A 288358-nucleotide genomic window follows, 5' to 3' on the forward strand; every position below is an offset into this window, starting at 1 on the left:
AAAAAAGTATTTGATCCCCTGCTGATTTTGTACGTTTGCCCACTTACAAAGAAATGATCAGTCTATAATTTTAATGGTAGCTTTATTTGAACAGTGAGAGACAGAATAACAACAAAAAATCCAGAAAAAACGCATGTCAAAAATGTTATAAATTGATTAGCATTTTAATGAGGGAAATAAGTATTTGACCCCCTCTCAATCAGAAATATTTCTGGCTCCCAGGTGTATTTTATACAGGTAACGAGCTGAGATTAGGAGCAGACTCTTAAAGGGAGTGCTCGTAATCTCAGCTTGTTACCTGTATAAAAGACACCTGTCCACAGAAGCAATCAATCAATCAGATTCCAAACTCTCCACCATAGCCAAGACCAAAGAGCTCTCCAAGGATGTCAGGGACAAGATTGTAGACCAACAGCAGGCTGGAATGGGCTACAAGACCATTGCCAAGCAGCTTGGTGAGAAGGTGACAACAGTTGGTGCGATTTTTCGCTAATGGAAGAAACACCAAAGGTCTGTCAATCTCCCTCGGCCTGGGGCTCCATGCAAGATCTCACCTCGTGGAGTTGCAATGATCATGAGAACGATGAGGAATCAGCCCAGAACTACACGGGAGGATCTTGTCAATGATCTCAAGGCAGCTGGGACCATAGTCACCAAGAAAACAATTGGTAACACACTACACCGTGAAGGACTGAAATCCTGCAGCGCCCGCAAGGTCCCCCTGCTCAAGAAAGTACATATACATGCCCGTCTGAAGTTTGCCAATGAACATCTGAATGATTCAGAGGACAACTGGGTGAAAGTGTTGCGGTCAGATGAGACCAAAATGGAGCTCTTTGGCATCAACTCAACTCGCCGTGTTTGGAGGAGGAGGAATGCTGCCTATGACCCCAAGAACACCATCCCCACCGTCAAACATGGAGGTGGAAACATTATGCTTTGGGGGTGTTTTTCTGCTAAGGGGACAGGACAACTTCACCGCATCAAAGGGACGATGGACGAGGCCATGTACCGTCAAATCTTGAGTGAGAACCTCCTTCCCTCAGCCAGGGCATTGAAAATGGGTCGTGGATGGGTATTCCAGCATGACAATGACCCAAAACACACGGCCAAGGCAACAAAGGAGTGGCTCAAGAAGAAGCACATTAAGGTCCTGGAGTGGCCTAGCCAGTCTCCAGACCTTAATCCCATAGAAAATCTGTGGAGAGAGCTGAAGGTTCGAGTTGCCAAACGTCAGCCTCGAAACCTTAATGACTTGGAGAAGATCTGCAAAGAGGAGTGGGACAAAATCCTTCCTCAGATGTGTGCAAACCTGTTGGCCAACTACGAAAAACGTCTGACCTCTGTGATTGCCAACAAGGGTTTTGCCACCAAGCACTAGGTCATGTTTTGCAGAGGGGTCAAATACTTATTTCCCTCATTAAAATGCAAATCAATTTATAACGTTTTTGACATGCTTTTTTCTGGATTTTGTTGTTGTTATTCTGTCTCTCACTGTTCAAATACACCTACCATTAAAATTATAGACTGATCATTTTTTTGTAAGTGGGCAAACGTACAAAATCAGCAGGGGATCAAATACTTTTTTCCCTCACTGTCGGTTCAAAGAAAACAAAAAACTACCACGTTTCGATCGCAACACACGAACGCTTGTGTTGCGATCGAAATGTCGAATTTTTTGTTATTTTTTGTTACTTTCTTTGAACCGATCTCTGTGACTTTACCGAAAGACCCAAGGAATATGTACATTAAAGCTTGTACGACATACCTCTACTCCTGCACATGTATGTGTGGTGTTATTAACCAAGACTGTAATGCTATAGCTTACTCCTGCTTTAAAAAGCATCGCAGTGTAATTTTAGGGGATTCATATTTGGCGTGATATACACGGACACCCAGCGCAAACAAGCAAAGAGTGGAAAATGAAAAGTGAAGAGGGCGCTAATGCAGAAAATCCACTAGGTGGTGGTGCTCAGCTTTAGACGGGCTTAAGCCACACTGCCTTTTGATGGTCTGGACCAGGCCCAAAAAGCCATTTGGGCAGGGATTCTCAAACTCTCAAAATGCTCAAACTGTTGTGGTATGGCGGCCACCCAATAAACAACATCGATCCCCGACCCACCAACACCTTCCTATTTCCCCCCCCAACCCCACTCAAGGCACTTACAATCTCTGTTGGCTGAACATCATTAAACTGCAGTGGACATTCTCTCGGGCGTGTCCCATCCTTTGGTTTCCAAACCAATTGTAAAACTCAAAACAATGACCATCCCTTCCAGCGACGTGTCCCTGCTCAAGCCCAATTACCTTTTTAAAAAAGAAATTCATATTAAATATTCCTTAATGTTGACTGGAATTGGCTGCAATCACCTTTCTCCAAGACGAACAGTGGGCAGGAATTGTGGCACAATACAAATCGTGGCCACGAACGAGGAGCTGGTTACTAACCCTGCACAAGAACTTCTGTGGTTGGACCTACCCATGAAACAGTGGTCTGAACTAAATCTCTGGCAGAGCAGGACATGGCAGACGTGGTCACTTTCATTATCAATTAAAAATGAAAAAAATGTCCGCAATGGTTACTGCGGTCACCAGAATCAGCCCATCGATTAAATAATGAACACTGCCCGTGCCACCTATTCAGGGGCAAAATCACCGGCATCCACCAAGGCACCACCAGAGACTACTGAATGGGTAAAACAAAACCCTTGATATATACAGTACACATGTTGCTAATTTCACCTTGCCATATGAAAGACGATTTTTTTTTCAAAAAGAAAATACCAATCAATTTTTTTAAAAGTAGCTCTTCACTTTGGAAAGGAGGCACCTCTGTTCCAGTTGTGGCCTCGAAGCAGTTTTGGCCAAGAGACAACCATCATAGGTTTAAAATGTAAAATGGTGGCATCTGCTCTGGGCGTTATGCTAAAGTCTAGAAATCATATTATCATACTTGTCAACCCATACGGTGTACCCGTATTCTTGTACAGGGCAATTGAGTTTTCAGGTCCATACGGCATACAGCCGTTTGTGATGAGACTTTGTAGGATGAACGTTGAGATTTATAAGGGCACGGAGTGACCAATACGGTCTGAATTGGTCTGTAATAAGGTAGGCACTGATAAGGAGTTGACAGGTATGCACTACACACAATAGGAGCACTTGCTGCGTAGAAAAATAAAAGTGTTGTGGTAGCTCTCTGATAAACTCCATATGTGACTCAATCTTAATCTAACGTGTGATGTTTTTTAGTAACACACCATTGGTCTACAGGAAGCTACTGGGCACCTACGAATTTCTTCTGCATGGTTACCCACGGCATAGCCTGAGCAATCCCCTGAAAGGACAACTGCGATTATAGAATCAAACATTTGATTTTAATTTAGAAATTGTAATGGAAGCCCTCATATTTATTGTATGACTCACAATGCGTCGTAATTATTGGCGCAGTGGTGTGTGCATTTGTCTGTGAACCGAGCGACGCGAGATATGGGGTGTGAATGCCTTCATCCAGAAGTGCATTGACAAAGGGCTGTAAAATTATATATTCTCCATAAAAGCACACGCAAATATATGTTTTGTGCTGAACAGAGCCCTGTATTAAAAAATGCCCATAACATGTCAACCGGAGCAATACTTATTCATATTCTTAGCTCTTTCGGTAAAGTCACGTTGATACTTATTTAACAAGCTTATCGCCTGGTGACACCCAAAAGGTCAAAACCCGGTCCTTAGTTTACTTAAACAAATTATGTTGAATGATATTGGTCTGGAAAGCCCACAGACTGACTGCTGAAAACATGTTTTATTTCAATGCGGCGAGACAAATACGCAGAATTTAAGTGCTCTGCCCATAAAAGCCTTCTTACAATGCCTGCAGTCAACGTTCGTTCCCTGACTTCTGGTCATGTTGTCTGGAGCTCTCTTCGATGTAAACTTCGTGCAGTTGATTATCTTGATTATCTTGCCCTTGTTCAAGTCAAGACTTGAGGATCGTTTATTCGTATGTGCATGTAGCTATGGTTAGTTTTTTCGCCTGTGAAGCATCTGGAGATGCGGTCACATACAAACGTAATGTAAATAGTATTCTATAATTGTGATAACAAAATTCGTAATTCTTTTCTTTGTCCGTATTTTTCTCGTTCAACAGAATACGTGGTTCCTGTAAGCAAATTGATAGTGGAAGTAGACGTGTTTAATTTTTAATGTCTGGCATTAATATTGAATAGTAAACATTCAAACAGGCACTCAGTAGGGTTCTCTTGAGCTTTAGACATCAACATTCATCCATAGAATCCAGTGATATCCCACAGCTCGCTAAATCACATTCTTCAAAGTTAACTTTAAATATCACACCCAACTTCATGTCAAGTGTCTCACTGTGCAAATGATGAGCAGTGTTTATCTCTATTGTCAACCATAGACAAGTCGTGGGAATTCAACATTCCTATGCCAAGAGGCAATTTCACCAAATGAGAACCACTTTATAGCAATGGTACTTATTTTTAATATTCTTGGTTCTTTCGGTAAAGTCACGTTGAAGGGAAACAATAAAATAATAAAATATATAAAACTTATTTTATCAACCCTGGAGGAACAATAGGATTAGTTAACCTCTGATTGGGATTTGAACTCCTCAATCTTACCTTTCTGAAACTAGCGCTCGGTCAGGGTATCATCCAGCCGTCTTCAAAATGTCAACATTAAATGTTTGGAGACGTAGGTGTATATATATATATAAATAAAGTGCATAATGTGTCCGTTGCAATATTTTCCAAAAGTTAAACTAGTCATGTTCGGGTTTTTTGTGCGTCACCTTCCATGACACAAAACTTGCAACTTGCAAAAACTCCTGGGTCCATCTTACTCACACATACAAAAACATTTTATTTTCCCCATTTATAAATACACACGTACAGTAGTATTCAAAAGGCAAATGCTCATATAAGCAACGATTGGCACAACTGCGGGCTCGCATGTGTCGTGTCCACCTGTAATACAACACAGCTCCTCCCCACCCCTCCGCCTGGGACCACCTGGCCTAAGGTCACAACATGCCCACGCTTGAGAATGAGCCGCCGAATGCACCCTTGAGATTGCTCGAGTCAAAGGCAGGTTAATAAACGAGCCGATAAGACTGCCCGACTGGCGCGAGGTATCGCAGCATTACGAGAACCTTGTCAAGTTAACGTCTCATTTCGCGTGTGTATGTATTGCACAAATATTTGCATTTATATAAGAACCGTCAGTGGGGGCAAAATTGATTTTCTTAGCTATACACTGAGATTATTGCTAAAATTGTTTCATGCGTTTTCCCTCTCACAAAGATCCCCCGTATAGCCTGAACAGACTGTAGAGGCAAGTGCTGTTAGCGAGCACCTACAAAGGCCGGCACGGCACACGAGGGGGTGGATGACCAACACCACGCCCGGCCGCCTTTGTCTCCCGAGTGGCGATGTTTACACCGCACCAGGTACTCATTTGAGGCTGAGTCGACCTAGGGCAGGACCGGTTTAGATAATCGTCACTGGTGTTGGCCATGAGCAGGAATCGAACCCGGGCCGCCGGGTTCAGAGCGCAGCGTAGCGCTAAACCACTACACTACTGCTCCCAACACACACACACGTGCAATTTACCTTTCTGTGAGAGTTGAAATAATTCCTTGAAATCTACATAAGTTTAACATTTTTATAAAAAAAATACCACTTGACTTAAAATGTTACATTTGCATTATGTTTTGCCTTCCACTCTGTCTTGGACAAAAGTCAAAATCTTTGCCTTGCTCAAACAAGTCCGAGGCAGTACTCACCTCCATTCATTACCCTGAGCCAGCAGTGACATTCTGACCAAAGGAAAAACGCGAACTTCCGACAATGTGGTGCATCAAACCAAATCGTGAGTCATTTGGCTCTGTCACACCACAGTCCGACTGAATAGCAGTGTGCGGACATCTGACCTTAAACCAAGTGGTTCCCTTTGGACGCAAGGTGCATCCGTTATGGACGGCTTACGACAATAACGCCACCGGAGAACACTTTGTAAACCCATAGCTTCACAACAAAAAACAATGGCGCAGATAGCTTTACCATCCCCTCCTGCTGCCATGCCTGCAGGTTTCGCAAATTCCGCTCCATGCTTTTTTTACCATCAAGTAATGCCAACGGTGACTTGCAGAAGAGGCCACAGCTGGAGCAGGGAGGATGAATTAAAAGTTACATAAATCATCATGCACAATTCTCCAATGCAGACAATTCCAATACTTGTCCACAATTTGCACACACATGTATAGCCTTTTTACTTGAAGCGGACCAGTCCAGTATTAATGATCCAATCCTGTATGTTGATCGAATAATTTACAATATTATTTTCTTTACTCCCCTGTAAAAAAATGCCAATATAAATGGTTCACTTTGACTTTGCTCCATCAATGATCTGACCAATTACTCCTTTTAGAAATGTTTACCCTTTTTGTAGACAAACATAAAACTGATTAAGACATTATGTTTTGTCAGTTATTCTACTGGAAGTACATGCCTTTATAAAAGTCCGGCTGGTTTCGTTTTTTCAAACGAGTGAGGGTACTGGTGGCCCTGAACCAGTTTGTTAAAATTCCACATTCTTTCGGAAGGGGCCAGTCCCTCAATACGACATCCACTGTTGAAAAGTACCGTTGTTTATAGAAAAGTACCGTTGCTGTAATTCTCAGTGCACGAACTTATAATATTGCTCCTTTACATGCCAAGCCCCATTTAGCAACACACATCTGAGGGATCTGCAACTCAGGAAATTGAACAGCAGTTCACAGATCAGCACGAAAGCCATTGCAATGCTCCATCCTCACACAATCCAACACCAGGCTGCCCCCGAACAACCAGATGACAGAAAAGCATCACTTTACAAGACATATTTTAGATCTCCTTACCAGGGGGGCAGAAACATACCTTCAATCTCCTCTAAATAATACCAGCTCCCCAATTAACTATATCACATGGCCACAAGTTGGCTACACATGCCTGCTAGCTCCATACAATTTAAACAGATACCATGCACATTATCAATGCACCGATCAATGGCGTAAAAACACAACGGTATTCTCATACACGAGGGCGTACCAAAATTTGTCAAACTTAAAACTGACGTCTCAGCAATGTAATAAAAATGTAACAGTACTGCCGGAGCTAAAAGCACCCTGCTGAAGGCTCCACTTTGACACTCAGCACGATATTCAACTCGGTGAATATTTTTTCTGGCACATTTTCATGCACATGCTTGCTTCTGATTGGTGCAGGCTCTGCTCTCCTTGCTCCTGGTGGCCAATCGGTGAAGACCTCATGCGTACATGGTCAACTGCAGCCACTGCAAAGAGATGATGGGTTGTATGTATTTACACAGTGCTTGAATACATGTTACTTAAAAATGTGCGTTTTATTGGAAACATCTTTGCAAGAACGGATACGTTTAAGTTATTTAATTCGGTGAAGAGCTTCACGTTAATGCTGAAACCTATGGTGGTTGTGCTGGCTTTGCCTATAATGTTCAATTGTGCAGCATTTGTATCTTGTTGATGAGTGAATTCAAATTCCAAGTTTATTTTGTTGCACAATTAACAATTAAAATAAAAGCACTTGAAAGTTATGTTGGCTAAAATGTGTTTTTACTCATTTCAGTGATTACTTTTTTTCCATGTTGCTATACACTAGATATTGTTATATTGTCATCATTTTCCTTTCAGCGTATCGTGTGTTTGTGGTGGGTGCAAACCTTACCAAACCCAGTCCCAGTCTGATAACGCCACGTTTGTCTTTGTCAAGGGCATGGAATATTCCTGTGGCACACGGGAGATGTGACCGCACAACATTTCAGCCAACCAAATTGACATCCTGTGAGTTGTTTGTTCGCAGCAGTGCTGGAGGTTCCACACTTTCATTGTTAACATTTTCCATGAATTCATTATTAAAGTGCGGTATTGAAAGTATCACCGGCTGTAGCTGCCCTTTGTCAATAGTTTTTGTTTGCCTTATTTAATTCTACAACTTCTAAAAAATTACAATTGTCTATTGATGTAACGAACCTTTACAAGTCAATAAGGAGCCCTTTCCACGTTTTTATATTCACGTGAGACTGTATTCCACTGTAAAGGTAATTTAAAACATATCCCGACATTTTCAAGTTTTTGTTTATTAAGTATATTTGTTTTAAGTCAATGTCTATGCTCAAATGAATGTGGGGCAGCACTCCTTCACTGGTGGCCTTGCGCCAGTACGTCGGTGGTGTTAATTCCACATTCCTACGGAGGGGGCAGTCTTATAATTGGACACCAACTGTTTCATGATACATAGTAATGATCTATGACCAATTAAAGAAGCCCTTTGAGGTCGATGTATATCTGAAATTGTTGACCTGTTTTCTTTCACAATGCGATATCCATTAACCTCGGAGAAGTGAGCTGCTCTTTTGGTGATCGTGGCACCCAAGCTATGGAACATCTCGCCGCTTTAAATCAGGCAATCAGTCGGTATATACATATACAAGTCTGTTTAACACGAAGGCTTTAGATCATGATCTAACCCAAAAACCTCTATTATGGATATATAAGTCTGCTTTGAAACCCCATCTTCTTAAACTGGCCTCCTCTTTAGTTTAGTCGGTTGCCCTGGTGCTGTTTTTTCCCCTGCTTTTGATGCATTGCGCATTAGGATCCTAGGATGGAATACGCATAAGAAATTTGAATAATTATTGGACCCCTGAATAGGATTTTAACTTTGACATTTCTACGGCAGCAACAACAGCTAGATTAGACATGACACACACACACACACACATTTAAAATATGCAAGTAGCAATGTAAACATTCCAAATAATTCCCTGGATAATACTCACTGAACATGGCCTCCAATCGCACCATACAGGTAATATAGTCGTTAAACTTGATGGTCATACTCTCGTCGGCGTAGCGCATGGTGATCAGCTGATACATCTGGTTGTTCAGGTGGAATCCTGTGTGAATTGTGGTGTTAGGAGGTAAATGTACAAACATGGGAATGTAAATTCAGTATACATATTAATTTGGCTACTATCAGTGCCACATATGTGAGATATGAATTAAGGTGACATGAGACATTCATGAAATTTTACATGGACAGCCTTGGGAATATGCACGGCGCTACACTGGGAAGTTCAGTAACGTAGCCTCTGATTCACCAAATGCGAACCCATTAAGTGTAAGAAGGTTTATGACCCTCCGGTTGACCATTCAATTCCAAATTGGAGCAGCTGCCCAAATGATCCCGCGCCCAAATCAATCCATCTCACCTGCAGCATTGAGAGCTGCTCGCATTTCATACGACGACATGGTACCCGAACGATCCTCATCATACTTCCTGAAGATTGCCTGTAGGAAAGAGTAAATAAGATCAGTGTAAACAATGGCTATGCACACTGCTGGATAACACGCGGTTAATGCTCGTAACAAAAACCTGAGCTGAATCCACCTGCTTAAAACGAACATGGGGAAATGTTTACCTTCATTGGGAGTCCACATTTTTTTAATACATAACAGTGGCCAGTTTTTTTTTCCATGACATCTACTGTTGATTCCCTATTAAGTGGTGCACTTTTATTTTATTGAATCCAGAGAGATGGTGAGTCATATTGACCACCCAGCCAGGATTTGAACTTACAGCCTTTTCCATTGCGAGTGGAGTGCTCTTGCCACAGGCTTGTTTAAACACCACTGCGGTTCCTTATTCACAACACCGCAACCGTGGCTAACAATCTGAACAAAACAATTATTGTATGGTAAATCTGATGGTGTCAATCAGTCACCATTTTCTGAAATATGTACCGCATTTGAGTCCAGTGTATGTCTCCAGGCGGTGCAATAATGTATGGTTCCAACATTACTCAACGGGCCATATGTAATTCTACATGGGTGTAATGTAAGTCTATTGGCTCCATGTAAATCTGCTCTCTGAGAGGTCTGAATAGATGTGACGCTGATTGCACAATTAAATACAACGGGGAATAAATAAATAAAAACCTAAACTATATTTTCTCCCCACAGTTCACCCAGCCTAGCACCTCACCCTCTTCTCATCTAAACAGCCTCTTCTCCAATCAATACACTTTGAGCAACAAACGCTGGACGTCATGCTGAGCGCCACGTGGCACAACCAAAAATCATGTGCCAGAGCGAATGAAGACTGTCACTTTACCTGCCACATTTTGATTTTCTCCCAGAGCAGTTTGAATTCGGGAAGGCCGAGTTTTCCGCTTCCATCAGACTGGAGTGTAGCAGCAAGGTGAGGAAAATAATCACTCATAAATGCAACGGTTCTTTCAATGAGTAAAGAGACGAAATAAGTATTATATTCTTGGTTCTTTAGGTAAAGTCACGTAGAAGGGAAACAATAAAATAATAAAAATATAAAACAATATATTTCTATTATATAGTGTGGATGTACATATATAGATGACAATGAGAGGAGTAAATAAAATGTAACAATACTTTTTATCCATCATAAAGGTTTTTTTTGGGTGAGATCGCGTAAATATAAATGTGTCGTTAAACCCGCCACCACCCGACACAGCCAATTAGTAAGGTTTGTCACGTAAACGGAACATGCCAATTCGTTACTAGTACAGCACACCGGTGCGTTGGAGAGCAAATACACAACATTTACAATCTGAGTACGACTTTTCGCCAGCAATTACAACTAGCTTCATCAGGCGGACAGTCAGATTTAATGTTGTGGATTTGCTCTCCAACACACACCGGCGTGCTGTACTAGTAACGAATTGGCACGTTCCGCTTACGTGACAACCCTTACTAATTGGCTGTGTCGGGTGGTGGCGGGTTTAACGACACATTTATATTTACACGATCTAACCCAAAAAAAAAACGATATCATGGATATTGGTCGCGAAAGCCTACGTGTTAAACTGATGCTTTTTTTAATGACAATAGCATTTCAATTCACAGCTATTTGTCAATTTGCCGCTGGATTGAGTCAAGGGGGGGGTTGTGTGACCTTACTTTACTTCGCTCCTCAGTGCCAGTTATTGAAGGGGAATGCCCAGGATTAGTCCAGACATCGATACGCCACTGAAGTTAAGTCGCGGGCCAGCAATTAAACTCAGGCCGCCGGGTTCGCAACATTCCCTCAGAACTGCTTTTTGTGTTGAGTTTGTTGCCCTTCCCCCGCACCTCCGATTAGCGCGGTTGGCTACGTACGGTGCAATAGAAGTTCGACGTACATACGAACCACTTTGTCAGCGCAACCGCCTAAGCCCTTTTACAAATTTCAACGTCACTGAACGCATATTTCACGTAGGTACCGAGGCTTTTCCCACAAAAGCTTTGGAAAGGAATTGGTTAACACAAGCGGGAGTTGTTTTTTTTTTTTCCCCATTCAGTTTCAGTTACACGGGGCAAGCTATTAATTAAGCGATCGATTCTCCAAACATCGGTGTGAAAGGGCATCCGTTTGGGAAAACAAGACATTTCCCGGAGCTTGTTGCACGCAAGCCAAGAGATGCAATTTAGCGACACGTCCACTGCAGGAAAAAGAGGAGGATTAATGTTCACATAAACCAATTACAGTCGCCAAAGGATACATCCATGAGGGCAACCATGCTCTGGCAGGCGTACAAGCTGAATCCATCGGACTTGAGCTCGCCATCTGGCCCACACAAAGACAAAGATCCCCCGCCATATAGCCTGAACATACCGTTGTGGCAAGTGCTGTTAGCGAGCACCTATGAGAGCTGGCGCGGCACGCGAGGGGGGTGGGTGGCCAGCGCCACGCCCGGCCGCCTTTGTCTCCCCCCAGTGGCAATGTTTACACACCGCAGCAGGTACTAATATGAGGCCGAGTGGACACTAGGGGAGGCCCAGGACTGGTTCAGATAATCGTCGCTGGCGAGCGGGAATCGAACTCGGGTCGCTGGGCTCATAGTGCAGAGCGCGAATTGCTACACTGTTGCACACACACAAACGCCACCACAAACCCATCTTTGGGCAGCGAAAACCCTTGGGCATATCTATAATTGCAGACGTGTCGACGTTATTCACGTTAATTTGGACTGCCGTCCACCCCCTCCCCCCACCCCCCATAAGAGCAGCGGCGGGTTGAAGAAATATTGCCGAAATGATTGTGAATTACACGTGGTAACAAAGCATTGAAAAAATACAGTACGCGATAATAGTGTGGATGTACATAGAAATTGCGCCAGAGATACCTGGATTGATCATATTTGTAGGTGTATTCCGTTAAACCTATTTATACCAGACAACAGCGCAGCTTGCTTCGTCGCCGTGAATGCTGTGCTGTGTTCGAACCATTTCCCTAACATCACACGAAGTGCGTGAAATGCATACCGCTTAACTAAATAATAAACAAGACTCTGTGTGTTAGCTGTGTCAACACTTAGGTATAAGGGCATATGCTTGACCGTTTTAAAATGTTTGCATGCAGATATAATGTACAACAAGGTCACATGTATACGTAGTCAACGATCAACGATAGGTGTCCATACTCTGGTTCTTTCGGTAAATTCACGCAGACTGCTGTCTGATTCTCTCACCTGAAGACGGCCGCTTGTTGTTGCGATCGAAACGTCGTGATCTATTATTATTATTATTATCTCTACCCACGTGACTTCGCTGAAAGAACCAAAGAGTATGGATTCCTGCAGCCACAAAAGCTTCAAATCAAGAACGATAGGTGTCGTACAATCATAGTGTGCACCATTGCGATAATACCTTAGGCCACACTTGAACTGGTCATATGCATGATGTCGAAACAAGCACGTGCAATGTGATGTTATTTTACGTGGCACATGCATAACATGCCAATCAATTGAGCCTCTAATGGAATAGTTCATCATGCTCATCATCAGCAGAAGCCCTTTGTCAATCCACCGCTGGATTCAGGCCTCCCCACACCGTGTCAGTTGTGGGGGTTGATTGACGACACTGCGTCACTGATAACGCTGCGTCACTGATTACACTGCGTCATTCAATGGGCGGGGGAGCCCAAGACCGGTTCAGATATCACTCGCCAAATGATGTTAACCGTGGCCAGGAATTGAACACAGGCTGCCAAGTCCATTGGGTAGTGCGTCGACGACTGCACCGCCACTCCCCACGCGCAGACACACTGATGCCACACATTAGGGGCCTACCCTGCGACAGAGTAGTGTTTTTTGCACGATAGTTAATCCGATATTTTTTTTTATTAGAGATCAAATCTAGCCAAATTAAGTAAAGACTAAACTTAATAATAATAGGGGTTTTCCCCTTTTTTCTGGCAACAAAACGAAAACCTTTTTTTTACAAGGATTCATGTCTGCATTAACCACATATACCTGCAGTCAAAATGCAAACAAAAAACATACTATGATAATATATGCATTGTCCTTGAAACTGATTGGTCCACACCAATGGACGGCTTTCTTTTGAGCCTCGACCCAATTGGTGAAAAACCCTATTATTACATGTTGGTACTGGCAAAGGAGGTCTAATGAACAAACCTTAATGTGTAGTCGTTGGTGACTTGTATCAGACCATCACTTTACTACACTTGATAACTCAGTTTAATCACAATTGAATGCTGAATCTCAATAGCGTTCGTTCAGAATTTTGCTCTTGGAGCCATCCAGCTACCTCAAGTGGGTACTTATTTTATCTACCATAAAGAGATGATAGGCTAAGTTGACCCCCAACCAAGATATAAACTTGAAAACTTCTGATTTAGACCCAAACAAATTAGCCACAATGCTAACCAGCTTGCATGACCTACCATATATAGTGCAACAACATGATTACAGCTTTGAGAATCCATTCATTTGAAAAATCAGTAAACTTTGCCCTGCAAACAGTTTGCCACAAATTAGTAGCGCTGCAGTAAGCTAATTGCATATATTACAATCCTACAGATATTGCAGATGCACAACGTGCATGATTGTATAACACAGCACCAAATGCACAGGAACAAGCGGAACAATCCCAAAGAAAAGAGGGATTCGTAGAGGCAATTAAAAAATGCACGTCCATTCCCCCCCCCCCCCCCACCTACATGCAAATTATTTCAATTTCCAAACAACTAAAGAATCATACGGGACTGTGAAATATATCAATTATTTAAAGCCACATCCAAATGTTAAATGAAAAAACGCGCTATATCGTGTTCAAATAAAGGACACCGAATTGAAATACATGAATTATACATTTTGGGGCCAATGAGATATATAAACTTTGTTGCCACCGTAACGGATGTGAATGGTGCGACCATGATATTGTAGCCACGCCAACGGCCGTTTCTTACCATTGATTACCATTCTGGCCATGGACATGAGTGGTGTACATGTTGATCAGCCAACATTTTGGCACGAGGATGTACATCGTTTTTACGAAGCAGTAATGAGTATATATTTTTAAAAAAGCAGGTACTGGCAGCCTGGCATCACTCTTCACTTGAGATTCAAAGCCAGGTTCTCTGTTCTTTTGCACATCCATTGATTCACGTAACGATGTTTTTCTCATTTATAAACATTTAATAATGTGCCCAAAAAAAGGGGGATTAGATTGTCGGTTACCGTGAGACCAGCAGCTGTAGCGGCAGCCGATGCAAATAAAACATGTTTTAATCATTATATTGTGCTGTTATTTATTAAGTTTAAATGAGCTCGACATATGATCATTTGAAGAGATGGAAATCACTTTGACTTGCAATGTTTTATACCGTGAGAACAGTTATAATATATTTCTCATGATTTACAGTACTTTGTTAATCCACTGCTGACGGCATCCCCATGCCGTGTCGATCATGGGAGTCGTTTGACCATGCTGGCTGATCCAGGACCAGTTCAGATGTCGCTCGCCACTGCTGTTAGCCATAATCGGGAGTCGTACTCGGGTCGCTGGACTCAATCGTGCAGCGTGCTTACCACTGTGCCAACATTCCGCCCAAATACAATATAGAGTATAGACACTTAAACGGCTAAAACATTTCAGCGAGGTATTTTCTGAAACTTGTGACTGGCACAAGGCCCAGGAGATGTCACGGGTTTTACAGCCGATCTATTAACTCTGTAATTATGAGATGCCCAATGGTTGCTCAACTTATGTCATATTGCTCATATCAAGGTGATTTTTATTTATTTATACCACAGTCAAAATGGCTTCCACATAAAATTGGGCCAGGCTTGTGATCATTTCTGCAAATCACCCCGAGTGGGTGGTGCAAATTCTACATTCCTATGGTGGGTGGCAGTTTATCCATGAGGACTAGCAATGTTGATTGCCCACAAAGTGTTGACCCCAGATGGGACAATGAAGCGAGTCAAACTGCCGGATGGAATTTTAACTCTCATCCTTCAGATTGTGAGTCTGCTGATCTAATCACCGTGTCCACATGGCCATAGAATTGAAATGTAATTGACTAATTAGAAAAAGTTATTGCAACTTCTGTTCCCTGTTGAGAATAACATCTTTAATGTGCATGGGGTTGGGTGTCAAAAGACAGAAATCAACGTAGCATATGCACACTTGTAAATATTATAATTTATACTGCTATGCTTGTAGCCATCGAGTACGTAAAACAATATCAATGATTCATTGTATTTCGACACTATATCTCTCACAAGGTGACAGCATATATATTGCCAATCTGGATTAAAGATAACCGCGCGACCTATTTAAATAATTTAGCAGTTGTAACTGAAATAAAGTCATCGAAAATCCAGACAAAATAGGTCGGAGCATTTCACGACGGCATTCATCTCTGGCATCTCTGCTGGGTCCGTGGGAAAATAAAGGTCAATCCGCGCAAAACAGATTTGATATTTCCAGCAGTCAGCTTGGCACCGTGCTGTGAGAAATATTGCATAACGTTTAGAAAAAACGGTGCATCGGTAAACTCACGTTTGGCAGTAACTTTGTTTAAGAGGTCCTGCAGTTCCCTGGGGCTGATCTCCATGTCCTGTGAGACAAGACAACCGGGGGCGGGCGCACGACGATGAGGGCAGGGATGGTGGCATGGGGCAGAACATGCCCTACTCGCGTGCCCATTACAGAAGGAATCTGAAGCGCAGAACGAATTAGCAGTGCAAGCATCCAGCAGGGTTTCTGAAACTCGTGGTGGTGAAGAAGAGGTCAGTGTTCCCCAAGCGCCGTGGCTCGTCTGCGTTCACCATTTACGTGATCCGACGTTTGTTCTATTATAAAAAAAAATAAACGATTGGGATTCTGGTGCACAAGCACATATGACAAAAAATGCAACATGTTCGTCGATAACACTGTGACCCTAACAAGAAAAACAAATATAACAGGTGAGGTTCCGAGCAATGGCCCTTCTCCAATGATGTATGCCGCCCAAGGCCACTTACTTTTCTTCGTAGATTTGAATTAGGTTCTTAAAACTACAAACATCTCTCGGCGTGTCAGTGTCATTCTGATCCTGCACCTCCCCACAATTCTTCGTGCACGTTTCATCTTTTTTTCCATTTTCTTTGCCCGTGTCGACGTTTGTGACAAATAAGGAATACATGGCAATACGCAAAGATTGAAAACTTTATTCTTCAGAAACGTTGGTATTCTGCCCTTCATTGTCAAACTCAGCTGTCCAGAGGTGGCCCAATTGGCTCAGAGATCAGCCAATGTTATTAAGCATTTGTAAATTAATAAGAAACATCGGCTGGCCTACAACAAAATACCAGCAGCACCTGAAAACCTTATACACAGGGACTCTTCTACTTACGAACGAGGTATGCTCCAGAGGTCTGTTCGTAAGTCGATTTGTTCGCAAAGTCCAAATTTACTCCTGTCGATTCCAAACATGTTGTACGGCATGTACACTAAACACAGGGAATGGATTTAAACGTTTTATAATCTCATTTAGATGTAGATGCCACTGGTTATTCATGTTCTGCAGATGTAGATGCCACTGGTTCTTCACGTTCTGCAGATGTAGACGCCACTGGTTCTTCATGTTCTGCAGATGAAGATGCCACTGCTTCTTCACGTTCTGCAGATGTAGATGCCACTGCTTCTTCATGTTCTGTAGATGAAGATGCCACTAGTTATTTATCTTCTGCAGATGTAGACGCCACTGGTTCTTCATGTTCTGCAGATGTAGATGCCACTGGCTTTACACGTTCTGCAGATGCAGATGCCACTGGTTCTTCATGTTCTGCAGATGAAGATGCCACTAGTTATTTATCTTCTGCAGATGTAGATGCCACTGGTTCTTTATGTTCTGCAGATGTAGATGCCACTGGCTTTACACGTTCTGCAGATGTAGATGCCACTGGTTCTTCATGTTCTGCAGATGAAGATGCCACTAGTTATTTATCTTCTGCAGATGTAGATGCCACTGCTTCTTCATGTTCTGCAGATGTGGATTCCCTTTGGTGCTCGCGTTTCCTCTCTACTCTCTTGAAAAACTTACCAAGAGATGTCTGCACAGTTGCTCTCTTCTTCTCTTCATAAATCAACTTGTAACAGGTAATAGGATCGTGAACAGCTGCCGACACCTTAGTAAACCTCTTATTGTTTGAGTCCCGAGACTCAAACCAAGCCGGTGCTTGACACCGAATAACCACCGCCATCTATTGCGCGACGGTTGAACTTACGACTCATGGTCCGAACAGGCAACTGGACAGACAGATTTGTTCATATCTCTGAAAGTTCGTCAGTCGAATGCTCGTAAGTAGGGGAGTCCCTGCATATAATCGAACGAAAACGTTGGATACCCCTTTCAGTCGATGGACATGCAGTAAACGTCGGATGGCATGCCGAACAACATGTGGTACAACCCAAAAACAGCTATGATGTTTCAGATTTCTCAATACACTCCATTACTAAGTACTCTTTATTTTAAACAGCTAAGTCTGTTGAGATTCGTTACCTTGACAAACTGTTACATGACAGCCCATAGACCCGAGAGGGAATGGTGGGCTGTCAACCACATGAACCAATCTTTCAATTGTTGGTTTAGAACTCCAACCATAGTGTCACCCAGCCATCATCATACACTCAGAAAATAAACACAGAGTAGAAAAAAAATCCCTGTGCGTTTTCGAACTTCATATTTGAAGCAGCACATTGTGTGTTTAAGCCGATAATATGAGCATCGGTAACCACACACTGAGGCTATGCAATCTCGGCTCAACTTACACCGCCAAACAATACTCCCAAATGGTCTCCTGAAACCAAATGTAGGACCTGCTCTCAAGTGAATAAGTGAACGTGCATGCAGTAGAGAATGGTGTAAGACGAGTCGTGGGGTCAACAGAATACACACACACACTTACAAAAATCTCTTTAAGCTAATTCATGCATTGACTTCCTAATATAATGGAGCCAACGGTCTGACTGGCATTTGGCTAATGTTACAAGCGCCCTCGTTTGAAACACTTTTGCGACTGACATGCAAATGGGACAATGCACAAGCACACAGAGGCAGATTTGTGCTCGGCATGTCACTCTAACCTCTTGCCTATTCACACTAAAGTGAGAGAGATGTCTCCTGTTTTTACAATCACCGCTGGTTTACAAATGGCTGAGGCAACGTGCATTTCGGTTTAATATTGAGCTTGAAGGAGAAATCACACTCATGATCCACCAGACCCTTTGTTGAATGGCCTGTGTGTGTGTGTGTGCGTGCGGGTGTGTTTTTCTGAAAACAAACCAATTCTTGCCATTCCACCTGGGAATTACCCGAACAAGAAGGGCGACAGTGGCAATTAACCTGCTACACATGGAGGTTAAAGTAACAAGGCAGCATGGGTTCGTCTTACAGGTACATTCGTGAGGACGTTGCTTAACAACAACAAAACGAGAATCACAGTTGAGATTTACATTGCAAAGATTGGGCTGGCGGCAGTGGTAGGACGCAAACAAAATGTCTGAAATTAGAAAATTATTCTTCAATTAACCAATCGTTCATGCCAATAAGAGGTGGGCACAACACTACAAAGCCAAATCAATTTCAGGTGCTTTACACATTAGTAGAGTGAATGATAATACACTATGTGAATGTTTTTATTCCGATTGGCTAACCCAAAATATAAATGCAAATTTGAATAAAAATAATTTGGCGAACATATACAGCTTGTTGTTTATGTATGGGCCTTGCAGCGATGCAATAGGCAGTTCACATCATGGGAGAACCAGAGGTGTTATTGTTCTACAAACTGCCAAGGTAAGCCCACAGTGTTATATAAACCCTCAACGGTGAGAGGAATGGTGCTCATGATGCAATGTACTAAGCATTGCATGTCACCTTTAAAAAATAATAAACATCACAAGCATTTTGGTTTAAAGCTTTCGTGACTGCAGGGATTCATATTCTTGGTTCTTTCGGTAAAGTCACCACGTAAAAGGGAAACAACAAAATATTAAAAATATAAAACAATAAAATTCTCACGACGTTTCGACTGCAACACAAGCAATCATGATCATCAGGTGTGAAAACCACAATTCACACCTGATGATGATTGCTTGTGTTGCAGTCGAAACGTCGTGAGAATTTTATTGTTTCATATTTTTAATATTTAGTTGTTTCCTTTCTACGTGACTTTACCGAAAGAACCAAGAATATCACAAGCATTGTTAACTTTCGTCACATTTACCCCTAAGCTAGCAAGTCACGTTGTGTGACTGCATTCTACTACTCAAGCCAAGACGCTGCCAGTTACACACGCAATCACTTGCAAGTTTAAGTCACTTTAACAGTAACCTCTAATTACAAGTAGCAGCAATTACAATTACATTCTAACTCGGCATTAATGATGTTTGTGGACGTATTTTATAAGTGTCAAAATTAATTATTCTGGCGAGAGTGACTAAAATTAGAAATGGTATAATTAGCAATTAAAGAATGTGTCGAATACTTACGTCAACTTAAATTAGTTTGTTTTACTTGTCCGAAATGTTGAATTTTAGCGACCAAAATAAATGCCACCTCGCCACCCCACCCACTCGTTCGACTCTGATTGTCAGCAATGACTACAATACACGGGAGTGTAATCAACCCCTAGCAAGTCAAACGTCAACGTATCTCTGCGGTTCTTCATCTCCTCTGGCGGAGGTCCAGAGCCATCAAATACACAAGACAACTGCTGTTGATATTCTTAGCTCTTTCGGTAAAGTCACGTTGAAGGAAAATAATAAAATATATATAAAACAATAAAAATTCTCACGACGTTTCGACCATAACACAAACGGTCATCATCAGGTGATGACCGTTTGTGTTTCCCTTCAACGTGACTTTACCGAAAGAGCTAAGAATATGAATTACTGCAGTCACGAAAGCTTTAAAGCAAAATTTAACTGCTGTTGACTTCTACAAAGCAGAAGCCATTCTATTCAGCCCAGGCGAATGTGGCCGAGTCAACCACACATTTAAATTTCCATCTGTACTTTTGGTGCTCTGCTGCAGCAGCACTTGGCCCAATGTGGTATAAGTAGGACTGTACGTACGTCTGGCAGAGTAAGCCAAAGACCCCCTCTACAGCTCCGTCAAGAGAGGGTATAGGTTATAGTGGAGGCTCTTCCACCATCAGTGGCGTGAACGATAAATGCAGGGCTGTATTTTTACATTTAACCCGAAGCTAACATACTTCGCATGCAATTTAAAACACCTCCTGGAACACCGCGTTAAAAAGACAATGGTGGATCTTTTTGCTTGTTTAATTTTTTCACTTCCAGCTTGGTGCACGCGATTTTAATTACTCTCCTTTCAGAAACGCTCACCTGGCGTAACACGGAATGCGGTTTTTAGCTCAGCAAAACACTTTGGTGAGGGGGCCCACACCCCTCCCTACTGCCATGACACGATATTGGAATTCGGGACGCGAAATGTATTGCTGTGCTCAGAGTGGCGAGGCAGCGTTTATTAAAAAACACTCTCTACGTGGCGACGATTAAGCAGCAGATGCGATGAGTGGCTGGAAGCCAGCAAGGTCAAGGCTGCAGGCTCATCATGTCTTTGAGCGTTGCTTTCCTGGCCGACTTTAATTAGCAACCGGACTGTTCGGACACAGTAGATGTAGCAGTGCGCTTGGGCTGTCCGACCTGTGACCATACAAAGTCATGCAGATTATCTCCAACAAAAGAGCCAGCATTATTTATTTAAGGCAAGTGATAGCAACACATTGCTTCCCAACATCACTGCCAGCCATGGTCTAGCCACTGATGGATGAAGGCCTACATCACACCTTAAATCCCTCACAGGCTTGCGATGCCACAATTGATCTCATCCCCGCACCTCAACCAAGCCCACTGCTCAATTTGGCTGGCATTCAGTCATCAGGCTTGCTGACTCCTTATTATCCTTCCTGGATATGTGTCGTGCCCAAATCTACTCATTTTGTTTCATCATGTTGATCCCAATCTGCTTTCTGAAACTGACCTAGATGTAAATATAGCTGTATTTTCTAGTAATCTTTAAAACAATTATTTCATTTTGATTGGCCAATTTTTTTTACGTTAGGTTTGTTTCATTCCTATTTGCATGAAACAAAGTCTAACTTTGGTGCCCTCTTTGTGAAGTTATTCAATTGTCAAAGAAGCAGGACCAGCTGTTGAAACAGAATTATTGGACCAAGTTACTAAAACGTTTGTACAGAGATGTAATGCCTCGGTCATGGAATGGTGCCTCAATCAATCTTCTCTTTAAAAAGGAGACAAAAAACTGAACTGGAGATATATACTGACCCATTATTCTCCTACCCACACAAACTGTACATATATTATTCATGAAGATTGTGGGGGGGGGGGGGGGGGAAATAAGTGTACATTTTACAGGCATGTCAGTAAGCTGGATTTATTAAAGGTTTTTTTTTACCATTGAACACTTACCAGAGCCTGGGAAAAGCACACGGCTATCAAAAACCACAATACTCAGCTTTTATCTACAGGGCTTTTTAGGCACTGTAACAGCTCATGCAATTGTGTAATCATTGTACCCAACACCGAATCTACAAAAGAACATGCATTTATAAAGCATGTGAATGCGACCTCAATGCAAAATGCTGAACATGTGTGTCATGAAGACTAAACTATTGAAATTTTTATTTTACCAGATAAGGCCCACTGAGAAGCGACCTGGCCACAAATGATAGCTCAACAAAGTGGCTTATCATGTTGACATTTACAACAGCCAACTACTCTAAGGACATGTTTCTAAATGTAGAGAGAAAAAGCGGAGGACCCGGAGAAAGATCCACGCGACCGCGGGGAGCAGAACGTGCAAACCTCCAAATGTACAGTGGGCGACAGGGTCGGGATCGAATCCACGACCCCCCGCATACCAGGCGAGGTCATTGACATCTCGCCACCGAAACATGGGAGAGAATAAAAACTACTTCCAAGGGTGTGGAGAAGAAAATATAGTGTGGCGAGGGAAGAAACACGACTTTATAGAAATTAACTACAAACAAGGGGTGGGGTACGGAGAAAACAGTTGCAGGCAGATGAGAAGGGGAACTGGTCTCGGGCCCGCGCGGTCCCCTTTTTTTAAGTGTGATGTACCCACCTCGCCGGCCAGCTTCTTGAAGACCTGTGTGAACCTACGGTCCTCGTCCGTCTCCACCACCTCCACGGGCATGCTGGGCTGCACCGCCAGCACGGGACACACAGGTGGACAGTCTATCGTGTCACAAAAACACAACACCACCACTTTCGTACGGGGGACCACGTGATGATGGCGGAAAAGGGAGACGCAAACATTGAGAGTTGGAAATGACAGCGCGGTCATCGATCGGTGGGGGCAATGAGATGTCGCAGCAGTTCGCGCGTCCGCGCAATGAACGCGGCAATCTGAGTTGGATGCCTGGCCACGGCTAACATCGGTGGCGAGTGGTATCCGAACCGGTCTTAGGTCTCCGCACACCTCACCAACCCGCTCTGAGTTGCGGAGAGTCAAATATGGCCAAACGTCCCCTGCCATCGGTGCAGCAGTTGTTCATCCAGCAGTGGATTGAAAAAGGGCCGTAACTTTAGTTTTTTTTAAAATTTGATCAACGTTCTTTGTTTTACAGTATATCATCAGATCAGCGTTTTATTATAGCGGAGGCCAATTTATTAATAGGAAAACCATTGTCAATATGAGGTGATTAAATTGTGCATTTAAAAAAAATCCCTTTAGTGCTATGAGCATCTGTTAATCGGATTTAGAAAATATATAGGGAGTGTCTCCATGCACAACAGAGCATTTGGCAATGTTCAAATCTCCTTTGGTGAACCCAAGTTATTGGTAGAGAAACCAAGGTGCAGTACATGTACCTGTGCACATGTACAGCAGCCTTTATGTCAATCCACCGCAAAGTGAGGGCCTTCCCACGCCACGCGGGTCATGGAGGATGTGTGACCATGCTCTACCACGATGGTCAGTGTGGGTTGGCGGAGACAAGGAAGGAAGCAAAGAAGTAGAGTACAACAATGGATTTTGCTGCACTTCCCTCAATGCTGTCCCACATCGTATAAAATCTCTTCTGCATGGTGGTGTTTGTTCATCCGAACACTATCCAGGCTCAACCTTGCTTTCACTTTTAAGAATCTCATCAGCAATGTGCTCATCGACAACACGGTAGCAATTAGGGCCACCGCAACCTCCGAGGTTGACATATCTTCTAATAGCAGGAGGCGGGAGTACTCCACGTGAATGCGTTGTCATAAGCGGTGGCTTATTATGCAGCTGACAAAACACAGGGATTCTAATGTCCTGGGAAGACTGCTAGATATAATACAGGACAGCTGTCTCAAAAAGAGGACAATCCTGGGAAAACCAGGAGAGATGGCAACCCTCGTATCAAAGTCAACCAGGCCGACTCTGTTTTTTACTATTTGCACATGCAAAAACCAAGGTCTTTGGCATCTATTTTTGCATCTCGGAAAGGCTAATGAGACACACGGGGAAAGGGGGGGCACAGAGGGCATATGGGTGGAAAAGAGAGATGGTAGCAAAAGTGAAATTAGAACCGAAATCTATCCATGGGACATACATTTTTCAAATATATTTCCGTCTTGAATATAAACAACTGGATGTTAATAAATGTGCTGCACATATATCAAGTTAATTACACCACTATTACCAGTAGACCTGTTTTACATCCAATTATCCGGATGACTTGTCTTCGCAATGTAAAAACTAAGACTAAAATATCAGTACAAGAGATAAGCTAATTGGGACATGACTGATATAGTATATATAAATATTGCATACACATTCCATAGTGTTTATGTACATGCTATGTAATCTGTGAAAGCCAGACATCATTAATTTGTGATGTTTGATGAAAAAAAAAGCAAATCAACTCAGCGGTACAGATGCGCACATTAATTTCGATTCAATGATGCTGTGCATCAATTGGAAGTGAGGCAGGTCAAATTCCAGATGGAGGTTGACATCGGGCACCATCCCTTTGAGGTTGATACAAAAATACTTGCCCCTTGTTCCATAGGAATCCAGACCATTAGTGAGGTGGCCGAGCGGAATTGCGTTTGCCGATGCCCCCGGTTATAACTGTCGGTCCGTTCAAATATATAAATATATGCGCCGTCCGCATCAGTGGACGTTAAATTAGAGTAGGCCCAAAGGACTCGTCACGGTCAAATTACTCGCAAATGACTTAACTCGAATAACCCACTGACAAACGAATGATCACTTCCCGGCCGGTGCTCCTTCACCATTTTCCACACACAGGGACAGCTGTCATCAGCGGGGCTTCCTAAGCTAAGAAAGAAAACAACGCTATATAATGCTGGGGCATTTAAGTTCCTAAGAGGCCAAAATCCTGATTCCTTAGCACTGGCCCAGGGCCACCAACAGCAAATAATTAATTTGAATCTTCCTTATGGACACACTGTCATATGGGAATTGTTTACACAAGTCAAATTGTCCCTATACTCGAATATTTGGCAATCCTTATCTCTATTTCCAGAATTCAGTTCACTCATAGGACGGACGAATCGCAGTTGAATACAGACCATATATTGTTATTTTTCCATACATTGTAAACTATACCATTGTAAACAACCACATTGTTTTGATTTAAAGCTTTCGTGACTGCAGGGATTCATATTCTTGGTTCTTTCGGTAAAGTCACGCAGAAGGGAAACAATAAAGTAATAAATATATAAATTTTGCTTTATATTTTTATTATTTTATTGTTTCCCTTCTACGTGACTTTACCGAAAGAACCAAGAATATGAACCACATTGTTCCAAACATTACAAAGCATATTCATTACACGAAGAGATGACACAGAACCCCCACCTCTTCAATGTTGGCACCAATTCTGTCGTCCGACTCTCTGTTGGGAAACAAAAGCAGTGGTTATGATCGTTGGAGCTGGGCACTGTTCCCAGGACCATCTGTCCTGTGAATGTTTTAGCGAGTGTCCTACCCAGGAAGCCTCTTCGTGTAGCAATGCATTCAGTGTGACCCCACACCTGGCTCATGCTCATCAAAACACTAAACAGATGCCCGGAGTTTCTACTCTCAATTCGTTTGTTCAAAGCATCTCCTCTGACCTGCTTGAAGGCGCCTCTGAATATTGGCCTTCCCTTGCTGACAGAATTGTGTTTAGTTTCACCCGTAACGGGGGAAAAACTACTCATTCCAGTTGCGCAGAGGACCCACCGATTACAGTTGTGATTGTTGTCGTTATTACGAAAGCAAACTTTAATTACAGTCTTAATGGTTGTAATTAATACCCATTCTTGTGACTAAAGTCATTATTGCTATCATGAAATGTAATTACAGTATTACTGTCCTATCGAATTTCTTACACAATTGTTGTCATCATTACTGTCACCGTCATCATCATCGTAATAATAATCATCAGCCATGTTCTATTCATTGCCGGATGAAGACCTCTCCACTTCGCAACCACCCCCGCACAGTAACTGGGCTGAGACCACCAACTCGTTACACTTGAAAAGCTGCTTTCATCGCAGATGACCGAGGTCAAGGTTCAAACTCAGGATTCTAACCAGCTCCGACTCAGTACTTATTCCCCCGAGTCACTCGCCTACACCACAGTGCTCACGTTTTACAGATGGACTGCTCCCCCCCCCACCCCCCCCACGCAGGGATCGTGTCCTACATCTCGCTGCTCTGCTTCGCAGGAGGGTGAAGCGCGCTTCCCGACGCAGTGTTGCCGGGGCTGGCCACGCACCTCGATCTGTTCATCTTCTCGCAGTAGACCCGGAGCAGGAAGTCGGCCTCCTGATGCGGCTCGTACGTGGACGGCACGATGACGTAGTGGCCGGGCGGCAGGCGGAAGCGGTCCGACACCTCGCGCAGGTTGATGAAGTTGTGGCTGCGGGCGCGTGAGGAGTTCCGCACAAAGAATTCCCCCGGCAGGTGCGTGCACCCGGGCGGCGCCTTCAAGCGGATCGGGGATCGGGCGCGGGCGCGGGTGGGACCGGAGGCCCGAGATCGACTCAGCCGCAACGTCATCAACCTTACGTATGTATATTTTAATTTCCAATGTTTTTTGGTTCGTTTGTGACTTGCTTACCTTTCCTACCCGCTGCACTCGTGTGCGTTTTTGTATTGTTGTTGTGACTTTCTGGCCCACCCCGACTGGACATCTGTGAAAAGAGCCTCATAGCTGGTCTGATGCCTCCCGCAGCCTTAATGAAAATTCCGACTCTGAGTCCCGCCCACGGCCAACACCAGTGACGATTTATTATCTGTGCCGGCGCCGGGCCTCCCCCTAGGTCTACTCAGCCTCAAATGACTGCCTGATGCAAAGTGTAAACATTGTCACGAGGAAGACAAAGGCGGCCGGACGTGGTTATGGCCACCCACCCCCTTGTGTGCCGTGCCAGCCATCACATGTGCTCGCTAACAGGGGGATCTTTGTCTTTGTGCGTGTCTGTGCATCTGTGTGACCGAGTGGCTCACCTCGTAAATGGCGTAGCCGATGGTGAGCAGGTCTCGCTTCTGACGCCGCATGTTCTTTTGCATGAGGGCGACGATGAAAGAGCAGGCCACCTCATCATCATCCGGGTCGTCATCCTCCTCGTGCAATCGCAAGTGAAACTGTGGGTTGGTCCAGAACGTCCCTATGGGTGGTGAAACACACACGAAGACACACGCAGCGTCTTTGTGCGTGTCTGTGCATCTCTATTTAAGGAACGAAAGAGGAGAATTTCTCCACAAATCTGACTGTCCGCCTAATGAAGCTAGTTGTAATTAGCGGTGAAACTTCGTAACCCGATTGTAAATGTTGTGGATTTGCTCTCCAAAACACCGGTGTACTGTAATAGTAACACGAATTGCCATGTTTTCCATTTACATGACAAACCTTACTAATTGGCTGTGTCGGGTGGTGGCGGGTTTTACGACACATTTATATTTACGCGATCTAACCAAAAAAAACTATAGTATACACGTAATGTTGTCTCATACACACACACGAGACAAAGAGGCATCAGAGTGATGTATGGCGTTTTGAAAATTCTGGTGGCTTAATAACGGCCAAATAGGTGCATATCCTCGTCGCTTAATTCGCAACATAAATGATCACGGGCGCAAACACAGATAGCTGGCATGATGCATTCAAAGTATCCCCCTGCTCAAAAGAGCAACGGGATGGTGCTCATCTCTACTGGTAGCCCCGAGCCAATGCTGGACATTGCGCATCGCCAATGGCGCGGGGCAAAGTCTCTCGGAGCGGGACGAGCCCACGGTCGGGTTTAATCCCGCCCCCCCCGCCCCCAACTCCGAAGCGTCGCCGAATTGGTACGGAACCAGCGCTCGGCCGCGCTGGCAGGGGGTGCTTTCTCAAGGTCGACCTGCGTAGTTGCGGCAGCCCCCGGCGGTGCAACCGCGCAGCCAGCGTCCCTCGTGTGCCGTCACCGTCCAGTGGCGCGAGCCGCTCTGCGTGCGCAGCGTGTCGGGCGACAGGTTGCAGATCTCCATCTTGGAAAAGTTACGCTTGAAGTCCGAGAAGGACATCCTGGCACGCGGGCGGGGGAGGCGGTGGCGGGGGCGGAAGAGACGGGGAACACTAGCTGGTTGGTAGATGGCGTACGAATGGACGCGCCACAGCCAGGTGTGGCTCTAGGGTTTGGTGTTACATGTTATTTATGTAGTTTATTGTTAAAAAATTCGGTCACAGTTCCTATGATCACTGTTACGTTGCATTTATGGCTTTATTTTGGTGATTTCTAAACGTTTTTTGGTTTGGCCATGTTTTTGTTTATTGTAGTACGGAGTTAGACTGATGGCCTTAATCTAAGTTTTCTTGTTGTTGTTGTTGCGTGGGTGAAAATAAAATAACAAAAAATCACGACGTTTCGGCCACAACACAAGCGGCCTTCATCAGGTGAAGGGACGAGACTGTCTAGAGGACAGCGCTGTCCTACAGACAGTCTCGTCCCTTCACCTGATGAAGGCCGCTTTTGTGTTGTGGCCGAAACGTCGTGATATTTTGTTATTTTATTTTCACCTACGTGACTTTACCCAATAGAACCAAAGAGTATGGATCCTAGCAGTCACGAAAGCTTTAAATCTAGAGTTGTTGTTGTTTGACTTGCATCCCACTGGGATTTTTGCACACAGTGTTGGTGTATGGTCCTATTTCAGGAATATTTTGATGTTTTTTCCTGGATTTTCTGTTTGCACATGCACATAGTCACTTTAAGATGTTTTTCTTGTTCGTGTTTTTGTTTTTTTGTTTGTTGCGGTTGCACCCAATCCAAGAGCCGAATGGCTCACAGGGCTATACCAAATCAATGAAACTATGAAACTATGAACGTGTAAATAGGGCAAGGCGGAGAGACGGACGGGGGTGCTCGCGAGGGAGCCATGAATTCAGTGGCGTTTTATGGGAAGTCGGCAGAGGTCTTCCTCTGGATGACTCGTGCCCGCCAAGGTAATATAAAATTCCCGCCACCGCCTCAGGGCCAACACCTTTTCTCATTTCAGCATGGAGAAACGTTAACTTTTATTCAACTTGAACAGTGTAAAGGCTTGCTCATGCTACTGCTGGTATAATGTGATTGCCTACTATTTTAAGCTTGGAAGGAGGTGGTAGTGCCTACACTTTACCCCACCACACTCGATCTGCCAATCCACTTTACCTTTGTTAACAGTGTAAAAGTGTAGTAATTACAGCCATGTGGCACTGTCAGCAGAGTGGTCAACTCACAAGTTGGAGGTTAGCGGTTCAAATACTCGTTTGGGGTCACCTCACCTCATCACCTCTCCGGTATCGATAAAGTGAGTACCACTTCGCGGGACGTTATAAGTTGCCATCCTGGGAATAAACTGGCCACCACCATAGGAATGTGGAAATTTTCACCACTGGCTCAAATCGAGTTGAGCGCCACCTCAATACTGCTATGAACATGGGGACACTTTCACTGGATTAGTGCAGTCGTATAATCCAGGACTAAGACGCGATTATGACTTGTACCAGAATTCTCCATCCTCCGCTCGGACTTGCTCCAGTCGACGTCTCTCCGAAACATCGACGACCCTCCACTCCCATGAGCTGGGGCAGGGGTCAGAGTGCAAACTTACAATTGGCGACCATGGTCAAGTGGTTAACATTTGCGGTGAACAGTCTTATAAAATCAATTCAGAGTTTTGACCAAACGCAGTTGAATATGAACAATACCGACAACCGATTTAGATATATACGCAGTATGTGTTCACTCAGTTTATCAAGACTTAGCGAGGAGGATCCACCTCCAGATATTTCGTCATTTCCTTATTAAGAATATTTTGAGGCGAGGGAGGAAACCTGATTGTAAGGAGAAATCCCACTGAGCTATAACTTATTTTCAGAAACGACCTGGCGACAAATGATAGCTCACCGAATCAGTTGACCACGTGGGAATTTATAGTAGCAGCCAAATACTCGAATCACATGATTTTAAATTTGGAAGGTAAAACTACAGGACCCGGATAAAAATCCGTGCGACCACGGGCAGGACACGCGGACTCCAAATATACCGGCATCGTCAGGGTCGGGATCGAACGCACGACGTCCTGCATAGCAGGCGAAGGAGAGAACATCTCGCCCCCATGGCACCTTAAACCAGTACACAACTCAATTTCCATACACACAGATCAGAAAACCTTACTCGTTGTACTCCCAGCTACTGGCCACCGTGCGTGCATCCCCTGGAGATGGGCATTTCACGCAAACGATTCCCAAACCCTTGCTACAAGGGGCTGTCTTACAGGCGTCCGCCGCTACGCCTACAAACGATGACAACCTAACGATAATTGCAGGCCATGGTTACGATTAGATTCATAAATCCAGATGAGATGGAACACCGAACACGGATCGCCTCAGTCCATGGGAAAACGGCGATTTCTGAGCCACAATTTGGCATAAAAACAAATGATCACACGGGACTTACTTATCGCTCCAGGCCCCATTCCACTCCACCTCTCCCCACGGATTCCTGATTCGCACCAACCTTACATCTTGTCCCTCAAAAAACACCTGCAAATTAATGAGCGATAACGTTTATTTTTAACTAACTGTGACCCATTGAGACGTGACATCCACGTGCGTAAACATTTATTTATAAACGCTGTGGAAAAAAAATACGAAAGGGTTTGTTTTTTAAAAAGGAAGAACTGCGGGAACACCAGAAATAATGAATGAAAAAGTAAAAATCGATAAATATTGGATTAAAATAAAACATTTCTCGCATCATGAGCAATGCACAATGTTCCTGAAGCAATCTGAAAAAAATGTCATTTAAAAGCAAAACAAAGTTATACAAAAACATATAAACCAACATGCAATGAAATAACATTTATTTTATTGCATAGAAGAACCCAGAAATACGCCAGATACAGTAGAAGTAAAAAAAAACACAAAGGTGCATAAGCCACAAAATTATTAATTACAGAAACAACGCAATTCAGAATTGTCTTCGCCAATATAAAGCGGTGCAAAAAAACACTACCAATTAATGCAGGTACGAAAATCTAAGTAACAACAACCACACTTGGCCAGGCATCTCAACTTCCTGTTCCCCCCCCCCCCCCCCCCCCATTGATTAAAACACAAATCTAAATAATGACTTTGGATGAGAGTTTATCGGTCTTCTACAAGATCACTCGAACAATATAAAAGTCAGGGGCCTTCAAAATTACATTAAAATGATACGATGCTACAATACAGGGATAGAGTTTGGTTTCCCTGAAGCAAAAGCCACATAGTTTAAGTCCACTGGGGCTGTCATCTGCTGTGTGGAGGAATTGGGATGGCAGCACTGGCAAAACTAAGAAATTGTTACCAAGGTTGGAGCTCCCCGTACGGGTTATTCGGATCAACGCGAGGAAAAAAGCACTGTCCCGGGTAGGTAAGAGTGTGTAAACAACGCGTGTGTAGAGCTGGGACGATTGGACAATTAAGCCTATGAATCAACAACAAGTGGCTACTCGTTTGATGATGAGGGACGTCACCGGTAGTTGTCCTACGGAGACTGGCCCCTACTTTACAGAAGAAAAAAATGATCACAATCGGATCAGGGCGACCAACGGAGAATAGCACCGCTCCAGTGCTCATTTGAGGAGGCAGGGGCTTGACTATGCTGAGGCCACGCCAACAGAGCTCACGTGAACTTCAGAGTGCTGGAGTGGTGCTGTGCACTTACCTGGTCAAGGCCCGTGATGGAGTAGGCGTGGCCTTTCACCAGCCCATTGGGCAGTCGTGCCTCCAGGTCAAACATGCTTGTGATCTGGCAACAGGGATAGCCGTTAATAGAAGCCAGGCCACCTGCGGAGGCTTACACTGCTATAGCTCATGCATATAGGGTTGCCACATGTCCCGATTTTCCCAGAACAGGTGGCCACCTCGTTTTTAGGTTGCCACCTGTTCTCCTGGGAGATTTGTAAGTCTTACCGAGACATAACAAGTCAATTGACTAACAATACATCACTCTGGATAATTCAATTACATAAATGTACACCTCAGAGGTGGCAACCCTACGTGCAAAGGAACATGACTTGTCATGAATGTATTAAGTGATATATAAAGTATGCCATTGAAATTCTCTACACGGCAATGTGTTTAGTTAGAGATCCACTTACTAAAAGGCACAGTTATATTGAATTAACTTTAGTAAAAAAAAAACACAATTGGCAGTAAATACGGATTTGCGCTGTTGAGGTCAGGTGACGGCTGCGAGACGTGAACCTTAGGGAACTCGTTCAGCAAGGGGCATCACAAACTAGGGAAGGCGACGCGACAGAAGCTCTTCTGGCGTCACTTCAGGAAGCTTCCCTCCCCCCAAACAAACATCGGGCGCAATAATAATAATAATACTTATCTGGCTTTTGCTCTAAAAGTACCATCTGTTTGGAAAGTACTGTAATGGCTGCGGATGCAAATCAATCCTTGAATGAACCGCGTGCAACGAATGCAGATCCACTTAGACTTCCCAAGACGAATGTACTCGAGGCATCACTTCAATTCCTGAAGATGCAAGCAGTCGTGCGTGTCCGAGTCTTGAGGGAAGAAAACGCTCGGCAAAGCGCCGTATACCAGAAGACCACGCTCGGAACGTAGCGGTCATCTTACTCATGTTAATTGCCCTGGGAGTAGACCTGTACTTGAAAGTTGATTAGAGCAATGCCAGTCACTGACCTTAAGTATCCATGAGTTAGAACCGATTCTCTTAATTGTAATAAACAAGCCAGCGGTGCAAATTCCACATTCACATGGCAGAGACTTGTTCATGTACAGCACAACCACTGTTGACTTCCCACAAAGTGATACTTAATGTATTGGCCCCAGAGAGATGAATTAGCTGCCAAACCCCACATAGCATTTTTACTTTGGACCTTTCAGCTATGAGAAGAGTGCCCTAATCAGAGCACCAACTAGCTGATTGACAGGAGAATAAAAGCTATCAATTTGGTCAACAGGGAGACATCCTGAAATGAACGTGTAGAGTTGTTGCAATTATATTAACGGAGCTCTACATGGGCAGCACTGAAGGTTGGTCACTATGAGTGTTAGAAATTATGCACTTTCTACAATTGACAGCAGAGACACCCAAGAGATTCATTAAACACCACTATGATTAGTAAAATGAGCCAGGCAAGGTTCTTCATATTCCATGTCAGGAGTGTCCAACAACGTTAAGTAATTAAGAGTTTACGTGCAAATCATATTTCCTTTCTCTTTTACCTAAAACTATGCACGTATGCATGTGCATGGAATGATAATTATCTACGGCTCCTTGCCAATTCACTGCTGAATGAAGGCCTCGCTATCCTATACCTTCATGGAGAAATAAAGGCAGCCAACATTAACAGGTGCTCACTAACAGAATCTGCATTAACAGTGATGTCAATGGCTGCTGTTGCTGTTGCGTGTGTGGTGTGCATGGGACAGTGATTCTCACATCAATCGAGCAGCCCATCATAGACGCCTTCTCTAAGCCCTTGCGCATGATGCGGTAGAGATCTGGAGGTGCCTTCTTCAGGTCGTAGAACTCGAACACACCGCCCGTGAAATCCTCCATGGCCTCGGCAATGCTGCCACCCTTGAGGGCCTCATATGAGCCATTGAGCCTGATGCACAGGATGCCACGCAATGCTCAGCATGTGACACCTGGAATCTGCACATTGTTACATTTTTAATTGAAAACTAATTGATTTAGATCTACTTTTGCGTTAAGTTTGTTGTCCTTCCCCTGCACCTCCGATAAGCATGGTTGGTGACGCACGGTGAGAAAGAAGTTCAACATACATACATCGTTCTATGCTACATTAATATACATGTACCCAGCACAGTTGTTCATGGACTGATCTGTGCAATTGACAATGCACACTTGGAGCGGTCAGTGCAGTGGTTAGAGCATTGCACTATGAACCGTGTGACCCGAGTTCGATGTGAAATTGTTGCGAGTTGAAATCCCAGCTTTGGGCCCACTCAACCCATCACCCTGCAACCAATAATAACCAGCACTGAGTGGAAAGACGATTGCAATCGTTCTGTACATAGACAGGACTCCATCATAGTAATGTGGAATGTTTTACCAGGGCCTTAGGACCACCAGTGGAGGTGACCACTGCTCAGCGCCCATTTAAGCCTGGAGGGGGGACAACTGACTTTTTGTTTCACACAAAGAATACATTTATGGAAAAACAATTGTTGTCAATTTGCTTATAAACGAGAGCCTTCTCCTCCGAGCCATAGCTACAGGGTCCCTTGTGACCGAATGTTTAAAATAAGGAAGTGGCATCCACCGTACCTTCACTGGCCTATCACGTTCTGATTTCGTCGTCCATTCACTGGCGAATTATGCCACACACATCTGCCATGTGCGTGGCATAATGGCTTACGTCTGCGCGCAGGAACACGTTGGTATGGCTACATGAATTCACAATTACCATCATTTTTATGTGCCTCCAATTAGCACCTCTCTTGTTCGCCCGTGAAATAATCGGGTCATTATGAATGGAATGGTGCACGTGCCAGTGTGCACTATGGCAAGAGAAAAGACAAAATGAGTGCCCATTTTCAACTGGTGGTCCATGGGCCAGATCCAGCTCATGCCAGCTTTTGGAGTGGCCCGTTGCACTATGTCCTGCCAGGAAATTGACTAAGAGACAGGCTGGATCCGATTAGTTAAATCATTGACTGGAGACGTGCTGCATCATTTGAAACACGAAGCTGATTTTGGGTGCAACCCAATTAATTTGTAAAGTCGCAAATTGAGAGGATGGGAGTAGTGAAACCTGTACAACTATCTCATGCTAACGTTTTTAAGCTGCCCAGAAAAAAAGATGCAGAGTTGTAGAACCCTTCTGCTGGGTATGAATTAATAGAATCATCCATTTAATGAATTAATATATGAGAATAAGAGTGTCATGAATACCACCAGGCATCACAGGAAATTCCACAGTACGTTGCACGTCCTAGGGAGTGTGTGTAAATTATATGTGCAGCAGTCTTATACACCGTCAAGTTAAAGTTAAATGTTTTCCCCACGAGCATGGGGTGGTGATTATTTCCATTCATGGCCCTAAGCATAAGGACATTCCAAATTTCTATGACAGGGACAGTGTTTCAGTCATTGCTGGTTTGCCACAAAGGGTTCTCATTATTTTAACCCCAAAGGCATGACGAGTTGAACCAACATTTTAATGACATTTACAATTTTTAGTTCAATGCTATGCAACAACGACACTCATTGGTATAATTAATATTAATCATCAATACAGTACTGACCTTTAACCCTCCTGACAAGATTATGAATTTTGTATACAACATTAGTTGTTAGGTTAATGGCATGCCCTAATGGCTCATTAAACACACTAAAAGTTATATTCTTGGTTCTTTCGGTAAAGTCACGTAGAAGGGAAACACCTGATGATGATTGCTTGTGTTGCAGTCGAAACGTCGTGATAATTTTATTGTTTTATATTTTTATTATTTTATTGTTTCCCTTCTACGTGACTTTACCGAAAGAACCAAGAATATGAATCCCTGCAGGCACGAAAGCTTTAAATCAAAATGTAGCACTAAAAGTTGTCGATGTCATATTGCAATGTATGGATGTTTTCCACAGTGATGGGGATTCCTATTGGCTCGAGGAGATATTAGATTATTAAAATATAACAATACTTTAGTTGTCCAATTAACTGAATCTTAAGGTAATTTTTTTAAGATGGTGATATATATATACAGAGAGATGTTTGGCCATTATCTTGATTTATTTGCGGTTTTTGTGTGGGAGGAAAAAAACATTTTGTCCAAAAAAAAAATCTCACATATAAAACACCACAAATGCTTTAACACAATCGATCGAAAAACCTACTTGTTGTGCCGCTTTCTATAGGCATCACTTTTTTTTTTTCCCGTGCATGCGGGTCGCGCCTCAGCGTAAGCCGGCAAATCCGCGCTCGCAAGGAGACGATATTGAACTTCTCAAGACCCACTTTCTTCATTGCCTCCGATGGACACCAGACTCACCCGGCATGTCGATTCCCTCACACACACAATGACATATCCACGATCCACCAACCCCACCTTCAAAGAGCTAAATGATAGACAAGCACCGTTTTGGCAGGCGTAATGCAGGTTGGTTCGGTAGGCTGAGCACACTCGCTGGTTGGCAGATGTGACAAAATAGGGTAATGAGGCACTCTCAAGCATGACGTTGAAAGTCACTGTTTAGCAGTTTAGATAGCATCCCCGAGAACAGATCCAGAAGTGGGCATTTGCATATTGAGCAGCATCTAGCCTCGCACTTCAACCGTGTACACCTAGCCTGGCACATGTAAAAAAAAACTAAAATGACGAACTCAACTGTTTTTATTTTACCAGGTAAGGCACACAGAGCGATGTAGCTCTTTTTCAGAAGCGACCTGGCCACAAATGACAGCTCAACCAAGTGGCCTTTTTTTGCGTGAAAATGTACAGCAGCCAAATACTGTAAACGCGTGACGTTGATTCTAAATGTGGAGGGGAAAAACTGGAAGACCCGGAAAAAATTCCACGCAACCATAGGGAAAGAGACACGCAAATAAAAAAAAAATACAGGCGTCATCAGGGTCGTGATCGAACCTACGACCTCCTCCATACTAAGCGAGGTAGTTAACGTCTCGTCACTTTGGCGCCCCTAATGCCACGGTGATTGGCATTGCCACTTGTCATTGCAGTGCAAGTAAAATATATATGTCCGTGACGAAAGAGGTTTTATTATTCCTGACATAAATCTTCAATGTTATGCGACCCTGGCAAATATATGTATAGATTATGAGTGGAAATACATTTGTTTTGTTGAAATCTATAGTTTAGCATGCTTAAAAAAATGTTCTGATTAACATTGGTGTACATTAAATTTTGATTTAAAGCTTTCGTGACTGCTGTGATTCATATTCTTGGTTCTTTCGGTAAAGTCACGTTAAAGGGAAACAATAAAATAATAATATATATAAAACAATAAAATTTTCACGACGTTTAGACTGTAACACAAACAGTCATCATCAGGTGTGAAAAAAAACAACGGCAAGAAGCATTTGCCGGTGGGTTTTTTTCACACCTGATGATGTCTGTTTGTGTTACAGTCGAAATGTCGTGAGAATTTAATTGTTTGATATATATTTTATTGTTTCCCTTCAACGTGACTTTACCGAAAGAACCAAGAATATCGGTGTACATTGTACGTTTGCAAAATGCAATGAGGGGGCAAATGGTCGAACCGAAAGCACCACACTCCAGTATTCTACTTTGTAACAGGTCACCTCAAAGTGCTTCGCAGCACAAACAGGAATTATAAAAGCAACTGTTGAAAAAAGGTGGGAAATTTTAAGAAGAAAAAAAGTTCAAAAGATGAGCAACAAATGTTAAACATCGGACGATAGCCCACGCACACCAACAACGCGGGGCAAGACCGCACCCGCATTCAAAGAAGAACTTTCCGTTCTACAAAAGGGATACGGGGCCAATCCACGAGGTGCTCGCCCCAACTGAGTAAAAGCACACCAGCCATCTTGGTCCCAACAAACCCCACCACCCCCGTTGGCCATTGGACCAACTATAACACAGGCTGACCTCCCTCACCGGCACCACACACCTGGCCACGACGGAACGGCCCTTTTGATCCCAACGATGTAATGTGCCTCAAGAAGAAAACGGTGTTTAATCGGTGTGCGCCGCCCGCCACGGACACATGGCTCAGAAACGTGGTCACGAACGCCACCTCCAATAAGCACGGTCTGCCACGTACGGCGCCAAAGGAGTTCGACGCACATACGAGTTCAACGTGAATACATACGTGAACAAAAACATTAAACAAAAGATGAAACTTGTGAAAGGAAGCGCGGAGGGTGGTACGCTTGGAAATAACATTTCCAGACATCGAGTGAAACACACAGATTAAAAAACACACACGCTGGTTAAAGAGATCGTTGAGAAGAGCAAGTGTGCTTGGTAAGGACACGGCACGATAAGGTACGATCACCGATGGTCAAGAAAAGCGATGAAATGGCAACCCAGGAATTAAACGTGTCTGAAAGTACGTCCCTTGAGGAAATGGAAAGATATCAAATCAGCCAGTGTGCAGGTTGCTATCGGTGCATTGTTACATCGCAGAACCGTGAGAGACAGCGGTTACCTGGGGAGGCCTCCTTGCAGCGGCAGCAACAGCAGCAACGGATAGACAATGATTCTAGATTTGAAGCTTTCGTGACTGCAAGGATTCATACTCTTTGGTTTTTTCGGTAAAGTCACGTAGGCATGAACAGACAATGCTTTGTAATTTGACAAACGCGCGCTGGATAGGTGCAAGGTGCACGGGGTTCGTGTAACACACACGGAGCAATGGCGAGGTGTGTGTCGGGAATGTTCGCGGCATGCCGAGCGAGTGGTACACGTGCAGTGCACACGCAAGGCGAGGGTCGTGCGTGCAGGGGTTGTACTTTGCATAGGCCTTCTCCAGCAGCGCACTCCAGAACTCGTTGCGGTCTGTGGAGTGCAGGAAAGCCAGCTTGTTGTTCTGCGTGGGTAGCAGGTCGTCAATAACCACGTCCACCCACTCGCCAAACTGCCAGAACTGAGAAAAAAGGACGAACGGTGGAGAGAGTGAGAGGGGAATGGGAGGGAGAAGGAAAAGCAGAGGGCTCGGCAGTCATCGCACGGATAAACACCAAGAGCTCCTCAAGGGTGAACGGAGTGTGGAGATACACCCAGGCAAGTTTAACTCCATCCATTCTCGATCTGTTTGTTTACCCCAGCCAGAGGGTATTTGCAGGAGGGAACTGGCAAAATAAGGTTGCCCAGGGTGGAATGTGCGCGCGTGTGTTTATGCAGGACAGTTCCGGCCTTCATAGGCACTCGCTAACAGCACTTGCCCTCAACAGTCTGTTAAGGCTATACGTGGGGGGGGGGTCATTGTCTTTGCAGGATGGAGCCGGGGCCAGTTGTCGAGACGGGCACCGGCATGGGTCTCCACGAGTTCCGGCAACCAAGTCTCCCACCACCACCTTAGGCCAGGTGGTGGGAGACTTGCTCGGGCCGACGTTGGAGGTCGCGCGTCCGCCGCGCAGCAGCTGCGGGATTCTGGCACAGGGCGGAGAGCGTTGGCCGAGGTGTGATGGCATCAACCGGCTTGGGCCATAATCACATCTTGATCTTTAAACAGCTTCTCGCGCTGTGCGAGCTGATTACTGCAGTGAGGAAAGTTATTGGGAAAAGATTTAAACACGGAATGGGCTCCATGCGACAGCTATTGCACACGGGCTGCATTCAAAGAGTGCGCTTGCAAATGACTGAGGTTAAGGTAAAGTCAAAGCCTCGCTGCTCAAACAATCGTGGGGAAGTGCCCATATCTGTTGCTGGCCCTGAGTAAGTGGTGAAAATTGCGCATTCCTATGATGGGGATCAATCTCTCAACGCTCACAACCTTTATAATTCCCTCAAAGTGGTACCCAATTATCAAGCCCTTCAGGGATGATGGGCTGTTTCAAACCCCAGACTGGAATTTTCAATCTGTAACTTTCTAATTGATAGTTTGAGTGCTCTACCACATCGACGCCAGGTCTGCTATTCATACACACGGTGTAGATTTATACATTTACAAGCCATGCAAATATTGTACTGAGCAAGGGTACACTTGAAATGTACTCTGTGACTCTCAGACACCACCAAAGGCAAATTCATCAAACTCCGATTGCTCGATGGTTTTCATTTGTTTATGAAGGTAAAGAAACAGTGAGCCTCAAGCTGATTTACAAGACTGCTCCGTAGACGACCTTGTTGCAACAAAGGATGTTACAGCAGGGAATAAATGTAACATTGCAGACTCTGAGTAGTGAGGAAAACAGCATTCAGGTCATGCACCTTTCATTTGACATCTTAACATCCACTCCACATTATTTTCTCCAATACTCTATTCAACGCAGCAGCACACAGAGGACAATGGTAAAACATAATGGAGACGTCGCCAGAGACCGTGAGAAAAGTGCTCGGGTGCTAATCTTCTTTCCTTTTAAAATTTACAAGATTGTAGCCACAATTGACCGTGGCTTAAATTTTAATCCAAGGCATCCTATAAAGAGCCACAAAGACAAGCCTCTGGCATGCACGATAACACGACGCTAACAATTGATTTCATTGTCGTCTGCGTAAGCGATGGGGAACATGTTTTATCGTGCAATTTTGCCTTTAAGAGCGGCTCATTTCGAAAGTCTCTTTTTCTTCGTTATTTTCTGTCGTTTTTATTTTAAATTAACATAGGTTAAGTATTTTGTTTGCTCTTTCAGTGCTTGCTCTATAGGAAATGCTGGGCCCAGCCATTGCAACGTGGAGTTTCCACAACCGGTTCAGGTCCACGAACGAAAGCGAGCAACGTGGCCACGCCTTCGTCCAAGTAGCGAGACACTTTGACTTGAGCACAGGTTTTTTTTTCTTCCACGGAAGAGCACATTTTCTACATGGAAGCGACCTACACGTGGGTGAATTCGCCACGAGTGAGCCGTGTTTAAAGTGGACATTGGCGTCACCTGGAAGTGGAAGATGCCGGCGTAGCCGTCGCTGAAGCTCTGTCCTTCTGGCACTACGCGAGCCAACAGCCTGGGGTGCAGGGTCAGGGACGCAATGGCTGCCAGCAGCCAGCAGTCGCCTGCAACAAACGCAAACGTTTCCTATTTAGTCTTGAGACAATTAAATGACGCTAGCGAGAACCTAATGAAGCCGGCACGGCACACGGGGGAGCGGTGTGGTTAGAACGGTGCCCGGCTGCATGTCTCCCCGATGCTGATATTCTACACAGGACACCAAGTTACTCATTTAAGGTGCACTCAAGACAGTGGAGGCCTCATAGGGTGTGTACAGATACCAATTGTCACTGATGCTATCCATGGGTGAGAACCCAAGTCGCTTGGACAGCAATGCAGTGAGTGAACTGCAGCACCACTGCTCCCCTTCATGCACAATTTCATACAACAGCAGCTCTTATTTGCTGCTAAGACGTAGCGATGTCACCGCAGCGCTTATGCTAGACTTAGGTACACTCTGAAGTGATGGGAAGTGGCAAAGGCTTACTGGCAGGTCACGAGAAAGACCCAGGTGTTATACGGCTTAACAGATATCCGACCAGACACCCCCATGCTTATGAGCACATACACAATGGATACACTTGGGAGGTTGGGTTTTAGGAGACGTAATAACGTCTTTATAATATTCTGTTTATCCAGGAAAGCCTCAACGAGCCTCTCCGTGCTTTTAGAGGCAACCTCTGCTTGCGACGTTCATTTAGAAAACAAAGCTGGTCGCACGGCATCGCGTTTATTTCGCCACGAAACACGCATGCGTTGGTGAATGTGAGCGGTCGTATTCTCCCTCGAAGGTTACGGTTTGAGAGCTGTGCTATCGTTCAACTTACCCAGAGCCCCCTGCTTGATGTCGGTTCTTGTGGCTCCATTCACAATGAACTGTGGGTTGTAGCATATTTCCTGAGGTGCACGTGGGGGTAACAGTGTGAGTAAACAGTACGATTAGACCTTGGTGCTCCGTTTCACCCCTTTCACTTTGTTGCCTGCAATAAATTGCATTTGGGGGAAATTACTAAATCCAACGAGGCAAAATGTCTCTAAGCTCTAACAGTTTAGAGGTTAGGGGGTGGGTTTAATTATGGGAGCCTGTGGCAAGTAGCCAACAGGGCCCAGGAAATATTTGCAGGGGGCACTGGCTATGGTGTCCCGCTGTCCAATACTGGGTGGTGCGGCACCTGCTCCAATATCCTCGACGTTGCCATGAATATAAAAAAAATATATCAAACACTGCATTGCAAAAAGCACATCCTTCAGAGACAACATCCTTGAGAGACATAAGGAGGAGCACACAGATAAGAGAACATGTGCAAGTTAGAGACATCAATATATGCTTTTTAAGAAAAGTGGACTCTGAGCGGACAAGCTGTTGGAAGGGATGATGGTGCGTGGTCAAAGATTAACGACAGAGTGGCAGCCAGGGAAGGGAACGCGCCTCAAAGGACGTCCACCGTGCAGACGGAGCGATGAAGTCAAGGCGTGTGGAAGCAACTCGATAGATTGTTGCAATTGCAGGACGGCGAAAGATGGCGATGCCTTGCAAAGACCTTCATCCAGCAGTAGATAGATGGTCTGCTGAATGAAGGTCTTCCATGGCGACGATGACGATGCAAACAGTGCAATTATATACGGTAACAAAAATTCTAAGTGTGTCCCCGTACTCAAACGAGCATTGGGTTAAACTCATCTCCACTGCCAGTCCAGAAGCGGCAATGGAAATCGCATGCTCATATCCCCGCACCTCCGATAATTAATCACGGTTGGTTCCGTACGGTGCGGAAGAGGCTCAACAACAGACAACAAAAGGCAACCGCTTTTGACTTTCCACTCGGTGGTGCTCTTTTTTTTGTTTTAAACCACTGTAGAGGGATGATGGACGGATTTGACTGACCACCGGCCAGCATTTATAATCACGACCCCTTCGATTGTGTCGGATGCTCTAACCGCAGCGTTATCCCACGAGGTGTGTGTGAGAGAGAGAAAAAGCAGAGAAAAATAAAGAAATGTTGCCGTGACGGTCACCACGGATGGCGAGACTTGCTGAAGGAAAAACAAGTGCACGGCAGGAGCCGTGTCACGATGTCACGTTTGTGTCGATCCACTGCTGGATGGGGACCTCCCGCCCACCCCCTCTTGGTCGCGAGGGGTCGTTTGACCGCACTTTACCACGCTGGTCAGTGCAGGTTGGCGAAGGTGGGGAGCTTACACGTGTCTTGCTGTGCTTGCCCTCTGCTGCTCACAATGCCGATGGCACCTGTTTTTTTTACGAACGCCGGGTGTCCATCCCCTGCTCCACCCAGGCTCAAAGATCTGATGAGACTGTGCGCACGCTGGGCTATTTGGTCAAAGGCCGCTACGTTTCAATTGTCAAATTTATTATGAATACCTTTGGGCCATTTTTTGGAGGAAGAGTTAAAAATCAATAAGCTTCGCCAATATGCCATGTGCTGCCCCAGGGCACCGCTGGTGGACTCCCACAATCCCCCCCAGAATGTCACTCGGTTTGAGGCCACTGCGCGGGCAGGGCTCTGGGCACTCACACTGGCAGTGCATTAAACCCAGCTGATGAAGCCGAATTAGCAGACGGCAGCAAACGCACTGCATGCTGCACGCCTCATTTACGCGGCACCACTTAAAATGCATCAACATAGCCCGCCTGTGATCGGCGTACGCCTTGTTTACACCAAATTTCTCCGCGCATCAATCGAAGGATAGGGGACAGAAGATAACGATGCACGCCTTTGTCCCTCACTCGTCTAACTATTCCCTGAACGTTGTTGTTGTTGTTCTTATTGTTCAATGAAAATACCAAGTGGGTGTGAGACAGTGCTCGGAGCCATTTGTACGTGTGTGTGTGTGATTGTACATGGGTATATATGTCAGGCGGCATACCCAAGTACGTGTATGTGACAATGAGCGGCAGCCGCACTGGTTAGCACACTGTGGTACGTACAGTCGAGGCAAACCTGGACTCAATCTTCATGCACCATGCACAACATTATTGGCACGTTACATCTGACCATGCGCTGAGCCTCTCTTAGGTTGCCTTGGTCTTAAATATGCAAGTAATGATGCATACATTAATTGTTTAAAATCGCTCCTTACATAATGTACTTATCTATCAAGGAAAGCCACACTGCGTCATAGAACTCTCTTTCGGTAAGCTCCTGCTGCATTGGGTTTTGATTTTAAGATGTGTTCAGCCAATTACTGATGAGTCTTTATTACACACGTGGGAGGAAACCGGAGCACAAGGAGAAAACCCACAAAGCATTAGGGGCAACATTCTATCCCTGTACAGATGAAAACAGATGGCAATTAGTCCATTCGCTGTACTGCCTTCTCCTGGCGAGTCGGGGTATGCACCTCGACACCCATGGGAAGGGAGTTTCACATCTTGTGCGATCCACCAATTATTGCTTCCACAGCGCTGGATTACATGCCACTTGCGTAGCCATCACCGCCCTTACATGTACTGTTCCAAACGTCAAATTGTGCGCATGATTATAAATTATTTATCATTTAAAACAAATGGCAATAGACTGAAAAGAACTTGACAATGAAGCCAGATAAAACAACTAAACAACAATACAAACGAGACAAAAATAAACGAAAATTTTTTTCTGATTCGGACAACCCATGGTATTGTTCGAGATGTGAATCGATGCATGCCCAGAGCCTGGTTTTCAGCATGTGCTGATACTCACCGATAGCCCGTGTTTACACGCGTGTGTGTGTGTGTGTTTGAGTTGCTGTCACAACACTGTGTGTAGAACTGGCCTTTCTGGGGCCAAATGAGCATTACATTACTCCACCCATTATCAGTTCAGTTATTCGACTAATAAAAAAAATTACGTTAATAGTTGGGGGAAGAAAAAGGGTCTCACCCCTGTTCCGATATGTGCCGCTGGACGGGAAGTGATGGGCGAGGCTTGGGTAATTTTTTTACCTTCAGGAGGTAGGAGGTTTCGTGGTGGGGTGGGGGGTGCTAATTTATAAGGGCCTAAGTAAACAACCACAAAAATGTAGTTGATTAATTGACTTACCGGACTAATCGTCCCAGCTCTAATTGTGTGTGTATCGCCGTGCTGTATTTTGTTTTATCAGTGGGTAGTGTAGCGGTTAGTGCGCTGCGTTACGAATCCGATGGCCCAAGTTCGATTCCCGCTCATGCCCAACACCAGTGACGATTATCTGAACCGGTCCTGGACCTCCCCTAGGTCGAATCAGCCTCAAATGAGTACCCAGTGTGTTGTTAACATCGCCACTGGGGAGACAAAGGCGGCCGGGCGTGGTGTTGGCTACCCACCCCTTAGTTTGCCATGCCGGCCTTCAAAGGTGCTCACAGCACTTGCCCCAACAGTCTGTTAAGGCTATACGGGGGATCTTTGTCTTTGATTTGTTTTTATCGCCGTACTGTTGCAGTACTATATTCCAAAAGCACACGAGCTTTTGTGGTATTGTATAAGAGAGTCAGCCCATATTGACAGCAACTTGAAGTGATTTACCTCATTGCAGAGGCTGGGAAGACGTGGAAATGAAAATCTATTCAAAATAATTTCAATACCCGGGTCCAATTTTCTTTTTTTACTTTGGGATCCAATATTGAACCGTGGATATCAAATACACATTAGAGCATTTCCAAGACGTTACGTGAAAATGTTGCGCATTTGACCAAACCATAGCTCAAACATGTGTACATTTCCAAAATTGTGCATATTTACAATTACACTAAATACGAATCTATTGTCAGCGAAAAAAAAATACCATCGTGAGAGACATTCTTAATTAATCAACACAATGCCTAGAATTTATAAAATGTTATTTAAAAAAAAATATGCAGATAACTGTAAATGTAGGAAAGCACGTATGTGCATTCTGCATTTCAGAGTAATGAAAATAATTACAAGCCGCCTCAGTGCATAATTGGTAATAATAAATAAATAATCCAGTAATGGGATTTGTTTAAGTACTGAAATGAAATTTAATTTGTCAACCTTCCAAATCGATGTTTCTCGGTCGTCTAATACAGTGAAAGGGAAACCTTGGGTTCGTTTTGACTTCTGTGAGTCTCGTCTGCTCTTGCCTATCGCATCAGGTCACCCAGTAGAATTGGTATAAAGAGGCTGATGGTACTGCTGATGAGACCCTCAAAGAAGCTGCAACCAGTTCAGCTGGTTAACGCCTATTAAGAGTTCAGGATTTGTCGAAGAGTCAAGTCAAAGCATATTTTTGACTTAAATAAGCAATAATCCTGACCGAGTGGTGTAAACTCCACATTTCAAATGTTAATGAATAGCCTATCCAAAAGAAAACCATTTTTGTTTGTTGTACTTACTCATTGTATGATTTTGATTATATCAATTGAAGAGAGAATATAGGACATGAGATACCCTATACTACGCAAATGTTTTATCGCTACTAGATTAATTACCACGTAAAAACTAAGCAAAAATTGCAAAAAAATTGGAATAAATACCGGTAAAATATTCTAGCAGTGATGTATGAATATAAGGTACAGTTGGAAGATTGAAAGCATAATTGAACTGTATGCGCTCGGCTAGACTCTTAATAGGCGATTCCCAGCTTCATGTATTAAACATGTTTTCAAATGAAAACATTAAAACCAGACTCTCATTAATTTACTGAACCCCCAATCGCTGCGGGTAATTTCTTTGAGGGTGCCCGAACTTCTTGTTGCGGTTTCCATTTCCCAACCGACCCACTTTTGAAGAATGAACGTTGCTCTCAGTGTGTGTGCCATGCTGCTGGTGATGTGTGCCAGCATCGTGTTGGCACACATTCATTTGTTTTGTCCCCCCCCCCCAAAAAAAAAACGTTCCCAAGGGTGGGCAATAAGGTGGCAAGTAACTTCTTTCTAAGCGATAAAGAAGCAGGCACAATCTAAAACGGAATATAATTAAACGTTTCTGCACCGAGATGGACGTCCGTAACATCAAACCAAACCGCATTGTATTCTTGATGGAGGTGTCCCAGGACCTGCGAAGTATTGCACACGCAGTACAACAAATGGTGGCTCGGGTGCAGCCCTGCAACCGCTTGCTCACGCCACCGATTAATTCGCGGAAGGACCTCCACGAGAGGGAGCGCTAGAGAGAGCGCCTTGACGATAGATATTGGACTGATCTTCCGCGCCGATCAGACATCTCGCGAAGAGGCAACAAGTACCCACACTTTGTCCCCATCACGCGCCACTTGCCGATCGACCACAACTGTGGTTTACCCAGTTATGCTGCTGGGTCAACAAGAGACGGGAGGACATCAGCAACTTGCACCACAAGTTTCAAGCGCGACCTCTGGATTGCAGGTCCAGCGTGCGGCTAAACCAGCCGACGAAGCACTCCCACCGACGAGGGACCTCTCCCATCTCAGCACACTTCAGAAATCCCACAGCCCCCTACTGGGATACACTCCAAACCCTACAAACCCTACAAAGCGATGACAGCCCTAACCTCTCGATGGCGCAAACGGGCCGTCCATAAATGACGTCACGCGATTTTGGACGATTTTTGACCCCCCCACCTCGTCACACGGCGTCACAAAAAGTCAGACCCCCCCCCTCAAATATGACGTCACAAAGCTCTGCACCCCCCCCCCAAAACCATATTTCCATTTTGAAAATAAAACATGCTTCAAATCACTTTAAACTATTGTCATTTGTTAGTGCGTATTTAATGTGGCGCTGCACTCTGATGTTGTAGGAGAAAACATTTATTAAAACGTCTATTTAATTAAGTAGAACGTGTTGTCTATATTTATTTAAAGTTGCGCATTTTGATATGACGTCACATTTCTCAACCCCCCCCCCCCCATGTCACACATCGTCACAAATGTCTGACCCCACCCCCCCAGGTGCGTGACGTCATTTACGGACGCCCCCAAAACGTCACCAATTTCAACCTGGCGAGTGACCCCCCCCCAGCGGTGAACTCCCCCGGGGGTTCAATTGGACAAAACCCCTGGACCGCTTGAGGACAGGGCCAGGGGAAGACGCGGTGGCCACTTGCTCCACGAGCGGCGTCACGTGAGGAGCAGCCCAGATTGTGGTGGCTGCAGCCACCACCCGAGTCAAGACGATCGCCTCCGCGGACCGGACCTCCTGCCCCGAGGGGCCCGTTCCCCGGTGGCATCGCAACCATTGCAGCGTGCCTCGTCAGAGGCCGTCCAGTAGATTGCTCACCTCAACATCGAACTACGACTGCTCGCCCCCTCCCCCTCCCCCCACCCCCCCACCAGATATTCGAAGAAGATTATTGCATTTGTGTCCGTGTCCCGAGCACACTCGCACGTGGGATTGTTAATCTGACCGCGCGGTCTCCTGGCTGGCCGTGCTCGCCAGTGCGCCTGTTTGTGCACAGAGTCGACGCTTCCATTCCTTGCAGACGCTCAGGAATTCCTGTGGGGAAATAACGAAGTGTTTACATGAATCCAAAGTTGCTCCCTCCGAGAGCGGTGTGTTGTCCTTCTCCCCAACCCCCCTCCGCACCTAAAATGAGCACGGTTGCCTATGTACGGCGTGAAAGAAGCTCAACATACATACACACAAATAGACATTATGTTTGTTGCATCTGACAATCGAAGACCTCGTGACCTTCATAAAGGTAAGAGCCAATCAAAACAAACATATTTTGTTTGTCAGGAGTCCTGGGATTCAAACACAAGGAAGCAAAGTTTACGTTATCAGAAGTTGAGTGCGTGGCACTAAAAACAATCGATGTAAAAATTAAACCTCAGTGAGCATGAGTAATCAATACAATTTTCATCTCGCACATAGTACCACAACTGCAAAAATGCGTAAGGCAGGACATTAAATTACAATAATGTTAAATAATCTAAGCCTGTAGATTTCTGAAATGTAATATGGTAATAATAATAAAAAATACGTTGTTATAACTTATATTTAGGAAAAGTCGTTCAAATTCCCTCATTAACTTCTAAAACATAACAAATCCACGATTGCCAATTGGCGACTCGATACGTGAAATTAATTTAAAGTGATAAACTTCACGTGACAAATGAAGCGCAGGTAGAACATCATTCCATGTAGCTGAAGCATCGCATGTAAATAACATTAATCCCAACGCAGTTTGGTGAATAGGGGGGGGGGGGGGGAGGATGCAGAGCCAGGTCAGCTATCACCCTGCGCTGATGTTAGCCGTGGCTGGGAATCGTGTCTCCGGGTGCGTAGCATAGTGCACTCTGAACCCGGTGACCCGAGTTGGTACCACAACTTAATTAAACATAGCATTTACTTTTACAATGGGACAGGCAATTTTTTGAGTCCGGTGCCAGCTTGTCACGTTTTTTTTTATCCTTTCAGACGGACTAACCGTGTTTAATGTGATTGAAGTCACAGATTTTAGCACCCCAGGAGACATTTGCAGTAATGATTGATGATAACTCAAGGGTCAAAGAATCTCCCACCTCAGATGGGCGATGGAGTGGTGTGATCGTGCCCAATTGACGACCATGAACCAATTGTTGAAATTCCACATTCCCAGTCTATGCGTGGCACGACCACTGTTGGCTTCGCGCAAAGTGATCCCGGAGAAAGGATGATGGGCTTAAGCCGACTCCCAGGAAAGGATTTGAAACCTGCGAAAGCTCTCAACTGTGTGTCAAGGTCTCCGATTGCGGCGCCATCCGGCCAGAATAATAACTGATGTTGCACAAATGAGAAATGTTGAGGGTCAATGACCGATAGTTTTATAGAGGAGAAAGACAGAGCGATGAGAAATCCGCAAAACCCAGTGCCAGTCCACACAGTGAGCCCCACTCAAAAGCACTTATCATAATTATAATTGGAATGTGGCAATACAATTATATATATTTTTTAAATCCGGGCAAGAAAATACAGCGGGTGCTCTCAAGAAGAAATGTACGGGCGTGAACATGTCCCAGCGGTACACAAAGGTGATATCGTTATCTTTACTTTGTTGTCATTTTTTTGGTTTTTATTCTCGCAAAACTAATTCTATTGAAGCTGCTGCGGGTAATGTAGCAAACAAATAAATGATGTTTGCAATTCATGTAATCTTAACAGCATGACAGCCACAGCAACAGGCAAGCATGTTCACACATGCTCACAATGTCCTCTATACCGTCCTGCAGTAAATAAGTGTGGCTTGAACCTGCGAGGCATAGAGCATATTTAAGACCATAATTATTCTATTATACAATTTTCGGCGGGTGGGTGGGAGGGAGAAGGAAAGACGTGAGTGTTGGAGAGAAGAGTGGAGGAGCAGGCGATGAGGTGTGCACAGGAGAGGAGAAAGGCAAGAGTGGACAAGACCAGGAACATTTGTAAAGCCATTGACCAGCGTGGATAGAGCACTGATGGAAGATCAGCTAAGAGAACCTATGTCCTAATTAGACAACTCATTCAAGTTATCCAATGGCTTCTCAGCTGCACATATTCCCTGCATCACCGATGAGCACGGTGCACAAAACGAAACCACAGGAGACAGCTATCGGCCAAGTAGCGAAAACAGTACAGACACAGTACACACACACAGCAAGCGCACAGTGCATGCACAACGCACGCAGTGTCGCCCCACATCTGACCATATTAGCCGCATGTGAGTGAATTGAATTCGAAATTGCGCAAACCGAAACCGGCGTAAAGCAAGGAAAACCTGTATCTGTGTTTCTTTACAGCCCTTTGTGAATTCAATGTTGGAATTAAGGCCTCCCCATACTGTGCCAATCATGAGGCTTGGAAGCCACTGATTTACATCATTGCGGCACAGCTCAAAATATTTGCCACCACTGGGATCTCCTCGTGTCTACGCCCCTGATTTGTACTCTTCCCCGCGGGATTGTGCTTCCAGCACCACTGCTTGCGCCCCGAGGGCTAGGTACAGCCAACTCAAGGGAAAATACCACTTAGGAAAGAGCTTTTTGGACAATCGCTCCATTGCCTTTCAAAGACGCTGAACACAGGAACCCTTTTTACTCTGGGTGGAATCCTGAGATTTTTTTTTCCTTAAGCCAGAATTTCGGGAGGTTCTGACTCACCACCCTGACATGAGCACTGTCAACCCAACTGGTGCCACACAAGTACAAGATGGCCTGCAAACAAAGATAAAATACTTCTGTAATAAACGCAATCAAATGCACAGTGCTTGTGTCGAGAGAATGCCCACCGATTTGTACAAAATGTCTCCGAAACAAACCATCCTCTTGTGGCAGCGTGACCTGCACTGCGCAGTCATTAGGCGGCGGATACATGCGGTACTTGTACGAGTTTGGTGCTCGCTGTTTATTCCATACACTTCTGAGGACACCATACCTAGTGGATGCTACGGCCAGGGCCGCATGGCACCTGTGGTAACAGCCACAACTGTTTTTCTTTGGAACGCAGTGAGGAGACCGCCATCGATGCAACAATATACATTCTAAGCGGGAATGAAAATGCTCCGTTAATAAAGTGGCTTTTTTTTGCTTGCCGGGCATAGAAGTAGACAGCACATAGAGCTTCACATCCGATATAACGATTTGTTTTTGTGTTAAGCTACGTCCTAGTTTGATGTCAAAGTTATTGCCCTTGTCCCTCCATCACTGAAGAATAATTGTCATAGTTTAGAAGGAAATTATTTATTTATACGTATGTTTGGTGTTTAATACACTCATGGACATTTTTAAGCAACCGGTGGGAATTTTACTGGTCAGAATTTGATCAATACGTTGGCAAGAAAATGGGACCATCTTGTCAGGTAGTGGAGGGTTAATGGCAAGAATTGTCATAAAAGGACCTCGCAGCTAAACCCAAAAAACAAATATGCAACTAAAGTTGCTGAAATATAATTTACTAAGATACAACATTAAATATTGCGATATCAGTTTCCCATTAACCTTGTAATATTTCTCATTTTTATTGTGTTGTTTTTGTGCTTTGCTGATGTGTACTTTCGACGAAAGATTACTTGAACGTTCTTCAGCTGCAGGTCACTCCAAATGGGCCTACCATAAGTTTTAGAACCATTATCACTTTCTCACCTAGTAATCACATTCGGTATTTCAAAACGATGACATCACATGATAGCCACGCCATCAATTATTCTGGAAAACATTTAGCAAATAAATAATTTTAAATCCATAATAGCGGTCTTTACAAGTTTATTTCAGAAATATTTATACAGGACTAATATTTAAGAAAAAACTTGAGCAATGATAATCATAATATAACAATACAACATTTAACTAAATGGATGATACGATTATCGTGGATACTGTTTTGTACTATATATAATATCATATCATTGCCATATTACGGCCACGATACTTGTAACCCAGCACTTGGAAGCAGTGCTGACAGGTGTATTGATATAATCACCCGTGGTGGCCTGCAGGTCTCAGCAAATTAAATAGATTGTTGACCGACCTGTATGGATTTTTGATGGTAATCCCCAATTATGCATAGGGTATATTCAATTGCTTTGCTTTGCCGATTTCCTGACACAAGCAAAGTAATCAATAATAAAGCAAAACCCTGCTCAAAATAAGTCATGAGCCGAGGTTTTTCTCGGTGAGGAACGATAATTATTCATATACATTTCAAATATACCACAACATATTTGCGGTTCGATCAGTTTCTATATTAAATATTAAACAATGTAAAACATTTATTTGAAGTACTTCAATTTTGTATTGCTTAAACAGCATCGTAGAATGCTTTACACAATCACTGCCAGCATAAACTGTAGCTAGAGGGGGGACATCCACCAAATATCCTTTCTGCCCGCGGTGGATGTATTTATTTGCAATGTGAGAAATGAAATAAGAGGAGGCGGCGGCTGCAATGCCCAGCAAGGGTACAACGCGCCAAAAGCTTTACAATCCACCATTGCTGGCATTCGCACCTGAAGCATGAGAGCAATGTGGGCCATTAAAATTCAAAACAAGCACAATGCTCCCGAGCACCATTTAATTGATGCTGCACTTGAGGAATGCCAGGATGTGCGAAATAAAAAATGGAAACACTGCAAAAGCGGTGCACGTTTGGGATCTCAAAGCTGAACGTCTTCATTAATCTGCAGGAGAATTAGTAGCGGTTTTTTTCAGGTCAAAACTCAAAGGGCTGTTTTTTTTTGTTGCAATTGCATTGCACGAACAATACCATCGCAGGAATATATAATGCATTTGAAAAGTATCTCTTAATATGTTTATTGTTTACTGAGCGATCTTCCCAAATGAAGGCAGTTTCCATTCGTCAGTGCTGTAATAGCATGCAAATGTGAATTTCAAATTCCTCGTGAAGACCTTAAGGGAAAGCTCCATGTTATTTACAACAATATCTCAAGGCATGGTGCCGTGCACTCTTACCAGTCAACAGTTAAACTGCTTAAAAAGCAGGGGACACCACACAACATTTGTGACACAATTAAACAAAAGCTTTAAATAACCCATTTCTTGGCCTAATGCGTCTGTCTTTGACTTCATCTAAATCGGAGTGGCAAGGCCATGAAAAGTTATTGCGATGTCAGGAGGCGAAAAAAAGTAATAAAATGTTCACCATCACAGCAATTTTGGCAACTACAAGTATTTCTAACATGCAATTTTGGTTGCAAGGCTACAAAGAGATGCACACATTTCAACTTCCTGGCAAATATATTCAACACACTCGGACAATCTTTAATTAAGCAGTCGTCGTCGTAGAAAAGACTGGCTTCCCACCATAGGAATGTGAAATTTCCAGCCTTTACTCAGCGCTGCTCATGGAGATGGGCACTCCTCACCTCGTTAAATGTGCCCATGAGTGTGTGCACGTGCGCGTGTGCGCGCGTGTGTGTGCGCGTGCGTGTGCACGTGCGCGTGCACGTGTCCGCGATAGTGTAGCGGTTAGCGCACTGCGCTATGAACCTGGCGACCCGGGTTCGATTCCCGCTCACGGCCAACACCAGTGACGATTATCTGAACCGGTCCCGGGCCTCCCCTAGGTCGACTCAGCCTCAAATGAGTACCTGGTGCGGTGTGTAAACATTGCCACTAGGGAGACAAAGGCGGTCGGGCGTGGTGCTGGCCATCCACCCCCTCGTGTACCGTTCCGGCCTTCATAGGTGCTCGCTAACAGCACTTGCCCCTACAGTCTGTTAAGGCTATATGGGGGATCTTTGTCTTTGTGTCTGCATGGGCACGTGTATTTTCCTGGGGAGCGGTAAGCGCAGAGATTATTGCGCTGCGGTACGATCCCGGCGACCGGAGTTCGATTCCCGCTCGCGGGCAACACCAGTGACGATGATCTAAACCGGTCCTGGGCCTCCCCTAGGTCGACTCAGCCTCAAATGAGTACGTGGTGCGGTGTGTAAACATCGCCACTTGGGAGACAAAGGCTTTCGGGCGTGGTGCTGGCCACCCCCCTCATGTGGCGTTCCGGCTATCGTAGGTGCTCACTGACAGCACTTGCTCCTACAGTCTGTTGAAGGCTATAATGGGGGTTCTTTGTCTTTGTGTATTCCCGCACGTGCATGCCCTTGCCGCAGGAGTCTTTATGGCTACACAATTCTTCGTCATTCATTGTGAGCATGCATGGAAAGCAAATGTGCAGTGGTTAGCTCTATAAGCTGCGATCTAGGTGATTTGGGTTTTTATGTATGAAATCAGAGTGAACGTGGTGCCTGGTTGACTCAACCACAAGACAGCAACCGGTACGATGTGTAAATATCGACTGTAACTAATTATAATACACTTTTTCAGAACCTTTGTCCGTCTTACTGCTGGTCGTAAGCCTCCTCCACGCTGGTCAGTCAGGATTGGTGGCCCGGCATAGGTCAGACATCACTTGCCACCGATGATGGCCTTTGACTGGAAATGAAACTCAATTTGCTCAGTGCTCACCAATGCACCCACTACTCTACCCAAAAAATCAATACTCTGTAGAAAATAGATGGTTGGGTTTGTGCTTGCCACAACACCCTCTTGAATCCCATTGCGAGCATTAAGATTGTCTCACTAATAGCACTTACCCTCATGTCTGTAAGGGTAAACTGGGGATTGTCCTTTTTTAGTATTTCAGAATTTAAAAGCAAAAATTATTGGCCTTTCATGAAGTGTAGTTTTAATTGCATGTCCCTGGTTAATTGCCAACTGCGCTATTAGCAGCCAGTACTGCCAGAGCATGAGGCTCTCCTCCATCACTGGAAGCCACTGATTGACACATCCTGGCAGAACACAGCTCAAGATATTGGCCACCGCTGGGCTCTCCTCGTGTCTACGTGGCTGGTCGGTACCCATCAACGAGGGATTATGCTTCCAGCACCACGGCTTGCATCCCGAGGGCTGGGTGCAGCCAGATCAAGGGAAAATACCAATTAGGAAAGAGCTTTTAGTACAAGCGCTCCGTTGCATTTTAAAGTCGCTGAACAGGGAAACCCTTTTTTTTTACTCCGAGTGGAATGCTGAGGTTTATTTTTTTCAGCCCAGAATCTCGGGAGGTTCTGACTCACTACCGTGACATGAGCACTGTTAACCCCACTTGCGCCGCACAAGCACGAGATGGCCTGCAGGGAAGGGGAAATATGGGCAGTGTCGGCAATGGTTAGATATCTGGATGTCACAGGGGTTAATGTACTTGTATTGCGTACATCCATTTGTCAATCTGGGTAATAAATCTGTTTTTGTTTTGTCAAGCTCCTTCCATATCGAAATATCTCAAAGTGCCAAACATAAACAAAACTGCCACTCACACTTATCGATAAAATCCAATCGAAATACATTAAAGGCTGATAACAGTAAAAAATAACGAAGGCCTCCTCATTATTGATGGGGGCCTCCCCACATTGGGCGGGTAGTGGGGATTATTTTACCAAGCTTTGCCACGCTACTCAGAGCAGGTTGGTGAAGGCAGGGAGCAAAACACACGGGAGCATAGAAATACAGTACAACAATGGATGTTGCTACACTGCCCCCCCCGCTGCCAATCGTTCAGCCCCGTAGACTTCAGTACCGTGTCGTATAAGAACCTGTCTGTGCAAAGGTTGGTGACGTAGCATCCAAACGCTCTCTCGGCTCACACCTGCTTTAGGGTCCAAGATCTGATGAGATCGGGTGATGTTTGGTGATAGGAAACAAGGGTTAATGTGGAACAAAAATCAAAGTATCTGCCTGCTCAACGAAAGCGCGGGGACAGCGGTCATCTTGTTTTAATGATCCTGAGCCTGTGGTGGAAATTTCCGTAATTCCTATCGTAAGGACTGGTCTGAAAAAAAGGGCCAATCGCTGTGGCTTTCCCAATTAAGTGATGTCAAAAAAAGTATCAACCCATTAAAGGGATTATGAGCTGAAATTCACCACCAACGTACAATTTGGTGACCACCAAATGGAATTGAGCACTCCGCGCACGACGCGAAACATGTTGGTCATTCAATCGGATCTCCTTTACGGCCTTCGTGATTTATGTGCACTACAGAATTGGGGATTCAGAAAATACTCTCATTGATTCACATTAAACAAAAAGGTTTTAAATGGGCATACATTCGGCTATCTTTTGTTGAACTGGCCTATCGAGTTTGATCTAAAATTGGGCAGAAATATCATGAAATGTGATTGGACGACCAGAAAAAAATATTTCACAATAAATGGTCATGCATTTTCAAACATAATCAAGAACAAATGCATATTTTTCGTTGTTGCGTACTCTATGGGTATCTTTCTCATCTTGACAAACATTTTGACAAAACAATACATTTTTATTAAAAATGGAGGGCTTTCCCACCAATCGACAATTCTACTATTGAAGAATTGCGATCATCGCCCCCTCGAGAAAGGCCCCTTTCACCCGCAGAACCCTTGGGATCACCAACCGACGGTTGGGATGAAATCAGGAGAGGGATTTTGTCTTGCCCATTGTTCTTTGTGGTGCATGGCAGCATAAAATGCATCGCAAAGTTTGAAGAATTACAAAATCAAATGGCCGTGCTGTAAACATACACGACCCTCTTGTTTTATGATTACTAAGAGCGGGCTACTGAGTGCCGGTGTCATCTTCCACATCTCAAATTTTAAAAAAGACTGCCACCTATTAAAAAAAATGTGCCATAAAACTACAGCACTTCTGTAATAATAGTGAACATCACTCTCTACACACACACTTGTCTCGTGCAGAATTACTACTGTATTATCCAGCTCTCCTTCGCAAAAAAAACTCCACCAAGAATGACCTTTGGCTTAGTACCTGTGTAAATAAAGACATCGAATGACTGCTCTTTCTCTCCGTCACCTTGAGCGTGTCATTGCTGTCAGATTGAAGACAACAGACTGACAGACCAATATTCCTTTCCGCAACACGAGCACCTTAAACGCCTGCATTAAATGAGCATTCCCCGTGCATATAAACAGGGAGTATTCCTAGAATGCCATCAACAACATTACATCATAGCGTCACGTGCTCCGTGAAAATATTTGGTTAGAAATGTTACGAGGTGTTATTGTCGTGAGAAAATCAGAGGCTGCTAGCAGTGATATCGTATTATCACAGTACAAGAGTCCACTCACGATTGATCAGCATGAATTGTGTTTTCATGTTTACATTTCAAAAACACGTGAAATTGCAGACAAAAAATAAAAAAACGGCAGTTGATCGCGGAAGGCTGCTCGGGTTAACGCTTGGACAGCAGCAGGCAAGTCCCAAGTTAAGCACCTTTCGACTTAAAACGACATGGATACGATAATTATAATCTTGTTGCTGGCCCACAGGCCGTGTTCGATGGCACCAAGTTTCATCCTCGACAAGCCCTCTTAATGGGGGGGGGGGGGTGGGCGGGATCCGTCGCTTCCCCTCCGAGCGGGATTTGAAACCCTGCAAAGTTTTCCGACTGCGAGGCGATAGCTCTAAGGACACACAGCGCAACCCGTGTCACAGTCGTGACGAGGTTGCCACCTGCGACTGCTGCCAGTCACGGCGATATGCCCGCCGGCGCCTCTCATCATCATCACCATCACCACCACCACTGCCAGCACCACCACCACCACCAACGTCACCGCCTCTCTCGCCTGCGCCGTCCCCACAGGCAGCGACAAGTGGCCGCGTCGCCCTTTGTGGGCGTAGATTTATGGCAACACATTTGCATCGGATAGAGAAGGCGAGGGGGTGGGGGTGGTGCAGGAGGAGGGGGGGGATGTCACGCGTGACATTGCCTGACATCACCCTTCTTCTCGGAAGCAGGGAATGGTATCTGCGCCGGGTTGACGTGTCTTCGAATTTCACAACATCTAAACACTTGTTAACGCTGTACTATATATGTATAGCATTTATACATGATATATTTTGAATGACATTTTATGTAACAAAAATAGTGTTTTTTTTACATTTATACTGTACGTGTGCTATTTACGTATTATTCACATTTTACTTTGTGCGTTTGACTTATATTCATTATCCTCGCCTAAAACCATGTAAATTGCTAATTAATTTCCATATAAATCACCACCATTGCCTTACCACATAGCCACGCTCATTTTATAGACCCCCCCCCCACACACAAGGTGATGATTGGCTGAGTCAATCTTAGAACCGGGATTGTGATCCAAGCGTTCAAATCACAGCACCACCTGGCCCAGCAGACGCTAGATAATAATAACTCCCTGGTCACATACAATCAGCGCTACCCGTCATCGAGATTGCATGCGGGAAAAGGCATGATACCAAAACATCCCAAACATAAAGACGCGTGGAGAGGGTTGGAAAAAGAATGCACGTTCATTCATAGAGTCACGAACGACTGCGCCTCTCACTCAAGGCGGAACAAACAGCTCCCTCTCTCGTTCTCTCTCTCTCTCTCTCCTGGGAGTGAAGCCCTAAACGTCACTGATGCACGCGCCGTCAGCTTTTACTGCTGGCTCGGTGTTGGAAGGGCGGTGCGCTGCGGCTGTGGGCGTTATGTGGACGCCACGCTGCCGAGATGTTAACTACCTCGCCTGGTATACAGGAGGTCGTGGGGTTCGGGTCCAGACCCTGACGCGCCTGCTGTCTATTTGGAGTTCGCATGTTCTTCCCCTCCCGTGGTCGCATGGAATTTTTTTTCCCCGGGTTCTCCTGCTTCCCCCTCCCCCCCTCCACGTTTAGAATCAACGTTACGCGTTTAGAGTATTTTGCTGCGTTACATTTCCACGATGATGATGATGATGCTGATAAGCCACTTTCGTTGAGCTATCGCTTGTGGTAGCCAGGTCGCTTCGGCACAAGAGCTACTCCTACATATTGCTCAGCGGTGCTTTGCCTGGCAAAATACAACAACAACACGAAGAGAACAAATGTGAGCTCTCGGTGCGCCGTCGTGGTAGGGCGCGCGCACGGAGCGAGCGGGAGCTCTTGTTGTCGTGCGCGTGCGCACCGGAGGGAGGGGAGAAGGGACGGGGGGGAGGGACGGGGGGGAGGGAATAGAGGGAGGGGAGGGAGGGGGGGAGCGGAGGGAGGGGGAGGGGGAGAGAGGGAGGGAGAGGGGGAGGGAGGGAGAGGGGGAGGGAGGGGGGGAGGGAATGGAGGGAGGGGAGGGAGGGAGAGGGGGAGGGAATGGAGGGAGGGGAGGGAATGGAAGGAGGGGAGGGAGGGGGGAGCGGAGGGAGGGGGGAGCGGAGGGAGGGGGGAGCGGAGGGAGGGGGGGAGGGAGGGAGGGAATGGAGGGATGGGAGGGAGGGGAGGGAGGGAAGGGAGGGAGGGGAGGGAGGGAATGGAGGGAGGGGAGGAAGGGAGGGATGGGAGGGAAGGAGGGAGGGAATGGAGGGCGGGGGAACGGAGGGGGGAGGGGAGGGAGAGAGGACACGGGGAGATCCTCACGTGCCGCCGAGCAGCCGCGCGCATCTCACCGTCCGTGCAAACGCCACATGCGGCTGGGGGTGCGGGTGGGGTGGGGGTGGTAATCTCCCCCTGCGCCGGCGTGCCAAGTGCGTCGGCGCTCCGCTGCGCTTTAACCCACAATCTCATCACCAAGGCCGATCGATGGTGCGCTCGTTGGGTTCCCCGTGCCGCTCCTGCGGACTGCCCCGCAGGAGCGGCACTGAGATATGCCGAGTTGGCTGCCCATGATGCTGCTGCTGCTGTCACCGTCGGCGTGCGTGCACCACTGCTGGTTGCCCCACGATGGCCATAAACCACGAGACGTCATGGGAATAGACGACAGGCAACGGGGGAAAAAAAAAACTCTCAGTTCTCTACAACCGCGCGTTGAACATTTACTGAAGGATTCTAACCGGTGTATCGTTGACAGCTCGTGTTTATGCGTGTAAACATCAGCAACTGGGCGCAAAGACCAAGGTCAGCTCCTGGAGCCTCTGCTGGATACTGCCAGTTTTGCCCTGAGCTCAGTCCCACAACGTTTTTAGTTCCCCCCCCCCCCTACTTTGTGTTATTACAATTAAATGGCGATGACGCATTTATGGATCATTCGCTTAATTTTAAGATGTAAATCACCCTTACAGTCCCTACGTGTGGTGAGATTTCATTGTCCGCACAGAATCAGGGATGAATTAAAAAAATATATATAGCAGTTGTGCAAATGATGTATCTATGAATTAAGTAGCAGCAATACTGAAATTTTACATTCTTATACAGGTATAGCATGGGATCTCAAATATCCACGAAGTAAAAATGTCTATCAGGGGTGGAGTGGTGGCGCAGCGGTTGGCACACTATGCGATGAACCCGGCGACCTGAGTTCGATTGCCGTCCGCAGCTAACATATCTGTACGAGTGCTGGGCGCTCCCTTCACAAACCCGCAATTGCCACCGTCTGTGTATGTTGAACTTCACTCGCACCGTACGTAGCCAACCGTGACAATCGTATGTTAAATCTTGATTTGAAGCTTTCGCGACTGCATGAATCCATACTCTTTGGTTCGTTCGGTAAAGTCACGTAGGTATAAAATAAAATACATCACGACGTTTCGATCGCAACACAAGCGGTGGTCCTCAGGCAGAAAAAATAGAATCCAGCCGTGGAACTAGTTCGGCAGCTAGTTAGTTCAGCAGTGGAACTAGCTAGTTCAGCAGCTAGCTAGTTCAGCAGCTAGCTAGTTCAGCAGCTAGCTAGTTCAGCAGTGGAACTAGCTAGTTCAGCAGCTACCTAGTTCAGCAGCTAGCTAGTTCAGCAGCTAGCTAGTTCAGCAGTGGAACTAGCTAGTTCAGCAGCTAGCAAGTTCAGCAGCTAGCTAGTTCAGCAGCTAGCTAGTTCAGCAGCTAGCTAGTTCAGCAGCTAGCTAGTTTAGCAGCTAGCTAGTTCAGCAGCGGAACTAGCTAGTTCAGCAGCTAGCTAGTTCAGCAGTGGAACTAGCTAGTTCAGCAGTGGAACTAGCTAGTTCAGCAGTGGAACTAGCTAGTTCAGCAGATAGCTAGTTCAGCAGCTAGCTAGTTCAGCAGATAGCTAGTTCAGCAGCTAGCCAGTTTAGCAGGGATACTAGCTAGTTCGGCAGCTAGCTAGTTCAGCAGCTAGCTAGTTCAGCAGCTAGCTAGTTCAGCAGCTAGCTAGTTCAGCAGATAGCTAGTTCAGCAGCTAGCTAGTTCAGCAGTGGAACTAGCTAGTTCAGCAGCTAGCTAGTTCAGCAGCTAGCTAGTTCAGCAGATAGCTAGTTCAGCAGCTAGCTAGTTCAGCAGATAGCTAGTTCAGCAGCTAGCCAGTTCAGCAGCTAGCCAGTTCAGCAGGGATACTAGCTAGTTCTGCAGCTAGCTAGTTCAGCAGCTAGCTAGTTCAGCAGATAGCTAGTTCAGCAGCTAGCTAGTTCAGCAGTTACACTGCTGGATTATATTTTTTCCGCTTGAGGACGACCGCTTGTGTTGCGATCGAAACGTCGTGATTTATTTTATTTTATACCTACGCGACTTTACCGAAAGAACCAACGAGTACGTATGTTAAACCTTTCTCCTCCGTTAATGTTGTGTCTGCTGCTGTGAGTCAAAAAGTAAACAATTGTTTTCCTGTGTCTAGCCGATGCAGACACTGGCCCCCTACCAAAGGAATAAGGAATTTCCACACTCCAGGCTCAGGACTACCAAAGATTGGGGCAGGGAGATATTTAGAATTTTTAACATCTTAAACAAGAATGCACCACCCCCTCCGTCAATACAATGATGAATGATGGTTTCCCCAGACCATGTTTGTCATTGGGGGTTGTTTGACCACACGTATCCATGCTGGTCAGCGCCGTTTGCTAAAGGAGAGGACCTATAATCGATTAAGCTGTCACTCGCTACTGATGTTATTCGTGGCTGGGAATCAAACTCAGGTTGCTGGGGTTCACAGCGCAATACCCTAACCACTGCGGTACCACTTCCCCATTCATTTTTTTTTTTTAGTGTTTTTTACTGCACGATTTTTTATCAATTCATCACGATGTAGAAGGGAGTGTGACTTTAGCTGTGTGTTTAAAGTGTGCATTGACACCTGTGCCAAAATCGTACATGTAAAATGACGATAATAAGTGGTGATGGTGGTTATTAAGTCCCATTGTGGCAATGCCAGCTTTCCCAATTCTGCTTCACACAGAAACTGATTTTAACACCTAAGTGCTGTCTGTAACCCAGCCTCGTACCACCAGCTACCGAACTGTGGCAATGTTAAGGACACAAAATTGCATGATCATCATTGTTACTTGTAAATGCAATGCATTATTTAATCAATGATCTCTGAAGATAGGGTCCCTTACATCTCCGCATAGAAAATATGCAGCACGAATGTTAGCAAAAAAATATTACGTAATGCGCAGACCAAAATAAAATGTTGATTTCGAAATAACATGCAGATAAATAATGCAGCTTTAGTGCAGAAACACAGACGGGGAACATGTAATGGCACGAATGGAATACAAATGTAATATCCTGGAATTTTGTGTGGGCCACAATGACTTCTAATATAATTGCAGTTCCTAAAAAAAAAACACAAGTTGCCGTATAAAATCAACGTATTACATTTCCTCTCAGCATTTTCATTTCTCCTCTGCACCGCAAAACATGCCGGCGATAAAATCAGGCATCGTCGTACGCTTTAAATTTAGCGGTGCAGAGAAGGAAGTTTTTTTTTGTCCGAAACAGACTTCACGTTCGCTCACTGTGCCCTTTTTTTACACATTCACTTCGTTGTGGATTTTCTTCTTTTAATTCCAAACAACTTGATCTTTACAAGTGTGCCTGTTCCAAGGTCCCCCCCCCATCTCCTTCGGGGTGTTTCAGAATTCCACGTGTAAGTTTTATTTGGGTGTCTCTCTCTCTCTCAGGCTATGTCTCTCTCTGCGTTTCTATTAGTGTCTGTCTCAAGCTACATCTTTCTGTTTACGACTACGTCTCTCATTGTCTGTGTTTGTCTTATGAGTGTGTGTGTCTCTCTCTCTCTCTGACCGTACGTAAATTATAGTGTCTGTACCTGGTGCTTCTTTTGTTTATATCTCTACCTCTGAGTGTCTCGTTTTCTCCATCTCTCTCTGTCTCTATGGCCCACAAATCCCCAATTGGTGTCTAAAACTCCTGAGTGCATTCAATTATAATTTACAAAACTCTCACACTCTCTCTCTCTCTCTGCATAATCGTGTAGAAAACATCACGGTGTTTTTATGCAAATTTATATTTTGCAAGGCAGCTCTTTGGATCTCAGTGGGTGCTCACTAAGTTCACGTACCTCTATGATGCCAACATGCTGCCAATGGATGCACGGACACTCGCTCCGATTGCGCAATGATAATTCACTGTGTAAGAAAAAAAATTGTCCCTGGGTAGTAAGTGTTATTTCCTAATTGGTTATGCCTCAAAAGTGCAGAAAATGGCTATTATTCCCCACAAACTTTGCTTCTGTGACCAGGACAGTGATATTTTGAAATGTACCTATTTTCAATGAGAAAACGTGTGCATTTGTGCCATTCCTTCACGTAAAGTCCTGGTTACAAAAGCAAAGTTTGTGGGGAATAATAGCCATCTTCTATACTTTTTATACACCAGGTCCTCATTTGAGGCTGAGTCGACCTAGGGGTGGCCCAGGACCGGTTCAGAAAATCGTCACTGGTGTTGGTCGTGAGCGGGAATCGAACCCGGGTCGCCAGGTTCGTAGCGCAGCACGCGAACCGCTACACTACCGCTCCCCACACACACACACATTGACCCACACGCTGCCACTGACCCAGGTCAAAAAGACACAATGGCATAATATGGATCCTCGCAAAATGTTGCACACACTGAACCAACGCTGATATTGGCATGGTAACATAATGCAGGCTACACTCTTTAACAGTGACACACAGAGTAACCTATGCACTATCAACCCTGTATAGCCTTCAACAGACTGTTGAAGTGCTACTTGCGAGCGCGTCTTTTAAAGCCGGAACAGCACACGAGGGGGTGGGTGGCCAGTACCACGCCCGGTCGGGTCAGCTTTGCATCCCCAATGCCGATGTTTACACACGGCACCAGGTACAGGGCTCATTCAAGGTTGAACCGATCTGGGGGAGGCCCAGGACCGGTTCAGATATTCGTCACCGATGTTGGCAGGAATGTAACTCCGGTTACCAGTTTTGTAGCACAGTGCGCTGATCACTGCACCACCGCTCCCCACTAACTCTAACACAAAGACACCTCACCCTAACGCACACTCAAATTATTCGGTGGCAATGCATTGGCAGTGGTCCGCAATCACAAATAACAACAAAAACTCACATCCGTCAATAACATTGCCTTTAAAAAACGAAAAAAGATATAGACGTCGTTTCAGGCAATGGCCCATTTTCATTACAACATTAATCAACGATACATGTGCGGTGGCTATTCGTCATTGCACACAAATCTGAAGAAGGCCCATTGCCCGAAACGTCGTTTTATACGTTTCATTTCCAAAATATTGAATACCGGAGGAATCCGATGAGCTCTGAAGCTCTTTTTACAACACAGTAAAGTCACACCCTGTGCATCAACCCCCCCCACCCACCCACCACCACCACCACCACGACGACACCCGACATCGCCTCTGACCGTGGGCCTGCGCCAACTGCACCGCTGGTCGCGCAGGGAGGGCCCCAGCACTGCGTCCCCTGCGAGGAAGTCGCGGTCCACGTAGAGGGAGCCGTTGCGGAGGCAATCGGCGCGCAGCTCCGCGAAGCGCCGCGGGGCGCACCCGGGCGGCTCCTGCAGGCGCTCGGCGCGGCTGCGGATGGCGCTAGCGCTGGCGCGGTACTGGCGGTGGTGCTGCTCCACAAACTGCTCCAGACGGGGCGCGCACGGCGACTGGGGCAGGTCGTCCACGATGTAGAAGAACGGCATCGTCTCTTCCAATCTGCGTGCCGCCGCCGCCGCCGACGACGACAACTTCTGTTGCTGCTACCACGGGGCTCGCCGTGTACCCTTGTAGCCCACCGCAGTGTGCTGTGTGTGTGTGTGCTGTGTACGAGTTGGTACGTGCAACTATACGCGTGTGTGTGTGTGTGCGAGTTGTGTGAGAGTTGTGTGTGTGTGTGGAATTCTGGCCACGACCAACCAACCCTCTTTGGTTGCCGGACTGATCTTAATAGGTGCTTGCCAATAGAACTTGTTCCAATAGTCTGTTAAAGGCTATGGTGGGTGTTGTGTCTCGCTAGCTGCACTTACCCCAATAGTCTGTTAAGGTTTTCGGGGAGGGGTCTTTGTAATTTGAGAGTATGATCGTGCTGCTGCTGCTGCTGAAATACCTCAATGTGTATTTTTGTGTATGTCAAAATGTGTACGTGTATTTCTTGATGTGTGTGTCTGTAAGCTCTCGACCTATAGATTCGTGTATTTATTTATAGAATGGGTACCTCTAGATAGCCTATTTACTAGCAAGAAGGTGTATTTTGCCGAGATTGATTTTATGTAGTTTAGTGCACACGTGTATATCCTAGACGTGGGTATATCCCAGAATTGTATGTATCCTAGAATTGATGTGCATCCATACACTATGTCTGTGTACGTAGTCGACTTGCCTGACGACTTGATATGTATGTGTGGATGTTTATAGTTGTAGACCTATAGATCGCACAGATTATGTATCGATAGCCTGCAGCTATCGATACATTGTCGTGTGCTGCCTGTTCACCCAGATTGCCGAGTGTTTCTAGGTAACACCCCTATGTTGTTATTATTATATGGCAATGCGTGTTTAAATTCCTATGTAAGTAACGTGCAAGTGCAGCGTGCATATATAACATCGGTAACACGTACCCCCATATACCTAAACCGGTCTTGCAAGGTTACATTTCCAAATGGAGCGGTTTCTCAACGCACGAATCGCCAACGAAATACATCTGACGCGATGTTGTTATCGAATTTCAACACAATGAAGTATACGTTCGTACATTTGTCATTGTGATTTAAAACAAAAATATTAATGTAAAAAAAGTCTCGCCGCAATTCGGTAAACAACTTAATCTGGCCACCAACACGCGACAATTGTGTTGACAAATTCTGACGGTGTTGGTACGGACCTCTTGCGCGCTGTGGTTGCCCTCCACGTGTCGGAGGAGTCGCCTTCGACCGCGGTATTCAATAATCACCAACCCAGCCCTAGACGGCTTACAACAATAGCCCACGCCAGCCGTGCTGTAAACGCTATCGCCGCCCAAGGAATGGAAGAAGACGAAGACAAAACGCACACAACTGGCGTACGCTTCAGCTGTTTACCTACATCGGAGTACGCAACAGATTCATAAATAGTCACTCTTGAGTGTCCGTAACACGCGCGTAACCCGGTGTGATCTAGACTGCCGCGGGTAAGTGCATCCTACCATCTCAACTGGTGCTGTGTTGTTAATTTCCCTGCTGCTGCTGCTGTGTGTATGTGAATCGTGTAGAACCACGAGAACTGCATGCCCTACCTGCTCGCATCGGTGTGCGTGTACAAGCCGAACGCATAGACTGTTTGTCTAAACGTCTCTCTCTCTCTCTCTGAACTGGTGCGCCTATATGAAAACAACGGATAGCCTACCTATGGCGCGTGCATTGGGTGCTCGTGAATATAGCCTCTGTCCTATGTTAGGTCGCGTGTCGTGGGGGCACAACAGCCCGTGCAGGAAACAATGACCGCTCTCGGCTCCCTTGGTGTAGCAGCAGCAGCAGCCTCTCCTGCAGCACTCCCCCCGAGTGTCGCCGTGGTGGTGGTGGTGGTGGAGAGGGGACGAGCGCTTGAGAGACGGGGGCTAGAGGATGGTGTTCGTTGCTCCGGCCACTTGCGAGTGAAATAAATAAATAAGTACCGGGAAGAGAGGGAAGGAGGGGGGAGAGGCAATAAAGAGAAGTCCCCGCGCTCGCTTCTCATCCAAAGGCGGCGGGGGGGGGCGCTGCTGCCTCCTCGTCCCCCCTTCACGGAGGCTCCCGCGTGAGTGGCTGGAAGGCAGCCAAGTCAGACAAGGTTCTAAATATAGAGCAGTGTGGTGTATCCTAGAGCGCTGTGGTGTATCCCCAACACCCACCAACACAGCACACGCTTCGTGGAGGCGCCATATGGGTGTGCTATGAAGAAGGGCCTTTTGCCCGAAACGTCGACTGTTTGTTTTTCCATCGACGAATGTGTTGTTGCCTTTAATGACGTCACGCGATTTTGCACGATTTTTTTTACCCCCCCCCCCCCCTTCGTCACGGCGTCACAAAAAGTCAGATCCCATCCTTAAATATGACGTCACAAAGCTCCCCCCCCCCATTAAATAAACATGCTTCAAATCGCTTTAGACTATTGTCATTGTAGTGTGTATTTAATGTAGGGAAAAAAACATTAAAAAGTCTAGTTAAGTAGAACGCGTTGTCTATATTTATTTAAAGTTGCGCATTTTGATGTGACGTCACATTTCTCAGCCCCCCCCCTCGTCACACATCGTCACAAATGTCTGACCCCCCACCCCCAGGTGCGTGACGTCATTTATGGACGGTCCCCTATAGCGCGATACCACCACGCAGCACATCCAACACAACACACACATGGCAGAGGAACTCGGGAAGTGGGGTAGCCTATAACAACAACCGCCATTCGCCACTAAGTGGCGGTGACGTCTCCACGGCGCTTGTGCCAGGCTAGGTGCACGTTGAGGCCACGTGAAGTGTCGAACGCCCGCTGGCAGGAGGTCACGGGGCAGACCCAGCAGGTGTTACGGGTCGACTGACTGAGATGACTGGCAGCCTATATGACCACCCACACATACAATACTAATACACAAAAAACGAGTGATACTGCACAATAAAAATAACATAACACGGGGAAATGAAATATACACTCTGAAACGTCGCCTATTGTATCTTTTTTTCACCCCGAGGACAGTGCTATGCACAAACGTGTTGAGTTTTTTTAGTTTTATATATAAAAACGAGCAGCGGTCGCATCTAAGAACCGACCGTCCGTCCGCCCTTCCCTCCAGCCAGCAAAACTTATTTAACATAGTGTGATACACGAGAGGCGCTGTCTACACCCGTAATGATGCGATACACAGGTGAGGCACTGGCACTGCGAATACCTGTGCAGGCGCACATGTAACACATCATCATTCATAATTTACAGACCATTGTCAGTCCACTGCAGGATCAATGCCTCCCCACGCCATTGGAGTCATGGACGGGTATTTGTTTTACTATACTTCACCACGCTGGTCAGTGCGAGATGTTGAAGGCGGGGGACATAGACGAACAGTACAACAATTGATTTGTCAGTATCGATGCATGAATTGTCACCTATCGTGGCTAGCAGATTTCGACATTGGCATATCGATCGTAATTGATGTGTATGTATATTATAGTGATATTTATAAATAAATATTGTATATAGAAAACACACATGAAGAGTATATGGATCAATAAACATTGAAGTGATGTCCTATATTAAACCATTACTTGATGGTGTCATTGACGGTCATGCGTGGGCTGATGTAAGTGACAGTGATGTTCTAGAACAGCGGTCCCCAACCTTTTTGGCATCAGGGACCGGTTTCGTGGAAGACAATTTTTTCACAGACCGGGAGGGGGGGTGTTCATCATTGGGTCTTTCCCCCATTTCAAAGAAGCTCTCCAGCGACGTTTGTGTTTTACTCATTTTCGCTAGGGTTAGCTTGTGGGCTTACCAAAACTGTGACTGCACAGTGCGGGAACGAGACGCGGACGGAAGTGTTCAATAATAAAATAATGGGGGCGGCCCACGCGTGGACTCACCGCTCCCACCTCCTGCTGTGGGACCCAGTTCCTAAAAGGCCACGGACCGACACCGGTCCGCGGCCCGGGGGTTGGGGACCCCTGTTCTAGAAGGTCTAGAAAGCTGAAATTAAATATAATTTAGTCTATGGATATTACTGTCAGATTTTTTGCATAAAAAGGGTACATTTTTGGCAATGACATAATTGGAGTGCGCAAAGATTTTGCCCACTCCCGTCGATAAAATGATTTACAAAAGTATGAAATGTTTGTACACCCCAAAATGAAATGTGTTGAATCTAAATACGTAATCAATATGTGATAAATTGGTTCCCCAAAATTCAAAGCAAACATATTAAATGTGTTTTGTTTTTTAATCTAGGCAATTTAAAGTTTGTATCTAGTAGTTTTGAAGGATGTAAACTCCAAAGATGAAATACGATTTAAAAAAAAAACCTAATCTTCTGATAATTTGTTTGTTGCAATCTGTAGAAGTTGAAGGGTGCTGAATCAAGATACGATACATGTTATCATAACTCTATTCCTGGGGTATTTTTATTTTTATTTTAAAGAGGGGTGACGTTCAAGCTCAGAACTGGCCAAAGCCCGTTACCAAGATCCTCGTCCAGTACCTTTTACATTCACATCTATACTGCGTCCCATTACTGTACACGCATTGGTATTCAACTGCATGTGCAGCCAGTTCACGTGTGTGCGCACAAAGAATCGATAGGAGGAATCAGCCTCAAAAGAGTACCTCCTGCAGTGTGCAAACATCGCCATTCGGGAGACAAAGGCGGTCGGGCGTTATGCTTGGCCACCCACTCCCTTGAGTGCCGTGCTGACTTTTATAGGTGCTCACTAACAGCTCTTGTCCCAAAAGTCTGTTAAGGCTATACGGGGGAGCTTCGTCTTTTGCACGATAGATCTCCATCCGCCAAATGTGTTTTTTTAACCCCCCATCGAATGGCTCTACAACAACACTGCTGTTTCCAAGTGCATTTGTTCTACAATGTTTTAGTTTCATACTGCAGTGACATAACATGAATAGGTATGAATATTTACGTATAGAAAAAAACATTGCTGCATAATACATGGGGCATTTCTATTCCCAGGTCCTATTTTGGAAATGGGAGCGTTCTGTTTAAATTTTGACATGATTTAAAGTTTAAATGTAAACAAACTACACTACGGTATCTGTGCGTACATGCATGTAGGGTACTGCATGTATATACGGCACCGTTGGCAACTCTTCTTTTTAACAGCGACTTAATATGGCCACTGGAAGCTCGTGCTCATATTGTAAGGTTACTTTAAATTCGAATGATTATGATCTGAAACTATGATGAGTGCATTGAACGGAACCACGTCTGCTGGAAGACAACAGTAGTTTGTCCTCAAGCGATGCCGGCTTTCACCTGAGCAATGTGGCCTTAATACCCATTGGCTCAGGGTTGGCAAGACAGGAGGATGAGTCCCATCCTGCAAACGTTTGACCCACAGGACCACTTGAACTTTTCAGCGATATATATAAAAAAATAAGACCTACGTGCGTAAAAACAGAGTTGGTGTTTGCGGACATGAGAAAAAGCGAATGCATTGCCCATTTGGCCGTGGCTATTAACAAACATCGCAATGAGCCTCCAGTTTCCCTTAGAATTGTCGCGATTGGAGCATTGTAGGAAACTGCATTGACTTACCACAACACTATTTGTTCACTGGTTATTTAAATAAGTTATGTATCCAGGAAGGCCTCTCCGAGTCATAAGGCTATCTTTCAAAAGGGGGCATTTGGGATGTTTGGCTAATTATGTAATTAGTGTACCTGCACAGATAGGTCACTTATTATATTTCCCACTCACAGCCAACAACAGTGACGTTATATCCGCACCTCCGATTAGCACGGTTGGCTACGTACGGTGAGAAAAAAGTTAAACATACGTACATCTGTAAGGCTGCTCTTATCAGTGTTTAGCGAGTCTGCTAAGTGAACTACTTGATAAAGGTGCCCTCGGCGTGGGCTGTTGTGCAGTGAGCTGCAGATACGTATACAATTACAAATTGTACACACAAAGATGCTGGTTCGAGCGACACATGCACACAACATGGAGATTCATGTCCACACAAACATACACGATAGTAATTTACCTGTAAATCCGAGTGCAGTACGTACTTGCAATGTCACATCGGTTGAGCACATTCAGATGAAGCTATTGTGTGAAATTGGCAGTGGAATGCAGTATAGCAAGTAGGGTTTGACAATTATTTTTTTACAGTGGCGCTTGATTGTGCTTTCACCAATATGGATTTATTGGGCCATCTGGCTTCCACCCACATGACCACAGTACACGGGGCTTAATTTGTCAGTGAATATTTCCAGGTCGCTGGTGGACTGGACCAGGCATGTGTGCGTAGACACAGATATAGGAGCGAGAGGTATGATGGATGTGGTGTGTTGGGTACAAACATAATATTTCACAGGTCGCCGACCCAGACAGATCCAGATGAGATTAAGTTCTGCATGTAATGCCTTGAGGTCAGTCTTTTGCTGAATAAAGGCCTTCCGTTGCCGAGTAGGTTGTGGGGGTTATTTGACCATACTTCACCATGCTGGTCAGTATGGATTGGCATAGAAGAACAGCACAACAATATATGTTGCTACACTGCCTTTCCAAGCTCAAATCTGCTTAGCTTCCCAGCTCTAATGAGATCGGGCACATTCCGAACGATATGGTCATGGGCTCATCCCACATATAGTACAGCAAATGTGAAATGTACTCACGAAAAAATTGACCAATCTATTCGAGCACAGAGCCCTTTTGAAAAAAACGCGCAAGCTTTCATGAACAAGAAATAAATAAGAAATACAAATGAACTTGGTGTGATGCTCAGGCTAGAACTTTCATTACCACACACACACAGTACATTTACACAAGTGCATTACAAATTATGGAGCATATGTTGACAACAAAAAAACTATGAACTCGCCCGTGGCACATATAGTAAATCAGTGTTCGTGCTATCCAAAATATTCTGTACATTAAAAAAAACCCTCCACTGCAATTCTAGCATGATATCTCCATAATACATTGTACCCTCGTTATTCGCGAGGGATACAATCTGGAGATGCATGTGGATAGCAAATATCGCCGATCATGATATTGACCTGCCTCAAAATAAATACACAAATTAAACTATTAAATACACGAACGGTATCATAATAACGCAGTCAAAAATTGCAAAAGTAAACAAAGTAAGTAAATAAAAAAATGTATATGACACTATTAAGTTTATAAATGCAGTCGCGTAGAGGTGCAGACGTGATTAGGAGATATCCAAAATCGCGGATGACGAGGGAATTCTGCAAGTCGTTTAAAAGGTACTGCGCTCTACCTCCATTGCTCACCTCCATAGTCAGCTGTGAGCCGTTGGTAAGAATTCCACATTCCCATGACGGGAACATGGATTAAAGACAAAGCGGCAGCCAATGGAGGGAAACACCGCGCAGGTGGCGTTTGTAAATATCGGCTCGAATGGAGGAGAAGCTCAACAAACATTGCATCACGGAACCATGAGAGATGGCAATTGCCTTCGGGAGAGACATCATCAAGGAGTGGGTAGATTATGGCTGGTGATAATGGCGGGGGCATGTTATCCATAAGTTGACTGGCTGCACGCAATTCAAACACGAGGAGTCGTTTTCTTGACGCCAGAAGATTGTTGTTGAGTTTCCTCAATAGCCCAACTGTCTGGCAGCCATCTGAGTGTAAGTTTATTTCTCTGGCGCAGTGCCACCCAGCCGGGAAATGATTTCACGGCAACAACAAATGCTCACGCACCCTCTCAACAATCAATAATTCATAACACGTGCATGCAAATAATCTATGGTATTTACCCTGTAATTTAATATTAACATTACATTTTGTTGTTTATCCATTATGAGTCTCTATCTCTCTGCGAGGTAGTTTATTCGTGTCTATTTGTTTAGTTCCACGTGCTATGTTCCAGTTGAATTTTTGTTTTTGTTTTCGTATATGCCACTTCAGCCAATTAATCTCAATGGGGTCCGAAGCAGACACGAAACAAACATATGTGCGTTTGCCGCCGGCATGTGGCGTAATCCACCGTCCTATTCATTATTATTCTCTGAGCGACCAATAATGTAAATCAGCCGGGTGACATAGGCAGAGTGTTTGCCTCGCAAGCAGAGTTCACAAGTTCAAATCCTGTTTGGCATTCACTCAGCCCGTCATCTCGAGGAGGGTCACGACATTGATAACCATTCGGCACTTTGGAGGAAGTCAGCATTCGTCATCCTACGCAGGGCCGGCGCTCGGTTTACTCGCGCCTAGTGGCATTTGCAAAGGTGGCTACTCAAAACATTTCCATAGCTCTCCCCTGCCCTCGTAGTGCATCCGGAGGTGCCCTCATCTTCAGCCGTGGCATTTCCAAAGGTGTCCCCCACATCTCGCACGTAGACCCCCAATGTAAGTTTCTTTAAAAATGTATTTTTTCTCACATGATTCCATTCCCTTTCCAGCCTAGAAAATTGGCTTTGTCGTCGACCCTGATTGCGACCACTTGATCTTTTTGTTGAGAAACTGGCTCCGTGCCACGGGGATATACATTGTACACCATTGGAAGCTCAAGGCCACCCGTACAAGTGAGGGAGCTGAATGGCGTAGAGACAGATGAGACACGAGGACACGGGCAAGTAGGGGGTGGAGGAGGGCAAGGCTCAGGCAAGGCCGCAGATCTTAAGGAGGAATAAAGAATCTTCTTGTGTCTAGAGGAGCTGTATGCGAGGAGATAAGACTCGAGATGACAATTTAACGTGAGAATAACGCAGGTTTAGATCCCTGCCTCAGATTAATGTTTTTTTAACTAGCCCCTTGGCTATATCGTCTCTCCACGCTGTTACGGTGTTTGAACACGAAATGAAAACCGACGTATGTAACATTTTCATTGTAATGCGTTGCAAATTTTAAAAAAATGGCATCTCTTTGCTGCAAAGTCCGAGTTGGTCAAGGAGGGGGGAGACCAGGACCAGATAGCGCTCACCACTGACGTTAGATCTGGCCAGGAATCGAACTCATGTCTACAGGTGTATCGTAGTGCGATTATAATGACTGCACCACTACTCCACACAGACAACCAGTGAAATGTGTTTGACTGCACTGTACGTCTACATTCTGTAACAAAGGAGATTAATCTTCTTTGGTTCTTTCGGTAAAGTCACGTAGAATGAGAATAAAATAATAAATTAATACAATAATATAACACAATAAAATTCTCACGTTTCGGCCACAACACAAGAGGCCACTTGTGTTGTGGCCGAAACGTCGTCATAATTTTATTGTGTTATTTTATTAATTTATTATTTTATTCTCATTCTACGTGACTTTACCGAAAGAACCAAAGAAGAATAATCCTTGCAGTCACGAAAGCTTTAAATTGAAAGGAGATTAAAATGGAGACATTGCACGAACACAACCACGACCTTCTTCCTCTCCTCCTCCTCCTCCAGGTTTTGACAGCCGCTTTGTTTATATAAATCAGCCAGCCACAAACTCTGGTGGTGCCTGTGCCCTACTGCTGTCTCAGCTGGCAATGTTCGACTGCTAGAAATAACCTGATGTGCTTGTGCACGTCTGTTGTAACCCAGTGCATTCTACAGGCAGAGCTGGTGGCTCATTTAGAAGATCCTCATGTTCTGTGAGACTCCCAAACTGCCAGGTTATGAGGTGGCCCGCTATTGGCAGTACGGCAAGTGGTTTGCTGGTGCTGAACGTTACTCCCCTCATATGCGTGGGGGTTTCTCTGAATGCGGTGCTCGATTTTCGTGCCACATGCAAAAAAAAGAAACACATTTAGGAATTGGCCTATTGCAGTCTGTTCTGTAACGCGGCGGTAGTTGCGTTCCTGAAAAATCGCGTTAAAATAAATAATAGAGGGTAAAAGCATGGTTCACGATAACACGTGGGATTCATACGCAGGCTGAACAAAGAATTATACGCGTGGGTAGCACCTTGAAGCATCCAGAAGCATCCAGAAGCATCCAGAAGCATCCAGAAGCATCCAGAAGCATCCAGAAGCATCCAGAAGCATCCCGCCCTGTGTGATGCTACGCCGATGCAGCTGTACAAACCGCGTATTCCTCCTCGCTCGACGGAGTTCCGCTCACTTAATCACGTTATATCCAATTCGCATCTGCCCTATATATATAAAAAAATATGTTCCCTAATACATTTATCGCGTTATATCCAATTTGCATCATGAAAACACGCGTAAGAGGAGGACAGACTCTATCGCGGTGTCACAGAGTACAACGCCGCATATTTGACGGTCACATATTCGCCCTGAACAAATAACCACGCACACACAGTGCAGTATTTGTGCATGGGTGTAACTGTCATTTTCTATCTATACAACTAGTAATGTGATCTTAATGTCGCATGCATATATGCATTTACTTATAAAGTAGAGTAAAACATTCTGCAGTTTGTACTATATATTATCCAACAAGCAATGTGCGTGGAGTAACTTTCACTTTCTATAGACGCTCACATATTCTACGTTTTCACACATCTTCCTACATCTCTGTCCCCTGCGAGTCAGATATGCAATTGATACTCGGCGACGTTACCCTCGTGTAAAAAGAGAACTGACAATATTACGAGCATTACCTGTCTGAAAATGAATTGGAATGATTGAATAAATAAATACATAAAAGCATAATTTGTGGATTTTTGAGAAAATATATTTAGCATTGGTTTATTATAGCCCTGATCACAGGTTGTCAAACTTCATTCCTCCTTTTCTTTCCAACATTTTTTGTTCGTTTCCCAATATTGTCCATTCATGCGTTTCATTCTGCAAAAGGTCACCACATTTAATAATCCAGAAACCACAATGTGAACAGCTGTTTGCCATTGCGTATGGTAATTCTAACTTGGACTATTGTCATTGCTCATCTGGGAGTTCTGCGTAACAATAGCCGTTTAAAAATAAATTTATGCAAACCAACACACCTGAAGACGACCGTTTGTGTTATGGTCGAAACGTCGTGAGAATTTTTATTGTTTTATATATATTTTATTATTTTGTTGTTTCCCTTCAACGTGATTTTACCGAAAGAACTAAGAATATGAAATAGCCGTCGAATCCATATTTTCCACAGAACCATCGTGGGTAACGGGGCCGTGCGTGTCCTCTCTGCCAAGGCTATATAACGCGCGATCATTTTAATTACCAACCGACGGTTATTTGTCATGATATGTCCCCAGGTGGAATGCCGAAATTATATCACCGTGCCCACAAAGCAATCGGTGGTGATTAAGAGCAGAGTGCGTAGTGAGCGATACTGTGACCACGGAACGGATGAGAGTGGGCCATTATTCAAGCTCACACACCGTGCTAGGGGGTCCAGCTGAGTGTCCCTCTTGCAGACACTCGGCTCACAATCAAAAGGCTGCAAAAGCTTAAATCCTTGGTTGTGATTTGCTTATTTGGCCCATCATTTGCTCCAGGGTTGATACAAAAAAATACCGCTTTGTGGGAAGTCATTAGTGAATTTTTCTATGCAGAGGCTAGCATATGTCAATTGGAATATGAAATGTTCACAATTAGCTTAGCGACCCAAACGACGTGGTCACCTCCCACAATGCTCGATGGATCCAGGGAGACTTTCTTAGAAGTGGAAAGTTGTAGTTGAATGTAGAGAAGTTAGACTGCAGAATGACAAACAAACATACTTGGGCTATACCAAAATTAAGAAATTGAAAACTGAAACTGTGTCACAATGAAGAACACGCATCCCAAAAACACCCCATCGTCCGCACCACACTCCCAAAAATCAGCCACGTGCTGGCAGAGCCGTGTGCATAATCAAGACGAACATTCCTCAGTATAGCCTAGACAGATTGTTGGGGCAATTGCGAGCACCTGTGATAATGTCGGAACGGTGCATGAAGGGTTGCTACGGCACAGGATTAGCACACTTACCACAAGGCGACATTAATGAGCATTTCCATCGGCAACTCCCTGCATTAAAGATGCATTGGAAGTAACGAAAGGCATTTGAATTACGAGTTGTTGGCTACCGTCCATTTGTCATCGACTCTGTGCTTTATAAAGACTTGTAGCCTTGAGCTAACGGGAGGGTGGGGGGAGGGTGTGCTGGAACTAAGTGGAATTCATGGATATGGGGTGAATGGGCAAGGGTTGTGGTTTGGGCGCATACCTTGACATAACGTGGGCGTCACTCATATCCGGCTATGTTGTCGTAGTAATTACCTGCCATGTGTGGCCCCAGCGGTGTAAAGTTACTCCAATGAAGCAGGGGGAAGAAGTAAGCTTTGGAATAAAGTGATGCAATGTTGGCCTCTAAAGCAAGAAGAATGTAAACATAAATCAGATCTCCCAGAAAACTAAGTTCTGGGTCAGTTTAAAGGCGCCTGATTGATGTTTTTTTTTTCCATAGCATGAAGTTACGGCACAAGTGTAAACAAATATTTATTGTCAAAGGAAATCTGTTACACAGAAGCTTTTAAAATTCTAGGACGTACAGTTTATGACACCGCTAAAACAAAAATAAAAACCCAGTGGTCTAGCCATCTGAGCTAAAATTCTCTCCGATGAGAATCTCTGTCAACTGGGAGTGCGTGCAGGTTGAGACAAAAAAAATAAACATTGAGGCTCCATGTTTTATACTGGAGATATTCCGGTTGGGTTTGCGCGAGGCGTTCCTAAGAAAATTGGCTGGAGTGACTTCCTTGCACGGGCAAAACTCCGATGGCTGGGTCATGCAGCCAACGATCCGGTTCAGCCGGCAGTGGGAGAGGTGCCTCCGTGGTTAATACGCTTTGCTACAATCTCAGCAACTAGGATGCGATTATTGACCTTGCACAACACCAATGCAACATGATGTTGAATCCTGGCCGAAGTTTATCCATGGTCAACTCAGCTATAGGTATAATGCAAACATTTTCCTCGCCGAGTTCCGTTGGTGGTCACGCAGTCGTCTTTAATCGACTGGGTAGGCACTCGAACAGTGTCTTGGATAAGTATGAGGACCATTGACGAGATTTAAAGATTTTTTTTATTAAATTCTTCTTTTGAATAGTATATATGCCTCGTGTCTCTCAACTGTGATTTATAAACATGTCATTGCGAGTTTTACTTTTCGGTTAGAAAGACTTCGTACAGTGAGGGAAAAAAGTATTTGATCCCCTGCTGATTTTGTACGTTTGCCCACTGAGAAAGAAATGATCAGTCTATAATTTTAATGGTAGGTTTATTTGAACAGTGAGAGACAGAATAACAACAACAAAATCCGGAAAAACGCATGTCAAAAATGTTATAAATTGATTTGCATTTTAAAGAGGGAAATAAGTATTTGACCCCCTCTCAATCAGAAAGATTTCTGGCTCCCAGGTGTCTTTTATACAGGTAACGAGCTGAGCACACTCTGAAAGGGAGTGCTCCACAGACGCAATCAATCAATCAGATTCCAAACTCTCCACCATGGCCAAGACCAAAGAGCTCTCCAAGGATGTCAGGGACAAGATTGTAGACCTACACAAGGCTGGAATGGGCTACAAGACCATTGCCAAGCAGCTTGGTGAGAAGGTGACAACAGTTGGTGCGATTATTCGCAAATGGAAGAAACATAAAAGAACTGTCAATCTCTCTCGGTCTGGGGCTCCATGCAAGATCTCACCTCGTGGAGTTGCAATGATCATGAGAACGGTGAGGAATCAGCCCAGAACTACACGGGAGGATCTTGTCAATGATCTCAAGGCAGCTGGGACCATAGTCACCAAGAAAACAATTGGTAACACACTACGCCGTGAAGGACTGAAATCCTGCAGCGCCCGCAAGGTCCCCCTGCTCAAGAAAGCACATATACATGCCCGTCTGAAGTTTGCCAATGAACATCTGAATGATTCAGAGGACAACTGGGTGAAAGTGTTGTGGTCAGATGAGACCAAAATGGAGCTCTTTGGCATCAACTCAACTCGCCGTGTTTGGAGGAGGAGGAGTGCTGCCTATGACCCCAAGAACACCATCCCCACCGTCAAACATGGAGGTGGAAACATTATGCTTTGGGGGTGTTTTTCTGCTAAGGGGACAAGACAACTTCACCGCATCAAAGGGACGATGGACGGGGCCATGTACCGTCAAATCTTGGGTGAGAACCTCCTTCCCTCAGCCAGGGCATTGAAAATGGGTCGTGGATGGGTATTCCAGCATGACAATTACCCAAAACACACGGCCAAGGCAACAAAGGAGTGGCTCAAGAAGAAGCACATTAAGGTCCTGGAGTGGCCTAGCCAGTCTCCAGACCTTAATCCGATAGAAAATCTGTGGAGGGAGCTGAAGGTTCAAGTTGCCAAACGTCAGCCTCGAAACCTTAATGACTTGGAGAAGATCTGCAAAGAGGAGTGGGACAAAATCCCTCCTAAGATGTGTGCAAACCTGGTGGCCAACTACAAGAAACGTCTGACTTCTGTGATTGCCAACAAGGGTTTTGCCATCAAGTGCTAAGTCATGTTTTGCAGAGGGGTCAAATACTTATTTCCCTCATTAAAATGCAAATCATTTTATAACATTTTTGACGTGCGTTTTTCTGGATTTTGTTGTTGTTATTCTGTCTCTCACTGTTCAAATAAACCTACCATTAAAATTATAGACTGATCATTTCTTTGTCAGTGGGCAAACGTACAAAATCAGCAGGGGATTAAATACTTTTTTTCCCCTCACTGTATGTGCTCTCTGGTTGCCAGGGTGAAACGTGGGCTAAGTTTTGCTCCGATCTTGGCCCAGCTGGCTAACAGAAAACAAACTAACCTGACGTGATGCGCGAACATTATCAATGGGGATACCAAGGCAGTTAAGCACGTCTTGTTCTAGCCGTGTCGTGTGCAATGGCAGCCTTAATGGGTGCTCACTAATGGCAAGAAGTTGGGTCAAAAAGTGCGAGTGTGAGTGTGAACTATGATATCACAGTTGTCTAAAATCCCATTCGGCATTTGCTGTGGAACATCACGGGCAATACCTTAATCATATACCGTCTCATACCTCCTGATAAACATTCATTATTAATCAGTCCAACTGCCTATTGGCCTTCCATAATTTTGAAAATACAAACTCCGGACCAAGCAAAGTTTGCATGTTTAAACAAATGTGCTGGTTAACATATTTTATTACCTAAGTCTGGAAGGCCATTAGGCCGAGAGACTAAATATGTGATATTTGTACGTAGGTGGAAATAATGAACGGGAGCTGGTGTACTTAAATTACGTAGGCCTTTGAGACGATGGGCAACTGTTACACGGGACTTATAAACGAGTGAGCCTGTCCTCCACGTGGGTAGCATGTGAGTGATGCCTCTGCCATGCTGGCAGCAGCCACCCTCCGTAAATAACAGAAGGCAGAGGAGGGATGCTTGCAGCAGTGAATCAGGCAGCTCTGCCACAGCGAGGGGGTGAAATTGAGACCCGGTTGGTATTAAACAACAGGAAACCCATAACGCATGGGTCGGTGCCATGAATTCACATCAGTGAGCTGTTACATTTACTTGGTCTCGGAGTGCACTGATGCTACATTCCCACGGCTATCTAATAGCCTGGATTCTCACAGCAGCCTGCGAGCTGAATGCCGACCGCACAGCTACATGTTTCTGGGTCACATGGCTTAAGACTTTGTAGTGAAAGCATCACCTGGTCAAAAACATTGTGTAGTAAAAAAGAGTCAATTTCAGTTTTTAGTGCTTATATGCAAGATGGGAGGTTAAAAGTGTCTCCGTAAATCAATTTAGAGCAGCTCTCATCTTCACTGTGGCTCTCGCCTATTGCAGGATATTCCACATTCCTATGGTAGCGGCAAGGCAATGCGCAGAAAAACCAATGGTGATGTGCAACAGAGTAGGATTCGCGTTATTCAACCCAGAGGGGTGAAGGGCTGAATTGACACCCAACTGAGACATCATGGATAGTGCTTAGATGGGCGACCTACACATAGGTTGTCATGGAGCTACGGGGTGCCACAGAGGGCAGTGAGCCATTACCCATTGTTCCACTGTCTTCTATACTCCCAAATCTCTGCTCCCCAAATTCAACGCGCCCACTGAAGAGCAAGGTAAAGTATGGTTAATCAACGCCCTTTGACCCGCATGGGGAGGCCCCCTCATCCAGCACGGGGTTGACAAGAGGGCCGTTCACGTGCACGCGCGCAGCCCCTCGGGATGTTTGGGCAGTTTTACAGAGAGTCTGTTTACAGTCCTTGATTTAACGGGGGGGGGGGGGGGGAATCATAATCTAGAGTCTCTCCCGAATGCTTGATGACATATAAGAGCAAAATGTAATTTAAATTATATTAGTGGTGATGCAGAGACGCAGGGCACAAGGCATATACCAATTGCACACTGGCCTATTTCTCTAAGCCTTAGTGAGTAATTGCATATTTAAAAGCACGTAAGATTTTGCTGACTTCTGCTTTCACTAAACCTACATTTCCCATTTCATTATTTGCCATGCCAAGGTGGCTGAATGCACCAGCAGTCAGCAAGCGAGCCATTAGGAGGTGGCTTAGGAGAGCTAATGCAATCTTAGAGCGCTTAGCCAGCACTTCTGATATCTTGCGCCTAAATTAACGTGCGTCCTCAAGTGAAGCAAGTTATTGGTCTCTGCCTAGCCAACAATGATTGAAAAAACAAAAAATCCATCACACTCCATTGTTTTTTTTAACATAAATTTTGGTACCTTTTATCCAACAAACTTAAGATGCAAGGATGTGCCCCACGTGACCATAGTCGTACATTCCCATTGTATATCGTTATAAGTAGAGAGGACCGTACAAATAAGTGTATACAATAACACAAACGCACATACAGATGGCATGCCACTACACACGAGGCTGAAGACATCTCCAGCCGTATGTTGGGCAACCTTATACGTTCCAACGCACGTGCGCGTTTGAACCAACAGTGTGTTCGAACGCACGTGCACAATTATGTGCCAATAAACATTACGTGTAAATAAAACTCTTTTTTTCAACAAGGTGTGCCCCTATTCTGGACAAAGAGGTAAATTGAATTGACTTCAGAAGTAGTTCTGCTATGTCATCTGCTACCGAGGCTCTGTGAAATTTCTTCATGGAAATTGATCACGATATGATAGCAACATCATAATTGGGATGTAACTGGGTGGTAGGAGGAATACATGAATAATTTGTTTAGAAACTAAAGGCTCGTGAAATTGACATTGGAGATGACTTTTCAAAAATAACCATACCAGCAATCTACAGCCTCTGTGTAGTCACGAGGTTGAGGGAAACTCGGCGGTGTTCCACGTGCTGCAGAGAAACCCGCGTCACATGTGCCACCTATCATTCAGGTCTTGAGGCCATGAACAATGATTGGTGGACACTTCCACGTTGCGAGAAAATTGAGCGCACCCAAGCTCAGGCACGGCAAAAAAAAACTCCCACATAGTTCGGACCCATTAGAAACATCGTGCACACAAGGCCCATGTACCCTAGGAGGGCGATGTTGCACAAAACGGTAAAACGGTGGCAAACGTTCATCGTGGAGGGGCACAATGGCTAAATCAGCGTGCAAATCATGAGCAAGACACGTGAAAAGAGCGTAATGTGAGTAATCAGGGGTCATTGTGTTGTTGCAAAAGGGAAGCTTCAGAGATTTATGCTAAAGTTGTTAAGATTTCCCGGCTGACGTCAACGAGTTGCTGGAGGTCACGTTGATATGTAATATGTAAACAAACACGTCACTAATATATTTGCATTATTTTTCAAACCCCAAGGCCATTATCCCTCTAAATGTGAAGCAGTGTTAATCTCTTTTGGCAGTAGTGAAAATTCCACATTTTCGTCTGTCCACAGGACAAAGGCTGCTGCCTTCCCACAAAGTGGTACCAATTTTATCCACACTGAGCAATGATTTTGTTCAAATGCCTTTGTCGATGTCCATGTTTATGATCCATGTCATAGCAGGTAATATACACCGATTAGGCACATCAGCGGCGAAGATGTAAGGTACACTAAGAAGCATGGACAGCTGCATGTTTGGAAGTACACTCAGAGGCAGGACGAACAAAAGTTAGAGATAGCATATTGCCTGTTAACAAAGTCATTGTGCTTGGGCAGGGCAATTTGATAGAAGAGATGAGGACCAGTGGTCACGATGAAAGACAGAGTGGCAGACAATGGAGGAAACGTGCCCGAGAGGATTTCCGTCATGGAGTTCGTCACGGAATTGGGGCAATGAAATCAGCTTATGTGCAGGAGACATATCTATCATTGCATTGTGAAACTTGGGGAGAAATGGCAAAAAATGTACGGATGCCTTCATGCAGCAGTGGATAGATCCTGGCTGATGATGATGGAGAAATGTTGGACTAGGTTGAGCCCCAGGCGCAGGATTCGAATTCTCGCAACAAAAATCCGATGGTGAATAATCGTGCACTCTGGCACAGCAGCACCAGACCAGGTTTAAACGTTGGGCGAGAAGCCGAATTAAGCGACGTCTCCAGTAGTTCTGTAATGTCTCCTTCTCCAGGATTAATTCCTTATGTGGTGTCCCGCTGATGGAGCAATTTCCAGGACTTCACTTCGACCCCGAAAGAAAGCGAACTCATTGTAAAAAAAAAACAAATGAAAGTTACGTAATTGTTTGAAATTGTGTGTTCATATACAGTATTTATTCACTTATTTTCTAACACTTATTTTTTACAAACCTTTTAACAGTTCTGTACAAGGGTAATCGATTGCGAAAGCATATTGGGAAGAAAAAAAACACGATTACACATGTAGACAAAGTCTGTGCAAAAATACCGAAAAGAAAAAACACTGTCTACACAGGCACAGAGGACGAGAGATGCGCACCAAGGGGTAGGGGTCCAAGCTCCTCGAGATCAGAACCACAATTTAATACGATTCACATGCAGCGGGTGAGACCCTTCCTTTACTGCAGGGTGAGCTTAGCTGCAGAGTGGACAGAACCAGGCGCCTTCATCTGATAACGTTTGGCAATTACTGCAAACAGAATGAGGACTGTTGCTTTTTTCCCCCCTTTTCCTTGTTAATTACATTTTAAACACTAAAGGCATTATATTAACAATCCTCCAGTGTGTAAAATAATATACGGTAAAGCGTTTAAGTCGATGTCCTTTATTTAATCGGGCAATTACCCGATTCATAATCACTATCTCTCATGCATGGGAGACCTGGGGTCTCCGTTACTCCCTTATGAAGAATTTAGTTTTCGGTTTTAATTTTAGGATTTATGTTATTACACACATACCCAATGGTAGAGTCTTGTGACAAAGGGCAAACATTTTTTTTTATTGGCTACTGTATAACCGAATGGAGCGGTGGCACAGTGCTTAACGTATTGTGCGATGAACCCAGTAGAATGTGATATCTAAACTGGTTCTGCATACCACCTTCACAAATTCGCACTGACCAGCCTGGTGAAGTACGGTCACACAACTCCCATGACCTGCAGGCATGGGGAGGCCTTCATCCAGCAGTGGATTTGTTAAAGGGCCATACATTGCAGTATTATACAGCAAATGCAGTGGGCATCTGGTTATTCTCGGCACATATTATGAATTGAGGTTACAAGACCCAAATCCCAAGTTTACAAATGACCTACAACCAAAATCCAAGCAGTGATTACTATCCGTCTCTGCCTAGCCTATGCCATTTGGTCTTCGCTGGCAGGATAATAGATTCCAGTGTACTCTCTTCGGCTTAAATAAAGGACTGCGACTTATATCACATACATTAAGTTCAAATGAACAACAATTGCATTTAAATGAGCAGAGAACAGACAGAAGATCAGTTAACCGGGCGGTGTGAAAGGTTGACATGCACGTGAATTTGGCTTTACTACTTAACAGCACAATGAGTAAGATCTGAAACTGGCTTTACTGGGGACCTGCTCACACTCGCGTTTTGCCAACGCCACACACAATGTGTAACAACAAAGCCGAGTAAAAAAAGAAAAAAATGTGCATCAACTCTCTTAACCGCAACGTTCGGTTACGTGACGCGAACGCGTTATTTGATGGTGCTCAGAGGCTATGCAAAGAAAAAATATAAAATCTTGAAGTTTCTTGGACGCGACGTCATTTGCAGGCGATCCACTCCGTCCAGTGTCCCTTTTCTTTTACTGCTTTGATTTTCAAGACTTTCATCGGCACTGGGTGCATTGGACGCCGCAAGTGAAAGGCGTCTCAAATTTAAAGGGCAGGCTGGGTTAAGCACCAGGGGCGGTGCTTGGGGTTAGGGACATGGCTAGGGTCTCGTTGGCGAGTGCACGACACCCCTCCAACAACGCACCCCTTCCCGAAGCTGTTGCTTCGTATGAGCGGCGAACGCCGCGTGTGGTACTGGTCGCACCTCCCATCGTGCGCCGTTCCAGCCTTAACGGTTAAGTGTGCTCTCCACTTCGGGTGTTTATATGGCCAGCGGAGATCATCTGAGAATTAAGTGGCTCCGTGCCAGGGCTCCAGAGACCAAAGGTGAGGGAGGAGAATGAGCTGGGCAGAAAAGTAGCTACTTCATTGTCCCATTGCTCCTCAACAGCGGGCAGCACTATCGCAACGTCAAGGCTGCCTCCGGACATCAACATTCACAGATTGTCTTAACAATACCTTTAGCAATACCTTGACGATAGATGTAGGACTTTTTTTTTTTAGAAATTGAGCTGTAAATTCACGTCGTGAACAATGTTCTGTAGGCAAATTCAAATCAAAATGTCTCCCTACTCAGAAGAACAATGGGGCAATGATAACCTCTGTTTGTCAACTTTGGCCAGTGGTGGAAGTTTCACATTAGCATGGTGGGGCCAGTAATTCAATAGGACAGCCACTGCGGGAGAAATCATGGGTTGAGTCGACCAACAACGGAGGTCTACAGGTCAACCTTCGGCTGCTCAGCCAGTGGGTCACCTGGGCGTGTTCTGTAATTTTATATATTTTTGTTAGAATTCATCTCTGAAAACATTAATCGTGATTGTGCTGGAATATACACGATTCGAGGCAATAGTCTGATTGTGAAGACACAGGGGATGTCTCAGTGGCACTTTGCAGCTCTGATCATGAATCTTTAAAGACACCTCGCAAATGCAATCGCCCGTGAAACATCTTAGTGGCATCACCTTAAAATCTAAAGCTTTTTTAAAAGCTTGTTTGAACCCAATTTGTAAAAATTGATTTTGTAAAAGGTATATATATAGCTTTAAAAAATGAGTCACAAAAACGTAATTGCTCGTCACATGATGCAAAGTTAGCGTTTTAAGACCGTCTGAGCTCTCAAAGAAATGCACACACCATGATAGGGGAAGCAGTTACACACCTTGTTGTAAAACTACTTTAGTACACTCAGTGCACTACGACAATTGCACTTGAAAGGTGGTGCGGCCTGAGTCAAGCCTTGATGTTAGATGCTCTCATTTTTAAATACAATCATCACGCTGAATTATTGATTACTGGCATATCCAGGCACTTGTATGTGTAGGAGCAGAGGTGCGGCAGTTTAGCGCGGTTGGTGTCGTGATTCAGCGGACTTTGCTACAATTTCCGTGATGTGAGTTTGATTCCTGGCCATGATACATAAACGACATTGGCAAGTGATGTCCGATGTCTCAAACAAGTACCATGCACGGCATGTAAACATCAGCAGTGGGGAAACAGAAGCGGTTGGGTGTGGGTGCCTGCCACACCATCGCACACCGCACCAGCCTTTGTAGGTGCTCACTAATAGTACTCGCCCTTACCAGCTATCAGGAAAAATGGGGGGGGGGGGGGGGATGCGTTTGCCCTTTGTGTGTCGGAGTTCATGTATTTTTAATAAAGGCACACAACGTCTAACACACCTTTGGTCTATCGTCAAAGAAAAACAGCCGGGGACAGCCTCACGATTGTCCTACCTCGTTTCGGGACTTGGTGCACTGGCAAATGCCCAAAGGGCACCGGACTAGCCACGGCAGCCTCCATGGTGGTGGCGGCAAACGGCAAAAGCAACCGCGACACTCTGCCGGCGGTCGGAGGCGACGTGGAAAATCGCGGCTTTTGGTTCCCCAAGATGCAGTGTGCCCCGGGGGCGGCCGAAAGCCATTCCGTCGTACCATTTGCTGTTCGCCGCATCGCTCCGTTTGGTAGCATTGCGCTGGAGGTTCCATTCATTCCGATGGAGATAAGGGAGTGTGGCTTTGTCGAGTGTTCCGCTTTGTTGGCTGGTATGGTCATGACCCTGACGAGTAGTCATTAGAGATGACAAACCTTTGGCAGAGGCGGTGTTGGGCTATTTGTCACTGCATGATGGTAATTAATATCACACGGGTCCTTTCTTAACCCAAACAATTCCCTCCGAAGGGTCATCCCCGCTGTATCTTGCCACTTCCTTTTTGAGTAACGGCACTTCACGCCGGAGGAAGTGCCTGGAGAAACCCCCCCCCACACGAGGGTCAATATTCAAAATTCTGCACAGAGTGGTTGGCAACCACCTCCTTGCTGTACAGACTCACCATAGCCCTGCAGGATTGGTTGCTTCTCGTGCACACGCCAATGCCGCACGTGCAATCGACCAACTGTGTCCTTCCAACGGGGGGGCGAGTCGTGGGATTGTCGTACCACGAGTTCAGCGGCCAGCGGTTCAACCGCCTGACAAACGCTGGGCCTGCCACCCTCTTTTTGTTTGCTCGTTTGGCCTTTGCCCGGTTGCATGAGAGGTTGGACCAAGCGTGGTCTCACAGCACGGGCTGGAGGGGCTCCGGCACCAGCTTGCGCAGCAGCTTGTTGAGAGCGACCACCTTCTCTTCCAGCAGGAAGCTCTTGCGCTCGGCCGTGCGCTGCCGCTGCTCCATGAGCTGCAGGTCTTTCATGAGCTTCGAGTTCTCCACGTACAGGTCCTTGATGCGCAAGTCCGCCTGCTCGTTGCGGTTCAGCTGTTTGGCGGGCGAGATGACAAGCCATGTTAAAGCACGCGCGCGCGCGTGTGTGTGTGTGTGTGTGTGTTGACAAAAAGACTTCTCCCGACAGCGCGTTGGTAATACTATTACACATCGTGGTCAAGGTTAAAAGGTCATCACGGCCGAGGTGATGATGTCACGCCACACCTTGACATCAAATTGTGCAACTATTGCACAGCTGACAAACGGCTGCTATTTCAAGTATCCCCATCATTCATATTTCATGGGGCGGTGATGCATTCACTGCTTGTTACACAGAGGTTCGCGATTCGTATCCGCCAGTCCCCCCTGGTTATTACTTTGAGTGCATTAACTAGGAAATATGTGCAATCTGCTTCACAGTGGACGTTAGAGATCCCCCCACGTAATTCGAAATGCGTGGATCACTGTGTACCGGCGTCATGGTCCAAATTTGCAAAAATGCGAACAATCTGATAAATTACTGCATTTGGGATTACGCAGAGCAATGTACGTGTGTATGTTGAACTTCTTTCGCACCGTATGTAGCCAACCGTGCTTATCGGAGGTGCAAATCACCCCCATTAGCAATCTCATCACCACCCATTACTCGCAGACTAATGCTTGCTTTCAGACCAGGTGCCGAGTCTGCCTTGCGCCGCACAGGGGCAACTTCGACTGGGGGTGCCATTTCAAACAGTGCTGCGATGGGAAGCAAGTCGCTCCGAGATGCCCCAGCGTAAAGGAGGGCGCCGCTCCATCAAAAATGAATCCTCACTATTGTCGTCTTTATCGTCATCTCTGCCTGAGGCGCACAGTATCACAGATGTAAGTACCCCCCCCCCCCCCCCCCCCCGCTTGTGGCATACGAGGTCAGTGTGTACGTTGTATAAGGTGCAGCAGCTTGCAGGGGAGGGGGGACCTCGGCGGTAGTACCTGGTCCCTGAGCTGCGTCACCTTCTCCTGCAGCATCACGCGCACAGACTTGAGCTTCCCTTCCACCTCCTCCATGCGCGAGCCCATGCTCTTCAGCATGCGCTCGTATGCCTCCTGAACGCGCACACGGGCAGCCATCGGTGAGCAAAATCTCTCTGCGCATTACGTTGTCCTTTCGATAACTGATTATAATGTATAGTCTCTCTTTTAGATAGACTGTTGCATGAAGGTCTCCCTCGCCCCCTGCCCCACTCCACCCCCCATCCCCCCCCCCCATGCCAGGTCAAGCCTAGAGGTTGTTTGTTTGACCATACTTCACTACCCTGGTCAGTGCGGCTTGTTAACTGGGGAAGGGAACCCAGGACCAGTTCTGATACTCGCCACTGATTACAGCAGCGGCAGGGGACTCAAACTCAGGTTCACAGTCCTGTGCGCGAATCACCACATCACATATAAGGGTCTCCCTGCTACAGAGAGTGTTGGGGCAATGCTTGTCTCAATTGGCAGCCCTGAACCATTGGTGAAAATTCCACATTCCAATTATGTGAGCCACTTTCCGCAAAGGACACCCACTGCTGACTTCACATAGAGTGGTAGTTATTTTATCGACCTCGAAGGGATGATGAGCACGAATAAAAATGCCAGTATCTTTTCAATTTACCTTTATTACAAGCTATCACAAGAGAGCGTTCCTACATACGATGAATACAATGTGGTGTCTTTGCGTCATCATCCGATGAAATAAACACGTACGTTGAAACTATAAACCAATTAGCATTCCAATCAATGCCTCGCAGTAGGACTTGTTACAGCGAGGCAAGCCATGGGCCAGTTTTGACTTCTCTGAGCCTCATCAGTAGGGCTTGGTCCATTAAACCAAGTACCACGCACATCTACCAACCAAAAACAATCACACTGTGGAGAAAGATGCTCACAATTACGGCTCTGCCTCTGAAAAACGATGCAAAAGCAGCACAATATATCTGGACTTTGAACAGGACTTGGTGCCCCACTGTTATAACACGAGGTTGCGCCTCAGCATTTGGCTAACAGTGCACATGCTGCAGATTTATTTAGCAGTCCAGATGAAAGACAGGAGACTTCAGATGAGGCTCATAGATGTCAAAACTGGTCAAAGGCTTCCCTTGCTGACAAAAAAAAATGGCTGCTGCAGAAGAACAGTCGTCTGGAACGCCCACTGGTTTGATGAACAAAAGCTTTTTTGTGTTTTATCGTCACTGGTGACCGAGATTGAAATGCATGAGAACTCAGTTTAATCACAAGCGGGAGCCAAGGATTTGAATTCAGGGCCTCGGCGGGTTATGGTTCAGCGCTCTGGCAAGGGCAAAACATCGACCCCCAGAGCCACGAGGCCACTTCTAAATCTAAGTGCAGATCAATGTGTGAGTGGTTAAAGGAACGTGAGGTTTCTATTAATCAATTCCTTCATCTGAGGCCAGATGAAAGCCTCCCGAAGCAGTCTCTTCTACGTCACGAATGCAAATTGTGCCTTTCATGGCAAACGGAATTCAAAATTCCCTTTTTTATAACGATCACAAAGATAGATTTGCATTTGAACAAGCCTCAAATCCCAACTGCTACGACAAGCAATAATTAATCTGTCGACTCGCACAATATTTGCTAAATGTACAGAAGGTGTACATGATGAACGTGCGTCGCTGTTCACGCTAGAAGACGACGCTATCCACATGCCAACTGCAGGGCTCTGCCAAATGCGACGTGTCAGACATCACAGACATATACACGATGTTGTGACAAATACACAATATTGTGGCGCATCAGACCCACAGATCCTGAGACTTCCTCCAATCCACCACTTCACAGACGACATAATTTTTTAGCTCTACACTTTTGTTATTTGAGAAAATGAGCGCAAGGTCAAGTGAAAGTTTCCTACGTACATCCAGAGACACATCACGGTGTGTACGAGTACTAATGTAAAGTTATAAAAATTATTATTAGGCAAAGGTACAAGTGCAGGTCTGCATTTTCTTGCTCATGTCCCTGCTGGAGGAAGGATCTCCGCTAAGGCTTTAGAGAGCCCCTGCTAGAGGGCATTTTTGCCTGCTCTTCCACATCAACTGGTTGTTTTTGAAAAATTGGGAGTACCCACACTTTACCCCACGGCACACGATCTGTCGATAAACTAACTATCATGGTGCACCCATTCATTCTTCTGGGTGGACAGAGGCGTAGAGATGTATTATTATAGATTTTTTTACTTAAGAAGTGGATTAAAACATTTCATTGTGCTATGTACACTTCGCTGTATCCTGTACATATGACAAATCAACTTTGATTTTATTTTGATTTGACTTGGAATTGAATCGGCGACCTCTGTACTGCGAGTCCAGCACGCTAACCATTACACCACCGTGGCAGCGGCCGCAAATGATACACGCGAGCAAGCGACGAATGGCGAGCAGGCGAGGGGTCCATCACTGCGGGGGCCTGGCAGAGGCCCAGAGCCCACCTGCTGCTCAGCCGTGCTCCCGGCCGAACGGCCGTGCTCCAGCTCGGTCTCCAGATGTCGCACCCGCTGCTCCTCCTCCGCCAGCCTCTGGCGCACCTCCTCGAGGCGAGCAAGCGGGACGTGCGACTGCGCCTGTCCAATAGGGAGGGTGATAGTGGTGCACGCACACACACAAAAAGACTAAGACAAAGATCCCCCCCCCCCCCCCCGTATCGCCTAAACAGACTGTTGGGGCAAGTGCTGTTCGCGAGTAGCACCTGTGAAGGCCGGCACGGCACATGAAGGGGTGGGGGGCCTATAGCACCACAACAGGCCGACTTTGTCTCCCAGTGGCAATGTTTACACATCGCACCAGGTACTCATTTGAGACTGAGTCGACCTAGGAGAGGCCCAGGACCGATTCAGATAATCGTCACTGGTGTTGGCTGTGAGAGGAAATCGAACTCGGGTCACCGGGTTTGTAGCGCAGTGTGCTAACCACTGCGTCATCGCTCCCCAAGGGGGATCTTTGTCTTTGCACGTACGCACACGATTATGAGGACTTCACTCTTGTTTCAGCTGCATGTCTGAAATGTGTACGGAGCGGGTATCACCCACACGTAATGGGAATGACAAAGTTAAAGCCCCACACATGTAGGTTTTTGAAAACCAATTATAATGATTGATAATTCGTTTTTAAGTTATATTGAGGTACGACGTTTCATTGGTAATGGAATCTAGCACCGTCATATTATTGTCAGACTTCAAGTCATTCACTCACGATGCCAGATGCAATTACTAGCGAAACGTCATACCTAATTGTTGCATGTGTGCTCTAGCAATAATAACGTGAACATATTTAAGATGCAATGCCTATACTCCTGACCATTGTTAATAATCGTTTGAGGTCGTTCTCCCAAAACCTATTTGCCAGGATATATTATTCTTACGTACAGCATATTCGTTCGTGATCTCTGTCCATATTATTCCTACCCACCCATGGTGTCTGAGAAAAAAAGTGGCACTGGAGATTTTCACGGAACTTCTTTAAAAAAAACCTTCATGTTTAGTCACCTTTTTATTCTTTACATATAAGGGGGACACTTTTCCACGTGTTAATGATATGAGATTTGTATTTGCGGCATGACATTCAAGCCAACAGGTGAATTCTCAGAGCCTGCATTCAGCCAAATCACCAAGCTGACACCATTGAACCCGTTTTTAATCACGAGTGGCGGTCAAGATTTGAATCCAGGACCTCAGCAGTGCTGTGTACTTTTACTTCATTAGTTTTTTTAGAGACCTTAAAAATCATCTGTTAAATCCTCTCTTAGGCAAAACACATTTTTTTCAGTTGGGTTCTGCCTGGGATGTTTTGGTTAATTCCCTGTTGATTATATTTTGCACGTGGGAAGAAACTGGAGTAGCCGATGTATACAAAGGGAAATTCTCAAAAAATTCCTGTGGATGATTAAGCAACTATTTGCTGCTCTGCATCTGATGGTGTCCCCATAGCACACTTCAATTGCGTTCATATTGCGGGTCATTAATGTTTAGCTTAGTTTCACGTTGGTCACAACAATATACACTAAGTTGATTTGTCTTTGAGCTGAGACCAGTCGGCTCACCCCTCCTAGAGTCGGGTGTATTGTACATGAAGGTTCGCTATAAACGACGCATATCTGTGGAATGCATCGAAGCGTTCAGCGACTGACTCACTGCCGTGCAAAGTTTCATGACCAGGCTAAATTTACTCACTTGTTATTAGTGACACTCGAGCAACACAATCTTCTTCGGGCGTGGTGCACGACGCAAGTATGATATTACATCAAAAAAAAAAGTATTCTTAGCGTGGCATGCAATCGGTGCGATGTGATGTCAAGCAACACGGACCCGGCTGCCAAATCTAAAATAGAAGACTGTGACAACGACCCTTGTCGGCTCTACGGAAATAGCTCAATAACACGGTCGTAATTAAGGCCTTTGGGCCGCACAGACGGTCGGCCGAACCACTCTCTAAACAATGACATACCTGCAATGATGTAATGGCACCCGTCGATGATTGCCACGGTACATCATTGCTCAACAACATGATCCAATCCGTAGCTATTTCTACGCCCGGGTCGACGCGGTGGCAACACCAGCCTCGTTCACCTGTCTGAGCGAGTTGGACAGGCGCTCTTGCATCTGGGCGTTCTCCTCCCGCAGACGGCTGCTCTCCGCCCGCGCCTGCTGCAACTCCACTTCCACTTCACCCATCTGCTTCACCTGCCCAAGAGCAACAACGACATTGACGACGACGACGACGATGAAACGATGCTCATTTGAGCAAGGAGGCACCATGAATATAAATGTATTAATTTCCACACGGTAAGCCACTGCGTTGAGCTAACATTTGTGGCCAGGGCACTTCTGAAAAAGAAGCTAATAGCTCAGTGGGCTTTACCTGGTAAAACATTTTTTTGTGATTTGGTTACCTTGCCTATACTTTGCATTCCTATCGTGTTTTTCTATTGTTCATTGTTAGAACTTTCTGACCCATCCCCTACTGGACATCTGTGAATAAGAGCTTTATAGCTCATTGGATTCCTCCAGTATAAATAGAGATTCTGATTCTGATTACACGAGTGTGCATGTCCACCGAGACCAAATCATGTTAAACCTTAAAGGATCGTGCGGTAGTGCTCACTGACTGTTGATGGCCCATATCACTTCTGGAAAGGGCCAATTTCTCTGGAAAAAAAATCAGTGCCACCCCACCAACAAAATAATGCCTATGTTATTGACCACAGAATGATGATGGGCTCGGTTGATTCCTGGCAGAGGTTTGAACTTGCAAGCTCAAATGGTCTGCCACAGCACCACCACCTGGATATGTATTTATTCACAGGTACAGTATAAATACATACAATTTTGGAAAATACTTTTATTCTTAAATTGATTTAAAAAAGTGTGGGGGCAGAATAGAAATAAACTTTCCAGCCTCAAGACCTTATCGAATTCTACCATGTTGAAATCAACAAACGTAGTAATTTCAAGAAGGATTTAATAAAGTTTGACAGTAGAAATTTGCTATTGTACCATTAAAACTTTTTATTGCAAGTTTGAGGCTGCACCAAAAACACAATGTCAAATGTCACCATTTGTTTACCGACACATATGGGAATTTACATTTAATTATTATAAACAGCAATGCTGCCACCTCGCACTTCCTATTGTGCACATCTAAATAAGGGCAATTGAGTCTGGGCGATTATGCACAACTATACCAGAGTGCTTAGGTATGTGTTAATGTCCATGTGCACACACATGCATGCGAATAAGCATGCATGCATGTACAATTGAATATGCTCGTTGTAACTGTGTGCGCGGGTGTATACAGTCCGAGTGTGTGAGTGCTTTATGCACCTGCGAGCCTGATTGCGTGGATACAAGTAAGCTTGCGTAAATGCGTGTGCGAATGAGTTCACAGGCACACAAATTCACGCACTTTTATGAATTCGCCCACGAATTTTTGTACGCGCAAACGCGTTGCCCGCGCACGCTCGCACTCGCGCGATTTGAACGCACGCCTGCTCCCATCGTTTGGGTGTGGGCGCTGCAAACCGAGTGCGTGTACGCGCGCGTGCGTGCTCGTGTGCCTTCACACTAATCTCGGAGCCCGAGTGCACACGTGTGCGTGTGCGTGCGCGCGCGAGCTGGAACACGTGAGCTCGCGTCGCGCGAGCTCAGGGTGACGGCGCGCGTGAGCGCACCTTCTCCTGGTGTGCCCGGAGCTGTGCCTGCAGCACGTCGACGCGGCCCCGCAGGGAGAGCACCTCCTGCTCCGACAGCTGCAGCAGCCTCGCATGCGCCATGTGCCCATTCTGCTGCAGCGAAGCCATCGCCATCTCCAGCTGCGAGACCTGGGCGACACGGGGAGGGGCTAAGCAGGGTCTCGCACCGCACGTGCTGGAGAATAAACCTAGAGGGCAGTCGCCGTGTTATTGCATTCAGTTGCCCTCTCCCTTGGTGTCTCTCACCGACAAGACGGTACTACTGCAGACGGCACTCGACGAGTCTGCTGAGCACCAATTACCGGACCGAGTGTTCTGTCTCATCCACGCCGTGGTCAAGCACACGCACACTGCAGGTCAGAACTCTCATCGTTACGCTTCTTTTTCTCCCATTGCTCGACTTTCCAATTCCCCCCCTATCGTGTATTTTCCCATTTTCTGTTTATCTCTTCGTATCTTCTTGTTTTACTCTGGCTGCTTGGAGCGTTGGACCTTTGAGCCTTGTTACTAGGCAACTGTGATTAAAAGAAAAAGTAAACCAATTATTCGGTCCTGCTGCTGCGTTGGTAGCGGTGCATTTATTCAATTATATAAATACACGGGCACGCTCATGGACTACACCACTTTAAAATACCACATTTCCAGCAATTAGGCCTTAATTTCACGTACTATGAATGAGGGGGGGGGCCTGCCGGCAATGTCACCGATTACATATTATTTTCTTTTCAGGCAGCGTTGTTGACGAGTGTGTTGAGTGTTTTTTGTTGTTGAAAAAAAAAGTAGCGTGTCAATTCAAAAGTAAAGTGTTTCCTTGCTCAAATGAGCACTGGAGTGGTGTGCTCATCAGCGTCGGCAGCCCTGACCCACTGGTGAACGTTCAAAAAGCCTTAGCGGGGGCCAAACTCTCTCCAGAACGACCAAGATAAATCTGCAACACGTGTATACGTGCGCTACCGAGGCCCTGCGGGGAGTAGCGTTCAGAATATTTGCCGGCTATACATTTCCACATGATAAGCCACTTCGTCGAGCTATCATTTTGTGGCCAGGCCACAGCTGTGTGTATCCCAGTGGGCTTTACAGTACCCGGCAAAATAAAAAAGTAAAATAAAAAAACTGTTTCGTTTTAGTCGAGTTGTAGGGGAGGGTTGCGGGGGTTGCGCAGTACCTTGTCGCGCGCGTGCGACAGCTCTGCGCGTGCGAGCTGAGCCTCGTGGGCGAGATGATCGTTCTCGCTGCGCTGCTCGCGAAGCTCGCGCTCCGCGAGGCGCGTGACGCCCTCGCGGAACAGCTGCTTCTGTTGGGACGTGTCGGACGCCGCCTGAGCCGAGCACTCCAGCGCGTACGCCTGCGGCAGCGGAGTAGATATTAGGTGTGCGGGGGACGGGCTCCGTGGGCTGTAGGAGCCACACGGCCACGTATGTTTTCGTAGTCACGACCAGGAGGGCACGGCGATGCGTGTTTTTTTTTGGGTTCTACCGCCACCGACGAAGTTCCTGAAGAAACTGCCAGAATGCGGAGCGAAAATATCGGACATCAGGCCGAACAAGCACGTGGGACAACCCGAAAACGCATGGGAGAGCTGTACAGAGGAGCCATTCTGGCCACGAGCCTTATTAGAATGCCGATGGACAAAAAGTTCAGCAGTTGTCCATTGGGTAGCGGTGATGATCCATGGAGATCCAATGTTAAATGCGAACTGAGTTTACAGTAATTCACAACCGAGTTAATTTGCCATTTATCGAGCTACGGCAGTTAACCAACGAAGGTGAGTAATAACTCAAAAGAGTTACAGCAATTAATAATCGAGTTCACTAGTCACTCTTTGAGGAAGAGAAATTACCAATATATTTATGCCATTACTCATCTCGTAACAATAACAATTATAGCAATTACCCAAAAAGTTGGATTAATCATTCAACAGATTTGGCATTACCCACTAAGTTCCAGCAACCGGCACCAAGATATTATAAATGCAATTATTTAGAGTCCTTTGTCAATCGCCTGCTGGATGAGATGCTACCTCAACATGCTAACTCCGCGCAGGTAAGTGAAGGGGAGCCAGGGCTGTTTCAGATATCACTGGGGTTGTCTGTGGCCAGGGATCAAATTCAGGTGATCACCTTCTTTGGTTCTTTCGGTAAAGTCACGTAGAATGAGAATAAAATAATAAAGTAACACAATAAAATTCACAACGCAAGCGGCCGTCTTCAGGTGAAAGGAACAAACCTATCGGAACGACAGAAGCTCTGTGACTTTACCGAAAGAACCAAAGAAGATGAATCCTTGCAGTCACGAAATCTTTAAATCAGGTGATCACGTTTATGGAACAATGCACTAAACATAGCACTCTCCTCAGATTTTGTAAACACACACACGTATACATAGATATTTAATGCTGATAAACACATTTGTCTTCTTTGGTTCTTTCGGTAAAGTCACGTAGAATGATAATAAAATAATAAATTGATAAAATAAAATAACACAATAATATTCTCACGACGTTTCGGCCACAACACAAGCGGCCTTCATCAGGTGAAGGGGGGCGAGACTGTCTGGTAGGACAGCGCTGGAGCGAAAGAGCCACGTTCAGATACGGCCTTTAAGCTGTGTGAGAGGAACAAAGCGCCTTGACAAAGGAATTAGCATATAATTTAGCATTGAAATGGCTGAATGATTAGCTTGTGACTGGTCACAGAAATAGCTATGTTAAAAGTTAAAGCATACACACCCGCAGAGGCACCCATTGTTAAAGGGATTAGCATAGAATTTAGCATTGAAATAGCTAATTTCAATGCTAAATTTGCTTCAATGAAACCAGATGAGAACCTACTAAGACCAGATGTTCATTTTGCTGATCTCGTCAAGGGGCATAAACCATGAAGCGAAATCCGGTCATCCTCGCAGTGACTTTTGGCTAGCCATTGAACAAAGATGGTCACCACATCACGCGCTTTCAGATGCGCTTCTACTGCCGTCTGGAACACTCTTCCTTCCAATATTAGAAAGCCATTGGAGCTATGCACTTTTAAATCCAGATTTAAAACTAATTTCTTTAGAACAGTTTTTTTGTGTTTAGTTCGTTGTCCTTCCCCTGCACCTCTGATGAGCACGGTTGGCTATATACGGTGCGAAAGAAGTTTAACATACATACATACATAGCACATACGTAGAACGAGTCACAGATGTGGCAAGTGCTGCCCCACCTTGTCCCGTGTGAGCTGCAGCGCCCGCGTCAGCGACACCACCTCCTGCCGCAGGGTCTCCCTCTCCTGCTGCGCCAGGCGCAGGTCGGACTGGAGAGCAGCCGTCTGAGCCGTAGCGCTAAGAAGACTCGTATCAAGGCTCTGTATCTACTCAGGAGGTAAGCAAGAGCCATTCATCCAACCCACATGTGCACACACGTTGCGCATACACACGGTTAGCCAAACCGCATTCGTTTTGCTTCAAATTGGCAATGTATCTCATGACCATGTTAAACTTTAGAAATAAAATTCATCTTAGGTCTCGAATGTGTGTGTTTTTTTTAAAGATAAAAGTCTATCAATCTACCAGGAATGCAGCAAGGTGTTCATAAGCTATATGAACAAAAACACATTGCCATGATGGAACCAGTCTCTCCCTAAATGTATGAGCGTTGAATTCCCACAAAAATGGTACTCAGTTTATTAACCACGAAACGATTTAGTCTAGAGGTGTGATTGGGGATTTGAAACAGCAACATTCACGAATGTGATCGACCGCTCCAACCACGGATGACTAAACGCAACGCACAGACATTTCGATGAAATAATAGCCGAGTCAACTGGCGTCGTCGAATGACTGTAATACCAGCACCGCTCAAATGTGCCGCATTATTTGCCGAGGTGAAACGTGTCCTCTAGGTGTTCATACAAGATCACACGGGGGGAGGGCGACGGGAAGGCACCTTCTCGCTGGACTGGTGCAGGTGCTCGGACAGGGCCTGTGAGTGCTGTTCCAGCTTCTGTTTGTTCTCACGAAGGCTGCCCACCTCCCGCTCCACGTGAGAGAGGCGCGTCACCTGCACACGATCGACATAGAATTTAAAAACTGTTCATGGCTGAGCTGACACCTGACCGAGCCGTGGTGAGGTCACATTGTTCTGTCTCTCTCTGAAGGTGGTTTGGACGAGTTGTATTTTGCAGTGGGTGCCGAGGTAGAGTTTTAGCACATGAGGGGCGGGCCAGTGTAGGTTGTGTGGGTGTTGCGTGGTGAGAATAGGTGGTCTCATGTTTTTCTTTGTGAGGGTGGGTTGTAGCATGTGTTGTGTGGTGAGGATGGGTCTTCGCATGTGTTGTGTGGTGAGGATGTGGTGCAGTGTGTTACCTGGGTTCTGTAAGCGTCGAGCTCCCGAGAGAGCACGTCCCTCTCCTCCTGTAGAAGATCTCGGTCCTTCACCAACGTGGACAGCTGAGACACATCCTCGGCCGCTCGATAGAATGCCTACACACAAAAAAGGTAAATATCTCCACGCTCAACGCATCTGTTGGCAGCCCTCAACCAGCGCTGGAAATTCCACATGCAATTGACGAGAGCGAGTCTATTGCTTAAGATGACAATTGTTCTATTCCTGCAAAGCACTTCTCTTTACAATGACCCAGACAGCTGAGAAATAACAATGTTCTGACTCTAGAATAACTTCGTGACATCTTCTTTGGTTCTTTCGGTAAAGTCACGTAGAATGAGAATAAAATAATAAATTGATAAAATAAAATAACACAATAATATTCTCACGACGTTTCAGCCACAATATTCGTGAGAATATTATTGTGTTATTTTATTTTATCAATTTATTATTTTATTCTCATTCTACGTGACTTTACCGAAAGAAACAACGAAGATGAATCATTGCAGTCACGAAAGCTTTAAATCGAAACTTCGTGACATTTCTCAAAACCCACTCAGCATCACTATCCCACGTCAGTCAAAACACCCAAATGCATATTTGCATGAAACAACATGCACTGAATGCATCTACTACGAGTAAAGACAACGGGCGAATCAGGGGCAAACAGACAATCCACAAGGATCACTCGGCTACCTACTATCTGCCCTAGCTCCACCTACTCGCCACCTCGAATGCCCAAGCAAGGTTAGCGTGGTCACAATTCACGATGACCTTTGCAAGAATCAGAATGTAAATCTTGCATTTTGCATCAATAATTCCAGGTGAGTTTTGTTGAATCCAACATTAAAAAGGTGTCATATTGAGGTGGGTCGGTGGCTCAAAGGTTAGAGGTTGAGCTCGAAACACTAAGAAACGATTAACTAAATTTTTGTTCATGTTTAAACGAAACTATTTTTATTTTACTATATAAGGCCCGCTGAGCTATATAACTCTTTTTCATAAGCAACCTGGACAGAAATTATCACTCAACAAAGTGGCTTATGACGTGGAAATGTATAGCAGCCAAATACTCTAAATGCATTATTCTAAACGAGGAGGGAAAAACTGGAGGACGTGGAGAAAAATCCACACGACCACAGGGAAAATGCAAACTCCAAACACAGCAGGCATCAGGGCCATGATCAAACCCAGAACCTCCTGCATACCAGGCGAAGGAGTTATCATCTCGGCACCACAGCACCCCAGAAGCCGGGTTCGAAGCCAGGCAGCTGCCCGTGATTAAGCCAGCCTATTGCTCTGTGTTGTGCAGGAGTGAGCTATAATGCAGCTTTTTGGGGTTAGATCGTGTAAATATATAAATGTGTCGTTAAACCCACCACCACCCGACACAGCCAACTAGTAAGGGTTGTCTCGTAAACAGAACGTGCCAATTCGTCACTAGTACAGCACACCGGTGTGTTGGAAAGACAAGGCACACCATTTACAATCTGAGTACAACGTTTCGCCAGTAATTACAACCAGCTTCATCAGGCGACAGCCAGACTTGTGGAGAAGTCAACCTGTTTCGTTCCTTAAATAGAGGCGTAGATGTGAAGACAAGACTTGTGCACTCTTCTTGCGTGAAGGGGGGGGGGATTAATGCATGCATATAAATGACTACGGATATCCATTTCCGTTTGGCTCATTTATATGGTAATCGACGTACATTATGCATGCGCATTATGCAAGCCGATTGGGTATGGAGTGAGCTACCTTATCCTTTGAGGCCGCCAGATCCCGCTTGAGCGTCCGCCTCTCCTCCTCCAGAAGGCGAACCTTCAGCTCGGCTGCCTCCACGGTCGCCTCAAGCCTGGCAATGCGGGCCTCAGCCTGTGCCGGGGAAGCAGTGGGACAGAAGTGAAAACATCCATCGTGTTCAATGAACATATTAATACCTTGTATTTGTGTTCCCTGAATGCATTTAAATATTAATTAGAAATCAATTACATTGCATCGTGGCATATGTTTTCTTGAATTTGCCTATATGGGCAAAGCACCCCGAAATATGCTTGATCTCGTCAGATCTCAAGAACTCAGCAGGGTTGGATGGCGCCTTCATGAGCAACCACCACGCACAGACAGATTGTGGTAGGGCAGCAGGGCTGGTTGTGGGCAGCTGCAGAGACTGTAGAAAATGCATTGTTGAACTGTACTTATATCCTCTCACAGAGGGGGCAGGAAGTGGGAGGGCAATGCGAGGCATTTGTATGTGCGCACAAATATCCCTTTAGTCAATCCACTGCTTGATGAGGGCCTCCGCACGTGATGCAGATTGAGTTATTTGACTATACCTCACCATGCTGATCGGTGCGGGTTGAAGAAAGGGGAGCAAATACGTGGGATCATAGAAGTACAGTACAACACTGGATTTTGATCCACTGCTCTCTGATGTCCCCTAAAGGGCTGTACAGTTTATGACACCTGTTATGTAGGTGATCACCCATCAATGGCTATGCTCAAACCTATTTATCGTCTGAGATGTGGCAATACTGGGCCCTCTTGACTGTTCTGAGGTACTGAGGGATCCCCCTCCAGGGTTGGTGCTTTAGACATATCTGTGGTCATTCCCTGGCCTTTGTTCTGATGTTGGGTGCTCAAGTGTTTACTGTGACCCTGCCGGGTTCATGTTGTGTTTACCCCATACGCTGATCTTGTTCGTGTTATTTCCCTGTGGTGTTCTCATCCGTTTATTTACGTAAAAATGTCACTCGAATTGTTCAGCGTTTTGAGATGCAATTTCCATGAATGACGGTATATAAAATAAAATTATTATTGTAGGAGGATTTTGCCAGCACTGAAATTCTTTCCTTATTTTTCTGGCACAAATTGCTTGCGTGGGCAGTGACAGGCAAGCAATCATTTAGTCCGATGAGCCTTGCAATCGAGTGTTTTCACGTTCCATAAACAATTATAAACAGCTTTAGCACAAATGGAAAATGGGTAAGAGATTTATACATCTGTCAAATGTTGCATAGTGCAGGGACTGCTGAGTCAGAGGGGGGGGGGAGGAGCATACAAAAGAGGCAGGGCTGACTGGTGGACAACATGCGAAAGCCACTTCTAGGACATTCAACTCAATGGCCTTACCATTACATACTGTACTGAAGTTATTACTGCAATTGTTAAGGATATTTATCTGGCTAGGTGGTGCTATGGTCCTGAAGATCGCGAGTTCACATCCCCATTGGGAATCAACCCAGCCTTTTATCATCTCTCCAGGGTAAAAAAAAAATGAGTACAGTAAAATATCGTTATTTCGGTATTTGATCACTTGTAATTGGGGATAGTTCGGCACGGCTGCGCTTTCGGCATCTATATGGTGTATGAGTAATTCACCACGAGTCGAATTGTCGCACCGAATGGTCAAATTTTGGCATACACGTGGAGCGACGTCGCGCGCCACGACCAAAACAACGACTCTGTCTAGTGGCGGCGCGTGTGTGGCGAGCGTTCGTTCAGATCTGTTGCTTTGGACTTTACCTCGTTTATGCAGTCTGTGCAAGCCAGCCCCTCTCAACAATGGCATCTACATCTACATCAAGAAGTAATAGAAAGGGACTGAAGTATAAATCCCTTAGTCTGTGAGACAAATCCAAAGTTTTGGATAGAATTGATGCAGGTGTGTCGATGCGTATGGTGTATGAAGAGTTTGGAAAACAAATTTGTAAAAATTTTTTTTATTAGGGCAGGAGGCGCTGGGGAGTACCATTGTACATAATTCGGAATATTGGATAATTCAGCAAGGCCAGAGCCCCATGTGTCGAATTAACAAGAGTTTACTGTAATACTTTTATAACAGCACTCGTTATGTGGACCAACTGGCATTCATGCGAATGCTGTCGTATTGCTATTACCGTGTCGCTGTGCATTTCTAACCTCTTTTTGTCGCTGCTGCTCAGCCTCCAGACGATGAGAGGCTTCGGCCTGTTCGCGCTGCTTGGTAATGGCTTCGCGTCCACTAGGATGGCAGGGTAGGGCGCCATTTTGAGAGGGGCCATCCATGTAAGGTGAGGCCTCCACTAGGCCCGACTGTCCTGAGATTGTTTCATTCTGTCTTGGATGGTGAGGCAAGCCTGAGGAGACATGTTCCGTGGGACCCTCCAGACGCGGGGAGGATTCGGCCCTGTCTGGTTGCCTGGCAACCATTTCCTTCTGACTTGGGTGATGAGGAAGGCCTGAAGAAATGTGACTCGGGGGCTCTTCCAGACGAGCATAGGCCTCAGTCTGGTTCTGTTCCATAGTTACAAGAGCATCCAAGCCTTGTGGATGACTCGGCTGCTGATATTTGCTCGTGACCTGGCGAGACAGGGCCTCCAGATCCGCCTGTAGGCTCTTGCACTGTGAAGTGAGGTTACCATTGTCCAAGTGCAGAGTGTCGACTTCAGCACTCCTGTCCAAGATCTGCCAAGGGGGCACAGTAAACAAGATTAATAGCCAGTGCTGATAATACCACCACACAATTTCATCACTTACTTTTGCTTGATCCCTCATCCATCAGCTGTAACAGACAACAGTTGATATTTCCTTGTTTGTTCTTACAGAATCCCACCATCTGGTAGTAAGTCTTCCCCATGGTTACCAATCTTTAGATGCCACTCCAATGCCTATCTTGGGAACCTGTCCTCCTCCATCCTGCACATGTGTGCCACCCATCACAATCTCCTCTTTGTCCAACCTACAATTCTTTATTACCATGTACTATTACAAAACTTATCCTACACTACCATGAAATGCCTCGTATGTTCCACACATACCTAGAATAAACAGCCAGAAACTTATTTTGCAGTTTCTTGATTACAATCCAGTTCGTTTACTTATATTTTAACATCACTTCCTCATAAAGGCCAGCTGGCCAGGAAATTGCCATAGTTTAATGTTTATTCATATATCAAGGGCTGGGTAGTATATTGGTCACCTTCACAGTTAATTATAATAACTAGACCAGGTAGTGTGGAAAGATTGCTTGCTTTAGAATTCAACAATTCTGGGTTCAAACCCCATTTGAGGGTCCACTCAGCCCATTAGCCCTTGAAGATGAATAAAATGTATAACCACTTTGGGGGTGGAATTTCCGCCACTATCTTAGGGCCACCAATGGAGACGAACACCGCTCCATGTTAACCTGAGCTGGGAGACATGTTGATTTTTTGACTTTTGAAATGAGCATTTTTTTATGAACCAGTATTGAGTCAAGGAGTGATTCCAACTGTCAAAAAATGTAAAAGTACTATAGTGGTGAACACTCCAACCACCATACTGTCCTTGAATGTTGAATTATGGTACACGCACAACGCTGTCAGATTTGAACCAAAATCCTGTTGGTCATCACATAGGCTATGCGTTGAGTCACTATCGTTTACACGTAAAGCATATGATCTGCTTCACCTTCTTTCCACTCCTGTCACTTCGTTGGAGGTCACCTGCTTTTTCCTCTGGTTGCACCCGCTGTCCGGAACGCTTTCCTGCTGGCTCTAGCCCCCTGTCCAATTCAAACTCAAAGCGTCTCTACCTTGTTCACCACTAAAGGTTAGCCATGCCACCCCGTATCTCATCATTCCCAGTGTATATATTTTATCTCGTGTTTATTTTGCAAGTATGGCTCGTACATGTGCATGCATTTAAACTAATGGATGGATCATACTGTGCACGTAACGTGTATCTCTTTTCTTAATGCCAGTGATATTCTACATGACAACAGCTGCACAACCAGGTCACATACACGGTAACAATACAAGAAGATATTCTATTTTATTGCAGAGTAAAAGTCGAAGGATCTCCATGCTTAAACATGCACTGGGCAGGGCCCATTTCGGTATTTGTACCATTGGCAGATTATCTCTGTGAGAAAACACACTTACACAAATCGGAAGTTGTTTTATGGCTCAGGCAAAAATGATGGGTCGAGTCAACTGGCCAGATTATTTGAACACTCTAAACACCTGAAGTCATATTTCTTAGTTCTATTTTTGGAAATCCAAAATAAATTCCACTTATTTGGTACCAAACAGTACGAGTAAACACACAAAGGAAGAGCAGCATTCGTAAACAAAGGCGTCGTATAAGGAAAGCTGTGTGGCACTGCATCGATCGTGTACTTCAGCACCGAGATATTTTTTGTAAGTCGGTTGGCCTAGGTCAAAGTGTACCTGCTGATTCAGACTCTCCATGATTTTCTTGGCATCAAGGTTCTCCTTGTTCAGCTGCTCAACAGTTTTTCTGCAAGCGATAACAAGAGATACCGAGAGAGAGAGAGAGCGTGAGAGAGAGAGCAGATCAATTTTTTTTTAAGATTTTGCTCCAGTGCAAGCAGAGCAATTTTTCACACGACCGTTCTGTTCACCTTACAGCCACTCGCACAATTGATTTCTATCACATTTATTGGTAATTCAAAAAATGCAATCTACTGATTAACTGTATTATTAATCACCCCAGCGCTGATGTATTCCACTTTGTGCAACGGGTTTTTAATGACAATATATTTATAGCTGAAAGGTCATAAATAAATGGCCCAATGTGTGTCCATTAAGGGTCACCAAGTAAGTGACAGGCAGGTACGAACATTTATTTGTTTTACCTTTCTGTAACATTGACCCGTTTTATATGATTAGCATATACTGTGCTCGTATGGCACATGCATATTTATTTATATTTACAATCATCTCTCACACTCCACTGCTGGATGAAGGATTTCCCAAGAGGCAAAGTCAAAGTGTGAGAGTGGTTCAGAGGCAGATTGCGGAGCTGGCAGGCCGAGATCATGGGTTTGAATCTGGACAACTGCCCCTGATTAAAACCAGGTACTCAAAGTGTAGTGATTTGATGGGCACAGCTACATCACCAATGACTGCTGTAACCCCCCCCCCCCCCCCATCATATATTACATTTGCATTTAATTTTAATAACATTTCAGCCCAAAGAGTTATACATGTTTTGACTGTTGGGGCAAGTGGGAAAAAAAACTGCCCCCAATGTGGATAAGATGTCACTTGAAGACATTTCACACATAGTTCTGTGATATCTTCTTCCATGGGCTGTTCTTTAACATGGGGTGATGCACTCCACTGCAATAAATCAGAATGGAATATTTGTCGCATAACGTGACACCAAATAGCACAATCTGAATAAAAACGATATGAATGTCACAGCAAGTTCCCATGCTTAGACATGCATTAGATCGTGCTCATTGCTGTTGCTGTTCCTAATCAGTGGTGGAAATTCCACATTCCTGTGGTGAAGACCAGAATAAATATAGAATAACCACAATTGCCCTTTCACATTGCGGAACTCATGGTATCATTTCCTGGTAGGAGATGGTTAATTTGGGATTCGACCTCAAGATCTTCCGAATGCGGTCCTCTGCCACGTTGGCAATGTTTGTGTGCAGTATATATTTATATATTACATACATATATGGTACAGTATATATTCAGATGGGTGCTGCTATGACTAGAGCTGTGATTTAAAGCTTGCGAGTTTGAATCCTGGGGGGGGGGGGGGGGGGGGGGTGAGACTCAGTCCACCATCCTTTCAGGGTCAACACATTTAGTAAAACGTTATAACAGGTCCTTTGGCCCTTCACATAGGAATAAGGAATTTCCACCTGTGGCTCTGGGCCAACATCGAAGACATGCACCGCTCAACCTTGGAGGCATGGACTTGGAGGCACGTTTTATAACCTAATACACATCATAACCAAAATTGTAGGTACAATACCCATACAAACGATGAAAGCACTCAGACGGACTGTTAGAATGCAATTAGTAACACTGCAATGCCTACTGATGACAATGGAGACATTTATCATGGTTAATGACAGTGTTATATGCCAATGAAACTATGTTATGGACAGTGAGGAAATAATTATGTTCTGGTGTTGATGCATTGGGGATTCAAAGACAAAGATCCCCCGTATAGCCTTAACAGACTGTTGGGGCAAGTGCTATTAGCGAGCACCTATGAAGGCCGGCACGGCACACGAGGGGGTGTGGTTGGCCAACACTACGCCCGGCCGCCTTTGTCTCCCCTGTGGCGATGTTTTTACACACCGCACCAGGTACTCATTTGAGGCCGAGTCCACCTGGGGGAGGCCCAGGTCCGATTCGGATAATCGTCACTGGTGTTGGCCGTGAGCAGGAATTGAACTGGGGTCGCCAGGGTCGTAGCGCAGCGAGTTAACCGCAAAACGCACACACACTCGCACACACGTGAACATCCAAACGTCAAATGCATACACACGGCTTCAGAGCCGCTGGTCGATCTCTGTAAAATAGTGGCATGAATGCAAAATCAGTGGCTTTCTACTCTGTGCAATAAAAAAAGCCGCGAGGGTTACATTCGTGAAAATGTCTAAGAGACTACCTGTCCAAGCGAGCAATGTGACACCAGTCATATGTCTTGAGCCTGTAGTGGAAATTCCACATTCCCATGGTAGGAGTAATTCTCCCCATTTGATAGCCACTGCTGACTTTCTACAAAGTGGTGCTCTATTCATCGACCCCGCAGGGATGATCGACTGCATTAACCCCACAACAGAGCATTGAAAATGCAACCTTGTAATTGTCCTTTGAGCACTTATCCAGAAGTGGCATGGGTTGCTAGTTCAGAAATCACTTAAACTCTTTCACTTAAAAACTAATGGGACAAAATTGTATCTGAAACAACGGGCAAATTTTTTGTTTTCCAAAAACACCAAAGTTCCTCCTCTCAATCACTGCTGTTAATTCAAGAAAGCAGTGGTAGGCGAAGGTGTTAACACAGCAGAAGATGGGTGCAGCTCCTTGCATGGACTGCACTGCATGTTAGTTGCCAGCGATGACTCATGCAAGCGGTATTAATTGGCGGGCTCAGCTGGGTGAGGCCACGGACGATACCTGTGCCTCTCTGCTGCTGCCACCTTATCCCTCTCCAGCCTCCGAGCAATTGCGGACCACCGCAAGATGGCCGCCTGTAGTGCCGCCCTCCCTTTCCCGGCAGCACCGATCGGCGACTTCACCTCGTCTTCAAGTCCAGCTGCATCGCCACCTTTCGAGTTGCCTTGCTTTTCCACGGTTCGTCCATTTCCACCAGACATCTCGTCTTCAACGCCACTGTATCCCTCCACTTTGTTCTTCACGTTCTCATTCGCGCTCCATTGCGTCCACACGATCCCACGTGGGGCGATGCCTGGGATGGCCGCCTGTCTTCTACCAGCTTCCTTCCCTAGCTCAATTTCAGTAGTGCCATTGGGTCCACATTCCTCGGAAGATTCGATTGCTATCGCCGCATGTGCGTGCGCCGCAACTTCAAGCCCATTTATAAACACATCGCCCACAGGCTGCAAGACACCCAGCTCCGTCTCTGACTCGGCGCAGCTGGATGTGGGGCGGCCTCCATGGCGAACACTGCGCTGGGCTTGGCTCACTGGCTGCGTGGTGCCTTTATGGACTCCAGCAGCACCAACATCCAGGCAGCGATTCACATTCAGCCTCGGCTCCTCAATCCCTGACTTGCCAGCATCAATTTGGGTCCCATTACCATGGAAAAGTGCATCCGTGCGTTGTGCACACGCCATCAATGATAGAGTGGTGCCCACGTTAATGTTGTCCTGTCTGCAGTGAGGGTTCCCATCTTTAACCATCACTGCAATTCTGGTTTTAGCATCTTCTTTAGCATAATTGGACTGAAGGCTTCTGCGAGCTATCTTTGCATCTTGCCACGTGTTACCAACAATGTTTTCATCGAGACCTTTCTCTGCTGCCGTCGCGCCTTGCACTCTCCGTCCCTTCGCCTGTCCTTCCAATTCCGCACCCCTCACGGGCTTCGAAATTTTCATTACTGGTTTCAATTTCACCTCGGGCTGACATCGGTTAGGTGCGAGCGCTCCATCGAGGTGCTGTCCATCCTCATTTCTAACCTTATTTACCATCGCAGAGGCTTCCAAATCTTCCTTCCAGTGCACCCGCTTGACGTGTCCAGGTGTTTTTCCGACACTGCAATCAAGCTCATCATTAAACACCCGCGTGTCGTGTGGCCCCGCTGGGATCTTGCCACGGAGCCTCCCGCCGCCACTGCTCCCGCGAGATCTTCGGAAGATGGCCGCATAACTTCTGCTCATGATCAAACACCTCTTGCCCAGGCCTTGTGCTCATTATAATGTATCTTCTGAACGTGTGTTCAGAATGTACATTATTTTAATGATCACGTATAAATAATGACAAGACAATAAATTTAAGTGGTCTCACTGTGGCAGCCCTTAACCACTGGCAAATATGTAAACATTCCTTTGGCAGGGGGCCCACTCTCCCCATAAAGAACAACCAATGTTCACATTACATTTGTTGGCTGCTAATTATGTTATATGCACATCAGTGTTATTCTATTATTAGTATACTCAAGCTGTAATCGATCATGTTATTCTGTGTTTTGTTCTTGCATAGAATTCTAAAATTGTATATTTTAATGCATGATAGTGGTTATATACAATAGCATTATTAGACTTTTTTATGTTATATCTTTTACAATTGTCCCTAAAATCAATTGACATTATTTTAATATTTCTATAAAATAATTAGTCTTGCTTTTGCCACAGAGGAAAAACACTTGGAACTTGCATCTTTAGGAATTAATAGGCATTTAAATATCGGCAAACAAAATTGAGAAAAACTAACCAAACAAAACTTGATTATGTAATGTAACAACAAAATAATAAAATATTGACTTTCATATAGAGTAATAAAAGACAATAACAAAATATTTGGAACACTTCTTGCAAAGGATTCACCAACATTGGGCTGCATTTGTATCTGGAAACAAAAGTTTCACTCTTGAGCCAAATATAAAGCAAAAAGCAGGAAAATACCGAACCCATTGTGTGCGGGACACGGACTGTGCCGCAAACGCAGGAGTGCACAGGTAAGGCAAGTGAAAACTCATTACTCGAATCAAACTCTTGAGTAAGTTTGCTCAGGAACGTAGGCAAATTGAAAAAAAAAGAACTATGAGCAATAGCGAGAAATACACAGACTGCGCTATTGCACAAGCCCCATTTGGCAATAGAATGGTCGACGAGGTCCTCCCCATATCACAAGGGTCACGAAGGTTATTTGACCATGCTTCGCCATGCTGGTCAGGGACGGTTGGAGAAAGGTGGCGAACGTAGACGTGCGAGCATACGTTTGCAGAGCAACAATTACGGTATGTGCCTCTGCTGCACTGCCCTCTGCTGCCCACAACGTAGCCCCATATAGTACGAACATGTGGCTTTGAAACCAGAAGAACACAACAAGAATGGCAGGGCGCAGCAGCAATATGCTGTGAAAAAAAACACGAAGCTTTTCGAAACAAATTCAGCCTAACGCAGAGTCTAGAACAAATTCACCCACAGACGGTGTCTCCCTGCTCAAACGAACGTGAGAGAGAGAGAGTTCATCCTCCTAACCATAGCCCTGAGTCAGCAGCTGAAGTTCCACACTTGCCGAGGTGCTCGTCTGCTGGCCAGTCCCCTCCATAACACAACTACTGGTAATTAGCACGGTGTTACTTTATCTCTTATGATTCTGCGATGCAATACTCCACTGAGAATCCGCAAACAAGCCGATTTCATCATTCCATTTCATCGGCGGCTATATTCTTGGATGCGTACCATTCTCTGGCAGCCAATCTGTCATTTCCCTTCTAGTGATGTGTCCTGCCCAAGCACTTCCTTAATTACTTAACACATTATCTATCGCGGGGAGAGTTGACTCCTGACTTATGATTTAAACTCATTACCTTCTGAATGTGAGCCGAGTGCTCTGCCTACGCCCAGCAGGTTCGTGCATTACGTCACCAATTATTGTGTAATACAGGTGATTAATACTCTGTGGTCAGAGCATTCAATTTACAACACCATTAATACAAACAATTCTAGCTATAGAGAAATTTAGCCCATCACCTTCCTGGGATCAATAAAATGTGCCACTTTACAGTAAGCAGCATTTTTTTATATGAAGGTATCACATCCTGCAATAAATCTGTGGAATTTCCATCAGTGACTCAGTGCCATGCATGACTGCGAGTGCCATCCAATTCATGTTTGAGCAAGGAGACACTTTCACTTGACTACGACTAAACAAAGCCCTCACTGAAACCACTCCCTCCGACTGGCACACATGCACAGGCACACATCCAGCAAGCACCCGCGCCCCTCTCCCCTCGTGACGCTCTCACCTTTGCTGCGCCATCTCTGCCTGGTGTCGGTCCGTCAGCTCGCGCTGCATCCTCTCGCGTTCCTCGCCCAGCTGCCTGGCCAACTCCGACACCTGCAGCGCAAAGTGCTGCTCAACCTCTGCCTTCTCCATCTGTAGCTTCTTCTCCATCTCCAGCTTCTGCCTCTTCAGCATGGCCTGCATCTGTAGCTTCTCTGCCTCATAGTCCTTGGCTCGGTCCACTCCATTGGCCTGCAACTTGTTGTGGATCTTCTCAATGTCTGCCTCAGTGGTGGACAGAATCCGACCCTTTTCCCGCTCCACCTCGTCCAGTTTCCTCTTGATTGAGGCCACCTCCTCGTCTTTGGCACTCAGCTGCGACTGCAGGTCGCCACTCTCCTTTTCGGCATCCCTCAACCTCGCCGAGACCCTGTCCACTTCTTGCTCCTTGTCACTTAACGCGACCCGCAACCTCTGCATGGCCTGCTCGTTGGACTTGAACGCCTTCTGCCGCCCCTCCTCCACCTTCTTCTCCAGCTGCTGCACGTGCTCTTCGCCGATGGCGTCGAGGAGGCGGGCCTTCTCCTCCGCCTCCGCTCGCTTCTCGTTCAGGCGTGCAAGGGCTTCGTCTCGCTGAGCCCTCGCCTCCTCAACAAGCTCCCTCAGCGAGGCCACCTGGACCTCGAGGGCTGAGTGCCGTGCTCGGGCATCGGCCACCTTCGCCTCGAGACGGTCTTCCGTGTCGTGTGCCCTCCTCTCCGCCTCTGCCCGGCTTTGCTCGAGCTTCGCATTAAATTCCTCCTCCTGGTCAGAGGAACGAGAATGTTACAGCGTTCAGATATAGGGCGCTCGCAAATTCCTCCTCCTGGTCAGAGGAACGAGAATGTTACAGCGTTCAGACATAGGGCGCTCGCAAATTCCTCCTCCTGGTCAGAGGAACGAGAATGTTACAGCGTTCAGACATAGGGCGCTCGCAAATTCCTCCTCCTGGTCAGAGGAACGAGAATGTTACAGCGTTCAGACATAGGGCACTCGCTTAACTGCGTAAAGGTCCTTCAAGAGCCGACAAATATATATTTTTTATTTGGTCAGATGGCATTGTGGCTCACAGTTGGAAGGTCATGAGCATTCATCTCCTTTTGCAGTGAACTGAGCGCATCATCATTATGCCGCTGGGGGCAATAAATAAGTGACACTTGTGCAATTAAACAGTAAAAGTGTCTCCATGCTCAAGCAGGTGTGGGTCAGTGCTGCATTAAAGGTTGTTTGGCCCTGACAGTGTTGACATCCAACCAAGCAGTAGTATATTTTTTTGACCATGAGAGAAGATGGACTGAGTAGATGACACCCAATCTGGTTTTAAACTCATAAACTTCCGAATGTGAGCGAAGAACTGCCAGCTGTCTAGATATTATAGAACATACAGTATATTACTGGATATAAATTATGCATACGTACATACATACACACACATAACAAATGCACATTTGGGCAGAAATATATTCCAATTTCACAAATATTTTGTGACGTTATCGAATAAAAGAGTAGGCCACGTGTGCCGGCGTCACAGTACAAATTTGACAAATAAAAAAAATACTCACAAATTACTAAATTGGGTTAAATCACATAGCAACACCGCCTACGACTGGCAGAGTATACATGTCTGTGAAACTCAGCGCCTTCGCGGGAGCCTGGTGCTTAAAGAATGCAGTGAATACCAAGTGTATTAAACGATTATCATTATTAATTCAAATCTGTCAATTGTGGAGTGGTCCCACGTGGTCTGCGCCACATCATTTACTGCTGGGATGTGTCCGACCCCCCGCCAGCTGGCAGAGAGCTTACCTTGGAAGTCAGCGCCTCGGTGAGACGGAACACTTCCTGCTGGTGCTGCTCCTTGAGATTCTCCAGCACCAGCTCGGCCTCGATACTGAGCCCAGGCGACACCGCCTCTGGGGAGCGCACGCCTGCGGCATGGATGCAGAACAAACGCAGCGGTATGCCGAATGACAGCACGCATCCGGCAAACAAACGCAACTTAACGGTCGTTCTCTCAATGCGACGCGACCATTTGCCAAGTGAGGGCATCTCTCCCGTGCTGAAGCGGGGTCCTGATGTGGCACTCGTCTGCCACTGGCCGAGGAGTATATTCCACATTTTTACGAAACTTCTAGTAAAGTGGTGTTTATTTTATTGACCCTGGATGGGATAATAGGCTTAGGCAACATCAAAATACAGCAACTATTTGAATGCACAGCCTTTCCCCATGTGAGTCAAGTGCACGAACCAGTGCCAATTATCTGTATGCTTTCATGTTAAAAATAATTATGTTCTAGGAACGTGTTAGTTTGAAAATATAAAATAAAGTATTATTAATTAGAGATAAGAAGATACCCCAGAAAGCTGTGTGTATCCCAGTGGACTTTTGGCAGGCTGAATCAAGTTCTATCTGATTTAAGGGATTAGCACTGTTGATACAGCACTCAAATAACACAAGCTTTTACAAATGCACATTCTGTGGGACTTCCCAAATTACAGTGCTCGGTATTCTTCCCAAAGGTATTGCCAGTGTGGTGGGCACCGTCTTGATGCAAGGAATCAAATAGGAAATCTCACATGTCTCAGAGAATGACCTGTGTATATATTTTTTAAGAACTTCTCCAGGTGGGTTTTTGTTTTTATCATTTCCACAGAAAGGGTCAGTGTGTTTCCCATGTGTTCTTCAATGAGTGTGTTTATTTGACCAATATTTTTTAAACCCGGACCTGCAATCCAGCCTATTCAAGTGCATTTTTTTTAAACAAATGGTTTATTTTGTGTGTAGTCATTGGCCATGAACACATTACACTTCAGGACATGTATTTATTAATAGGCAGCTGCTTGGGGATTCAAACCTAGGAACTTCAGCGGTGGCAGCTCAGCACTCTTCACCTTCGAGCCAACTGGTCTCCTACAGCATTGTGGGATGTTTTTGTAGGAGGGCGATTCTCAATTGAAAAAAGAATAGGCCGCCAGCCATAGAAATGTGCAATTTCCAGTCGGCTCAGAGTTGCCACTGAAGATGAGTCCCCTGCGAAAACTCTTAAGGGGCCACACACCTTTGCGCATGATGTCGGGCAGTTTTCTTCGGATCCTGGAGCGGAGGGATCCCGTGCTGCCTATGCTGCTCGCCGACATGCTCCGAGCATCTAGAGTACAGAGAAGCGATCCACGAGGCAAAGTCAACCCTGAGGTACGGTCTCACGGCACTGTGCAAGGCGCTCTTTGCTCGCTGTGCTGACAAAGTGGTAATGGAATGTCAGGCAAACCGCCAACCCTTGAATGTGGCTGAATAATATTTAACACGGATTGAACAGTTTTTGAATTAATGCTTATAATTTCATCGATATTTATATTTCAATTGTGTGACTGGAATTAGAAAGTGTCATAATGATGTTATTCATTTACAGGTTGCCATGCAAGTTTGATGATGCTGATGACGATATTGTATGTATACGTGCAGGCCTCTGTTAATCTACTGCTGGATGGATGGGAGTCTCTACATGCCATGCAGGTAATGGGGCCTACTTGCCCATACTTCACTACGCTGGTCAGTGCAGGTTAGTGAAGGCAGGGAAGCATAGACATTGGAACACAGTACAGTACAACAATGGATTCTGCTTCACTGTCATCTGCTGACAACGTATGTAAGAGGCTCTGTAATGATAATATAATTTTAGTGAAAGACGCTGATCAAGTGCAATTATTATGATGAAAATTTTTGTGTCAAAATTAGGTGTAATATTTATGATATGATGTGTGCAAAAGAAACTAAAGACAAAAATATAATTTTAGCGAAAATAGGCCCAGGGCAAGTGAATTGTTAATGATGTTGCTGCTGACAAGTGCAATTTTTTTTATGTGAACAATATTAAGTGTAATTATTAATCTGACGCTGTGAAAGGTGTTATATACGTGTAGTAATAACAATACACGTATTTGGTGTTACATATAATATATGTGAAAGATGCTGGCGATGCGCCGCGAGACATGGAACGCACTGCTCGAGTGATCGAACGATCGCACGAGCCCCCGATCGCACGATCGCACGATCGCACGATCGCACGATGTTCACGATCGCACAATCGCACGATGCTCACGACGAGCACACAGTCACGTGACATGCGCGACGCACCCTCCTGCCCCAGCTCCTCCCCGCCCTCGGGGCTCATCCTCTCCCCGTTCAGGCGGCCGCCCTTGCGGGGCAACGCTCGCGTGCGCAGCAGCTCCACCTCCGACTGCAGCTCATCGATCCGGTCCTGCATTTCCTACGAAGCGGGTGCGGCAGCAGCAGTTGCACCACCATCATCAACAGCTTTAGCAGTGTAAAGGAATAGTATCAACTGCGCAGGTGGTCTCACGGGGCCGAGAGGGGACGCATCACAATGAATGGGGCTGCCAATGCACCACCCCCCCAGCTTGCTGTTCTCAGGACTAGCAAGCGAACGTATGAGAATTTGAAGAAATACTGCATCGGGTGATCTTCGCCACAAAGTTACCTATTTATTCTAGATCTCATAAACTATCTTTATTTTACTGGATCACTTTGTCACGTTTAATTATAATAGGAATAGTAATTTATGTAAATTTGTCAATACAGTGCTGGAAGAAGTCCTCCTGGTTTTTTTGTGTTACCACTGGTGACCGGGAGAAGACCATCGGCCTTTAAGTGCCAGTACTGCGTCCAACTTCTATAGATTCAAAGATCAAACCGCAGGTCACTCTTGCAAATGATCGTAGTCCCTTCCAGTTCTCACCTTGGTGATATAAAAAAGAAAACTCGTTTCCCTGCGTGAATATCTGCACACGTAGTGGCTGGTGGCGCGGGGGTTGCATGCGTGAGAGGAGGAGTTGGGGGGGGGGGGGAAGATGCTCACCCTGCACCGCTGCTCGTGCTCCCGCAAGACGTGAGCGAAGCGCTCTTCTCGCGCCAAGAACTCCGCGCTCGTGGGGTCCAGATCATCTCCCTGTGCGGACGGAGTGCACGCGCGTGGCCATCCCGTCATTTTGAAGCGTCATCAACAGAAAACTCGCCGTCCCGAGTTCAATTACCGACGACGGATGACATTAGTGGCGGGTGGTATTTCGACTGGTGCTAAACCACGATTTAAAGCTTCCGCGACTGCAAGGATTCATCTTCTTTGGTTCTTTCGGTAAAGTCACGTAGAATGAGAATAAAATAATAAAATAAAGCAATAAAATTCTCACGACGTTTTGGCCACAACACAAAAGGCCTTCTTCAGGTGAAAGGGACATACTTGTTGGGACGACAGAGCTTCAATAACAGGTCTGTCCCTTTCACCTGAAGAAGGCCACTTGTGTTGTGGCCGAAACGTCGTGAGAATTTTTTTGTTTTATTTTATTATTTATTCTCATTCTACGTGACTTTACCAAAAGAACCAAAGAAGATGGTGCTAAACCAGTTGCGGTTAAAGTATTGTCAAAACAATCCCCATGTATGGGGGGAGGTATTCCCACAGCAGTGAGTGGACCGACAAAGGGCTCTAAATCCAACAACAACTGGAACACCACGTAGAAATCGTCTTTCCGTATAAATAATTGTGGGATGGTGTCTCTTCTCCGTTGGCAGCCCTATAGACGGTGGTGAAACTTCCACGTTTTTACGGTGGGGTCCACGCTTCCCGAATGACGACCACCGTCGAGGCACAACGTGGCGCTGTTTTTGTTGACTCTGGAGGGACTGTGAGATGAGTGGAGCCCTGACCACGACATAAACCCGCTGTACATTCCGGCTGTGACTTGAGCACTGCGACCACAGTGCCGCATGGTGACGCATGTTGTGTTACTAGGAAAGCCACGTGATGATTGGCGAGTTTTGTTGCACATGGAAGGCAACAAAAGTGCCTATAGATCAGGAATCTTGAGCAACGGGCAGTGCATTTATCCGTTAGCAGTCCTAAGCCAGTGTTGGACTTTACACATTACCATGGAAGGGTACAGAGTTTCTCCACAGGGCAACCGATAAGCGACGTTTTCTAACATCGACACCTATTTTATCGACCGTAGAACAAGGGTGAGCTAAGTGAAAAGTCGACGAGGGCCAAGTCGACTCCGGCACCGAGTTTAGGATCCAACCCGGGATTTGAACTTTCGACCTTGTGATGGCGATCCGCGAGATCTGCCTGTATCTGTATGCCGGATGACGTCACGTGGTGTTCGACAGCTCCCTAGGAGAGGGCAACCGATGGTGCGAAGCACGGCGACTCACCCCGCCGTGAAGTGCTCTGTGCAGCTGCTCCTTGAGGCTGGACACCTGCTTCTCCGAGTCGGCCAACCGCTCCGCCAGGTCGCTCAGCTCCCGCTCCAAACGGGAGTTTTCCTACGATACACAAGCGGCGCGCGGCATCAGCCACGCACATGGCAAGCAGCACGCATCGCCGCGCGCGTAGCAACGTGGCGCACACACGCAGCTCCCTCCATGCACCTAGCACGCAGCGTGCATAAAGAACGTGCCGTACACACGGTGATATAGCACACACAGCTCCCTCCATGCACATAGCACGCAGCGTGCATAAAGAACGTGCCGTACACACGGTGATATAGCACACACAGCTCCCTCCAAGCAGCTAACAGGCAGGGCAGGACAGGGTGGGTGGGTGGGTTGGGCAGCTGGGGTTAGTGGCGGCACCTTCATGGTGACCCCAAGACGGTCCCGGAGCTCGGCCTCGTCCTTGCGGAGGTTGTCGATCTCCGCCTCGAGCTTCTCGCGCTGTCGGTTCACGTGGCTCATGATCAGCTCGCGCTCCTTGTCCATCTCCATTCGCGTCGCTGCCACTTTCTCCCGGCAATCCTGCTCCAGCTCGCTGCGGGAAAAAGACAAATAAGACCCCCCCCCCACTGCCGTGTAGCCTTAACATACTATAGGGGCAAGTGCTGTTAAGCGAGCACCTATGAAGGCCGGCACGGCACACCAGGGGGCGGGTGGCCAGCATCACGCCCGAGCCGCCTCTCCCCGGTGGCGATGTTTACACACCACACCAGGTTACTCATTTGAGGCCGAGTCGACCTAGGGGAGGCCCAGGAACGGTTCAGATAATCGTCACTGGCGTTGACCGCGAGTGGGAATCGAACTCGGGTCCCCGGGTGCGTAGGGCCGCGCGTTAACCGCGACACTCCCGCTCCCCATACACGCACGCGCGCACACACGTCCGTGCGTCTGCTCAGCAAGAGGACGCGGGATTTGTGGGTGCAGGGTGAAGTAGGGGAGGAAGCCGCGTGGCTCAGGGGAGTTAATGCTGATGACAAAGCAATGCTATGGCTTTAAATACTAAATTAACCACAGGATATATCGTAATTCAACAGAAATGTGTTGAGATTTAACCATTTTTAAGGATGGCGCGGCGAGATCAGTTCCCGTGCAGGTGCCGCATTGAGGGATAGCGAGAGGTGGCGGAGGCTTTGGGAGGCATTCATCCAGCAGTGGATTAATCATGGCTGATGATACATTTTCGGGGTGGCTCCAAAAAATGCGAGGCCCTGCGCTGGATCCACCGAAAGGCACCGAGTCAATCCGGCCCTGCTGGTACGTTCCCCATCACGCAAACTCTGGTCCATCCTCGCAGCGGCTTTTGGCTCACCATCGAACAAAGACGGTCACTGCATCGCGCGCGTTCAGATGCGCTTTCAGCGGACGTCTGGAATGCTCTTCCTTCGAATATTAGGAAGCCACTGGAGCTATGCACTTTTAAATGTAGATTGAAAACTCATTTCTTCAGAACTGCTTTTTGCGTTTAGTTTACCGTCCTTCCCCAGCACCTCCAATTAGCACGGTTGGCGACATACGGTGCGCTAAAGAAGTTCAATATACATATACACAATTGATCCCAGTGGCACGGCAGGGCACCTGATGCGGCTGGAGTTGAGGCTCTCGAGTTGGTCGTGCCTCTCATCCGTCTCGCTCGCGAGCTTGGAGCAGCGGCGCTCCGTGCGCTCCAGGTCCACGCGAAGCTTCTCCTTCTCCACGGCCGCCTGTTCCGCCTGGCTCCTGCGCAAGCACACACGCGGGGGCACGCACAGGCACGCACGCGCATGCCCCCCCCTCGCCGTTACAACCTCCAGCACTATCACCCACTGTGGCTGCCAGAGTTAAGAATAGTTCATAGTTCATAGTTCCATATATTTGGTATAGCCCTGTGAGCCATTCGGCTCTGGAATCGGGTGCAACCGCAACAAACAAAAAACAAAAACACGAACAAGACAACATCTTAAAGTGACTATGTGACTGTGCAAACAGAAAATCCAGGAAAAAAAAACATCAAAATATTCCTGAAATAGCACCGTACACCAACGCTGTGTGCAAAAATCCCAGTGGGATGCAAGTCAAACAACAACAACCACAAGACAACTAAGATTTAGGCCATCAGTCTAACTACGTACTACAATAAACAAAAACATGGCCAAACCAAAAAAACTTTTCGAAATCACCAAAATAAAAGCCATAAATGCAATGTAACAGTGATCATAGGGACTGTGACCGAATTTTTAACAATAAACTACATAAATAAATTATAACACCAAACCCTACAGCCATATTTTAGGCCACTGAATAGCAGTGGCAGCTAGGGGTGGACAACTCTTCTAGAGCAGTTTTGAGTGAAGATCTCATAGGTAGTGATTCAAGTTGCAGTTTATTGGCAATAGCATTCCAGACCTTGGGGGCATCAATAGCAAAGGCCCTTCCTCCGGTTTTTGTACGGCAATAAGGAATGTGAAGCTGGTAAATGAGCGAAGACCCGAGGTCAAATTTGTTCTTTGAAACAGAGAGGAGATCCAGTAGGTAGTCTGCGGATTTTTTTGTAAGTACATCGTGAATAAATAAGATCTGGTGCACAAGCCGTCGAACATTAAGAGATGTTAAGTTTGACCCAATGTAGAGATCACAGTGGTGAGTCCTATATGGGCAGTTCAATGCAAATCTTAAGGCCAAGTGATAGATGGAATCAAGCTTCTTCAGTACAGTACTTGGGGCTGATTCATACACGATGTCACAGTAGTCAAGTAGAGGCAGTATGGTAGCTTTTATCAATTCAAAACGGAACATTGGGGGGAAGCAGTGCTTGTGTCGATACAGAAAACCAATTTTTATTTTTGTCTTTTTACCAATATAATCAATGTGATCTTCAAAATTCAGTTTTGAATCCAGGATGACCCCAAGATACTTATAGATCTTGACTTGCTCTATTTGATAATTGTTCAAGGAATGTAATTGGGGAAAAATAACTTCCTGCTTTAGTCCCGGTGAGAAGCATAGCACCTTGGTTTTAGAGGTATTCAGGACTAGTTTAAGAGAAACTAGCTGATGTTCTAGTTTGTTGAAATCACCCTGTAGCTTAGCAATCACGTCATCCGGAGAGCGGCCAGCAGTAATCAGTATCGTGTCATCTGCAAAAAAGATTTACCCTGGAATGATCCAGGTCAGTGTCCAAGTCATTGACATAAAGAGAGAACAAGAGGCGGCCGAGGATGGAACCCTGTGGAACCCCTTTTGTTATATTAACACTGTTTGACCTCCAACCATCTGTGAATGCAGTTTGGGTGCGAGAAATGAGGTAATTTTTTTAACCATTTTACTGTGTTATCGGGAAAACCGAGGCATGGATGGGTGTACAATGTGGATGGGTGTACAATGTGGATGGGTGTACAATGTGGATGGGTGTACAATGTGGATGGGTGTACAATGTGTATTCACTCTGCAGATACGAATGTCGATGAATGTACGAAGTGTGTTGCCTTTGTACATGTGGATATTTGTGAAATAATTAACGAATGTATTGAGTGTTGTGTTGGAGTGATAAGCAAGGCATGCTATGATTAAGTGCCGTGGTTATTACCCTGTATTCTGACAATTGCAGTTTTATTTATTTCGCCGATTATGATATCGTCATACTTGGATCTGAACTCACGGGGATCAGGATAAGATCCAAATCTGCTCTAGTTCCATCTCTGCTGCATTTGTATTATTCCACGTTGTCATAATCGGTAGCCTTGCAGCCTTTATTGTCAATGTCACCCCGACTGTTGAATGTTTCTATTCCTTGACTTAAAGCTTTCGTGACTGCAGGAATTCATACTCTTTGGGTCTTTCGGTGAAGCCGCGTAGATAGAAAAATAATAAAAATAACGTTTCGATGGCAACACGAGCAATCGTCTGCAGGTGAAAAAAATAGAGCAGGCCAACTGTTGAGGCAGGGGAAAAAAAATGTTATGCCTCAACATTTTTCTATCTACGTGACTTTACTGAAAGACCCAAAGAGTATAGTTTATTTTTTGATGTAAAGCTTTCGTGACTGCAGTGATTCATATTCTTGGTTCTTTCGGTAAAGTCACGTTGAATGGAAACAATAAAATCATAAAATATATATAAAATAATATAGTATAGTTTATATTCCCATTACCAACTACTACCTGGGATGAACTGGTGGCATATTGGTTAGCGTGCTGCGCAAGGAAATCGGCGAGTGATATCTGAACTGTTTTGGGTCCTACCCCTTCACCAACCCACAATGACCAGTGTGGTGAAGTATGGTCAAACAACTACCATGATCGACACGGCTTGGGGATGCCGTCATCCAGCAGCGTACTGACGTGCTGAAATGACACTTACTATTGTATTGTATGTGTTCTGTGTGTGCATATGTGGGTATGGGAAATAGTATCATAGTGGTCAGTGCACGCGACACTGCTACTAATTCAAAAGTTAACTTAAAGCATACTAGGTAAGTCATGACAGAGCCAACAGAGACTACCAAGGGGGATCAGAGCTTGGCTGAGTCCTATAGCTTCGCTGCAACATATTAGACTACCTTTGATGTAGACTTTTTGAGATATACTTCACCCTCCACCAATCCCTATACGTGCTAAGATATTGCCTTCCAAACAAACTAGAGGTGAAACACTTGCTAGGGTCGCCAGCCTGATGGGGAGTTTTAATGCAGACTGGCCAAACTGGTGAAGCCCCGAACACTCAATTCAAAATATCTAAACTCAAAGTCAATATTTTGATTTAAAGCTTTCGTGACTGCAGGGATTAATATTCTTGGTTCTTTCGGTAAAGCCATGTAGAAGGGAAACAATAAAATAATAAAAATACAAAACAATAAAATTCGCACGACGTTTCGACTGCAACACAAGCAATCATCATCAGGTGTGAAAACCACCAAATTTTCTTGCTGTGGTTTTCACACCTGATGATGATTTCTCTTTGTGTTGCAGTCGAAACGTCGTGAGAATTTTATCGTTTTAGATTTTTATTATTTTATCGTTTCCCTTCTACGTGGTGACTTTACCGAAAGAACCAAGAATATCAAAGTCAATAGTTAATTAAACTCGGCAGAGGTCAAATCAGCACTAGACGATGCCCTGTGGGTTGGGGTCAAGGTGGCAGGCAACACGCAATGAGCCTCGGAATGTCCCGCCGTCTTCCCTGAGGGACGCTCCACGATGCGACCTTTCAAAGATGGTTTCATTGCCACTCTCTGCCATCTTGAATCAAGTTTCGAAGGCTGGTGCTGCCGACGTGACGTCACAGAGCAGGTGTGGCCCCTCACCTACACTGCTCCACATCAACGTGCGTAGAACGCGAAAAGAGCCCGCGTCCCATCACTTACCTATTCCATATTACAGCGTCGTGCGCGGGTTAATTGAACTCCCTCTCTGTCCGAAACAGAAGTGAGCTCATCAAAAGGGTAAATATAACGAAGAATAGGCTAATTCAATTCAATTCTGCGCTGCCTCTGATTTATATTCAATGCTCTCGCATATTTCCATGGCCACTGTTCAGACGCTAGAGAAGCTAGTCCCACACACGTATTGCATGCATTTAATTATTTAACTCACTGTATTTTGCTGCCCCGCTCTTTCATGGTTCGCGTCGGGCTATTTCATCGTTACGGAGTAATTCTTCATTCGTGAATTCGACCATTTCTGGCTTGCGGCAAACCAATCGCAACTGCTCGTTAAAGACAAACAAAACCAACAAAAACGAAACGATGGCGGGCTTACGCCCGAGCACTCACCGTCGTCCGAAAAAATCAAACATCATGTTGGCGGTGAAGAGCAGAGATGAAGGACCGCACACGGCCGCGTGTCACCATCGCTAGCGGTCGGTCTCCATCGCAACAACGTTGCTCGTCGTTCGTTTCTAAATAACTCCCCGTTTTGTGGTTGTAGAATGGAGCCGAATGAGAAGTGGAGTGCGCGGGGTGTGTGGACGTGTGAACATAACGATCGTTGCTCGAGATGAGCAAGGGATGGTGGGGGGGGGGGGGTGGTGCAACGGGGACAGCCGGTGATTTCAAGAGTGTCACATGACCACCTCTCAACACAATTGTTGCAAAGCAGGAGCACTCAAACGTGCCAAATAGTGAAGTGCGTGTTTTGCCCGTGCCCTCCGGCATGTGCGAGCGGACGGTGAGCACGGTAACGCCGTGGGGGAAAAGTGGTGGCCAAACACCGACTGGACCTTCCCTAGGTTATTAGAGCCTAAAACGTGTGGCTCGAACAGTGAGGAGACAAATGTGGCCAGGCATATGGGGTCCTAGCCATACCCACTCATGACGCGTTCCATGGCAGCTTTGACTACTCACTTAACACTGTGCAAATGGTCGTTCAGACATACCTACTCCTGCTAAAACAAATCTTTGTCTTTGTTGTATCGGTGCCTACGTGTGCACCTGTGAATGTTTTCATGCATATTTTTGTTATTCAGGTAAGATATGGCTGCATCATCAATGGAGAAATATTTGACCCTGCAGTGTTCAGAACAGCAGCACGTATTTTAGCCTTAAGGGGCTCCCAGAGGCATATGGTATAAGTGAACATTGATAACTGTAATTTACTGATGAGTTCGAATGAGGATGACACTGGTATACAGATGTGTCTTTGTTTCACTGCTGCCTGATGAGGTGGCCACATTTTCTCAATTCTCCGGTGGCCTAAACAACAAAATGGCCACACATTCAGTTCTGTTGAGCTGGTGGTCTGGATAAGGCTGAGAAGCTATCGTACACGCAATGCGCATCTTTGCGCGTTGGGTAAGCCTACTTGTTTTTCCGACCTGCACTAACTTTCCTGCTGTTATGGGTTTTCTCGTCATATGCAAATTTTAAATTGACATATTCAGCCGTAGTGCCAAATAGTTGCACAATGTAATCTAACGGTTTAACGCAAAAGGGCCATTCCGGACAGAGTGCGAGGGTGCACGCTTAAAATGTGAGTGACCGAGCCACTTGACAATGGATATCCTTGTTGATATCCTGAAGTCCGTGACGTGTTTTCATTTGAATGTAAGCCACTCAACCACAAGCATGTGCATGTTTTTTGGGCATTATGTAATCAGACAATATGAACGAAGTGATGACTTTCCTTTGCCAGAACCTTGAATTTTTTCCCCCTTCATAAGGTAAAGCTGTCTTGTCAGCAAACACGATGCAAACATTTACAATAAGCACATCCCTTCCCCTTTGAGCATGGTTGATGAGCAGAGGGTCCCATGCCTCTTATGCAAAGTGGCGAGCTGATGAGAGTTAGCTAGACGAAGGATAGCAGGTGAGAGGTGACAAGCTTCTTTGCGCGGGGGAAGGGAGTTCTGACGCTAAGCTGTTTGAGACAAAAAACTGGAAGGTAAAATGCTTTGTCCTGCAGTGAAGCAGCTACGTAGAGTATGGACAACAGGAGCTTTATGAGAGTGCAGACTGCATTCTAGAAATCAGAGGCAGAAACAAGGCAACACACATTTTTTTGGAGCAGTGGCTGTAATAGTTGCCATAATAGAGAGACAAGGAAGTAGCCGGTCATGGATGAAACAATTAATGCCTTGTAGTGAATCAGTTGGTTTAGTATTGAGAGTCACGTGGACTGTGTCAGCTAGAATCCACAAGAGCCACGCAGTGTACCGAAATCTCCTACCCGCACGCGACAGAAATATTACCATATTGACAGCCTTAATTGTCGAGTCCTTGCTAAGTGGCTTTTAATATTATAACCACTGAGCTTCCCAAGTGGCAGTGGTTAATGAGGATCGTATGTGGTGGAACGTGCTGCCTAACCCTGCCCTCACCGCACAAGACCGGAGAGAGCCACATACATCAGAGCATTAGAGAGCTCTGCAGCTCACACGCAACCACTGTTGTCAATCAACAGATGACCGCAATGCACCACTACCAACCAATATCAACTTTATATATGAATTAAGACTTGAAGGAGATGTACTGCTGGGAAGCATGAGCATTGGCATTTTGGATTTGATCCAAATGATTTCGGACTTAGTTATGAGCGTGCTTCCATTCCTGCATGAACAAATAATACAAATGAAATTTATAACTGGACAGCCTTTGTAGACAAGTCAACAATTTAGAGGTGCTGAGCCAAGCTCAGGGCTGCTCGAAAGCCCTGACCAAACGAATGTTTAAAAATCTGTTGTGTGTCATTGCGTGGGGAGGGGTGGTGCAGTGGAGAGTGCATTTACTCTACAAACGCTTAATATCAGTGGTGAGGAGTATCTGAGTATGTAGTTGGGTCTTCCTTCGATCAGCTCAGCTTCAAATGAGCAGCTGGTTGTGATGTGTTAACATCGGCATTGGGTAGCCTGCACTGGTACTGACCACACCAGCTCGTCATGCACCACACTGGTTTTCACAGGTGCTCGCTAAGAGCACTAGCTCTAACAGTCTGTGTAGGTGATACAGGGGAAATTTGTCTCTGTGCATGTGTGTAGTGTAGCGGTTAGCGCGTTGAGCTATGAACCTGGCAACCAGAGTTTGATTCCTGCTCACGGCCAACACCAGTGACGATTATCTGAACCGGTCCTAGGCCTCCCCTAGGTCGACTCAGCCTCAAAGACAAAGGCAGCCGGGGAGTGGTGTCGGCCTTCATAGGTGCACGCTAACAGCACTTGCCCCAATAGTCTGTGAAAGGCTACATGGGGGATCTGTGTCTGTGTCGATGTGTCGTACCAGACCAAATTTTACTTTGGAGACTCTAGAAATAAAGCTGAACTCGCAGATCATAACCGTTATGTGCGTACACGCTGCCCGTACCTCTGCGTCCTCACTTCCGCCTTGTAGGCGAGCAGCGTGACCCGGGGCAGCCCGTCCCCAGAGGAGAGGATCTCCGCGTCGATGGCAGCGGTGAGGTCAGCACGGCACACGCGCTCACTGCCGCTCAACTGCAGCGCCTGTGACAGCGTGACAGTAGAAGCGTCTCTCTTGAAAAAAGTTCCGTGACATTCCACGACACGATGTTGCACTTAATGACATTGTTTTACACGAAGCATGTTACAGGACGTCTTTGTCTCCTCAGTGCTGATGGTCGAGGGAAGGCCCAACACCATGCTCAGATATTCCTCATCAACGATATTAGTCACAGCTGGAAGTCGAACTCTGATCTCCAGGTGCATAGCGCAATACTCATATCCACCGCACCCACCACACGCACCACACGCACCACACGCATGCGTGCAAGACGGCAGGTGTGCTTTCTCTTTGCAGCTCCTTCTGTGTGGAATGCACTACCCACTATACATACGTCAGAGATCAGCTCCCTCTCTATTTTCAAATCATACTTAGAAACTGTCTTGGTAGCCATTTGATTCGTTACTCCGCAGTGTTTCTCGTACCTTTTTTTCAATGCCAACGTGTTTTGGGATGCTCAGCGTACTGAGAGTAAATTTGCGCGAATGACATCATGGAAAATAAAGTGTAAAAAAATATATTCTGCCATCTCAGCCGGCTCTGCGGCCGCGCGTCTCGCCTCGAGGATCGTGTGCGGCTCCGCCACGCCGTCGGCGAGCCACGAGTCCAGGAGGCGCTCGGTGGGAACGCTGCCCGTGCCGTCGTCCAGATCCGAGAAGAGCAGCTCGTGGCCACTGGGTGCCAGCAGGGACGGCGTGGCCGTGCGTCGCCCGCCCTCCTCCTGGACAAACGCACACGCAGCCACAGTCGTGCACACCGTCGTTATCGTCAACATCGTAATCATCGATGATCAACCCCGCTGCGCTTGAGAACCCCGGGCGGCTACCTGGATTTCAATCCAGTGTTTCAGAAATCTGAGCCACCTTGGCAACCTATAAACGGTACTCATTTTATGGACTATTAAGCCCAGGATCGATACCCCACTGGGATTTGAACTGAATTCGCAGCCTTCCGAATGAGTTACTCTGCCACCACACACACACACAATGACAAACGGTGGTACACGCGGCAAGGAAACGCACCGGCTGATCAAAACGCTAAAGAACACGCCGCGTGCATTCCCGCCGAGTTAACGGCGATTCCCACTCACGCGGCGCTGACCCGCATGGTGGCGCGCGTGCGTGCTTCTCCCGTCCACACCTGGCTGTAGTGGAAGCGCTTGAGCTGTCGGAGGACGCCGGGAGGAGGGGGCGACACACTCGGCGTGTAACGTCCCAGGGACAGGTTCTGCGAGGACAGACTGGTGCGCTCATCATCCAAATCTTCCTCCTCCTCTTCCCTCTGCTCCTCTGGCTCAGCCTCCCCCTCCTCGTCCACTCCGCTCTGCTGCAGGAGCTGCAGCAGCTCCGAGCAGCTCACCGTCCCGTCGTCCGCTGGCTCCAGCTGGGCCTGCACCGCCTGCCACTGAAGCGCAGGGGGCAACACCGACGACAAAAAGAGTGCAAGAGGTGGCAGGTGATTCTACTGATCAGTGGGGCTTCAATAACTGCAGAATACATGTATCATGAAAGAAACCCTCGTGTTATTAGGCCAGATAGATATCAAATATTGCTCCTCAAGTCACGGTCGGAAGGCCACATGTTCAAATCCTTGTGAGGAGGTTGACTCAGACCATTATTTTTCATGGTTAAAGAAATGACCACACATTTGTAGAGGGAACGAGACTGAACTAGAAATGTGGAATTTAAAACCGGTGGCTTAGGGCCACCATTGGTTTACTGGAAAACTTCATCATCTTGGTCATTAACTATTTCCAAATTGTATTATTTACATTTTTGTTTCATATGGTAGTATGTATTTGGAAATTTTAAAAAAATAAATTGCAAATGACATAAGGTTATTTTTGTTTTAAAATTGCATAAAATTACACAGTTTTTATTAGTTACAGTCTTGAAGGGTCGAGTGAATGCGTGCCATTGCATTTAGCAAGATTATTCAATCAACTTAAAACCATAAAAATGCTCACCTTTCGACCACTAACATACTGGATTTCGCGAAGTTAGAACTGTCAAAGTGGCACTCATCGCTGCACGAGAGTCACCGCCATGCGACACTCATATCTACGTGACCTCCGATTAGCACGGTTGGCTACGTCCTGTTCGAAAGAAGTTAAACCGTACATATGTAGAGAGTCCACCAGATGAAGATCGAGACTCGATACTTTTCTTTATTCCACGCGAGCTCACCGCCGCACGCGTCCACCCCACTCCGATTCCCTCCAAGAAGCGCCTCGATCGCCCCGCCTCTCCCGGTGACGTCACCTCTCTCTCTCTCTCTCCCTTTCCTCGTGACGTCATCCTTACAGCGTACCCTTGGATCACGCGAGTATTCCCACCCTCGGATCACGTAAGCATGAGCGCTACACGTACATACACAGCTGACGCTCATCATAAAGCGACACTCGTCTCCGTTCCACGCCCCGTACCTCGTGCTGCAGGTGGAGCTGCGTGCACACGGCGGCGGCCTCCTGCGGGTCGAGCCGCGCTCCGGGCTCCAGGCCCAGGTCGGCGAGCAGCCGCTCCTCCATGGAGCCCAGCGCGTCCGGCGGGTCCGCATCGAGCACGCCGCTGCTGCTCAGGAAAGACGACGAGTGCCACGGGTTCTGGCCTGTGCGGCGGCACGTCGGCGGGCGGTTAGCGAAGGGGGACAGTCGAGGTGGGGCTGCGCGGGCTGGGTTGGAGTCGTTGTTGGCGATTTAACACTTTCCCGTTCCGATGACGTATGTAGGGGCACGTGATCAGTTTTTTTTTTAATTCCGATTCCGTTCCGATGACGTATGTGGACGGAACCGGAAGGAAAAATAAAATAACTTTGTCAGTACCGAGGCTTCCCCACAAGGCCATGCGGCTTGGGCATGTCGCACAGTTTGGCGCCTGCTATAATAGAGTGCGTTCGTGTCGCTAAAGTTCTCTGCGGTGAGTGCAATGTCCTTAAAAACAATGGGGCTATGCGTCTCTAAATAAAATTAACAGTTAACCGCTTGCAACCACCCGGAAGCTTGCAGTCATCTCTGAACGAGAAAGGGTTAAGTCGAGGGATTGGACAGACAGGGTATGCCGATAGTAAAGGTGCAGCCCTACAATCGCTTGTTCTCCCCATTGCCGGCAGAAGGACCACAGAGTATTTGGCCTACCCTTCGACACTGGCCAGACGTCTTGGAAAGAAGTGGGAGTACCCCACCACACGCAACTGAGGTGTACCCACTGATGCTGACAGAGGTACAAAAGGGTGGTGGATTTCAGAAACCTGCCCGTTGTTTGAAATACCATGCCAGGAGATGGAATCCAACGTACGACCTCTGGATTTTTTTTAAAGGTCACTGTGCAAACCATTACACCGCGGCCACTCCCCTCAATCAAAATGTTGTATAAAAACGTATATAAGTTTAAGTCCGTTCAAGGGTGGGATGGTAATTAACCCTGAGCTGATGTGATACATTCCACATTTCTGTGGAAGGGGCCAGTCTCCCTATGAGAAGAGGGTCACTGAATGCGAGCGGCAAAGTGCTAGTTATTGTGTGAACTGCAGAGGTTTCATTGATTTGAACCCTGAATGGGATGTGAACTTATGTGGAGAGCTCTCGAGACAGAGCACCACCTGGCTGTATTCAAACCTGCACACGTGCACTTCTTTAACATCTTCTAACTTCAGTTAATTTATTCTAGGGAATGTCACCACCCTATCGTGTGCTACTATTTATTATAAACGTACATTATATCAGATGGAGAATCAGATTTGTTTAATCCTGACATTCTTTAAGGAATGGTTTGCATTTTAAAATAAACAATCGAAAAATCAAGGTTGATGTTTCTCTTCGCTCAGACTAGCATCGAGGCTGCACTTATCTGCCACGGCTGTCCTTGAAAATCAGGGGCTCGTCTTTCTGCAGAACAAGTCACTCTCGACTTCCCGCTAAGAACTATAAATCACACGCGGCGTGCACTATCATTACAGAACTATTCAGTGAATGAGGTGATGGAATGAATTTACGCCGTGTGTTTTACAAGCGCACTACGGTGCTAAATTATCACCGGCGCAAAAACAAACTCAAAATTCCCATTGCGCTCACCTTCGGCTTCAAAGGTGTCCTCGCTCGGCCCAAAGACGCCTCCCTCATACACATCCTGAGGCCAAAAAAACAACACATTCTTCACGAGGCTGCCTTGTGACCCTGTTGCATATTTATATACACATAGTGGTATAGAGGGGGGGGGGGCAGTGGGTGGCGCATCGCGATATTAACCTGGGCGAGCCTCAGTACGATTCCCGGCCATGGCAAGCATCGGTGGCAAGTGATTCCACCCCCCCCCCCACCGCCCGCTACCTTCATCAACCTGCACTGGCCAGCATGGTGAAGTATGGTCAAATAAACCCCCCGTGACCAACACAGCATGCGGAGGCCTTAATCGAGCAGTGGAACTGCCAAAATAGACTGTATATTGCCTTTACATTTCTATTTAGACAGTATTCTTAAGTCACCGGCTGGTTAGCACTGCGGGTGAGTACATTCACATCCCGATCAGAAGGCCAGGAGCTCAGAAAATCCCTGCAGGTGAATAAAATAGTGCCGCATTGTTGACAATCAACAGAAGTCATCCCGTGGAGGGTTCTGGACCACTCGACAAATATTCCGATTCCTATCCGACTGGGCTGCCAAACGGCCCATAATATAACACAGAAGATGCGCGTCGAGACCAGAAGGTGGCACCGCAGTGCACTTAGAAAGTGCCCCAGGGCTAAACGTGTATCATAGAAACCAAAGGTAAATGTTTTTTCAGTGGCAAATTTTTGCACGGTTTTTTCTTGGTTAAAAAATGTTGGAGAGAAAAAGAAACCTCAGACGTTTCATGCAAAGACAAAATGATCCAGGTAAGTGGGGGCTACATCTCACTGCTAATGAGGCTCAATAAAGTCGAAATCAGTCCAGGATTTATCTGACTTAAACGACAGCCTCTGGAATACATTGATCCAGTAAGGTTCACTGATCATTAGATACAATCATTACATCTGTCGGGGAAGCACCATCATTTGTATTAAGTGAGGATAATGGGCGGAGTTACCGATCAAACTGCTGTTATATTTAGCGTTATAATTAACTACCCAGGACTTGTATGGTGGTCGCTTTTTACATTAAAAAAAAAATCACTACCAATGTGGGGTTCAAGTCGGTGTGTCTCCATAGCCAAACTAGAAATGGGATGATTGTTCACCTCTTTTGGAAGCTCCGAACCCGTGGTGGAAATCTCACATTCCCATAGTGGGGGAAGGGATAGGATGACAAGAGCTGACACCTTGTGGGACTCCATTTTAATGAGACTCAACAGAAATAGGATGTTGCCGTATCAACCCTCGGGCTGGGATTCAACTCACAACCTCTCCACTGCTAAGGCAAGTGCTCTAACCACAGTGCCCCCCCCCCCCCGCCCAGATGACGCTGGCAGTGAAACAAGTAAACAAACTTTCCTGCTCTTCACCAGACTACTAAGAAGTCAAAATGTAAAAGGTCTCCTTTTGCCAGGAGCGACAGTCATTTAATTAAGGCTGTGAAACGGCCCAAAGCAAACACCGTCAATCTGCCGCGAAATGCGTGGATGGTGGATCAACAAGGTCCACTTCCCGCAAGCCCCTTTGATTAGCAAGTCCCGGCTTGCTACCACTGTGTACACAGTCTCCAGGCAGCTTCCCGGCCGTGATAAGCAGCAGCGGTGTGCCGACATGCAAACACAGTGTCCATGGCAGCGATGCACACAGCTTGCGCGGGGCTGGGCGGAAACCGGGCCGATCAAAAGGCCGAGGCTGGTCTGGAAGAGTAAAACCTTTATTAAAACGAACGCTTCATGGTCGCACGGCTCAAGAGTGAAAAGTATTTCCCACGGGGGCCCTGGGGAAATGATGCGTGCGGTGCTGGCCAGAGCAATCGCGTGGTTTTGGTGATCAATACGTATAAAACCATTGCTTAAAACGACTGCGTGTATTGTATGCATAATGTCGTGAGGACAAGTTGTTTCATTTTTGCACAAAATATGAAGCGCATTGCAGGTCCCCAGGAAGGATAATGGTCCCATGGCAAATTAGTGAGCCAGGATTGTGTACAACTGGGTTTGATTCCTGGGTACCTATTCAACGAAACAACAGGTACAGAACTCTGGTGTAATTCAGTCAAACTATACATTTCTGAAGAAAATTAATTTGGTCAAGACCAGCTTAGAGCACTTATTCGTAGAATAGGTATAGGTTAATATGTTGGGTAAGACATACCCTTGAAAGACATATGGCTAAGACTCGTGATGTTGTTCTTGCATCAATCCAAAGACAGACAACTTTCCTTTCTTTAAACGATCGGAATAAATGAAAATCATTACTGTGGGTGGCAAAACATTAAAGTAGGTGATCGCTCCCATCTGTTGGTGGTCCTGCGCCACTCACGGGAATTCCACATTCTGATGATGGGAGCCAGCCAGCCCACGGGATAACCACAGTAGCCGTCGTCCACAAACTGAGATTTTAACTCGCTACTTGCCAACTGTGTTGAGCACTCTAACCACAGTGCCTACAAGCCCCAAAGGTAATACGATCAATAATCGTTTTCATTGGAACTGTGTAAACGTGGAATGTACCAAAGCAAGGCGCAGTTTAGCCACACACTTTTCTTCGCGACTGTTCGCGGCAAGCTCCGTGTAGGCAACGTAGTGGCACAACGTACCGGCCGGCCGTTGTGCAAGATTGGCGAGAAGGGATCGCCGGTGGGATCGCTCCCTCCACTGCTGCCATCCACCTCTTCGCCATTGTCCGCCGACCCTCCGTCCCCGTGACCCAGGGAGGCTCCGTCCCCATTCCACTGCTCGGACAGCGAATTCTCTGGCCGGGAGCGCCGGCCATAGCGTTTCCCCCCCCGCACCAGCTTGGGCTCCACCTCACTGCGCTCCTCTGCCTCGTCCTGGTCGGTGCGCAGGGAAGAGACTCCGCTCTCGTCCACCTGGTCCGCTGTGAGGCCATCGTCCTGCGAAGGCGATGTCGCGTCGAGCTGTCCGTCTGGTAGGAAACGATGGAAGGGCAAGGTTGTTATCGATTTGCGTAACAGCTCGCAGGTGGCTGCCTTTAAAAGGGATCGCCGACGATGCTTGTTCGAGCTTAGGGACATGCCTTGCGATGATGCTTCGCTTGATTGTTTTCTTAAACGAAGTTAACGGTTCAAAGTGCCGAGGTTAAGCGCCGAGAGCACCACTGAAAATTGTGCATCATAAGTAAACATGATGGATAAACAAAAAAATTGGCTGTAACGAGTTATCAACTCCACTGCCATATTATGGCACTTTGTACATTTCAAGGATTTTCATGACGCTGTACCAGGTATGGGTCTGTCAGTGTGAACTGACAGAGCGGATCACTTTCATGTAATTAAGACCTTATGCAATCAAAGTCACAAATAAAAGACACATTTACTCTGGTATTTATGGCGGCCAAAGGCGATGAATCAAGGAGTACTTGGCACGGCACATTCCGCAAGCGATGGCATTTGCAGTTTATAGCCCGACAAGTCAATAAAACCCATTGGACCAGATGACGAGGGCGCCCGAGTACAACGAGGTCAAAGTCGGTCGGGGCAACGAACATGACAACACTTAGACACACCCGGCCACTTTACGGCAGTACATTCGGGCGATAAACACACCACAAACAAGGTAAGGTCACCCGGGGTTTTCTTGAGATTGTTGAGATTGCGAGCCGCCCGGTGGCGAGATGTTATTTCCCTCACCTGGTGTGCAGGAGGTTCATGGGTTCGATCCCGACCCTGACGCGCGTATATTTGGAATTTTGATGTCTCTCTCACCGTGGTCATGTGTATTTTTCTCCAGGTCCTCCGGTTTTTACCTCCACATTTAGAAACATGTGTTTAGAGTATTTGGCTGCTATAAATTTCCACATGATAAGCCATTTCGTTGAGCTATTATTTGTGGACAGGTCGTTTTTGAAAAATAGCTAATAGCTGTAGGCTTAACCCTCGTAAATAAAATAGTATAGTTTGTTAATAGTTTACATTATCAGGCTTATCCAATGGCAATATTGTTTTTTTCTGTGTGGAAATGTATTAAATAATAAAATAGTGTTATTTCTTTTATAAAGTCACAAACTCTTTCAGGGAGAACACTTGCCAATTATGGTTACAGAGGCAAGTTTAAATTACTTTGTTGTCATTTTGAATTATACAGAGATGTGGTGGCACTGTTCTTCCAGCTCTTAACTCATAATCAGAAGATTGCAAATTTAAATCCTAGATGGGGGTCAACTCAGCCCTATCATCCGTTAGGAGTCGACAACATGAAGACCACTTTGTAGGAAATCAATGTGATGGTCCTATGGAGAAGCTGGCCTGCCAAAGAAATGTGGAATTTACACCACTTGCTGACTGAGGACCCACAGCAGAAGCACCCCAGTGCTAATTTGAGCAAGGTGACACTTCACGTTTTTATGACAACATATATTTTTACCGTTTATAATTTTTTCCCAATTTTACTCCCAGTGTGTTATCTGGTATCTTGCCACGAGACGAAGTATACGTTCAAATCTCTTGCAGAGCAGTGCAGCACTTCGTGTTAGAGAATGGCCGAGGTAAGCGGATATCGTAGAGCTACCTCTGAGATCCCTTCAAATGACCCATGGTCAGCACAGTAAAGGACAACACTTTCTACATACGAGAATGACGTTTGTCGTGCGAGTCAAAATTTTATTTTTCATTCTCACTGCTGGAATTTAGCCGAATGAAGTGCAAAAACAAATTTCGTGTGATGCTTTTTTTTTGCGCAGTCATTCACGGCTGGCCTTCAGCTGCCAACTTGCTATGCTTGAGAACCCTCGTGCTACACTTTAGTTTAATCGCTGGAGACTGCCTGGATTTAAAACTCAGGTTCTCAGCATTGCCAGCTCAGCACTGACGTGTGAGCAACACGGAGCGATTTGACAAAAAAATGAATTTCAAATATAATCTTTCAACGATCACCTCTTCATTTTCCACCGCAATAATTCACACTCACCTCACCAATTCGCCTTTCCGCTCCTGCTCCCCCACTCTCGAGGAACCAGCGAGGCGATCGTCACCAACAGCAACAGGGCGCAAGAGAGCGGTGGCTCAGTGGCTCACAGGGATGATGCTTTTGCAAGGGTGCTAACGCAGCACTTTGTATTCTCACCAGCGTCAGGCTCAGTGCGAACACAAATCACCTTCGCCTTCTTGTGGTCAAACGGCACTCATGTGCAACGAATGTTGTGGTCTCAGCCCCGATCACAAGTGCCAGACAAAATAAACCGTCCAAAAATAAACATGGGGACAATCGTCGGTCGTACTGCACTTTTGGGTCAAAACATAATAACAACAATAATAAAATAATAGTTATGTATCCAAGAATGCCTCAATGTGTCTCAAGATGTGTTTCATGAGGGTCCTGGATTTAAGGTTCCACCGCGGTGGTGCTGATAGCCTTCGGATGTGTTTTCAGGTTGTACCGTGAATTGTTCAACACGATGTCCAACGTTTCACTCCAAATGCTGACGGCGGCTCACAAAAACACATCGGAGACCTGAATTAGGAAGTTTGCCCTATTCCTCTTCAAGGAGTGTTTCATCTGGAAGAAAACCAAAGTGCCTGGGGAAAAAAAACCATAGATAAAGAGGGGCTGACACTACAAGGTCCTCACAGATAGGTCCATGAACCCATTTGCTTACAGTGATGTTAAGGCCACTTTACAGCTCAGTGGGTTTAGTATATTTTTCAATTTACATGATCCATTTAACCCTTGTGTCTGAAGGACACATTAAACAACGGTGGCGAGTGATATCTGAGCAGGTTCTGGGCTCTCCCCCCCCCCCCCCCTTAATTGCTTCACCAAGCTGCACTGACCAGCGTGGTGAAGTATAATCAAACCACGATGATTACAATACAGATGCGGATTGAAAAAAGGGCTAAAAATCATGACTATTAATACCATATGAGACAACCGTAAAATAAGCCCAAAAAATAATATGAATGCATGCATGCCAAAAGTTTACTGTGCCAAAAAAATGTACGTCAATGAGGAATGGAATTTCAGAAATCAAAACACTGGCTTGATGTTCCAATTTCAGCAAGCCTTCATCTCTACCATATATACGCTCCATCTGGACTTTGTCAAATGAATCATCAGTGCAAATAAAGCCTTTCATTTAACCAGCCCTTTTTATGAAAATAGATCATACGTTATAATAGGTTTCCCCCCCTTTTTTTCTGGAAACAACTGAAACCTTTTACAAGCAATCATGTTTACATTAACCACAATACCTGTGGTCAGAATGCAAACAAAAAACACTGATAATGTATGCATTGTCCTTGAAATTGATTGGTCCACACCAGACAATCAATGCAAGGACATTGCATACATCATCAGTGTCTTTTTTGTTTGCATTCTGACCACAGGTATTGTGGTTAATGTAAGCATGATTCCTTGTAAAAAGGTTTCAGTTTTGTTGCCAGAAAAAAGGGGAAAAAACCTATTATTATATTTTGGTACTGGCAAAGGAGGCCTCATGATGTAGATAGATCATACATTGCTATATATTCACTAATATCGAATAGAATCCACCTTTTTGCCTATATGCATATAGTGAATTAAAAACAGCCTTAAGGTTTCAGTCCTTCAAGTCTGAGCAGAATCTCAGCTTACAGTCTCTGTCATTACATTTTACGTCCGATGGTAGCATATAGTCGGAGATCACAATGGTTCACTCACTATCTAGCCAAGTTGTAAGGTGTCAATGGTACATTTCTTATAACACGAAGGAAACCCAGTGATTTCTGCTGTGCTCAAAAGTTAACGTTAAAGACTCGGTGACGGAATGTATAAGGGGTGTGTACCAGGTGTACGAATCCGCATCGTCACGTCTGAAAACAGGTGTATCGCCGTAAACAAAAACAAAACCTGTCTGTTCAAAATGACGGAAAAGGTATTTCTGTAAAAAAAACACTCAACGAACATCAATGGGCTCCCATGGTGGTCGAAAAATCTGTTGGACAAGGCCTCGGAGAGCATATTACTGACTCCATTCTTAAACGCCACTGATAGAAATGCACTCGTATACCTGACACCGTTACGGCAACAATCGGAGGGCATGCTGGCCGTGAACTCGCACGCAGTGGCGTGCGCACAAAACAATAGCACGCGTGGGTGTGTTGTCATCATACAAGCGTGTTGCTCAAGTACGTGTATGCCCTGGTGGTGGTAATAGCGACAGGGGATCGCCCTATTAAGGGCAACAGGTCGAGCCAGTTTGTGCGCGGTCCACAATTCAATTCGCAACTGCAGTGCAGCATCACCGTGATATGGCTGCACTGACCGTGGTTATTGGCAATTTCGTTTTTTTTTCTAAACAGTGTGATAGACGTACGTCCAACTACTAAGGGGGAAGGTGGTACGAACAATAAAGCCGGCTGCAAGTGTAGCCAATTGTTAGAGAACAAATACAGGGCGCTTATCACCAAGGCTGTTGGGTCTATTGTTGTACCACTGACCTATGCAACGACACTTTGGACCATATAATTGGCTTGCCTTGTCTTGGGATAGCGTTCTATATGAACCAATTAGAGATAAAAATACAGGACGTACGTAAAATTATCATCTATTTTCATGGAGCAACATTTTGAGATTGCTAAAACTATTCGCATACAGTTGCACACGTCTGGTGGTATGAAGATTTGATGACACGAGTTTCATCCCTGAAAACCTCCCCATGTGCACGACGGCGTTGGCGACACACATTGCGTGGGAAATCTCACATTAACACACTGCCTGAAAGAGAACAACATTGAACAAAAAATTGGTGGCATCACGCCCGATAGCCCCTCTTTCACAGCGTGTGGTGTCGATGTTTGAGATAGTCCCAGATGTTCGCCAACATCTCTGTTGTGAGCATCTCCATCGGTTGAACTGCACATTCCAAACTGCTAATAATAATAATACATGAGAATAGGTTTTCCCTTTTTTCTGGCAACAAAACAGGTGTTTAAGATGTTAAAACACCAAACTGAAACCTTTTACAAGGAATCATGTCTGCATTAACCACAATACTTGTGGTCAGAATGCAAACAAAAAAAAACTCTGCTAATATATGCGGCATTGTCCTCACCCCGAGCTCTCATTCCTCTGATAGTGGCATTGTCTTTGGGCTGTGTACGCCTTTTGGCGTCCTCTGGTCTAACACCGTTTTGAGACTAGGCTCAAAAGAATGCTGTCTCTGGTGTGGACCAATCAGTTTCAAAGACAATGCAAATATTTTGATTTAAAGCTTTCGTGACTGCAGGGATTCATATTCTTGGTTCTTTCGGTAAAGTTAAAAATAACCGCCACTTTTTTCAAATTTTCTTGTTGCTGTTTTTACACCTGATGATGATTGCTTGTGTTGCAGTCGAAACGTAGTGAGAATTTTATTGTTTTATATTTTTATTATTTAATTGTTTCCCTTCTACGTGACTTTACCGAAAGAACCAAGAACATGAATGCATATATTATCAGAGTACGTTTTTGTTTGCATTCTGACCACAAGTATTGTGGTTAATGCAGACATGATTCCTTGCAAAAGGTTTCAGTTTTGGTGCTTTAACATCTCAACACTTGTTTTGTTGCCAGAAAAAAAGGGGAAAACCAATTCTCACACACCCTGTATATTCCCAGCTCACCGAAAAAAAGACTGCACCCCCCACAACATGCCCATATGCTTATGCCATCCGCAAGTGACATCACGACAGCGAGGGAAGTCGCACCGCTGTCGTCACTCGGTGCTCCGTTGGGATTCTCCAAGACGCTGAATTTTTTGAGGTGATGATTGGAGTGAATTTCCCATCTGATTCAGTGAGACTTCATTAGAGATTTTTTTTTTGGGGGGTTAGATCACGTAAACATAAATGTGTCGGTAAACCCGCCGCCGCCGCCGCCACCACGTGACTTTACCTGAGGTTGATTCTCATCAACTGATGACATCAACAGTGAGTAATATCTTAATGGGGCCGTCCATAAATGACGTCACGCGATTTTTGACGATTTTCGACCCCCACCCCCCCTCGTCACACGGCGTCACAAAAAGTCAGACCCCTCCTCAAATATGACGTCACAAAGCTCTGCCCCCCCCCCCAAATAAAACATGCTTCAAATCGCTTTAAACTATTGTCATTATAGTGCGTATTTAATGCGGCGCTGCACTCTGATGTTGTAGGAGAAAACATTTATTAAAAAGTATATTTAATTAAGTAGAACGTGTTGTCTATATTTATTTAAAGTTGCGCATTTTGACGTGACGTCACATTTCTCAAACCCCCCCCTCCCCTCGTCACAAATTTCTGACCCCACCCCCTAGGTGCGTGACGTCATTTATGGACGGCCCCTATACCCACAGTTGGGGAAGTACAGTCAAACAACCCCTATCACTGGCATACCATGGCGGGGCCTTCGTCCAGCAGTGGATATGCGATATTGGAATTGTGAATTATCTCTACATAATCTGCAATGTATACCAGTCATTACTACACCTGGTAACTATTTTACCCAGATATTGAAACAGTTATAACGAATCGAAGTGCAGAAAAAGTGGGTGAAAAAGCCAATTGGATTAAATTTAAATCGTGTACTGTATTTTCTAATAATATATACACACACATATATTATTGTTAGCACTGTATTTTAATCATCCGGGCTTATAGCAGACGCCCCAAATTCAAATCGAGGCTAAATTCTGAGGTCGTCTCATCTACCTCTGCATTTTAAATATAAATAAATGTTCATTCTCACCCATTCTGTAATGCACTTTCTTACCTGACCCTCCCAATTATTTTACACACACCCCCATTCCCTTATCACAACACCTCTTCTCCCAAGGTCTCATGATCTACAAAAGGACCCTCCTTGTATACAGCAGACACAGCCACATTTGGAACCAAATTACAACGCTATGTGGTCTTGCACAGCGATGGCGGTTACATTGGTCCGTGTCATTTCTGGCTTAACTCCACGCTGCTCAAAGAATCGTGAGCCACAGCCGCAGTTTGTAACCGATTACAACACCATTACGGAGACACAACCAGTCATCAAAATATCCACAAGCCACAAATTAATCAATCTTCTTCATTAATGTAGAAGACCGCCACAAATTGTTGGCTTTAACATCTGTAAGACATTTTATGCTTTAATCTGGCCTCAAAAGAGAAATGTTGCCAAGTCAAACATAAATTATTATAACTGTATACTGTCATTATCAATTGACACAGCCAAACAAGTATAACTGTGGCACAGCTGTTATTACAAAATGCTTCAAATTCAGTCAACCTAAGTTCGATTCCTGCCAGAGCTAACATCAGTGGTGATATTTTAATGGATCCCAGGCCCCTACCATTCATCAAACCAAAATTAACCAGTGTGGTGAAGTACGGTCAAACAATCCTCATGACCGGCACAGCAAGGGGGCGACCTTCATCCAGTCGTGGAATGACAAATGGCTTCAGATAAACATCTAATAGTGTGCTGGTCGGTCATTGGTGTGGAAGGTTGCAAGTTCAGATCCCGGTTGAGAGTTGACTCAGGCCATTATCCCTCTGGGTTCATAAAAAGTACTACTTTATGGTAAGTCAATATAAGGCCGATGGAGAAACTGGCCCTGTAATCTGAATGTGAAATCCCTGCCAGCCTACTGGAAAATTTCTCATATTCTCTCTTTCAATAGAGACGTACTGTCTCAGTGCAATCTCACCTGTCGCTAAAAGCACATCTTTATAAAGATTATTACCGGCAATATTCACTCAGTTTTTTCCTCTTTTTCTTGTTTTTATTATACGCTTGTTACCTAGAAAAGCCTCATCCGAGCCTGACGACTCTTTGTGTATCCCTCCAATAACTGGTACACACGCAGACGCACCAAGTATCTTCCTGCTCAAAGAGGCGATGGCCAGTAGGCATAACAAACAGAGGCTGTGAGTCAGTGTTGGAAGTTCCACATTACTATGGTAGGTGGTTATTCAGGCACGGCAATATTATTGTTGACTTGCCAAAAAATTGGTGTGCTTTCTATTGGTTACTTTATTGATCATATGATTTGGCAAAGCACCAATTGTGAGTTGATCGTGCTGCCACAGCATCACTGATCTGGTTATAATTTAGTTATTTTTATTCAAATTATATTAATATACCGTACACAAACATGTATTAATGCCTACTAATTAATGGAATGACATTCATGGGCCAGAGTGCACCGATGTGGAAAGCGTGACGGTGCAGATTTTATGGCCTTTCATGCATTACCCGCCGCCTCCCTGCTGCGTATCACATATACCGATCAGAGTATTAAGATGCGCAAGGCAACTTTACCTGGCAGCGTTACCGGCTCCCCCGCAGAGTCATCTCTTCCTCGCTCCGCGCTGACTTGCGTAATTGGATCGCTCCTTAGCTCCGTGTCCCCAAACACGAGAGCCACGTCCCCTCCCTCCATCCATTCTCCCACCAACTTCAGAAATGCCTTATGCATGGCGAATAAGCACGCCGTATATTTATACCGGCAGTAACAGCGTGCACATCGCCGAATGGATTGAAAAAAAAAAGTTTAAAAAAAAAGCGCACTCTGTATTGCTTTTATGACTCGTTACTGGCGTGACAGCGGAGAATTTAAACGCACCCGAACAAAAAAGGGACGAAACAAAAGCCCACATGCCGCTACCGCAGCGGCGGCGGCAGCAGTAGCAGCAGTAGCAGCAGCACCTGCGCGCGGAACACGAGAGCCGTGTTGTGGAGGTGTCAGTTACGGGGCGGCGTTGGAAATGCACGAAGGTACGGCGTGACGTGGGGGATGCTCCGTGCCGCGGGCGAGCGTGGCCGCTCCCCGCCGCCGACGCTCGGAGATTTTAGTGGCGGTCTCCAGGGCCACGGGCGCAGCCGCCGCAGATCAGAAAGAAAATTGTTTTGAGTTTTTTTTTGCTCGTTTCGCGCGGCGAGATTTTTGGAATTGGCACCCGTGTCTATAATGTGGATGCCAATAAAAAAAACGGAGAGGGGCGGTGGGGGGGGTTATTCCCTTGACTTCAATGTTTGCGTTGTTTTAAAACTCGTATGATTAATAACACTTAGATGAAAGCTGGTGAAGATATTGCCTTATTTGACAGTCAAAGCTCAGATGTCTCCATGCTCCAATTAATGCGTGGTGATCATCTCCGTTGGTCACCATGAAGCAGTGGTGGAAATTCCACATTTATATGCCAGCAGTTCATCTTTATATGTACATATATACAGATTTCTACGATGAAGAAGGGCCATTGCCCAAAACGTTGAAACATATTTTCCTATTTAGGTAGTATTGACAAATATACCGAGTGTTGTGTGTAATTGTGCTTGTACGCCACTGCAAATGCATTATCATCAAAATGTTACTCGTTACTTGAGACACCATATGAAAATGGTACGCAAAGTCCACCCACAAACCGAGATTTGAAATTACAGGCTTCTAATTTGTGAGTGACTTATTGCAAAATATTTTGGAGTAAAAAAAAATGCCACTGATCAATTGTTGTGTCCCGGTCGGTGACAGCTGTGTGCTCTGGCATGAAAGGCGCGCACACACGCGCACACACACACAGGCAAACGACTTGTCTCGCTCCGCTGGGGGGCCACACCCAAAGACATGCCGGTCCCCTCGTAACCAGAGCCGACAGGGATTACAATTATAGATGAAACAAAATAACCAAGTAGACAAACAGCAACAGGACCACCCCCAAAAAACACACACGACATTACAGCCGTTTGACAATTCCGGCAAAAGTCACTTTGTTTCCAAGCGAAACACTTACCGCCGTCTGAGATCACATCTGCATTGCTTTAAACGCTTGTTTTCTCATGATTATTACTACTACTACTACCATTGACAATGTACAAGCGAAACACCGTATGCACATTGCTGGACGAAGACCTCCCCCTGTGATGTGTGGGTCATGCAGTTTTATTTCACCATACTTCACCACGCTGGACATTACGGATTGGTGAAGGTGGGTAGCATGGTCATGGCAGCATACAATTACAGTACAACAATTGATATGGCTGCCCCGCACTGCGTTGAATACCACATCCTCACAGCCACCTGTGACAGCCTGGCATGCGTGGTGATCACCCACCCTAGCACTCGCCAGGCTCAACTCTCTTAGTTTCTAAGATTCTGATGAGATCGGGTGCATGCCGGGTCGTTTGGTCATAAGCAAACGTACAATACACGAGTAGATATTGACGTCAAAAGGTTGTACATGCGAGCCTTTGACATGAAACACTTGCTGTGGTGCAGCACAGTAACTTCAGCAGACTTGTAGGAAAGAGGTCAATGTGTTTGGAGGCAATAACAAAATGGGAGAGAAATAGCATTGGCCATCACGCCAAGTGACGTCCAAAGATAATCAATACCTTTCAGAACAACATATTAGAACCCTCCAACCCAAAGAGAATCCAACGCAATGCGATGAGAAAGAGCAAACAATCGCATGCACACGATGTAAGTGACTTTCCCAAGCTTGTTTAAACCAACATACACAAGCCGTCTGTATATGACACTGGTCATCCTGGTATTTCAAGATAAAGAAGGACCCATTGCCATAATTTGTCACTTTCAAAACTTGTTCTGCATGTTTCAACCAACACGCAGAAATGTGCACAAACAGCACTCACAGCCTTTGTGTAGAACTGCATGGAATATGTTTATGTTGTGATTGTGTCTTACTCATCATTTACAGAATTTTATTACTTGCTCTGTGTCGGCAAATGCAAATGAGCTCTGGGGAATGCTGGGTATTGGGTGGTTTCTGATTTCAAGGGAAATGTGGAGTTAATTACAGAGAAACAAGGTGATAGAAAATGTCAATGTAAAAACAAAAACAGTCGTACCAAGGAAAAATGCAAGAAATCAAATACTATAAGTGTATGTGTATATATATACACACACAGACACACTGTACTGGGGTGGAGCAGAAGTGCAGCAATTAGTGCACCGCGCAGTGAATCTGGTTACCCGAGTTTGACTCCTGGCCGTGGCTAACATATCAGTGGTGATTTCTGAACTGGATTGACGTCGCCTCCACCCACCTCTGCAATCCAAACTTACGAGCGTTAGAATACACGCAACAACCAAAATAGAGGGAGGACGCCTTTGTGCAGTATTTGAAAAAGGGGTGTAAATATATATGTATTCATAATATTGGTCGCGAAAGCCTACGTGTCAAAATTATAGATATATTCTAAAACGTATTCATATTATTTGGGTCTTTCGGTAAAGCCACGTAGATAGATAAAATAAAAAAAATAAAAAAAAATATCACGAAGTTTCGATCGCAACGTAAGCAATCGTCATCAGGTGAGAAATATCGCGGGAGAGCTGCTGAGAATATATATTTGTTATTATTTGATCTATCTACGTGGCTTTGCCGAAAGACCCAAAGAATATGAATTCTTGCAGTCACGAAAGCTTTAAGTCAATATTTAAACGTATTATTTACTACTATTATGGCTGTGCGAGAGGCACACACGCATTTATTTTAAATATAAATATACAAAAAGTGGCTATTTTAGCACTGCCTTCTGCCACCAAGAAGAGGGAATGCTGCATACATGTTCACCCAAAATACGAGTTGAATTTAAAGAGTCTTACTGCTCAACCGCTGAGACACTCACCTCTATCATTAGCCCTTGATTCAGTGGTATAAATTACACATTCCTGCAAATGAGGTCAATATATTCTGATTACAATCAGCGCCGACTTGAGGAATGATGGGCTCGGTCAATCCACAATTGGTGATTTGAAATCGAAGCCCATCAAATTGTGAGTCAAGTCCGACACATCACCACTCGGCTAAATACACAAACGCATAAGCAGATAAAGAAAATCTTAAAATAACATATATTTTATTCAGAGACTGGTCAACAACAAATTAACTAATTTCCTTGGCAACTGTCAGATACTATTGGCAATCCTGCAAGTGAGATATGAAAGGTGACCCCACCGGCAGATTGCTTTTAGTAGTGCAAGGCAAAGAAACCGTATAGTTTTTTGTCGTGATCAGAGCTTTTCTAAGGCAACGGATATGAATCCATTCTTTATGCAGGAGATGTGCAGAATGTCGCGCAAACAAAACAAAAAAATCTAAATTAATTTTTAACGCCGAGAACATTTTCTGATATTTACGTCTAACCACAGTTTGCATCTTATGTTTCTCAATAAGAAAATCCTTAACAAACTACAAATATATCTCTGTTCCCTGCTGCCTTTCTGAGGAAACTTTGCAAAATAGACTGGATACAATAAGCTAAGAGGATAGACTGCAGCCTCACTGGGAGTGTTACATCGCAGCTTTTTTTTTACAAGAGTTAGTTTAAAATTTCGCATTTTATCAGTACTACCTGCACACAACGCTATAGTTTGCCTTGTAATTATGAAAATAATGGGTCCCTAACATCTTCTTTTCAATACCTGAACCTGGTTAATAATCAAAGCCCGAGCGTTATTTGCTGGGCGATGTATATTCTTGGTTCTTTCGGTAAAAGTCACTACGTAGAAGGGAAACAATAAAATACAAAAAAATATAAAACAATACAATTCTCACGACGTTTCGACTGCAACACAAGCAATCATCATCAGTTGTGAAAGCCACAGCAAGAAATTTTGAAAAAAGTGGCGGTTTTTTTTTCCTTAACGTGATGTATGTTTGTACCCCGAGGGATAGCCCTGCAAAAACAACATTTTGCCGAGAAAATTTCGAAAAACTTTGGTCCTTTGATTTATGTGTTCAGGCGGCGCGCACACACAAAGCTGGGCACATTCTTCACTGCATAAGGGCCAGCGAAGGCAAACGCGCAGATGCATTAAAGACCATTCGCTCAGCAGAAAGTCGTGGTTTTTTTCCTCCTGAGAGAATGGTCACCCCACCATGGAAATAATATAAAAAAAATAAAACCGAGCATTGCCCGCTCAAACTCTCGAGCGGCTCGGCTCTCACCAAGAAGGGAAGAATCCGGCCACGGAAAGAAAGGCGAATTCCTCTTTGTAACCGACGGAACTCGATGATGTTTCACGAAATCTACTCGGGAGTTGCTTCGACAGGTGTTTCTGCCATACATTATTCTTCATACTTTATTGAACTGTTTCTTATTAGCAATAAAATCTATATGTATTTAATTGCCTCAGACTTGGTCTTATCCAGGGTCATGGTTTTTAACTGAATGCAGTGCTTGAGCAGTCAATTGATTTAAAGCTTTCGTGACTGCAATAATTCATATTCTTAGTTCTTTCTTTTTTAATATATATGTTTTATATATATACTATTATTTTGTTGTTTCCCTTCAACGTGACTTTACCTATATATATATTTTATTAATTTGTTGTTTCCCTTCAACGTGACTTTACCGAAAGAACTAAGAATATGAATGCAGTCAATTGCTATTTAAAGCTTTCGTGACTGCAGGGATTCATATTCTTAGTTCTTTCTTTTTTAATATATATGTTTTATATATATTATTATTTTGTTGTTTCCCTTCAACGTGACTTTACCTATATATATATTTTATTAATTTGTTGTTTCCCTTCAACGTGACTTTACCGAAAGAACTAAGAATATGAATACAGTCAATTGCTATTTAAAGCTTTCGTGACTGCAGGGATTCATATTCTCGGTTCTTTCGGTAAAGTCACGTAGAAAGGAAATAATAAAGCAATATTATTTTATTATTTCCCTTCTACAATTTGTCTCAGTGACTTTAGCGAAAGCACCAAGAATATAATACAGTCAATTGCTGTAGTTATGGGTCAGGTTGAGAGAATAAACATCACAATAAAATAAGAACATTAATCATTGGAGTGCAGCTTTGATGCCTTTGGGTTACCAATCAATTGCTGATCGTGTGATGCAGCCCACCCGCTGCGAGTGTAGAAACAAGGGTGTCTCAACTGCAAAACTATAACCGATTGAACGCAGCATGGGCGATGGTAACATGAAACCCATAACCAGCCAATGTAATCTGGTCTAACACCCGATGCATCAAGCAAATTCCGAATGTATTTGTTGTTGGAAAACAAGCGGTCATTTAAGAAAAATCAATAAAAAGAAACGTGTTGCTGCCGCCAAATGGAATTCAGAAAAATATTTGTACAATTTGTCTCGGGGCAAATTGCTTGGTCTTTTTATAACCTCTGCTTCGAAACACACAGACACACACACACACTGCTCTCTCCCCTTCACGTAAATTTTGGTTGTCATCGACACTTTGTCTTCTATTACAAGCGCAGCACGAAGGATGTTGAATAGAGTTTAAAGTAATATCTCCCTTCACTGTGCCTTACGTTATCTGTCAATAAGGGACACGGGCTAAAATTACACAGGTGATAAACATTCCATGTAACAGGTGCAGCCAATTGACTTTACATCAAAATAACAGCGTGGATTTTCATTCTTGACCCACCCCTCCTGCGCATACCCAAGTTAAAGGATTGTAAAGAAATAGAGCCGTGATTGATCGCCGTGACTTTTTTCCACGTTCCCCCGATTCCGCCGCTCCCCCCCTCCCTGCGCCTCCCTCCTTCCGTTCGGAGGAATACGAGTCAGAGCAGTGAGCCATATTATGGGTCTGGCGAGTACAAAAGCGAATGAGGTGCTCTCATGCCTGTGCCAGGGAACATGGGTATGACGCGTCAGAGGACGCGGGCATGACAGCACCGAATATCCAGAGTTAAAATCCTGCCCCCCCCCACCCCAAAATAAAGTCAGGTTCTCTTTATGCAGTGGTTTGATAGTTTCGTAGTAATTATCAATAGATGGATCAAAAACGCCTTGTATTACATAACTTTTATAGGTTAGATGGTGATAAGCCCACCTTTAACAGTCAGAGTGAAAATAAATGCATATGTAGAACCTTGAGAGGTAATGTTAAAGAGGTTGCAATGTCGTGTTCAAGACAAGCTACAACCCGACACATGGTTTTTGCTCCTTATAAAGATTGTCTTGGGGTTAAATCAAGTAAATATAAATGTGTCATTAGCCTACCACAGCCAATTAATAAGGTTTCTCACGTAAACAAAACGTGTCAATTAGTTACTACCTCCGCACACCGGTGTGTTGGAGAGTAAACCCACAACATTTACAATTTAACCCAAAAAAAACTTTATTATGAGTAATATTGGTCGTGAAATCCTATGTGTTAAAATGTTTTGTTACCATAGGAAGCTCCAAAAAAAAGGTAACCAGTAGGAAATAATAAACCTCTGCGATGTATTTAAGTTATTCGCCATTTTGTCCGATGTTTCGCTCCATGTGCTGGGAGCTTCTTCAGGAACTGGACTGCACATTCAGTTCCAGAAGTTGCTCCCGGCACGTGGAGTGAAATGTCGGACATCAATCTATCAATCAACCCAAAAAGACATTCGAGGACTGTATAGCACAAGCACAAAAATCTATGCAGCAGCAGAGGGAAATTATCATGGGCTGTTCTATTGGGTGACTAGGCCTTCGACGTAAGAATGTGACTTTTTATACAAGTGGCACCGACGAAGGTACACACCGCCCCATGCTTACTTGAGCAGAGAGACACTTTGTACCTGTTTGCCAGTAGCAGAAGGAAGATATATTTGCTGTAAAATGTTAAATAATCTTTCAAAATGAGTGGACGAATCACTTGGGAGCTAACCACAAGATCCCGTCGCATCTTTGTTTCCCTGAAAATGTACGTGCAGGATTAATTTCCAAGGTGACAGTGACGTTATGTCCTGCAGCAGATGAGTGAGAGAAAATACTAGTACGGTCCTTTTTTCCTTGATGTGTGACCAGTGAAAGCTGCTCTCGTCTTTGCACTTCAATTATTTTCACAAACTGTTGAACTAAAAAGAAAATTCCCTCGATGAAAATCATATTATTTGAGACTCTAAATAAATGACAACCCTATTTTGCAATACCACTCTCAGTATATAGTGTCTATAATAATGGCTTAGCATTTCATTTGCTTAGAAATTAAGTTCTCACCACATCTAGATTGAGTCACATCTGGATGGCTCCGAGGATCTAGTCGGTGTCATCACAAATTTAATTGGGTAAATGGGTGGGAGAGTGTACACAAATGTGGGAAATATGCCATGGATAGCTGAGCTATGGGAGTGGGCTGTGACCTATGATCAATCGAATGTAAAGACATATGTGTGTCAACCGCAATTTAATTAGCTGTATTTTTTTTTAAATAGTGTATTTTAAATTAACTGGAAAATCGACAACTATGTAATAACACGGTAAATAACATCGTTGTATTTTGTTGACATTAATTGCTTCCCACTATGTTCACAGCTTTCATCGCTCATGGAAAACGTATCCGCAGATATATTAACATATACAATTCAAACAAATGAAGCATTACCCTTTGTTTTTTCGGCTAAGTCACGTAGAAATAAGAAATAATAAAATTACATAATAGCGTACGACGTTTCGATTGCAACACAAGCAATCATCTTCTGTACCTGATGATGACTGCTTGTGTTGCAATCGAAACGTCGTACGCTATCATGTAATTTTATTATTTCTTATTTCCACGTGACTTTACCGAAAAAACCAAAGAGTAATTCCTGCAGTCACAAAAGCACCAAATCAAATGAAGCATTAACAGAATATAACGACGGTAATGACTCAAAAAGCAGCGTTCCCTTATAAGGTAAGAGATATGTCAGGGTGGGTAAGACACGGGTAGGTGTGCTGGAATGCTTAATGCAATAGCATTGAATTAAGGTTTGAAAATGCCAAACCAGAGGCTTGGAGAGGACATACCGGTTTGCGATTCGCAGTCCTCGGCCAGCGCAGGGCCCTCCGACAAAAGCCACACGAAGCCCTTCTTGAAAGCTTCAAAGTTCACCTGAGGGCACAGGGAGAGGTCGAGCGGAGGAGCGTGACGCGAGGGTAGAGGAACGGAGTGTGGGAGGAGGGCAAGGCTGGTTTCAAGATGATGACCAAGTTCGGTGACATCAGGTTTTTGGACAGAAGCCAACCATTAATTTCACACAAATGCATTTTGACAGCTACACTCGAGCGGAAGACAGACCGGTAAACAATGCATGCAGCACCGATGTCTCATGAATTCATGTTTCCAAGATAATGTTTAAAACACACTAGTTTTCTGTCAGGCGTTACTGTTCAACAACATTGGGCAGATGTCAAATGTGTCTGCCGTTTGTCCTGAGGCTGGTTTCATATTCGTGTGGTTTTATTTAGTTGTGCTCGTAAGGTCATGTGTATCACGCAACATCTCGAAACTTCCATGGGCACGCTTGAGCAAATCACAATACAATAGGTTAAATATGCTGTTAAGTACACGCACCGTCAGTAATAAAATTACATTCGATGATTTTGTCTTTTCTTTCCCCCCAACTTTATTCCAGGTGTGCTATCTGCATTAGTTCATGAGACCAAATATCTATTTCGATCATCTCGAAGAGCAGCCATGCATGCCCCATGTATCGGAACAGCTGTGGAAGAGAATTTTCACAAGAATTCTGAAATATACTTTTCGTGGCCTTTCTATCCTTCACAAAGTAAGAACCGCACTATCCCACTTAAAGCTTGTTGCATGGCAGCCAAACCGATATTTTGAATTCACAGAGCAGAGACTGTACAGTAACAAAAGGATTTAAAGCAATACAAGTTCTTGGGACACAGACATAAATATGCTGTTGCAATACATCCGAAGAGAATTTAGCTAAGTATTTTTTTTTTCTTTTGACATTTATTTATCCACACGAGAGCCCACTCCTCTGCATTTAGGACGCTTAAGGCATAGCTACATGGTGACAGTATTTACTCGCGCAGATTTAATCAGTTGGTTGAAAACCACATTCAAACTAAAGATCTCAGCGATGTTTGCTCTGTGCTTTAATCTCTGGCCACCTCCGACCACCTCCAAGGATATTCATTGTACGTGCTGCATTAACTGGTGGGTATAAGTGGCACACACCATGTATTCCAGTAATACGGAGGTGGGGGGTGGTCGATCGAGATGGAATCTGCATGAAACACGAAGCTGCAGGAATAAAGATATTGCCTGTGGAAATCAGTACAGAAAGTGGGTTTCTAACCCATCTGTCTGGGCCCTCTAATACCCACAGAGCCTTGCTCAGTGGGGCTGCCCGATTTAAACAAAAAAAGCTTCAAACTTGTTTTGCTGTTTTATGTAACCATGTGACAACACACTCATGAACTATTATATTCTTAGTTTTTTCGGTAAAGTCACGTTGAAGGGAAACAACAAAATAATAAAATATATATAAAACAATAAGAAATATATATTTTATTATTTTGTTGTTTCCCTTCAACGTGACTTTACCGAAAAAACTAAGAATATGAATTACTGCAGTCACGAAAGCTTTAAATCAAAACACTCATGAACTGTTTATCAATTTCCACAAATGAACCAAAATGCCTTGCTGATCTCGTGAAGGGGCAAAAACCATCACGCGAACTCAAATCATGTTCGCAGCGGCTTTAAGCTTAGCCATCGAACAATGATGGTTACCGCACCATGTGCTTTAAGATGCGCTTCTGTGGCCACCTGGAAAGCTCTTCCTTCCGATATTAGGAAGCCACTGTAGCTATGCACAATTAAATCTAGATCGAAAACTTATTTTTTCACAAATGCTTTTTGTGTTTAGTTTTGTTGTCCTTCCCCGAAGCATGGTTGGCTACGTACAGCGGGAAAGAAGTTCAACATGCATACATTAATCATCTCGGAAGTGAAAAAGGGCAGTTTTATCATTAATGAGGGAATGCTGTGCAATTAAATAAGCACATGATGGCCTATTTTTAGCAATGTGAGTCATGTGGTCTTAATGTCTATTGGACAGCAAACCCTTATGGCATGCACTTCCTTCTCCCACTCCCAAGACCAGACACCCCTCCCACTCGAATGAAAGTACGAAGTTAATTGTGTCATTATGCTTGCATTGATTGCCCTAAGTGCAAATTGCGCCACCTTGTGTCTTGTCATTTTAAACAATGTGCACGTGTGTTGTGAGCAGTGACGTTGTAGCAGCAGTTTGCTATTCCAGAACAACGGCTTCCACCCCTGACCCCATGTTTAGTTTGCAAGCGGTATCTTTTAGACTCAACCTTAGCTTACCAACTAGTATAGAAACAGCGAGCGTGGCTGAATAACCGCCACGTCACGCACGGTGTGCGGAGGACCTCATCCAGCAGTGGAAACTAATGTACACAGATGTTCATGTATGAAAGAGCACTGTGGAAATAGTGGCAGCTGAGCATGGTGCTCACTGTACTGCCCCCTTGTACCCCGTACCAGCAAAAATAGGTGCTCACTCACAAAGTCAAATAACGTAAATGAGCATTGGCCTGGGCTCATCTCTGGTGGTGGCCCTGAGACAGTGGTGGAAATTCCACTTTCCAATGACGAAGTCAGGTATATTCACAGGATTTAAAAAAAAAAACTTCCTACAAATTGGTTCTTTGTTTATTGACTCTGAAAAGATCATGCGCCTAAGTGATCCTCTAGGATGATTTGAACTTGTAGCCTTCGGATTGTGAATCCAGCACTTTCACCGCAGTGCTACCTGGTTGGATATTTTGTGTGTTATTCAAGAGTGGTCTCACCCAGAAACAAATATGGATCAACAGCAATAACCTGGTTAACTCTTAACTTCTTCCTGACAATTTATGGTTGTATTACAAACCACGGTGTTGTCTTGTCATGTGGTCACCTTGCAAGCGAAAAGGTCAAAGTGTCAGTCACAATGCTACCCTTATGGCCTTTACACTCTATTCGTGACCATAATCGCTTGGGGTTAATTATTTAACCCCCCTTGTTCAGTATTTTCACGTCGTTCGTCATGATAATTATTTAAACACCCTTGTTCAGTATTTTCACGTCATTAGCCATGATATAATCCCTCATGCGATTGCGTGATGTTACCTGGATTAGTAAGGTTGGTGCAGTCCACTCAAATTATTTGGCAGAACTAATGCCAGATGGCTGGATTCTCTAAAAGCAGGCTTTGATGCACCGGGATGAAAGCGATTAAATAAAGTGGCAAGGGAGAGAGCAATGTAGTGTTTTTTTTATTGTATTTGATAATAAAAAAGCGACGTGCCAATTTACCAAATGATGATGGTCTTTCATCAGTGTGCATTACTTTCTATGGCCGTACATATCTCAAATATGAACATGACAAAGAAAATGGAACCAAAGCTGAAAAGTAAAAAAAAGTGGCATGGAGAAATGCATGTTGGGAATTATACTCAGAGAAAGAGGACACACGGATCCGAGAACAAATACACATTGGTGAAATAACATCGATTGTTTAGTAAGTACATGTCACAAGCAGGCACACGATTTTGGCACTTCAAGCCCATGGACGGTTGGTGATGACACGGCCAGGCCCTTCGTCTAGCAGTGGACAGATCAAAGTTGATGATGATTGTCATCATCATTATCATCATTATCTTTCGGCCACTGCCACATTGAATATTTGCACAATCCACCACGTCTCAGAACACTCAGAACCTTTCCACAACTCACACCTTGCTGTCAGGGAATAGGCCAGTTATCCGGACCCATTTGTGAACCTAACCCCTACAGCAGTGCAAAAGCTACCCCAGATCAGATTATGCTCGAAACTAAATCTTTATTGGAACTAATTTAGCGCTTAAGACACAAAGCTTTCCATGGCATTGTCCATGGGACAGTAAGACGATGGACCTGTGCCTCGGGATTTTGCTCGGATACACTCCTCTCCTGTTAATGTTAGCTCGTGATACAATAGCCGTGTGTACCGAGAAATTAAATGACCGCTATTGCTTTACACCCCTTGTGTTTCCCTTGTCAAATACGCAGGGGGCTCTGCTCATCTCCATTTATGGCCATGAGTCAGCAGAGAAAATTCCACATTATTAGGGCAGGGGCCAGTCAACCTTTATTTTCAATTCCCAGAAAGTTGTGTTGCCATTATGTCAACCCAGGGGAATGAAGAGCTGTTAGAAGGAAAATTCCCAAAGCTTCCTATTGCAAGTTACACGCTCTATCCACAGCACCGGGCTACCAGGTATGTGTAACGTAACAAAGGCTAAAGGTTCCAAATTAATAAAAAAACCTCTATGCATGCATTAGATCATCAAGACAGGCAATCGTGCCGATTAAAGGTGGGAACTAATGCCGGCATCTCGCAATTAAACTTGTGCTCGTCAAGAGCGGCCAGGCTGGTATCAGGTTGCGGAGAGGCACGGGAAGCTCATTTGTCACGAGTTTGTTTTGCACTGTGACACGCATCACTGTCACCTGGTGTACATCACCTGTCAATCGGGCTACAGTTTGCACAGGGGCCATCGATTCAGGATTTTCAATCCGGGTTTTACGGTTCCGTCTTCTACAAATTGTTCTGTTTGGTTATTCACGTGACTGTATTTGGCCAATTGACGATGGTGGTAGGGACCTCGACTGACAATCGGAAAGTCGCATGCCCACATCTTCTTGAAGAATTCCAGTCACCCGGAATGTTGGGTTTTTTCTCCTCTCGGCGAGAATAAATAAAACAAAATCCCATACAGTATTTATTATAAAATTCATATCATACGGATGCAAGTGTTTTTTTTACAGTGTACCCTCGGTGCTTTATGCAACAAAAAAAATAATCACGAAAGTATTTTGCTGTAGTGAATTACACAACATGAAGAACGTTCTTTAAATAGTCAGGGCGACCAAGTCAAACACCGAGTACCCATACAGACCTCTTGCAGCCGAGTCATGTTATAATATAATAGAAAAAAAAGAACACAGTTGCTCCACTGCCCTTCACCTCAGCTTTGCCAACAGCTCACATGAGATGAGCAACAGCTGACTGCAGGGCCACGCAACTTCCCATACAGTGCGAGGACTTCCTTATTTAAAAAAAAACCCTCATTAAACGGAGTATTCGGGGGAATAGGTGTGGTGCATCGTGGGAATGGAAGGGCCTCTCTGTGCCAGGCTGCCCCTTAGGGTCTGTAACAATTAATCTTAGCCTAGACACCTCCGGGCAAAATATGTAGTCACTAAACCCTCTGACAACCAATGACGGCATCTGGACTGCACTCTGTTTTATTGTTCCTGTGCGAGTGCGTATGCTGTGGGCGGTGGGGTTTGCACTTTAAACACTGTGCTTCCCTGTTTTAGTCAAGTGTGGGCTCACGCTCGTCTCATTGGGGGAGTCCCGTCTCAGTGGCACGAGAACCGCATGGCTATGGCAGGGCCAGGCCTCGCAACGCCACGATCACCGTTGACAGTGCGCAAAGTGACACTGAAATATAGCGACGCGGAAGCGATGATGGCCCGAGACGATCCTCGATCGGGATTTGAACACGCACCCCACTGATTGTGTCGAGCACTATGCCATAGATTCCCATGAGATGGATGATGGGGAGGTGTGGGGGGGGAAACGTAAACACCAAAAAATTGCCACCAACCATTTAAGTCTTAACCACTGAATACGCACACAATTGAGAGTTGGAAGACACAGTGTCGGGTGCAGTTAACAAGAGTTATTACCAAGGACAGCTTGAACGCTTTCATAATTAAATAACCCTGCCCTGACGCTGGCTTATTAAGCGGCTCTACCCATCAGCACTCCACACAAAGTTATCTGTCCAGAGATCATGTTCAAAGCCAACAAAGGCAGCCAGGAATCTACATCAACTAGTAGAGTTATCCAGGGAAGCCTCACTGATTTCTCAACACTTGTATTCAGGAGGGTGGCTGCTAAGTATGTTTTGCTAATTCCTTGTCAAGCATTACAACACGTGGAATCCAGAGGAAACCCATGCAAATGAGGGGATACTGCGTAATAAAAAGTATCTGTACAGGTAGGTAAGCAACCTACTTGGTGTACTGCAATCCAATGGGCAACTCAATTCCCTGCAATTTGGGGGTATCACGTATTTGTCAGTCTCCGTGTGATCCACCAACCCTATCTCTGAAGGCGTGTGCCACCAAGTCCAGATATAAATAGGTTAAATATATATCATGTATGGTCTGAATTAATGTATAAATAACAATTAAAAACTTGACCATAACAATTAAACTTTGAGCATATTGTAGTCTGGTCCATCCCCAGCCCCGAGGGTTTTACCCAACCACAATACGGAGGCTGCAAGGCCAGGCATCAACTCATCACAAGAATGAGTCTTTTTGCTTTTTTTGCACAGCTACCAAGAACACAATTTGTTGGTTCTGTAAGAAATACTTATTGAAGGCTATTGGTTTAACGCCAGTGGTGTCATTCTAAATCCATTGACTAAATAGACTGGACACTGGTCGCTTCTGATCCGTTTTCTGGCAGCATTCTATATAGATACTCACCAGGCCACTTCCCCTAAAGCCACCCACTGGATCACCAATCTCGCCATGAACGTATACACATTACTGGTCAACCCTCCACCATACGAACGAAGACTTCCAAAATAGTTTCAAAAATGACGTGTGGCTATTGCCACCGTGAAGATCCTGCCAAGTGGCACTGTGTTTCAGAGCGTTCAACTCAGTCAGCAGGTCGCAAGTTCAATTCCCAGTCAGGGGAGAACTCGGCCCAACATCCTAACCACTGCGTCATCATGTTTAACATAAATACGGCATTTCGAGTCGTACAAATATAATTTGTTGTTTTGGTTGAGCAATGGTGATACTTCAAAACTTTTCTCTTCACTTTAGCCGCTTGCCTTTTCTCGTGCAATCACCGGTGACTCGGCTAAGGCCAACAATTTGCTACACATGGGGGCCCAGCCTATTGATGGGTGGCTGAAACCCAGGTTCAAATTCAGGTTCCCAGAGATGTCGTTGTAGCACTCTTACACGATAATTACCTCCCAAAGCCACCTGGCAACCTTGCCAACGTCCCGTTCTTAAGACCAATAACCACATCAGAGTATTCCACTTCAGAGTAACATAATTTAAAAAAAAACATTCACAGCACTTTGTCGATCGACTGCTACATAAAGACCTCCGCACACTGTTTTGGTAGCAAGGGGGATGTTTGACCATACTTCACAATGCTGATCAGTTTGGGGACGGTAAAGGGAAGAGTCCAGGATAGGTTAAGGATGTAACTTGCCACTGATGTTACCTGTGGCTGGGTTCAAGGCACAATGTGATTACTTCTACGCCACTACTCCACCTCTTGTACAACAGTGCCTATTGCACTCTTCCTATTTAATGCATTATTCTATTCATGCACTTTTCCGGATGCCCTTCACATTAGCATTCCATTGTGCTAGGAAACGGACGAATGTGGACTCACGCGCGTGCCTGTGACACGCAAAACACATTATATAAATAAAAACAAATAAACGGAAGGGGGCATACAAAAGGCGAGGCACGCAAGGCACCGATGTGTAGTTTCTCCCCAATGGTAGCCCACGGCAGCAATGCAACTAGTGTCGCTACAGCGACCGGGAAAACAACCGGGGAACCAACTTCACGCAAAACTCTCTCGTCACCAGACCAGGTGAACGTTGCTTCTCTGTCACAGCACCAGTCGTCTGGGATTCACTCCCTTCTCTTTTCTCGCTGTGCCGCACATTTGGATTGTTGGCGCTGTCTTTTTCGATTCGAGTGTGTTTATGTCACCGATGACTTTCATCATTTTTTTGCACGTGCAGTTTTGAGCTCGTGCGCGTTTCGTTTATGACCATTGAACACCCAGTTTGTGAGTTGTTGCAATGTTCTCGAAGCACGCCGAGCGGCAGAGATTACTGGATAGCAGATAGTCTGACAAAACAGCCTGAATAAAGGGGGTGTGGGGAGAGATGAAGGGATGTGCACTAAGTGATTTCCTTTGACGTTTTTTTGTTTGTTTTGTGGTTGCTGTGCTCACGCACCACGAATCTCCCTTGCGATATAGCTGGGTCACTGGTTAAACGGAACCATCCGTGCAACAAATTCAAACAAACGTGAACTCGCACAACGGTGTCGACCATCTGTCAAAATCTAACTTTATTTTATTTTTCAGCCTCTCTGAATGACTGTTCAGATTCGGTTTGTGCACATTACAAATCTTACAACGAATGAATATTTTCTAAAATACACTTCTTTAAGAAAGACCAATGGAGTAACGATCAATAATGCATATACACGTATTCGATTGGGATGAAGAATGTACATATTGTAGCAATGCATACAACTCAAGTTGATCTTCACAATGAAATGTTATAAGCGGTCTAAACAGCATATTACAAAGGGGGCAATTCATCTAAAAAATGTGTAGGCATAATAAGATTAAACATGAGGGTAAAGGAATGAGAAAACATCGTAGAATTCAAAAATTATTCTTGCTTAACGGTTATGGGACAACATCCATCTGCATTAGCAGCAATGAGCCAGTGGGTAGAATTCCACATTCCCATGCTGGGATCCAGTCTATCCAAAAAGAGGGCACAAATGAATTCCCTCAGTGGTCATCATAATATCTACACTCAAGGGATGATGAACTGTGTCTACCCCAAACAGGGATTTCATCTCACAACGTTCAAACTGTTGAATGGTCTAATTACAGCATCACTCAATAAACGCATTCATTACTCGTGACCAAAATTAACAACACCATCCACCATCCATAAGAGGTTGTTTGGGTTAGATCGCGTAAATATCTAACCAAAAAAAACACTATTGTGGATGTTATTGGTTGGGAAAGCCTAGTGTTAACCTAACAACACCATATTATTAGTACTTTAAAAAAATGGATTACGTAAGAGCATGCTTTAATGAGAAAAAACTTGGGAGACAACTCAAGGGAGGGCTGTACAGCATTAAACAATCGCTCACACTTAACACGAGATAATTGGCGCAACCAACGCCGTTTGGCACAGGTGTCGAGACGCACAAAGGCCATTCAGGGAACAACCCCAGAATAATGTGCAACACAGTTAAGGGCTAAAATTGCACCATTGGTCAGACACGTAGCACCAATAATATCTTGTGCCAAACGGCTGAAGGCATGTGTACACGCTTATAACGTTGCCAATTTTTTTTCTCATGTAAAATAATAACTCAGTGTCTCCTTGATACCACGAGCGTGTGTGGGGGGGGTATGAACTTTGTTAGCAGCCCTAAGCCAGTGGTGGAAACTCCACATTCCTATGGTAGAGGCTGATAATATATGAACACAAAAGTGTTACATATTTTATTATACATCAAAAGCAGAATTTTATGCAAACAAAAAATCTTTCAACTGGAAAATTCAGCAATATAATATTAGCGCCATCCCATGAAATTAACTAAATGTATACTAACTAAAGCTTTATGCACGCTGTGATTATACTCACTTCAACGTCACAGAGGCCCAGCAATTCCTAGTCAAGCCTACTTGGTTTCTTAAGTACGAACACACTGTACCCATTGGTCTTCTAGAATACCAGTGTGAGCGCAAATGGCACTTTTGTGTTTGATGTAGTTATTACTGTCCAACTTTCCAGCGGATGATACACTGTCGAGTTCCACTCTGTGTGAAATCAAGTGGCTTTTCTACGACAACACTGACCCCTGCCATAGGAAATGTGAAATTTCAACCGCTGTACTGTCACTTAAGGTGAGACGACTACTCCGCCCATGTTTGAGCAGGGAGACGTGATGTAACGACGCTGCATTCCGGCCGCAATTAACTCGAGTGAGAACAAGGTAAGACGCACACCTAGCCCACGGAGCTTGCACCATGGTGCACACACGCACAAGAGCCAAACGCACAAAAAACAACAAATGTTTCAATGAAGTAGCAACCCGTTGAGCAAATGTGCTCTTGGCTGATGTTTACGCGTTGTCTGGCTTTGCCATGACGACAAAACGTCGCTGAACGGGGCTGGGCTAAACGAAAGGGGGTGAACACGGGGATGCCAAACAAGGCACGTGTCGACCACGCTCTGACGCTGGGACATGAGTCCTTGCCACAGGGCTCTCTATAAAAGGAAGGAAGAGCTTGCTCTTTGTGAGGATTTCATTTATGTGTGTAACCAGGCAATAGCCTGAGCCTGTGTGTGGTTACGAAAGGCTAAACAGCCAGACATTTTCCTGGGGCCATGGGCACATTAAGTGCCGTTGAGACAGGTCCCAAGAGAGCTCCATGTAATTGTGTTTTTTTATTTGACCTTTAAATTATCCACATGAGAGAACCCCGCTGCTGTTCATGAACTCTTCTGCATTGAGGAAACCTGTCTATCCACGACCACACTTTGTAAGTTCATTTATTAACATTTAATCACGGAGATTTTGATGTATGTTTCCGCGACTCTACCCCGAGAATGTTATCGGCGTAATGTCATGGACATGTAGAATACGATTTTTTCGCACAGCAGTAAAACCTCCGATGTTCGAGAATGCTCCGTGGAAACAGACATCACAGAACTATTTCTGATATCCTTTTTTTTTTCAATTGACCTCTTAACCACACAAGGGGACAGCGTTTCTTACCCAGCTTGTTACAGAGAGTAATGTTCATCACACATTACATTCAAACCAATGTTTCATTCTCAGAGCAGAAATTCAACCAACTTAGGTCCAAAACCAATTTTAATTTCATGTGTTTTGCCATTGATGGGACCATCCCCTCCCAACGCATGTATGCACGTTGAACTTCTTTTGCACTATACGTAGACAATCGTGCTAATCGGAGGTGAGGGGGAAAGACAACAAACTAAAAACCGGTGTAATTACAGGTAGCTGCTCGGATTCAAACCCAGGATGTGAGTCAGCAGTGCCAGAACAGCACACAGACCTCAGTCCACTTCATCGACCTCAGTCCACTTTAGACCTCAGACTACTCAGGGATTTATTTCGTTATTTAAAAATAACAATTATATATTTTTTTTCCTGGAAAGTCTTAGCACATTGTTAGAATTTTTATTAAGAGGGTCTCTTCAATCTCGATTTAAAGCTTTCGTGACTGCAGGAATCCACACTCTTTGGTTCTTTCGGTAAAGTCACGTGGGTAGAAAGTAAAATAAATCACGAGGGTCTTCCATTGAGATTTTGGCTAATTCCTTGTAATAATTAATTGTTGGATTTCAATGCATGAACCATCAACCCCACTGATTAAACGCATGTGACATCACATCCAACCGTTTCAGAATCTGAATATTTATTTACACTGGAGGAATCGAATGAGCTGTAAAGCTCTTTGTTCACAGGTGTTCAGAAGTTTTCACAGATGCCCAGTAGTTTTAACAGGTGTGAGAAATGGAACCAATTCACAATCACATTGCGGCAAATGTCAGTACCGCACAGTATAACGCAAGGTATTTAACGACCATTTCACGGCAGCAGACAGGTGACGCAGCTTGCTACACTATGAAACCGAGAGACATGAGTTCGATTCCCAGCCACAGCCAACCATTGCTGGAATTAAACCATCAACTCCATGGAAAAACGGCTTCCATAGGCGAGCGTGCTGACCACTGGGCCATGTAACCACCCAAAGGAGGTCACCGATTAAATTGCACTTGAAGCCTGCGATTCATCGCAGGCTTACACCCCGCCACATCCCTTTATCTCTCCCCACACCCCCTTCTTTCAGGCTGTTTGTTAGACCATCTGCTATCCCGTAATCTCTGCTGCTAGGAGTATCACGCACACCAACTGTTGTTGTCTGCACCGAGTGATTTTTCTTGCTTGAATAAGTGAGCCGTGCAATAAACTATAATGCAGTATTTCTATCCAAGGAATGTGTTCATTATGAGCATATATATGTATTGATTAAAACACGCATTCAGCTATGCCTGTAAACATATATTGTTTCAAATTCACACACGCTTATTTATTTGATTACGAATTTGGTTTGTGAGCGCATTGGTGACTGCATCATTTCCCACCGTGTAAAAATGCATTTTCATTGTCTATAACGGTTCGCATATTTCACTCATTAGTCTTTTCCAAACTCAGATTGATAGTATATATGTGGTCAATGGTAAAGAAACATTTTTCTACACCCGGCTAGCATAAGTTGGTTGGCCTCTTCATTTTACATTATTTTGTTCCCAATTATCAAAATTTGAATGCCGATTAATGAGTAAACAAATTTATATTAAGCTTTTTATCTCATTTGGTTGAGCAATGGGGTTCATAATCACAGGGGCCTGAGTTCAAATCTCAGTTGGAACCAAGTGAGCCCATCATTCCTAAAGGGCCTTTAAAAATGAGAGCTTACGCTAAACACCATTTTATGGAAAGGCATGTGTGGCTGTAATGTGGATGGACTGTGCTCTGCCAAAGGAATGTGTAATTGCCACTGCTTGCTCACAACCAGCAACAAAGAGCATCATCAAGAGCTCGTGAACCAATGTCCACACATTGACTCCCTTAATAATAAATGATTAACGAAACACACTGTACTGAAACACTCCACCCTCTCTGTGCACCCAACGCTGGACAATATCCATGCCACATTTGTGGCGCATCTATGTCTGCACCAAGGCTCGCTGTCTGCTCTCTGCGTTCTATTGCACTCCGCTGTATGCATCTGTATATTCCACCGCATACATTGTAGACATTGTCTCCACGACGTTAGGGACAGCTGCACCATGCAGCCCTGTGTTCATGGCTTACTGCACCCTTCCGCCCCCCCTCTTTCATGCCGTGTGACCTGTCGTGCCCTTTCTTTGCTCATAAATGAATGAACGCAAGGGCTAGCAGTTGCTCACGAATTGTTGGCCAGGCTATTGAACGTAAGAGACATGCAATGACTCTTTTTTTTAACCTTGCATCACTTTGGGATGTAAAAAGGATGCGATTTACTCTCACTCTCTCGCGCACGCGAACATAGACAAATCCCAGTAGAATGTTTGGACTGTCTGTGCAAGTGCTCTTAGCGAGCATTTATTAAGGTATGCAAAGCACACAAAGGTGGGTAGTGTAGCAAGAATCACGTGTGTCCAGCATCATCCCCCCCCCCCGTCCTGATGTGCAGACAGTGGCATGTACAATGTTATAGCCGAGTTGACCAAGAGGAGTTCCGGTGCAGGTTGAAATACCAAATACCAAGAATGCTGCGCATAATGGTCAAGAATCGAACTCAGGTCTACCCAGGAGCATAGTTGATCGCACAAACCAATGCATTATCATAACTCACTAGACTGTTAAGCTAAGTGCTGTTAGGAAGCGTCTATTAAGGTGGGAACATCATGCGGGGGAGTGTATTGGGATCAATATTCGGCACAACCAAGGCTGGCAATTTTTCCTGATGATATAGACTTAGCCAACACCAGATTCTAATATTCCTTATCAGTGATGTACATGGAATTCAAAGCACTATGATTTCAGGACAATTTGCAAAACATAATTAAACTGTTGTTAATCACAACGAAAAGTAATTGGCCAGCAATTGTTTTAATCAGTTTGATAGAGTTGTACATTAACTCGAATGTGTAATAGTTTAGCTTTTAATATACGCGTATTTGCTTTAAAAAATGCAACAAGAGGGTGTCCTGGCCCACAATACTGTGGTCTGGTAAAACCGGAAGCCGTTAGTTCCTGCACTCAAATTTGTACATCATCTGGAGATTTCATAACTTTAAAATCTTCTGACGATTTTTTAAAATCAACAATTGTGGCATTGATGCCGTGTCATAAGACAAAAAAAAATCGCACAGAGCATCATTTCACCTTAGGCAAAGATTTAACTTTGGATCCTCTTACATAGGCATCTCTCATGCAACAATAAAATGGCAACACAAAATTATTAATGTTTGCCGTCAACCAAATATCCGGTCCTCAAGACTTGAATATGCAAAATAAAGAAAAGCCCAATGTTTTGCAATAGTTTTTGTTTGCTGTCATTCATTAGCGGGCTTCGACAAACTCACTATACTTGAGAAAATGTTTTAGTAATGTGTAGCAATATCTCAACTTTTAAGCCGGATTTTAATAGTGTCAGCTCAGAGCTCTGACATAGGCTTTAGCCTATAGAGTTCTTCAGCAACCCCTGAATATGTATTGTTTAAACGGGCACATGAAGGTGTGAATGGATAATATAATCGTTCACCTCATCTCTTTTCTACCGCTACTACCATGGCCATTGCTCTCAGAAACTGGACGCCGTGATTCAACCTCCATTTTCTAGGATGCGGCCTACACGCTTGGCAGATTCATCGAATCCAAAAGGAATGTAGCAGCCTCAAGACAAGACTGAATAATGATCCCCCCCCATCTCCTTGCACAGCTTGACCTTGGAACTACATTCTTCTGCCTCATAAAACCTGACCCAATTTGAGAATCGTCTCAACTATAGCTCTCTCTGTCGCTGCCCTCTACTTAGCAACTGTGATAACAAAAGAACAAAGTTCTGTCCCCATATATCGCGCTTCCCGATGCTGCACTCACTGTGGCGCTGGGCTCATCTCCCAGCAGCTTTTGCAGAAGGAGCGGAAGGTGCAGGTCCGCGTCCAGCTGAAGCCACGTGGCCAACTCCTTCAGTGCGGCGTGGTCCAGCCGCCCGCTGCCGCCTCTATCGCAGGCATCAAACGCGTCCCTCAGTTGCGTCACGTAATGGTCCGACTCCTCGCCGCTGGCCGGGTCTACGTCAGGTCCTCCCCGCTGCTCAAGTCCGCAACGGGGGCTACTCGCCACACCGTCGCTCCCGTCCAGCCCATGGTCTGGAGTCTGGCAAGCGAAACCATTTTCGCCGTTGCATTCAGACCACACAAGCTCTAAGCTCTCGGCACTGCCGTGCCGTGCTCCGTGGCCGGCAATCGCAACGTCCTCCGCGGTACCAGAGTCTTCAGTGTCAGCTGAACAGCGCTCCTCCCAGCCTGGTGTTGCATTTCGACAAACCTCAGTGTAATTTTCACAGGTGGCCATGGGGCCACTGCACCTCGACCCGTTGCATCGCATCCCACAAGGTCCTTCTTCATCGTCTACATCATCGGTCCCACAATGCTCTATTTTGCTTGCGGAGCAGTGATAATCCTCTATGCGAAGATAATCCATCCCATAATCTTCTTCCCCTGCACAGAAATGCAAACACACGACAAGGTTAAAAAAAAGCATTGCCTTCATAATAAAATGATATTTAATAATTTTCAGCCCTTTGTCATTCACCTGTTAAAAGAAGTTCTCGACATGCCATGTCAGTCACTGGGATTATTTTACCATACTTCACCATGCAGGTCAGCGAGGGTTAATTATGGAGGGGGGGGGGGCTCAGGGCCAGTTCAGAAATCAATTTCCGCCAATGGCTTGAAGCCATCAACAAAGATGAGCACTTCCTGATGCTCATCTAAGCTGCGATGTGCTTAGACTTATTTTTCATCTGTTTATAAGTGTCTCTCACTAGAATTTCATTAAACCACTGATGTTAACCAATACCGGGAATCAAACTCACGTCATCGGGTTCATAGTGTGGTGCATAAACCACGACACGAGCACTCCACTATTGTCTTTATTTGCATTTTGTGGTGGAAATTCCACGTTCCTATTATGGGATCCAATCCATCAAAAGGAAAACCACTGTTACTTTATAATCTGGCGAGGTAATGGCTGTGTGTTAGAACACTCAACCCACAATTGTAGGATTGTTAGTTGTTATCTCGGTGGATGATTGAAAAGGTGGTAGTTCATTATATAAGGAGGTACTCAGCATCATCAGAATCACCTTGTGAGAGGTCAACAGTGATCATCCTATAGAGAAATAACCCCTACACAATCGCTTTAACATACATTTCTGCTAATGACTTGAACCCGGATAATAGAGATGACTGCACGTCTGAGCTGCTAGATACTTTGACTTATTTTCTTTAATCTATATATATAAAAGGGAAATTTGTGAATGTGTGTCCGTTCTAAATGTTTAACATACTTCCCGACATGCAACAAACTTGAAATTTGGTAGCTTCCAGTCTGTACACAATGCAAAAAGTATAAAAATATACTTTTGTATTTTTTGGGGGGGCGAAGCCGGGTAGTAAAGCTAGTTGTTCATAAGGGTCTCTCTCGCTAGCATTTAATAATTTAACGAGTGAACCAAGCAGAGTCCATCCAATCACTCCCTATTCTAACTCGTTTATCCATTGTTCATCCAACTCTGCAAGATGGGAGGGAGTGCATATGGGGGTGAATACAATCAAAATATCACACAGAGTGGTGGCGTGGACAGGTGGCCAGCCAGATGGGCACTGTGGGTCCTTGCACAGGACACAGGCCAAAATGATGAGTCTGCTGCTGCAGAATATTTGTAGTTGACACAAGGATGAATGGTGCCTCTACATAAGGTAATAGTTGTATTCTTGGTTCTTTCGGTAAAGTCACGTAGATGGAAATTAAAAATAAAAGAAAAAAAATAAAACATAAAAGCTTTTAGATAAATTAAAAATTAAAGCTTTTATTTGTTATTTATTTTAAAATTGTATTTTTATTTTCTATCTACGTGACTTTACCGAAACAACTAAGATTATGAATTCCTGCAGTCACGAAAGTTAAGTAAAAAAAGGTAATAGTTGTCTTCATCACAACTGTTTCTTCAGTGGCAGCTCAATGCTCCAACGGCAACAATCTACACCTCCCGTTTTCCAGTTGTTGTTCTTATAAAACTGACTTGTCATCCAGCAGGACACTATTCTACCTAGCTCTGCGAACCTCGTACAATCGACTATGAAATCCTGAGATTCTATAATTGGAGAGAAGTGTCGCATTAACGAATGCCACTGTGCAAGCTAACATCAGTGGTGAGTGATACGTGAATGGGTCCTGGGCACGTCTACTCCTTCATCACGTCACACTGAACAGTATGGGCAACTATGGTCAAACAATCTCTTATGATTGTTACGGCCTGAAGAGGCTGTCATCCAGCTGTGGATTGCCGAAGGACTGTACATTTTTATTTCTAAAAGATAACATGTTACGAAGGTTACCAACGGCTTTCTTGAAAAAGTGATAGTGAACATCATTGACTGTTAGTTATTCAAAATAGACTTATTAAAATGTCTAATTTTAAAATGTTGTAATAATTTATTGGGTATAACAGTTAACGGGTAAAATAATCTTGCAATTTAATGTTAATATAATTGTCTGGTTAATGGTCATAGCGTTCAAATATAATTTTGAATCATGTTAATAATATTCTGGCAGGGGTAAAATTACTGAGGCCATAATTAAGCACGTTATTTATGCATTCATATATGGTACACAGCAACAGTCAAAGTGTCTCCCCTGTTCAAATGAGCATTGGGTCAGTGTCACCCTGAACTTGTTGTGGAAATCCCACCTTCCTATGACAGGGACCAACCGAGTATAGAAGAATGACTGGACAAAGGGCTGTCAAGTGGACAATCGCTTTTGCATAAGTTAAGAACTGCATATACACAAGTTGTATAACCAAAACTTGCAGATCCACCACATGTGGTTATTGCATTCGCTTGTAGGCATAACTGTATGTTTGTCATTAAACCAACCACGCACTGTAATGGTTGTGTAAACATCTACAATGTGGCCACACCAAATTCCCTGCCTTTCCATAATGACTATGCGTAAATCGTTTATTGGTGCAAATGTGCAACCCTTCACATTCTTATGACCAAGCCAAGAGTATCTGCTGCAGCGTGTGTACCAGCAAGTAATATTGTAGCCAGTTTGTATTAAGACAATGCAGTAGCCACTCAGCCAGTTTACAGACCATTCGATTTCCAAATTATCCAGGTTTTTTTTGGGTCTGGCCTATCATCAAGTTACCATGAGCACACCATCTGCTGTGAGTGACGTTTCTGTGACATCACTCGCAAGAATACTTTTGCAAGTTCATCAAGGTCCAAAAGCAATTGTGTTTAATAACTTGCAGATTTCATTCGCAATCAAATACGTGTTGTCATAGACGTGATTAAAACAGAGAATGCCTCAGTGTATTTTTGGAGCTACGAATGTTTTGGTTTTGAATATTGAATGGGCTAAAACTTTATCCCTGTTCATATAAGCCATTGGATGGTACTCATGTCCATAGGGGACCCTGAGCCAGTACAATAGAAATTCCGTATTCATTTATCAGAGACCACTCTCGACTAAGAATGAACAATGTTAACTTCTGACAAAAACCTGATTTTTTTTTTCAATCTCGAGAGCAATAATAAGCTGAGTCAATCCCCAAGAAGGATTTGAACTCGCAGTATTGCGAATACAGCCTTCTAACCACAGCACCATTTGGTCAGACAATTATGGAATACAGGTTCTAAAATAGAAATTATAATGGCAATCACTGAATACTATGCAAACAACTGCTTCAATGAGCATCCTGTAGGCTTGACTGCTCAGCTTAACATTAACTATGTACCAGCAAACTGCACCACTATTCTTAAAATAGTATTTGCTTTTCACTTTCTCATGACATTTCAAATATTTCATCTTCACAACCTTCACCACTTTGTTTTATACTCAGGGTCATACATTCGAACAAGTGTGCATGATCCTCCAGCACCCCCAATGACACATGTAAATATATTTTTTTCTGTTAGAAATTAAAACATAGTTTCATGACACTAAACATGTCTCAGTACTGGATTACTTTGATAATAGTTTTTTTTGTTAATTAATGCCAATTAGGGGGAGGGGATGAATCACGAATTATGACTCATTAACATGCATCAGCAGAGCATTTCACAATTACTGTGTCTTGAAAAGCTCAGATTTCACTCTACTAGACACATTTTTCTTCCCGCCATAGTCAAATTAGAAAGGGGCAAGATTTAACTTGAATACAAATGTAAAGCTAATAAAGACAGAGTGTCTTGCTGCTCAAACAAGCAGAGGGGAGGTTGATGCTCATCTCAATTGACTGCTCTGAGCCACTTGTATACATTTCCACTTTCCCATGGCGGGGTCCAGTCTATCTGTACAGTAATACAATCACTGTCGACTTCCCGATAAAGTACAGCAGAGTAATGAAAACATTTTTTTTTATATAAAAAACGGAGGAATGATGGGGTGAGTTTATCTCGGACAATTGTGTCAGGATGTGGAATACGTACCACAGTATAAAAAAGATGCACATCATACTTGACGATACATTATGCAGGGCATACAGTAAGTGTAAATAGGAATGATCCATGTAGATGTATTTATAATGTAGTACATATTATACAGTGGTAACAAAACCAGATTTCTAAAAAAACAGCAAAACTTCATCGTTTAATTCCCAGTCTTTTGGTCTGCTGAACGTTATTCTTCCAACCAATGTTCAGCACGTGCAGTAATTTGTACGGCATACAATGCAAACATCAAATCAATAACAGTGCAGTACTGTGGAGTACATCTTGTCAAAAAAATGGTCAGTTTCAATCGTCCGTCGTATTCGCTCAGCAACACTGCGTACAAAAAGAATCACGCGTCAAAGAGGATTTCCACCCACACCCCCGAACACAATTGCCATCTTTAACTTAAGCATTTCGCAAACAGGTGGCACTTTCTTTAGGGGCACGAAATCCCTCTTTAAAGATTCACATTCCTCTCCGTCATCATCATGATGTGACCAACGAAGATTCAATTCTAGGACTTGGGTGCAATTTCCACTGGCACTGTGTCCAGTGCCCTGTGCTGTCAGAGCCAGTGTGAGTGTGTGGAAGTACACGTTCCCACTCAGGGCCAACACCAGTGACGATTATCTGAACCGGTCCTGGGCCTCCCCTAGGTCGACTCAGCCTCAAATGAGTACCTGGTGCGGTGTGTAAACATTGCCACTAGGGAGACAAAGGCGGTCGGGCGTGGTGCTGGCCACCCACCCCCTCGTGTACCGTTCTGGCCTTCATAGGTGCTCCCTAACAGCACTTGCCCCTACAGTCTGTTACAGGCTACACGGGGGATCTTTGTCTTTGTTATCTTTGTGTGTGATCCTGTGTGTGTGTGTGATCCTGTGTGTGTGTGAGCCTGTGTGTGGTCCTGTGTGTGTGTGTGATCATGTGTGTGATCCTGTGTGTGTGTGAGCCTGTGTGTGTGTGGCACTTGGGTCTGCCCCGTGACCTCCTGCCAGCGGGCGTTCGACACTTCACGTGGCCTCAAGGTGCACATGGCCTGGCACAAGCGTCGTGTTGACGTCACCGCCACTTAGTGGCGTATGGCGGTTGTTGTTGTGTGGGTGTGAGCCTGTGTGTGTGTAAGTCTGTGTGTGGGTGTGAGTCTGTGTGTGTGTGAGTCTGTGTGTGTGTCTGTGTGTGTGTGAGCCTGTGTGTGTGCGAGCCTGTGTGTGTGCGAGCCTGTGTGTGTGTGAGCCTGTGTGTGTGAGTCTGTGTGTGGGTGTGAGTCTGTGTGTGTACACGTGTGTATGCAAGTCTGTGTATGTGTGTAAGTCTGTGTGTGTGTGGGTGTGAGCATGTGTGTAAGTCTGTGTGTGGGTGTGAGTCTGTGTGTGTGAGTCTGTGTGTGTGAGCCTGTGTGTGGGTGTGAGTCTGTGTGTGTGTAAGTCTTGTGTGTGTGTGAGCCTGTGTGTGTGTGAGCCTGTGTGTGTGTGAGCCTGTGGGTGTGAGCCTGTGTCTGTGTGAGCCTGTGTGTGTGTGTGTGAGCCTGTGTGTTCAATGGCTCGGAGCCAGCGGATAAAATGCACGACCGTTTTAAAGGAAACCCAGAGAGAGAGGGGAAAGGGAAGTTGGGGGTAGGGAAATGAAATAAATAAGAAAGAGGCAAATTCAAACGATGCTGGGAGCGCGGGAAAAATGCCACTGCAATTGCTCCTCGCTGCCCAACGAGAGAGAGACACGCAGAGAGACACAGAGAGAGAAAGACACACGCAGAGAGAGAGACACACACAGAGAGACACACACAGAGAGACGCAGAGAGAGAAAGACACGTAGAGAGACACACGCAGAGAGACACACACAGATAGAGACACACACAGATAGACACACGCACAGATAGACACACGCAGAGAGAGACACACGCAGAGAGAGACACACGCAGAGAGAGAGAGACACACGCAGAGAGAGAGAGACACGCAGAGAGAGACACGCAGAGAGACACACGCAGAGAGACACGCAGAGAGACACGCAGCGAGACACACGCAGAGAGAGACACAGAGAGAGACACACGCAGAGAGATACACGCAGAGAGACACACGCAGAGAGACACAGATAGAGAGAGACACACACAGAAACACAGAGAGACACACACGCAGAGAGAGACACACGCAGAGAGAGAGACACACGCAGAGAGAGACACACGCAGAGCGAGGCAGAGAGAGACACACGCAGAGAGAGGCAGAGAGAGAGACACGCAGAGAGAGACACGCAGAGAGACACAGAGAGACACACACAGAAACACAGAGAGACACACGCAGAGAGAGACACACGCAGAGCGAGGCAGAGAGATACACACGCAGAGAGAGACACACGCAGAGAGAGACAGAGAGAGAGACACAGAGAGAGAGACACACGCGGAGAGAGACACAGAGAGAGAGAGAAACAGAGAGAGAGACACACGCAGAGAGAGACACAGAGAGAGAGACACGCAGAGAGAGAGACACACAGAGAGAGACACACACAGAGACACACACGCAGAGAGAGACACAGAGAGAGAGCCGCGCTTTTTCAAAACGAGGGGGGGTTGGGGGTTTGGAAGAACAAAAAAGATTGAGTACACGTGACGTTTCGGACAATGGCCCTTTTTTGATCGTACAACACAAGTCAGTTGTTGCGCCAGTGTGTGTGTCGTCGTCTACACAGGCTGCGCTAGCGGTTAGCGCGTTGCTCTACGAGCCCCCTGGGCGACCCGAGTTAAATTTGCGCCAAGGGAGCACCGCGGTTCCTTGGGCCTCCCCTAGGTCGACTCGGCCTCAAAATGAGTAACCTGGTGGTGCGGTGTGCAGTGAACATCGCCAACGGGGGAGACAAAGGCGGCCGGGCGTTGTTGCCAAGTCTGTTGTTGGCAGGCGATACGGAAGGGGGGGGGGGTCTTTGTCTATAAGAATATACATACAACACTAAACAGTATACTGTTTAGTGTTGTATGTGAACACTTAACAGCCCTTAATCTGAACGCTGATGGTTCAGTACTTGTTACGCGTGTGATTGTGACAGCGATATCATTGCAGATACAATAATGCACGGTAGCAGTGCAGCACGCATGCAGTGTTGTTAGATTCGTGGCATGTACATAACAGAGTATATGGTCATTGTACGTTCACATATATATGCTCTGTACATTGAACTATACTGTGTATAATTTGAGTTCACTAAGTCACTCCTGTCACTTGCCAGGACCTCTTGCAAGTGACTACAAGTGTGTGTGTGTGTGAAAGAGTTAACACTGCCAGAGACACTCTCAAGGTGCGGAAAAGTCATTCGCGAACTCATGGAACTGAGCGTGCGGGTGCGGGATTATCATTTAGAGACAAATCCAAATGACAGCCCCATTATGCACGAGGATGACTTTGTAACTCTTATCAAGGAATCTAATGCGAGAGACTACCCAGAATACTGTAACGTTATTTTGCTGCACGTACCATTCACGACTTGACAAAGCGATGCGCCCAAGGCAAGCACACAACAAGGTCCCGTGTCGTCTACGAGGGCATCCTTCCACAATGCTGTGCTTCTTATGTGCAACACGTGTAGCTTACGCGATTATATATTCCTTACATGCTACAGCGTGTGCGGTGTGTATCCGTATCCTCAGAGTGTACCCCACCCCCATGCTGTGTTGTACTTGGTGGTGGTGGTGATGATGAAGACATCACACAACCACAGCACCCAGGTGATGCCAATTCACAAAGACACACAACGACTCTGCCGACACTCTCACTCTCTCTCTCTCTTCGCCCTGGTTGCACGCACATCCGCAGGCCTCTGCTGTCACGACGCTAATCACGAACTACAAACCCCTGGTGTCAAACATCCACCGCTTGCGTGTGTTTGTTTGTTTGTGTTTGACCGGACTTGGAAGCCCACGCTTGGTCGGTGCCGGGTACGGCCCGGGACAGGTTCAGACGTCAATCGCCACTTGACGTTGGCGGCAACCGGCGAAGGGAATCGAACTTAGCCGAGCGGGTGTCAATAATGTAGTGCGCCAACCACTGCGCCACCGCTCATAGCACCCCCTCCCCCCCCCCCTGTATAATTGACACAGTGCCGTGACTTGTGATATTATAACACGAGAGTACTGCATTTATAGTCATAGCCGACCTGGGCAGGCACGACTTTCCGTGTACAAACATCATTACATTACACACACACACGCATGGATAGGGAGTTCAAACAGAATATACAAACACGCATATTACTGTACGCATACATGTGTGATGTGTACATACACAGGCCACGAGCTCATACACAGGCCACATAACAAAGTCACGGAATAGACAAAGATCCCTTTAATGGGAGCGCGTGTACTTGACCAAGCACATGCACACAGAGCGTACACTTACACGCGCGTGACACACAATGACTAAAGTACGTTACAACTCGCACAAGGCATCGCCGTGTCGTGTACATACACGCGTGTGTGCGCGTGTATGTATGTATGCACACACAGTATCACATGTACACGTATCGGTATCACATACCCCCCCCCACCTCCTCCTCGTGTGTTCCAGTCCCGCCGACAACTCCTCCTCATCTGGGGCACAATGAGCCTCGCTCCGACATCATTTTCGACGATAACAACTCGAGATCATCCGCAAATCCTTCGTGCCTCTTCTTCCCTTGTGCTTCGCCCTGTGTCTTCCGCAACAAACCCCCCGTTTTTATAACTACACCAAGCAACGGCGGTTAACAGCAGCAGCCTCCTTTGAGAAGTATATATCTATATATTTGCGTGTTAATTATTATTATCAAAGTCGGGTAGCGCGCACGGATACACGCTCGTCGCGCGCACGGACTGCCCGCAACACAAAAGTTTGAACAAACTGCGGCGAGCCTCCTCGTAAAGCAACGGGGCTTGGCTGACGTCTCCGGCGATTCACGTTCCCCTCCTCCTTCTCTTCCTCTATTGCCCGCCCGCTCTCTCTCTCTATAGACCCGGAGCACTTTGCTTCCTCTCTATACAATCGTGGGGTGGGGTGATGGGTTGGTAGGACCCCCCCCCCATCACCAGCACCACCACCACACCCACCAACGCGCCCCATTGGAGCTACCCCCTCTGTGCCGTGTTCCAACCCACCACCACCACATCAACAGCTCACTTTGCTCCACGAGGCAAGGAGGGACAGGGCTCTCAACTCAGCCTGCAGCGGCAGCGGTGCCAGAACCGATTAGCTTGTGATCAAGGGGTGTGTGCCAAGTGCAATGTAGTTCGCAGTACGCCAAGTGTGTGGAGCACACCTGTCAGACTCTCATCTGAATTGCAGACCAATTCACACCTTATTGGCCACCCCGTGGTGGTACGTCTCAACGTTCATCCTACAAAGTCCCATCACAAGGGAGAAACACAACACAAATAGACAAACCAGTTTTTTTTGCCCGTATTGAAACGGCTGTACGCCGTATGGACCTGACAAACTCAATTTTTACCTGTACAAGAATACGGGGTAAACCGGATGGGTTGACACGGTATGGTGTAGTAATATCAATACGGTACTGTAGGACCTTTGGTGCCGTCCATAAATGACGTCACGTACCTGGGGGGGGGGGGGGTCAGACATTTGTGACGATGTGTGACGAGGTGGGGGGGGTTTGAGAAATGTGACGTCACATCAAAATGCGCAAATTTAAATAAATATAGACATCACGTTCTACTTAATTAAATAGACTTTTTAATAAATGTTTTCTCCTACATCAGAGTGCAGCGCCACATTAAATACGCACTACAATGCCAATACTGTAGTTTAAAGCGATTTGAAGCATGTTTTATTGGGGGGGGGGGGGGGCAGAGCTTTGTGACGTCATATTTGAGGGGGGTCTGACTTTTTGTGACGCCGTGTGACGAGGGGGGGGTGGTCAAAAATCGTCCAAAATCGCGTGACGTCATTTATGGACGGCCCCTTTAATCCGCCCACGTTCTGTTCCAGGAGTCTCAAAACTCTTGCTCAGGAGTGTTCTGCATTATCGAGATGTTTTGGCCGTTTCCACGAAAGACCGTTTGGAATTTGGGGAGTACGTACCCGGGAAAAAATAAAAACGGAATACCTGGAGCAAACCCACCAATTACCCGTGTACTCGGTTCTGTGTGTGTGCGTGTGGGATGTTGAGGGGAACGGTAGTGTAGCGGTTAGCACTACGCTGCGCTACAAATCCAGCGACCCGAGTCCGATTCTCGCTCACGGCCAACACCGGTGACAGCGATTAACTTAACCGCTCCTGGGCCTCCCCTAGGTCGACTCAGCCTCAAATTAGTAACTAGTGCGGTGTGTAAACGTGGGCCACTCGGGAGACAAAGGTGGCCAGGCGTGGTTGGCCACCCACCCCTTTGCTAACACCACTTACCCCAACAGTATGTTCAGGCTATACGGGGGATCTTTGTGTTTTTTAGACTTGCCCAAGTTATGTTGGTTGTTCTTCATTGCCATGGGGATGTATGAGAAGGGGGGGGGGGGGGGGGACAAGCGATATGATGTGCTCCCTAAATAGCCTTCACGAACACAATCATACAGACCAGCGTGGAGAAGTATGGTCATGTAATTCCCCAATGGAGACACGGTGTGGGGGTTGTCTTTGTACCCAACAGTCGATTGATGCAAAAGGGGCTGTTAAATGTACATGTTGCATTTTTGGATGTTCATGCCGGAGATGTAAACAAGTGATGTTGGCCATGTTTCAGGAGTCACTTAATGGCGCTGGACTTCCTTACATAATCTGACCACTATAACTGTCCCTCATTTAATTGTTAAAATGATCTTGAAATGAAAGTCAAAGCGTCTCTATTCTCAGGCAAGCATTGGGATGACACTAATTTTCATTGGTGGCCCTGAGGATGTCAGGGGCCAGTCTCGCCATGAGGATGGTCGCTGTTGACCTTCCAACAGATGCAACCGTTTTATTAGCCCCAGGCTGACAATGGGCTGAAATGCCCCTCACCATGATTTGAACACGTAACCTTTTAACTGTGGTACATGCCTTTTGGTCGTTCGAGTAGAGTAACACATTACTTGCATTGCATTGTTTATGTGGCAAATGTTATGCCACGACGCTGGGATTGGCCAAATTAAAAGACCTAGCCAAATTCAATAACTGCCTCATGACATTGGGTAACCAGCTGCATGAGAAGCTTGCTTTGTATCATGTTGAAGCGCAGAGTTCAAACTCAGCAAGAGCTTAACGGCGATGGTGCATTGCTCCATTATATGGCTGATTAGTTCCCCAGCCACCCCACCTACATCACCCTAAACTTGTCTCCTAGAATACAGTAAACTACTTGTTTTTTCTTAACTCTGGGAGTGACACTTTGAAGTTTCGCCTATGTATTTCTTATTTTGTTTATTCCAGGTGCTGTAGTAAGGGTAACATAAAACCCACTGGTCCAGGAAGTTTATTTAGGCTAAGGATCTGTGTTTATATGTTTGGAATGGACAGTGTTTTTGCGTATTTATACAAGTTACGTGACACCTCAGTGCAGACAACCTTAGGGGATTCACTATATCAACCTCACCTATACATGGATGTCCTGGTTTCAAGTTAATGTACAGTGGATAGTGTAATCTGACAACTACAAGTTCAGATTCAGGTGATCAAGCCAGATAACTGCGTCAGGGGCAGCGGAGTGTATCGCTGTGATATCTCCGTATTTGTAGATCGGGCATTGCGTCGCTATATGTTAGATGGTCTGTTCTGGATGACCACATGCGCACACTGGAGAGTTTTTAATTTTTCATTTGTGTATCAGATATATGCATGGTTTGTGCGGATACGGTTTAGGGTGGACTATGAGCTTCGTGGAAGACCAAAGCCATGGATTTTCTGCTTTGGGTTGTTTTCTCAACGGAAATACTATAAACGTAGAGATCATCAGCCCCACCCGCTACTGTGAAAACTTGGCAGAATCATCCAGCAAAAGAGGCATGAGACTCGGTGATGCTTTCCTGCTTAAAGAACCTTCATGAGTCATCCCTCAGTCTTGTGATGCAACATTCCATATACAGTAGCTCCTACCCACGGGCAAACAGAAGTCAAGCACAACAAGTTTGATAAGTTGAATTTTTTAAAAATATATAATTGTTGGAGTGACACAACTGGAAAAGGTAACAGAATATGCAAACCGAGGACAATCAGTCGACGCAGATTGAGATCTAAATGTCTCAATTAAGAGGCAAATAAGAGCAGGTGGGAATGCTGTTGAAAACTTAATTGATCATGAAAGGCTGCATACAAATGTATCTGAATAGTAAAGTTTTAAATCAGTACATATGGCCAGCAATATCAGAAACTGGAAGAAAAGCTGAAAAGTGCACAAACATGCATGGGGAGAATTCCAACGATTAGAATTACAGACAGAAAAAAAGAGGAAAATGTGGAAACCAATTTTTATGGAAAAAAAGCAATTGATTTTGGACAGGACACAGTGCGAGAATAGATCATGACTGCTTTTAAGAGACCGGTGATGGAATGGCAGCCAAATGAGAGAATGTGTCTGAGAGGGTGACTCAACGAGTCGATGTCATGGGGAAGCCTTCCTGCAGCAGCGGATAAGACAAGGGCTGATGATGAATACATTCAGAGTATTAATGCACTGAAGGGATAAAGCGTGGGTGGTGATAGATTAGAGAATAAGTGACGTGTTTAACAACATGAGCAGCTCCACGAGAAATTATCACGTGTTTTACAAGTGCGCAATCACGACGTTTGGCGCATAACGAAAATCACGACGGTGGTGGTTTGTATGGCCACTTAACAGCACCATTGCAATCCCCAGTCTCAGAGAGTACCACCACCCACTGGAACAGAGCCAAATTAACAGATGTGACTCATGACTTAAGTGATGCACAGAGGGTTGCATTCTCTGCTCCCCCCACCATCAGCCACCCATCACCTTGTTTTACCCTTCCCCACCCCTTTGATTTGTACCCAATCTCCTTCAACACTCGGGCACACATTTTACGAACCTGGCTTGCCAGCGAATGCATCATGAGCACTTATGTCAGCGTACACCATAAATGGTGGCTCGGGTTAAATTAATCGATGAGAAGATCCCAGAATAATGCAGAGTCCACTTAATTCTGATCTGACAATTTTGATCTTAATAACAATAATATTTAAAACCATGTGTATGGGTTTTCCCAAGCACTATATCCCCGTCCATTTGCAAAAATATTCAAATTAGAATTAGCAAAATATGGAAAGCAGCATCCTCCTGAATAAAGCCTCATAAAACGTAGCGCCGTTTTTCTCAGCAGTAATTATAGAATAATTTAAATGTTTGTAATTAACAGCCTTTGGTCAATGCCATGCTGAATGAAAGCCTCTCCATGCCATGTTCGTCATGAGGGTTGTTTGACCATACTATACCACAGTGGTCTCAGTGGAAGATGAAGATATAAATAACAAATTATCATTAATTACTTGGTATCACGCATGGTGCCACCGTGGTTAAACTCATCATCAAACAATTGGAAGGTCAACTAGTTGAAATCCTTGTTGGGTGTTGGCTCAGCCTATAATCCCTCCAGGGCAAATACAATTAGTACCACTTTCTAGGAACATACTGGTTGACATCAATCTTGATTTTAAGCTTTTGTGGCTGCAGAAATCCATACTCTTTGATTATCTCGGCAAAGTCACGTAGGTAGAAAAATGAAACAAAATAAAAAGTAATATTTCACGACGTTTCGATGGCAACGCAAAGCGGCCGTCCTCGGGCGGAAAAAAAATAATCCAGCAGTGTAGCTGTTGAACCAGCGAGAGAGCTGTTACCGCGAGAGAGCTCTCTCGCTGGTTCAGCAGTTCCACTCCCGGATTATTTTTTGTCCGCCCGAGGACGACCGCTTGTGTTGCGATCGAAACGTCGTGATATATTATTTTTATTTTGTTTTTATTTTTCTACCTACGTGACTTTACCCAAAGAACCAAAGAGCATGGTTGACATAATTTGGATACATTTGCCCCTGCATATGGACATTCCACCACTCACTCAGAGCCACCAAAAAGAGTGCACATGAAGGAGCGACTTACCATGTGATAGATGGTCCATCACTTGCATCTGTTGATTGGAGCATGACTGGAGATACAAGGCTACCAACAAAACCACAGGGACACAGTGCCAAAAATTGTCATTGGAAGCTTAATTTCTAACAATCACATTCCAAGCAGCGCGGTGCGATTACAGAATTAAAGGTGTGCTGCAGTATGCCACCGTATGTGTCATTGAAAAGTACATTCTAACAGAAAATTATACAACAGACTGATGTTTCAGACAATGGGCCTTCTTCAGTGGCCCATCCCGGCCAACCTGAAAGCAATATTGTATTTTGTTTGGTATGGAGTGGTGCCACATGTCTGTAATAGTGATTAATTATAATGGGTCACGTGTTTAAGTAGTCTCATAACCTGCTGAGCTACGTCGCGGTCAGTAGATGGCAGTACAGAAGGTGTGATGGTGACTTCTGTGTAGATTTTTTGAGGACAGTAGGTGCATTATATTCTCATACATTTGTATTTTATCCCTGTGAGCAATTCCGTTTGCTCTCATTGGATAAACACCCATTTAGACGTTGCCCAAAAACATTCAAATGCATGAACCTCATGCATGTCTTGAATGTCACTATTTTTAAATAAACGTAGGGCATTCTTATTTCCTACAACACACAGTAAACAAGTGCAGTAATAGCTTATATTATATAAAGTATAATAATCTCGGTTAGTGTTGAATATTTGAGCTTAATTGTAAAATTAAACGTATATGTACTCTTTCTTACATACACATTTTTCCACTGATAAATATAAACATGTTTTAATTGGCATAGTTGTACTAAATCATGATAAATGAAAGTCCTCAGTCACACAAGTCTCCTGGTTACATTACAATAAACAAACCATTTTTAGGTCAGTAAGGCAGTCATGACCCCAATTTATGTGCGGCCTCAAAAATACAGCCAAGTAGTTGAACTCACTGACCTTGGCCACGTGTTTCTTTAGGGCTTTGACATCACAGGTATACACCAGAACAGTTACTAAGGAAATGGTGAATTCTGAGATGAAAGGTCACAAAGATGTAGTCATAGGTCTCACTGTGTGAATGTTATCGAAACCATAGGTTATTATCTGACCTCCAAGAATTAAGAATGGCATTGAGCTTCACCACATTTAACCATTTATTTTGACTGATGCTAGATAAAAAAAAAGCAGTGCATTTCTTTTCAACATTGTGGAAGTATTCATCTCCCATGGTGGCCTCGGGCCACAAAATAATTCCACATTTCCATGGGGGCCGCCCTCCCATCGCTGACCAGCCACAGTGGCACTCATTTTTGTTAACCCCTAGAGGGATGATGTACTGAGATGACACGCAACCAGGCGTGTAAATGTGAGTCACGCTCTATCGATAGCTCCAAACGTTAAACAGTAAACATGTATTTTCCACGAGGGAAAAGCAGTACAATTCTCGAAGATAATGTAATCTTAATACCGTAAGCGTCACCTGATGTGTTTTTCAGGTACACCCTACACAGTATTTATTCCAAGTTACTTATTATCTGTTGGGTAAATCAATTTCCGCAAAGGTTTTGCCTACTTTATGCATAGTTTCCGACACGACATCTTTACAATGTCCACTTGCCAATGTGCGTCTCCACACTTAGATATTCACGGGGAAAACAGCCAACTCCTTTTTTGTAATTTTCTTTGTGGCCAACGGTGAAGTCCACGTTCATATGGAATGGGCCAATATCTTCATGGGAAAACCACGACAGCAGCAGTGCAGTTACAGTGAGGGACATATTACCATTGACTGAACTATGCTCCCCATACAGTGCAGCACAATATACCGTCAGTGGTCATAGGGCCTACAAAGTGCAACAGTATCTTAAGTACAACGTAGCCAGGGTGTGCGAGATTGCATTCAGGTAAACATCATAACACTTAAAACTTGCGCCTATGCTGCAGCTGTCACGAATGACCAGGGTTTTTCGAGGCTGTTTAATAATGCCGATGATTAAAATCAGGCCGGATTAACCCATGGGAGGGATATGGATACAACCATGAATGTTCTATGACAACTTTACAGCACAGATGGTGTGGCATGCACACGTCCATTAGGAAATGACGTTGAATTTGGTGTGATTTAGAATCCAGAAGCACTTAAATTCCCATTTGCAAAAGCACCCAAATACCTTCGCTGGACAATGTCCCCATGTCTTTTACCTCTGCAATATGTGCGCATTGGCCCAGGACCATCTCCGACAACAGACCAAACAGAGAATCAGACATCCTCCTGTAAAGGTTGTGAGTTTGAATCCTGTCACAGTTCGGCTTTGCCCACCATCCTGCTTCGAGGTCAGTGTTGTGTGCACCGATTGGTGATTAGAGGGGCTGGCCACTGATCATTGGAACTGAGCGCCACTCAACGCTGCTGCCACTTGCGATTTCTCAACGCAGCAGTGTCCCCTGGTGGTCATTCGAATGACATTAAACGGTTTAAAATGCCAGCGTTACCTGCGCGATCGTCAATTGGCAGCTTCGTGTGACTTCTCTCATAAGGGGCCGTCCATAAATGACGTCACGCGATTTTGGACGATTTTTTGTCCCCCCTCCCATCGTCACACGGCGTCACAAAAAGTCAGACCCCCCCTCAAATATGACGTCACAAAGCTCTGCCACCCCCCCCCCCAAATAAAACATGCTTCAAATCACGTTAAACTATTGTCATTGTAGTGCGTATTTAACGTGCCGCTGCACTCTGATGTTGTAGGAGAAAACATTTATATAAAAGTGTATTTAATTAAGTGGAACGTGTTGTCTATATTTATTTAAAGTTGCGCATTTTTATGTGACGTCACATTTCTCAACCCCCCCCCCTCGTCACACATCGTCACAAATGTCTGACCCCCCTCCCCTCTAGGTGCGTGACGTCATTTATGGACGGCCCCTAACGTGACATATTCTTTGGTTCTTTCGGTAAGGCCATGTCGATAGAAAAAGAATAAAAAATAAAGTGAAAAAAATAAAATACAAACAAAAACCACGACGTTTCGATCGCAACACAAGCGGTCGTCATCAGGAAAAGGGGGGTTAGCCTCTAAAGGCAAACTGTTTATAAAGGTTTAAAATGGGCGTAGCCCAAGTGTCAGCAGCATGGGCGGGGCAGCTAATGTTAATGTGAGTGATAGTAGTAGCTGGCAACGACGGTGCTGGTGGTGGGTTTCCACCAATTAAAGGGCTGCCCGGTAATCATGGCACCTCGCTTTACACAATCACACTCAAACTGTAAATGTGGATTCACTCTTCAACACACCGGTGGGCTAAAGTAGTGAATTATTTGTCTTTTGTCAACGTGACACTTTTTTGCTGATTGGCCGTGTCGGGTGGTGGAGGGTTACGACACATTTATAAATAAACGCGATCTAACCCAAAAACCTTTATTATGAACAATCACACTGCTGACGGTGGATGTTGCTGCTCGAGTTGATGGTAGTAGTGGGTAATGATGGTACTGGTGGTGGGCTTCCACCAATAAAGGGCTGCTGCGAGTGGTGATGATAGTCGTGGGAAGTGATGGTCCTGGTGGTGTGCTTCCACCAATTAACGTGACACACTCTCAGGATTCGGGGTAAATCGTCGCAATGCAATTAAGCACGAGGTTGCGATAAGACTTTAACAATGGAGGTGTTCTTAAATTGGTACGGTGTTAAAACTACGCAAATTTTTTTCATGCAACTATCACACTCTGTGCGCTACTCCACCGTAAAAAAAAAATCTACGATTGTATCGAGTTTGATGATTAGGAATGGTTATAAATAACCGGCAAGCTTCAGAGACATCGCAACGGAGAGTTGTTTATAAGAGCTACGTCTCCCAGATAAAGAGACACCAGGGAGACCAACGGAGATGCAAAGACAATACGGAGATACATCAACAAATGGGGGTGTTTGCTTACAGCGCAAGCGCACAGACGAAGTAGCTCTGCTGACATGTAATATCTTAAGTATTTACGGATATTTACATGTTTTTTTTTACCGGCATATTAATTATTAAATATCATTAACAATTTACCTACATGGCAGAAATTGCTCCAGTTGGGTTTCGCCGGATGGGGGGGGGGATGGCGAAACTTCTGTAATCTGAGTTTTTAGCGTATTGTTGGAGTCACAAATCGGGTCATGCTCCTCCGATAATCCGTGAAAAAAATCGGATTCATGAATGCACGCGACTAATGCAGTGGGCACACCGCGAATTCTCGGGGAGAGGTCCATCCACATCACCGTGGATTTCTGGGTGTCTGCTGTATATATATGCAGTCATTAATAGTTGTCCAAATTAAAATGGTTATTTATCAAATGTCTTCTTAAAGATAATTATGTGTTGCTTGACTCAGCAATCCCGTTATAAGGGTGATACATTATAAAATCGCAATTCCTGGAACACTTAACGGAAGACTCATGTTGACGAAACTGCAGTTGAAGAAATTTTAAGGAATATTCGTGCAAGTACAACAAATGAAAAACAATGCAATAGCAAATATGAAAACCTTTCGACAAAGTTTCTGGGAAAATTATATCGCAAACATCTCGATTATCATCTTATGCCGTGAAAAATATCGGCAACTCAAACTTACGGAACTCAGAAACCAGCCACCAGAGGGCGCTCCAAACACATGCCCAGCGTGTGCTCTGCATTTCCCATGAATACTCTTACTTCCACACCATAGAAGTCTCACGCTATATAGCAAAGTGCTTCTCAAGCTGACTAGGGGCTGGAGGTTGCAGTGATATATTTTTTTTGTTTATCAAGGCAACTTTCTAAATGTGCTTATCACTGGGCCACTCTTCACACCGCCGATTAGCACTGTTGGCTACAAATGGCGTGAAAGAAGATAAACATACATGCAAAGTCAGGAGAGGTTGATTTCTGAGGTGGTCAGGTAACTTAGAAGTCAAAGTCTTGAGCCAGGATTGCTGAGATCCTGAGGTTAAATGCATATTTCAGCCATGAGTGGTTAAACAGGATTCTCAACTGTGACAAGTTGATAGTCTCATCCCAGCCACCAATGTTTGCTCCAAATAAAAGTCACATTACATTTTATTTTCCACTTATTTTGACTAAATTCCAGCTCTGTGAATAAATATATTAATTTGACTGTCAGGCGATGAACTCATAACAAAGTCTAAATTATTTTTTTTGCTTTTTTAAAGGCCACATGAAATATTTTTCGGGAAAGTCCTGTTAACAATGATCTTCTGCAGCCATTGTCTGACAAGGAGTGCACTGCCATGCACTATTATCAAATTATTTGTCTCATGAAATGATGCACAGTTGAAATATATTTGGGCCAAAAGAGTTTTATTCCTCAAGCCCAACCATTAATTTCTGCACAAAATTACCAGAGGTTATAGCATTTTAAATTGGACTCTAATGCATGGGCCACTGTTGATTAAAGACAGCAATTGCATACTGGTGTAATGATCCAAAATGCTATTTTCCTGAACATTAAATGTGTCCAAATTGAATTGTGACAAGTTAATAATTGTTTTCAGAGGTATGTACAATCAGTAAGGCCAAACCGTAAAATGCAGGTCTTAACATAATTACGCGCAAAATATAAGTCACGTACAGCAAGTTCACTAAATAACTAAAATATCTGCCTAAGGGACCAAGGAGATGGACGAGAGAACTTTGAATTTAATTTTGAGAACTCAACATTATGAATAGCAACATTGATCACAATCTTCGTAATTCACAGAGAAAAATGAACAAAAAGTTCACAAAGAAGCATGGGGAGGTGCATGCTTAGAATTCAACTGAGAAGCAGGAGGGGTAACCTTGCTTAGAGAACACAAGCAATTATTTACTTTTGATTTCAAGCTCTCGTGACTGCAGGAATTCATATTATTGGTTCTTTCGGTAAAGTCACGTAGAAGGGAAACAATAAAATAATAAAAATATAAAACAATAAAATTATCACGACGTTTCGACTGCAACACAAGCAATCATCATCAGGTGTCACAACCACAGCAAGAAAATTTGAAAAAAGTGGCGTTTAAAAAAATATTTTATTGTTTCCCTTCTATGTGACTTTACCAAAAGAACCAATAATAAGTTATTGACTGTTAAGGAAGATGAGGCCTGAGCAAAACACATCACCAAAAAGGACAATGGCCGGTATTTGAGACTAAGGACGGAGTGGCAGCCAAAGGAGCGACCACCCCTGAGATGACACCCACGATGGAGATGAAGGAAAACAGGAGCGGGATGGAGTGCGCATCGCACGATGGATGTTGACAGCTTGCGGAGGCCTTCATCCAACATAGTTGATGGTCATCGACACACCGTAATATTGTTAAACGAAGTTCACTTACAAATGCCTTTGCGCACAAAATCCTCCAGCCGTCTTTACTTTTTGAGAGAAACTGGGACCTGTACAAGAATGTTGAACATCGGCGATAATTACGATAGTTCTGGGCAGAGTTCAAGTCAAGCCACATCTGAAGTTCATTCGTTTACAGGCTCTGACAGCGTAAATGTCTCCACAGGGAAGGGGGCGACCAAAGCGTTGAAACTTAAACGTTTATATCGCAGAAAAGTGTGAGAGCATTTAGTAAAAAAAACCTTGGAAGTGATCGAGATCTCTCAGAGGACATTTTGGCCAGTCTATAAAAGTTTATTTTCACTATGCTATGGACAGAATAACTGTACTGACATAAAATAAAGGCGGGTACAACATCTTCAGATGTAAATGCACATCAGACACTGGTCTGTCAATCAGACTCGGTATGCTTGCAATGCCGTGCAATGCTTGCCACATACCAAGGCGCCGTCTGTATTATCACCGCTGACCACAATCATTCATCTCTGCCCACAGTCCCACCGCTGCGACGTGGACAATGAGATATCATTTGGAGGATGAGCGGAATAGGTCAAACGTGCCCGCTTTGTTATGATTCCTAATAGGCACTTTGAAAACATCTGCCTTCATTAAAACTTTGAGCGTGCTAAATCACTCAGTAAATATAGTTACAAGACTGCAGTTCATATTTCATTGCCTGATATCCACGCAATGTGCACTTTAACCCACGGGGCGAAAAACCATTTTTAAGATAGGTGTGGTGTCTGGATGTGTCTGTTTTGATGGCTATTTACCGTAGCCTAAGTAACCAAATCGTGCTTCAGAATGTGGTCGCTTAAGAAGAGGGTTAGTGCGGTTTTCTTCTACTGGTATGAACAGTCAATGGATGGTTTTAAACATATTTGGGGGGGGGGGGGGGGGGACCCTCATGAAAAAAGTGCCCTGGGACTCAACGTGGCTTCCCTAGATAAATAAGGAAACCCTAAATTAATCGATTATCTAACGCCACTGCCAATTGCCACAATTATACACACATACACACTTCTGACAAAGGAACATAGCAAACACAATCTTGATTAGAAGCTTTCATGACTGCATGATTTCATACTCTTCGGTTCTTTCGGTAAAGTCACGTAGATCGGAAAATAAAGAAATAATAGAGCACGATACGTTTTGATCGTAACAACAAGCGATCGTCCTTAGGGGAAAGAGAGAATCATGCCTCTGTGACGAGGCATTATAATGTAGAGGTGGGAGGGGGGGATAAAATTCAAAGAGGCCTTGGGTGAAAGAGATTAATTGAAATGCGACAAGGAAGCTGAGATATCAAACTTAACAACATTTAGAAATGTAATGCAACTGCTGTGTTAGCCGACTCGCTGAGTTGCATTACATTTATCAATTTTGTTAAGTTTGATATCTCAGCTTCCTTGTCACATTTCTTTTCTATCTTTCTCCCAAGCCCTCTTTGAAATGTACCCCCCCCCTCCCCCTCTATATAATTCCTCGTCACAGAGGCACGTTTCTCTCTTGTACCTGAGGTCGATCGCTTGTTGTTGCGATCGAAACGTCTCGTGATCGATTATTTATTTATTTTCCTATCAACGTCACTTTCCCGAAAGAACCTAAGAGTATAGCAAACACAGTTCATGTGGTGAGATCTTTTTTTTGCCCCCCATCATTACTTGGATGTTTTGAGGATATTCTTTATCAATGTTATTCGAGATGATGGCATTTGTTTTAAATCCCTTGATGATCGAAAGTATTCACAGACTTTAACGTAGCTTTATGGATCAGAGGGATTGTGACATGCCCCCACTGAGTACAGCACAAACAAATCTCTTCCAGAGGAAGCTGGCGAAAGTTCATTTACAGGAAGCTGCAGACGGTGTTTTGGCCTACTTTTACAAATTAGAAATACATTTTGGAACACGGTATACCACTCTAGATTTGAAGCTTTCGTGATTTCCGTCGTTTTGACATTCTGCGCACCTTTCAGGAACGCATCTCCATCTGCGACGTGAACCGGGGTATTTCGGTATATCTTTTTAAACTGCTCGGTGAGCCATAAAGTCGCGCCACCTTGCTGCCCTGCTCCATCGTGGGGCAGTGCTTTTTTACTTTCTATTGGTGACCCTCAGTGGTGCAATTTTCACATTCATGTGACAGGAAATACACTGATGACAAAGTACTAACAGTAATCTTGATATTCTTAGTTCTTTCGGTAAAGTCACGTTGAAGGGAAACAACAAAATAATAAAATATATATAAAACAATAAAAACGTGACTTTACCGAAAGAACTAAGAATATGAATTACTGCAGTCACGAAAGCTTTAAATCAAAAGTAATCTTGATTTGAAGATTTCGTGACTGCAGGGATCCATACTCTCTGGTTCTTTCGGTAAAGTCATATAAGGTATAAAATATATAGCCTCTTGTCACGGCAGCCCTCTCGCCCACTTCAGCAATTGTTTCTTGCTGTGGTTGTCACCACCTGATGACGGACGCTTGTGTTGCGCCCGAAACGTCGTGATTTATTTTATTTGATACCTACGCGACTTTACCGAAAGAACCAAAAAGTACATTATACCACACCACATGTCACCTGCCTTCTTGGCTAACTGCGGTACAGTCATAGCCGGAATTACGTCTCCCCCTTTTACATAATTTCGCGAAAACGTTGTCACTTTATGAATACCACCACCTGACATGCATCGTCTCAACCCACACTTAGATTGCTGACAGTAAACGCCCTTTCTCGCATCGGTCACCTCAGACTTCGCCTCCAGCTATCCCGGCAGAACGAACTAGTGTTGCGTCGCGCATGACGAAATGGAATGTCCTGTCGAGTACAAGGTATGATTTATGGACAGTGTTTTGGTGATTTGGAATAAAAAAAAAGTGCTTTGATTTTCGTCGTTTTGACATTCTGCGCACCTTTCAGGAACGCATCTCCATCTGCGACGTGAACCGGGGTATTTCGGTATATCTTTTTAAACTGCTCGGTGAACCATAAAGTCGCGCCACCTTGCTGCCCTGCTCCATCGTGGGGCAGTGCTTTTTTTCTTTCTATTGGTGACCCTCAGTGGTGCACTTTTTTACATGCATGTGACAGGAAATACACTGATAACAAAGTACTAACAGTAATCTTGATTTGAAGCTTTCGTGACTGCAGGAATCCATACTCTCTGGTTCTTTCGGTAAAGTCATGTAGATGGAAGAAAAAAATAAAAGAAAACACGACGTTTCGGTCGCAACACAAGCGGCCGTCTTCAGGTGATAAAAAAAATATCTGCTGTTGTGGCTTTATATAGGCACGGGAGGGAGGGGGGAGGAGTTTGGCTGTAGGGATGGTGGCGGATCATTGTTTCAACGCTGTGGGCACACGTGACATTGTTTTCTCCGAGACCAAGGTGCTCTGCAAAACCCTCGGGCCACCATCAGAGATGTGTTCACGAAGCCATCCAGATATACAAACACAGAAACAACTTTAATCGAGAAGATGGATTCAGATTGAGCAATCATTGGAAGGATGTGATAAACCGCGTTAAGTTTTAACTGCTTTGATTTTCACTCACCCACCCGTGTGTCCTCCGTCCCCTCCCCCCCTCCCGTACCTATATAAAGCCACAACAGCAGATAATGTTTTCTCACCTGAAGACGGCCGCTTGTGTTGCGACCGAAACGTCGTGTTTCCTTTCATTATTTTTTCTATCTACGTGACTTTACCGAAAGAACCAGAGAGTATGCTAACAGTCATACCAATGATGACACCTGGCAGCAGCGTTGCTCAGAGACACACAAAACAAAAACATCTCAAAGATTATAGAGTCATTGTAAAGGAGTGAATAGGAGCACAATATGGTGACCCGAGCACCCATACATCCACGCAATCAATAGCAAAACAGGGAGACTGCGATATAGCAAACAGGCGGCTGATGAGGTTGGTGATGGGATTCACGGTGAAGATGTACGCGCTGCTCATTTACGGGCAATATAACAGAGTGATTGGGCTTTGCCCGGGCGTAATGAAGAGGTGGCCACCGTGGCCACTTGTGCACGGCATCCATTTGGTCTTTTGTGAAAGGCCGTTAAATGCCACAGAAGTGAGTCGAAGGCACGGCTATGAGGCGTCTGTTCATTTTGGCTCCGTTGCAACAAATTAACCCGAATCAAAGCCAATTTCACCGTTACCATAACTTCCTTTGCCAAAGCCCCATCTGTAAGGCAATACATTACAGTGTCATAATGTTGTTTTTGGGGTAGTGGCGATGGAGTGGTTTTCTCACTGATTTCACACGTGTACGAAGATTTTGTGCTTTTATTTTTTTTCTGTGAGCAACTTCCCAATGTTGGGCAATCCTCTTGTCCATTTTCTTCCATTCCTTCCTTTTCCCAGCTGTTCTTGTCCAGTCTTGGCCTCTGAATTCTCGCTTTGTACCTTGCCATTTCTTCCACGAACTTCCTATGATTCTTTTGCCTTCTTCTTGGTATCCACTCCCTCACCCCCAAAACCCTTGGGAAAACTCTGTATAAGTGAGCATTAATTACCTCTAATTCCAGCCTTAGGCATTTTCAGCCAACTTTAACAAATGTATTTTGTAGACATGCATGCCCACACACCCTTTATACAATAGAGTCAGTAGTGGCTACTGTCTACTGACTCTATATATGCCTATGCACCCTATATATAATAGAGTCAGTAGTATCTTCAAATATTGGAGGGAGGGGAAGAAGAGGACGTCATTGGGGGGGACGGGCGAGGCGGGCAGATGCCCTCCGCAGGAGCGAGAATAAGTCAGCCATAGACTGTCGAAATTATAGTTTATGTAAATGTTGAGATGAGTTACGTTATTTTAGTTAATGTCATACATCCTCTGTCCCTATTCTTAGTTTTTTCGGTAAAGTCAGGTTGAAGGGAAACAACAAAATAATAAAATATATATAAAACAATAAAAAATTATCACGACGTTTCGACCATAACTCAAACGGTCGTCTTCAGGTGTGTTGGTTTGCATAAATTTATTTTTAAACGGCGCATTTATTTATTTATAAAAACGTTAGCGCCACGCGCAACGATTTGGCAGTTTATTTAGGACTAGTCCATCTATATTCTGAAAAGAGGAGGGGGGAGACGAAATGTTTTATAATGTATGCTGTCTGAAAGCCACTGTAAGCGTGAACAATCAATTAAGACCTGAAATGGTTTATCAAATCTTTCCAATGATTGCTAAGATAGAATCCATCTTCTCGGTTGAAATTGTCTCTGTGCTTGTATATGTGGATAGCCTCATGAACGAATCTCTCATGGAAGCCAGATGGCTTACAAAGAACCTCTGTCTTGGAAAAGTCAATGGCATGTGAGCCTACTGAATTAGAACAATGATCTGCCACGGCCGAGGTGTTGGTCCTACCGTGTTTAAGGTCTGCTTTGTGTTCACGAATGCGGTCCGAGACATGGCGTTTGGTTTCTCCAATGTAACTACTACCACAGAGGCAACTTAGTTTGTAGACACCAGGGTATTGTATGTCCGGAATCACATCTTTTACAGACGGAACCAGATCACGGATTTTATGTAATGTGTTGAAACGGACCTGGATCTTGTGTTTATTCAAGATTTTGGAGATCTTTTTTGTGATCCCCGCAATGTAGGGTAAAGTGATGGTTTTGAAAGGCTCCTCAAGAGGGTTCTTCTTCATGGTTTGAGTGATAGCTTTGCGGATTGTATAGTCGGAGTAACCATTAGCCCTAAGAGCTTGGTGTTCGTGCTTGAGTTCACTGCTTATGTGTTCCTGGTCGGATATGCATTGGGCTCTATGATACAGAGTCTTGATGAGAGAATTCTTCTGTGATGGATGGTGGTGGGAATCCGGTTTCAGATAAGCATCCGTATGGGTAGCTTTCCTGTAGACAGAGTGGCTCATTGAACCATCAGGTCTCTTTTTAATTAGGACATTCAAAAAAGGTATCTTGCCATCTATTTCGACTTCCATGGTAAATCTGATGGCTGGGTGTATGGAATTGATGTGGTCGAAGAATTGGTCTAGAGCAGGCCGGCCATGTGGCCAGATGACAAAAGTGTCATCCACGTACCTCTTCCATAAGGTTGGGCGCAGAGTGGCAGTCTGGATGACGTCAGTCTCAAATTTCTCCATGAAAATGTTAGCTATAACTGGAGAAAGGGGGGAGCCCATTGGGGTGCCCTCAGTTTGTTTGTAAAAAGAGATCCCACCAACAGCCTCGTCACACAAACCAACAAAATAATTTCTGATTCAACCGCATTAATTGATCAATCTAAACAGTTTTCGTTGAAAAGCTTCTGCTGCCAGGCCACCAAGATTATACGGCTTACCAAAAATACATAAAGTAGATACACCCCTTCGTCCCATAGTCTCTACTATCGGCTCCCCCACCTACAAACTAGCTCGTTTTTTGTCTGAAATCCTGCGTCTTTTCAATGGAAAGACCACCTCTGCGGTACAAAATTCTACTCACCTGGTATCGACAATCAAGGGTATTTCCCTGTCCCCAGACGACCTGCTTGTCAGTTTTGATGTAGTTTCCTTATTCACCAAGGTTCCTGTACCTGACACCATTGCAATCATTGAAGACTTGGTTCATCAAGGACTAAACACTGAGGTACCCCCCCTGGTGAGACACTGTTTAACCAATACATACTTCACTTGGAATGGAACTTTCTACAAACAAACTGAGGGCACCCTAATGGGCTCCCCCCTTTCTCCAGTTATAGCTAACATTTTCATGGAGAAATTTGAGACTGACGCCATCCAGACTGCCACTCTGCGCCCAACCTTATGGAAGAGGTACGTGGATGACACTTTTGTCATCTGGCCACATGGCCGGCCTGCTCTAGACCAATTCTTCGACCACATCAATTCCATACACCCAGCCATCAGATTTACCATGGAAGTCGAAATAGATGGCAAGATACCTTTTTTGGATGTCCTAATTAAAAAGAGACCTGATGGTTCAATGAGCCACTCTGTCTACAGGAAAGCTACCCATACGGATGCTTATCTGAAACTGGATTCCCACCACCATCCATCACAGAATAATTCTCTCATCAGGACTCTGTATCATAGAGCCCAATGCATATCTGACCAGGAACACATAAGCAGTGAACTCAAGCACGTACACCAAGCTCTTAGGGCTAATGGTTACTCTGACTATACAATCCGCAAAGCTATCACTCAAACCATGAAGAAGAACCCTCTTGAGGAGCCTTTCAAAACCATCACTTTACCCTACATTGCGGGGATCACAAAAAAGATCTCCAAAATCTTGAATAAACACAAGATCCAGGTCCGTTTCAACACATTACATAAAATCCGTGATCTGGTTCCGTCTGTAAAAGATGTGATTCCGGACATACAATACCCTGGTGTCTACAAACTAAGTTGCCTCTGTGGTAGTAGTTACATTGGAGAAACCAAACGCCATGTCTCGGACCACATTCGTGAACACAAAGCAGACCTTAAACACGGTAAGACCAACACCTCGGCCGTGGCAGATCATTGTTCTAATTCAGTAGGCTCACATGCCATTGACTTTTCCAAGACAGAGGTTCTTTGTAAGCCATCTGGCTTCCATGAGAGATTCGTTCATGAGGCTATCCACATATACAAGCACAGAGACAATTTCAACCGAGAAGATGGATTCTATCTTAGCAATCATTGGAAAGATTTGATAAACCATTTCAGGTCTTAATTGATTGTTCACGCTTACAGTGGCTTTCAGACAGCATACATTATACAAATTTTCGTCTCCCCCCTCCTCTTTTCAGAATATAGATGGACTAGTCCTAAATAAACTGCCAAATCGTTGCGCGTGGCGCTAACGTTTTATAAATAAATAAATGCGCCGTTTAAATATAAATTTATGCAAACCAACACACCTGAAGACGACCGTTTGAGTTATGGTCGAAACGTCGTGAGAATTTTTTTAATTGTTTTATATATATTTTATTATGTTGTTGTTTCCCTTCAACGTGACTTTACCGAAAAAACTAAGAATATGAATTACTGCAGTCACGAAAGCTTTAAATCAAAATTTAAAATCCTCTGTCCCTTTCAGATTCTTGGAGAGCTGATAAGCACGTAGTTTGGTGCCTGGAACAAAAACATATTCATACCAAAGAAAACATCTAATTTTTAATTATTTTCCAATTGAATCTACGGTGTCGGTATTCATCTCCATATGGCGAATACAAGGTTTGATAAAAAAAAAGTTGTGATGCTCTCGTGAGTGAAGTCTCACTTGCCTCAAGTTGCAATGGTAGGGCATGCAGGGCATGCTGATGAATACCAGTAGCCGAACTGCATCATCTCATTCCGGTGGTGGGTGGAAGCCTTTTCTGTAGGGACCGTGCCAACGCCCTTCTGACAGCTGGATTTCATGGCAAATGCTGAGAATGGCCCAAATTAGCTTCGAAACATAATAACGGGTAATGAAATGGAAGTATTTTTTTCCATGTAAAGCCCACTGAGCTATGAGCTATTTTTCAGAGATGACCTGGCCACATATGAAAGCTCTCAAAATTGACTTATATTATGTGGGAATTCATAGTCGCAGTTAAATAATCTACACGCACGTTTCTAAATGTGGAGGGCAAAAACTAGAAAACCTGTGGAGAAAAAATATATGACCACGGGGATAACAAAATATACAACAGGCATTGTTCGGGTTGGGATCGAATCCATGACCTCCTGCATATGAGGCGAGGGAGATAACACCTCGCCTAAGCTCCGAATGGAAAACTCAATTATAAAATTTCCCTTTGTCAATCCGCAGCAAGGTTAAAGTCTTCCCATATTGCGTCAGTGATGGTGGTTTGTTTGATCACACTTCACCAAGCTGGTCAGGGAAGATTGGGTGAAGAGGTTGTCGAGTACTGGTTCAGATATCACTCACCACTAACGAATGACAACACCAGGAATCGATCTCAGCCACAGTGCGCTAACCATTGCTCTGCCCTTTTCAAGAAATTTAATTTCACTCCTTATTATCGCGAATGAATGACAAGTAAAATGCTTCCATTTCGGCTACTGTTGGTATGGAAATTACATTAATTGCACAGCTTCAACAGAAAAGCTCTTGCCACCAAAATGTACATGAGAGAAGGATATAGATACCTCTGTTACTAGTTTTTTGCTTTAACAATAAACTTGCCATCAGATTATTGTGAGTTAAAGACCTGGAGGACTGTTGGTTTCAGCTTATGCTACCTCTGAGGAAAAAACAAAATACTATTTTGTGAAAAGTCAGGAGTGGTCATCCTATGAATATACCATCCCCTTTCATGGGAATGGAGAATTTCCACCATCGGTTCATGGTCATCAGAATTATTTAGTACAGCGAAACTGTGGTGTGAAATGCCTGCATGTGCATCTGACAATAATCTGCTGAAAATGTAGTTTGGTACAAACTGCACGGCTTGCAAAGTCAAACACTGTCGAAGTTGGAGATTTCACAATGATCTGCTAAGTCGATATGGCAGCATAATCGTGTTCCTCGTGTGCAACCAACATGTCACTCTTCTATTTAGTATCACCGCTACCATGGTCAACGTTCCCTTGAACTTCACCGATTCCTTCCCTCTCATGACGACAACTCAGTCGACCAGACTGAATGTTCTGTCTCGTTCCACGCTGTGCTCACAGTTCCCTCGCTGCTTCTTTTATCACACCGCTCCACGTTGACTTTCCCAAGGTCTTACAACCTCGCTCAATTCCAGGAACACGTCCATGCTTATTTCACGGTGCAGTCTTTTCTGGCCGCGAGCCATTTGGGACATTGGGCCTGTGTTTAACAACTGTGATTTTTTTTTTAAAGTTAATGTTTAGTTCTGTAATCATGCCACTCAGCTGCCTTCATTGGATGGTGAACTCAGATAAACACTCCATTAGGTACTTTGATTTCTTGTAAACTACTTACATCATATTATTATTATTATCATCACCTTATTACATGGGCATAGGATGAAACAAATGACGGGATAATATTTCCAGACTTCCCTGAACTTCAGAGTTATCGCGTCATATTTTTTCCTGCATTAGATGCAACTGGGCATTCTGATGGTCAGCGCAATTATTACCAATTGTTGCATATCAAAAGCTCCCCAGTCCTTTCTGCATGAGTCTGTTAATAGAAGTGGTGGAACAATACATTTCTCCATCGATTAACGTCGATTCACGAGCTGCATAATACATACGTAACATAATGCTTGTTAAAAAGAAAATCTATGTTTTTTTATCCACTTAAATTACACCAAAAATATATGGTAATGCTACAATGAGGCTGATGGAGTGAACACAACTGTACAAACAATATAAGGAAGAGGCCAATAAAAGAATCGATTCTTACATCAAATTTCAGCTCCAGATAGCAACAATTGATCGTATCGCAAGGGATAGATGATTATAACCCGAGTTGATGTTTCACCGTTTGACTAACAATTAGAAATCTTGACTTAAAGCTTTCGTGACTGCAGTCATTCATATTATTTGGGTCTTTCATGGAAAGTCACGTGGATAGGTTCAAAGAAAATAACAAAAAAACTACGACGTTTCGATCGCAACACAAGCGGTCGTCATCACTTGATGACGAACTCTTGTGTTGCGATCGAAACGTCGTAGTTGTTTTTGTTATTTTCTTTGAACCTATCTACGTGACTTTACGGAAAGACCCAAAGAATAACAATTAAAAGTTTGCGAATTAAAATTTGGTTTGAGTGTTGACTCAACCACTCAACCAAACATCTTTGCGTTTTAAGATAATGTACAAAAAGGATTGAAGAACATTTTGGGAGCAATGGAAAGAGGTCATTTTAAACATTCAACAAAATATAGTTTTAGTCTTGATTTGAAGCTTTCGTGACTGCAGGAATCTATACTCTTTGGTTCTTTCGGTAAAGTCACGTAGTTAGAAATAAAATAAAACTAAATAAATGTATTTGACTTTCCCGAAAGAATCAAAGAGTATATAGTTTTAGTTTTACTGTGATCTCACCTACACTGCTGAATACCCAGGTAATTTAACCTCAGGGTACGGAGAAAATAATAGGGGGTGCGCGTTTGTGTAACCATTCTGTTCGTTTACCAGGGTGCACGATATGTGGACCTCAAAAGGGCATTGCAATTTTAAAAGGTCTGCCACAATCCAGGCTTGGGAGCATAATTGTGTGCCGGTGACCCATTGTGAGTCCGGCCTGAGGCACGCCAGGGAAGGAGGGGAAGCTGTGTTGACTCACCCGAGCATCCGTTTCAATAATTGTCATCGACCCGGGGGCTTAAGCAGAAATTTATTATCCAGCGTGCGTCACCGGGCGGCAATTTTGTGTCACTATTAAGATCATTTTGGACAGCAATGCTCAATCTGGAAAGACCTTTCAGTGGGTGGCGAGGTAAAGTGATAATGACGCAGTCATGGGTCTATATGGGGGAAAATTATATAAACCGTTTTACATATTCAGTAATTACAATTAGTGCATTTGTATTTATACACATGCATCCAACATGGTACTTTATTGTGCCACTTTGTGGGAAGTAAACAGTGGATGTCCCATGGATAGACTGGGCCCGACCATAGGAGTGTGGAATGTATACCCGCGGCTCAGGTCCATCAATGTAGATGAGATCTGCACCATGATATAACTTTACATTTGTATTCTATTGTGTACATTGCCAACAGCAACTGTCGCAGCACCCGTTGTATTGTTTAGTCTTTGAAATTATTTTAAAAAGATTTCCCCCCAAATTTTATCCCAATTGGGCTACCAGTGTGATGTCACGGGACGAAGCATGATTTGATCTCTCATACAGCAGTGCCACCCTTTGTATTAGAGAATTGCCCACATAAATGGATATCACAGAGTTACCTCTGAGATCCCTTTCAGTCTCCTCTGTTCTACACAAAAAGCTAGAAGTGAGCCACATTAAGTGCAGAACCAAATATAATGTTTTTGTTGTTGTATGTGTATTCATTGGTGATTGGGCTGAGACCATCAATTCACTGCACCTGAGAACCCGATTTAATCACAGCTTGCTATGCCAATATTTAAACTCGGGATGTCAGTGTTGCCGGCTGAGCGTTCTGACCTCAGAGGCAACCAGCCACCCTGCAGAAGCTGTTTTATTATTGCTTGACCTCATGTACTTTAAAATTAGGTTTCAAAGGCCACGGCCATGGTGTGTTGGAGAGTAAACCCACAACATTTACTCTCCAACACACCGGTGTGATCTAGTAACGAATTGCCATATTGTATTAACGTGACAAATCTTACTAATTAGCTGTGTCGGGTGGTGGCGGATTTTAACGACACATTTTTATTTACACGATCTAACCCAAAAAAACCCTCTATTATGGATAATATTGGTCGCGAAAAGCCTACGTGTTAAACTGAAGTAATTCTCTTCAGAGGATGACTGTTTAAATATAAATGCTTATATACAGTACATCTAACCATCAAGATCGTCATATCAAGATTTGCGAATGGTGAGGTGTGGAGGGGTACATAGCTAATGAATGAGAAAACCCCAAATAGCAACAATTCTTTACGGATTTCACACCGAGTCAAGCATACTTGTGTTGTAACAGATAGGCCATAATCCTTCACAAAAAAGTATGTTATTAACTTCCTTCTGAAGACCAGCGATATAATCAGCTTTTCTCCGTTTTAAGGGAAGGTTATTCAACAATGTATTACGGGAACACAAAAGAACCCACCAACTCCCACACGATACGGTGACAGTATTCGTAACTGCACCTGACAAGGTGGCACGTGACTAACAATTTGAAGGTTGCGAGTTTAAATCCCGGTCTGAGGTCAACTCGACCTATCCATCATCCCTGTGGAGGTCAATAAAATGCCTACCACTTGGTGGGTAGTCAACTAACACCTATGACCTATGGGAGGACTGGTCCACTGACACCAGTTTGCTCACGACCGGCAACAGTGACCAGCTCTGCCCCCACACTCACCAGAACGGCGAGACACTGACATTCAACTCGTGGCTGGACTGTTTATAAATAGAATGCATCTTTGAACAGAAAAATATCCCTCAAAGCGTGTCCCACTTCCACCATATCTCACGAGCGCGTTCTCTGGCCAGAACCACAACTCCCCCCCCCACTCACCCGGCCGGCCGGCCGGCCCAAGCCTCCACGAGACGCTGACATTTGCTGCTGGCTATCTCCGCTGCCCACGCTGTCTGTGTCATCACATAGAGGCAGATATCATCTCGTTGTTTATGTTGGGGGCCCTCCTTTTTTAATATCCCAGCTTTCCCGTGACGCTCGGAACTGTGATTGCCATCATCATTATTATTTCCTCGGAACATTATACATCTTGCATGCTGCGCTCTGCTTTTTTGTTATTGTCAGGTACCATTTTACCAAGGGTCGCCAACTCAGCCACTGCAATTACGCCTGGATCTAAATTGCTGTTTGAGCTGTTCATAAAAGCGCCAACAAATACAATTAACAACCAAAAGGGCAGCCTTCACAGCTGTGTGCATTCGCTTCACAATTTGAAAGTCAAATGGCAGCAGATTTAATAGTTCTCATTACAGGATTTGATTTATATAATTGTATTCTATTGCTTGTTATTCTTTTTTTTCATGAAGAATGCAACTTTTGCCTTTTTGTTCGATGATGATACATTAGTGGTTCAATTGTCAGGGCTAGCAGGGTTAAAACGTTGATGTGGCTTACTTGCATCTGCCAAACAGGATTCGTCTGTCAGTACCCATGCTCAGTGACCCATGCTCACTACGGCTGCTAACATGTGAATACCACCAACACTGTGACCTTAATATATATGAGCAAGTATGAAGTTCCATCTGTCAATGCACTTGTTGAATCAGCCATTTAGTATTTCCCCTGCTTAATGCTATATTATTAATATGCTTCTTTACCCAGGAAAGCCTTTCACCCAGGCTTCTAAACTCTTTTTGAGGCAGATCATGGCAAATTTTCACAGTAGGGGGCGATGCTGATACTTGTACTTCTAAAAATGTTTCAGCATTGGGATGTTTGCCCAATATCAGTTACAATGGCCAATACCAATGACATTGCATCAGGAAACTTGAGAATCCGGAGGAAAACATAAAAACGGCTGCTTCAAATATCACTTGCTACTGATGTTAGTCGTGCAGTTAACGCAGGTTCCTATCAACATTTGTGGGATTTTTCGTTGTTCTATGGATGGACTTCTACTGCAATGGGAATGTGGAATTTCCAAAACGTGTTGATGGTTGTTAGTGCAGATGAACAGTGAATATAGCATGTAATGTTCTGCATATTCCTTCAATAGAGGTGGTCATTCATGAATTTTGTTCATTCATTCATATATTTAACTCCTTTTCTCTACACAGTTTTTAAAATAATCTTTCTGCCATAAATACGTGACCAAAAAAACCCCACATAAATTACGACAAAAAATGAATTCTACCCACGGGAAGGCATGGCCACTCTCCGATTTCATCGTCATCAATCATCAGGCATGGTCTATCCCAGGGGTGGGCACATTTTTTGACTCGCGGGCCACAATGGGTTCTAAAATTTGACAGAGGGGCCGGGCCAGGAACAGATGGATGGAGTGTTTGTGTGAACTAATATAAATGACATGTAAAAATCATTACATGAAAGGATTTGGCCTTTAACAGGTAGCAAAGCATTTATTTGCAAGGCAATTTAACAAATTGCACGAACATGAACAATACAAAAACATGTCGTAACGTGACTGATAAAACATCATGAAAACATCTGAGGCCTGCGCCCAAATCAATTACCACACTCCCGGTCAAAGTGCGCCATCTAATGGGGAAATGGGGGCATTACAGGAGAAAGGTAATATTTAATTTAATAATAAATATTTGGACAAGTTCGGCGGGCCGGATTAAAAAGCCCAACGGGCCGTATACGGCCTGGGGGCTGTACTTTGCCCATGTCTGGTCTATCCACTGCTGGATGACGACCTCCCACATATTTCACAGTTCGCGATGCAGCAATCTATCTCGCGCCTGCAACACGGGCTCATCTCATTGCTGCACGCCACTCTCAGGCATGTGTCCTCTACTTTCGGGGCCATTGTCTTAGAAAGCTGTCCATAATACAGCTTTTTGGGGGTTAGATCGCGTACATATATAAACGCGTCGTTAAACCCGCCACCACCCGACACGGCCAATTAGTAAGGTTTGTCACTTAAACAAAATGTGCCAATTCGTTATTAGTACAGCACACCGGTGTGTTGGAGAGTAAACCCAGAACATTTACAATCTGAGTACGATGTTTCGCCAGTAATTACAACCAGCATCATCAGGTGATAGACATACTTGTGGAGACATCCTCCTGTTTCATCCTTAAATAGAGGGATAGATGTGATGACGTCACTGGTGAGCCACTCACGTGCGAAAGCCAGAGAGGAGGGGGGGTAATGCAAACACATTACAATTGGTATCCATTACCTGTTGGGTTCTTCATGTGGTGATCAACGTACATCATGCATGCGCGTTATGCATGCACATTGTTTTTGTAGAGCTCACAGGTAATCACCATCGACGTACTTAATGCCTGTAGAGGCATTACGTTAAACAGTGCATTACTTGATGATTCGCTTCCAAGCAGCATTAAGCCTGTAGCTATCCCAACGGTTGACATGATTTTTTATTTCTCTCAATTTCGATATATTATCGAATTAATCTTGGCCAGAATTAACTAGTTTTGCACAAAACTTCAACATTATAAAAAATAATTGAGTGTCCTTGTTAGCAGGCGTGTTCTGCTACTGCTGACAGTTGCATTTGGGAGTATTTCATATTTCTCTGATGTCCTTTTAGTCTCGTGCTGATCATTCGTCCTGTATGACCAACATAGCATTTGCCACAAACGCAATTAATCCGGTACACACCTTCTGTTGATAGCTTCGGTAATACATCTTTAGTACCAGATATTAGTTTCTGTATCTCATGTACTGTGCCAAATCTGACTCGGATGTTTAGTTTTTTTCCAAAAAATCTGGATAGTTTATCAGTTTTCTTTGGTTCTTTCGGTAAAGTCACGTAGAATGAGAATAAAATAATAAATTGATAAAATAAAATAACACAATAATATTCTCACGACGTTTCGGCCACAACACAAGCGGCCTTCATCAGGTGAAGGGAGCGAGACTGTCTGGTAGGACAGCGCTCATTCTACGTGACTTTACCGAAAGAACCAAAGAAGATGAATCATTGCAGTCACGAAAGCTTTAAATCGAAAGTTTATCAGTTGCTCCTGCAATATACGATATTTTTTTATAGTTTGAATCACTTGGTCAGTTTCAATGTTTGTGCTGTTTGATTTGGTTTTGGCATTCAGTGCCCTGTTGATTTGTGCAGAATTGTAACCGTTGAATTGCAGCGCTGCTTTACCATGTTGAATTTAACTTCTCAGACTATCACCATCTGACACTTTCTTAGCCCGATGTATGAGCATGTTGATGAGAGAGGATTTCTGTGCGAAGTGATGGTGTGACTCTGCATTCAGATAGGCGTCAGTGTGCGTTTTATTTCGGTAAGGGCTATGTTGTTAGTTTACCGTTTCGGCCGCGCCCGACCAGAATATCCAGAAATGAAGAGTTCTGTCAACTTCCACTTCCATGGTGAACTGGATGGACGGGTTTTGCGAGTTGAGATTTTGATAAATTCGTTAAGTGTATATTTGCCTTATGGCCAGATCACCAATGTGTCATTCACATCCGGGCCGTCCATAAATGACGTCACGCGATTTTGAACGATTTTTGACCCCCCCCTCGTCACACAGCGTCACAAAAAGTCAGACTCCCCCTCAAATATGACGTCACAAAGCTATGCTCCCCCCCCCCCCCAAACCATATTTCCATTTTGAAAATAAAACATGCTTCAAATCACTTTAAACTATTGCCATTGTAGTGCGTATTTAATGTGGCGCTGCACTCTGATGTTGTAGGAGAAAACACGTATTAAAAAGTAGGCTTTGGAAAGCTTAAATTTAGCATAAAATTCACTTGAAAATATTCAACGTCTAACTAAAACTGCAGATGTTCAGAATATTACATTGAAATTATCTTATAATTATTAAATATTAAAAGTAATTACAACGTAAGAAATACTTGAAACTTTGTAGTAGAACGAAGCAAAATGGAGAGTACAATTATAACAATCATATATTTATTTCACAGAATGAAAAGCCCCAGTAGAATCATTAGAATCAAAATGTTTAATAACAATCATTAAAAAAATTTTCAAAATGTATGTTTCTACATTCTCTCATGGAGAAGCAAAATGCTCCTTCATGGAATAAATAAAAGGTGACCTTAGTAAATTTAAATAATCAAATAGTTAATAATGAAAATTAATCAAAATGAGTGTTGTTATAACAATTCTATATTTATTTAAATTTGCGCATTTTGATGTGACGTCACATTTCTCAACCCCCCCCCCCCCTCGTCATACATCGTCACAAATATCTGACCCCCCCAGGTGCGTGACGTCATTTATGGACGGCCCCATATCTAAACCAAGCTATGTATGTATATCCTTAGCTCTTTCGGTAAAGGAAAGTCACGTTGAAGGGAAACAATAAAATAATAAAATCTATATAAAACAATAAAATTCTCACGACGTTTCGACCATAACACAAACGGTCGTCATCACCTGTGTGTTATGGTCGAAACGTCGTGAGAATTTTTATTGTTTTATATATATTTTATTATTTTATTGTTTCCCTTCAACGTGACTTTACCGAAAGAGCTAAGAATATGAATTACTGCAGTCACGAAAGCTTTAAATCTATGTATGTATGTTTAACTTTTTTGCGCATCGTACGTTGTAGACAATCATGCTAATCGGAGGTGCGGCGAAACCAGATGATGGACAGGCAAGGCTTTCATCCAGCAGTGGATGGTCCACGGCTCACGATCATGATGATGACGTTGAATATATGATTGTGATGATGAATGGTGATGATGGTGACGATGATGACGACGATGACACTGATGACAATTATGATCATGATGACAGTGATGGTTGCGGTAATGGCGACGATGATCATAATGTATCCTGCCTAAGACCCCATGAGAGTCAATATGATGCCGCTAACGTGAGTATTTTCTCCGATCCATCTTCTCCTCTTAAACCACAGTGTGCAGGGCTTAATTCCTCCTTGGATATTTTTTTAAAGAATTTTGCTGGGCTGGATCGGCATAAGGCACTACCACTAGTATCCACAATAAAGTAATCTATTACTCTTCTTTGGTTCTTTCGCTAAAGTCACGTAGAATGAGAATAAAATAATAAATTGATAAAATAAAATAACACAATAATATTCTCACGACGTTTCGGCCACAACACAAGCGGCCTTCATCAGGTGAAGGGGACGAGACTGTCTGGAGGACAGCGCTGGAGTGAGAAAGCCAAATCGAAATTTAGTCTATTACTGTTATTATTAATACTCTAAATTCGTATTATAATAATACTGAGAAGAACGGGTCAAAGACAAAATAAGGCGAGATGGATGTTGCGTGCCAAATGAATTCCTGGAACAGCGTTCCGCACTGTTCCGACTGAAACGAAGCACTGAACGTACACGGTCACAGATAACAGGTACACCCCATAAATCATCGACCTCTGTTCTGTTCCGATTGCGTGGGCTGTCTGGTGGAGAGTGAGTGACGTGACGTGGCTCGCTGAGCGGCTGGAGGTTGGGAGGTGGGGGCCTCCCTCGGCTCTCGCTATAAATACCAGCTGGAGCCGGCCTCTCTGTTCACTTGTTGCGCTCGTGTCGGCTACAGTTCCACAATCGCGCGCGCGCACACACACACGCACGCGCGATTAATTACATAAGCCTTCACGCACATACCTTATCAAACACACCATACGTAGATCCGGCACCTGCGATTAACATAGGTTGGCTACATACGGCGCGAAATCAGATAAACATAATATTTCTTCACACACATATATACCGACTCACACACATAGTCGCAGCACACTTACTTAAAAAATCACAGACAGGTATATTCATAATCACACACAGGTATCTACATAACATCCCACATACATACACACAAGGTGCCTGCATAATCACACACACACACACTTGGCACGCACCCTACGTGGCCTTACACACAACGCACGCAGCTAACCGGCATAATCTAACGCACACGGGGACCTACGTAAACACTCACACGTGGGAGCCGCATCAAACAACACAGGGGCGATAGCTGCACACGGCAGCCGCACTCAACCGCACGCATGAACGCTCACGCTAACAAAACCATGGACAGCGGCAGCGGGAGCTCCAAGTCCGCCCTCGCTAACGGCTTCTCAGCAGCGGCGCAGGAGGATGAGGAAGACGGCGTGAGAAGCGACGAGGGCACTCTGCCTCCTCCTCCTCCTCATCCTCTCGTCCTCCCTGCGGGTCACTCGGAGCGCACGAACGGACTGCAGGCGGTGCCCGCTCCAGGGCGCGTCGCGCACGCAGCCCCAGCGACGGCGTTGAGGCAGCTGGAGGTCGCCTACACGGGCATCCTGCGGGGCATCGGGGAAGACCCGGGCAGAGAGGGGCTGCTCAAGACGCCCGGTAGGGCAGCCAAAGCCATGCAGTTCTTCACCAGGGGTTACCACGAGAGGCTCGCGGGTGAGTTGAGTTGGGGTTGTTTTTTTTTGCGCTGCGCATTTGTGAGGCTGTAACGCCCGTCTGTTGCGCTTTGGCCGTGAGTGGAAATCGAACTCGGGCGCCGGGGTGGTCAGGCTCGCTTGCGTTGAATGCTACGCGACGCCGCTCTCCGTAAACAGACTGGATGTACGAATGCCGAACTTCTTTCACAGCACCGCACGAAACCAACCGCGCTAATCGGAAGTGAGGGGGAAGGACAACAAACTAAACACAAAGAGCAGTTCGAAAGATATTCGTTGTCAAACTGGAGCAGGTTCTGTTAGCGAACGCTAACAGAATCCATGTTGAATAAGGCAACCCATGAATAGGCATGGGCCAGGGGCTCTCTTATCTCTTTAATTTGATATCTTGTTCATTTTAAAAATGTATAACATGGTAAAAAAAAATGGGCCTATGACCAAATCACCCATTGTGTGGCCGATCTCGTTAGATCTCGGAAGTGAATCAGGCTTGATTCTGGGTAACATCTAGATGGGTGTCCACCATGCACAAAAGCAGGCGTCTGTGGAGATCAGAAATCAGAACATGGATTTATACTGGAAGAGTCCGATGAGCTATAAAGCTCTTTTTCACAGATGTCCAGTAAGATGCGTCGGAGCTACATTGTAAGCACCGCAAAATCCATTGTACTTCGCCATGCTCCCTGTCATCACCAACCCGCACTGACCAGTACGGTGAAGATGCTCACCCCGAGCCCTCATTACTATGATAGTGCATTGTCTTTGAGCTGCGCGCCTTTTGGCGTCCTCTGGTCTAACACCGTTTGAGACGAGGCTCAAAAGAAAGCTATCTCTGGCGTGGACCAATCAGTTTCAAAGACAATGCATATATTATCAGAGTACGTTTTTTTGTTTGCATTCTGACCACAAGCATTGTGGTTAATGCAGAGAGGCTTCCTCGTAAAAGGTTTCAGTTTGGTGTTTTAACATCTCAACACCTGTTTTGTCGCCAGAAAAAAGGGGAAAACCCCTATGATCGCATATTAAGGTCGGCCAACGCCACGCTCTGCTGCCTTCGCGTCCCCAGCGATTAATGGTCACAAGCAACAGCGAACGCAGTGCCCATACAAGACGAGGTCGACCCTAGGGGAGGCTCAGGACCGTTTCAGATATTCCTCGCCAGTATTGGCCCCCGTGAGCGGGAATCCAACTCGGCGACGAACCTGGCGACCCGAGTTCGATTCCCGCTCACGGCTGAGCATGTCCCCACGTCGACTCAGCCTGAAATGAGCACGTGATACGGTGCGTTAACATCAGTCCGGGGGAGACGGGGGACAGCCGAGCGATGTTAACTAACTTCGCTTGGTGCGCAGGAGGCAGTGGGTTCGATCCGGACCCTGACGCCTGCATTTTCTCCGCGTAGTCGCGTGGATTTTTCTCCGAGTCCCCGGGGGTTTTCCCGCTGCATTTAGAAACATGCGTTTTAGAGCATTTGGTTGCTATACATTTCCACATGGTAAGACACTTCGTTGAGCTGTCATTTGTGGCCAGGTCGCTTCTGAAAAAGAACTTTACAGTATAGCTCAGTGGACCTTACCTGGTAAAATGAAAATAGCTTAGTTTATAGTTTGCCTGGCCTCACCACTCGCTCGTGCCGACCTTATTACTGAACACACTGCAGCACTTGCGTCTGCTGTGCGTTCAGTATTTGTGGGTCTCGATGGCAGGTCACGTAACAATCATAAACGTGCCTTCATTTACGTTGATTGACGACGCATCATTGCACCCTCTCAGAGTGGGGTTTGGTATGCAAGTGAATATAATAAAATGAACACATGAATGTGTGTCAGAGGGGACTTGATGTGTCGGTGCGTGTGCGTGTCCTGCCAGCGAGATTTCGTCACTCCACGTGGACTCAAAGTGCACCCATCCTGACACCAAGCGCCATGGTGACGTGGGCCACCTATTGGTGGCGCGTGCGTGCGTGTGTGTGTGAGAGTGATTGTGCGTGTGAGATTGTGGGGAGCGGTAGTGTGGTGGTTAGTGCGCAGCGATACGAACCCGGCCAACCGAGTTCGATTCCCGCTCACGGCCAGCACCAATGACGATTATTTTAACTGGTGCTGGTTCGCCCCTCGGTACTCGAATGAGTACCTAGTGCGGTGTGCAAACATCAGCACTGGGGAGACAAAGGCAGCCGGGCGTAGTACTGGCCACACTCCCCTTCATAGGTGCTCGCTAACAACACTTGTCCCAAGCATATGTTAAGGCTATACAGGCGAGCTTTGTCTTTGTGTGAACTTGTGTGAATGTGAATGCAGACAGCCGTTACCCCCGCAGTCTATTAAAACGTATTTGTGAATACAATGTGATAATTAATGAATGTATGAGCGTTGTGAGTCAGTGAACATGCATGAGTGTGAAAGTGTGAATGGGCACGTGGGGGCAACGCGGTGGCATTTGAGAGAATCTACGCGCAAGAGTGAATTCAAGTGTGATCGTGAATGCGAGAGTGTGTGTTTTAATGTGCGCCCGAGTGAATTTACAAATGATCGCACGTGATTTTTTTCCGGATAATTGCACATGCGTGAGAGTGAGCGAGTGAATGAGTGTGTCAGGGTCTTTGTGTGCGCGTAGGTGTTAAGACATTGCCGTAATCTGGGACGCAGTGGTTAACGTACTTAAATTTGGAATTAACAATCACTGAAGAATACTTTAAGAAGTAGGATTAATTTATTCAAATTGCTTTAGGTTGAGTAACATCCATTTTTCTAAACCAGACGTTTTTATTATTCTCCTCCTTAACAATGCACTTCCATCAGCATCCTGATTACAGCTGTCTGATTGGATTTAATTAGTGGTCAACACACTGTGTCGCCGCTCTCCCCCACACCTAAGTTAAATACCATCAGCATCGAGCGATTCCTGATGTGATGATGTACTTCTCTTTAGCAGTGGATAGAGAAAAGTGATTAATTATATGATATTGATTATAACCATTTACGAACTGTAGCCTGGAGTCTATAAGTGTGAGTAAACGGCTATACAGGTAATAAATTATTACCAATATTGACGATCGTTCCGTATCCAGTGAGCCAAGCAGCCAACTTAAACCTGCTCCGAATATCTGCAAACAATGAAACGTCAAGTAAACAACTGTCCACTGTTACCTAATTCCCTGAAAACAACCCTGAAATGTCACCGCATCTGCTGAAGCTCCGGGACTGGATATCAAAACTTAATGTCACACTTAATGTCACACATATCTTGATATTCCTCCATAGGATATCATTAGCATCAGCACCGCCATCATTCAAGTGCTGTGTAGCAACATATATCACCAGTGACATTTACAAACGGCTATTTGTACTGTATACGTATGTCTGCCTGGCATTCATGCCATGCAGTCTGCAGTGTTATCAGTTGTGATCGTTCAGGAAGGCCAGTGCATGTTTACTGATGGAAGAGCTCAGAGACCATGGGGTTATGAGGAAAAAAACCCCACAAATGACACAGATGTACACACTGAAGCTTCCAGACAAAGGCACGTGTAACTTGACCGCTAGCAATGTAATAACAACAGTAAAAGATTATTTGAGGAAATGACAGCACAAAAATTGCAGCAAAATATAATTATGGCCAGGGAGAGGTTCACTTAAGAGTCATCTGATTGGTTTAACACGTCAACCAATTTGATATGAGACCAGGCTCTTTTCAATAGAGATCTACTGGAAAATGTAAGCATAATTGCGCAAACATCAGTTGTATAAGATCCAGTAAATATATATGCTAGCAGGCTCACAATTGGTGAAATAAATGACCTTAAATCAAGATTTTACAGGGTGGACCAAAACTCAGGACACATAGGGTGATTATTGTTTTTTTTTTACAAATCACATAAGGTTATTTCATGCACGAATTCTCACCAATTACATTTTGTCTCAATTCATTCAGGGTACTTGGTCGAGTTTTATAAACGACAGGTTGGAGGTGACCCCACAGGAAGAATGAGAGAGTAAACATTAATAATGACAACGGATGCAATATTAACTTAAAGAATGAACAATAATATTTTAACAATGGCATTGTTAAAATATAACAATGGGTCTTATATGAGATTATATCCAAACCTCCAGTGTTATTCACCCTCTCACGCGTCGCACGCTTCGCGGTAGAGTGAGCGGCTCGCAATTGTAAAGATTGTGAATTCAAATCGTTATTGTTGGTTGACTCAATCCATCACCCCTCTCGGGTCCATAGAACGAGTACCACATTGTATTCAAGTCAACAGCGGTTGTCCTGTGGAGAGACGCGTTCCTACTATAGGAATGTGGAATTTCGGTGTTTATTTGGCACCGACAATCACCAGGGTTTCATTAAAGAAGGATTAACTTATTTAAAAAATGTATATGTTATTGCATCCATCAGCATCCTGATTACAGTTGTCTGTGATTGGATTAAATTAAACATTTTGATTTAAAGCTTTCGTGACTGCAGGGATTCATATTCTTAGTTATTTCGGTAAAATCACGTAGAAGGGAAACAATAAAAGAATAAAAAAAATATAAAAAATATAAACAAAATTCTCACGACGTTTCGACTGCAACACAAGCAATCATCATCAGATGTGAAAACCACAAGAAAATTTGTGTTGGTTGCAGTCGAAACGTCGTGAGAATTTTATTGTTTCATATTTTTTATTATTTTATTGTTTCCCTTCTACGTGACTTAACTGAAAGAACCAAGAATATGGATTTAATTTATTACGTGGAACTTCCTTCTTGTTCATTCACTGTCTCGTAAATATATGTCCTTTAAATAGACAATAATGTTTACGTAGGAACAGTGCAGCCAAAGGCCTTTGAAATATTTTCCAAGACATATCCTGCAACGATTAAGACATGCAGACACATTTTTTTGACAAACCTCTGAATTCCACTGAGGTGGCGTGACATTTGAAGCAATTGGCGGGACCCCGGGGTCCCATCACTGCCCCGGGGTGGGAAAAACCGCGTAGCGACACGAGTCTTGCTGCCTTACCGACAACACAACTAGTGGGTCAATCGATTGGCCTCGTCGAGAGCTACTCGGGGCACTAAGTTTCGTAAAAAGTTGAAAAATTACATAAACACGTTAAATTCACTTGCGGGGGCGGGGCTCGCCTTGGCAAAGAAGCTGAGGATCGACGGCTGACCGGAGGGCGTCGTCGCCCCCCGGGGCTTGCGTTTGGCCGGTGGAGTGGCGCCCATCGTGTTGATCGCCGCCTGCTGCTGCTGCTGCTGGCGCTTGTTGGCGCGAGTCTGGGCGGGCGGCGCGTTGCTGTCGGGATCACGTAGTGGGCGGACTGAAAAAAAATAATAATTATTATTATTGACCTGATTTTTGCGGGACCCCGGGGTCCCGCCCAAATGATTCATTTACTAAAAGTGAATTTGAAACGCCGTGTCATAACCACCGTCAGGGTGGCCCAACGCTTTTCGGGTTGTAACCTGAAGACCCATCGGATAGCTACACAGCACAACCACAACATAAAACCTGCTTAGTGGTGTTGTCCTGAGGGTCCTGACACTGGCTTCTCTCCATTACAATTGCCTAATCATTGGCATAGTTGCGTAGTGTCAACGATTCAGAGACAGAGTTTATCAGAGGCACCTTCTTTATGAACAACTTCCACAGTCTCGTTCACACACTCTCCACAGTAGCTTAGCCTAGCCAGTACACAACACTGGCCGTCTAACACTGACGGCGCTGACTGAGATAGCCAACTGCTCTCCTTCGCAGCGCAACGTCTAGCGGAGACGTTTAGCGACGACGGCGACGAGACAACAGCGACGACGAGACGAGTCCACTCCCAGCACCGGCAGCCCCGAGCTCCCCCTCTCGGCTCCTTTTATGCTCCCAGCGCGGCCTGGCTCTGCCCTGATCGCGCCTCCCTTCTCGAACCCGCTAGCAGGTTCCAGGGGCTTACAGATGAGGTCCTCCGTGACCCTTGCCCTCGTTCCTCCTCTCTGCCAACACACCGTGCACACCCTCACCGGCGCGTGTGCTGTCTGTCCACCACAGTTGCTGCTGCTGTCCACCAGCCGGCGCTATTACACTACAGTTGTAACATCTCGCTTCTGTCATTCATCAACACTCTAAAATGATTAACCTAATCAGCTTTCTTTTCCCCAGTTTATCATGACACTTGGAAGCGTTGTGATGGCATTCTAGCCTCATTTGTTTTGTAAAAAAAAAACCAATAATCATACGTTTCCTTAGCTCTTTCGGTAAAGTCACGTTGAAGGGAAACAATAAAATAATAAAATATATATAATTATTTTATTGCTTCCCTTCAACGTACCTAAGAATATGAATTACTGCAGTCACGTAAGCTTTAAATAAAAAAAATAATCATACGTCTTGCTGGAGAGAATGAAGAATGAAAGTTAATGACAACATGTTGGATTGCTGGGAGCTAATGATGAGCAAGTATGGGGCAAGTTGAGTATATGGTGGGAAGTCTGTAATTAGAAATATCATTGGTAGCATCTCGTTTATGTAGTATATGCACAGCATACATCGGATACATTTTCATACTGTTAATCTATGAAAGACCAGTGAGGTGGCACTGTTGATGGAGAGCTGGACATCAAAGGAAATGCAGTACTTATGCTCTTCATCCTTCCTGGTATGATAATAAACAAGTGGTAGTTCTATGGAGAGACTGGCCCCTGCCATAGGAATGTAGCAGGGGCTGACTTTCCGTAAACGATATATGATTAGCAAAGTACAGTAAAACCTTGGATTGCGAGCATAATTCGTTCCGGAAACGTGTTTGTAATCCAAAGCACTCGTACAGTATATCAAAGCACTCGTATATCAGTTGTGATCACGTGACTACTCGTATTGCAAGACCTCGCTCGTTTATCAAATTAATATTTATTTTAAAAAAAATTGCTCGTCTTGCACAACAATCGCAGACCAAGTTACTCGCAATCCAAGCTTTTACTGTATCTATGTTTATATCCAAAAAAGTATATCGCCTACACACACACACACACATATATAATTCTCTTTGTCCTACAAATGGATGGTCTTCTGCTCCTGACATTAAATTGCCTTGGCAGCAACGCTGAGCAGAGGCGCGCACTTAATGGAGTTGACAATCAGCCTCGGGCACGGACGGTGCCGAGGTCCGCACTGGCTCCTGTGAGCGGCTTGCATGATCACGGCAGATGACAGGGCTCAGCTACTCGGCTGATTAAGTTTGAGCCGGAAATTGTTGAACGGTAAAAGATCTACATGAAGACATTCCAAATGGCAGGTCATCGTACAACCGTGAAGCTACTTGAGATTTTGCTTGGCAAGTGCAAGACACTGAGTGACTGCACGAATCACAATGCAAGGTTGTTGACGCACACATCCCACCCATATGCATTGCCCACCGCTCTAGAGGTGTGTTAATTTTGCATGTACTCTCCACCAGCTGCATGGTCCATCCTGGTCAATGTTAAAGGGGTTTACATCGGCATTGGGTTGGCATAAGAAGAATAACCCCGTCGAAGAGATAGTGTGGCGTTTTCAAAGCAACGTAGCAGTCAAATGAGTTGAGAGCAGCCTTACCCAGGGGCGGAGCCAGGATTTTAAACCCGGGGTGACATTCAACAAATGTTAATTTCAAGAATGATTTAGAGAGTCAGGCTGTTGAACTAGAGGCCATCGGTTGGCGACACACTCTGACAATGCAGTTGCACGGAGTCCGCCAGACCGAGTGTCGTCGTACACTTATACGCAGAATGTTTCAGATTTTCGATTTTTTATTTTTTTTTCGGGGGTGACAATTGTCTACCCTGTCACCCCCTGGCTCCGCCCCTGGCCTTACCGTTGTCACAAAACAGATTTTTTTTCTCTCTCTCTCTGTCTCACAGCTGCCGCCGGTGTCTCTCTGTGCGTGTTTTTTTTCTACAGTAGCCAGTGGTTGAGTAGAATCTGTCACGTCTAGCTAGCTTAATGTCCAGCTCTTACTGGACATCTGTTGAAAAAACAGCGTTATAGCTCATCGGATTTCTCCAGTACAAACTAATGTTCGGGTAATTTCAATGAAACATCATTAACTGCTTACCAAATGCATTTATTCGACAAAGCATACAGGGCATATGTATTTGTTATCCGTCATATCTATTTCCCACAAGCAACTTGTATGTAAATAAACGGTACGTATTTTAATAGAAAAATAATAATATAACAATTGGGAGTTAAAATTATCCAATCACACGTCTCTCTTGGTTATTCGACGAGAATGATTGATTTACATTGGGAAATTATACTTACATTACGATGAGCACATTGCGTATCCTCATGTAACATGCACCACACACGGTTAATATATTTGCATTTGTATGAATATGTAAACATGCATATGGAGTGATAGCACAGTGGTTAACATGCCACACGATAACCATGGAGACCTGGGTGCGACTCCTGGTTCATGCCCATAAGTGGCACTGAACTTGGTATATTAATCTGTTTTGAACCTCCTCAAGGTCAACACAGCCTAAAGTGACTACAGTAGAGCACTTGGAAGGGCAATGTGTGTTTGCCTCGCTCTATGCGGTAGTTCACAAAAGAAAGGGCGCATTAAGGGAAACCGCACGAGACAGCTGCCGTCCGAGTAGAACACACGCAGTACACACACAATGTTGTCCCACGTCCGATCGCATACGAGTGAATTTAAGCCGCATACACGCGAAATCACACAAACCTGAACCCGCGTAAAGCGAGGTAAACCTGTATCGACACGAGCATGGCCTCGCTAGTAGCGCGTTTGACGCTTGTGGCATAGGTTCGCCGTTCAAAAATGGAGCAGGATGTCCTGGTTATTACTGCGGGTCTATTAACACAAAAATAAAGTACGAGTCATCTTAAATTTTGATTTAAAGCTTTCGTGACTGCAGTAATTCATATTCTTAGTTCTTTCGGTAAAGTCACGTTAAAGGGAAACAATAAAATAATAAAATATATATAAAACAATAAAAATTCTCACGACGTTTCGACCATAACACAAACGGTCGTCATCAGGTGTGTCGGTTTGCATAAATTTATTTATTTTTAAACGATGTATTTATTTATAAAAACCGTCAGCGCCACGCGCAGCGATTTGGCAGTTTATTTAGAAGGACCAATCCATCTATGTTCTGAAAAGAGAAGGGGGGAGACGAAAAATTGAATGTATGCTGTCTGAAAGCCACTGTAAGCGTGAACAATCAATTAAGACCTGAAATGGTTTATCAAATCTTTCCAATGATTGCTAAGCCAGAATCCATCTTCTCGGTTGAAATTGTCTCTGTGCTTGTATATGTGGATAGCCTCATGAACGAATCTCTCATGGTAGCCAGATGGCTTACAAAGAACCTCTGTCTTGGAGAAGTCAATGTCATGTGAGCCTACTGAATTATAACAATGATCTGCCACGGCCGAGGTGTTGGTCCTACCGTGTTTAAGGTCTGCTTTGTGTTCACGAATGCGGTCCGAGACATGGCGTTTGGTTTCTCCAATGCAACTACTACCACAGAGGCAACTTAGTTTGTAGACACCAGGGTATTGTATGTCCGGAATCATACGAGTCATCTTCTTCACGGTGGACGTTAAAGAGCACGTGACGTCATCCGCAAAAGCGTGCGGCATTGCGTGCCGGTCAGGTGTGGCAAATTTACCTCTCTTTTTTTTGTTTAAAGTGAACTGAAAATCTGGCTTCCCGCCTGATGATGCTCGTTGTAATTCCACGCGAAACGTCGTACTCAAATTGTTTACTCTCTAAACACACCGGCGTTTGCTGCACTAGTAACGAATTGACACGTTTTGTTAACGCGACAAACCTTACTAATTGGCTGTGTCGGTTGGTGGCGGGTTTAACGACACACATTTTTATATTTACGTGATCTAACCCCCCCAAAAAAAAACCCCTCTGGTATGTAGTGAACTGCGAAAACACTGCAAGCAAAAGCCTCTTGGAATAAGAGGCAAAGCTACGCCAGGTGTAGCTCAATGTTCCAAGGCACTGAGAATGGCTACAAGTGGGAACGGGAGCCAAACAAAGTTTAAATTGCCCGGCTGCACGAAAGTAAGTCAGCGATGGCCGAAACTCGCCCGGCAGTATGTCAAGTCCTGCATCAGCATTGCGTCAATGATTATATAACCTATATGTGGCCGATCTCGTTGGATCTTATCAGAAACGTAGCTAGTTTGTCTCTTGGATAGGCCTCCTACGAGTGTGTGTCAGTTGATTTAAAGTTGTGGGGTCGTGGTGATCAGGGGGATTGCATTGCTGCGTTGTCTCCTCTTATTTATTGATATCTTTTCAATACCACACGTTCAATTATAAAGCTAAACTATTTTTTTTTTACCCGGTAAGGCCCACTGAGCTATATGCAGCGCTTTTTCAGAAGCGACCTAGCCACAAATGATAGCTCAATAAAATTGTTTATCACGTGGAAATGTATAGCAGCCAAATGCTAAAAACGCATGCTTCTAAAGGAATGTATAGTACGCGTAATATATAATACTGTTGTGTTCGTTTAACACGTAGTCTTTCGCGACCATTTCTATTTACGCGATCTAACTAAAAAAACGTTTAATATGGACTGTTTCGTTCCCCCCAACTCACCATCGCGAGCAAGCCGTACGATCCTCATCACATGTGCATATTAACGCACATCAAAATTCGCACATGAGAAACTATCGGTAGACACGACCAATCATAAAACATCCGGCTGCTTTCCACGCACGTGATGGCAGGGGTGTGGAAAAAAATATAAACAAAGACAAACAAAAACCTCCCCGTATTGCCTTAGATCGTTGGGGTAAGAAGTGCTGTCGTAGAGCGCCTATACAGGCCGGCACGGCGCACGAGGGGGTGGGTGGCCAGCACCACGCCCGGACCGCCTTTGTCTCCCCAGTGGCGATGTTTACACACCGCTATACCAGGTACTCATTTGAGGTTGAGTCGACCTAGGGGAGGCCCAAAACCGGTTCAGACAATCGTCACCGGTGTTGCCCGTGAGCGGGAATCGAGAATTCGGGGCTGCGCGTTCGTAGCGCAGCGTAGCGCTAACCACTACGCTACCCCACTCCCTACGATTTACATACACGTGTGTGTGTATATATACACACATATATTCACACAGTGCGCTTGACAATGCCCATGCCGATCAACAACGAGAAATTGGATTCATTGGAAAGCCAATTTAACGGAGGAAGGCGAGACGGGCGGCGCGGGGGTAATCGAATGAACGCGATAGCATGGACGTTCGGGAGGGGGGGGGGGCTGTGGACAACCAGCGAGGCTTTGTGTAAACTAATCCGTTTACGCTAAAACCCTCGCAACACTCGCCTGTCCGCCTGAGTGGTTTGACACACAACCTGCAACCCACGCCGCTCCTACTCTCTCGCCTGTACGCTCTGTGGGGTGTCTGTGTGTGTGTCTCTCTCTCTCTCTGTGTTTTACGTGGGGGGAGCGGTAGCGTAGCGGTTAGCGCCACGAACCCGAGGAGGCGAGAGTTCCATTCCCCCGCTCACGGCCACCAACAACCAGTGTTGGTTATCTGAAAACCGGTCCTGGGACTCCCCTAGGTCGACTCGGCCTGAAATGCGTACCTAGTGCGGTGTGTAAGCATCGCCGCTAGGGAGACAAAGGCGGCCGTGTGCCGTACCGGCCTTCATAGGCGCTCGCTAACATTTGCCCCTTTTGCTCGTTCAATCTATAAGGTCAAGCGGAGGAGCATTAGTCTCTGTTTGATGAACTTTGGTTTCTGTGTTACATATATGTGTGTGTGCGCAAACTGCTTTCCTAAATAGAAGATTTGCCTGCATGCGCGTGTCAAAACAAATGACACACAGAGGCTTGGTTTACTCTAAGATGCTCAGCCACTTCCTTTGTGGAGATTCGCTGTTGCGTGCGGTAGATAATTCACTGTGTAACAAAACATTTGCTTTTTATCCCTGGGTAGTAAGTGTTAGTTCCTCATTGATTATGCCTCAGAAGTACAGAAGATGGCTATTATTCCCCACAAACTTTGCTTTTGTGACCAGGATAGTGATATTTTGAAATCTGCCTATTTTGAATGAGAAAACGTGGCGTGCATTTGTGTCTTTCGTTCACGTAAAGTCCTGGTCACAAAAGCAAAGTTTGTGGGGAATAATAATAGCCATTTTCTGTACTTTTGAGTCTTTGCGTGTGTGTCTCTCTGCATGTGTGTCTGTGTTGTTGTCGTGTCTGTGTTTGTCTTGGTGTGTGTCTCGCTCGGTGTGTCTTTGTGTGTCTCTCTCTCTACACGTGTGTCTGTCTGTGTTGTTGTCGTGTCTGTGTTTGTCTTGGTGTGTCTCGCTCGGTGTGTCTTTGTGTGTCTCTCTCTCTACATGTGTGTCTGTGTTGTTGTCGTGTCTGTGTTTGTTTTGGTGTGTGTCTCGCTCTGGGTGTGTCTTTGTGTGTCTCTGTCTGCATGTGTGTTTGTCTGTGTTGTTGTCGTGTCTGTGTTTGTCTTGGTGTGTGTCTCGCTCGGTGTGTCTTTGTGTGTCTCTCTCTCTCTCTACATGTGTGTCTGTCTGTGTTGTTGTCGTGTCTGTGTTTGTCTTGGTGTGTCTCTCTCTCTACATGTGTGTGTCTGTGTTGTTGTCGTGTCTGTGTGTGTCTTGGTGTGTGTCTCGCTCTGGGTGTGTCTTTGTGTGTCTCTCTCTCTACACGTGTGTCTGTCTGTGTTGTTGTCGTGTCTGTGTTTGTCTTGGTGTGTCTCGCTCGGTGTGTCTTTGTGTGTCTCTCTCTCTACATGTGTGTCTGTGTTGTTGTCGTGTCTGTGTTTGTCTTGGTGTGTGTCTCGCTCTGGGTGTGTCTTTGTGTGTCTCTGTCTGCTTGTGTGTTTGTCTGTGTTGTTGTCGTGTCTGTGTGTGTCTTGGTGTGTGTCTCGCTCTGGGTGTGTCTTTGTGTGTCTCTCTCTCTCTACATGTGTGTCTGTCTGTGTTGTTGTCGTGTCTGTGTTTGTCTTGGTGTGTGTCTCGCTCGGTGTGTCTTTGTGTGTGTCTCTCTCTCTACATGTGTCTGTGTTGTTGTCGTGTCTGTTTTTATCTTGGTGTGTGTCTCGCTCGGTGTGTCTTTGTCTGTGTCTCTCTCTCTACATGTGTGTCTGTCTGTGTTGTTGTCGTGTCTGTGTGTGTCTTGGTGTGTGTCTCGCTCTGGGTGTGTCTTTGTCTGTGTCTCTCTCTCTACATGTGTGTCTGTCTGTGTTGTTGTCGTGTCTGTGTTTGTCTTGGTGTGACTCGCTCGGTGTGTCTTTGTGTGTGTGCTCTCTCTCTACATGTGTGTCTGTCTGTGTTGTTGTCGTGTCTGTGTTTGTCTTGGTGTGTGTCTCGCTCGGTGTGTCTTTGTGTGTCTCTCTCTCTACATGTGTGTCTGTCTGTGTTGTTGTCGTGTCTGTGTTTGTCTTGGTGTGTGTCTCGCTCGGTGTGTCTTTGTGTGTGTCTCTGTCTGCATGTGTGTCTGTCTGTGTTGTTGTCGTGTCTGTGTGTGTCTTGGTGTGTGTCTCGCTCTGGGTGTGTCTTTGTCTGTGTCTCTCTCTCTACATGTGTGTCTGTCTGTGTTGTTGTCGTGTCTGTGTTTGTCTTGGTGTGACTCGCTCGGTGTGTCTTTGTGTGTGTGCTCTCTCTCTACATGTGTGTCTGTCTGTGTTGTTGTCGTGTCTGTGTTTGTCTTGGTGTGTGTCTCGCTCGGTGTGTCTTTGTGTGTCTCTCTCTCTACATGTGTGTCTGTCTGTGTTGTTGTCGTGTCTGTGTTTGTCTTGGTGTGTGTCTCGCTCGGTGTGTCTTTGTGTGTGTCTCTGTCTGCATGTGTGTCTGTCTGTGTTGTTGTCGTGTCTGTGTGTGTCTTGGTGTGTGTCTCGCTCTGGGTGTGTCTTTGCGTGTCTCTCCTTCTACATGTGTGTCTGTCTGTGTTGTTGTCGTGTCTGTGTTTTATCATTCATTCTTACCTAATGATGGTTGTGTCGCAACCGAAACGTCGTATTATATTATTATTTGATTTTATTTGATTTTGATTTTCTACGTGACTTTACCGAAAGAACCAAAGAGTAATTCCTCCAGTCACGAAAGCTTCGAATCTAGTTTGTGTTGCATAGTGAAATCAAGTGTACCTTGGGTGGGTGGGTGGCTGGGTTGGGAAACACCGCCCGTAAAATTGGGGTGACACTCAACACGCGACAGCGATAAAAACATCGCTTGCCTACTTGAGACAGGCACCTTCCGGCAAGCACCTCTGTGTGTCTTTGGTGGGTGCCTCTTAGAAACACACACACACAGAGAGAGAGACGATTCCTCTATGATCTTCCCAAGTGCAGAGCTCCACGCGTGCTGTCACCGTGCTGAGCACTCTGCCGCTGTGCTGACGTTAGCGGACACCGCCTGCCACGGTGTGGACCCTTTTTGTGGAAGGAACTGAACACGGGTCTCACAATTGCACAAGGAAAAACCTAGTTTTGCGACGCGAATCAATAATGCCCTGGCTGTACTGGATGAGAAACGTGAATACGAAAAATGTCGATCGTCGACCGTGGTTCAATCCACTGCTGGATGAAGGCCACCAAAGCCGCTGAATGACGTTCAGAATTTGCTCCATAATGTTTTTATCTTCTTCGAAAGTGTGACAACCTCAACATTGCGTGAACTGTTCTGATAGTCCCTTTTGAAAAGTAATCCATATTGTTACCGATTTGCAAGTTTGCGAGTTGCGGATTACTTTCGTGACCCGCGTTCTTCTTACACGAGCACATTCGGCGTGACTCTTTGATTGAATCTCAGATGGATCAGCGCCCGCACCACGAACGTCGTCACTCGCAGGACGAGCACGCACCATTCTCCCCGTTCAATCTTATATATTTTTTAAAAATGTTTGATAGAGTTTCTTAATGCAATCAAAGCAATCCCCGTTCAATTTTTTTTCTTTTTTTGTAATAGTTTTTTATATGCAATAAAAGAAATCGCGAGCAGTAACAAGTACACTCTAACTCACGGTAATCCGATTACAAGCAGAAGATGGAGGATTACTTGGTAATTGTTTTTCGTTCGTTTTTCGTTCGTTTTCGTTCGTTTCTTAATCCGCTTGTCCCGGTCAGGGTCGCGGCGGGAGCGTTTTGAGCAGTGGCGGTCCAAACCTAACTTTCCCTGACGACAGACTCCAGCCCTGCTACACTATACACTACTATACACACTACCACACAATATTATACAAGACTATACTACACTATACACTACTATACACTACACTATACACTACTGTACACTACACTATACACTACTATACACACTGCCACACAATATTATACAATACTATACTACACTATACACTACTATACACTACACTACTATATACTACACTATACACTACTACAATATACACAGCTATAAACTACTATACACTACTATACATTACACCACTATGCACTATTATACACTACTAAACTATACACTACTACACTATACACTACTACACTATACACTACTATACACTATACAATACACTATACACTACTATACACTACACTGTACACTACTATACACTACTACACTATATACTACTACACTATACACTACTACACTACACTATACACTACTATACACTACACTACTACACTATACACTACACTATACACTACACTATACACAGACTCAAGCTCTTCCTGGGGAATTCCCAGGCGTTCCCAGGCCAGCCGAGCGACATTCCCGCCAGCAGCAGCGAGGTCCTGGGCGGGCCCCGGGGTTTTTTCGCCTTTTTCAATCCAATTGAATATTTATTTTTCTCACTCGCATCCCGTTACTAAGCAGCTCAGCCTTAATGATCACCGTCCGAGTGTCTGAGGAACGCGAGCTCTGGGTGATACTTGCAGTGACCTCTTTCCTAGCGTGGCACGTGCACTCACCACCACCTGTTGTTCATCAATCCCGACAATAATCCTTTCGGGTTTCTCAGGGCTCACTGTTGATGCCTGCAGGGCTCAGAGACATTAGTTGCAGGTTACCAACTGGCCACCTGACTTTCATTTTGCAAGGCGCAATCCGCCGCTTGATGAGGACCTCCCCATGGTGTGTGGGTCACGGGGCCTACTCGACCATACTTCACCGTACTGCATCATGAGGCCTCCTTTGCCAGTAGCAAAATATAAGAATAGGTCTTTCCCCTTTTTTCTGGTAACAAAGCTGTAACCTTTTTACAAGGAATCATGTTTACATTAACCAAAATACTTGCGGTCAGAATGCAAACAAAAAAACACGCTGATAATATATGCATTAAATTTCGATTTAAAGCTTTCGTGACTGCAATGATTCATCTTCTTTGGTTCTTTCGGTAAAGTCACGTAGAATGAGAATAAAATATAAAATTGATAAAATAAAATAACACAATAATATTATTGTGTTATTTTATTATATCAATTTAATATTTTTTATTAATAACACAATAATGTTATTGTGTTATTTTATTTTATCAATTTAATATTTTATTCTCATTCTACGTGACTTTACCGAAAGAACCAAAGAAAATATATGCATTGTCCTTGAAACTGATTGGTCCACACCAGAGATAGCTTTCTTTTGAGCCTCGTCTCAAACGGTGTCCGACCAGAGGACGCCAAAAGGCGCGCAGCTCAAAGACAATGCACTATCATAGTAATGATGGCTCGGGGTGAGCATCTTCACCGTACTGGTCAGTGCGGGTTGGTGATGACAGGGAGCATGGCGAAGTACAATGGATTTTGCTGCGCTTACAATGTAGCTCCGACGCATCTTACTGGACATCTGTGAAAAAGAGCTTTATAGCTCATCGGACTCTTCCAGTATAAATCCATGTTCTGATTTATGATCTCCACAGACGCCTGCTTTTGTGCATGGTGGACACCCATCTAGATGTTACCCAGAATCAAGCCTGATCACTTCCGAGATCTAACGAGATCGGCCACACACTGGGTGATTTGGTCATAGGCCCATTTTTTTGTTACCATGTTATACATTTTTAAAATGAACAAGATATACAATTAAAGAGATAAGAGAGCCTCTGACCCATGCCTATTCATGGGTTGCCTTATTCAACATGGATTTTGATTTATTCAGCATAAATTGCGACGACATTAGCATTTCCCATTATTTCAGCACATTTCCTTTAATGTTTCATATTTTTGGGGTGCAGAGGTTCATCCACTCCAATATTAACGGTGGCTGGGAATCAAACTTAGGTGACCATGTTGATGGTGCAGGGTGCTAACCACTGGGCCACGACTCCCAATCTTCAGGTTTATCCATAATTATGATATTGTCATCTCATTTCACATTCCCACTTATTTCCCCTTCATCTTCGTGTGGAACATCACGACCGAATCAAAATCCGTCACCATCATCACCAACATCAGTCACGACCGAGCCCCGGACCAACACCTACTGCATCGGCAAGTGGAAAGCAAAAAACAAAATACATTTTGGTATTTGGGCAAGGAAACGTGCGCGTGGTTTGTTGCAAGTGGAGCAGCTGCTCCCTCGGTGAATGAGCAACCACCCCCAGGGCAGTCACTCACCGGCGTCTCCATGGATCCCACATCCGTGGACCCGTGAGCGCGTGCGTCACTCACTCGCTAACGCCGGCAGGGCTGCGCTGATATAATCTCTGACGATAACGATTACGGTCGATGACGATTGCGATATTGCATCGCGACAAATCCCCCGCTTAGTCTATTACGCGCCAGTACACCAGCGCGCACACAAAAGTTGAAAAGGATAAATATAGGACTCTGGCATTAATGCCCCAGGATAGAACTGGAGTGCAGATGAAGTCGGGTGGATGTGAGTCACCGCCATCGTCATTGTCAGCCATTGTCAATCATCTGCTGGATAACGGCAATAATCACAATCCCTCAAGGTCTTGCGATGCAACATTCCATGCAGCATCTGCACATCAGCTGATGTCAATCTCCCTCTCTGCAGTGGGTGGACTACAGCCAGTATCCCTTCTCGTGACGTGTCTTGTCTCAGCTCACTTTTATTGTTAGTCAAGATGAGGATGATACTTTTCATGATTCTGTCCAGTTTTCAAAAAAGTAACCAAACTTACTCTCATCGACCTGGTTATTTCATGATTTTTAAGTCCGGTAGTCTTTATTTGCCTGCCCTAGGTATACATATTCCGAGGTGTGTTTATATTGTCCAACGTGCATCTTCAATTCTCTAGCAAACTCTGTACAAGACTTTTGTTTTTGCTCATATTTATCTTCAACGCCAATTGGCAGGCTTAAAAAAAAATCTCTGATGCCCTGTAGTTCATTTCCATTAGCTGTTATAACGACCACATGATCGGTAAAATCTGAGATAATTAATATTTTATCCTTTTATATTCATGCCTATTTTATCCAATCCAACTGTCAGTACACATCTTCTAACGCCGACGCTGTTAATAACTTCGATGAAAGCGCGTCTCCTCGTTCGACTCCTCTTCGAATATTGTATCTCATGAGCAATCACAAAAATACAGAGTAAGCGAGAAGTTTAGATTGAGTTTGAAAATGAAAAGGGGCTTTAATATGCAAGGGTCGATGACGTTTGCGAGGGGGGAGGGTGCAGTTTGGTTTTTCAGAGCTGGTGCTGCTGGGGGGTGTGCGGATAAGGGGGGCCGCGATTATACTGTAGATGTCAGAGATAAGCTGTACAAACATCAACAGCCCTGCTGCCTAGGCGTTCAGAGTGTTTTTAAAGTTGGCCACCAGGTTTAAGCTTCGAGAGGTATGCCTCAAAAGGTATTTGCCAGGGTGACCCTCATAAAAAATAAAAGTGGCGCGGTAAAGTCATTCGCCGCTGGTGGATAAGTTTGCTACAATCTGGCTGGTGCCTTTCATTTATTGTCTTTGGCAATTAGCCCTTTTGGCCTATAAGGCTGAACTACTTCAAAGTCACGCGGGTTCACTTAGCGGGCCATGACGCGCAGCATCAGTGGCACGTGGTAGCAACTGCCACTTGTCCCGAGCCTTCCCGTCGGGGTGCTGATTTGATTTTGGCATTGATAATAAAGTACCACGTTGCTGTGCAGTTGTGAATGATGCACGCCTAGGCGCCCTTTAAACACTGCCAGTTAAACTTCTTTCGCACCATACGTAGCCGACCGATAGGGCTGTGATTTCGGTTTCGCATCCTGTTCTGAGTGCAAGGTTTAAGATTTGCAGTCCGGGGGGGGGGGGGGGGCGGGTGGTGAGGAGGGGGGGGGTGAGGAGTCGGGCGGAAGAGGGCGGGATGATCACAGCTGGGTATAGCTCTGGTCACAATTGGCACTCGCAAACTAGACGCACACTTGTGCCGATCATCCAAGAGGCTTAATTGTCTTTGGTTTTCCTCCCCGCTCGCAGACATCCTGAACGACGCGATCTTCAATGAGGACCACGACGAGATGGTGATCGTCAAGGACATTGACATGTTCTCCATGTGTGAGCATCATATGGTGCCCTTTGTTGGCAAGGTATGCTCTGCGCTGCTTGGCACTGGCTCGGTTTTACGCATTCACCACTTTCCAACCTCTTCGGGATTTTATTTTATATGGAAATGCAGGCGTTCGAAATTATCGACTCACAAAGCTTAGGTCAGATCCCATTTACGGAATGACTTGGCGCATCGTGTCTTCGGGGGTCGATAAAATATGTATCACTTTGTAGAACGTTCAGCATAATTTCCCTCTCAAGAGCCTGCTTGCTGACATAGAAATACGGAGTTTGTACTTTTAATTCAAGGCTGCCAAGAGAGATGAATGCTCATTTGAGTTGATGTATACTTTGATATAATACAGAGGGTTTTATTTTGGGTTAGATCGGATAAATATAAACGTGTCGTTAAACCTGCCACCACCCGAGATAGCCAATTAGTAAGGTTTATCACCTAAATAAAACATGCCAATTCGTTGCTCTTTCAGCACACCAGTGTGTTGGAGAGCCAATATCGTGGGTATGTTTTGTTTAAGTGACAAACCTTACTAATTGACTGTGTCGGGTGGTGGTGGGTTTAATGGCACGTTTATATTTACGCGATCTAACCCAAAAAAACTCCGTTATGCATATTGGTCGAGAAAGACTACTTGTTTAACTATACTTTGACCTTTTACCCCTATTATTGGTCGTCTAACTGTACTTGTTTAGTGCCTTCCAGTAACATGTGTGGGTGCTAATGTGCAACACCAGTGATGACTACCTGAACCCGTGCTGGGTCTCCCCTATGTCGACCCAGCCTCAAATGGGTACCTGGTGCGGTGTGCAGCAAACATCAGCACTGGGGAGACAAAGGCGGCCGGGCGTGGTGCTGACCAACCACCGCCTCGCGCTCCGTGCCGGCCTTCATAGGTGCTCGCCAACAGCACTCGCCCCAACAGTCTGTTGACGCGATGAATGGGAATCTTTGTCTTGGGCGTGTACAGGTGCACATTGGATACCTGCCCAACAAAAAGGTGGTGGGACTTAGCAAGCTGGCCAGGTGAGCAGTGGTGGAAACTGCGGGTCACTGTGATCTGCTAGTGCACACACAAGCTAAAAGCACACCTCGTTGCTGGTAAAGAACAACAAAACGGACAGTCCTTTTGTTTGCAAAAAAAAGCACGACCACGGCTTAGGTTACATTAGGGTGACTGGGTATTTATAAGCTCGTCTATTTTTTTTTTCAGGATCGTTGAAATGTTCAGCAGGAGGCTCCAAGGTAAGAACTAAACAACGCGGCAGATTGCACAACTCAGCGTATCCATCATCACGATCGTTGTTAATATTGAGAAGAAAATAAGCTGTCATATTAACAATTCATCATAACCAGTAACGACTAGCTAGACAAACTGAAAACTAGTAATGAAAGAACAGCCAATGGGAGTGGAATGATGAAATCGGAACACGCACGATAAATCTATGAGTTTCAGCTGCATGAGACCACAGGCATCGATCGACATTGAGCTGTCTTCATCCAGCAGCTGATAGAGAATAGAATTGTAAATAATAAATTACACACATGTATATATATATACACATGCATTGTATATAATATCAGAACCCAAATTGCGCTGACCAGCATGGTGAAGTGTGGTCTTCATCCATCAGCGGATTGACAAAGGGTTATACACCATACTAATTGTATATACAACTGATAAATGGGCACTCTATGGCATGAGTACACAAACACAGCTGGGAGCCATTCGGGGCCATCAAATAGAGGAGGTCGGTTTTGAGTGGCGGTGTCTACCGCTATGTTCCCGACTCCCTCTCCACGTGGTCCATCACAAATGGTGACCCCCCACCCCCCCCCCCCCCTCTCCAAGACCTGCGTGGTTTTCTGACTTCTCTTCTTTGCCACCGCCACCAGTACAAGAGCGGCTGACCAAGCAAATTGCTGTGGCCGTGACGGAGGCACTGCAGCCTGCAGGTGTCGGTGTGGTCATCGAAGCCACGTGAGTTGCACGACAAACGGTGTTCGTGGCATACAATGGTCACTCAAGACCGGCTAAAGCTACCCAATTACTGGGAGGCTCAAAGCGGGACACATGATCAGCCGGCAGCCCTGCCCTCCCATTGAGGCCTGCCTACTTTCACGTAGCCACACGGACATTAAAGCGCAACCTCCGCATTCGCGTGTTTGGCATTGTCCCCGTCAGCTGCTCATGGGCCCCACCTACATCCTCTCCACTACTCGAGTAGCTCTGCCGGACCTTTGCCCAAGCACGAGGCCGGGATTTTTGTTCAGTTTGCACATAACTCTCTTGCACAATTGATGCGTTCTGAATTTTTTTAGAAAAGAGGTTTAGGGGCTTTTTTTTTGTGAGAAAGCAGGCAATCGGTGACCCGTAAACAGCATGGTTTACCGTAATGGGAAGTCTTGTCTGTCTGTATCAAGTTATTTTATTTAAAAAGTTGAAGTTCGATCAGATTCGCACGAGATGACTCATGGTCTTTACGTTACATTTAAGAGCAGTGCGTCATCACTCTCCCAGTTCTTGTATCTTTGTTGCGTTTCTGGCACAAAAAAGCAAACTAGTGGTTTCTATCTATGGGACCTTTTTTGCCAGTATCCAAAATGATGAAAATTAAGGATAGGTTTTACCCTTTCTGGCAATAAAACGGGTGTTAAGATTTTTTTTTTCTACCTACGTGACTTTACCGAAAGAACCAAAGAGTATGGATCCCTGCAGTCACTAGATTCAAATCTAGATTTGGTGTTAAGATATTCAAAAGCAAAATATAGATGCCATTTTCAAGGAATCAAGTCTGCATTAACCACACGTGTACGTGTGGCGAAACATGCAAACTAAACGTGCTCTACCAAATTGTTAATTGCACACTAAAACTCAATTGTGTCGTCGAAGTAAAAAAGACAAAAACAATTAACCTCGTCTCCCTCTTGGTTAGGGGCTGTACCTATCTGTGTTGTCATCTCTAAGCCAGTGGCAAGATATTCCACAATTCGTGATTAGGACTGTAAATACATAAAAAAATTTTTTTGAAATGCAGCAGGTCAGAGTGTCGACTAACCCCCTCCCTCTCCCTCTCTCTCTCCCGCTCTGGGTCCTGCTGCTTGCCTACGAGCAGCCACATGTGCATGCTGATGCGTGGCGTGCAGAAGATGAACAGCAAAACGCTGACGAGCACCATGTTGGGTGTCTTCCGGGAGGATCCCAAGACCCGAGAAGAGTTCCTGTCGCTCATCCGACACTGAGTGAGCAAAGCGAGTTCGCGGGCATGCCGCTGGCCTGCGGACCGCAACATTGCGGAGCACGTGACCACCGGTGATAACAACAACAGCAACAACAACGCTTCCTTCCCAGACCCCCTTGAGAGCCTTCAACATTCAACCCCGTCCTGACTAGCCGCTGCCACTGCACAAGCTTGTGCCGTTACATATACACCTGTAAGGTTGTCGTGTGGTGATAGAATGTAGCATGCTTGGTTGAGGACTGAGGACAAAGTTGTAATTTATGGAAACAAAATCTGAAATTCTTGTAGGTTGCTAGAACAAGAGGGATGGGTGGGGGGGGGGGTGTGGTGAGTTGTTTTTACCAACCCATGAATCAAGCCTCTGGAGATTCACAAAGGTAGCTATAAGGGGCCGTCCATAAATGACGTCACACACCTGGGGGGTGGGGGGGTCAGACATTTGTGACGATGTGTGACGAGGGGGTTTGAGAAATGTAACATCACGTTCTACTTAATTAAATACACTTTTAAAGAAATGTTTCTCCTACAACATCAGAGTGCAGCGCCACATTAAATACGCACTACAATGACAATAGTTTAAAGCGATTTGAAGCATGTTTTATTTTTATTTGGGGGGGGGGGGGGCAGAGCTTTGTGACGTCATATTTGAGGGGGGGTCTGACTTTTTGTGACGCCGTGTGACGAAGGGGGGGGGTCAAACATCGTCCAAAATCGCGTGACGTCATTTATGGACGGCCCCGAATTGGAAATGGAATAAATAAATATAAATGAGCAGAGCCTCAGCCATATTTGCAATGTAGTCAAATGTCAGTCAAATGGGTTGTAATGTTGTGATAATATCCGAGACAAGAAAACTCAGGTGGAGAGAATGTGATCCCACAAGCATTTAAATCCAAAATGTACAGATATCCACTAAAACACATTTAATATGTTCTGGACGCTTACTTTACTCCAAATACAATTGAATCATATCCTGAGATTAAGTGCATTTGGAACAAAAAGAAAACTTATAAAAAATATATATTCATACATCATTTAATGTGTATGGTCTAAACTGTATTTTTAAACAAAGCTAACATTTGTTTGGTGCTCAGAGCTTAATGCATCTTTGATCACTCACTGGTTTGTCGCTAAGAAATAACGTTACTGGAAGCCATTTTCTTCCCATGAATTCAAACCAAAGGTTTGACAACACGCGTTAAGTAACGTACGTGGCGACACAATGAGTGGATGGCAACAGAGTCCAAATATAAATTGTGTCATGAACACAGACAGTGGGGCAGCGTTTATCCATTCCTCCTTGCCTTGCTGCATTGGCTACAAAATTATTCGCAACCAGAAACACTAGCTGCTGCTGCTGCCGCCCAGAATTCATACCCATTTTTATGATCGCTTTTGTGCATTTAATTGTGAAAACCTTTTTAGGTCAATACTCGCCACTGGTTTATAAATGGGTGGAGTAGATGGGTGGTGTTTGGCAAGTTCTTTCTTATCCAAGCGCGACCTTTTATTATACTTTTATTATAAAACCCAGCCAGTCATCAATGGAGCTATCGGCGTTCTTCACTGCGGGTTAATGCTGACATGTTGGGAATAAATCCCAAGTCTTATTATGAAAGCTCAAGAGTGTCAGTGACCAAAGTTGACGCAGTTTATAAGATATTGTACGATGTACATGCTGCTGAACTTAACGGCTGTTTTAATATCAGGGTTATACTTACGGTACGTAAAATGAAAATACACAAAAGTCCTCTGTGATTGTATGGAGGACACCTTTGTGTATTATTCGAGTTTTCATGCTGTTTACAATAAAAGTATGTTTTATTGACGATCACGTATCCACAACATCATGGGTATCATTAGGATACAATCATTGTCTGGGAGACATCACCGAGTGTGATATGATGGACTCAACCCCTCCTATTCACTCACAAAATTAATAATTTTTACAATTACAATTGTAAGGTCTTCTCATTATCTGTTGTCGTAACACATTGTTTTAAGTATTAATTGTTATTTACCGCACGTTTTCAGGTTGTGGGAAAAGCATATATGTGAATTAACTTTCTTTTGCTTTATGGTGACGGCTTATGAGATGGCTGCAGAGAAGAGGAATTTTATTTTGCAGTACTGATTATATTACGTAATTTACAGAACCTGAGAGATTACACAGGCAGCAGACTTCAGTGAAGATGCAACATATCATTGTCTGGGTGACATCATTTGAGTGTGATGCGATAGGCAATGGGATGCTACTTGAATGTCAGCCTGGTATCTCTTCTACCATTGAAAGCAACTACTAATGTCTATGGGAAACTGGGGATGGGTCCCAATGTGTCAAGCACAGGTTTCTGAGCTACGATTAAAATAAAATCGCTGCGGAAAAAGATGTTCCCTTGTTCACGCAGAGATATCTCAATATATTTGTGCATCACAGTCAAATACCTCCGTTTCCACGTGACAGATTAAAGCAAGCTGGCCTGACTTGGCAATATTACTCAAGTTATCTTGTAAGTTGGGTCATTCCCAGAAATACCGCTGGGTGAGATTTTACTTGAGTACACCTAAGAGTAACAGGTCAAAACGCATTGCGGCAAAATTTAAATGTAACTTTTAAATGAAGTGTAAAATGAAATTAAATGTTCCCACCTCATACAACGTATTTCCTCTCCACCTGAATTCTGGAGGGAATTCAGCCCCTTCCGTGAAAAGAAAGCGGCCAGGAAAATTGAGGCTGCAGCGAGAATTAGGAATAAAAATTACTGATTGATCCAGGAAACCCACACCGAGTCCATTTAATATTTTTCAGGAGGGTCCTGCATTTGTTTTTTTTTACATTTCAAAGATGTTTTCAGCCAATTTTGCAAGCGTGTGTACGTATGGCAGGAAGCTGGAGAACCCGGAGGAAAAAAAACGCATGCGGGGGGGGGGGGGGAAATATTCCCATGCAGATAGGACACACGATATAGGAGAGACGATATAGGAGAGACGATATAGGAGAGACGATATAGGAGAGACGATATAGGAGAGACGATATAGGAGAGACGATATAGGAGAGACGATATAGGAGAGACGATATAGGAGAGACGATATAGGAGAGACGATATTCGTCTGTACCTTGTGGTACTGTATTCCTCCTTGCACGCCCAGGGTACGTCACCCGAACACCCAACTCGTGCTGGGAAACGCGGAGGTTAGAATTCGAGTCTTCATGGCTCGCGGAAAACTGGGCAGAGGGGTCTCCCTCAAGTGAATAATAGCGCGGTTGCTCATCTCCGTTAGCGGCCATAAGCCTGTGGCTAAAACTCCACATTCCCATGGCGAGGATTAGTCTAAAATTGTTGGGGCAACCGCTGTTATGCAGTGGTGCGCGCATATAAACATACACGCACCACTGCATAACTGCACACACCATGCATGTACGTTTACAAATGCAGTTGTTTATGTATGTACATCATATTTTACTGATGAGTTTATATTGATATTTTTATACACATTGCATATTTTGTACATACTATACGTACACATCACGAACACTGCTGCAAACAACAATTGTAGAGCCCACAGAAGAGACATTACTCTCACCAGCTCATGACCATGCTCATGGAAATGCCATATGCTCCCTTTGTGCCTCCCGTATTGTATCTGTAGTTTAGCGGTTTCGATTGATTCAAGGCTTTCTGCCTAAGTTGCCCAACCATTTGTTAACAAAAATTTTTTTCCATTTTATGAAATTACTCAAATGGGATCTATGCACAGCAATCGTCGGCCCTCCTATTTGCATCACTTTCTTGTCCCAAAGTCACTCTTGCAAATGATACGTTGCTCGTGTCTTGAGGTCTCACCTGATTTTAAGAAAATAAATTTCAACCACAATCCTTCGTGTAAAATGTAGCGCTCACACTTGGGGTTGTCCATGTTTTGTGAGATTTAATGGTGCTGCGTATAATACTTCCTCGTGTGTGATGTGCCAGAGTGAAATGGGAGGAGTACATTTTGGGGTTTAGGGTATAAATGGAAGCCAAGATGGAAATGTAACTGACATTTGTATTGGGAAATCGTGAATTCAAATCGACAATGAGAAACCGATCACAACAAAAGCACGGGTGCAGGATGGCAAACAAATAGATTTTTCAACACACATATATGTGAACTGCAGATATATAAAACAAACTCTACCTTTTTTCTAAACCACTAGTTCAGAAGAACTGTATGGTGGCATTTTTTGGTCCTAGGTCACCAACTTGATACATTGAGAGAAAACATGGGACAACCAGTCTCACACTCAATTTATTCAGTTGGTCCACGAAAAAAATGATCACAATGCAGTTTTTTGGAACTTGTGGTTTTTCGTAAATCTTTTGTACATCTCTGTGTGTGTGTGTTATTAAATCTACATAGGATAACAGTGTAGAATTGTGAAACATAACAATTCAGTGGATTGTTTTCCAAAACGCAAGTATTTTAATTTGTATGGAAATATATATTCGGTGTTGTAATTGTATAAGTTTTAATTTCCAAGCATTTTTACATGTGTATATTAAATATGTCTATATATGTCTATTATACTGTATGTAAGGTGGTTTACATTTTAAAGAGCAAGTTTTGCCTTGCATTTGACTTATTTAAGGCAAACGTACATAAATGGGTGTTTAACATTGTTTTTAAATGTATTGCTACAGGTAATTTATATTACACGACAAGCGAGGTTCCTGCCGAGGTCTCGATATCCAATTGCTTTGCATCAACAGACTTGAACTTGTGATGTGCGCGTTTTCAATGCAACCCGGTTTCAAAATTCCGCGCAACATATGATGACCAAAGAAAGTTCCTGCAGCACAAAGTGAAACATGCATCCTGTGCAGAATAGCTCATGGCAGTAAAGCAAGCCGCTTGCTCAGTTATGGGATAACCCAGATATAACACAATGGGTTATCACTTGTTTTTAATTTAGAATACATCCTGCAGAACCATCAGAACTGCACTTGCTTCAGTTGCACAAATGATACTGTCCACATTTATTATTTGAGCTTGCTTTGGACGAATTAGTTGCAAAAGTACACTTTTTTTCTGATATAACCTTCAAAATCGTGTAAGCTCCGATTAGCAAGGTTGACAACAAAGTACGGTGCGAAATAAGTTCAGCATCCATACAAGTTGGTTATCATGAGAAACTGGGATATAAACCCATACTTTCAGCAGTCAGCTATTTAACTCCAGACATAAGAAGAGTGCATTGGGTCCCACAGGTCACCCCAGCCACTTGTCCCCTCTCAATTTGGCGTCAGCCCTCATTCGTAACGCGAGGAAGTGATCACAGCAAAGGTTTGTGCAGAGGACTCACGGCAAAGGCCTCTCAATTATGACGGGACAACAGAGCCTTCTGGTCTTGAATACAGTCGGTGCTGTTATGATCACATGCTTTTCGTCAACGTTAACTGGAGTTCATGCTTTAACGTGCCGAGGACAAGTTCGACCATTACCAGCTTCCTCTGCCAGGCGTAGAAACATTAGAAGAAACACTCTCGTGATTTGCTCACGTCTTACACGATGTGAGAGGGGAAAAGCTCAACTGAAGTTATTGCCGTACAGATATACGAGCACATGTGTCAGCGGATGGGTCGGTGATGGAATTGTTGCGCAACGAATGAAAGTCCTGCAGGCGAGCACCAGTGTCTTTCAAGCACATTCACAACGCGGCCAGGGGGAAATATTCTAACCTACGACACCGTCCACGTGTACGAAGAAACAAAACGGTCACAGAATTAACTCAAAAGTGACGGCGTCTCTCTGCTTGAATGAGCGAGGCGGTGCTCGTCTCTGTTGGTAGCCCTGAACCAATCGTGGGAAATGCTGTTCTGTTTTGATGGGAGTGTAACAGTTGAACCACTGTGTGCATCCCGAGGCTTCAACGGAGCAATGTACAGTGAGGGAAAAAAAGTATTTGATCTCCTGCTGATTGTGTACGTTTGCCCACTGACAAAGAAATTATCAGTCGATAATTTTAATGTTAGGTTTATTTGAACTGTGAGAAACAGAATAACAACAAAAATCCAAAAAAACGCATGTCAAAAATGGTATAAATTGATTTGCATTTTAATGAGGGAAATAAATATTTGACCCCTCCGCAAAACATGACTTAGTACTTGGTGGCAAAACCCTTGTTGGCAATCACAGAGGTCAGACGTTTCTTGTAGTTGACCACCAGGTTTGCACACATCTCAGGAGGGATTTTGTCCGACTCCTCTTTGCAGATCTTCTCCAAGTCATTAAGGTTTCGAGGCTGACGTTTGGCAACTCGAACCTTCAGCTCCCTCCACAGATTTTCTATGGTATTAAGGTCTGGAGACTGGCTAGGCCACTCCAGGAACTTAATATGCTTCTTCTTGAGCCACTCTTTTGTTGCCTTGGCCGTGTGTTTTGGGTCATTGTCATGCTGGAATACCCATCCACGACCCATTTTCAATGCCCTGGCTGAGGGAAGGAGGTTCTCATCCAAGATTTGACGGTACATGGCCCCATCCATCGTCCCTTTGAAGCGGTGAAGTTGTCCTGTCCCCTTAACAGAAAAACACCCCCAAAGCATGTTTCCACCTCCATGTTTGACGGTGGGGATGGTGTTCTTTGGGTCATAGGCAGCATTCCTCCTCTTCCAAACACGGCGAGTTGAGTTGATGCCAAAGAGCTCCATTTTGGTCTCATCTGACCACAACACTTTCACCCAGTTGTCCTCTGAATCATTCAGATGTTCATTGGCAAACTTCAGACGGGCATGTATATGTGCTTTCTTGAGCAGAGGGACCTTGCGGGCGCTGCAGGATTTCAGTCCTTCACGGCATAGTGTGTTACCAATTGTTTTTTTGGTGACTATGGTCCCAGCTGCCTTGATATCATTGACAAGATCCTCCCGTGTAGTTCTGGGCTGATTCCTCACCGTTCTCATGATCATTGCAACTCCACGGGGTGAGACCTTGCATGGAGCCCCAGGCCGAGGGAGATTGACAGTTCTTTTGTATTTCTTCCATTTGCGAATAATCGCACCAACTGTTGTCACCTTCTCACCAAGCTGCTTGGCAATGGTCTTCTAGTCCATTCCAGCCTTGTGTAGGTCTACAATCTTGTCCCTGACATCCTTGGAGAGCTCTTTGGTCTTGGCCATGGTGGAGAGTTTGGAATCTGATTGATTGCTTCTGTGGACAGGTGCCTTTTATACAGGTAACAAGCTGAGATTAAAAGCACTCCCTTTAAGAGTGTGCTCCTGATCTCAGCTCGTTACCTGTATAAAAGACACCTGGGAGCCAGAAATCTTTCTGATTGAGAGGGGGTCAAATACTTATTTCCCTCATTAAAATGCAAATCAATTTATAACATTTTTGACATGCGTTTTTCTGGATTTTTTTGTTATTCTGTCTCTCACTGTTCAAATAAACCTACCATTAAAATTATAGACTGATAATTTCTTTGTCAGTGGACAAACGTACAAAATCAGCAGGGGATCAAATACTTTTTTTCCCTCACTGTAGCTGGACTGAAGAGCCTCAGTGGATGATCGGTGTTGTAACCCAGTTAGTGCCGACTCCAACTCTTGCAACACTCAGTGTCCTCGGGTCTTATAATTAAGGTATGTGCAATTTGCATTGTGCAATTACCACATATGTTGGCACGATTCAAGTGGCTGGTAACTAAAAGATGTATCTGAATAACTACACTATTTCTACATGTTTGCTTCGACACTTTAAGTAAAACAAATCCAATGCCGTAAGGGAGGTATGGATCAAAATATATTAACTTGGAGCCGAGCATCGCGTATAGTTAAGCAAATAGTCAACATTACGTAATAGCTTGATAGATGGATATTATCCACGGTCCAGGTACAACACCTGAAACCCAGGGGGTCTGCAACCAAAACAACAAGAGGCATGTTGTTTGAATGTGGTAAAGAAAAAAACCCTCAATATTACAAGAGTCGCAGTGCACGTGAATTCGAGACGGTGGTCCTTAAAAAGAGCCACATGCGTACGTTGAACTTTTTTCGCACCGTACGTAGCCAACCGTGCTCATCGGACAGCTGACGGGGGCCCGATGTTGTGGCCACAATGTTGCTCGGCAGGCCGGGCGTACGACGCAGTGTTCCCCTGGATGTTGACAACCGTGCACTCGTCACAGACGTGCTTCAACATCGTTTGTGTTTTGCACATTTTTTGTGTTCAGTTTGTTGGTCTTCCCTCGCACATCCGATGAGCACGGTTGGCTACGTACGGTGCGAAAGAAGTTCAACACACGTACACTACATTTACTTGTCCCATGTTGTACGCTTGTACCGTGACGATGCTCCCTTTAAGTTGTTTCATGTCAGGAAATATACAATGTTGCGGGGCAGATTTTTCAATTCCCGATTTGGTGTCTGAAACTGCTAAATGCCAGTGGCCTTAACTTCTACAGCTGTACGTCGTCGGAAGTCTGTCTTTAATAGCTTTGCGAATAAATGTTTGACCGTGGTACATTTTTCGGTGTACTTACCTCTGAGTGAATACCAGCTGGATGTACAAGGGCATTTATGGCAGCGGTTCCCAAGATACTTGGCATGGACAGTGTTTAACACCAATTCCTTACGTTCCTGGTGCTGAAATGCATCCATAAAAAAACACTCAGCCGTAGGACTGGTTTTCAGGAGCGGCCGGCATCGGTTTTATTGATTTAAATATATTTTCACCCAATCAATAACGTGTTTTCACACTCAAAACAAATGGGATACCGGACCACTCCGAGAAAACCAACATGCGCGAGAAGGCAACACTGTCCCGACACAGATGGCAAGAGATTGCAATGAGTCAACGTGCTGCACTGCCTTTTCTTGGCTAGCCTTGGTATCGCACATCGACGCTCATGGGGGGGGGGGGGGGGGGGGGAGTTTCACAACATTTATGGGATTCACCAACCATCGCCTCCACAGGGCTGAATTACAACAGGCATGCGCCACCACTGTCCAGCGGTGTACCTGCGTGGAATTATTACAAACGGTAATTTGCCTAACAAGTCGTTCATTAAAGCCCGGTCGAAAATCCTAAAGAGGAACATTTCTGAAAAACTGTGAGACTTAGTGCACCATTAGGTGAAAGGTCAAGGTGCGGCCCTGCCATTGCTCGTCACGACACCCCTCGAGGGAATTTGGCCTCATCTTTTACGCTGGCCAGACGTCTTGGAAGATGTGGGATTACCCACACTTTACCCCACCTGCCAATCGACTGTGATGCACCAAACTTATATTCCTGGAGGATAGAGGTGGCAAGGAGGTTTGGGGGATCCAATAAATAGGTTTCAATTGCCCCCCACTGGGAGAACGAAGCGGAATTACCAGACAATCAGAATCTTTATTTATCCTGGAGAAATACGATGAGCTATGAAGCTCTTTTTTCACAGATGTCCAAATGTCCAAACCAGTACGCGCAAGCCGCTGCACTTCGAGAGAATCCCAACGCAACACTGGCAGCTCAGACTAAAAAAAAATCACGCAAACATAGACGCACTTTACAATGTGTATTTCCGCTTGTATTTGTATAGCAAACTCCGATTAATACAAATACGAAAGTGGAGTCACTATACGTATTCCCTCATCAGAAGAAAATGCAAAGGCAACGCCAGGAAGTTTTATAACCAATCTGTTATCTCGAAAAGTTACATTTGGAGAAAAAAAAAATCAGCATGCCTGCAGCTTATCCAGCGATATATATAAAAAAACAAATCTTAGTGTCTGAAAGATATAGCAATTATTTAAGTATTTTTCATATGGCACAACAAAAGGTACATAAATATGAACACTATGCCCAAGGCATACACCGTAGATCAAGAGTTTGTGAAAACAGCAGAGTTAACAGCACAGGGGCAGACTTAAGATTTTGGAAGCTGGTACTTGGAGTGTGCTGGTTTTGAACGTTACTAAACTTGAGGCGTCCCATCATCTTACACGGTTGGGATAAAAAAAAATAATCTCAGTTTAGGAAGTGCTAATCATGGTTCTGGTTAAATGGTGAACAGAATGGCAGCTTCAATTATGACCACGGGAACATCACCTCGACTCTCCGTGTCCATGCCCCTTGCACAACTCCAGATCTGCCACTGAGCTAGCGTACTTCCATTTTAAATGGGATGTTCGTACCGTTGACATAAATATCTCCATGAAGCCAATGCACTTGAATCACACAAGTAGGTTCTACTTGACCATCGTGTGCATGTTCATTCCAAGCGCTAAAACAATTGTGACCTTTTTTTACGCTACCGTCAGACAATTTGTACGCATGTCTGTCCCTTCATAAACAGCAATGGATGCCCTTGCATTGATTTTCTTTGTTTTTTTTAAGCCAATGCAATATTGTTCCAAGGTCACTGTCAAGGTTACATCGTGAAAAACACAACATTGATTACACGGATACAAAAGCCAGGGCATTTTGTTTTAGATAATGCCTCTCAAATTAAATGTTCACGTTGAACGCTTGCCATCACTGTTCCTTTAGTTGCCTTCTAGGAAAAGAAAGGGAAAACAAAACTATGGCAGATGTAATTCAAATGTTTGGCAAATTATACATTATAGTAATTCAAAATATTACATTTAATTGTTAAGGGTCATTAACAAGTTTACAACATAATTTTTGAAAGGAGAAATGTAAAACAAAGTTATATATTTTTTATTTTGACAATGACTCAGCACAAAATGGCCAACTCTTGTGAGTGCTGTGTTTTAGAAGTCTATTTAAAGTCCATTTAACAGTGTATGTCATGCTTTGGTAACTAAAACCATCTTAAGTACTTGGTGGGCTATGTCTATAACATACTTTTGCCAAGTTCTGCCACTTAAAAGTCTTCCAAGTCCAGAAGTAAGGCGCGAATACTTAAACCTACCAACAATGAGCTAAACTGTTTTTCAAATTCAACTAAACATGTTTTGCCATTAAACCCAACAGAACTTCCATCAACAACGCAAGACCAATGTGTTGACATTTTGTCCCACAAAGATCCATGTACAGCAAACTTGCAAATAAAGAATAACCAAAAAAAAAGCATTGCATTATAACAAAAAACAAGCAAGCACACGCGTTGTTTATAATGTATATATGTAAAAAATAATAATTAGGAGTCACGGGGCATCTTATGCCAGACCCGGTCAAGCTCCTTTTGCAGCTTCAGCACCGCTCGGGTGCAATCTGCGAAACCAAATAAATATATTTTTTAAAAACCGCTCCAATCAGTGAAGGGCAGTAGAATCGAGTAGATGAAAAGACCCCCAAATTGTGTGGATTCACAGAGGTTACACAAGTCAAGCAGGGCAACGTCAGATATATAGCTTTCTAATTAGTCATGCAGCTTCTGTGCATGTGTTTAACTACCACTCACGTGTACCTTTTCTTTAAAATATATAATTTTTGGGTACTATTGTTAACTTGTGAATATGTATTGTTGAGTGGGAACAAGTGTGCCACTTAACACCGGGTTTGAGTGTCCATTGTAAGACCACTCAAGTGTAAAGATGTCTATAACTATATTATGAGAATTACGGCAAAGCAAAAGAATGGTGGAAATTAGGCATTATCCAAAGCAGCACAATTTTTTTAACTCAATCCAAAATAAAACTTATCGACAGATTTGCATTGAGTGGTGCTTTTAAGTGGGACTGCAATATCATTTCCACATCCAATTCTGGATCATACTCGGAGGTTCTTGAAATAACACATTTTGCCAAGTTAGCAGTCTTATCATTCGATTGCATAACTTGTCTCGCGGCTTCAGAGCAAACGATGACAAGTGATCAAGATTGAATTTTTACAAAATGTACGAGCTTCCCTCCCACCCACGTAAGGTAAAGAACCAACGTTTATAACTACGTTACAATCTACGTTATAAACGTTATAACTCTATCCAGGTGTTGTCAATAAACGATAGACAACATCTGGTGTATAATCCTGTATTTACAAATGGTAGCTCCCAGAGCTGCAATAAGTTCAATCAAGTGACTTTCAAATGTTTTACAGTGGTTCTTTGTGTAAAGTAATTCGTGAATGCCTCAAGACCATTGACTCATTATCCTTTAGAATATGATGCAACCTTGGGTGAGAGTCCAAAATGATAACAGATCTCAGCAATGTTGGTTCTGTGGTCTGACATACAGATACAACAATCACTCCCAAGTCACGTGAAAACAGACCAGATTCGATGCAACCCAATCGATTTAGGATGGTGTGAAAAACCACAAGGTTGATCCCTTGTAGAGTACTGGGAGAGATGTTCACAGCCACTATCCAACCACGACTATCCTTAATAATATTGCCTCCCTAGGAATGAATGCCACTCCTTAGCAGCAACGTTGTTGTTATCCTTTAGGGAATCAGTTCTGTGCAGTAAATGATGCAAAAACGACTCTACACGAGGCAATTGGCTCGTAAGCCTATCCAATACAGCTGGTCCTGAACCCCACGGTCATTGTTATACAACACTGCTAGACCACCACTCATAGCAATACAAGCACCTCTCTTAATGGAAAGTGTGCTGCTATCGTATTTGAATTTCTGCTCTTAAGCACAATTCCCTCCGTTGAGTGCATATTGACACGCAATGTCGGCTTAGTCACACACACATCACATCCGTAGAGATCAAAACTACTTCCAATAGCATCAGTGTGCATAGATCAAAATCGCTCGTGAACACTGGCACATACAGATGGTAGCCTCCACTAAATCTCCTCTACAACAGCGGAATGCTCCGAAGCTCATTGCCAACACCTGTGTGACTCTACAAAAGTTGACACTGCGCCAAAAGGTATAGGCAATGACCACGGAGGTGATTTTGTTTCGTTGTAGGTGTCAACTTGCCAACAACCTTTAGTGCATTTCAATTCTATTCATTTCTTATGTAAGAAAAATAGACTTTAAGTGGCGTATCAAGCACGTGACGCCAAGCAGATTAAACTACGGCAACAGCAAAGTCCAGGGAATATTTATTTTGGCGTCAGGAGCTCATCTTTGCTCCTTGGCCAGGCACTTTTCAGCAGAACCAATAAAAATACTCAGAAGCTCCATCAAGACGTATACCTAAACTAACATGTATGGTAACAGTGAAATATTTGCAACAAGTAGGGCCCTTTTATGATATTTTCTGAATTCATACCAACCCAGTAAACCATATTGTTACATTTATACTTCAACAAAGAGTATAAACTTTAGAAAATGGTGTGTGTACAAAAGAAAGGTAAGTAATGCTTCTGCATATATTTTTTTGGCACTGCTCATTGCAAATTTTCAAATCTATATATAAAACTCAGGCAAAAGAATGTGTTTAAAAGCCCATATTCAGGCCACGAGTTTGTGGTGGGAGGTTATTGAAGTCGAGCGATGTAATAAGGCTGCTGCCGGGCACAGAAGACAGCCAACACCACTCCATCTAGATCGTCGATGTCCTTTCCATTCCGTCTGCAACAGAGAATTGGTCAGCATGTTAAATGGATGGACAGAACAACAATGGTAAGGGTGCGGCTGACAAGGGAAGGCTGAAAGATACCCAATCCAGTGACACCCTTAGCATTATCTGGTAAAGGAAAAGCAAGTGACCAATGCAAGATCTCGTGTATAATCTCAAGAAGGCAAGAAATAATAGTGTCCTCCAAATGACATGGGTGGGATATAGCGCATCCCCGAATACAATTGCATTTCTAGATTTGAAACACGGCAGAACAAATTCTTCTGCCGTGGGTGATCACGATATAATTTTCTCCGATACCAAGGTTCTTTGCAAACCCACGGGTTTTTATCAGAGATTTGTTCACGAGGCAATTCAGATTTACAAACACAGACACAATTTTAACCGAGAGGATGGTTTCAAATTAAGCAACCATTGGAAAGATGTTCTGAATCAAACCAAACATTAAACTAATTTTCAATGGTACAGTATATTTTTTCAAGTAGTGGTATCCCAAACTTTCGCAGCTGCTTAAATTCCCTTTTCACACCATCAATATGTAAACTCCCCCCTCCCCTCCTTGCCTACCTGCACATGTTCACCCCCTCTACACCGTTCATCATGCTAAGTCCACCAATTAAATGCTAATTTTTATGCCAATTCCTTTGTCAAGGCGCTCTGTTTCTTCTCACACAGCTTAAAGGTCACGGTCTGAGCTTGGCTGTGTTCACTCCAGCGCTGTCCTCTAGACAGTCTGGTCCCTTCACCTGATGAAGGCCACTTGTGTTGTGGCCGAAACGTCGTGATTTTTGTTGTTTTATTTTTTTACCTACGTGACTTTACCGAATAGAACCAAAGAGTACAATTGCATTTATTGGAGGATCTGCTGAAACTAAAATTGGGGAGGGGGGGGGGAATATTGCACTCCCAAAGCTCAAAAAATAGTAACGTATGTACAGCGAGGGAAAAAAAAGTATTTGATCCCCTGCTGATTTTGTACGCTTGCCCACTGACAAAGAAATGATCAGTCTATTATTTTAATGGTAGGTTTATTTGTACAGTGAGGGACAGAATAACAACAAAAAAATCCAGAAAAACGCATGTAAAAATGTTATAAATTGATTTGCATTTTAATGAGAGAAATAAGTATTTGACCCCTCTGCAAAACATGACTTAGTACTTGGTGGAAAAACCCTTGTTGGCAATCACAGAGGTCAGACGTTTATTGTAGTTGCCAACCAGGTTTGCACACATCTCAGGAGGGATTTTGTCCCACTCCTCTTTGCAGATCTTCTCCAAGTCATTAAGGTTTCGAGGCTGACGTTTGGCAACTCGCACCTTCAGCTCCCTCCATATATTTTCTATGGGATTAAGGTCTGGAGACTGGCTAGGCCACTCCAGGACCTTAATGTGCTTCTTCTTGAGCCACTCCTTTGTTGCCTTGGCCATGTGTTTTGGGTCATTGTCATGCTGGAATACCCATCCACGACCCATTTTCAATGCCCTGGCTGAGGGAAGGAGGTTCTCACCCGAGATTTGACGGTACATGACCCCATCCATCATCCCTTTGATGCGGTGAAGGTGTCCTGTCCCTTTAGCAAAAAAACACCCCCAAAGCATCCTGTTTCCACCTCCATGTTTGATGGTGAGGATGGTGTTCTTGGGGTCATAGGCAGCATTCCTCTTCCTCCAAACACGGCGAGTTGAGTTGATGCCAAAGAGCTCCATTTTGGTCTCATCTGACTACAACACTTTCACCCAGTTGTCCTCTGAATCATTCAGATGTTCATTGGCAAACTTCAGACGGGCATGTATATGTGCTTTCTTGAGCAGAGGGACCTTGCGGGCGCTGCAGGATTTCAGTCCTTCACGGCGTAGTGTGTTACCATTTTTTTCTTGGTGACTATGGTCCCAGCTGCCTTCAGATCATTGACAAGATCCTCCCGTGTAGTTCTAGGCTAATTCCTCACCGTTCTCATGATCATTGCAACTCCACGAGGTGAGACCTTGCATGGAGCCCCAGGTCTAGGGAGATTGACAGTTCTTTTTTGTTTCTTTCATTTGCGAACAATCGCACCAACTGTTGTCACCTTCTCACCAAGCTGCTTGGAAATGGTCTTGTAGGCCATTCCAGCCTTGTGTAGGTCTACAATCTTGTCTCTGACATCCTTGGAGAGCTCTTTGGTCTTGGCCATGGTGGAGAGTTTGGAATCTGATTGATTGCTTCTGTGGACAGGTGCCTTTTATACAGGTAACAAGCTGAGATTAGGAGCACTCCCTTTAAGAGTGTGCTCATAATCTCAGCTCGTTACCTGTATAAAAGACACCTGGGGAGCCAGAAATATTTCTGATTGAGAGGGGGTCAAATACTTATTTCCCTCATTAAAATGCAAATCAATTTATAAAATTTTTGACATGCGTTTTTCTGGATTTTGTTGTTGTTATTCTGTCTCTCACTGTTCAAATAAACCTACCATTAAAGTTATAGACTGATCATTTCTTTGTCAGTGGGCAAATGTACAAAATAAGCAGGGGATAAAATACTTTTTTCCCCTCACTGTAAAGCAATGTGCTGACTTGTTGTGAGGTGCATCTCCACACAGCACAGCAACATCACAATCTAAAATAATACTAAATTGGGTCTTCGTAGAAATCATGGGGTTATGGAAAAAACTAAGTGGGTACATCAGGGAACCTTTGATGTTGAGTGACGGTAGAGTCGCCCTTGAAGAAGAGCCTCTTAGCTCACTCGGCTTTACCCGGCAAAAACTTGTGATTGTGATTCTGATTCTTACCCCTGAAACAGCTCAATAGTGATGAGACACAATATATCAGGAGGTAGCAACTTAATAATTTTTTAAAACCATGAATAAACTTAAATTTGTTTTAATCTACATGAACCAGCATGTATTTGTATAATACGTAAGTATACAGCTCTCACTTGGGCTTTGATGTAAAAACATGACTGAATAATAACTTAATTTCTCAGGAAATCACGGTCAAGGGCAACAGATTACTGACATCCCGATTGACCGATGACCTTCCAGACGATCACGCCCCCTGTCTCATTATTACCAACACCCTTTAAACGGCCAATATGGCAGGGAATAACAGGATATAATGATGCGCTTGCAACACGGCATCCAATAACGCGCAACTATGACCAGACAAGATGCCTTCTCAAATGCAACAGAAGTTGCGCAAGGACTATCAACATGTGTTCCTGCCAACAGTGAGCCAAACACAATAAGCGCCAATGTAACTATAGCCAGGGTGGTTCTGTATCAACAACCACTCAGATCAAGACTGAATGCAAGCTGCTGTCCTGATTGGTGGTTGATGGGGCTGGTTTAGATGATATAACAATGAGTATCCTAAGAGTCAGCACTTCCATCACTGAGCCAGTTTGAAGAGTTGACAGTTTTGACTTCTATAAACACAATGATATTTCCTGTACAAAATGATCTAAGATTGGACATTGAGACGGACATTTAAAGGAGGATATGTTACGCCAAGATCATGACCAAAATGCCAAATATTAAAACTACCATATTCTACGGGTCTTTCGGTGAAGTCACGTAGATAGGTTCAAAGAAAATAACAAAAAACTACGACGTTTCCATGGCAACACATGCGGTCGTCATCACCTATTTGGTTCAATGACCCTATCCGCATCAACAGCAGAACAGTCAGGATGAAGTGTAGCATTAAAACAGGGGATATCATAGAAATACTTCTCGTGTCACATTAATAGGGTTATTCATGGCGGGGGGGGGGGGGATGGTCACAATTATATGCTCTCAAACAAGTGTTTACAGTATGTAAATAAAGCTTAAAAATTGTTTTTAAGAAATTCCAAATTAAAGAAACTAAATAACAATTTTGTTTTATATGACATTTTGTGGTTTCATTAATGACGAATTTGAGACCATCAACTCGCCACTAACACTTGAACACATGTTTTATCACGTGGCTGAAAAAACACAGCTTAGAACCCATGTGGCACCAACTCAGTGGTCAGACATACCCCCCCCCTCCAGCTCCCACAATGCAGTATGTAAGGGGAGTAGACAGCTTCCATTTCCAATTTGCAATATCCACCTTCAAGGGCATGCTCCGTCATGCTCCGGCACAGCGACTCCAGCCTCGTATTTATCTCCGGCTCTGTCACCAGAACTTGAAACTCTGTTCCCAAACAAAAAAACACGTAAAAAACGAACGCCGTGCAAAAATCAAACAACGGGGGCCAATAACATCAGAACGTGCAAACCAGGTCATTGTTCAGTTGACCTTGAACCTTTGCCGCCCACAGGCTGTGACTGGCCAACATATGGAGGGTGGGACTCATTGAGTGCTGTATACCGCTCTTAAGCTACATGGCTAGCAGACGATGCGAGCCATGTTGCTTAAGAGGAAGTAACAGGACCTGGAGCTACTAAATGCGGTCTACCAATAAAGTGTCAAAATATACATCTGCAATACAGTGATTTGGAGGGGAGGCTGGTGGTTCATTCAAAGATCTCTGTGTGCGCGAGACCCCACCAACGCAGATCAGTGCAATGGCAGTGGAGATATAAGGCTGTTGTCCTTTGTAGGGACTTTAAGCGTCATCTACCAGTCTGCACAAATTTTATCAAACTGGAGGTCCAGTTTTTGTTCCACTATACAGCAGGACTCTCAAATAAAAGACATTCAGGTTCATGCTGTTAGTTGTCAAGCCCAATACATTTTCTTCGCATTACATTATCTGCGATGGAAAATGCTGCCTCCCCACCCCTTCAACCACCAACCTCAAGAGATCATGGACATGAGAGCGGCCTACACTTTCCTCTATCCAGGGAACATACATTTTCCACTCCTTTCGTAAAGGCTGACATAGATGCAGAGCAACTACAATTTTACATTCAGGTGTTACAAGCCAGATAACCGCGTCAGGAGCAGCTGAGTGCATTGCTGTAATGTCTCCTTCGTATTTTTGAATCAGGCATTGCTTCGTTATATGTTGTACGGTCTGTTCTGGATGACCGCAGTCACACATTGTAGAGTTGTTAATCTTCCATTTGTGCATTAGGTATCCACATCTGCCATGGTTTGTGCGGTTGCCATTTAGGGTGGACCATAAATGGAAGGAACCGGAGAGAGGAAGACCTAGCAGAGAATGGCTTGACGACATAAGAAATTGGGCCCAGGCAGATTGGAACTATTTGAATATATTGGCACAAGACAAGAGGAAAGTGGAAACAAATAACAAAATGTGCAGTGGACACCTACGGGCTATCTGCCTTTGGATCGTGATGATGATCTCATGTAAAAACATTTTCCAACACCTCAAAGGTGTATAACTTAAAATGGCAAAGAATAAAATAAGAACCAAAGATTGTAGGATAAACAAAAAGGCAGTGGTTTTTTGGTACTTTGGATTCAGCTGAAGCAAGCAATCAATGACTAATGCGATGGGACAATAAAGGCATTACATCGGTAGATAACTTGCTTTGCTCTGTCACTGCGTCATTCATGCAGGTACTCGGCAGATGCCCTGAATAATTTCCACTGCGTTCCCATTACATCTTCTTGCATTTTCCCATGTGCTTGTGAAACGCTCAATGAGAGCCAAAGCAACGAATGTCACGTAGCCCGGGCATGGACACAACGATGACTCCGTTTTATTTTCCAGCAGGTGCAAACAGTAAACTCAATTAGCGAATCAAATAATTGTACTTGCAAAGGTCACCCTGAAAAAGTCAACTAATAAGATTATCCAGTGGGGTGGCTGGATGGCTCAGGGATCGGAGCACTGCGTTGGCACCTCCGAGATCCTGGGTTTGAATCCACACAGCCGTACGTTATTTAAATTGCGTTAAGTGACGTGCGATAATGGTCTCAGCCTGATCACCAATGACGGCACAAAAAAAGACCATCTCACATTTGGTATTTCATTTAATTCAATTATATTCCCGATTTGCGGGTTAAATATTTCAAATTTGATTGACGTTTTTTTGCAGGGAATATAAATGGAGCATTTAAGTGACATCAGAAGTAGTTCTGTGACTTCATCTATTCTCTGACATGGGGTGAGTTTCAAGGTAAGTGAAAAATATGGAAATGTCTTCATTCCATGACATGATGCCAATAACACAATTGGAATATCATTGGGGGAAAAAAACAAATAAAGAATATATGACGTCTTCTCCAGCAAGTATTTTTTCTATCTTCAATTGCACCAGTCAATCGAATAAAATGAAATGTGTTAACACAATGTTTTATTTATATATATATATTCATGAGGCAATTCATCTGGAACACCATTTTCTACCCAGTTCGAGATGGTTATTCATCAATGAAATAAACAAATGCATAATTGCAAGTAATAATCTTTATACAGTGAGGGGAAAAAGGTATTTGAACCCCTGCTGATTTTGTACGTTTGCCCACTGACGAAGAAATGATCAGTCTATAATTTTAATGGTAGGTTTATTTGAACAGTGAGACAAAATAACAACAAAAAAATCCAGAAAAACGCATGTCAAAAATGTTATAAATTGATTTGCATTTTAATGAGGGAAATAAGTATTTGACCCCTCTGCAAAACATGACTTAGTACTTGGTGGCAAAACCCTTGTTGGCAATCACAGAGGTCAGACGTTTCTTGTAGTTGGCCACCAGGTTTGCACACATGTCAGGAGGGATTTTGTCCCACTCCTCTTTGCAGATCTTATCCAAGTCATTAAGGTTTCGAGGCTGGCGTTTGGCAACTCAAACCTTCAGCTCCCTCCACAGATTTTCTATGGGATTAAGGTCTGGAGATTGGCCAGGCCACTCCAGGACCTCAATGTGTTTCTTCTTGAGCCACTCCTTTGTTGCCTTGGCCGTGTGTTTTGGGTCACTGTCATGCTGGAATACCCATCCATGACCCATTTTCAATGCCTTGGCTGAGGGAAGGAGGTTCTCACCCAAGATTTGACGGTAGATGGCCCTGTCCATCGTATCTTGGACGGTGAAGTTGTCCTGTCCCCTTAGCAGAAAAACACCCCCAAAGCATAATGTTTCCACCTCCATGTTTGACAGTGGGGATGGTGTTCTTGGGGTCATAGGCAGCATTCCTCCTCCTCCAAACACGGCGAGTTGAGTTGATGCCAAAGAGCTCCATTTTGGTCTCATCTGACCACAACACTTTCACCCAGTTGTCCTCTGAATCATTCAGATGTTCATTGGCAAACTTCAGACGGGCATGTATATGTGCTATCTTGAGCAGGGGGACCTTGCGGGCGGTGCAGGATTTGAGTCCTTCACGGCGTAGTGTGTTACCAATTGTTTTCTTGGTGACTATGGTCCCAGCTGCCTTGAGATCATTGACAAGATCCTCCCGTGTAGTTCTGGGCTGATTCCTCACCGTTCTCATGATCATTGCAACTCCACGAGGTGAGATTTTGCATGGAGCCCCAGGCCGAGGGAGATTGACAGTTCTTTTGTGTTTCTTCCATTTGTGAATAATCGCACCAACTGTTGTCACTTTCTCACCAAGCTGCTTGGCAATGGTCTTGTAGCTCATTCCAGCCTTGTGTAGGTCTACAATCTTGTCCCTGACATTTTTGAACAGCTCTTTGGTCTTGGCCATGGTGGAGAGTTTGGAACCTGATTGATTGAGTCTGTGGACAGGTGTCTTTTATACAGGTAACAGAAAGATTTCTGGCTCCCAGACACTTGGGAGCCAGAAATTTTTCGGATTGAGAGGGGGTCAAATACTTATTTCCCTCATTAAAATGCAAATCAATTTATAACATTTTTGACATGCGTTTTTCTGGATTTTTTTGTTGTTATTCTGTCTCTCACTGTTCAAATAAACCTACCATTAAAATTATAGACTGATCATTTCTTTGTCAGTGGGCAAACGTACAAAATCAGCAGGGGATATTAAAAATATTACAAGATATTTCATTGCAAATATCAACGTATAATTATAGTCCTATGTATCAATGTATTGATTCAGCAACTAAAATCTATTCTTACACACAATGCATGCAAATTGTGCTGTATATATTTCATGAACTTATGCAAATAGTATGCAAACAGCTTTCTATAAAGCGTTGCATTACAAGCACACATCAACACAGTCAGCAATAACAATGGTTACTCATATCGTAGTAAGGAAATGAAATGTCTGGTGACTGATGTAATCCCTTTTAGAGCTACAGTTCATGAAAACATCATGATGTTGTTACTTCCATTAAATTGAACCGAAGGGCTATACAAATTTTTTCGCGCACTGCACTGTGAACTGGGCCACCTGTGCGATTACAGGACATGGCTAATATTAGTGGCAGGTGATATCTGAACAAATCCATCGCCAATCTGTACTGGCCAGTGTGGTTAAGTATGCTCAAACAAACACACATTACCTACATGGCATGGAGCGGCCCTTCATCTAGCAGTGGATTATGGGCTTAAAAGCTAACAATAAAAAATAAAAACGTATATCCCTTTGTCAATTTATTTTAGGTGGAAAGACATTGCCTATCACACCACTAGACAGTTTGAAATCAGAATTTTTAATTTTCTGCCAAAAAATCCTTGGAGCTGCCTTTTTCGCCAAATCGTGATTTACTAGGCCTTGCGTCTTTTATACAGCAATGCTAGCAATGTTCATCTTCTTTGGTTCTTTCGGTAAAGTCACGTAGAATGAGAATAAAATAATAAAAATAAAATAAGACAATACAATTCTCACGACGTTTCAGCCACAACACAAGTAGCCTTCTTCAGGTGAAAGAACAGAACCGTCGGGACGACAGAGCTTCAATCGAAATTTAAAAGCTAGCAATGTTGTTGATGCAACCACACAGCACATATTGCGTTTCCTTCTGCCAGATACCCACAACTGTTGCGGTCAATATCCATCCTCCCAAAGTATGCCCTTCCAATATCCTATCATCTGGCCTTGGCCACCAATCTCTGGCTACTCCACTCCAAAGGCTCTCTTCTTCATTGACTTGTCCTCTTCTAAGATAACTGTCACTTTTACATTAAACTTAATTAGCTACAGTTCCACTATAATCTTTGTCTAAATATCTATGCCTACCAATTAATGAGTAAATGCTCATTAAGTTGCCGCCGATAACACCTCAACATATAGAGGAACCACAGAGCTTTGGGGGTTGAATTTGGCACCGAATCATGGCACGGCTGGAAAGACGAGCAGGAAAAGGCTGCCTTTTCCTGCTCGACTTTGGTTCCTCGTGCCTCTTGAGTTGTTTCCGCTCATCCATGTGCTCTCTCTGCGTAGGTTCCCATTGTCTTCAACCCCTCCCCCCACCTCTACAGCTTATTTAAGTGTCTCTGTGCGTCATCCCTCCAGACCTTTTTATCTCTTGGTGTGGTGTTACTCTGGTTGTCCATCTGTGCTGCCCAATATATCTTTCCTTGGATGTTATTCCCTATGTATGTATCTCTTGCTACCTTGTACCTCGTATTTGTTCACTCTGTATATGCTGGTTTGTTCAACCCAGAGGATGAACGTGAAATTTAGCAGTCTTCTGAAATTCGTGGTAAACCAGGTCAGTGTCTAACTGTGTTGATGGCCGACTGGTTTTGCATCACGTTATTTTTTTCTTAGGTTTGTTGAGTTTCTCGTCTCTCATCTCCTTGTTGTATTTGCCTCCGTACAGTTTAACGTTCTCTATGTACAGTTTAACGTTCTCTATGTGCTATGTACGTGATGTCCCCCTATGTGCTCCCTCACTAATTGTTTTACAACTGATGATGATCGCTTGTGTTGCGTTCGAAACGTCGTGATTTATTATTATTTTAATATAATTTCTACATGCGTGACTTTACCGAAAAAAAACAATGAGTATTGTTTTCTCTCTTCGAGAGTGAGCGAATACTGTGCAGCATGTTATAAGTTACATTTATTATTATTACTACCAATCTTAGCTAGCATGCTTCTGGGCCAGAAAAAAAACATACTACCAAAAAGAAAGCTACAATTAAAACATATGTTTCCGATTTATGCTGAACATGCATCTTATATGTAAGTATAAAGTCTATAAAAAAAAACCTCACTCCACTGATCATACAAACTAAAGAGCAACGTTAAGTATGAACTTTGTTAACTTTTTAACAGGCAAATGTCTGAAGTAATGGGAACAAGTTGCTTAACAGGTCTGAAACCTGCCTTGTGAGACAAGGCATGGCGGATTTAGGGGACATTTATTTAACTTAATTGGTTCAGGGGATTTCCCCCACTGCTGGTGTAACTCGACGCCTTTGACAGAAATGCACATGACAATGTGTACATCGTATGGTACATTGTTTTCAGAACTGTGGACTATACTATTCAAACCGTCGGGAAAGTTAAGTTGTACCTTCTGACACATCATTCAGTCTTTTATTCTATAATATCTTGGCAAGTCAACAGAAAGGCATCTAGACAAGCAGCCACCAGGCCCGAGTACTGCTGCATGCAGAAGGTGAGCGAGAACAAATTAAATCACGCACGTAGAGCATCCGTTGATTTTTTATTTATTTTGCTTGCAGTTATACTAGCTAGTTAGGAAAACCTCGCAAAATGGACAATTGGTTAAAATATTGATGTTCATTATTCATACATTTAATTCTCAGAACAATGTTGGGTCAGGTAAGGGCGGTAACTCGGTTGAATTTTGTTTCAACCGAGTTACCGCCCTTAGCTGACTCAAGGGGTACAGTACCAAAAAAAGGTAGCGAACCACTGGTACGTACAATTACAGTCTGTTCTCCTATAACGCATGCTTTCCTAACGCGAATTGGATATAACGCAATGAACGTATCGGGGAACACGTTTTTTATAACGCGGATGCGAATTGGATATAACGCGATTGAGTGAACAGAATTACGTCGGGCGAGCAGGAATAAGCAGTTGTGCGGCTGCCTCGGCGTGGCATCACACAAGGTGGGATGCTGCTGGATGCTTCTAGATGCTCCCATGCTCGTCAGTCTTTGTTCAGCCTGCATACGCATCTCAAGTGCTATCGAGGACTGTGCCTTACCCGATATGAAATATGATTTATTATAACGCGAATTTTCCATCACGCGGTATTCTTCAAGAAAGCAACTACCGCGTTACAGGAAACCAGAATGTAGTATAAATGGTGGTGGTGATGAGGTTTAAATAAGCACATCCTTAGCCTGAAACCAAACAATCATAGAAATTCCACGCATTTTATTGACATTTTAATGTCGGGGTTCACAATAGCAACCTTTTACCCTGCAGGATACAGAATGCCTACATTGAGTCATAGGTAGCCTGTTGATACAAAGCTGAAAAGTTATATTTCCCAATCATCATCACAACCATGCCACCCTGCGCATTAGTTACAGATAAAAGGGGAAAACCTATTTTCAATCTCAAAGCTGCTGAATACTGGCTGTATCTGGATGCTAACGCTATATACTTGATGTACCCAGCAAAAATATGCACAGATGAGTCCGCAAGCTACTTGAAGGACATTCCATTCACTCCATAGCTCTCTGTGTTGCCATTTTCAAGCGATTATAATGACACTTGATACACCTATATTGCAGGGTGGTTTTGTTGAGCTATGAAATGTGGCCAGGTGTCTTCTGGAAAATAAATTAATATCTCAGTGGGCTTTGCCAAGTAAGATAAAAAAATGAGTTTTGTTCGTACATTTTTAAAAGTGATTTGTTTACCTTTTCAATACAATGCAGGTTTTTTGGGTTAGATCGCATAAATATATAAATGTGTCGTAAAACCTGCCACCACCCGACACAGCCAATTAGTACGGGTTGTGACGTAAAGAGAATATGCCAATTCGTTACTAGTACAGCACACCGGTGTGTTGGAGAGCCAAGCCACAACAATCCGAGTACCACGTTTTGACAGTAATTACAACTAGCTTTATCAGGCGACAGCCAGATTTGTGAAATACAGAAATTAATATCTGGTACAAAAGATATATTACCGAAGATATCAATAGAAGGTGTGTACCAGATTAATTTCACTTGTGGCAAATGCTATGGTGGGCAAACAGGACGAATGGTCAGCACGCCACTAAAAGAACACCAAAGAAATATGAAATACTCCCAAATACAACTGTCAGCAGTAGCAGAACACGCTTGCCAACAAGGACACTCAATACATTTTGATAATGTTGAAGTTCTATGCCAAACAAGTTACTACTGGCCAAGACTAATTAGAGAATCTATCGAAATTGAGAGAAATAAAAATACATTTAACCGTTCGGATAGCTACAGAATTAATGCTGCTTGGAAGCGAATCATCAAATAATACATTGTGTAAATGCATGCCGATACAGGCCACCATACTTCAATAGGGATTACCGTAGGGCATGGCTATGTTAGTACACACAATGGACAGCAAGTATAAGATCAATGGGCCCGCAGAATGCACGTTGATTCATCAATCCCCCCCCCCATTTCGCGCAAGAGCAGCAAAAAATTGTTGTCATCACATCTATGCCTCTATTTAAGGAATGAAACTGGCTGTCGCCTAATGAAGCTAGTTGTAATTACTGGCGAAACGTCGTACTCAGATTGCATATGTTGTGGCTTGGCTCTCCAACAGACCGGTTTGCTGTAGTAGAAACTAAATAGCATGTTCTGTTTACGTGACAACCTTTACTAATTGGTTGTGTCGGGTGGTGGCGGGTTCAACGACACATTTATATATTTATGGGATGTAACCCAAAAAAACCTGTGTTGTGAATGACTATTGCGCGCGAAAGCGTACATGTTAAATGGACTACCTTTTCCGTTACTTTGCACTCCTATCGTGCTTTTGTAGCATTTGTCGTTGTAACATTCTGACCTGCCCCCTTGACCCAGGGTGACGGTATGTCGCTCACCTGACTGCTGACACAGCAGCATGGCCTGCGGGGAGACAGTCATGGGGAGGGAACGCGTGCGCTGCACAGAGCCGTGCGGCCGTGGCGCCGCAACACCTCCGCTTCCGCTGGCTGCTCCCCCCCCACCACCACCACCACCGCCGGGGCCACCCGAGCTCCCAGGCAGGACTCCCCCGAACCATAAGTTCTGTTCAGAAGGGAGAAGGGAGGCAACAGCCGGACGTGAATAATATTCAGCAGGATCTCAAGCCATCAAGACACTTGCCAAATGCGAGCGAGACGAAAAACGTTGATCCTTTCGGAGCAATACGTCTTCCTCCCCTTCTCAAATCCTCGCGCAATTTTCACTCAGTGGATTTGTGTGTCACAGGACTGAGAAGTGGTGTCAGCTTGCGGACGGCTTCATTCAGCAGTGATCATGGCTGTTGATGATGATGGAAATCAAATATATTAATTTATTAATATAAGGGGTATCTGGCAAAAAATCTATCATAAATTTTAGTATCCGTATACAAAACCTCAAAAAGAAATAAACAAAATCTGGGTTTAATTTTCTCATCCACCTTCAAAGCCCATCATCAATGATAGCAATATAATTTATGAATCTCTTCATAGCACTTTTTAAATTGTCTAAATCCTGTCCTCCATTTGATCTTGTGGTTTATTCTAACAGGGTATATATACTCTGTTCATTACTGCCACCTATATTCTAAATACATAACATGATTAATATTGCAGTATTTAAATTCATCTGATGACCGTGAGAGAGGCCCCTTCATCCAGCAGTAGACAGATCATGGCTGATGATTAATGACGACGATGACCTACCTAATGTGGTGAGCAAATGACGCTCACCTGCCGACCCTTAGCAGGCGCAATGGCCGGGCTGCTGAGCGAGGCGCGTGGAGGCGTGGAAACGAGGCCGTTGTTGCCGGGACCCATGAGACCCAGGCGGCCGCTACCCGGCAGGCTACGGTGCGGTGCAGGGAATGGGCGCGAGGCCCAGCGACTCCCCGATAGGCCGCACACCGAGCTGGCCGGCGCGCCCCCCAGCACACTGCCGCCACCTCCCACGCCCGGCAGGGAACTGGACTGGCCAAACATTCCCCACCTTCACAAAGGAGAAACAAAACCACAACAAAAACTCAATTCGTGTAATGAGTCTGCGAAGGAGGCTGTGAGTAAAACTGACGTGTTAACTACGGGAGAGCAACACCTCCCCGATTTCTCCAAATTACCAGTGCCGAAAATATCTCTGGGTTGTGATATACAAATTGCGATGAGTTAATCGCCCCCATAGTTCTTACATGTGGTAAAATCTCGCCATCCAAGCAGTCACAACACAATTCAGCTATCCTTGTACATAATTCGGCTATCTGTTGAGCTTGTGAACAGATCACGAAAAAAAGTGGTAAAGACCCCCGGGAGGGCTGCCGGAACGCCTGCATCTCGAAGAGGGCACGTCGCGGGAAGATGCGCAGCAACTTCTGCACTTGCAGCTTCCACGAAACCAGGCGCTTTTTCTGAGTCTCCGTGAAGGCCTGAGGGAAAAGCACACAATTCACATCATTACATTCATAAGTGGTACTTTGCTCCGGTTTTTCCACCTTTGACAAACAACCTGCTTGCCCACCTCGCAAATGGATTGACACAAGCACCTCTCCAAATGAGAACACTATTAACTGGAAAGCCCAGTTTGTCGGTTATATTTATCCAAATGATTTCTACTCTGAATATCCCCATGTTTGTCAAATCAGAATCTTTATTTGGACTGGAGGAATCCGATGAGCTATGAAGCTCTTTTTTTTACAGATGTCCGGTACGGGTGAGTCATCAATACAAAACACAATGAGTGCAAGAAAAAAGAGAAAATGGTAAGAAAGTCATTAAATATAAATAAATAATATCTACATATAAATAATAACTATATAATAACTAACTATATAACTACATAACTATATACAGAAACGGCGTGTTTTTAAAATTATTTTTTCTATCTACATGACTTTACCGAAAGAACCAGAGAGTATAACTATAAATATAAATTGTTGGTAAAATAGCGAGAGTCTACCATTTTATTTTGGACATTTTAATATCGGACGTAGTGTTGTTGTTCTCTGCTGAATTTCATGTGGACTTCTGCGGCTGTATAATTCTCTCTCCTTAACACCAGGTTACCCAGGGGCATTTGTTTGAACAGGTAACACTTTATTATTAATGACTCTTGATTTCATACCAGAATTTCCACTAAGCAAATGCTCATGGGAAACACTGGTTCACAAGGCTCAGTAGGTAATGTTATTTCATTTCACAGATGAAGCACACCTTAAGAGTTTTTGTTTTACATCATGGGACCAGATTTTCACCTGGTCAGAATGAGCACTTACGATGACAATTACTCAAGTGCTATGACAAACAAACTGACATACTGACTTGGAGGTCATCCAGGAAGTCAACATTTTCATCCTATGGAGACATTGACCAACACCATAAGAAGATGTAAGTTATATCTCCGACTCAAGATAACTCATGGAGATGACCAGTGGCCCACTGTTTATTTGAACAAAGAGACACTTTGCCCCCGACACAGCACAGGGTGAATATGGAGTCGAAGACTCATGAAGGCAGGCTTACCTCATGGCCCAAACACTTGTCAAGGAGCTGCAGGTATGAGGCAACACTGTCTTCATCCGGATGTGACACAAGCAGCTGTGTGCACACTGGGCAGGCAACACAAAAGCGCATCTATGCATCACAGCGCACAATAATTCCTCGTTTAACGCGTTAGATGCGTTCCTGGAAAGTGCTACGTCAAGCGGAAACGCGTCCAGCCAAAACAATTCCCACAAAAGAAGTCACGCAACGAGGAGTGCGCGTACACATGAACCTTATGGCGGTACCTCAGGGTACCATAGTACCCCGGTCCTCGCATGTCCGTGATGCAGTCATTTTTAGCTCGTTGATGGTTGGCGATGCGGCAATCGACTCATCTCGACGAGCTGTACACGATGCACTATCCAAAGTTGCATTTTTTCGATAACGGATTTTCTATGCTATGTTTGGCGTTTCGACATCACGGAGTGGCGCTGATTTCGGATTGATTGGTACCCCAGTCACGGAGTTAAGTACACCCCTGGAAAAAAATAGTGTCCCAGAAATAAAATATTGAATTGCCTCGGCCATTTTGTATTATTTGGTACCTCCGGGGTACCACCATAAGGATCACATAGTAAGATGGCAGGACAAAGAACTGAGATGAGGGTACGACGCGTACTTTATCCTTCCGTGTGTGTATACGCGAAAGCAGTTCGTCATCAATTCCTCAGAAACCGCGTTAAAATGGGCACGTTCTGTGTTGTGTGAAAAGTGTTCCCGAATAGAAGAATCGTATTGTAGGGAAAACGCGTTGTGTGAAAATGCATTAACTGAGGACTTACCGTAAAAGTAGTACAATTATTTTTACTGTTCTATGTCATTATTCTAAAAAGCACGACATACAAGTACTGCTCGGTTACAGATCTCTGTAACAGCCCAGGGCTCGAACAAAACTTCAAACACAGTGCTCTTTTAAGTTGTGTTATGGGCATGCAAGGTTATGAACTGACCACTGGTCTAGATGTTCACCACTTCCTCAATCAGCCCTGTATCCAAACCAGTGGATTTCAGGAATGTGCCACCATGTCCAATAATCCTTCTTAAACATCTGGCAACCTTGCAATGCACAGAAATGTATACACCGTTTTCACTGTACAACCAAAGATCAAGGTTCATTTTCCACTGCACAAGCCGAGGCATGCTGCTGAGGTCACACACAAATAACACGCCTAGATGGATGTAGATAATGCAGACATTGCGTCTCTACAGTGTAAATGACTGGAGAGATATAATGGATGCATAAATGTCCACAGTCCTGACCTTGCTTGGCCCTGAACCGTATTAAGATGTGTTGTGAGGGCTAACGAACCAGCTTGATAAATACCCAATGGGAAACCACCTATACCGTGCAGGCCCGGCTTGGATGTACCAGTGAAAAAAGGCCTATCAATCGCCTAATCATGCTCAGCAAATGAAGGACGAGAGAGGCATCCTCCGATTAGCAGGGTTGGCTACGTACGGTGCGAAATATGTTCAACACAAATACCTTTGCCCATGACGCGCGTGAACTGGCCCGGCAGATCCCCCTCGCTCACATGGGTTCCTTCATTTGCCGCACCTGCTGAACCCCCGAGGCCATCACCATGTGCGGCAGACAGGGTTCCCAGGCCACTAAAGTCGCTCCTCTCCATTCCTGCCAATGGCGGACGTCCTGAGGCGCTGGGGCTGTTCCCAACCTCCCTCCGTCTTGCCGGGGATGAATTGCCACAGCTCCCACTGTCTGCAACAAATGCATTTCAAGCAATCAGTTAATCTGTTTTGCTGGCAAACAAGCACAATAACGGGATGGGAAGACATCTCTTTCAGCTGCACCCCTCGAGCCACTCATATAAGTGTAGTGTCTCGAAATGACTCGCATTCACACGGAGTAACAGGTCACCTGCTTACACTTTATTAATCCTACTCTCGCACCCCATGTAGGCACTCCTATGACTGCCTTCCACTGTCACCACACACTCTGCGCTTCTCCCACTACCGGCTCTCATCTACTGCGCACCTCACCTACTCCCTCCTATCTCGCTGCTGCCCTCTCCTACGCTGCCCCGTACCCACTCACCTGTCTGTCCTGGGCGGGGGGGTTTAGCCAACACCCGCGACGGCATGAGGGGCGAGGTCCCGTTGACGGCTAGAGCGGCAGCGGCGAGATGTCTTCACTCTTATTAACCCCTCCTCATTCCAAGCCCTCACGTGCCCCCCACTTAAGCGGTCGCCTCCACGGCGCCTGTCGCACTCATTAATCCCTCATCATCACCCCCATCTCCCGTCTCTCCGGCACCAACCTCATGCTCCAACGCGCACACCTGATCGTTCAATTGCACCCGCTAAACTGCGCAGATCACTACCCTACTTAAGGTTGACTGATAATCATCATGGCCTTGAGGGAAAGCTTATCGAAATGCAGAAAGTTATGCAAAGAATGTGGTTAAATACAGGTTACAGGTCGGTGTAATTAAGATTCCCTGATTCTGTAATAAGAGTTTTAGCAGCACTCCCATAAAAGGAGGCCCATGGACTTTTTGACCACACCTGATAAGATGCCTGTGCCTTATGAGGCAACACTTACATTTATGAAGGTTCTTATACATTGCTTTGTTAAAAAAGAAGAAGTAGTAATGTTCAATGGTTCCCACGGTCTGGAAAAAGTGTATTTTAAGTTTCGGTTATTGTCAGTTCACTCAAGACAGCTGGGGTTGCATTTATCTGCATTGACTCCTGTGTCAAGTCTCATTTCTTGCAGCAGGCGAGGCATCGGCAATTTGACGGATACTTTGGTAATACTTTGTATAAATTACAAAGCAACCAACGGTAGTGCTATGGTCACGTGCTGTACTTATATTTGAAATGTTGTGAGCTTAAATCTCAATCTGGGGTTAACTGCCAAATTATTCCTCTGGGATTGATAAAACAAGTGCAGAGTGGGAAATCTAGGATCATCCTGGGGAAAGCTTTGACTTCAGGAAGGAAAAATGGGATGTTCACTTCGGTCTAAGGGCCTCCAAAGGTGATAAAAACACCATTCTTAGCTCATCGCTGATCAGAAGATATCCAGCCACGCTTGAGCAGCATCTCATCCAAGTGACATTGTGCACCGGCCCGATGCAGAGAAGAAGCACCAGGGGTGGATGCTGCTCCGGTCATTCTCGTAGCGGCTTTTGACTAGCCATCGAACAATGACGGTTGCCACATCGTGCGCTTTCAGATGTGCTTCTGCTGTCGTCTGGAACGCTCTTCCTTCCGATATCAGAAAGCCACTGGAGCTATGCACTTTTAAATCTAGACTGTAAACTAATTTCTTTAGAACTTCTCTTTGTGTTTAGTTTGTTGTTCGTCCCCGCAACTTCGATTCGCACGGTTGGCTACGTACGGTGTGAAACTAGTTCAACATACATACATTCATAATAAAGGTTTTTGGGTTAGATCGCGTTTATTTATAAATGTGTCGTAACCCTCTACCACCCGACACGGCCAATCAGCAAAAAAAGTGTCACGTTGACAAAAGACAAATAATTCACTACATTAGCCCACCGGTGTGTTGAAGAGTGAATCCACATTTACAGTTTGAGTGCGACGTTTCGCTGGTAAATACTTCCAGCATCATCGGGCAATTCGCCAGAATGGTAAAGCCCTCGCTTGCTCCCGGTTTTATATAGAGCAGCAGGGTGACGTCATCACTTAACTCATATCAGGTGCAGTGATTAGAGGCGGGGGGGGGGGGGGGGGTATTGTAATTATATAATCGATTAGTAATCAGTCATTGGTTATGATTAGTAATGAGTTGTAGATTAGTAATTCTTTAATCAAAATGTAATGTGTATTATTTAATAATACGCTTCCAGGCCGCACTAAGCCTGTAGCTGTCAGAGCGATTAAAGTTATTCTTGTACATACATACATGCTCACCTTTGTGCGCACTGGGAGCAGAAGCACTCGCCGGCGAGTACATCTTAATGGGCGTCAGGATCATCTGGTGCAGTTCCTGGAGTGCGGCTCGTACCAAGCTACCGCCTTCCATTATGTCCTGCGAATGCAGAGAGAACCAGGGTCAGTGGTTAAGAATCGTGAAGACACAGCCTAACAGACAGAAAGATCATGACCACCTAATCTATTGTTCATGAAAGTAATGTAACTCTTCAACGCCCCCCCCCCCAGCGGTGCGATGATTTTACCCAACTGAAGGTTGCGAAAAGAATTATAAATTTATGTTGTCCAAATTTTACCATTTCATTTATACTGTTTTGCATTTGTATGGTAGTGTACATTCAATTGGCCTCCATGTAACGTAAGAATATACATTACATGCAATTTCCATAAATAATAAAGCGATTCTCATGTTTCAATGGGAGTATTGTGAGCAATAGCTTTTTTATTGAAATATCGATGCATCGTTCCATGCCAAATTCATAACTTGACATCAAAGTGTACCCCCCTGCTTGAATAAGAGTGATACAGTTCTGAGTGACATTCCTCTGTGTTAGGAATCCACATTTCTTAGGCAGGGGCCACTGCCTCCACATGACGACCACCCTGGACTTCCAGCAAATTAGATAGTTTTCATCCAACCTGGACTTTAACTTACAACCTTCAGATTATAAGTGAAGCACAAACTTCTGATTAGGAGTTGAGTGCTTAAACACAGAGCCACCCAGCCAATGTATATATATGGCATCTTTTGGACTCGATTAGATGATTCAAAAGGTTGCAGCCAGGCTGCCAAATGTAAAAAAAGTATTTTCAAAAGCAGACCGTAACCTGACTTCTAAATCGTACGCAATTTAAGGGAATCCCAAGTAACCAGGGCACAATGTTACATTAAGGAACTATATATTTTTGGCTATGCTCTGCTGCCACCTTTTGGGCATCTGCACAATAACAGATGGCATTTTGAGTGCCGGCCAAGGTAGAAGATGAAGTTACAACCTTGACAATGAACTGCAGTTGTAGAGAATTAAGAAAAGGTAGTGCAGGCATGGAGTGGCTTTAATTCAACAATACATGGAGAATGGCTAAGAAGTGATCGTACTAAATTAGCCAACAGCTTAAAGAAGCAATTGTGCTTAATGTTACCAAACTATCAAAACAATATCACTCTATAAGAATAGGTTTTACCCTTTCTGGCAATAAAACAGGTGTTCAGATGTCAAAACACCAAACTTAAACCTTTTGCAAGGAATCATGTCTGCATTAACCACAGATACTTGTGATGAACATGCAAACAAAAAACATGCTCCGACAGAATGTGCATTGTCTTTGAAACTGACTGGTCCACACCAGAGACAGCTTTCTTTAGAGCCTAGCCTCAAACAGTGTTTGCATGTTCACCACAAGTATATGTGGTTAATGATGATATGATTCCTTGTAAAAGGTTTCAGTTTGGGGTTTTAACATCTTGACAACTGTTTCATTTTTATTATTCTTGGTTCTTTCGGTAAAGTCACGTAGAAGGGAAACAATAAAATAATAAAAATATAAAACAATACTTTACCGAAAGAACCAAGAATATAAATCCCTGCAGTCACGAAAGCTTTAAATCAAAACTGTTTCATTTCCAGAAAGGGTAAAATCCAAGCGCAGGACAGTGTGCCACCTTTATTGCTTTCAACTTCCACTTCACAATTTCAGATCCATAAAACTAATATGGCACAACTTCCACCTTGCCACATTGTCATGGTGTAATGGGGGGGGGGGGGTTACAGGTTCTCAGCTTGTGACAGCACTCCAATGTGGCTGTAATGTCCTGTCAGTGGGTACGACCTTCAAATCGTATTTCTCACGAGCAAAGCATCAAATTCGTGATGCACAGCCCAAGTATAGATGGAAAAGCACAGCCGTTTGTTTTTGCATCGTCTCTTCCCGTTCAACTGAAGAGAAACCGACTGCGCTGGCTCCTCACCTTCTCGAGAGAGTGCAGCACATCGTGGCGCTCACGCAGCTTTTGCACACTGAGAGCGATCTTGTGTCGAGCCCCCTTGGTGACGCACTGTGCGGGCCAAGCGAACGCCAGCACGTTCGAACACAAAACAGTGGGATCGATTACTCGCGATGCAAACACAAAATGAAGAACCAACTTTGAGTGCAGCAGCAACTGCAGCGTTCATAGGTGGGTGAGAATGCGAGCACAAATGAACGTTATAGCAAAAAGGCTGAAGACCATCATGATCTGGGACTGAATGACAGATGCACAGACAGCTTCCAGCCGACAGGTGGCACTGACAGATGCTGTGAAGCAGCTGTTGCTCACCCACAACCCAGGGGACCACCAACAAATATTCTGCCCAGCTGTCTGCCAAAGCTAACTCATATTGCATCATAACATACATTGGGAGGCAAACGCTACAACGATGTAAATTTTGACCACTATCAGGGCCGCCAATGGAGACAGCCACCATCACTTTCTCATTTGAGAATGAGACAGTTTGACTTGTGTTCACAGTGGGTATTCATATTCATTCAAAACACAAACTTCTCATCATTGTAAATGAGTACACAACAGCTGAAATAATAAAAGGCAATTTCTGTATGTGCACATACAAACCTTTGCACATCTACTGCTGGATGAGAGCCTTGCTATGCCACGTGGGTCGTGGGGGTTATTTGGCCAGACCTCACCATGCTAGTCAGTGCGGAATGAAGGCAGTAAAATCAATTGTACTGCATTTCTGTGCAACCGACCATGTCACACCGCAGACTATAACCTGTTGTGTATGGAAATGACCCATCCTAGCATTATTCAGGCTCGACCCGACTTAACGTCTGAGATTTGACGAGACCAGGTGACAGGTCATTGAACTTTCTTAAAAAATTATTTTGCAAAACAGTGGCTATGCAGACAGATATTAAGCTTGGTGAACATTTTTGATTTAAAGCTTTCGTGACTGCAGGGATTCATATTCTTGTTTTTTTCGGTAAAGTCACGTAGAAGGGAAAGAATAAAATAATAAAAATATAAAACAATAAAATTCTCACGACGTTTCGACTGGTTTTCACACCTGATGATGATTGCAAGAAAATGTTATTGCTGTGGTTTTCACACCTGATGATTGCTTGTGTTGCAGTCGAAACGTCGTGATAATTTTATCGTTTTATATTTTTATTATTTTATTGTTTCCCTTCTACGTGACTTGGTGAACATGTTTAGCACAACTATACTTCTTTCATATAAGACAAAAACAATGTCTTTTAAGGATAACTCAACTGTGTGACCCCCCACTAAAATTACTTTGGCTGTGCTGAGAGGTATTCAAATTATTTGTAAAGAAAGTTGCAAATATTTGCTTAAATACGGATGCTCAGCTAAATCCTCACAAAACAGATTTAGCAGCACCGATGCTTAACTTCAATACTTTGTACGGGGCACATACCACAAGTGGACAACTATCTATTACGCCCAATGGTTAACGTAGCACCACGTTTGACAAAATATTTTAAACAGGCACACATGTGTTGATAGTAGTTATGCCACGTGTTTTTATGAGAACTATACTTGAAAGACTTAAGCTAAGACTCTACCTCGAGTAACGTTGCATATGACATCATGCCTAAAGAGTCAAGCCATGCTGTTTGCCAAGAGTCACGGTCTGTTGGATGATGTATGGGCATGGGTCTGCTGTGCAAATGGTTTTCGGATTACCATCCAAAGAAATAACACGTTACCGCGGTTTTTGTTATTCCACGTGGAAGCATGTGATCTTCACTCGCACAGTAATTCAACAAACACTGCTCACGTTAATCTTGCAGACATGAGGGGACGGTCACCCGCAGCCACGAGAATGCCTATGTGGCATGTGCGTACAAAGTCACCAATCGTTGTGTGCTGTGCATTTCATAGAACATAAACAGTATCTAAAATATCAGAACAGAGTAGGAAGTAGTTTAATAAGATTACAGAAAAAAGTGACAATGGAGATGCTTTCTTGCTTAAATGAATGCAAAAGGTGTGCAACAATGATCTGCTTTACAACATTCGAATTGCAGCGTGTTCTTATGAGACAGCTGCAATTCTAATGGGCTGAAGTGGTACAAAAAAACAATCAGTAAACAACTAGACATTAACCCTAAAGGTTTTCTTTAAAAAAAGTATCAAAAGTCAAAATGTCTTTGCTTAAATGAGCATCGTGGCAGTGTAAGAGGTTGGAAGCTCTGCCTTTTCTATCGCTGTCCTCTTCTGATAACACCTTTCACCAATCTCTCATATCCATCTATCCCCTCTTCTGATTACAACTCATGCCTCTATTACATATATTCTAAAAAAAAAGTCCTGCTTCTTAGGTTTCTTTTGAACACATCTCCTGCCTCTTATCTTTCTCGCTTATAAATTAATATCCGGTGTCTTTCATATATCTCTCAGCTGAAGACATCTCATTTATCACTCATACATCCATTTAGAAAATATCTCTATTAATACATGTGGCAAGCAGCTTCTTGCGCTTTGATAAATCCACCCCTCAGTGCAAAAACTTTGGACATGCCTCCTATGTGGTGCAGCATAATTTCAGTAATGTAGACAAATCACCATCAAGCAAACACCCTGCTTTCAAAGGTTTAACAAAAATCTGTCATTTAATTCCGTTGCCCATCAAGTTGGCATCCTGGCTCATGGTTAATGCGTTGTTGGCGATGGTTGCAGGCAAAGATTACCATAAAATTGTCCAAACGGTTCATGTCCTTTGGCCTGCACAGCAATAACATACGAATTTAAGTGAGAAAATAAAATGTATTATGATAATTTTACATAGAGCTATTGGGTGTCAGTATCTAATTTAACTTAAAAACCTGGTTTAGTCATTCATGGCGGGAGTCTGGATTAAAATGCTAGATCTCACTGGCGACTGCCGAGAACTCTGACACTAACGTAGCCCACCAGCTATCCAGGTGCCAAACTGCGCTTCAGCGTTTTTAATGTCTGCAGCAGGAGACCTGCTTTTGTTTATTTCCCTACAGAATTCATCAAGCAGCTGTGGGAATTTAAACACTGAGCTCATTGGGCTCAATGGCAAACTCAAGTCAGCACAGTTACCTGGTGCTCCAGGTGTTTCTCGGTGAGAGACATCATCTCCTCGTAGGTCAGCTGGGAGAAGAGTCCTGCATATTTGTGGAGCCGAAGGCTTTTAAGCCACGCCGGCACATCTGAGAAAATCGGGCAGTTGCAGGGTAACGCAGACAATGCAAATTAAAATCGATTGTGTGTTAATCAAAAGAACGACGTACATGCACAGCTCATTTGTCAATCCAACGAGGGAAGAGGGCTACCCCACACGCCCTGCTGATCATGGGGGTGATTTGACCGTACAGCAACCACACTAGTCCATCTGAGATAGTGAACGCAAGCAACACAGATGTTGGAGAATACAAGAACACAACTTTAGATTTTGCTGTATTGCCCTGTGCGGCCCACCATATAGCTTTTACTATCTAGCCACAACCCTGCATAGCTTTTCAGATACGATTCCGGGCGATATAAAGTGAGGTAAAAAAGTATTTGATCCCCTGCTGATTTTGTAAATTTGCCCACTGACAAAGAAATGATCAGTCTATATAATTTTAATGGTAGGTTTATTTGAACAGTGAGAGACAGAATAACAACAAAAAAATCCAGAAAAAGGCATGTCAAAAATGTTATGAATTGATTTGCATTTTAATGAGGGAAATAAGTATTTGACCCCTCTGCAAAACATGACTTAGTACTTGGTGGCAAAACCCTTGTGGGCAATCACAAAGGTCAGACATTTCTTGTAGTTGGCCACCAGGTTTGCACACATCTCAGGAGGGATTTTGTCCCACTCCTCTTTGCAGATCTTCTCCAAGTCATTAAGGTTTCGAGGATGACGTTTGGAAACTCGAACCTTCAGTTCCCTCCACAGATTTTCTATGGGATTAAGGTCTGGAGACTGGCTAGGCCACTCCAGGACCTTAATGTGCTTCTTCTTGAGCCACTCCTTTGTTGCCTTGGCCGTGTGTTTTGGGTCATTGTCATGCTGGAATACCCATCCACTACCCATTTTCAATGCCCTGGCTGAGGGAAGGAGGGTCTCACCCAAGATTTGACGGTACATGGCCCCGTCCATCGTCCCTTTGATGCGGTGAAGTTGTCCTGTCCCCTTAGCAGAAAAACACCCCCAAAGCATAATGTTTCCACCTCCATGCGTGACGGTGGGGATGGTGTTCTTGGGGTCATAGGCAGCATTCCTCCTCCTCCAAACACGGCGAGTTGAGTTGATGCCAAAGAGCTCCATTTTGGTCTCATCTGACCACAACACTTTCACCCAGTTGTCCTCTGAATCATTCAGATGTTCATTGGCAAACTTCAGACGGGCATGTATATGTGCTTTCTTGAGCAGGGGGACCTTGCGGGCGCTGCAGGATTTCAGTCCTTCACGGCATAGTGTGTTACCAATTGTTTTCTTGGTGACTATGGTCCCAGCTGCCTTGAGATCATTGACAAGATCCTCCCGTGTAGTTCTGGGCTGATTCCTCACCGTTCTCATGAGCATTGCAACTCCACGAGGTGAGATCTTGCATGGAGCCCCAGGCCGAGAGAGATTGACAGTTCTTTTGTGTTTCTTCCATTTGCGAATAATCGCACCAACTGTTGTCACCTTCTCACCAAGCTGCTTGGCAATGGTCTTGTAGCCCATTCCAGCCTTGTGTAGGTCTACAATCTTGTCCCTGACATCCTTGGAGAGCTCTTTGGTCTTAGCCATAGTGGAGAATTTGGAATCTGATTGATTGATTGCTTCTGTGGACAGGTGTCTTTTATACAGGTAACAAGCTGAGATTAGGAGCACTCCCTTTAAGAGTGTGCTCCTAATCTCAGCTCGTTACCTGTATAAAAGACACCTGGGAGCCAGACATCTTTCTGATTGAGAGGGAGTCAAATACTTATTTCCCTCATTAAAATGCAAGTCAATTTATACAAATTTTGACATGCGTTTTTCTGGATTTTGTTGTTGTTATTCTGTCTCTCACTGTTCAAATAAACCTACCATTAAAATTATAAACTGATAATTTCTTTGTCCGTGGGCAAACGTACAAAATCAGCAGGGGATCAAATACTTTTTTTCCCTCACCGTAGGTGGTAGGCAACAGTAAAACCTCTAAACTCTATTCTTCGCGTGCTTGTCCTCCACGCCTGCTACACCCTGCACCCGTGCTCACCTCGCATGCCGCTGCCCTCCTCCAGGAAGGTGTTGCGAGCAAGGGGTGGCCCGTCGTCAGGATGATCCCCGCTGCTGCCGCCGCTGCCCGATGACGCCACGCTGCCCTGTGGCGAGAGCGGGGCATGCGGCTCCGATGGCGGCAGGCACACCACGTAGGGGGGTGGTGGTGGCGGCGGCTGCGGCGGTGGGTGGGCGTGCAAGCCTGGTACGCCCCGCGGGCGTAGGTCCTCGTGCGACAGCCACTGGTGCGCCAGGCTGGAGGCTGCCGAGGTGGGTGTGGGAGACGCCGAGCGCTTCAGCAGACCTGGGGACCAGTGTGCGGGCAATGCCCAAAAAGGTCAACGTGATCTCCTGCTCAATTGAGCACCGCGGCGGTGCTCATCTTCTTTTATAATGGTCCTAAGCCAGTGGTGGATATACAAACACTCCTGATGGTGGGTGCAAGTTTTTCCATTGGATGGTGGTGCCTTTTAAGAGCAACCAACTCCACCAAAGCGTATGTAACGTAACATTCTATTTTGTCAGTGCATAGCGAGGCTGTCCCAGGATGAACTATACAAATGTGAAGTGTTGTTACGAGTTAAATAATGCTTTTTGGAAATAGTGAAGTCTCAGTAAAATGTATGTATTTTCTACTTTATAATGAATATACTCTCATCTGACATGACAACAAATAATTACCCGCAAAGAAATCTTCATACGTTACTCATAACACTGGTTGTCATCCGTTTTGAACCACTCAACCAAACTAAAGAAATCATTAATCTGTTGGCTTGACTTGACAAACACTCAAAAAATAAAAATGGTCAACAGATCAATATGCTATTTGACGTCATAGCCACATGTGACATCACGTAGCGACATGTGCTGGCTTGCCTGATGCAGTTTTTAGGCCATAATCATAGGCAATCATCTTCCAATGGATGAAGCACCACGCTCGTATAAAAGTGAGATTTTACACTGTAGGCAAATTTTTATTTTACCAGAGCTTTGAAACTACGTTCATCTAATGCAATGCAACATAAGTATGTGCATTTAACATGCTTATATTGTATATCATAAGGAATGCTATTCGAGGATATCGCTATACTATGAATTATTACTTATTAATAAATGTGGACAAGAGAGATTCTGAGTGGAAATTGTGCAAATCAAGTTTCTTCCAACGACTCATTTACAAGTTTTAGCTGAAAGGTCAGCAACTTTGAAGCTCAGAATGGAACGTCACAGGATATAATTGTAAATACAATCATGAAACGCACATTTAAAAGTGGCCATTCAAAGATTTGCAGCCATCCTCCAATGTCCTATAACCACAGACCTTCGAGGATGGGTGTCAAGTGTGTATCTGGCAGAGGGTAGTGAAGGTATGGTGTGATAACAGAAATAGCAGTAGCCTTGATCGTTTCTTGAACTTGTACAAATCCTATGAACTTAATAGGCAACTATTTAAGTCTTGGACAACACACATTGGAACTTGCTGTACGCAATTAGTCCGACACATTTAATACAACGTTCGTCCACCCCCTGCTTTTAATCCATGCCCAGTGGCCTGACACAGGTATCTCGCCTAAGCTGGAATTGCTCTGGGACCGCATGTGCCCTCTCTAACAGTCTGCCACCCGGGGGCTAAAATTAAACTGCTGCCACTTTCTCTTTAAATCACCCACCGTGTCCTGTCTCCACTTCCTGCACAGTCTCGCACCCACTTCATTTCCCCATCATCCATGCAGCGTGTACAAAACTCTTTGGCATGTTTCGTGATGGGTATTGCAAGATCCGACCATGTCCGTCCAGTGCTCGCCGAGCAGCATTGGCTTCCGGTTGCCGAACGAATACATTTTAAGGTTGCACTCATTACGCACAAAGTGCTTGCCACAAATGAACCACAATTCCTTGCTGAATTCATCAAGGAGCGCAAACCGTCGCGCAAACTCTGGTAATCCTCGCAGCAGCGGCTTTTGGCTAGCCATTACACAGACGGTCACTGCAACGCATGCTCTCAGATGCTCTGCCACGGCCATCTGGAATGCTCTTACTTCCCAAATTAGGAAACGACTGGAGCTATGTACTTTTAAATCTCGATGTAAAACTCATTTCTTTAGAAGTGCTTTTTGTGTTTAGTATAATATCCTTCCTCCGCACCTCCGATTAGCACAGTTGGCAATGTACGATGTAAAAGAAGTTCAACATACATACATATATCCCCAACACAACCCCAGACATAATCTCAATCACTGACACGTTTAAAAACTGGCAATAGCAACACCAAGTGTACATGTAGGAATTGGTGCATTTATTCACGACACCTCCTGCCTATGCCTTCCGGCCGGAAAGCCTCAGCTTAGAAAGCATAGCCAAAGCTTTGCTAAGTGGCAGACACAGTTGTTGACAGTCTAATTCTGTGGCCAGTTCCAAGAACCTTAAAAATAGTGAATAAAAAAAGAACAAAGTGTTTTTTACTATAGATGTGCTGCTGCAAGCTCACAGGTTCAGATTTTTTTTTCGTAGCCTACATTAACAAGGAAGGATTTATGGATATTGATAGCCTACAGTACTTAATCATCATTGCGTTTATAAAAGTACTTTACATTATAAGTTTTAGTTCATGTTACTTACTACAATAAAAACTTAAAATATCTATGTTTAGATCTGCCTGTGTGCATGCATATCAGTGGCAAATAGTTTCAAGTGGTATCAAAACTTGGACTGGCTCTCCACTAGGTTGACACAGCCTTAAATCAGTATCTGCCAGAATGCTATTGATATTTACACTGGGGAAATGAGGTTGGCCAGCCATGATGCTCAAACCGTCATCTCTATCCCTGCCATAACTTCCTTAAAGAGGTGTTCGTTCTTAGTATTTGTTCACTGCCTTATCATGTTTGTGCAAAAGAGTTATACAGAGACTGTGTGTGTAAGGTATGATTCGCGTGAGAGTGTGAGACATGCTGAGAAAGAGATGTTGCGTTTGTGCTTTTGATTATTGAAAACAATAGTTAAATAAGTTTTGTTAAATGAACCAAGGCCTCTGCAGCGGATGTTCGCCTCACCAGTGCTACCGCTCAGGCCGTTCCCAGAAAGAGCTCCTCCGTGGCCATTCTCCTGCCAGCCGAGGCTGCCGTGGTGGGCAGCAGCCATCCCAGAATCCCGTGCGTGGTGCTGCGGAGGTTGATGCCAGCCATTGAGACGGCCTGTTGAGTGGCGACGCTGGTGGCCCAGGAGAACGGAGGTGTTCACTCCGCAGCCACTGACACCGTCTTGGCTGAAGCCTCCGGGAGATGCCACCTGCTGCACGGAGTATCACAATAAGGTCCACTTCTCCACCAAGGCTGCATTGAGTGCCTAAAGGCAGCCAAACATTGAAGTCGTCGACATGGATAACCATTCATTTGCTTCAACAAATATAATCTTGTAAAAAACACCACTAAAATGGCTTTCATGTTAAGCAACCTTGACGGACGTTAAAGCAACATCACCAGGTTGTGCAGTGTATTTTGGTTGCCTCGACAAATTGTTTCGTGAATCAAGGATATTAGATTTTTTTCTTAACTTTATCAGTTTTACAAAAGGCAAAAGTGAGTCGACCTGTTGAAGTGAATGTGGGCTGGCCCTCATCTCCATTGGTGGCCATGAAACAATTGGTTGAAATAACACATTCTCATGGTGGGACCAATCTCCCACTTGACTTTACACAAAGTGATGCCCATTTTATCGACCCTCAGAGCAGTGATGAGGTGAGGTGACCATCAACCAGGCTTAAATGTTACGATCTTATGATCGCTCTAACCACACAACTGTCTGGTCAGATAGGCTCTTAATGGCCTTTGATGAATGCCTAAGTCATAAGTTGCACAATACAGATTTACAGTGCTATATTAAAATGCGGACGAAACAAACTTCAGCATGTCCCACGTTTATGGCTATTTTCTTAAAAAGTAAAATAAATAGACTGACACAATGGTCAGAGTGAAAGTCTATGAGAAGGTATAATTGACCAAAAGCATCAACTTCCATGGCAAAAGCATTAGGATTTTGTCTGCTTACTTATTTTATCGGTTGCGGTAAGAATTACGCGTTTCTTACCCGTGACCAGTGGAACATTTGTGCAACAGCTAAATGACTCAAGGCCCCAGACCAAAAGCAGATCCATCTTTTTTTTTATTCATATAATTGTTTGTGCTAGATATTTTATATTCTGGGAAAACTGAGTCAAGTTATCCTCAAGTTGTGCTACGAATATGACGTAAGAGCATGCGATTCATCTTCACATAGTCCTACTAAGTATGAGTGAGGTTTGGAAAGGGCATACATTATTTAAACAGTATAGCTTTCACCACTCCAGACATTCAGTTTTTAAGAGAAGAGTGACACCAAAGCACAACGATCCTTTTATTTTAGGTTATTCAACTACAATTATTTTCAGCCCCCAATAATTAAATTGTTATAATTATTTGCGATAAATATAAATGGGATTAAATAATCTCATTTGCAGGTGCTATTTATATTTATGTATCGCAAGCCTTTACAAGAAAGCAGCTTAGGGAAGCCTTCATCCAGCAGTGCATTGATTATGACTAACGATGATGACTTGAGAATAACATCTGCCCAGGTGATTCAGTGGCAGAACACTCAACGCACAATTGTATGGTTACGAGTTTGAATTCTGGTCAAGGGGTCAACTCAGTCCTTTCATTCCTGAGGTCCAAAATTTGTCCAATAGTCTGGACCATGCGGTGGGAATGCAGATTTTCCACCAATGGTTCCGGTATATACATACACTCTACTTCACCAAAAACGATCCACCAAAACAATTACTACAGAGCACCCATTTATATCTGCAGAGTGGACAGGAGCATTTTTTACTAAAATAACTTGCCTAGATCCTCTATCCACCAATCCAAGATTTATGATGCGCAGTATTCGGCAAAAAACCGATGCAAGCATGGATAGCACTGGGCATATGAAACAATTAAACTAAACAGGAGGGGAAAGGAAATGTTGTTAGTCTGGTCTTAAAGCACCGATTGTCACGGCTGACTGAATTTCAGTAAGCTGACTTTTCCAGACCACCGGAGCTGCAGATGAAAAGCCCCGTTTGTCATCCTAAACAGAGTGGATTTCACACACAGCAGTGTCATACTAAATTTTGATGTAAAGCTTTCGTGACTGCAGGGATTCATATTCTTGGTTCTTTCGGTAAAGTCACGTAGAAGGGAAACAATAAATAATAAAAAATATAAAACAATAAAATTATCACGACGTTTCGACTGCAACACAAGCAATCATCATCAGGTGTGAAAACCACAGCAAGACAATTTGAAAAAAGTGGCGTTTTTTTATTATCGTTAGCACCACGGAGAGCGATTTGGCAGTTTGTTCAGATGGACAAGTCCATCTATGTTCGGAAGAGGGGGGAGACGACAATAATGGATGCGGTCTGAAAGCCACCGTAAGCGTGAACAATCAATTAAGACCCGAAATGGTTTATCAAATCCTTCCAATGATTGCTAAGCCAGAATGAAACCTTCTCGGTTAAAATTGTCTCTGTGTTTGTATATGTGGATGGCCTCATGAACGAATGTCTCATGGTAGCCAGATGGCTTGCAAAGAACCTCTGTCATACTAGATGAGCGTATTCTTGGTTCTTTCAGTAAAGTCACGTGGAAGGGAAACAATAAAATAATAAAAATATAAAAAATAAAATTATCACGACGTTTCGACTGCAACACAAGCAATCATCATCAGGTGTGAAAACCACAGCAAAAAAAATTAAGATTTATTTTATATGAATCCCTGCAGTCACGAAAGCTTTAAATAAAAATTTAGATGAGCGTAGATTACGTAATGGTACGTATGGGTGGATTGCATCACTCAGGTAGATTTGTTGAGAAAAGCGAGCACTGGAATCTTCAAATGAACTCTCTTATGCACTGGTAAGAAGTGAAACTCCTTCAAAGGCTCGTAAGAAGTGGGGCAAGAGTATTTTGAAGATGCTTGCCGAGGCCATCGTTTACGCCGTACAGCAACAGTCAGGGAGTGTGGAAACAAAACTACATGCGATGATGGTATTTGCGACATCTTTGTGTATGCAATATTTGAAATTTTTAAGGTGACACTGAGCTCGGGTGTGACGAGTGCATGACTGGATTAACTCGCTGATAGGCGATTCAAAGAAGTGATGTTTGCCGAGTGTAATGGCCAGAAACTTGAGATTCTTTCGTTTTTATCGAACTGCCCGCCACAACAATGGAATCTAACCCATTTCTTCTGGATCTGAAAGCTCATAGCAATTACCCAACATCATTACATTCGTCACTGCACCCTAAAATTATTCTATACAAAGTGATTTTGAAAAATTATGATGCCACAATTGTTGTCAAGATCATTGCTTTATTATCATGTACAATCAAGTACATTTTCACCCTTGCAAAACAGAACTGATCTCAATGGGCTATTTCACCTGGTGAAATGTCTAGGAATTAATGAATATTTCAAATGATGGCAGCATGAGAAACATCAGTGATGAGTATTCTGCTTGATGTACTGTACCTGGTAATTCCATCAGAAAATAGTGTCAAAGTAACACTAAAATGCTCTGCAATTGCCCGATTATTCTATATTCTTGGCAAGTAATTTCAAGCAATGTGCACAATGAATCAGTAGCTTGAATGTTTTACATTTGAAGCAAGAATGGCTTTGCATCATTTTGTATAAATAACTGTGTGTTAACCAAGCATAAGCGCTGCTGGGATGGGAAAATGTTTACTGTTCGCATGTCCTGACAAACGCCTTCCACACCTACCCGCCAGTGGCACAGTCACCTCACCTGGTGGTGTTGACCGTGGTGGTGGTGCTGGTGGTGCCGCTCGCTTGGCGGGCAGTCCACCGAGCCCCTCCGGCCAAGCGACGTGGCTGTTGTCCCGGAACCGCCGCTGCCGCTGCCCGCCTCCTCCAGGCTGTTGAGCCAGCCTGCCAATCCGCCACGGTCATCGGCGTCCAGCGCCGGGTGAATGAGGGCGTACGACAGCAGCTGACGCGCCTCGTCAACACGGCGGCCCGTGTCGAGCGCCTGGGCGAGCGCGCGGGGTAGCAGCGCCAGGTAGCCGGCCTTGGCGTCTGCATTGCCGGGCTTGAGCAGCGGTAGATGTGACAGCAGGAGGGGCACGGCCTTGTCCAGTGGCTCGTGCTGCCACTGCCCAATGCAGGCTACGGCAAAAGCACGGCAAGGCAGGGCATGAGGCTAATGGATAAGGACCATACATTGATGTAGCTGCCAACACTAAAAGCGACAAACAAACACCGAGTAAGCTCCAAAGTGCCTTAAAGCAAGATGAAACCCCAAAAAACAAATGGCTCTTCTCTTGTAGCTACGTAACTATCTTGTGGTGTTCTGGGCTGTCTGGCCCAGGGTTTGAGCTTTGTTAATGACAAAAAAACGAAAGTTTTCAAGTGACTTTTAGTAGTGCCATGGTAGATCTTTAGTGAAATAACTGCAGTGATGTATTAAACAGTACAAGGGATACTGACATTACATCGTGTGATGTCAGGAGAATGATGCTCAAAGGTCTGCATTACCAGGTCAGGAATCAATTTGCTGTACTGGCATAATCTGGTCACCTCACACCCAAATGGGTTTGTGAGTGTTACAGTCCATGATGAAATGTGCATAATTAATGTGGTGCACCTATATATAGTGCATATGAATCGGACTAAATATCTGGTGAGGCACTGGCACTTAAATACACTGCCCTCAAATCGGACCATCTTGTATGAATTCTATGAACTACACTCCCATATTGGCGCAGGACATACCAGTGAACAGTGTCTGCGTCTGCCAAGTTTGGATATCCTCATAGAGGACATTGTCAAATTGTGAATCACCTACACTGTAGATATTAATTTTTGGAACTGCAGCCAAGCCTGCCTTAACATGCCCTTTAGCTGTGAGCTTGGCAATACCCAACCTGCTTTGTATAGCAAACTCAGCCCTTAATGGGGATCTTTGTAATGGTTGTTTGTAATTTAAGTAAACTTTTGGCCAGCCAGTACACTAAACAAGTGTATTATTCCTCAGAGATCCCTACACCATATCCGTATATCTTGAAGAACTTCAGATATAAGGCTAATCTGTGAATGTACAATTTTGTGAGACATTTTCAAGAATATCGTGACAAGCGGAGTTCACCGTACAAAACGTGGTACAAGCAGAAGCACACTCATGTGGAGACGCAGATAAGTATATACATACTGACACATCATCATTATGGAGGAAGATTAGTAAACAAGTAATAAACAGATCGTTGTTTCTCCACTGGAAATGATTGAAGTTTACAAGAGACAGCCTCGTGATGTCAGATAATCAACTCATTGAGGTGCATTGTATCACTCGTTTGAGCAACCACTGTCTGCAACCATCTATCACCGAACCTCTACAACTCTGTGTGCCTCAATATATTCACTGAAGACAATTTCACCGACGCAGCTCATCAACTCGTTATTACATTCACACAAACGTACTGTACATGTGGCCCCTGTGCACTCACTCACCCCTCCCTCTGTAACCAACTCTTGTGGGGGCACACCCGGGGGCATATTCCCCCGGGCCTCAACATCTCCGACCTGGGCACCCCGTGGAAAGGGCGAGTGTGACGGGTACTGCAAGATCCAATTGTATCTCTCCAGTGCTCGCCAAGCTGGAATTGGCTTCCGGTTGCCGAACGAATGCATAAGGGTCGCACTCATCACACACAAGGTGCTTGCCACAAATGAACCACAATACCTTGCTGATCTCGTCAAGGTGCATAAATCATCACGGGAACTCTTGGGTCATCCTCGCAGCGGTTTTTGGAGAGCTATCGAACAAAGACGGTCACTGCATTGCGCGCTTACAGATGCGCTTATTGTGGCCAACTGGAAAGCTTTTCCTTCCGATATTAGGAAGCCACTTTGAGCTATGCACAATTAAATCTAGATTGAAAATTGATTTCTTTACAACTACTTTTTTATATTTTCTTTGGTTCTTTCGGTAAAGTCACGTAGAATGAGAATAAAATAATAAATTGATAAAATAAAATAACACAATAATATTCTCACGACGTTTCGGCCACAAAACGTCGTGAGAATATTATTGTGTTATTTTATTTTATCAATTTATTATTTTATTCTCATTCTACGTGACTTTACCGAAAGAACCAAAGAAGATGAATCCTTGCAGTCAAGAAAGCTTTAAATCGATACTTTTTTATTCTTGGTTCTTTCGGTAAAGTCACGTAGAAGGGAAACAATAAAATAATAAAAATATAAAACAATAAAATTCTCACGACGTTTCGACTGCAACACAAGCAATCATCATCAGGTGTGAAAACCACAGCAAGAAAATATATTATTTTATTGATTTACATTTTTATTCTTTCCCTTCTACGTGACTTTACCGAAAGAACCAAGAATATGAATCCCTGCAGTCACGAAAGCTTTAAATCAAAATTTAGTATGACACTGTCCTTCCCCCACACCTCTGATTAGCACGGTTCCCACACCTCCTCAAACGCAACCTCCACAGCGCCCCCTACCTCCCCCATGGTGCACACTCACCCATTTTCTAAGCCACGTGCGCAACCACCGGCCCCGGTAGTCGTATGAAGAGAAACGTCTTGATTTTTTACTTTGTACTCAATTGCGCGAAAAACTATATGGATCTCAGCAATGGCATTGGTAAATGTTGTGGCAAAATTCGTAGCGACCAGAATTGGGGGGGTTTATAATGAAAATGGTGACGTGACTATGGACAAACGGATGGGGCAGACAGTGAGGGTTTGATGTCAATATTCCAAGTATTTGCAATAAGTAGCCTAAGGCTGCCTTAAAAATGATCGACAATAATATTCCAATTGTGATTTGAGGCATCATGTCATTTACTGCAATAGCTACAGTAAAAAAAAGATCACAAAACGACTTCTGAAGTCACTTCCAATAGGATTCTACTTCAACAAAGAGTGCTTTTATTGCACAAAAACTTGACGTTTTCGGTTGAGTGAAACCCCAAATTTGATATGTGATGGCTATTTGTACAGTTACTGACTTATGTCACTTGAAAACTTGCTCAAATCCTGAGCGATTGCCGAGCCTTGAACCAAAGATCCCGGCAACTCGACAGCCTTCTCACTCCGCCACTGTTGTTTAGTGAGTACAGCAGAAAAGCAAAAAAAAGCCACCGCAGTGAAAGCACATGGGGGCATTACACTGGGCGAGTTGGCCAGACAGCTGTTTACTGCAACAGCACGGCTGTAAGAATGTTAAGTGCGACCAAATGTTACTTTCTTTACAGCACCTGTGGCCAGCCATACCACTTTCGCTGCATGCAGCGTGAAGCAATGCCACTATAGCAAGAAATAAAGGTACTTTTTGAGTGTTGTGCAGCACCCATTTCATCTACACTGGGGTGTCCCTAAGCCAGTGATGGAAATTCAACACTAATGTGGCAAGGCCCGGCAGCTATACAGAATAATCACTACTGATTTGTCACCAAGTGGTACTGATATTATCTTCCAGCACTCCAGTTTTCTTGACTTAACAGCCCAATGAGGATTTGAGGTTTTCTTGGGTAAACAAATAACAAAAATCACTGCAGTCAACCCCGAAACAGACTTGAACGCATGACATACAATTTGCAGCTTGTGGCTAGCCACTGGCTAATCCCAATCACGATGAATCTACATCGCCAGCATGGCAAAGTACTCATGTTGATACTGCCACTGAAAACATTGTAAAAACAGCAGCAGCAACTACCTAGTTATACATCATTAACACAGCACTAGTCCTACATATGGAGGCTTTGTGAAAAATTGTTTTCACCTGGAGGAATGAAACCAACTTCGCTGCAGCAAGGCCAAGGAAATATCTCGACATGTGGTATGTATGTCGAACTTCTTTCACACCGTATGTAGCCAAGCGTGCTAATCAGAGGTGCGGGCGAAGGACAACAAACTAAACACAAAAAGCAGTTCTAAAGAAATGAGTGTTCAATATAGATTTTAAAAAAAGCATAGCTCCAGTGGCTTCCTACAACAGCAACATGAACAAGTTAACGAGCAAATAGGGTAGTGACACCAAAGGGAGCACATTGTCACCGACGATGAAACGCGTGATCGATGGACGAGAGAAGTCGACCACATGATTTGTGAGTTTAATAAACAAATTTGAAATGCAGTACGCTGAGGTGGTGGTGGGTAACGTTTGAGACGAAAGCCCCCTTGTGAACCCTCAGCAGCAACATCCTTTGGTTGCACATTGCTCATTGGAAGATCGTAGGAAAGCACATGTAGCAGCAACGCATAGTGAGAACCACCACCATCAGTACACGCTCAAGGAAGAAATAAGCAAAGAGAGGGCAGCAACCGCTCAATGTCGAGTGGTTGTGCCCCCCCCCCCCCACGAGCACCCCCCCCCCCCCCCCCCCCACCGTGTACATAACCGCAGAAAGATGCATTTGTGTAAAAACAGCAGGCAAAGTGACCGTGTGCAGTCTGGCCCTCTAATAATAAACGCTCTCAGATGAGCCTCATCATGCCGGCTGCCTCACCAGCGTGACCAATCATAACAGGAAACATTTCAATGCAAACAGCTCATAAGAGCCCCATTTTTAGCACAAGAATCGTGTAAAGAGGCCAGTTTGCTGAGGTCACACACACACAGATTCATCAGCGGGTACTCAGCCCTCCCCTGTTCTTAATTAAATGTATTTGATTTAACCAGGACAAACCCGCCGTTGCTTAGAGATAGCTATTGTTAATTTCACGTAGTTAAACATGAATCTGATTGATGAATAGAAGCATTCAACTCTAATACAAAGCAAGTAGATAATAAAGAAAAAATGTGCCTTGAACTTGCAATGCTCAGCGTTTGCAGTGGGTTTTGTTGTAGTCTGTTGTTGGTTAACTCGATGAATTCTCATATACACATTCCTTGAAGGTTTACTACGGTCATACAAGTAATTTTGCTCGGCCTACATTTCAATGAAATAACGTTGCTTTAATATTTGTTCGAACCTGTACAACAACAAAAAACCACAAACATAAATACAACAGGAAGATACAATATTCATATATAAGTAATTCAGTTTAAGGGCATTGTCAAGATTCGGCTTTCGTCCTTTACGTACTTGTATCAAAATGAGCGTTAGGCCATGCTCAAAGTGTTGCTGAGAAAGCGGTGAAAATTCTACTTTATTCATAGGAATTCCAAGTTGACTTCCTTCACACTGTTACTCACATTATTGACCCCAGAAGGACGGATAGGCTAAATGCACCCTTGGCCAGGATTTAAGTTTTAAATTAGGCACTTTGTCATAACACCATCCTGTTTCTGCTTAATAATACTACTACTACTACACAATGGCATTACTCTTGCAAATGATGTCACAGGGCCTTAACATTTTTCTACCATCAATCAAGGGATGTTGGAAATTGAATTGTGCAAACTGGCCAAGAGCACGCACACCAACCGCTAGACTGTGCAGTCACACCTCATAAAAAGTAAGATTTTGCATGTATGGTAGCACCTAGTTCATCAAGGACATTTGTGAGTACCATGTGCAGTCTACAAGAGACATGAGATGCCATATACACACTTTATTCATGCTACACTGCCAAAATACCAAGTAAAGCAGTGTAGGTTAGGCCACGATCATCTGTCAGTAAGTAAATCTACACCCATACAAACCTTTGTCCTGCACAACACTGCGATCTCTGGAGATAATTTTCAAAACATGTCGTGCTCAATGGCAGTGGTTAACGTACTATGTTATGAATCCAAATATCGCTGTGATGTATCAGAATAGCACAGATCACACGGGTATGGTAGATGAGGAAAAATACACTAAGGTGATGATAATACAGAAAGGCAAGGTAGGGCTGGATCATGTGTATATAGAGCTATTCATTGCCATCCAAAATACACTAATTCTCTCCAGACACACAAGGCACAGGTCAAGTCTCAGGGCATGATAGTAGTGCAAACATCCAGCCAGCACTATGGCAGACACTAATGTCGACAGGGAACAAACCTGAGTGAGCATCTGCAAATCATAACCCATCTTAGATCATCCACACATGTGTGTATGTATATAAACAAGGTGAGCAGTGGTGCAGTGGTTAGTGCACTGCACTTTAATCCCAACGACCTGGTTTAAATGCCAAAACTTGCAGAATAGTGGCATATAAAGCATTAACCTGGTGTGGCATGTAAATGTAAGAAAATGTGGGGGGGGGGGGGGGGGGGGGAAAGGCAGCTGGGCATGCTGCTGCCCACACCACCCCCTTGCTGTGCTGGCTGTGACAGGTGCTCACTTACAGCACTTGCTTCTGTGGTGTACAGGCCTCTATGGGGGATATTTGTCTTTATATATAAAGTCCAGTCTCTGTGCAACTGCCTACCCAATACCCCACTGGCCTCGCCACATGGGGCACGTGGCATTTGGCACAAGTGTCTTACCCAGACGGGGCGGTGGGTGTCGGGGCCATGTGCGGTTTGCGGGGATGGGTGAGGGGCAATGTCGCCACACTGCCAACTCAAACGGCTGCTATAAGGAAAATCATTTTGAAATAATTTTGTAACCAAGTGTAACTTGGACCGGCTGACTATTGGGTTGTTTGGTCAAACTCTGAAAAAAAAGATGACTCGGGAGGAGATTGCTGTTTTGCCGAGAATTCTTAACTCCAAATTGTTCTATTTAACGAAACCTTGCATTTTTCATGTCCTTTTCTCAAGATCATAACAACCTAATTGTTAAAAACCTCATTTGAGATTATCTCTGGCTGAGATGGAAGTCTCGAGTGCCATGCATTCAGTAGTTCTATATTCTGCAAAAAAAAAAGTGTAAAAAAAAAGCTACTATTTTTTTTTAAAATCACATTTTCAGTCGATAATTAATATATTGCAGGTGTACAATGTCAGCATTTTATTTGGCAGCAGGAACCCAGACGGACGAACAGAAAAGTTGACGAAATTAATATTTTAAAAGTAGTAAGTGCACTTTTGAAGTATGTATAACATGTTTAAGTTCCTTAAAGGAAGCCAATATTTTGCTTTGGTCTCGTTTGAAAAAGAAAGTGCATGCAGACACGGTTATTAAAAATGGCAAGTGCTCCAACGTTCCACTTTTGACCCCTTATATAACTTAACTTATAATTATATTCTATTCCTGCTTTGGCAACAATAACTTAGAGCGATATGTTGCTTTGCAACGCCATGCTAAACCTACCTTAATCTCACAAAGTATAAACAAAATGACCAGACTTTTCAACAGCTTTAAAAGCACTGCTTTAAAAGGGTACAGTTTCAAAATGACTGGTCTTGTATTCATTTATAGAATGTCAGTCTGTATAGGCTTTGGATTAAATGCATTACTTACCTTGGAGATGCAAAAGGCAATTTTGTGATGTCAATTCAAGTCTGGTCCCCATGGGCATATCTATGAAGATGGTGATCATTAAGAATTTAACATTTTCAGAACAAGTGGTTGAGTAGCTGAAGAGGCCTTTGCCAAAGCAATGAACTAGTACTCCCTGATGACCAAAGTTAAACGCAAGCTTCCGTCTTCAGGTGGGACCAGTCACAGCAAAAAATCGCTGCACCTGAAGACGGAAGCTTGCGTTGCCTCCGAAACGTCGCGTTTTAATTGTTTAATTTTATTTTAATTTGTTTTACCTACGTGACTTTACCGAAAAAAACCTAAGAGTATGAATCCTTGCAGTCACGAAAGCTTCAAATCTAGAATTAACTGCTAGTATTCTTTGGTTCTTTCGGTAGTCACGTAGATAGAAGAAAAAATAATAAAAATAAAGTGAATAAAAATACCACGATGTTTCGATCGCAACACAAGCGGTTGTCCTGATGACGACCGCTTGTGTTGCGATCGAAACGTCGTGGTATTTTTATTCACTTTACTTTTATTTTTTTCTATCTACGTGACTTTACCGAAAGAACGAAAGAATGTTAATTCCTGCAGTCACGAAAGTCAAAATTTACACTGCTAGTATTTACATACAAATAAAAATCTACATTGATATGCAGCGAACCACTTTATATAGAGCATGAGGGAGCACCATCAGAGTGCTGGGTGAGAGACATAGTCTTCTGGGGCAATTCACCAACTACGTGATGCTCTGCCAAATTTAACGAGAAGTGTCTATGCCTTATGACGGCCAGAAACTGAAAAGTATGTTAAAATAAAAAAATATAAACAATGGATTTACTCAGCATTGGGTCTATGAAGAATACATTCATTCACTTCGTAAATGACAACTGCGAATAAATATAACACCTTGGCACATCGAGCCAGGAGGATTAAAAGAACACATTCTACCCTCCGCAGATGCGATTTAATATTAGAACCCTCCCCCAGTTTAGTACGTATATCTCTCACAGATCCATATGCTCAAACAGCTATGCAGGGTTCCTTGAACTCTAAAAATACAGTAAAACGTTTCACGTGAAATTATATTTGCACTGTCCTACTTAGCTTGCCTAATTAAGGAACAATTATTGAACACAGTTCACACATTTTTTTATTTACAAGCCTTTTTATAGGAAAGGAAGTCAGTGTCTCCATTTTCAAATTACTATGCAGCAGGACTAATCACTGTTAGTGGTTCTGAGTCATTAGAGGAATCTCCAAGTACCTATTGCAAGATCTGGTATCCCACCACTGCTGACTTCTCACAAAACTCGTGCCCCGATTTATTTGTATTTTTGCAAACGTGAGAGGAGCACTTTAACCATATTGCAATGTGGCAATTCTACATACATTATTATTTCATAAATGACAAAAATAAAACCTATACGAATAATATGACAACTAAACAAATACGGATGTCTGCAATGACAGGAAGGACCTCTAAGGACAGAATTTGACTTGGTGTGAAAGTTTGTTCTACGAGTGGATCGCATGAGGACATTTGGCTGGGAGGTTGTCTGATTCTCAGGACCTCCGTGTATCCCATTCCCTCTTTCTAAACCCCCTCTCTTTTGTTCTGCTTCTGTCATTTCCTGTTATGTGTTTGTACAAAAGCCCCAGCCGCATGGGCATGGCAACAGTGAGCAGGCCGCTCACATCTGGATGGAATTTAAGACCAGTGCAGGAGTACTTGGTTAAAGGGGAAGGAAGGAAGAGGCAGAGAAAAGGGGGCAGATGGAGAGAGGCAGAGAGAGGTGGCTTGGGATGAGGGTGTGGAGATGAGGAGGTAGGGGGAGGCATATTGCATCGTGATGAATGGCCCGATTTGAAGAGGCTTCACAAACAGGGGGTAGGGTTGTTGGAGATCACAGGTTGACGAATACACGTGGGTCACAAACACACTCAAAATCTAACACGTACACACCGAGCAACAGAGCAATCTGTACAACCCAGTGCTGTTGGAATGAGTGTGGTTTTGTTTTACAAAACTCACGAAATACGGCATGTGTGCAACCAGTAAAGCATATAGGTTTGTTTTCAAAGCACTGTGCATGAGGCAGAATTTACAAAATCGCTTTAAAAAAAAAATGTCACACGCTATGAATTGTACCCATGTTCATAACCAGAGAGGTGGCGGCAGTTGGAGAGTCGTACCTTTTGCCAACAAAGTCTGCTTATTTTCCATATTTAAATAGAGGCTGGCACTGAGGTTGATGGCTGGCTCACAGGGTTAATGCCAATGTCAAAGAACTGGGCTGACACTGCTGAGTCCTTGGGTTAGAATCCTGGTCAACCACTTCATATATATTTGCAGGTTATTAAGCAGAGAGAGCTGATCATTTCACCGTAAGTTGAAACCTGCTAGACAGCTTCCCAATAATAATGCCTAAACGTGTAGTATGTGGGCAAAACAGGCAAAGTACTGTGAAAAATAAATGCGTTATTTTTCTTATAATTACAGTGTGCTGTGTACTGCCATGATTACTGCATGTGCAATTCAAAGGACGCGTGTGGGTATAATCACATGCATCACAATGCACGAGTGTGGGTGTAAGCTCATATACCCAACGGACTCCGCACAAGATATTCTTGGTTCTTTCGGTAAAGTCATGTAGAAGGGAATAATAAAATAATAAAAATAAAACAATAAAATTCTTATTCTTGGTTCTTTCGGTAAAGTCACGTAGAAGGGAAACAATAAAATAATAAAAATATATTGTTTCCCTTCTACGTGACTTTACCGAAAGAACCAAGAATATGAATCCCTGCAGTCACGAAAGCTTCAAAACGAAATTTATCTGCACAAGATGTTTTTTTTCTGCACAGAAACATTCCACGTTCACATTCCTACGATGGACACAACGTATGTTAATTTCCCACCAAGACACACTCAATGAATTAGATCCAGAGTGGAAAAAGGACAAGTCGACCCTTAACAAGAATTTGAACTCTCAACCTTTGGACTACGAGTTGCCACAGCATCACACTGAGTCCAAGACAAATGTGTCACTGTCTGGAAAGTTAACATCTTTCCAGTCTTCATTATATTTGATACTTTCTCACTTGTTAAAGCCGTGCACAGCGATAATTTTCCATATTCATTTATAACGTGATATAATACAATTACTTAAACTATTGTAAAATAGAATAATGTACAATCAAAACCAAATTGTAAGAAAAGGTTGTGCAGCAATACCACAGGTCAAGTTCATGGATAAGCAATTGAGCCCATTAGCTCTCTAAAACCGATAATATAGGTACAACTTCATGGAAGTCAACGGTGTTTGTTCAATTCACAAAATTACCCCCCACCACTGGCTCAGATTGCCAAAGGAGATGAGCACAAACTATCTACCACTCGTTTGAACATGGAGACGATTTAAGTAAAAATATTACATAAATACTGCCGTAGACTGCATATACAGTGAGGGAAAAAAGTATTTGATCCCCTGCTGATTTTGTACGTTTGCACACTGACAAAGAAATGATCAGTCTATAATTTTAATGGTAGGTTTATTTGAACAGTGAGAGACAGAATAACAACAAAAATCCAGAAAAACGCATGTCAAAAATGTTATAAATTGATTTGCATTTTAATGAGGGAAATAAGTATTTGACCCCCTCTCAATCAGAAAGATTTCTGGCTCCCAGGTGTCTTTTATACAGGTAACGAGCTGAGATTAGGAGCACACTCTTAAATGGAGTGCTCCTAATCTCAGCTTACCTGTATAAAAGACACCTGTACACAGAAGCAATCAATCAATCAGATTCCAAACTCTCCACCATGGCCAAGACCAAAGAGCTCTCCAAGGATGTCAGGGACAAGATTGTAGACCTACACAAGGCTGGAATGGGCTACAAGACCATTGCCAAGCAGCTTCGTGAGAAGGTGACAACAGTTGGTGCGATTATTCGCAAATGAAAAAAACACAAAAGAAGTCAATCTCCCTCGGCATGGGGCTCCATGCAAGATCTCACCTCGTGGAGTTGCAATGATCATGAGAACGGTGAGGAATCAGCCCAGAACTACACGGGAGGATCTTTGTCAATGATTTCAAGGCAGCTGGGACCATAGTCACCAAGAAAACAATTGGTAACACACTACGCCGTGAAGGACTGAAATCCTGCAGTGCCCGCAAGGTCCCCCTGCTCAAAAAAGCACATATACATGCCCGTCTGAAGTTTGCCAATGAACATCTGAATGATTCAGAGGACAACTGGGTGAAAGTGTTGTAGTCAGAAGAGACCAAAATGGAGCTCTTTGGCATCAACTCAACTCGCCGTGTTTGGAGGAGGAGGAATGCTGCCTATGACCTCAATAACACCATCCCCACCGTCAAAAATGGAGGTGGAAACATTATGCTTTGGGGGTGTTTTTCTGCAAAGGGGACAGGACAACTTCACCACATCAAAGTGACGATGGACGGGGCCATGTACCGTCAAATCTTGGGTGAGAACCTCCTTCCCTCAGCCAGGGCATTGGGTTGTGGATGGGTATTCCAGCATGACAATGACCCAAAACACACGGCCAAGGCAACAAAGGAGTGGCTCAAGAAGAAGCACATTAAGGTTCTGGAGTGGCCTAGCCAGTCTCCAGACCTTAATCCCATAGAAAATCTGGAGGGAGCTGAAGGTTCGAGTTGCCAAATGTCAGCCTCAAAACCTTAATGACTTGGAGAAGATCTGCAAAGAGGAGTGGGACAAAATCCCTCCTGAGATGTGTGCAAACCTGGTGGCCAACTACAAGAAATGTCTGACCTCCGTGATTGCCAACAAGGGTTTTGCCACCAAGTACTAAGTCATGTTTTGCAGAGGGGTCAAATACTTATTTCCCTCATTAAAATGCAAATCAATTTATAACATTTTTGACATGCGTTTTTCTGGATTTTGTTGTTTTAATTCTGTCTTTCACTGTTCAAATAAACCTACCATTAAAATTATAGACTGATCATTTCTTTGTCAGTGGGCAAACGTACAAAAATCAGCAGGGGATCAAATACTTTTTCCCTCACTGTAGGTCATGACTGTCTGAGAAAAATACATGCATCCCATAGCAGTGCAGCCAAAAGGTTACTTCTTCCAAGGTGGAGAACACCTAATCGGGTTTGATGTTGATGTCAACATCAGGGGTTAAGCACAAGAACGGGCCCTTTCCGGCTCCGACGTTAAATATAGCCGGCACACGCGGCAGGAAAAATTGAGCAGACACCCGGCTCCAACGTGACCTACCGCATCAAGAATTTTGTCCTGGTGACACAATGTAAACAAATCCCAAATAGAACGCAGAATACGGTCACTTAAGGGCCACGTGGCTCCCTCCCCCCAGCAGCCAACTGGTCCAGGACTAAGAGATAAGCTGCCACCTCGCGACTTCCGTGCAACATA

General features: G+C 44.4%; 4 protein-coding genes and 1 long non-coding RNA gene across 13 annotated transcripts in view; 2 read left to right on the forward strand and 3 right to left on the reverse strand.

The window, feature by feature from the left end:
- Positions 1-4863: 4863 nt before the first annotated feature.
- On the reverse strand, positions 4864-66971 carry LOC116939633 (calpain-1 catalytic subunit-like). Its single transcript, XM_076062968.1, has 21 exons — positions 65982-66971; positions 64516-64816; positions 41390-41459; positions 40509-40627; positions 38427-38560; positions 33401-33569; positions 31646-31729; positions 30395-30480; positions 29440-29517; positions 27815-27978; positions 26922-27082; positions 26188-26396; positions 25284-25320; positions 22542-22619; positions 15926-15983; positions 11617-11681; positions 10215-10283; positions 9313-9391; positions 8881-8997; positions 7767-7825; positions 4864-7356 (listed from the first exon to the last, which is right to left on the reverse strand). Exons 2-21 carry the CDS (start codon positions 64801-64803, stop codon positions 7330-7332), a joined length of 2151 nt encoding a protein of 716 aa, XP_075919083.1. The 5' UTR covers positions 64804-64816; positions 65982-66971; the 3' UTR covers positions 4864-7329.
- Positions 66972-83352: 16381 nt separating this feature from the next.
- On the reverse strand, positions 83353-174649 carry LOC116939628 (uncharacterized). 4 transcript variants are annotated; one of them, XM_076062964.1, is made up of 30 exons: positions 174173-174649; positions 165015-165637; positions 150452-150536; positions 133325-133653; positions 130691-130745; positions 129047-129228; positions 127762-128025; positions 127181-127342; positions 126469-126605; positions 119277-119417; positions 118062-118236; positions 117642-117752; positions 116290-116379; positions 115548-115680; positions 114472-114561; positions 113219-113340; positions 111396-112177; positions 108080-109177; positions 105356-105425; positions 103086-103610; positions 100923-101039; positions 99149-99265; positions 98730-98843; positions 98008-98154; positions 95970-96149; positions 94784-94933; positions 93183-93296; positions 91050-91181; positions 88556-88669; positions 83353-87637 (listed from the first exon to the last, which is right to left on the reverse strand). In XM_076062964.1, exons 1-30 carry the CDS (start codon positions 174213-174215, stop codon positions 87440-87442), a joined length of 6600 nt encoding a protein of 2199 aa, XP_075919079.1. In that variant the 5' UTR covers positions 174216-174649; the 3' UTR covers positions 83353-87439. The 4 variants fall into 4 exon arrangements, with proteins under 4 accessions (XP_075919079.1, XP_075919078.1, XP_075919082.1 ...); XM_076062963.1 differs by lacking the exon at positions 174173-174649 and having other exon boundaries at positions 165015-166945; XM_076062967.1 differs by lacking the exons at positions 108080-109177; positions 174173-174649 and having other exon boundaries at positions 165015-166942.
- On the forward strand, positions 94865-130420 carry LOC116939630 (uncharacterized). Of its 2 annotated transcripts, none has more exons than XR_012939621.1 (9): positions 94865-95160; positions 98029-98165; positions 108118-108256; positions 111911-113370; positions 114494-114605; positions 126496-126558; positions 126731-126821; positions 127156-128076; positions 129059-130420. It is a non-coding gene; the product is annotated as an uncharacterized LOC116939630 (long non-coding RNA). The 2 variants fall into 2 exon arrangements; XR_012939622.1 differs by lacking the exon at positions 94865-95160 and adding an exon at positions 114876-114926 and having other exon boundaries at positions 98053-98165.
- A 30159-nt stretch (positions 174650-204808) lies between the features above and the next one.
- On the forward strand, positions 204809-236905 carry GCH1 (GTP cyclohydrolase 1). The gene is made up of 6 exons (XM_032948258.2): positions 204809-205702; positions 225081-225190; positions 226136-226191; positions 226379-226410; positions 227062-227146; positions 228282-236905. Exons 1-6 carry the CDS (start codon positions 205318-205320, stop codon positions 228406-228408), a joined length of 795 nt encoding a protein of 264 aa, XP_032804149.1. The 5' UTR covers positions 204809-205317; the 3' UTR covers positions 228409-236905.
- Positions 236906-237068: 163 nt separating this feature from the next.
- LOC116939626 (protein Smaug homolog 1-like) overlaps positions 237069-288358 on the reverse strand; it is a 71505-nt gene continuing 20215 nt past the window's right edge. For 3 of the 5 annotated variants that reach the window (XM_076063035.1, XM_076063028.1, XM_076063042.1), the window contains exons 3-15: positions 275348-275727; positions 271572-271809; positions 268517-268822; positions 266378-266488; positions 263256-263362; positions 261266-261383; positions 258852-259085; positions 257345-257430; positions 256130-256251; positions 255566-255821; positions 254711-254897; positions 245952-246035; positions 237069-241864 (exon numbers count right to left, since the gene is read on the reverse strand). In XM_076063035.1, coding sequence (XP_075919150.1) covers positions 241836-241864; positions 245952-246035; positions 254711-254897; positions 255566-255821; positions 256130-256251; positions 257345-257430; positions 258852-259085; positions 261266-261383; positions 263256-263362; positions 266378-266488; positions 268517-268822; positions 271572-271809; positions 275348-275727 — 2258 coding nt within the window. In that variant the 3' untranslated portion in view covers positions 237069-241835. The remainder of the gene's footprint in view (positions 241865-245951; positions 246036-254710; positions 254898-255565; positions 255822-256129; positions 256252-257344; positions 257431-258851; positions 259086-261265; positions 261384-263255; positions 263363-266377; positions 266489-268516; positions 268823-271571; positions 271810-275347; positions 275728-288358) is intronic. The other 2 variants (XM_076063049.1, XM_032948256.2) reach the window with 2 other exon arrangements.

The sequence above is a fragment of the Petromyzon marinus genome, chromosome 6, assembly GCF_048934315.1.
Source record: "Petromyzon marinus isolate PM22_M1 ecotype Great Lakes invasive population chromosome 6, UKy_Petmar_22M1.pri1.0, whole genome shotgun sequence".
NCBI lineage: Eukaryota > Metazoa > Chordata > Hyperoartia > Petromyzontiformes > Petromyzontidae > Petromyzon > Petromyzon marinus.

What these genes read in the sequence shown, in the direction of transcription:
- LOC116939633 (XM_076062968.1), bottom strand. Translation starts at nt 64,803, where the DNA reads ATGCCGTTCTTCTACATCGTGGACGACCTGCCCCAGTCGCCGTGCGCG. An exon ending in CTGGAGAAGGCCTATGCAAA is followed by an intron (nt 33,570 to 38,426) that starts GTACAACCCCTG and finishes CCTGTGCATCAG; the next exon opens with GCTCAATGGCTCATATGAGG. An exon ending in AGCAGCTCTCAATGCTGCAG is followed by an intron (nt 8,998 to 9,312) that starts GTGAGATGGATT and finishes CAATTCACACAG; the next exon opens with GATTCCACCTGAACAACCAG.
- LOC116939628 (XM_076062963.1), bottom strand. Translation starts at nt 165,689, where the DNA reads ATGAAGGCAATGCTTTTTTTTAACCTTGTCGTGTGTTTGCATTTCTGT. An exon ending in TCTTGCACAACGGCCGGCCG is followed by an intron (nt 130,746 to 133,324) that starts GTACGTTGTGCC and finishes TTTTGGCCTCAG; the next exon opens with GATGTGTATGAGGGAGGCGT. An exon ending in GCGGAAGTGAGGACGCAGAG is followed by an intron (nt 119,418 to 126,468) that starts GTACGGGCAGCG and finishes GTGCTTGCGCAG; the next exon opens with GAGCCAGGCGGAACAGGCGG.
- GCH1 (XM_032948258.2), top strand. Translation starts at nt 205,318, where the DNA reads ATGAACGCTCACGCTAACAAAACCATGGACAGCGGCAGCGGGAGCTCC. An exon ending in TGGTGCCCTTTGTTGGCAAG is followed by an intron (nt 225,191 to 226,135) that starts GTATGCTCTGCG and finishes GGGCGTGTACAG; the next exon opens with GTGCACATTGGATACCTGCC. An exon ending in GTTCAGCAGGAGGCTCCAAG is followed by an intron (nt 226,411 to 227,061) that starts GTAAGAACTAAA and finishes CACCGCCACCAG; the next exon opens with TACAAGAGCGGCTGACCAAG.